Source organism: Acinonyx jubatus, chromosome D1 (genome assembly GCF_027475565.1).
Source record: "Acinonyx jubatus isolate Ajub_Pintada_27869175 chromosome D1, VMU_Ajub_asm_v1.0, whole genome shotgun sequence".
Lineage (NCBI taxonomy): Eukaryota > Metazoa > Chordata > Mammalia > Carnivora > Felidae > Acinonyx > Acinonyx jubatus.
In genome coordinates, this window is record NC_069390.1 from 87,851,770 (window position 1) to 88,128,003 (window position 276,234).

At 47.0% G+C, this 276,234-nt stretch overlaps 3 protein-coding genes and 5 long non-coding RNA genes across 21 annotated transcripts; 6 read left to right on the plus strand and 2 right to left on the minus strand.

The window, feature by feature from the left end:
* The first annotated feature begins 795 nt into the window (after positions 1 to 795).
* KCNJ1 (potassium inwardly rectifying channel subfamily J member 1) lies at positions 796 to 30,720 on the plus strand. Of its 5 annotated transcripts, XM_015082590.2 has the most exons (5): positions 797 to 1,004; positions 3,371 to 3,426; positions 11,489 to 11,530; positions 12,602 to 12,753; positions 28,324 to 30,720. In XM_015082590.2, exon 5 carries the CDS (start codon positions 28,345 to 28,347, stop codon positions 29,461 to 29,463), a length of 1,119 nt encoding a protein of 372 aa, XP_014938076.1. In that variant the 5' UTR covers positions 797 to 1,004; positions 3,371 to 3,426; positions 11,489 to 11,530; positions 12,602 to 12,753; positions 28,324 to 28,344; the 3' UTR covers positions 29,464 to 30,720. The 5 variants fall into 5 exon arrangements, with proteins under 5 accessions (XP_053059862.1, XP_014938076.1, XP_014938077.1 ...); XM_053203887.1 differs by lacking the exons at positions 3,371 to 3,426; positions 11,489 to 11,530 and adding an exon at positions 19,530 to 19,682 and having other exon boundaries at positions 796 to 1,004; XM_015082591.2 differs by lacking the exon at positions 11,489 to 11,530.
* A 10,302-nt stretch (positions 30,721 to 41,022) lies between these two features.
* LOC113593249 (uncharacterized) lies at positions 41,023 to 50,082 on the plus strand. The gene is made up of 3 exons (XR_003413344.2): positions 41,023 to 41,227; positions 41,412 to 41,551; positions 43,341 to 50,082. It is a non-coding gene; the product is annotated as an uncharacterized LOC113593249 (long non-coding RNA).
* A 4,763-nt stretch (positions 50,083 to 54,845) lies between these two features.
* FLI1 (Fli-1 proto-oncogene, ETS transcription factor) lies at positions 54,846 to 184,575 on the minus strand. 5 transcript variants are annotated; one of them, XM_027036907.2, is made up of 10 exons: positions 184,306 to 184,575; positions 183,046 to 183,126; positions 110,450 to 110,661; positions 99,448 to 99,602; positions 94,935 to 95,138; positions 85,768 to 85,833; positions 61,802 to 61,867; positions 60,061 to 60,120; positions 58,102 to 58,149; positions 54,846 to 56,841 (listed from the first exon to the last, which is right to left on the minus strand). In XM_027036907.2, exons 2-10 carry the CDS (start codon positions 183,082 to 183,084, stop codon positions 56,312 to 56,314), a joined length of 1,380 nt encoding a protein of 459 aa, XP_026892708.1. In that variant the 5' UTR covers positions 183,085 to 183,126; positions 184,306 to 184,575; the 3' UTR covers positions 54,846 to 56,311. The 5 variants fall into 5 exon arrangements, with proteins under 5 accessions (XP_026892708.1, XP_026892706.1, XP_026892710.1 ...); XM_027036905.2 differs by having other exon boundaries at positions 183,019 to 183,126; XM_027036909.2 differs by lacking the exons at positions 183,046 to 183,126; positions 184,306 to 184,575 and adding an exon at positions 177,004 to 177,169.
* On the plus strand, positions 56,803 to 85,863 carry LOC128311899 (uncharacterized). Of its 2 annotated transcripts, none has more exons than XR_008290566.1 (4): positions 56,803 to 58,482; positions 59,889 to 60,056; positions 71,977 to 72,528; positions 85,668 to 85,863. It is a non-coding gene; the product is annotated as an uncharacterized LOC128311899 (long non-coding RNA). The 2 variants fall into 2 exon arrangements; XR_008290565.1 differs by having other exon boundaries at positions 71,980 to 72,528.
* On the minus strand, positions 99,613 to 110,443 carry LOC128311898 (uncharacterized). Its single transcript, XM_053203888.1, has 2 exons — positions 102,957 to 110,443; positions 99,613 to 102,727 (listed from the first exon to the last, which is right to left on the minus strand). The coding sequence occupies exons 1-2, from the start codon at positions 103,610 to 103,612 to the stop codon at positions 102,133 to 102,135; spliced, it is 1,251 nt and encodes a 416-aa protein (XP_053059863.1). The 5' UTR covers positions 103,613 to 110,443; the 3' UTR covers positions 99,613 to 102,132.
* LOC113593248 (uncharacterized) lies at positions 147,217 to 151,584 on the plus strand. The gene is made up of 3 exons (XR_008290567.1): positions 147,217 to 148,019; positions 149,959 to 150,121; positions 151,207 to 151,584. It is a non-coding gene; the product is annotated as an uncharacterized LOC113593248 (long non-coding RNA).
* LOC113593247 (uncharacterized) lies at positions 173,628 to 178,164 on the plus strand. Of its 5 annotated transcripts, none has more exons than XR_008290561.1 (3): positions 173,628 to 173,838; positions 174,322 to 177,151; positions 177,701 to 178,164. It is a non-coding gene; the product is annotated as an uncharacterized LOC113593247 (long non-coding RNA). The 5 variants fall into 5 exon arrangements; XR_008290562.1 differs by having other exon boundaries at positions 174,331 to 177,151; XR_008290563.1 differs by having other exon boundaries at positions 173,630 to 173,831; positions 174,407 to 177,151.
* Positions 181,715 to 190,423, plus strand: LOC106984370 (uncharacterized). Its single transcript, XR_001431683.3, has 4 exons — positions 181,715 to 182,488; positions 183,985 to 184,041; positions 186,736 to 186,910; positions 189,380 to 190,423. It is a non-coding gene; the product is annotated as an uncharacterized LOC106984370 (long non-coding RNA).
* The last annotated feature ends 85,811 nt before the right edge of the window (positions 190,424 to 276,234 follow it).

The following is a 276,234-nucleotide window of genomic DNA, read 5'->3' on the forward strand; positions in this document are numbered from 1 at the left end:
GTGTGACCTGCCCATATCCTTGCCTCCACCCCCCCAACTCCTCCATGAAAACAATGACCGCTTATTAAGGAGACTGTTTTCTGATGCTCCAGGGAGTGACCCACAGTGAAATGAGTGACGGTCCATGGAGGACACACATGACAAGGAGGAACACTAAGAGAGCATCGCAAGGGGGGCAAGACAAGATCTTGTCTCCTTTAGGATGGTCTAGAGGGAGGTGGGGCCTACGGGGTGGGGGTGGGAAGGAGATAAGAAGGGTGATGCTTGGGGCATGTTGACTTCCATGAGTGTCGATGCCAAGTGCATTACATACATTATCTCACTCCCCACCATGGACTTCAGAGGATAAGAATCTAGAAATTTGCTCTCAGGTAACGTAGTTGGTAAAGCAGGGGGTTGCTCCCACCTAGCCAGTTCTGTAAAGTCCCTGCTACAAAGCTCTACATTGTGTTGGGACCAGGGAGACAGATGAATGGTCAAGGGAAGGTCAGGGCAGCTTGACCTTCTGTGGTCACTGAGTGAGCCATTGAGCAGGAAAGCTTTGGAGGGGCTCCCTGGGGACCCCCAACACCCACACCTTGGGGGCACCTACCCTATGTGCACATGTGCGCAACCTCATGAATTTGACTTGGAAATCTGTCAGCATCAGAGAATTGACCTTGTGGTTCCAAGTCATGGCTCCATAAACAAATCTTTCTTAATTAGCCCTGGCAGCTCAACACCTCTGGTGTGTCTAGCCCATTTCACTGCCACGCCTACTCTTGTTGGATCCAGTTCTAAAGTAAACTATGTTCTTTGAGAGCTCTTGCATACACATGAGTTGGCAGCCGGTCTGAGCTGACCCATAGACTCGTAAAAACCAACAGGGCCTCAGCACCCTCGCCTGGAATACCCAAACTCTTGGACCAAAGGTGCAAATCTTGCCCACATCAAGGATCTGGCTGCTTTCTTGGGGACCAAGAGATTGGGTTTTTGTTTCTACGCTTACTCTGGCAATCCATGAGGTAAGGGGGAGAAATGCCACACCACCTCTGTAGAAAAGAAAAGTTAATTCTGGTGGAAATTTAACCCTCTTTTCCGTACCTCAAGTCTAGACAGACCACCTACCACTCCGGGGGATTAGAAGTGTGGTTTTAACTTGCTCACTTGATGCTCTCTATCTCCTGTCACGTATGGATTACAAACTGTGAGCTTCATCCTGCTGCCTCTTGGCCATTTCTCAGCCCAGAGCTGGAGCACAGCAAGAACCTCTGGTCCCACCATGCCTGGGTCCATGGTCTTCCCCTCCTGGTAGTAGAGATATGTTCAGGGATTTGGTCCCTGATGGCATCCTTTCCATTGCTGCAAGAACTTGCGTAATAGTAGGACCTCTCTTAGTGCTTCTCCATCATGAAGATGGAGGATAAAGGTGCTAATGAGGTCTATTATGGAAAAGGTGCAATGCTTACCTGGGTCAGATGTGTTGGTAAGACATTTTGCTTCCCTTGTCCCAAATGCCTTTCCTTCCTTTGATGAAATGTTGCCAGATTAAGAGTGAATGCATTCGGATTTCTCAACATTTATTCAAATCCCTACATTTCTGCTGTGACAAGTGCTTTGTAGCAGTGAATGGCAAATGTTTCCCTATGCTCTGCTTTGTAGAAACCCCAGAGTGACCAGGCACGGAGCCCCCTTCTCCAAACATCTCTGTCATATAGATTATGCATAGTTGCTCAGAAGAAGTTTGTCTTTTGCAACAGACAAGACTTTGGGGAAAAGTTTTTCTTTTTCTTTAGTTGGGCATACAAAATAGAGCAAAACATGGTGATTGTGATCAGGGGGCCATTTTAGACAAAAATGTATCCAGGTCTGCCAGTGGGTGCCCTTTAGTCATGAGCTTGGTTTGCCGTGTCTCACTCTATGCTGTTTTGTGACAATGTATTCTCACTCAGTCAGCTTCAGTTTCTTCAAAGCAGGGTGAGGTAGGGGCATCTGAGAAGGTGTGAGCAATTGGAAAAACATTATGTAGATATATACACACACACACACACACACACACACATATAATGTATACACACATATATATGTATATATACACACACACACATATATATCATATATACATATTTGATACTTAAAGGCATAAAGATTGATTTTCTTCTGTGTAAGGAAGCACTCCAAGTCAGTTTAGGGGCAGGGCTAAATTTGCAAGAAGCGCGGTAAGTGGATTACTTGTGAATGGTTCTTGGAACTTGGGTGACTTTCAGTTTTCTCTGGTTTTTTAAAAATTCAATATTTAAAATACTGTAATTGCCAAGAATGCTTTGCTCTACAGAGCCGAAATTCAGAATTTCTCATGCATGTCACTTTCCTGTTGTCGGCAATTCATTTTTCTATGCTAGGTTACAAATCTACCCTCGACCTGTTCACAGCTCAGTGATTTTCCAAAGATTTCGGCTTCGACTCTCATGCTTTACCTTTTACCTGCCCCGTGACTCCTGTGGATTTAGTGTTTCCTAATTCCTTCTCATCAAGTTTTCACTGGGATCACTTCTATATCTCAGCAGCTTGACCTTGAGTGTGACCCAAACTTCACCTCTCTCACTTCTACCATTTAAGATGCTAATGATGACTATTGCTTTTCTTCTCTTCAATAGTGTGCTCATTAATATTATTATTATACATATAGGTTTCCTTCCCTCATTTGCCTTTCAACAAGCTTATAATGAGCGCTCATGATGTTGTGGGAATTGTGCTTGGTCCTGGGAAGTTACTGAATAGCTCTGGTTCTCACGGCACCTACAGTTTAGGGGGTACATACACGGAAACAGGTGATTACCCTCTAGCAGGATACATACGATGATGAATAAGTCCTGCTACACGCAGTGTAGTCATGATTTAATTGTTGCATACACAGGAAGGACATCCTACTGTGCCTGAAAAAGACTTCATGGAAACATGATCCTCAACTCCTTGGGTAGACGGGATGGGGCCTGCTGGGGGCAGGGGGAAAAGCATTCCAGAACAAGGAAATAGCACTTACAAAAATATGAAGGCATGAGAGATGACGGCATATACAAGGAATATGAAGCTGGTGTGGCTGGGGATGGGTGGTAGGGGAGGGGTGAGGAAAGATGTCAAGTGTCAAGTCACTATGGAATGAATTTATTGGCACAGAAATCAAAGTTTGCCCAATAATCAATTGAAGGTAGTTGAGTATAGTAATTAGTTTTAAAGATATCTATTTAATACCTTCTTTTTTCTCCACACTAGCTGGGTGTTTTCAGAGGGGGAAGTGATGGTCAGCTTGATAAGAGGCTTGAGGCAAAGAAAGCCCAAAGTGGCCATCTACCTTCATCTCAAGGCCAATAAAATCACTCTGATTTTACAGGTTGAGAAAAGAACGTACTGGACTGTGGAATGTGATGACTTAGTCTAAGTCAAAATGTAAGATGAAAGGACATAGACCTTCCCAGTCTGCTCTGTCTTTTGGAATCTATAAGATTCATGAATGCTATTAGCTCTGCTCTAGATAGCAAAAAAGTGGCTGGCTTGATTATGTAGTTCATAATCTTAATGAACAAACAGGGAGTATATGGAAACTGGAAAAACAAAACAGAATAAAACCAAACCAACAAAACACCTTCAAAAAAGAATGAAAGAAAAAAAGAAAGAAAGAAGGAGAGCAAGAGAGAGAGAGAGAGAGAGAGAGAGAGAAAGAAAGAAAGAAAGAAAGAAAGAAAGAAAAAGGATGAAGGAAAAATTAGTGTGAAGACATATAAGAGGTAGACCCCTAGACAAGTCAATGATAAACGGAAAACAACCTTAAGGTCAAAGGGCTCATAGGAGTCAGTTCTTGGTTCCAGATGGAATGATCCTAAGCCCTCCTTGCTGAATTTACTATGAAGGATGTTCAGAGCAAGTGTCACTGTCTTTGCTGTTGCCTTGTCAGAATCTGTGAGCAAATAGAGAACATTGCCCTCACACGTGAAACTCCCTGGTTCTGTTTGAAAATAACAGAAAAAAAAAAAAACAAGAATAATACAGAGTCTGGGCAACTTCAAGACTACTAAGAATCCAAGTTGTTTCTCCTGGAAACTCTTATTAAGGGCTCTAGCTGTTAATAGAAAATTCAACCTAGTAACATCACAGTAAAACACCAGAACATTGGAACTAACTTTAAACAATAATTCTAAAGGTTCATCAAATCCATTTCACCCATTATGCAAAACAAGAAACTACAGTCTAGAGTAGTGCAGTGACTTTCTCAAAATCCCCAAAAAATACCAGTCTGAATGCATCCAGTGTCGCTTTCGGTCAGTAACTTCCTCACTCAAAGAAGCCTTTTGTTATTTTCCCAAATTGGTTCCCCAGGATGCAACAGTCTGCCTCAGTGTGCACATATCTGTCCCACATTACATTACATTCTGTAGTTATCAAGCCTTGTAAATTCTGCATTCTAGTTAGATGCATGTAAATTCTGCATTCTAAGGTTCTTCTTGAATACTCTGTGAAACGCAAGCCAGAAATTTCCATTTATTTACAATTTCCCAATCTCCACCACCCTCCCTCACTTCCAATTGCACAAACACCAATGTTTCTTTGCCTGAGTTCAAGAACTGTATTTAGCAGGATGGATCAATGTGGCACCATATCCCCAGGGAGCAGATTTAGATATGCAGCTCGACCCCATTGGCAGCAACAGGTTAATGTTGTCTTTGCATTTAGAACAACCAAAGCTCTCTCAGGTGACTACCCCTAGGGGAAGACTCATGGTTCACTGCCTTTGATTAAATTCTTGGGAGCTTTCTGGCTCTATCCAGATCTGCCATTTGTCCTTGAGGAGCGCGACAGTGTCTGGAAATTATGAATAACTGTTGCTACCTTCTCACAGGAAAAGACTCCCTGAAATCTGGCCCCTTGGCGATCAAGTCCGATGATGTTATGTTCAGAGAGATAAGAGTAATCCCAGTCTTGTGCTGGACGGCTCATTCGACCATTTCAGGGATCAAGGTATTCTGCTGGTTAGGGAGGTAGGCCACTGATGAATTATGCATACAGTATGGAGAGCTTGACTTGGATTCAGAGATAAGTCACAGGAATGGCCAGAAGGTCACCTTAGAAAGAAGCTTTCTGTATTGGGCTTTTCTAAAGTGTGAAGACCCAGTCCCTACCGTGCAGAACTTTCGGTCTCACTGGAAGGACAGGTGTGAGTGACAGGCAGAAATGAGGCACATTCTAACTGGTGGGGCTCTCGTACGGAGTCTGTTTCTAGGGTGGCCTGAGAGAGGTGGAGTGGTTGAGGAGACAAGGCTCGTCTCCTCTCCCAGCCACTCCATCCCCCCAGATGGGGGGAAGAAGAGGAGACCTGAGAGGCCCTAATAAGAATGCATACCTGGACTACGTCCAAGAATCCCTTCAGGGTCTGGGGATCTTCATGTTCCCTTGCATTGTCTTGAGGCATTGTGTGTGAGACTCAAGGCTTCCTTCTTCAGCCAACGCAAATGCTCGCCTCTGTTAAGACTCGGACAAGAGGAAGTCCACCGAAGAAAGAGGCTGGCTGAGAAATAGAGAAACATGTGCACAGGGCTTGGCTTTTATTCACCTTTTCATACATGTGTGCCTTTGGCTGGGTGTTTCCAGCCTGTGGTGGTATTTGCAGTTTTGGATTTCTACAAAGACGCTTCTTTAAGTGTCTAGTGGCGGTGTAGGGAGGGGTGTGGTGCAGGGGGGGATGTGGGCCCAGTCCTGGCTGGCGCCTGGAACAATGTGAGTGGACAGATCCAGGACTCAGGGCGGGAAGCGGCCCCATTCCTCCCAAGGAGTCTGCCCATCGTGGCCTGGAAGTAAAGATGGGAAATGGGTCATCTTTTGAGAAGTTTGGCCAGGGGTGGTGGGCTAACATTGCTTTCCAGTGTAGGAGGGGGCTGGTTTTCTCATGCCTACTGAAGACAAGATGACGGTGGATTCAAACCTCAGCCTCAGGATTTGAGTAGATATCAAGGACAAGCTTGGGCTGTAGCGGTGTTGAGAGTTGGGGAGAGATCTCAGAGGGAACTACAATCCGTATGTAATCACCTGTGTCTGTTTGGGAAGTGGTTCAGGGGCTGCTCACCAATATGCTCTTGGAAGTCTCTTCTCAACCCCAGGTCCCAGAAAGGAGTGGAACACGAGCTCCTGACTCTTGTCTTATGTCCTTGTACTACAGAAGTGTACTTTCAATGATCCTGCTCTGTCTAGTGGCTTAGAGAAGCAGATATGTGTTTCTAATGACACACAGTTTAGGTGTGTCCCAGGGACAGCCACCTCTGGCTACCTGTCCCATTCAGGCTTTCTTCAGGCTGCCTGGGCCTCCAGGATAAATAGGCCTTGTAGCTTTTTTCCTGCCTGAGGTCCCAAAGACCCCAGAGGTGCCATAAACCCCAGGCAGCCAATAGATCAAGATTTTCTTCACCTCCTCTGTTCCCTGCCTTCTCTTGGCCCTGCTGCTCCAGGCTCTGGTGTCCTCACTCCTGAATGTTGGCAGTTCTGTTCTAAGTGATCCAGCCCCTCTAGTGGTGCCATTCTAACCACCCTGCCCCCACCCAGGCCCCCCATCCCTCCTCAGTTACCAGCGAGTGCTGCCGCAGGAAGCAGACCTCTTCGGTCCCCTCAGCTGGCCACTTCACTGTAACAAAGTCTGGCGGAAGCTGGCCTGCAGTGGATGTGTCTTTGCCTGCTTAGCCACGCAGGCAAGGCGGGGCACAGGAACTCTAACAGCCAGACCACAAAAAGGCTAATTTCCAGATGCAGACACAGTAAAAACAGCACTAGTTGTTGATTAGTGACCAGATGCTGAGCCATTCTAGAGTCCGTGGCTGGGGATGGAGAGGAGGTACAACACCCAACAGAAAGAGGCTGGCTTCACCCTGCGCTGATGACTCTCCTTGCCCTGGAGTCACTAAAAGTAATCCCATTGTTCACAGTGCAGTTTTGCTTTTCAAAGTATTCTAGGCAAGGCCAGCGATGTGGTCCCCATGTCTCAGGGAAATTACTGCACCGGGACACAGGTTGTGAACGACCGGTCACATGAGTTGGTCAGGGGAGAGCTGGGTCACATGGTCTCCACGGATCTCCCTCGGCATCACACCTGGGTTTCAGAGCCTCTCAATTTCTGGAGCAGCTCCAGACTGGTTTCTTCTTTCCACTCTCCTTGCATCATGCTAGCTCCTGGCCCTGTAACGAGAACCTCCACGCTGTGGGTCTCCGGGCCCCTTGATCAAGCTGATGTGAACTACAAGGACCTACCCTTGCAGTGGCAGCGGGCTACTTTTCAATATTCCAATCGATGATACTGCCACTTTTCTTCCGATAGAATCTTCTGGAATCCCTGACATAGTAATAGCAGAAAGACTTCCTGAGTTCTTCAGTGCTTCTCTTCCTGCAGATCACATCCATATTTAAAAATGCATTCATTTCCACACTTACTCACTCCATGCCACTACACCTATGGATTGTCAGGCACTTATCTGAGGCATATAGTTATTGCTTCTATTTTAAATTGTCAACATAGGTAAGATTCTTCATTGGAAAACTACTATAGCATCATATTACCCTTTCAGTCAAAAAGTCCTTCCTTATGTCTAACCGAATGAACTCCCTATTGCTACAATTCCAACTCACTTTTGTATCACCCATCTGGATTTTCCCAAACTCTACATCATTTTATCTGTATGAAGCCCTTGGAGGTAGCTATTACTATTACTATTATTTGACAGATGGGAAAACTGAAGCTTGATCTGTGCCCATCCTAGGGTGGAGGCAGACCTCCTTTCAGAACTCTCCTGACATACTAGAACTCTCTGAGCAATGCCCTGGGAAGGAGTCAGCAAGTGCTGCTGCAGGGAGTGAGGGAGGGTGACTCTGAGCTTACCCTTGGCCCCAGTGAGTACCTTCCCTCTCTCATCTTGGCGTTGCTACCCTCACCATCTTTGGTGGCCCATGCCCTCCCGATTACCAATACCTGTCAAGGTTACCTGCATGTACTGTGACTTTCTTAACCCTCATCATGATCTATATTATTGTGTTTATTTGGTTTCTTTTTTATTTTATTATCTGTTCAGCTCTCTCCACCCCCCTGAATTTCGATCTTTTTAATACTATATCCCAAGTGCTTAGCACAGAGCCTAGTAAGTGATAGACTCTCAATAAATATTTTTTGACAGAGAGATAACAAGGAAGAATAAGAAAAGGAAGAACAGCAAGAAGGACAGAAAGAAGGGAAACAATTAGAGAGCCTGCCTTTTCCCCTCTGCCTTTCTGCCTTTCCTCCCTTACCATGGACATTGGAATTCATCCATTAAATGGGCCAAATCTTATGGGACTTGTGATAGAAGGATCTAGAAGACTTGGGCTCTCATCCCAGCTCTGCCTCCTTGAGACCTCCCTATGCCTCACCTCCTCTCCTGTAAAACAGAATAATTATATCTACCTCACAGGGCCATGGTGAGGATAAAATAAAATAAAATTTTGCATTTCTGCAAAACCAGTTTCTGGCACATGGTAGATAGTCAGCAAAAGTTGTTCCCTTTCCCCTGCAGTAACTTCAACCTTTTGACCTCAATCCTGCAAAGTAAAATCAAACCCTGCAGCATGCCTCCAACCACATAGGAGAGGCTATCTTCCCAGCTGGTATGAGGATCTTATAGAGAATACACCGCCAGCCTTCTGTCTGTGCCAAAAAAGTCACATTGGAACGGATGCATTTTAATGAGCTGCTTCTGGTAATTAAACCCAAGGGACATATATACCAGCTGAAACTACAGTAGGCTGAATTCTAACTTTCTAGCTCTGTGAACTTGGATTAATAACTCGGCTTCTCTGATCTTTGGTTTTCCCCTCTACACACTTGGAATAATAATGATGGTGGAACTATTGAGTGTGAGCATGGAGAGGGTCTGGAATGTAGTAAGGCCATAACGAAACTTTGTTTGTTTGTTTGTTTGTTTGTTTATTGTTTTTAGATAGAGAATGAGAGAGAGAGAGTGCACAAGCTGTAGAAGAGAGAGAGAGAGAGAGAGAGAGAGAGAGAGAAAGAGAATCTCAAGTAGGCTCTACGCCCAGCGTAGAGCCCACCATAGGACTCCATCTCACAACCCTGAGATCATGACCTGAGCCGAAATCAAGAGTCGGCTGCTTAACTGACTTAGCCACCCAGGCACCCCTAGTAAGGTCTATAAATGTTAGTTTATGTTGATCCACGGGTTAGAAGAAAAGCTACCCTCAAGACTAAACTAGATGCAAGAAAACTTCAAGGAACATTAATTAATTGCCAGTTACTTTTATACATCTTGTCTCCTTTCATCTCTGAATAACATGAAAAGATACAGCCCCTTCCCATTCTCCTTCATTCATCAGTTCATTCATTCCACAAACACCAGCTGTAACCAGAGAGATAATGGGTCTTTCTAATAGTGAAACACGGTGGTGTGTAGTTGACTTATTTAATGCTATTCTGGATATCTTTCCTTTCAGGGCTCAGCCCTAGATTGCACAATTCCTGAAAGAGAGGGGCTTTTCTCTGGGTGCTTCTGCTTGGCCAGTAGAGTACCCCCTCTCCTTGCTTCCAGCTGCCCTTGCCTGCTAATGGGAACCATCATCCCAGGGCCTCACTGCAGGCTTGCACTCCGATGGCTCTTTCTATTTCAGCCACATTTTCTTCAGCTTCTCTGAGCCTTTGCACATGGTTCAGCTGCTTTTGCACTCTTAAAACCTCCAAACCCACGACCAAGTAAATCGATGCTAAAAACGGGCAGTTTTTTTTATCCCGTAAATGAGTTCTCAAAAACACGTGCATTTCTTATACACATTTCCAAGCACAGTATTGAGTTCATAATACATGAGATGTATGTGCCACTATACATTGTAGAAAACCCAAGCTTAACTTTGAAAGATGAGAGAACAAAAGCCCACAAATGCATGCAATGCTTGTGAACATTCGAGATCTCCCTGCTACCTATCGGCGTGGGCGTTTATGAATTTACCACGTGTCATTTTCATGCCATCGCTGGATGTTTATTTGGTCATTAGTTGGGTGAGAAAATAAAAAATGTGTTCAGATGCAACTTGGAGGAAAATAACTTCTCTTTCCTTCTCTTTCCCTCTCTCTCTTACATGCACAGCCCAGTGGGTGCCTTGGATATAAAGCGGTGAACAGATCAGAGCAAGTCTTCAGACTGTTCTTTCAGCCAGTGGAAGACACAGGCTTTCACTCACTTAAGAAATATTTCTTTTAATTTATTATTTATTTAAAAATTTTTAAAAAAATTGTTTATTTTTGAGAGAGAGAGGGAGACAGAGCATGAGCAGGGGAGGGGCAGAGAGAGAGGGAGACACAGAATCTAAAGGAGGCTCCAGGCTCTGAGCTGTCAGTACAGAGCCTGATGCAGGGCTCAAACTCACGAACCGTGAGATCATGACCTGAGCTGAAGTCAGATGCTTAACCAACTGAGCCACCCAGGTGCCCCTCAAGAAATGGTCCTTGGGTTCCCACTATGGATCTAGGTGCTGGGGATTCAGAGGAGAACGAGGCAGGCTGCTCTCTGGGAATGAATGTTCTAGCAGAGGTGAGATAGGAGGTAAACATGTAGGAAAGAGGGAAACAAACAAGATGCCATCTGTAGTGACAAGATGGGAAGAAGTGAAAGCGGAATGGGGTGGCAGTGATATGAGGGGGTGCTGGGGAGAATGGCAGAGTCCGGGTCATATAGAGCCTTGAGGTCATAAGGACGAGAGGAAGGCAAGAGAGGCTTTAGCAGGGTGGTAACTTGATCTGATTTACACCGTTAACACCTCACTCTGATGGTGGGGAATGTATCATGGGGAAGAGGGAGAGATAGCAGAGAGATCCTATAGCCCCCTCAAGAACTTACGTGGTTTGGACAACAGGGTTGGGGTGAAGAAGACAGACAGGTTCTGAACATGGTTTGTCAAAAGAGCAGACGAGGCTGGCTGATGAATCGTGCTGGTGCAGGGATGACAAAAAGGGAAAGGATCAAGACTGAATCAAGGCTTTGCTTGAAGTAGTGGGTGGTTGTACCATTGACAGAGCTGAGGAAATCCCCGATTAAGAAAAATAAATGTAACGTAGGTTGTATTAGGTGCTGAGAAGGAAAAGAGGAGGGTGCTAGGAAAATTTTTTTGGAGAATTCTCAACCCAAGATGACTGTCCCCAGGTGTGATGTCCTGGTACGTGGTTGGGGGAAGGTGCACTTTTCACCCCCAGCGCAACAGTCATGGGCAATGAACCTCTGCTAAGAGCTTCTAGAGAAAGGATTGTGCCAGGCGCATCACCAAGGCCCATGCTGCAGCTGCTGCTGTATCTGGAAATCTGGCAATGCTAACCTCAGAGGGGATTCAATTGGTTTGGCACAATTACATCTCCATGCTCTAATCCAATTTCATCAATTTATGGCCAGTTTTTTTTCTTCTGTTCCTCAGCCTTTTATCTCCTTTGTTAATTTTCCCCTAGAAGCCAGCCAGACAGACAACGTCTCCTCCTTCTGGGTCTCAGGTATGCAAAAATACGCCGCATCAGTCCTCTTTAAAGCAGCCCAGAGCCCCTGTCACCCTCTCCTAGGGGTTCTGGTGGGAGACCCTTTTAGATGAGCCAGTGGGGACAGAGACGTGGGAGGCAGAAGGATGTTACCCGAGGCCTGGCATCTCCCCCCAGGCAAGACTGCATGGCCTTCCCAGCATTTCCTGTGCAGCTCATACAGACACTTCCAAGCTGGTCCTGGAGCCAGCCACCTGCTCAGATCCAGACTGGGAATTAAAATTATTCCCCAAATGCCAACTCAACCTTTGGCTGCCTCTTCACCAGGAGTCCTCGACCCTCCAAGCAAAGGGACCCAACATTATGAAGTTTTTAATGTACTGGACCCTCTGCTGGGTGTCCTGACACTGATTCCTGCCTCAGCGTTGGGAAACTGGTATTCCTAGTTCCATTTTTAAATGGCGAACACTTGGGATCAGAGAAGCAAATTAATTTATTCTTGCCGACAAATGGAAAGAGTGGAGTCCAGGCCAAGGCCTATACCCCCCTTATGGCCTGCTCCTTCACAACCTTCCAGACGCCTGTTGGACCCCATCTTTGCTTTGCCCACCCCACCCGCTGGACTTTTGCGATGATGTTCTCAGTCTTAGTGCTACCCACGGCTCTGACCTCATACCCTCTGGGTGCCCGGCAGCGAGCATTGCGGTCAGTGCTAAGCCCTGGAGTCAATCTCTTTGTCATTCCTAGCGGTCTTCATCTTGTCTCCTCCGTCTTGACCGGCACAGCATAGGGGAGACTTGGCAACATGGGTCGGGGAAGGACCAAAATAATGGTGGCAATACCCATCACTGAAAATGGGGACAGCTATTGGGAGTCTGGTGGGCATATGGACGGACAAGAACCAGAAAACAGTGGCTTTGGCTGGAGGGTATACCATTCAGCAGAGTCATAAGACCTACACATCAAAAAGAGAAAAAGACACAGAGAGAGAAGGAAAACAAGCAAACATAAACAACTCACGATGAACTCTAAGATCTTTACTGTTCCTCAACTCTTCTTAGTGACTTTTCTTTCTTTTTTGTTTTCCAGGTTTAATGAATTACGTGGGGACACCGGCCATATAAAAACACAAGCAGGCACTCAGTCTCGGACCAGTCAACCACGGAGTTGGAATTCAGGTCTGACCCAGGACCACAGGTTCCAAGGCGAGAGATTCTGGGGCACCTGCACGCACTCTCCAGGTAGACTGGCCTTGTTGCTTTTCACAGGAATCAGTGTTCATAATAGGACAGGGGCTATATTTCAGTCCCCCACCCCCAGTCTCATGTATTTATGATTCTTGGTAAGATCAGCTTTGGTCCTGATATTGTATCATCAAACAGGTCATTATGGTCTATATTAATCCAGGTGAGGATTTTTTTTTATTTTAAGGCAGGCAACTGAAAATAGAAACAGGGTGGACTGATACATTCTTTCTTGCTCTTTTTTTTTAAGTTTATGTATTTATTTTGAGAGAGAGAAAGGGGGAGGGAGGGGCAGAGAGAGAGAGAGAGAGAGAGAGACTGGGAAAGAGAGAATCCCAAGCAGGCTCCATGCTGTCAGCGTGGGGCATGATGCAGGGCTCGAACACACATGAGATCATGACCTGAGCCAAAATCAAGAGTCAGACACTAAAGACACTTACCCAACCCAGGCGCCTCTCTTGGTCTTGACAGTGGTGCTTGTTCAAGAAGGGTACAAGGGAAACCCAGCCCTGCCTTTGAGAAAGGGGTCGACTTCTGGGAACACACAGTGGGTAGTTTTTTGTCATTCCCCTGAGAGGCTGTGAGTCCGGGCTCCACACGGCTCTGCCCTCAGCAGTCACCCACAGAAGCAGCGAAGACACCGCCCCCCCGACCCTGAGCCAGTCATGCTCCATATCCCCTCCTTCTCTCTCTTTGGTGTGTGGGGGAGTAGGGGGAAGGAATGATATGGAGGGACTTGGGGGCAAGGAGGGGCTTTAAATGGTCGCATGGGATTCTGGCTTGTCTGTGAGGTAGTACTGAATTTCCAGAGAGGTCATTGTAAATGAGACTTGAGTTATTAATGCTATTGGCTCCAGAAATCAAAAAAAAAAGAAGAGGGAGGCAAGAGGATGAGCAAGTGATGAGGAGCATGTGAGCATGGGGGGTTGCAGTGAGGCCAGGTGGTGTTAGCACAGAGTGAGGTCAAGGCCACCTCTGGGCATCCCTTCAGATAGCCTGGGAGTCCATGGACCTGCCTGCTTTGGGGAACCGTAGATCTGGCTCCCCATCACACGAATTTAGCCTGAACTCCAGGCCTGGGATACGTGAGGAGCAAGTGGGCAGAGCTGAGATGGCCCTTCACCCCGGATCTGCCAGGTCAGGGTCATACCGTGTGCGGTTCTCAGTCCCGTGGAGCCCAGGTGAGGATGGGCGAGCCGGAGGCACCCACGCTCTGCCTCAACCACTCCACCCATCACCACCTGGCCAGGGTGGGGAAGAAAAATTTCTCCCCCAGATAAGGGGAGAAGAGACATCTCTCCATATTCTAGTAGAGATTCTATATAGGAGCGAGGGGAAGAAGGAAAATCTCCCTGTACGTCCAGGCTCTTGTGGCCAAGAAAATCATTTTGATGGTGGGGCCTCCAAAATCACAGCGATGACCTGCTATAGGAGGGAGGTGCCACCTCCAGCCCAAGCCCCAGAAAAGGCCCTGGGGTAGCGATTCTGGATACAATCCACCCACTTCAAGTATGCCATGGTGGTTGGCTTAGTATGTTCACCAAGCTGTGCAACTCTCACCACGTCAATGTTAGAGCATCGTCATCCCCACAGAAAGAAAGTCCATAGTCAATGTTGGAACATCGTCATCCCCACAGAAAGTTCATACCCATTGGCAGCCATTCCTCTCCACCTGCTACCCTGCAACTCCCAATCCGACTCTCTCTCTCCACAGATTTGCCAACTGTAGACATTTGTACAAAGCACAATGCTTTCAAGGTTCTTCCTTGTTGTAGCATGCATTAGTACTTCCCTCCTTTCTTATGGCCGAACAATATTTCATTGGATGGCTGTGCCCTGTTTCTCTTATGGCTTCATTGGTTGAGTGACACCTGGGTTGTCTCCACTTTCTGGCTACTGTGTGTGACCAATGCTGGTATAAACATTCGTGTGCAAGTTTTCATGGATGCGGTGTATTTTCCCTTTAATCCCCATGACAACAAATGGGCATCATAATCCTGATTTAGTAGGAAAAGCCGCAGCTCAGAGAGGTGAAGCGACAACTTTGGAGACAGAGAAGCTTCTTTCGATTTGGTCTGATCATGACAGGAGGACAAGTAAGAGGAAATAAGGTGGGGCTCCACCTCGCCTTTCCAGGTCATTATACACACCATTGAGTAAAAAGAAATGGCAGGAATGAGAGAAAGTGCGTCAGCAGGTCCGCTGTGGGCTCCACTGGCCTTCTTTTGGGAGCCAGGTCTCGATGAGAGCCTCACGCTTGCCCTGCCCTGGCATGGTTCTAAGGTCTGGGAAACGTCCCCCCTTTCCCAATCGCCTCCTTGTTTCGGTGGCAGACAAGAGGAGCAGTCAAGAGTGGCTCAAAACAACTGCTGGGGTAGCGTGTTAGGCTTGTGAGGACTCAGGTGAGACGTCTGTGCAGCAGTGCCCATTTTGAGGTTCCTGAGGTGAGCTCTGCCCGGTCCTGGGAAGAGCCCCAAAGAGAAGAACTCAGCATGGGCCCAAGGGTGGCTCTATGGCATGGAACCAAAGGGTCACAGAGGCTGCTGGCTCTGCTTGTCTCTGCCCCCAGGGCTTTCCCAGAAAGTACCTGGACCTGGGAGTGTGGGTGACGTGCCGCCCCATTAATGTAGCTCCGATGGCTAATTGGAACCCAAGCCAAAGCTGGTAATCATTGACCCTCAGAGGCTCCCTGGGGCACAGCAGTAGAATCAACAGGAACACTGGCTCTCCGGCTAATCCCCTGCTCTGTGGTTTATCCTAGAGGCTTGCCCTTCTCATCACCTTTCTAGGATGCATGATGTTCTTGTAGCCTGGACCCTGGTGTAGAGAAGCCCAGCATTAAAGGCATTGCAGGTGATGACGCGACTGGGTCTGTCAATCTGCCGGCTGTAACTTGAAAGGAAATTAGTGTTGAGATGCTAGCACTGCGGGTGTGAACAGCTTGATCCCTTTCCATAGCCCAGTGTCGTCCAAGCCCTTTCCAGCCATTTGTAAGATTGATACGGATGGCCCCATTTCTTCGATGAGGAAATCGACACACCGAGAGGTTAGGCAGTACCCAGGGTTCGAGCTAGTAAGTGACCGACACCAGATCCAAACCCCACATACTGACTTCTTAAATCCTTCCTGGGAGTCACTTGATGCAGCTCTGATAGGGAAACAAACATAAGCTAGAATGTGAGACCAGAAGGCATCCCAAGTTCCCTCCAAACTCAAGAACCTGGTGTTCTTTTTTTTTTTTTTAAGTTTTTTTTTTTTTAATGTTTGTTTATTTTTGAGAGAGAGAGACAGAGCACAAGCAGGGGAGCAGCAGGGAGAGAGAGGGAGACAGGATCCGAAGCAGGCTCCAGGCTTCGAGCTGTCAGCACGGAACCCGGCACAGGGCTTGAACTCACAAACCGCAAGATTGTTACCTAAGCCAAAGTCGGACACTTAACGGACTGAACCACCCAGGCGCCCCCAAGAACATGGTGTTCTGTCTCTTGTCTTTTGCATGTCTATCAGAGCTGGGTTATACCAACATGATACCCTTTACCTTGGGGACAGCATCATGAATTCTAGTCCCCAAGTGCCATTACTCAGGTATTAGTTGAATTAGTCCCCTAATTTTAAATTGCCATTTGGAATTCTATACGTTTTCTTAAAAACAAAGTGCACTTTCTTGCTGCAGATGCTCAGGAAAGTATGTTCAGAGCCTACAGACCACACGGAATTTATTCGTTTCTGGGCTGGAAAGACAGTTGATGTAATTAAACCGCAGGGAACTAAAAGGGTCAGATTAATGAGAGAATTCCCACACTAATAACAGTGTGGGATGAAAACATGAAATTTAAGAATTATTTCATTCTGGATGTGTCTAGTTTGCAGAAAAACACACTCCTCCCAACACATCCCTTTACAAGATAAACATGTGAGAGGGTGATTATTTTATTTGTCAAAATCATTCTTCACTTTATAAATTATTCCGTGAAGGATTCCTTTAAATATCTAATATCCTAATGCATATGTGATACGACTCACTGTATATAAGCGATTTCTGTTCTCATACCATCTTCCGAGAACACCATAGAATTGGTTCCAGGATAAGATTACCTGTCAAGACATGGACAGAGACATTTGCCCTGTCATGGAGTTCCTTTGAATCGTAATGAGGCTAAAAAGGCCATGAGACTAGAAACGTCTTTGGATTGTTGTGTGAATTCAGTTTTCTGTCACAGGTTCACTAGAAACTGGATTCAACAGGTAGTGTAGCAGCACTCAAGAGGTCCGGCCTGCGTGCACAGGAGGGGTCTTAGAACCCATCCATCTGCCCATTCCTTTGTGGCGAAGTCCCATCTGTTCCTGGGACAGACGGACCCAGGAGTCTCTAGGGATCTGTCCTCTCTCTCCAGACGATAACCATATTTGCTGTGTTTCACTAGGTGTCTTCCTTACTGTGATTCCACCCCAATCTGGCGTGTGTCCCGATAGAGGCAGGTCGGCATATTCCACGCCGAAACCCGGGCCAGCTCTGTTGGCCACGGCAGGCTTCAGTTATACGTGAAGCTTTGAAAATCGTCTTCTTGCACCTCTTCGCACAGAGGCAGGTGGCATGGACTTCTCTGTGAACAAGCCAGCGAACCACCCAGGCTAGAAGAAACCAGATAAGGGTTTGGTTATGAGGAGCGTGAGGCCACAAAGCCGGATCATCTGCCCTGTCCTGGTGCTGTGGAGACCGAGTCCTGCCATTAGAGAGCGGAGTTAGGCTCTATTACCCTCCCACATCCCCTTCTGGAAAGTAAGCACTTTGAGCCATTCACACCTCACTGTATTGATTAATCTCCTTGGCAAATACTTACTGAGCATTTACTGTAGGCTGGCACTGAGCAAGGAGGCACTGGGGATATAGCAGGAGAGGAGATGGAGGGGGTCACTGCCTCCAAAGCAGCATAAAAGTAAACGCGTAGGTTAAAATGACTGTAAATACTACCCCCAAAAGTCAAGAGTGCAATCAACTATCGCAAGGGGGAGGGAACCTGATTTAAATGGGGAGGGGCTTGGCCAGGGACTCTTCCCTCTTTGAGAGACAGACATTTATGTTTCTTTCTGAAACCAGGTAGTCAGTCTGGGGTTCGGAGGAGGGAGAGCAGAAAGCCAGGTGCTCCCAGCAGGGGAAACGGCACATGAGGCCAGATCGGAAAGGTGAAGTGACTTGCCCCCATTTCTGTAGTTGGTGTGAGGCAGAGCCGGCTGCCCAATGTCTCTTCCTGTGTCTGTATCCCCAGCTGTTGCCTAGGTGTGCCCGTGGCGCTCAGTGAGTGTCGTTGAACTGACCGACTCCGAGGCCAGGGTGCTTGGCCCTCCTGCTCGAGCAGTGAGGACCCAAGGTTCGACTCACCATCACTGGCAGATTCTCCTCTTCCAGCGGGGAGGAAGCTCCCCAGCCTCCCTCACTAGCCATCACTCCCAACGAACCTCTGACCATGAAAGATGAAATGGCCGCACCCTGTGGAGATCCAGAAATATCTCCAGGCGGAAGATGGCATTGCCATAACTTCAGGCCACCGCCTACAATGAGCTCAAGCTAGGACAATCTAGAGATTAGGACAATCTCTAGAAGCTTCCAAAGAAAGCGCGATGCTTGACAACACATCTTCAGCAGCTTCCACGGTTGTGTCCTAATCACTTTGGCATCATGACCTTCCTGAACTCCATCTGGCGTTATGAGGTCCTTCTGGTGACATTGGGGTGCATGGCCTTCTCCCCCAACATGCACTATCAGATCCAATCCAGTTGAGCCTGGACCCTCTCCACGGGGGCCCCCATGGCGTCGCACATACTCTGCCTCCCTCAACTTTTCTGGTGCTTTGGCCCATGCTCTTTCTTGTCCCTGGAAACCTGTCCCCAGTCCGCCAATCCAAACCTTCAGGTTTTGTGTCTTCCAAAAAGGTTTTGTCTCTTGCTGGTTCTTACCTTCTATGTGCTTTCTGCATTAGGCAAGGAAACATGTGGAAAATCACCATGCCCGGTGCAAAGTAAGTAGGTGCCGAATAAATGCGTGCCTTCCCTCTGCCTTGTTCAGTAACTATTTTGAGTATGCCCCTGGGCTTAAAAGCAAGGGCTTCTCAATCAGGCAGAGCTACGTTCTTCTAACCTTTGCTCTTTGGGCTTTTTGCTTTGTGACCTTGAGGAAACTTGCTTAACTTCTCTGAACCTCAGTTGCCCATCTCGTAGGGTTATGATGAGAATCAAATAGTAACATGTACATAAAAGATTTCTCTCTTGTGCCGGCGCCGACATTGTAGGCTTTCTGGGCCCCACAGTTTCACGGCTGCAACGGGGCACCCTCTGCATCATGCTCTAGAGGGCGCTGTTCACACAGAATGCAGGAGAGGCGGTCAACAGGATCCTAAAGCCCTCCATGATGTCTTAATAGCCATTTCCCACTCCCTCTTGGGAGACTTTTCTCAGCCCTAGTCTTTCTCTTCATTCAGTTTGAGCTGTGCAGCTTCGTTTTCACCTTGACTTCCTCTGTTAGCTGTGGCTCAGTCCCCTCATACCCAATGCCTTCTTGGTAAAGAGCTGAAATCTGTGAAGTTTAGAAGAATTCTTAGAAAAACCTCCGGCACAGAAACCAAGTAGATCCACCTGTGTGGCTGTGAGTTTCTCTTATCTTCTAGTGCTTTCTCACTCTGCTGTCGCCACTCCTCGCAGCCCCCAGGGGTGCGTTGCTCTCTCTTCAAAACTGTGAGCCAGGCAGAGATGAAGTGCCTCCTTTTGGTCCTTCTCTGCAGAGCTGAGACATGCTGACATTTCCTAAATACCTGAAGTTGCAATGACAAAGAACAACAAGGAAGCAGTATTGAAAGTACACACAGAATAAGCGTCCAGCTTCCAAAGCATAGGTTTCCGACTCCAAGGCAAATGCACGCTGTCACCAGAGACTGGTAAGACCCGCAGACGTCTTGCTTTTGTCCAGCTTCACTAGTTCCCGGGATGACTGGATTAGTGGGAACATCACACCTCTTGACACTTGCTGCTGGGACCCAATCCAGATGCCATGAAAAAATACAGGTTTTTGCGGTGAGAGTGTCAGGATCTTAGGACGACCAATTGTTGTGGTGAATAAGATAGCTAGATAGAATTTAAAAGCTGCACCTGAAACTTTTAACTCCTTTTAATGACTTTGGGTATTTCAATTTGGTTATTTCCTTGATTCTGCACATCCGGATACAAAAGCAAACAAATGTGTAAAGTGACCATATGGCTTGTAAAATGGCTCTATGACTTCTTAGCTATACCTTTTCTTCTGTGCGCTTTTCTGTCCTTTGGTGGTGTCAGTGCCTTCCAGCCGAAGAGTGCCAGGAACATCCCCGTAGTTGAACAAGCTGGTTTTTTGCAACTAGTGAGAACACAGACCATGAATTGTGGGAAGCCTCATGGAGTGTTAGAAAGTACTTAAATAGGGGGCACCTGCATGGCTCAGTTGATTAAGCGTCTGACTTCGGCTCAGGTCATGATCTCACAGTTTGTGAGTTCAGGCCCCACGTCGAGCTCACTGCTCTCAGTGCAGAGCCTGCTTTGGACCCTCTGTCCCCTTCTCTCTCTGCCCTCCCCCACCTTGCACATGCTCTCTCTCTCTCTCAAAAATAAACATTAAAAAATTAAAAAAAAAAGAAGAAAATACTTAAATAAGATATAGGCTAGTTTAAGCAATTTGGGGAAGATTTAAAGAAGTAACACTTTGCTCTGGGTTAGATGCCAGGAACTCAGAGTAATGTTATGGTTGAATATGTCAGTAAATCTTATCATCTAGAAGCGGGGGGTGGGGGAGAAGACGGGTGTGCGGCCCAAGTTGTTATTGGTGAAGAAGCAGTGATCACTTCTATTAGCCAGGACTAGGGGGATTAGGGTCATTTTTGTGGTTTGGACAATGTTCAGACGTGATTACGGAGTCGCCCTGTGTGATGCTGATGTTTCGAGAAACTGTTTGCATTCACCTGAACACAGAGCCCTCTCTGGGAGAGCCAGGACCTAGCTCCCAGAAGCCAGGGCTGCTCTTCTCCTTTGCAGTGGGCATATGTGCACGTATTCAGTAATACGATCAAGTCCTAGTCAAGGTCTGTGGTGAGAGAAGGACAGCGCCACCCCCGGTACCACTCTTGGGGGTGCCTGGGTAGGCTTGTTAAGAATAATTCTCATTCCTTCTATTCTCTTTCCACCTCTGCAAGGTAAGGCTTCTGCCCTGGTTATGGACAAATCCTTCATTCATTCATTCATTCATTCATTTAATTTTAGAGAGAGAAAGAGAGAGTGCAAACAAGGGAGAGGGGCAGAGAGAGAGAGAGAGAGAGAATCCCAAGCTGGCTCTGCACTCAGCGCAGAGCTTGATGTGGGGCTCGATCCCACATCATGACCCTGCAATCAGGACCTGAGCCCAAATCAAGAGTCAGACACTCAACCAACTGAGCCACCTAGGCACCTCAGACAAATCCTTTATAAAAGCATGTTCGCTATTCCCAGGTTTTCGGTTCCACGTGGGAAGATGGGCTCTGGAGCCAGTACAGTTCACAGGCGTTGATGCATTGGCCGAACCTTTGTCTCTTTCCTGGAAGCCTTTGCCTTCCCCTGGCTGCTGTCTCTAATATAGCCCATTTTAACTCCACACAGCGTAGACTTCGCGTGGCCTGGGTCAGTGACACCTCGTTAAACTGTTACACACATTTACATTTGTAGACTAATAGTAACAGTTCTTACTATTTATTGCCTAACCGCTGCGTTCTGGAAACTTTGGAACTCTATGTATGCAATGACATTTAAAACGCACTGCAACCTTTGAAAGTATATTTTAGCAGCCATTTCAGAAGTGAGGAAACTGAGGCTCAGAAAGACTAAGTGGCTTTCTCAGGTCGCCTGGTCATTAAGTGGCAGAGCTGGGATTCAGTCCATGTCTGTGTTTACCCAAGCTGGAGTTCCTTCCACCTGCCACGCTGCCTTTGGTTATCACCTGTGCCAGGAACATCCTGGACCAGGTTCTCCCATCCTTTCTTGGTCCCCATGACTGGCACACCTCTGCAGTTATTCAGATAATGCTACTGGACCAGCTGGCTCCAGAAATGTCTACAGAACACGGTGTCCTTTATGAGAGCACTGATACCCTCAGATCTTGTGGTCCCCTGGCTCTTGTTCCCACACTCTTTTCATTGGAAGGAACCAGGCACCCAGGAAGGCCTGTGCTGCATTCTCACCCTGGACACAAGCAGACTTACGGCTTCACGGTGGGCAGGGTCTGGGAGGACCTTTACCCCAAAGGAAAGGTGAGGTGTTCCTGAAGAGCACTCCTTAAAAAAAAATTATTGATTTATTTTAATAGAGACAGAGACAGAGAGACAGAGAGATCACAAGCAGGGGAGGGGCAGAGAGAGAGAGGGAGAGAGAAAAAGAGAGAGAGAGACAGAGAATCCCAAGCAGGCTCCACGCTCTCAGCACAGAGCTCGACGGGAGGCTGAATCTCAGGAACCATGAAATCATGACTGGAGCTGAAATCAAAAGTGGGACGCTTAACCGACAGAGCTACCCAGGCGCCCGCTGAAGTGCATTCCTGAGTCCAGCCTGGAATGTTGAGGTTCAGGTATCCTTCTACATGCCATGAGGCCAGGAGGATTGGTTTGTACCGGCGTGCCAAGGTCTATTTGAGAAGAGCCCACGTTGACCCCAAGTGAGCTGCCTGATGGTGCTAACGACAGGCATCAGCAGTAACCCTTCCTGGAATTACGGAACGAAAGGGAAACCACCCTCTGTCTCCAATAGGTTCTGCATAGGAAAGGGGTAGTCCGGGAGCTAGATGATTCAGTCAGGGCCCTGAGTGTTTGCAGACCCAGCTGGGTGGCTATCCTACAATAGCTTGAGATCACTTTCATAGAAAACAGGAAGTTCTCTGTAGTAGCGGTTAAGTGCAACATACCTTAGCAAAGGTGTGTGGAAGAGTGTTTAGGTTTGATGTCCAACCTGTTGGGTCTCCTCTTTGGTGGCTGCTTTAACCCCCTGTCCTCAGCCCTTTCAGAGCAGCAAACATGCCACACTGCGATTATTCAATCAATCTGTGAGCAACTTGAGAGCAGGGACTGTTGTCATTAACTCTTCTGTTTCCTAGCAGAGCACCTGATACATAGCACACGTTCAATAAATGGAGCGTTTGCTTTATTATGTTAACGAAGGAGGCTGCGACTTTGTCCCATAATGCCACTCTGCACCTCTCTCTCATAGGTCCTCAGCAATGTTTGTTGATTCAGTTGACTCTTGGCTTAAACAAAGCAGTAAATTCTCACGGACACTTGAATTTCTCCTCCACTGCCGTTGCAAAGGAACTACAGAAAATCATTTGACTTCCGCTCTCAGGACCCATAACTCATAAGTTCTACCTCTAACATAAAACCTCGCTTCTCAGAAACGTTCCTCGGTGGGATTAAGGCGGTGAGAGGTTTGATGAAAAGGCAGACTAGAGTAAATGTTTTATCATTTCTCTTTAGGAATGATGACCTTTGTGATTCAAGTAGGAGGCAGTGAAAGCAAAGTTTTGCTCTCCCCCCTCTGATATTGTGGCTGCCAAAACGCGTGGGGGCAGGGGTGGGGGGAGAAAAGGAGGTGGTGTGAAAAGTCCCCTAGGAAGCTCCAGGTCCTTACTGGCTTGTTCTCAGGTGGACCCCTCCAAAAGAACGGCTTCTGTATCCATTCTTGGAATGTCACTAAGGAGCGCACACCGTGGGTACCTTGCTTAAGGTGACCGGAGTTTGGGTTGGTGTGGGTACCGCATGCAAATGGATTGGGCACTTTTATGGACAAAAAAGAGATCTGGGAGGAAGAGATGTTTATTTCCAGGAATTTGAAGGGCTCTTAAACAGAAGAGACTTCAGACTTATTTGGTGTTATGGTGAGTTGTCACTGAAGCGGAACTAGACCAGTGGTCTTCGTAAGGGTTAGCCATCCCGGTTTACAATGAAAGTATCTCTCGTGGCGCTCTGCCAGTGAGTGTGTGGACCCTTGCTTGCCTTTCCCGGCACCTCTTTCCATCCCTCCACTCTCTCTTTCTTCTGTTGCTTCTTCCAGGGTCACACACAATTACAGTGCAGTTGGTTAGTACTACGCCCACAGGTACGTCTCCTCTAAAACATCCCAGAGGGGGACCCATATAGCCAACCCACTGGTTTTATGCGTGGGTTGATGAATTTCTTTATCACCGCTCAACAAATACTTATAGTTCCTACCACATGCGAGTCTAACACCATGCTCAGGCCTTGCCCAGGAGAGCACGTCTCTGCCTCTCAGATAAAAAGCTGCCCGGGGCGCCTGGGTGGTTCAGTCAGTTGAGCGTCCAACTTCGGCTCAGGTCACGATCTCGCGGTTCGTGAGTTCAAGCCCCGCATCGGGCTCTGGGCTGATGGCTCAGAGCCTGGAGCCTGCTTCTGACTCTGTGTATCCCTCTCTCTCTGCCCCTCCCCCATTCATGCTCTGTCTCTCTCTGTCTCAAAAATAACATAAAAAAAAAAAAAAAGCTGCCCAGAGCATTCCCACGGTTTCTCATCGTGGCGTCTCCCACCCCCACACTTGACTGGAAGCTTCTTCACAGTGACAAAGACTGCCCATTTGGTAGACGATCGTGTGCGTCTCTAATGTCCAGCACAGAGCCTGGCATAGCAACACAACATTGTTGAATGATGATAGATAAATACATTAATGTATGCAAAAAGGCAACGAGTCTTCTGTCAGTTGAAGGATTTTGCAGAGGCTGACTACCCATCCAATAGAGATCTTTTAGAAAAGATGTTCCTCTTGGGCACATACGCACCACCCCACCCCATATCGTAATTGCTGACTTACTGAGCTCACTTCCCCATTTGACTGTGAGCCCCTCGAGAATGGGAACAGAGTCCTATTTGTTTTTGAAACCCTACACAGTAAACATAGCCCCAACGTTTGGAAAGTGTACAAAAAGCCTATTTTCTGAGAATGGACTCTTTACAGAACAAGCATACCGGAGCCCTGAAGGGAAAAAAAATGGCAATAATATAATTCACCTGCCCTACCAGGCTACTAAGAGTACCTTGGTAAATATTAGCCAATGCACAGCCCTTTGCTTGCTGTTAAGATTTACTGATTTCAACAGAAAGTAACTTAAAAACTGTACATGTTATACAACCCAGACACCAGGGCCGATCTCTAACCACCCAATAGTACAACAAATACATATTGGCTCTGTCTGTGGTTAGATTAAATGCCGTTGTCTAAGCAAAGTAGGCTATGTGCTGAGTATAATGGGTCTGCCATGTGAATGATGGGTTTGGTCAAGGGGTGGATTTGTCCTGTATTCTTACATTCTCTGGGTATAATTCTTCTCACTCTTTGAATAAATAAACCAAAAGCATTGGCTCACTTAGTACATGTAAAAAGTACGTTCAGTAAATGCCAGATTTTATGAAGTAAGTCCGACAATAAAGGCCGCTTTTAAATCTGTTTCTTACCTGACAGGGACTATTGTATAGAGAGATTATCATGGTGTCTTGTTTCTTCCTGGTGTCTCTTACTTTCATCTTACAAATATGTACTGATCTAAGTCTACAGATTCACGCGTATCTTTGCGAACACTTGGAAATCTCAGTATCTCAGTGTGTTTCAGAGAATAGGCTGAGAGATTGACGATAACTAATTCTTTCTGGTGGAAAGCTAATAGGCATGACCTATGAGAAACAGTAAGAGAGCTATATGGAGCGTGGCAAAGGAGAGGAGGAAAATGCTGGAACTCAATCCATGCCTGCTGCCCAGAGACCTTAGCTGGGGGTTTGTCATGTCTTAGCATGACGGTATTCAAGCCATGTGAGGTCTGAAAAAAAAAAATACATACCCAGCTTGGGGCTTAGTCTGAGAACAACCAATTGCTTTGGTTTAAACCACACAACCCCACTATCAAATTAAGCGTTTTCAAGCTAATACAAATTAGCATCAGTCCACTGACCAATGCCTGAAATAAATTAGGCTGAGTCTAAAAGAAATCAGCCTGCATACAGAGGGCAACTCTCAAGGCCACTTCCTTGCTTTCCCCAGGCATGGAGGCTCCGGTTTGGAATATGCTTAGGATGCTGGTAAGTGCAGATGGTCTGGGGGAAAGTTTTATAAGCTGACATTTTTGTTTGAGCTCTTTAAAAAGCCAGGAAGATATTTTATTAGCCATGCAGGCATGGAAACACAAACGGATCCAAGAGATAAATCAGAGGGCACTTGCTCCCTTTACGGAAATGTTCTTTATCAAAATGAAACGAACTTGAGACTGGAAGAGAACAGTCGTGAGGAAGAAAAACTCAGAAGTTGCGTTTTTGGAGCCATCTCTGGAAATGCAATGCGTGATGGAGAGAATGTGGATTCACTTGATAAATGTTGGCTTGGGAATTTAGCCTTTTAGGTGACATCCACTCTGTGAAGAGCTTTTAAAACAGTGCGAGCTTCCATGAACCCAGGAAAGGGAGAAGTCCCCAGTGAATGTAAGCCAGGTTAAACTATGTGTGTGCAGAGAAAGGAGAGAGACTGGGGAGGGGATAGACTCTTCTTCTTCAGTGTGCCTCACCTGGGACCAACCCTAAGAGTCTTTGGGGACTTGAGGTCAATGAGGGTTGGGTGGGACGTCAGGAGGGCCCTCTGAGTGTGTGCACTGCTGTTTGCTCTCCTGGTAGCATTTTCTTTTTTTATATCTTTAGAACTTGTCCTCAAAATTTCAAATCACCACAGCTGTGGTTTTCTCTTCACTACTTCTACCTGGTGTTGGCTTCTTGTGTTTTCACCTGCTTTAAGGCTGTGAGCAAAACACTGTGGGATAGGACTTTTGTTTAAAATTTATCACTAAGTTGGTTTCGCTTCCCAGTTTGTATGAATAAACACATTTTTGAAGGGGGTTTTGAAATCTATTTTAGAAACATATTTGCATTTAATTAAAAATACCACGAAGACATTGCTAACCATGGTGGACACACCTTGGGATGGGGGAGGGCACACCTAGGGGAGAGGGAGTCGTGTTGATGACCATGGGTTTCATCACTGTAGGCTGTTTAGGGGAAAATCCCTTCACTTTTTTTGCTATAAACTGAAAGTCACAATAATGTCATCAACAAGAAACCATTGATCAGAGAGTATTTTGAAGAGCTTAACCCATTCACTGAATTATTCCATTTATGTTGATTGAATAACTAGTAAGTGCCCATAGACTGTGCTGGCATCTGGAAGAGAGGAGTGAATAAAGCATGATTCTAGCTTTATGGAGTATCATTGAAATCAGAGCTCCCTTCAGCTTAGGAGCAGGGAAGGAAGTATGAGATATTGAGGTGACCGTCATACTATTCGTTTTAGGAATCTTGGCATACCGTAGAGAGAGACAGGAAACAGGTTTATAGCTCTACTGAGAAAACTTCTGAGATCATATGATAGGACTTGACCAAACCATATTGAGGAGCCCTGTTCTAAATAGTCTCAAGCATTAAAGGGGGAGAAAAAAAGGAAGTTGACCAATATTTGTCTTAAAATGTTTGAGGCATATCTGGCTTTAGAATATAAAAGGTAATAACTGAGACGCAGCCTGGTAGAGTCTCCTCTGGGCTGGAAGCAGGGAACCTTACATTTTATGCTTTCAGTTGTCACCCTGCCACCGGTTAGTACAAGGCTTTGGATAGGTCCTTAAAATTTTCTGGATCTCAGTTCCTTCATTGGGCAAATGAGAAAATTTAATTGGGTCAGGATTTCTTTTGATAGTGAGTGATAATAACAGTGTATAAGATGCTTTAGGTAGTATATTGATGAGCCTTTTTTATAGTTATTTGTTGTCGTATATTACCAAAAATGTAAATAGTGCTTCCAGCACCTGCTTTCACAGATATTTTTGCTTAGCATAAGGCTAAGGTTATTAAAGGAGAAAGAGTATTGATTTAAAGAATGGTATCAAGGGGCGCCTGGGTGGCGCAGTCGGTTAAGCGTCCGACTTCAGCCAGGTCACATTCTCGCGGTCCGTGAGTTCGAGCCCCGCGTCAGGCTCTGGGCTGATGGCTCGGAGCCTGGAGCCTGTTTCCGGTTCTGTGTCTCCCTCTCTCTCTGCCCCTCCCCCGTTCATGCTCTGTCTCTCTCTGTCCCAAAAATAAATAAACGTTGAAAAAAAAAATTTTTTTTTTAAATAAAAATAAAGAATGATATCAAATAAATCATAGTACAGGACATAATTGGTTATCACAAACATTTTTCAGTTTGTGTACCACTGACTAAGGGCAGGAAACATTTGAATATATGCCCTTTTAAGTTCCTTCCACTTGTATCTCTGTGTAATTATTTTTCTTCTTCATATTTAAGCACTATGGTGTCCTAGTGGAAAGTTTTTACCGAAAATAGTGTTGTGGTATCCAGAATAAACTGTTAGCTTTCCTAACTTGATCAGTAATTGAGATCCTTTTGAATGGTCTTTCATATATAGTTAGCTCTTTATGTGAGTCACCTAGTCCACTACTGCTATAAACATAATTTTGTTTTGCTTTGTTTTGTTTTGTTTTTGATGTGTTTCAGATCAGAGTGCTGACAGAAAGAATGTTCAAACATCTTCGGAAATGGTTCGTCACTCACTTCTTTGGGCATTCTCGACAAAGAGCGAGGCTGGTCTCCAAAGATGGAAGGTGCAACATCGAGTTTGGCAACGTCGAGGCACAGTCGAGGTTCATATTCTTTGTGGACATCTGGACGACTGTGCTTGACCTCAAATGGAGATACAAAATGACCATCTTCATTACAGCCTTCTTGGGGAGTTGGTTCCTCTTTGGTCTTCTGTGGTATGCGGTAGCCTACATTCACAAAGATCTCCCTGAGTTCCATCCTTCTGTCAACCACACCCCCTGTGTGGAGAACATTAATGGCTTGACCTCAGCTTTTCTGTTTTCTCTGGAAACACAAGTGACCATTGGATATGGATTCAGGTGTGTGACAGAACAATGTGGCACTGCCATTTTTCTCCTTATCTTCCAGTCTATACTTGGAGTCATCATCAATTCTTTCATGTGTGGTGCCATTTTAGCCAAGATCTCCAGACCCAAAAAACGTGCCAAGACCATTACATTCAGCAAGAATGCGGTGATCAGTAAGCGGGGTGGGAAGCTCTGTCTCCTAATCCGAGTGGCTAATCTTAGGAAGAGCCTCCTTATTGGGAGTCACATATATGGAAAGCTTCTGAAGACCACCGTCACTCCTGAAGGAGAGACCATTATTCTGGACCAGACCAACATCAATTTTGTAGTTGATGCAGGGAACGAAAATTTATTCTTCATCTCCCCACTGACAATTTACCATGTCATTGATCCAAACAGCCCCTTCTTCCACATGGCAGCAGAAACCCTTCCCCAGCAAGACTTTGAATTAGTGGTGTTTTTAGATGGCACAGTGGAATCAACTAGTGCTACCTGCCAAGTCCGGACGTCCTACGTCCCAGAAGAGGTACTCTGGGGCTACCGCTTTGCTCCCATAGTATCCAAGACAAAGGAAGGGAAATACCGAGTGGATTTCCATAACTTTAGCAAGACAGTGGAAGTGGAGACCCCTCACTGTGCCATGTGCCTTTATAATGAGAAAGATACTAGAGCCAGGATGAAGAGAGGCTATGACAATCCCAACTTCGTCTTATCAGAAGTCAATGAAACAGATGACACCAAAATGTGACAGTGGCTTTTCAACAGGAGTAATGGAAAGTCTTGAAGATAACCGGTGACTAGAAGTATGACGAAGTGATCGAAAATTTGAGGGTATGAAATTAAGACAAGAGCCTTCAACGTCTACCAGCACCATGCCCCTGAACTCCATAGCCATGATCTTGCAAGACACATAGCTCTACAAGCCACCTGCATTAGAACATGCAATATATTTCTAGAAAACTGCAATATGGAAGCCATAGGAATTCACTTGGAATCTTGAATGTGATTATTTGAAATCATGCAATGTTGATAGAAACGGACAAAATCATCGACAGTTTCATGGACAGGACAAAAAAGATCTTAAAATTCTCTTTGAAGAAGTTATGAGCTTTAGATAGGATCAGAATTCTTATTTAGATTCTACTGATAAAAAATAAGCCACTTTTAACATTGGCTTTTGTCAAAGAAAAAAAAACAGTCTCCTGAGGATGGAGAGAATGAACTAATCGAAGATGGCAAGAAAAGACTGATACTCAAAGAACATCTGAGGCTCTGCGCTTCTGCAGCCCTGGTTGTTGGAGCTTTGGTCCTAGTCTGGGTCATGCTGTGTTTACTGAAGATCAAGGGGAGGCTGAGTCCACGGACTCTCTATCTCTATGTATCCAACGTGGGGAGGAGCGCTGAGCTCCATCTACTTTCTGGCCCCGCCAGACACTGCAGCCCAAGTTCGGTCTGGGCCCAAACGATCTCACGTGGTACGTTTAGACAGAGGCTAAATCACCACTCTAGAATCTCAATGAACACCTTCCTGCAAGGAAGAATGCTTGATTTGAAAATGGTGATGTTATTTCTTCCAGTTTGTGTGAGGTGGGGTAAGGGGCTATGAATTGGGGTAAAAGAGTATTTCCTGATCTTCCAAGAAGGCAGTGAAGAGTTTGAAGGAGCAGCGTCAGGGTAGAAGGGACAGTACCGCCAATGCTTCTGAGAAAAAGAAAAAAGTATCTTGTGTTCTTCTGCCTCGAGTTTGTACCGAAATGCTGTTTCTAAAGGAGACGCGTGGGATGGGCTGTGACCCCACAGTGAGGAAAACACGAGGTCTCCCTTCCTCAAAGGGACCAACTGAACATAAAGACGGATCTGTAGAGAAAGATTTTACTGTGAATGTCTCTTTCAGGGCTCCTCTGCATTATTGTGAATATATTCTGGAAGGAATGGTACTCAAAGCTGCTTAGGAATCAAAACGTTCCCGGTGTGTTGATTGATCTATTAAATCTCTGAAACTGTGCGCGTGCTTTCCAAAAGTGTCAGTTACAGTGCATGAACTGTAACAGACCAACAGGTGACAGCCCTCTTGCTGAGGGTGGACTTTCTCCTGGGAGATGTGGGAGGGGTGGGGGAAGATGGCAAACAGGACCATATGTTGTCTCGACGCCAGCTCACCTCCGGGGCGGGGCGGGGGGGGGGGGGGGAGTGACCTTGGCTACAGACGTGCCTCTTCCTGTGCGGCTCCATCAAATCACTCCAATGTGTCTTGGCACATGAAGCGGCGGCTGTGGCAGTTTTCACCAAGGATGGTTCTGTTTTCCGGGGCCCGGGGATGAGTTTGATCAGATTCACACACATGCTTTGGTCCCTCTGACCAAGAGCAGTAAGAAGTCTGATGCGCTAAGAGTTGTGCACTTTGTCAGTGGCCGTAACACCGGAACAACTAGCCTACACGGGAGATTACTCTGTGCCTGGAGGTATGCTGGCACTGCAATTTGATCTATTGACAAAGCTAAAGGAAATGAGGGAGCTAGAATTCTCTGCTGGCCACTGTCGTGAGGTTGTATGACTCCGTAGTCCCTTCATTAACCTGGGGGGGTCAGAACACATTCCTTCCGGTCTGTTCTGCTCCGTTAGCAGCATGCTTGGGGATTGCCGGAAGTGAAATGATCTTATGCAATCTATTCCTTTAGACTGCTGAAGAGCTGAACAACTGGAATCTTTGTGACTGGTGTCTCTTTCTGGGTTATTCGGGGGAATCCATGATTTCAAATATTCCTTTATTAGGATTAAGGCATTCTCCTATCTGGAGTCTCTTTCCACCTTTTCTTTTTTTAATGTTTATTTATTTTTGAGAGACAGAGAGCGGGGGAGGGGCAGAGAGAGAGGGAGGAAGAAGATCCGAAGCAGGCCCTGCACTGACAGCACAGAGCCTGATGTGGGACTCGAACCGATGAACCATGAGATCACGACCTGAGCCAAAGTTGGACGCTTAACTGACTGAGTCACCTAGGCACCCCTGGAGTCTCTTTCTTCATGCAAATCCCCCATGAACCTCTAGCAATCATTAATATACTTATATCCAGGAAAGCCCTGAGGAAATGAGGGCCCACAGGTACCTTTTAATAATCTTAAGGGGTGGCTGGAACCCCAAAACAGCATAAAACCCCTGGATGTTTAAAAAGAGGGGGAGGCCAAGGGCATAGGAGCTCAGTGAGTAAAGAAAACATATGGGAAATAGAAGGTTCCAGAAGGCTAACTTGCCTATGGGTTAATGCCAGTGCTAAAGGCAGGCTTTTTACTCCAGTGAGGTAACATGGTTCCCAGCAGGACCTGACCACATTAGTATTGCTTTTGTTCTAGGTGTGCCATGTTCTATTTACCGAATTATCAATCCATTCTAAAAGCAATTCGTCGCTGTGTATTCCTTTCAAGAAAAACTGCATCCGTGATGCTGTACCATATTCAAAGTTTTCCTGGTACTCACTTCCCTTGAAGTGCCTCATTTAGCTCTGTTGCTATGGGGGTTTTGGGTTGGAGAGTCTCAACTTGGCTTCTTCTTCCAGGGCTTAGGTGGACTCAATATTGCCAATATTCAGAGTTAAGGTTTGGGAGATGGTCTAAAAATGTATTCCACAAGAGAGAAAGTGAAGAAGGAAGAGATGGGCTGTAAGCAGCCAAATCTAAGAAGTGAGAGGATTAGAGTGTCTGTTTCCACAGCTTATGGGTGGGTGACAGGACAGCAAAGAACTTTCCCGGTGCGCTGTGCGGACAGTTGAGGAGGTGCCTTCCCTGGAGATTTTTCACAAAATGGGACATGGGTCCTCAACAGGGTGGTCCAGTGAGTAGCATGGGGGATCTTTCCCCGTCCAGAACACACGTGAAAACCGCTGATGCAAAGGATGCAAATGAGCCCCTGACCCCGCCCCTGGGCCGTTGTTGTCTGCCATTACAGGAAGTGCATGTCAATCAAAGCTTGACAGGGGAGATAGAGCATTTTATTTTGGAGCCAGAAGTTTGAGAACAATGACTGGAATTTCCTCTTTCTGTCCAGCAAGGGCTGTTTGTCACTGGGGAGATAAAAGTCCAGGGGTAGGGAATAAAGGTTATCGGGAACAGCGCAACACAGAGCCGCGTGGGGGGGCGCCGCGGGAGGAGGGGTTATGGAGGAAATCTATTTCAATGCCTGTCATTGAGTTTCCATTAAAAGAACATTCAGTTAGGAATTCAAAAATAATTTAATCTCCCCAGCCAGATGCACCCAGCTGGACTCCTTGGAGCCGAGCCCTGCAGACGGGGAGATTTGTACAGGGGCTGCAGGGACTAGAGTTGCATCTCGAACCAATACATCCTTGACTGCCCTGGCTGTTGTAGAAGACGTAGGTGGCTTTCAGACTACTGAGAAACCCAAGACCTGGGCTATAGCAGAAGAAACTTACCGTAGGGGCTACTTCCTGAGTTCCTTGTATGTTTCAGGTTCTGTTTTAAACATCACATATACATTACCTTATTTAATTTCCCCAATGACAATATGATTCTATTTTTGCATTTATTTTTCACTTGAGGCAGCTCAGGTAAGGAACTCGTCCAGAGTTACTAGCTGGTAAACGGCAGGGCTGGAATTCAAACCCTGAGCTGTCTTGAAAGCCCATGTGTTGAAAATCGTTCAAATCTGCATCCTAACACAGCCCGCCTCTGAGGGGACTCACCAGGGCCATCAGACATTCATGTTGAACCCAAGGAGACTTGACACATATTCCTGGTCCTGTCTTACACTTTGGGAGAAACCCCTCATAGTTTAGCACAGAGTGGAGCCTCTGGCTAGTGCTTAATAAACACCTCTGGACTTACATGTTCTAGGAAGAGGTAGTGTTTAACCAGGGCCTCTGGATAATCTGCTAGGTTAGCATCTGGAAATATCCTGGGTACCCTGAAGATTTGCCTCGCCTTGCCTGTGCAAACTATCTTTAGGCCTCCTGGGTATTGGATAGACTACGAGTTGGGGGAATTTAGGTAGAATCCTGGGGCCTGGGACTCCATTTCAACACAACAGCTGCTCGCGGGGGGCCTACTGTGAGCCAGGCACTGAGGATGCAAGAATGAGGAAGGAAGGGTGGTTTCTGCCACTGCTGTAACTGAGGGGCTCAAAGCAGCCTGGTGGGCGTCAGCTAAATTGGAAAACTGCTGATTGTGGAGAAAGTAATTCCCTCCTCTTATGCAACATACATATAATAGTTTCCATAATGTGATATTGACATGACTGTTAACAATAAGACTACTGACTGCCTTTCTAAAATGATTAAATCAGTTCTTGGGGGCGCCTGGGTTGTGGCTCAATTGGTTAAGCAGCCGACTCTTGATTTCTGCTCATGGTTGTGAGATCGAGCCCCATGTCAGGCTCCCCCCTGGGCATGGAGTCTGCTTGGGATTCTCTCTCTCTCTCTCTCTCTCTCTCTCTCCCTCCCTCCCTCCCTCCCTCCCTCCCCCTCCCTTGCTCGCACTCTCTCTCTCTCTCTTTCTCAAAAACAAAACAAAAAAACCCAAAACAAAAAAAAACACCACAATTCTCTATAATATGTCCTTCTAGGGATGTGGAATCAACAAATGGTTTTAAAGTTACTTGAAGTAGTTCTTTTCTCTGTGGTTACATACCCACTTGAAATAGAGTTAGGTCCAATGGTTTCAGTTTATTTCCAATTATGAGAGCTTGTTTATTGTTTTCCTTTTTGATATAACTGTTTTCTTAGATTAATTATGCAAAACAAAAATTTATGTGGTTTCAAAAAATCATAGGGCAGGGTATAGTAAACTCATTTCTATTCTCGTGTCTTCTCTGTTCCCTTCCTCTTATAGAAAGGTAATGGTTCTTAATAGTTTTATCATGCTATTGTGTCACTTTGAAAAACATGAGCAATACATTGGGGAGATATATTGATACCCCCCCATTCTTACACAAAGGCAGCATTGTAGAAACACTGTCCCCCAGTGTTTTGTCCACTTAACAATATATCCCGCAGATGACCATGTTACGATAATTGCTGATGACACCCCACTTTCCTTCTCTGGCTTTTGCAGAAGTTGCTGGAATCTTGCTTCGGAGGCCCCTGCCCTGCTCCTGTGGGCCTGAGAGATTGTGGATGTGGCTGTTTTGCATTCCTAAAAGACTGCCTCCCTTTGCTGAAAGCCTGCAAGGCTTACCCTGCCTGTGAGCCTGGGCTCCCAGAACCAGGGTTCTTAGCAGGAGATAATCTGCCTGGGACCAGCAGCTCTTTAGGGATCAAAACTCCCTGGAATTTTGGTTGGTTGGAAAGTCAGAACAGGTGCCCTCAAGGAAAACACCCTCATTGCTGTACATGGTCTGGGATGTCTGCTGAGGGAGCGGGGGGATTCAATTCCCAGGGCATTCTGGGTAATCTCTTTTGATTAGGATCCAGGGACTCTTCGGAGGCTGGGGGTCCAGGAAGCCACCATTGTATGCAAAATTTCATGCACAAGTACTAAAATTAAAACAATTAGATGAATCGAATAAATAAAATGCTCGTTTGAAGCACGAAAAAAGTCCTGAGGGAGGTAGAGGTAGGGGTAGGCTTCTTGGGGATGGCACCTGACTGGGCTTAATGCATGGGAGAGGTTTGAAATAGGGAGAGGGGAGGGGCAGAGAGGTGGGCAACCAGGTGGGAGGGTTAGTCCTAGGCTAACAGAAGAACAGGATGTACATTTGCATGGGGCTTCTGGGAGGTGATGGGTGGTTTATGTGGCCACAGCATGGGTGTGCAGAGCGGAGGGAAGTAGCACTCTATGGTCAAGAGTCCGAGGTTTGGTGTCAGCCCTGGCTTTGAATCCTGGCTCCATCAGTCAACCACAGTCTCTGAGGGGCAAAGACATGATTAAATGAGTATTTTAGAAATATAGCTCCAGTGTTGGTGTGTGGGATGGATTGGAGAATAAACTGGAGATGGAAACTAGCTGTCAAGGGAGGGAAGGAAGGTGCCAGCATTCCCACTGTTCAGGAGGATAAACATGCTCAGAGACCATATGACTTGCCCAGATCACCTAGCCACATACATACAGATGGGAAAGCAGGGGCCAGACCCCAGAGCTTCTATTTTCTAGTTAGTTTAGTGTTCTTCCCTGGGCTTCCCACAGCCTTCATGCCCAGGGATTACTGGTCCTGAAAGAAAGCTCACCAGGAAGGTGGCAACCGAGGTCAGGGGATTGCTCACCAGGACCAGAGGGCTGGGAGTCTGTGTCTGGGGAATGGAGAAGGCACCACATACTTGAACCGTTTCCTTGGGGGTACACAGAGGCCACCTGCACATACCTTTGCACCTGGCATCCAAGGAGCCCAGGAAGAAGGTGAAAGGCTTGTCTCCACTGTCACAGAAGTGACTTCATCTAACCCGATGAAGTGAAAAGTAGGCGATTCACTAATTAGTGGGCTCTTGGATCACCAGCAAAATTGGTTTCGGCTGAACCAAGAGCGACATTGGAGACCATAATTATCTCGATGGCTCTCTCGGTGCCCCACATCACAACTTGAATCTGTGACCACCTCCTAAGGATAAACCCTGATGAAAGCATGAAAGAAAAAGAAAAAAAAAACATAGATAATAAAGAAAGAGATTTTGAAGGCAGGAAATACAATATGAAGTTCAGTGGCTTTGAAGGCAGATCTGCCCAAGCTTCGCTCTCCCATTTACTGGCCATCTTATCTAAAACTAGTTCTTAACCTTTCTGAACTACTTTTTTTCCCCAGTTGTAAGTAACAGTAGTCAATACCTATGTTAAAGAGCTACTGGAAGGACAATCGTTATGAAATACTATGTAACGAAATAATAGGTGAAGCGCCTAGCACAGTGGCTACCATAGGCTCCCACGATGGTAGTTTGAGTGATGCTAAGGTGATGGTTCCGTTGATGACGGGCAAAGACAAGGAAAGGCAGAACCTGACCACAGTGGTTCGTCCCACCCTGTGCCTTCACCCTGTGCCTGAGTCTCATCATTTCCTACTCCCTAGATTCCATCCTTTGCTTTTTGTTCCCAGCCTCGAACTTAACCTGAGGCAAGGTAGCTCACCTTCCTCCCATCACTGCTTCTGCTTCCACCTGCAGATGCACAGAACCTTACACACTTAACAGTGAACAGGACCTACGATCCTGTTCCTGATCCTACCCTGTTAGTCTACAGGTGGAGAAACCAAGAGCTCCAGAAGGAAGTGACTTGTCCAATGTGTCTTAATGGCCCTTGGAAAGCATCGGTTGCTTCTGGTATCCCACCGCTTGACTAGGAGAGTAGAAACGGGTGATATTATTGAACTAACTAGAGAGGAAGGCTAAAGGGAGGGGACGCTGAGACAGTGGTCTGTCCTAAGGGAGCCTGCACTTTTCGTTAGTGCAGTGTGCCTCTGGCCAGGAGGTGGCGCCACATACCTCCAGATCACAAAGTGAATGCCGGCCCCAGAGAAAAGTTGGCCTCTGGCTGTTAAGTGGTGCAGAGGCAGCCGTGGCATACCCCAAGGGAGCTCTTTAATAGGCACTATGTTTAGAATATTTAAGAGAAATATTCTGGGTCATCCAGTCATTGCTGGGCTGACAACATGTCCGTGAAAGATTTTGAGAAATGAAATTGCGAAGTCTAGGACTCTAGAGAGGTTAGGGTGGTGGAAGAGAAAGTTATCATTTATTATGAGTCCACTAAAGCTGAGGTCCTTTGACATTTTCTCCACAATGAGCTGAATTAATATCATTATCTCCCATCTTACAGATGAGAAGACAGGGGCTTGCCCGAGGTCTGTATGTGGCTACTGAGGGCAGAGCTGGTATGTAGGTGTGTATTACACATTTATATTAATTTCCCCATATAACCCTCACCACAGCCCGGGAGGCAGGAACAGCCCAGCTATACAAGCGCAGGTCATGCTGTGTGCAAATTCCTGGGCCCTTCCCCAGCTCCTCTCTCCTGGAGGCCTGGGTTCTAATCCTGACTCTTCCCAGTGGCTTTTTTATGACTCTGGCAAGCGACTTAACCTCTGAGTTCTAGCTTTCTCATCTGTAAGATGAGGACAATAAGCAGGAAAAGTTGAGGAGAAGATCAATTGGGAAACTGTAGGAGAACACACGGTCTTCATTATAAAGCAAGATTCTAATTTACAGTTATTTTCACTGCAGATGTCTAATAGCTTAATTCACATAAAGACGTACACAAGGCTAGGTGTCACCAGATTATTTGTAGTGATGAAAAACCTAAGCGTACCACAATAGGGAAGTGGGTTAAAAGCAGTGTGGACCCAGCTAGAGTGTAATACCATGCTACTTTCAACACATATGTGGGCACTCAGCAAGGTCCTGGACATGTGCAGGAGAATAAAATGCACAAGGAGCACCATGGAGCTCATCTTCTAGGGGCAGCTGACGGGAGACACAGTTGTCAAAGGGGAGATAGGGCACAAGGGGTCCTAACCTAGTCTGGGGCACCTATGAGAGCCTGCTTGAGGAACAGACATCAAGGTGAAGCCTGAGGCATCAGGGAGAGCTAGCCCAATGTTGGGGGGCAGAAGGTATGGATCAAGAGAGGGGAGTGCTCCTGGAACACATCCAAAGTGCAGGATGTGAGAGCACAGTGCCTTACAAATCACATTTAAAATACACGTGATGATTGTAGACAATGTTCCCCCAATGCAAAGTGAAAGAAATGTGGACCGAAAATTATACAGACTTCAGTTTTTTAAAATTTAAATCTGGAATATTTTTAAAAACATACAATTTTGTTGCATATGTATATGTGCATATACATATTTATACATATGTGTATATACACATGAAGACTTAGAAGTAACCATAAATTCACTTCATTCATTCATTCATTTATTCATTCATCAAATGTGTTTGGAGGGCTGGTAGTCCTGAGATTGCTAAGTACAGAAGGGATACAAGTATGAAGAAGGTGGTCAAGAGCCCACTGTCACAGGCTTACTTTCCAATGGAGGGAGATGGGGAAAAAACAAATACATGATCCGTAAGACAGGCTACAAAGAACATTAAAAACGGTCCAGATGGAGATGACTGGGTGGGCGGGGGGGGGGGGGGGGGGGGAGGGGGAGGGGGCTACTTTAGGTAAAGTCATGAGGGAAGTCCTCTCTGAGGAGATAACACTGAAAACCGACCCGGGGATGGAGTTGGCTACGCAAAGATACAGGAGAAGAATATGCTAGGCCAGTGGTCCTCATGGACATCATCTGGGGGGGCTCCAAAGAATACTGATGTTTGCCACCCCCACCTCCAGATTCCGATTTAATCCCATAGGGACACAACCTGGGCATTAGGATTCTTCAAGCTTCATGGGGATTTTTACCAGGTTTCCTGGAGACACTGATAAACCGTGAGCCTGAAAACTACCAGTCTAGATAGAAGCATGTGGAGGTGATTCGCAGTCACTATCTCATCATCTGTGGATGGTAACACGATGGTTATGTTTATTGTCATTTTTTTAATAGTCTCTATTTTGCAGATTTTCTTTTATAGCCATGCATTTTTTTTTACCGTAATTTTAAGTAGAAGATAACTCAGAGAGAATACATTATAGGGTCGAGGGGTCTAGATAAGATAAAGGTCCAAGCCCTGCCTAGACCTAGGACATTTGAATTCTAACTGCTGCTGAATGAACAGCGGTGTGATCTTGGGCAAATTATTTTACCTCTCTGAGCCTCAGCTTTTTCTTCTCTCTACAATGAACTCTATAATTCCATGATTCTGTGAATTGGAGCTCTCAGTAAGCAAGAGCCAGCAGAGGCCTGAATAATTAGAAACATGACTCTATGTGTGGGGATGTCTGTAAATAAGGGCCATCTCTAAACTTCCAGAGTTCTAGAGGATCTGATCAGATGCTTCTTTTGTTTTCATTTTTTTTTTAATGTAGTTTTCGTGTGAACTTAATATCTGTGGTTTTCTTATGCCACCCCTGAATGAAACACGAAAAGAGGAACCATAGCCTTCTCTTTGTCCTCTTTGTCCCAGCATGACCAACCACTCTGCTGGCCTCCCTGTCCCCATCCTGCCACAGTGTCTCTGAGGCCCTGCATAGAATCGTTCAGGGCCAGCTGGCGAAAATGCCTTCTATTTGGCCTCTGAAATTTGCCAGGACTCTGCCCACATTTCCCAGAATTGTTCCCTTGCCTCTTTCGCTTTCCCCTGAAAGAACACAAACCCCAGGAGTTGGGCACTCAGGTTTTTTTTCTCCAGCCGGACCACATTCTTAAGGACTCCATTGCAAAGTGAAGAGGAAGGAAAGACAGACTGCAAGTGTTTGTTTCTTTTCTGCTTCCTGATTTCGTTCGGGCTGTGGTCAAAGCCATTAGTGTGAGGGGCTCACCCGTGGGCTCTGCGGTCACGATTTCTGCTTACTAAGAGGACAGGGAGGTATGGTGTGGTGCAGTGGGCAGAGTCCTTGAATCTAGCCTCCTCTCCTGCTTCTGCCCCCAAAGACCTATCACTTCATTGCTGTGTCTCTCAGGAGGGTCCCAGTTACAAGAGCCAGTTAGTTGTGAGTCTCTCTTCCCAGATCCGAGTTCAGACTCTTCCCATCGGTAGCTTGAAATTGGCTACCGTGCAAGCATTTGTACCCTGGAAATCAGCAAAGGCTGCAAATCAGGACCCTACCCCCGTCGAGAGCAAGTTGTCAGGCATTCACCAGCACACCACTGAGGGTATGTGCCAGGCCACGCTGTGTCCACAATCCTCTGAGAGCATTTGTTGTAAGTGCAGGATCCCTGGGCTCCACTGCTGACTCTGGAGATAGAATCTGTAGACGCCTGAGGTGATTCCAAAGACCTGCACACCGGAGCCGGCTTTCTAATGAGTGGTGGAATCAACAAATTACACATCCTTAGAGATTGTTGTTGGTTCTTGAAAAAACTCTGCTTCTGGATGCCACACGACGTATTTTCAGGCTCTGAGCAGTCATCACATCACCCACCACTAAGCTGTCTTTTTCTTGCAAATCTGGGGACAGCTTTGCTCATGACTGAGCCTGCTGACGTATTTCTACCTTGATAAGGTAATTCCTGCTCCCAGGTCTTACCTCAACCTGATCCTATGATGGGAGGTCCCTATAATTAGCTGGCCCTCACTAGTCATGGCTTCGGGTCGCCAGTGTTTCTTTTCAGAAGTGACTTCTCAGGGGAAAGCTGAAGAACACAAGGCATAATGAGGCACCTACCGATGCCTCTCCATGCCCTGAGTTCCCTTCTGGAATGGAAAGTCACGCTAACTCCACAGGGCTGGCCTGTGGCATACTGCTTTATGCCACGTTGGACTTAATGGCAGCTCTTGCTATGATCTGGGGAAGGAAGGAAATTGGTGCCAAAGAGGGACAGAGGAAGGGATGTTGTAAGTGTCTTGAAATTCTACTTGACAACACTTAGTACACTGCCGGCAGAGAGACCACGGCAAAGCAGCCACCAGGAATGTCTTCTGGAAGCAAGAGGACGCTGGGTTAGGGAGGAACCTGTTACCTGCAGGGAGAAGCACCAGGTCTGTAATGCGGGGAGTTCAGAGCTGTGGGATTCCTTTCCGATCCCTCTCCTGCCTCAGTTGGCCAGCCGGGCCCTAGGCTCTCCCACTGTCTGATCTTGACAGGAATGGCTTACTGTATCTATCTCTGATTTCCTTCCCGTCTCTCTACTTTCTGACCCCAGCTTTTCTATCTGCCTTCCAGAATCGCTCTGAGTTAGGCCCTTCCTGCTTCCTAGGCTCCGGTGTCTTTTTCCGCCTCCAGCCCTCCACCCTTGACGTTGGACAACCGCCTCTGGCCGCCGGGTGCGGGTGGAAGGCTCCCCAGAGCCTCTTCAAGACGTGGTAATGGCCCCGCACTCTTGGTCTCCCTAAACTGATGGAGAGGCCAGACCCTCCCCACTTCTCTCCGGGGAATGGCCGCTGGCTCCTGAGAAGCTGGGTTGGGGATCTGGGGAGGCAAGAGAAGATTCCTCAGACCTAGGGAAGGGGGTGGGAACGCACGCCCGCTGGGGAGAGGCTGTCCGCGCTCACCCAGGGCAGGAGGCAGGGACCCAGTCTGCAGATAGAACGAGAGAGAGGGGACCTCACTAGGGATTAAAGTTCAGGCTTCCTCCTGAACTGACCCCCAATCTCACCCCGAATTACTGTCCTCTTCTCCAGAAAGTGACTCTCCCGCCGCCAGGTCACGTGGGCCCCGGCCTGGGGAAGGGAGCCTGGCAGGGCCCCCACCCTCGCCGCTGCCCCCCCCCGGCCCCCCCCCCCGCTCCCGCTCCCACCCCCCGCCCTGGCTCCGCCCCGTTCCCCGCAGCGCGCCCCCCCCCCCCCCCCGGGTCCCCCACCCCCGGCTGCGCCCTCCCCGGGTGCGGGCGGCCGGCGTACTGCGGGGCTGAGCCCGAGCCGGCTCCGGCTGTCTGCGCGCCGCGCTCCAAGGCAGCGGGGTGAATGGACGGCATCCAGCCCGGCCGGCAACTTGAAAATAAAAATAAAACAGAGAGAAAAGAAATAAATAATAAGGAGCGCGCCAGAAAGCCAAAGAAAATACGATCGCCAGGCCCAAGCGGGCTGCGAGCCTGCAGCCGGCCCTCGGCCGCGGGCCTCTGGCACTGGAGGCGGCGGGGCCTTTGTGCTCCCCCGGCCACCCCCTGCGCGTTTCTGTCCTAATTGAAGAAACACAATCCCCGGGCTGCGCAGCGACGCGCCCCGCGGCCGCCGGAGGCCAGAAGGGGCCGCTGGCTGCTGGCACGGCCGCCAGAACGCCCCCGCCCCGCAACAGGGACCGGCTTGTTCTTTGTGCCGGCAAATATTTATTTTGGTTCAAGTGGACGCCTTTCCACAAAGACCACCTGGTTGTAATCAATAACACCTATTTTCAGATAATCTGCCGCTCTCTAGGCAGAGCCCACGGCACTCACCCAAACAGAGACCTTTTCAAAGGACATTTTAAATGGACTGGATTCAGAGGGCTGGAGGAGGGACCCGGGCTGGGGGGGGGGGGGGGGGTTGAAGGGCGGAGGGGAGGGGAGCCCACGGACCTGGGTGGTCAGGCCGGAGCTGGGCCCAGGCGCTGCCAGGTGGCCCTCTCCCCTGGGACCCTGATGGGGGTTGGGGAGAGCTTCCAGGAATGTTTCTCCAAACAAATGAAAACCTTTCTCTGGTGGGCCAAACGTTGCTGTAGACGTAGACTTCTAGAAACTCTGACAGTAGCTTCCTCTTCCATCCCGAAGAGCATCTATTTGTCAGATCAGGACTTGGGCTGGAAGCAGCACCAAGGGCACTCCGGCTGGCCAGCCTCCGAGGAGCACCTTGCTTGTAGAGTTAGCATCAAACTAAGAGCGTCTCACAGGACAACGGTTTGTGCAAGAATGTGTGCTGATCACCTCCCTGGGGCTGGCTGGCATGTGCGAGGTGTGGATGCAGCCTGGAAGGAGGTGGATAAAACGTACATGGAACGTACATTCCACTGGGGAGAGACAGACGGGAAACCCGTAAATAGGTAACATACTCAGAGAGAGAGAGGCGTATTACAGGAACAAAGAGATACGTGAAGACGCTTTGAAAACTGTAGATTGCTTTGTGTTTCAGTTCAGAGGTGGAAACCTCTCTCTGGGCTGCTTTGTCTCCTCTGTGGCAGGTGTCAAGGAGGTGAGTCCATACAGGAGGAAAACCCCAAAAGAGTCGGAAGGTGCTGCTGGCCCCATGACATTTCAGGTGGAAACGCAGGCCTGGGTAAGACCACCTACTAACGTAATTTCAGAGCCTCAGAATCCTTCATCTCGGATGGGGATCAGTAACACCCACCTCGATGGGTTGCTGTAAGGATTAGATGAAAACTGATAGACTGCTTCACTCCATGTTACTTCCTTCCTCCCCAAAATGCCATGTTTTAGTCAAGGTCCAGCGGTGATGCAGTATCCTGGTGTAAAATGCCATTTTTAGACTTTTCATAAGATAATTTCAGATTTCTAGGTGAAGCATGGAAACCAAATAAGTCCTGGAAGCTGAAACTGGGGATTGCTTTCACGGGAGGTGCTGGGCTGGGTCCTTCTGCGCTCAATGTCATCTTGACTCTGGCAGTAGGATTGGCCCAGCCAGTTGGTCTGGGTGCCTGCCGAGCCCACAGCCTGACTCAGGGAAGAGCCAGACTTGCTCTGCAACATGGGACTCTCACTGTTGGGCCCTGACCCAAGGACAGCTAAGCCATGAGCTCCAAGTAAACCTTGAGGTGCTCAGAGTGAGGTGACTAGTTAGCTTAGCAAGTAAATAACTCAGCGGGCCTCCTCTCAAATATTTCAATGGGACTATGGAGAGATCGAGGCATGACATAGTGGACGGCCACAAGGGAAGATGTGAAGCAGGTCTCTTAGTCATGGGAACTTAGGAGCACGTTCTCTTGAACTCCTTAGGCTCTAGCAGCTTTCTTGTTCCAGGGCTCCATGAGGCTATCTGTCCATTTTTGCCAGATGTCCATCTTCCACATCGCCATGGGTGTTTTAGAGTAAATTCCCAGTACTTGAAGAAACCAGAGTGAGTGCCTGTCCCTTACAACTCAAAGGCCCACCTTTTATTAGGCCTGTCTAAATAATGTAAGGCTGTTCTCTAACCATAAGCAGCCAGGGTGGGGAGAGGCGTATAATGGGCACAATATAAAACCGTTCAGAAGAGTTGTCCTTTATCAGTTAGTAAGGGCCTCCCTGCTGTCAGAGGATCTGCTGTAAAATCTCAAGAAATAACTTCTCATATCCCAACACTGTTTTCTCTGTCCTTGGAGACGGTCGGGAAGAGGGGACAAGACTGATTTACTTAGTCCTTTGTGCTGGTGGGCCCTGGCTGGGGCTGAATTTATGTCACTGCTCTTCATCAAGAATGTGGCTTTCTCCCTCTGATGAGATGTCCCTCAGCATTGATTGTTAGCTCGGAGCTTGCTGAGAGATTAAACTTGGGCTCAGACAACCCGGTGGGGGTCGATGGCCCAGGAAAGATTATGATAAGGCAGGGGTGAGGGACAGGAAGGAGGGTGGTGTGCTGGAATTTAGGATAATTGAATTTGCTGTGCAGCCAGCAGTTATGACCTGGGTCATCCGCTGGATCTTGGGTCGTAAATCCACTAAGACCAGGAAATTCCAGGGTTAGGCCAATCTTTCCATTTTTTCTCAGAGACTAAGATGGTTGAGGATTTAGAGAGGAATGGTTTTCACCTTCTAAAGAAGCTGTGACTCTGAGCAAACTAATATTTTTGCATTACGATACTTAAACGTGTATTTCAGAAACCAAGTATCAGTCCCTCCGTTTTTTTGTCAAGTTTCTCCCAGGAAAACCAGCAGGACCTCCTATTTATGGACAATTGTCTATCTGCTCTGATTACCCAAAGTGCTGGAGGTGGAGTGGGCTCCCTCCAGGGGTCTACTGCTTGTGAATTATGAGACCCTGTTTTGACTCCAATTTTCTCTCCATTGCCTTTTGGGCATTTGCTAAGGCAAAGCTGTGGGACCATTTGTAATTAACCCACAACAAACTGAACAGCTGATCTCCTGAAATCTAGATATTTCTTGCAAAGTCAGAGTTGACCTAAGGCACACTGTATGCAAGTAATTTTTATGGTGTCTCCAGAATTTTCTGGAAATGCTACAAATACTCCAGGATATTCCTCTTGGAATGAACCAAATTTCCCATAGGTGAGGTGCTTGAATCCTCTGGGCGAATGCAGGTGTCCTAAGAATGAAGGGCAGCTTAGGGGATGACTGTGTCTTTGGCCACACAGGTTATTGGGGATGGAAATCCTCACTTTCCTCTGCAACCCTCTCTTCACTTCCATCTGACCAAAATCTTCAAGGGTTGGCTTTGAGCACAACCACCAAGTCTAGGATTTGTTGCTGGATTGAAGCCACTTGGAAATTTGGATCAATGGGAGTTTTGTGTGTTGGATTCTGATAAGATGATCACTGAAGTTCATTAAATATTCAGCATGGAAAGAAGACTGAGAGCCATCTTTGACAGGTTTTAGCTACAATCCAAATTCAATTTGCTTTTCAGAATCAGTGGCAAGTTCCTATTTCTTCCCTATAGACTACGTCCCTTGGGAGAGACAGCTTGAATTCTTCACATAACGGTCTCAGGCGGATATCTTATGCGTTTTGGTTTCCAAGTAGTCAAATATTCTATTATGATTTTTTTAAGACAAAACTTTGAGTTATTCAGAAAAAAACTAGGTAAGTGGAGGTTCCTAAAAAAGACAAGGGCCGAGCAAAGGGAAAGGAAGTTGTCAGGAAAAGCTGGGGTATCTGGAAAGTATTGCTAAAGTATGTGTGGTACTTGATTAAATATTTCTGAAAGCCAGAGCCTAGAGGCAGTACAAGAATCATTGGGAAAGAAATACTGCATATTCTGGGGAAACCAATCAGTACCAAACACTGGCTTGGTAAAAAATGCCAGCAAATTATAATAGTGCTCTGGTCTTATACTTTAACTGTATCTCTCACATGTTTATTTTCTCTGTGTGTCTCTGGAGTTAACCATAAAGACGCGGGATAGACACCTTACCCTGCCTCTCAGACCTGCTGGGCAGCCGGGCCCTGGACATGTTCTGCCCAGCAGGTGCAGTTTGACAAACAACAGGCATGTATCAGACCCTTCCATAAAGCCACGCACTTGCTAAGTCCTAGGAATTAAAAAGAAAACATTGGACACAGCTCCTGCCCTTCATGTCCTTATAGTCTAATGGAGGACACAGGCCTTCAAATACAAACAGATCTGGATCTGAGCACCGATTGATAATCAAAAGTAATCAAAAAGTTGATGCCTTTCTTAACCCCAGCTTCCCTCAAAAAACACTTGTGGCATATCCGAGAGTATTGTTTTTCCACACTGGCCAGACATATTCTTCCCCATCTCCTTCCACTCTCTCCCCTGGATACCCAGCTCAAGATTATTTGTTTAATTTGGGAGTGCCTGAGTGGCTCAGTTGGTTAAGTGTCAGACATCCACTCAGGTCATGATCTCACGGTTTGTGGGTTCGAACCCTGTGTTGGGCTCTGTGCTGAGAGCTCAGAGCCTGGATCCTGCTACAGATTCTGGGTTTCCCTCTCTCTCTGCCCCTCCTCTGCTTGTGCTCTGTCTCTGTCTGTCTCTCAAAAATGAATAAATGTTAAAAAAAAATTTTTTTAAGATTGTTTTATTTTATGCCCATCCCCAACCAGCTCCTAGCTCCTTGGTCTCTCTGGTTAACTCCTATATCTTTCTTTCCTTTCTCTTGTTGTACTCTAGATTCTTCATCTCAAAAGGTGTAGGTGTGTGTGTGTGTGTGTGTGTGTGTGAGAGAGAGAGAGAGAGAGAGAGAGAGAGTACAGAGACAAGCAGAAACCACATTAGTGAGATTTGTAGTCCTTTGTCCTCACCCATGGCCCAAACATACATACGTTCAGCAAGATTTGTGCAGTTTTAAATGTATATTTCCAGATCTTCCCTTTATCTGCTTCTCTTCTTTTCACCTTTCCCTTTCCCTTCTTTCCCATTCGTTTCTTTTCTCTCCTGAAGTATTTATTCTTGAAGCCATACAGGGAGCAGAATGAGGTAAGTATCAGAGTGCAGTGTTATCAGGGCCTGCCCTGGGGGACAAGGGCTCTCGTGTGGCGTGTCCCAGAGTGCAGTGCTAGTGTCCAGGTGGAGCAAAGACAGTACCCATGGGGGACAGGGGTGCGGCCTGTCATGAGTCAGGGCTTGAGCAGATGGAGGAGGGTGTCCCTGCAGAGGGGTGGCCTGGCTTGGGGTGTCAGAGCTTGGACAGGATGAGGAGGACATCATATGGAAGCATGGCCTGGTATGGGGTAAGGAGGGAGTCCATGTAGTGAGGTGGCCAGGGTGGGAACTGAGAGCCAGAGCAGGGAAAGGAATGTCACATGGGGGTGGGGGTGCAGCAGAGATAGGAGACAGTTGCATGCAGGAGGACTGATAAGTAAATGCCTAAATTATGCTAAATGGAAGCCATGTTTCTCACTGTCAAATAAGGGAATTACAATATGGGAAGGGAAAAACTAGGGTGAACCCTGTGGTGTTAGATTGGAAATGGACGCATCTGAGTAAATGTCAGGTTTTCAATATAGATGGAGAGATAAAGAAATAACTATGGACATCAATGTCTAATCATATCTGATGGTTAATTTTAAGTGTCAGCTTGACTGGGCCGAGCGTTGCCCAGATAGCTGGCAACACATTATTTCTGGGTGTGTCTGCGAGGGTGTTTCTGGGAGAGATTGGCATTTGAAACTGCAGGCCAAGTAAAGATCTCCCTCACCAATGTGGGTGGGTGTCATTCAATCTGTTAAAGGCCAATCGGTTGGGTAGAGCAAAAAGGGGGAGGAAGGGTAAATTCTCTTTCTCTGCTTGAGCCAAGACATCCACCTTCTTCTGCCCTCAGACACTGGCATGCCTGGTTCTCAGGTTTTTGGAGTCAGACTGGGAGTTTTACCATTGCCCCGACCCCTCACCCCATTCTCTGGCCTTGGGATTCACTTGGATTGAATTACATCACTGGCTTTCCAGGTTCCTCGGCTTGCAGATAGCACGTTGTGGGACACTTGGTCCTGACGATTGCATGAACTAACTCTTATAATAAATCCCTTCTTATATATCTCTCTCTCTATGCATCCTATTGATTCTGTTTCTCTGGAGAATCCTAACACAGCATATGTATACATGTAGATATCTCTGTGCGTGCGCGCGCGCGTGTGTGTGTGTGTATGATGTATGTGTGTGTATGTACATATGCTACCTAACTCTGTCCCCTGGAAAGGCCTGGGAGCAGTGACCCTGCAATAGCAGTGAGCACACCTAGTACTCAGATTTTGGGCTCTAAATATCATTTTCCATTAAAAAGAACCAGTGATCCTTGGAGAAACAACTGATTTGGGGGCTAGGCTAGGGAGCCCCAAATACGTTGTTGGAAAAACAAAGAAGTGCTCAAAGATTGGTGGGAACATATCAAAGAGCACAGATGCCAATTTTAATGGCATCCCACTGGGGCAAGATCATCATTAGACTAAACAATGATAAGAACACATATCTAGTGGATAGAATTAGAAACCATGAGTCTCTAGAGACATAAATAAATGAATACATTGAAATTTGAAGGTGAATGAGATATTTACATGATTTCAAAGTACCTACCCACAAAACACAATACTTGTTGATTACATAGGGGAAAAATACAGTGGACAAGCTTGGAAGACACTACCTTTTTTTTTTTTTAATTTTTTTTTAATGTTTATTTATTTTTGAGACAGAGAGAGACAGAGTGTGAACAGGGGAGGGGCAGAGAGAGAGGGAGACACAGAATCTGAAACAGGCTCCAGGCTCCGAGCTGTCAGCACAGAGCCCGACGCGGGGCTCGAACTCACGTACCGTGAGATCATGACCTGAGCCGAAGTCGGATGCTTAACCGACCAAGCCACCCAGGCGCCCCAGGAAGACACTACCTTAATCAAATCACCAAAACGAACTTGATCAATAAAGGGATAAGTTGAAAGTGTGTGCCATCCATAAAGTGCATGGAGAAGGTAGCATCCCTCTGTGATACTGCTGTTGTAGATGCCTAGCCTAACTCTAATAATGAGGAGATACCAGACAGCTCCAAATGGAAGGCCATTCTGCAAAATAACTGGCCTGTAATATTCAACATGGTCAAAGTTCTAAAAGTCAAGGAAAGGCTCGGGAATGTTGCAGACTAAAGATGTGGGACAATAGGGCCCTGGATGGATCAGTAGGGCCCCAGGGTTATGAGATCAAGTCCCTCATCATGCTCCTTGCTCAGTGGAGAGACTGCCTAAGATTCTCTCCTTCTGCCCCTCTCCCCTGTCTCTACTCTCTTCCCTCTTTCTTAAAAAAAATTAAAGACATGGGACAACTAAATACAACTGGGATTATGAACAGAATTCTTTTGCTGCAAAAAGCAATAGTAGGACAATTAGCAAAGAGTGAATGGTGCCCAAGATATGGACAGAAATCTGTCCGTATTTACTCCCCTCTTGAATACATCTCTTGCGCAGCTTCCAACGGCCAACCTTTCTGAAGGTATAAAATGTGCTTCTAGTTCTTACAGTGACTGTTCCTAAATAAAGGTGCTACTATCTGAAGGAAAAATAAATCTGTCTATGTTAATTTTCTGATTTTCACAATCACACTGGATTACGTAGGAGAACGTTGTTTGTAGGAAATACACTCTGCAGCATTTGCGTGTGATGGAGCCATCAGGCTGGCAACTTATTCTCAAGTGCTTCAAAAAAAATGTTCATTGTAAACTCAACTTTTCTGTAAGTTTGTGACTGTTTCAAGCTTTTAGAATTTTTTAAATTAAAATAGTATATTCATGATATACAAAGGAATTGGAGAGTGTGATTCGACTCTTATTTTCTGATATCTGAGAATGACGACAGACAGCTACTTACCAAGACAATACCTCGCGTTTCCATAGTTCTTTTCAACATACGGAACATTTTTACTTACAGTGTCTTACTTGACTCCCATGACAACGTTGTACGGTTATGACGATAATCTTCATTTTACAGATGGGAAAATCAGGCTCAGATGTAGTATGTCATAATTAGGATAGTGGAAACGACTGGCTTCATACCCAGGTGTCTCTGATGCCATCCCTGTTTTTTTAATCTTTTATTTTTTATTTGAGAAAGAGAGAGAGTACAAGAGGGGCAGAGGGAGAGGGAATGAGAGAGAGAGAGAGAGAGAGAGAGAGAGAGAATCCCAAGCAGGCTACATGCTCAGTGCAGAGCCCAACTGAGGGCTCAATCCCACGACCCTGGGATCATGAGCTGAGCCCAAATCAAGAGCCAGATGCTCAACCGACTGAGCTGCCCGGGCGCCCCTCCCTGTCCTGTATGTATTCTCTTAGCGTATGGTCTGCAAACAATCTGGAGCCAAGCTTACTAGGCATAAAATCCTAGCTCCCAGCCTCTACCTCTTAGCCGATTTAAAAACCCAACCCAGCATTTCTGACAAAGGGCATTTTTAGCATTCTTTCATAACAGTCTCATTCTATTTGCAGCTTCCTGCAGCTGACAGCATGCTCTACAGACTTCAGGTATAGGCAGAGCCAGCGAAGGGCAGACTCCCAAGTCGGGCACGGGGGAGGGCTGGGGATGGGGAAGACACAATGGCTCTCTGGAAAATCCAGTTTACTCCCACTTTTCATTCATTTGGAAAATGCCTTCTTGACCGCAAAACAAAATCTACCCTGCACTCAACTCCTCGAACAAAGTGCTCACCGGTTACTGAGGATTTAATAGAAGTTCTCGGAAGAGCCTAGCACATACTAGCAGATAGCAGTGATTTTAGATATACTTCCTGTACAGTATTTAATAAAGGGTTTTCCACATGTGTCATCTCGTACCTCACAGGAACTCATCACGGAGACATTACTCAGCTCCTCGGTTCAGAGGTGCAGCTGCATCGCCTTGGAAAGGTCAGAATTTGAACCCAGGACCTCTGGCATTACATCCTTGCTCATTTATCTACCTAAATTGCCTCTCTCCTCCCACTAAGAAAACACATGAGGTAACTAACTCAGTTAAAATCCAAAAGGTTAGTTTAGCAATTGTAGGTAAGTGAGTGGTCTCACTGGAAACTTTTTCTGTTTCCCCTTAGAGCTTTTAAGCAAAGTGTAAATTGACTATGTGCTTAGGAATTTACCAGCTCAGACAGACTGAAACAATTAGACAGGAGGCCAAGTGAGAGTGAGAGAGGGAGACAGACCCCAGGCACGTGAGCAGTGAGCCGACATTCCTTTCAAAAGCTTCCCTCCATATCCTTTTGCAATTGGCTGAAGCCCTAAAGGTTTGACTGGCTAAACCACTTCCTCTCAGAAGTGTCCGTCAACCCCCAGGGGAGCCTGGGATTTGTAGTCCTGACGTCAGCTGACCTTTCATAATCCTTCAGCTGGACTCCCGGCTGAAGGAGTACAGTGTCAATTTCAGTAGCTTTCTATATGATGAGGTATCCAGTGTGCTTTTTGCAAGACACAAAGCTCGTCCTGGATAAGAGTTGAAGCCTCTGTTTACTCACCAGAGCCCAGTCCCCTGGTCCCCCTCATTCTAGTTCTTTATTACCTCCCTTCTCTCCCCCATTGACATGAAGCACCATTTCACTGCCTCCTCCCGAGGGCATGCTGGACACAAGCCCAGCATCGCAGCTGATGTAGAGGAACCTCCAGGAGGCAGATCCCCAGCTAGGTGTGGGATCAGGGCTGGATAGCAGAAGAACCATGCCAAAGGGTTGCTGCCCCAAATGGTACCTTCTCGATAGGTTTTAAGGTAATATATTTACATGATGGTTGTTGACTCGATAGGTATTTGAGGAAGTGGACTGTGACACCAAGTCCACAGACCACCTACAGAAAACACTGCATTTTATTTTATTTTTCTTCGCTTTCTATTCCCTCCCCAAACATTGCCTTGGCTTGGCAGCACCTTGGCTTAGGATACACAGATCTTCCTTTCCACCCTGGTGTTCTGGAACCTCCGGATCTCTTTTGGTCTAACCTATACCCTATCTGAGGGCCCACATTTTAGCATTACCCACGGACTAAATAAACACAGTCAACTGCATGCAGATATTACTGGTGAAATTTTAAAAATGGTCATCTTAGGTGTTATTAAATCTTTAGTGGTCATTGACCACTAAAAATGTAGCAAAACAACAGATGTCGAATTTATATCTTCCTTTGTGTGGGAGTCAACAATACGTTTCGACAGTAGAAAAAAAATGACCTCCTGTTCAAAAGAGTGTTGATTGGCATGCCAAACCTTGGGAAAAAATAATTTCCATTAGAACCACTCACGGGCTTACCATGCTTCTGTATGCCTGGCTTGCACTGTTTATTAGACTGAACGAACTTCATGACATAGTTACAGATAGTTGAGTGGGGAAAATACTGAGCGAGCAGCCAGGATGGCCAAGAGACAATATGTCCTTTGCCACTGGTCAGGTCAGCTGGATGCTCTTGAGAAAGCTAGTAAACCCTAAATCTGGGCATTACAGGGGACTGAATGCCAGCCTTCACACCACACAGATGATTGTGAGGAGAAAACGGTACCCTGGTCCCGTCAGGGAGGCACCGACTCCCTAAATGTGGGAGCATTGTGGGGAGCAAATTCAAGAGGCAAGGTTTGGCCAAAGTTCTGAGACTGTAGAGGTGATGGACATAGGCCAGTGCTTGAATAGGGCATATAAAGAAAATCTCTTAAAAAGGTGAACTCCTGATGGTCTACGCATCCCGTTTTCCCCAGAGCAGCAAGAAATACTTGCCTCTATTTTCCCTAAAGATTACTTTGCAAAACTGATGGAAAATTGCTTGGCTGAGGTGGAGATTTGCAAAAGAATCCAGCTAAACTGCTCTTTTTTTTCTTAACTTTTATTATTTATTTTTGAGAGAGAGGAGAAGAGAGAGAGAGAGAGAGGGAGACAGAGCATGAGCGGGGAGGGGCAGAGAGTGAGGGAGACACAGAATCTGAAGCAGGCTCCAGGCTCCATGCTGTCAGCACAGAGTCCGACTCAGGGCTCGAACTCTCAAACCACGAGATCATGACCTGAGCCGAAGTTGGATGCTTAATCGACTGAGCCACCCAGAAGCCCCAAGTTCGAGTATTCTTAAACATACCTGGCCTTTATCATTTCTCTTTCTATGCTTGGATCACTAACACCAAGTTTTTATTTTCTCCTTTCTTAGAAGTCACTAGAAAACCCATACATACATACTCATTCCTCTAACGACTACCTTTCTTATTGAGTGTTGACAGCAAGGATATGCAATACAAAGAAAATAGGAAGAAAACATTAGAATTTCAGTTTTAATTTATTTTTATATTGCTCTTGAAAAAAATTCCTGTTTTGTCTTTGTTTTGTAATATAAATAGTAATAATGTGACGGTGTGTACGATTCATAAATCAATGTTCATATATTGAGAATATTTGCTTAACATTTTTTTTTTGTACTGGTAGAGTGCAATTAAAAAAAATTGGAAAGAAAACTTGGAGACCAACGTTCTGGGACACATCTCCTTTCATTTAGGTAGACACGTTGTCTAGAAGGTACTCAGTGTTAGCCAGGGAAGATTACATAGATACCGATGAGTCTCATTTCCCATACCGTCAAGGATTTTCCAGGCCTCATTTGTTTTCGTTCTAAAATAGAAGAAATGAAAACTAGCTGCCTAACACTGAAGCAATTTGAAGCAAGTTTCTTCCTTGAAAAGAAAAAAGACCCTAACAATATGCTTGGGTCATAAGACCCTGAGGTCATAAGACCGGAGGAAGCTGGGCCATCTTATTTGTTAGACTATCAGGAGGATGGCCACTTGGGTTTGAGGCGCTCAGTAGAGGCAACAGACTGAAGTTAGCTTCGTTCTGGTTCTTGGACACAGATCATCCGTGGCCATGGCTTTCATCTTCTAAATCCCTTTTAGGCTGGAGAAAGATTTAAATGACATTTAAAAAATTTTCCGCAAACGTCATCAATAATGTGAAGGTTAATTTAGCTATCGACTTGACTGGGGCCACTGGGTGCCCAGGTTAAACATTATTTCTGAGTTTCTATGTGCAAGTGTTTCTGGCTGAGATTAAGCTTTCTATCTGTGGACTCAGTGAAGTAGATGGCCTTGCCCAATGCTGGAGGACTTCATCCCATCCGTTGAGGGTGTGAATAGAGCAAAAGGCACAGGAAGGAGGAATTCACTCCTTTGTGTCCTGCCTGCCTGCCTGCCTGAGGTGGGACGTTTTCCCTGCCCGTGGACTGGGATTTATACCATCGCCTTCCCTGATTCTTAGGCCTTCAGACTCAGATTAGAGCACATGGCTGGCTTCCCTGCGTCTCCAGCTTGCACAGCAGGTCATCGGACCTGTTGGCCTTCAGAATTTTGTGAGCCAGGTACTCATAGTAAATCTTCACAAATACCGTATATCGTATCAGCCCTGTGCCTCTGAAGAACCCTAATACAAACAATAAAAAACCACATCGATTTTGTGCTTCCCGCTGCACACGTGAAAAAGTCTTTCGGGTGCAAGAGGTCCACAGAAAAGTTACCCTGGGCAAACCCTTTGACCTAATGAGGGGTAAATAAGAAACCAGTGTCCTTAGTTCTGAGAGAAGGCACAATTTATTTAGTCAAATTATTTTACAACATAGTCTTCATTGACAGTTGTCAGCTTAACACTTAATATAGTCTTAAAAAAGTCAATGATTACTTGCAAAATTATATATATTTTAATATCTAAAAAATATATTGCATATATAAGGCAGGAACATCCCTTGTATCCACAAGGGAAAGTTTGTTTGTTGTTTTCGAAGTTGTGATTATTGCATTATGGCTATTTACAAACATCGCCAAAGCATTAAAGATTTAAATGGATTGCTTTAACCTGCTTGTGCGCACGTGTTAAAGACAGCACAGTGCTTCTCTTCCTAGTAAAGTCAGTGACTTAAACGTCCTGGTTGCTTTTTAGCAATAGTCACATTATGCTTTTTTCAAACCAGCTATAAAAACGTACAAACAGCCCAAATGTACAGATTGACAAAAGATGTACAAATTACATTTAAAAAAATAACAACGACCGATTTGATAGTAAAATTGTATTTGTGACCGAGGTCAACTCGTTTATTTATTCTTTTTACTTTTTTAATTATTTATTTTTAATACTGTGAGATATAGGAAAATAACTCTGCATAATTTATACAGTAAGTTGCCTTCTGATTGGTTGACCCTGGACTGGTGGTCTGACAAACGCACAGCGCTTGCGAATCTGTTTGTGTCTAGAAATCCCTAAGACTTTTCAAAGTTCTGGGACCCACTGTCATTACTTTAAAAAACTATTTAATTCTCTGTCTTTCAGGAATGTCTGCATTTGCATTAACATTTCTTAGATCATATCTTGAGTATTTCTAGAGAGGATGGTCGGCCTAGTGCATGTCGACCACTGGGAGAAATTTTGCAATGCCCATGGCTTCTTAAATACGACACACATGTTCTTTCTTTTAAATTCCAGTTGGGTGAAAACTTCACTGGCCTTCACAACCAATGTTCCAGTTGCCATCCACTGAATTAGGTCCTGCTAAAATACGATTATAAGCTTCCTGCCTCTAGTTTCACTTAGTCTCAAACCAGAGCGTAACTGGTTAAGTCCATGATTCTTTATCATACTGAACCCTACAAGGTCCATGATGAGACCCGTGTATTGATAAGAAACTGCTTTGGTCATAAAAATACAAAGAGAAGGTACAGTTTCTTTCCTAGAACCATGATACAACCATTCCAGTAATCTAAATATTAAACTCAGAAGATGGTAGGAGATTGAGAATCCAAACTGGTGTACTGGCCCAGAAAATGATCCATCTTTGTGTTCAAGGTAGAGGAAGCAAAAGTTACCAACATTTAAAAAAAAAAAAAAAAAGGATTGTCTTTTTAAAGAACAAAGGTTCTATCCAACAAGAAAGAACATCCAGTTTTGTTTTCTCTTCAAGGCCACGTACGTCCTTTGGAGTCCAAAGTATCGCAGGAGGTGTGAGGAATGGGGGCTTCGGGTAGAAGGCCACCGATGATTAAGCTTCTAGTAGTAGCTGCCTAAGTGTGAGGGCACGTGGGTGTTAGGATGGCGGGGGACATTGGGGTTGGGGTAAATGCCACCCGTGGGGGAGGTCCAGTATTGGGACGCTGCTCCAAAGAAGCTGGAGGAAGTGACAGGCATGGAGGACGGGTGGGGAGGGACAAAGTTCACCTTCTGTTGATGGGCGTGGTAGGAAGGCATATAGGAGATATCAGAAGGGTACTTGTACATGGACGACTCGGTCGGATGCGGCTGCAGAGCCTGGGCGATGCCGTGGAAGTCAAATTTGTAGGCATACCTTTTGCCATGCACTTTGGTCATAATGTTTTTATCATAGTAGTATCTGAGGGCCCGGCTCAGCTTGTCATAATTCATGTTGGGCTTGCTTTTCCGCTCCCCCCAGCGCCTGGCCACCTCATCGGGGTCCGTCATTTTGAATTCCCCGTTGGTCCCCTCCCAGGTGATACAGCTGGCGTTGGCACTGTCGGAGAGTAGCTCGAGGAGGAATTGCCACAGCTGGATCTGCCCGCTTCCTGCAGGCAGTGAGGCAGACGGGAGAAAACAGAGGATCTCAGCCTGGGAAAGCCAGAAGCTCAAGTCCCTAAATGCAAGGATCCTCTCGCCCTTCATAAGAAACTCTTAATTTCCTTTTACATGCAGAATCTACTGATTCCGGCAGCCCCTGTTTTCATTGTTGACTTGCTTTTCTGTTTGTCAGTGAGGCTGCCTTCATAAGCAAGATTAGACCTTAAGATAGTGTGCCCCAAGGCACACTGGGAAAACTCCCTGTGGGTAATGAGGTGCTGGCTTCCTTAGAACTAGCTGTATGATTTGGGGCAAGCCACAAAAAAATCTGGGGCAAGATTTTTGAATCTCTTCTTCTCATCTCTGTCTACTGGATGAAGTCCCCCCAAGTATTCCTGTCAGTGTGAAAGGGAGTCGGGGCCAGGAGACCGCTGCCAGAGTCACAGGCAGAAGGTGAGGCCCAGGCATCAGGCTGAAGGGACCTGGAATGTTCCTCAGCAGAGCCCTAGTGCTTGGCTCCCAGGTCCAAGTCTTACAGAGAAGAGCTGGGGCAGAGAGAAAACTAAGGCGAGAGGGAGCTGGGTGGCTCCTGCCTCCTATCCCAAAACAGGAAGGGCCAGGCACTAAAGAATGGGCCTGCAGAAACTGGTGACAGGAGTCCCCCGGGATGGGAAGGTGTGGGCTTTATTACTGTAAAGTTGCCAGTTAGCTCACATACTTGGTGATCTTGGTTTGGAACTCATTTGAGAGCTATTCTTAATAACGAACTCTTAAAATACATTGTCAGAGTCATTTTATCTACAGCTTTTCGGGGACACACCTCTTTCATAAGGCTGGATAACTGCAACACTTTCTGAAGTCAAGAATAATACGCCTTTGGAACATCTATTTACTTGTGACTTCCGGGAGGACCATAACTGAGAACTCACTGGAATTGCTCGTCTTTCTTCCCCACCCTGCCTTCTTTCCTTACAAAAATTTCTACCTGTGCCATTTATTACTAATCTCAACCTCCATGCATATATGCATGCTAATATATTTGTTTTTCCGAACTAGCCTCAGCTAACGGACATAACTAATAACAACCTAATAACAACACCCAACCTCTCACTTGTACCCTCGAGAAGCAGATGTTGACCATTTCAAAGGAAGGAGTGCAAGTAACTTCCTACTCAGGTGTCTGAACATAGGACAGAGGTCTCTGTGTGACCTCACAAAGCTATGGAACTTTCTGGAAAGAAAAACCTTCCAGGCCAAAGTAAACTCACCGGGGTTGGCTAGGCGACTGCTGGTCGGGCCCAGGATCTGATATGGATCTGAGGAAGCAAAAAAGGAAATTAGCTTCACTGTTATTAAAAATATAAAAACAACAGCATTAATAATAAGAATACCCCCGGGGTTTATACTTTTATTTCAGTATCATAGAAAAAACTGATTTCAGAAAACTTTACTACTTTTATATGCAGGCCTCAAAGGTCTGGGGCATAGTTATAGTTTTCATCCCCATAATTACAGAAACATAGGATACCAGCAGTATCTTTTTTTTTTTTTTATTTTCATATTTGGTGTCTAACATTTGTCATTACTGGCAACAGAATCATGAAACCATATGGAAAGAAGCTGGCTAATACTCAGTCCTAATGAATAAGGTAAAGGATGGCTCGTTAAATGGGTTTAAAGAAAGGTCTAATGATTCTTAGTCTTTTAAGAGCTCTCTACACACGTCTGTTTTTGTGATGTAGCATTAAAAACACGCGCCTGGAAATCAGGCAGCCCGGATTCTAGCCCCAGCTATGTTGCCGACTAACTGATTCACTGGACAGTCTCCGGGTATTGGTTTTCTCATGTGCAAAATGAAAGCGTTGTGCTACTTGACTCCTTCGTTCCCTTCTAGTACCAGATTTGACAAGACTGGCCAGAGTTTGTATCTGAGCTATAAAATGATTATTCTTTATATCTCAGTGTATGTAAAACTTACCTGATTATTTAATTCTAAAAAGAACCTTTGTGATTCTGGTTATGTGAGGTTGGTCTTCCTTTTTTTCAAGGGAGAAAATGGTATAGAGCTGGATCATAACTTGGCCAAGCTGTCAAATGTTTGGTACAATTTTGCTATTTTTGCAAATTGTAATTGCAATTTTAAGAAAATCAACATGATCTTTAGGTTTCTGCTTACAATCATGAATTAACTTGAAGAGTCTTCAAAGCTACCTCGTCTACCCTCTTGCATCCACATATATGTGTCGTAGGTACACAGTATGACAACCAAAATATTTTTGGCAGGTAATGTCTAATTTTTTTATTGTTGAGAATTCTTTAAATCCACTGTGTCAAATCCTGTTTGGTTTGTATTTCAGAGTCAGCAGGCTCTTTCTTAACCTTCCTGATGAAATGTAGGTTAATTCTCTATTGCTCTGCCTTTGGTAGAGATAGGAAACAATATTTATCTGTCCCGAAGCAAGTGACTTGTTCAGAACTTACTCTCAGCTGTGTCACACAGAGAAGACACAGAGGTTTGGGAGTGGACACAACAGCTGTCTTCAGATATAGGAAGGCCCTTCCTACAGAACAGGGGGAAGGCTTTCCAGAGAGCAAACTAGAAAGCTTGATGGCAGTTAGAAGGAGGGCGACTTTGGCTCAAATAGTGGAAAGGAGCCTACCGAAACAGTGAACTCGTTACTCATATAAATATTCAAGTAGAGGTGAGGTAATCAAAAGACAAATGTAATAGAAGGATGTTATAGACCTAGTTTCATTCCAAGAGTCTCCCAAGTCCTTGGTTTTAGAAGTTCCCCTGCCTAATTTGTTAAGCTGACCCATTACGGGATGGGGTCATTTCAGAAGACAAGTTGTGTGAAATCTCAAAGGTTTGCACAGCAGCTTGGGAGTCTGAGGCTACAGCTCTAGTTGTCTCATAAACCAGCTGGGTGGTTTTTGGCAAATTACTTGACCTCTCTGGGCCTCAGTTTCTTTATTTTACAACATGAGGCGTTGGATCTTTTAATCTTTACATTTGTTCTATCTCCCATAGTCAATGAGTGTTCACCTGTTCTAGGGCCTGCTACTTGTAATTCACAGAGCGATTACAGGGAGTCAAATACAGACCCTCTCGGAAAGAGAAAACCGAAGACACACACTGTCTATTGTCTCAGCCCTCCTCAGTTGACCACACAGAACCAATGGTTGGATAAGGAGCAAAGGAGAGATTACCGATCACGGACAGGTACCTGGTTGGGGCCTTTGTTCAGTATTCTTACTCATTGCTTGTGCTCCTGCAAGTGGGGGGCCTGCGGCAGGGAAAGAAATACGGTAAGTGGGGTCACTCTGTGTGAGGGAAGAGGAACGTCTTGTTAAATGCCCTCCATAAGGAACACGAATGTGCTTTGTCATTCATTTGTTCATCCTCTCACTCTCTACTCACTCATTCATTTTAGTTTCTAAATATTTATCTGGAATCTACTGGTGCTGGCAGTATTTTTGGGGCTAGAGATTCAGCAATGAACCAGCAGTTCTGGTAGAACTTACCAGAACTTACCATTTTAACGGAGAGACAATGATAAACAACAATAAACATACAGCACAGCATGTCTAATGGTGTTGCCACTGTGAACTGCATTTTTAAAGAGAAAACTTAGAGGTCCTTAATGGGACAGTGACGTATGTGTGAGTGTCACCGGCGGGTCGTGCTTCCATGTTTCGTGAGCTCCCCTCACGGAACCTCTCACATACAGCCTTTCCACTGCCGCCATAGCTTCTCCATCTGAGCTGCTTCTTGCACAGCTTCTGGCTTACTCTGTCTCTTTCCTCACTACTCCCCTTATTCCCACTGGTCCATCATACGATATTTAGCTGGCTCAATCTTCCGAAACCATTTCACTCCACCACTGAGATGCCTTCGTGAGTCTTCACCGACTAAAGGATGAAGGTCTACCGTCATACTACCCTTTGTGCCCCTTCCTTACCTTTCCAGAACACTTCCCTTTGTGCATCCTAAACTCCAGGAACCTGGAGTCCTCACTGACTCCCAGACACATCAACCTTGCCATCTTTCCCTGGCCCCCATCTCTCCAAGGAGGGTCTGTCTTCCCCATCTCTGCAGGTCCAAATCCTGCCCCTCTTTTGAGAGCCAACTCAAGTGGTTCCAGGCCCACAGTCCTTCCGTGATATCACCCAGATGGAAAGAACTGTGTGTGTGTGTTACCCCTCTCCCCAGCCTGACAGATTGGCCTGGGTCTGGTTCATCTTTGTGGACCCGAGAGTGCCAAGTCTTGGGCCGAGAATAAACAAACAATGAATTGTTTGAAAGGACAATTGCATTGAAAGGAATCCTGGCTATTGCTTGGGCATCAGTTGGTCATCCTAACCCCTTCCTGAAAGAAGTCTCTTCACCACTGATTCATATGCTTGACCCTTCGCTTCCTACAGGTAGCAAGGTGGACCCTTTCTGGTTAGGAGTTTATAGTCATTTTTTTATCCCTACTCCCTTAATGGGAGATTTTTTGGGTCAGACTTGAGCACAGATTGATGTGTCAGAGCCCTGCCATCTCCTCCTAAGACTACCCTCCACCTCAGCCACTCATGACACCAGGACAGGGATGTTGGTAGGATTAAGTTCCAACACTCAGAGGAGGAAAGTCACGAAGGGCCATTATGACGTAAGTGACTGGGTCCAAATCCAGGGACCTTGCATTCATATAGAACCCAGTCCTGAGAAGGCTTCACACTTCAAAAATTCTGAAACCAAATGCAATGCAACAAAACAGAAGGGTCTGAATGAAAATCCCATACCGTCTTTCAAGGAGCAGATATCACCAGCAGGCCTTAAATTGGCAGTTCATTTGGATGTCCTCCCCCAAAGCAGGACAACAAATGTTCACCCCATCCTGCTCTATCTCATGGTCCTGTTCTCCACCCCCCTGTTTGCAGAAAAAATGTTTTCCTCCAAATAGTAGCGTGACATTTACTTACTTTTGTTGAGGCCAGAATTCATGTTATTGCCCCATCCTCCTCTCCTGACTGAGTCGTAAGAAGGGTCTGATGAAAAACAACAGGGAGAGGTATGTCAGCATCTCCTGCTTTGCAGAAAGGTGACACGAGGATTCTCTTTTAGCGATCAGGAGAAATTCAATTTAATCAGCAATGCCTTCGTCAGCCTGACTAAGTTCCGGAAGTGTACTCCTCCTCGGGGTATGGGTGGGAAGGAACATGAATACAGACTGAAAGCTGAAGGAACAGGAAAAATCCTGAATGTGAAGTCAGAGGATTGGTTCCAGTTTTGTCCCTGCCGCCACTTGTTGTGGGACCTTGAATGAATCATTAGGCTTCCCCAAGCTTCAACCTTCTCTAACATGGACAGACAGGAACATGTACACGATTTATCTACCTTAAGGAATTGGGGTAATGTTGGGAACTGCAGGTCTGTGTTCCCCCTCCCCCACCGGCCCCCATATTCACATGTGGATATCTCATCTCCTATGTGATGTGGTGACACTAGGAGGTGCAGGTTTGGGGGGTAATTGGGTCATGAGGCTGGAGCACTCAGGAGTGGGGTCAGTGCCCTTATAAGAAGAGGCCGTAGAGCTGGCTTGTTTTCTTCTGGCTACGTGAGGATGAGAGAAGTCAACGGTCTCAAATCCAGAAGAAAACTCTCACCAGAACCCCGCCCTGCTGGCACCTTAATCTCGGACTTGAGCCTCTAGACACATGGTAAATAAATATCTATGATTTATAAGCCGCTCAGTCTACGGGACTTTGTTGCAGTGGCCTGAAGGGAGGCAGGTGATAATCAAACGAGATAACGTATGTGAGGTAGCTTATAAATCTTTGTACACATATAAATTAATACAAGTTTAGAAAGAAAAAACTTGTCTACAGTTGTATGACAAGGTCCTTTAAGCAGCTCTGAAGAGATGGGCCATGGCCAATGCCCTCCACAAGGGCCCATGGTGTTCCTAAAGGCTGATTCCAGCTCCTGACATCAGCACGCTGATGCCAGTGGCGATGGCTCAGGGGTGTCAGCACATTACAGACTCTCCATGCTTTTCCAACAGTAGTGGAGAAGCCTGGGCCCGATGACCACAGAGAAGGGGAGGAGGCCAGAGGTGTGGCTGAAAAGGGGGCAGGACCAAGAAATGAGGACATGGAGAAATGCTTCCCGCCTGGAAGGGCCTAAAGCCTTGCTCCCAGGTTGCCCTGGGGAGCATCCCATTGAGCTGGAACCTTTTGTGGTCCTCACCACTTTCCCCAAAGAGTCCACAGGCCTCCATAACCATGTTCAGACCTTGCATAACTAACTGGCTGGAAGCTTCTTCTCTTCCTTTCTCAATGAGGGGATCCCCATTGCGATATTGAACAGGAACAGCAGAAGACCTTAAGGATTCAGAATTATGACTTTCAAAGTCTTTCCATGAACAACAACAAAAAACCCCGTAAAAGCCACCCGAACAAATGAAGCAAAACCTCATCAAACAACAGCCTGGCAGGGGTGAGACCCAAACCATCCTCCTCCACCCCTTCGGAGCTCTTGAACAAATTAAAATAAGAACCGAGAAGATGGATGGGCTCAGTCGACTGCTTGTTCTCATCGGTCGTGGCTAAGAAGAACCAAAAGACAAGGACCGGTTTCTTGTGGCAAAACCCACGCGTGGATGCACATTCTGCCTGGCTCTGGCAGAGCCAGCCCAGTTTTTAAATTCCCATCTGTAGCAGCTGGTATGAAAAGCAAAACAGAAAGTGAGAAAGATGGGGATGGGGATAAAGGACAGAGAAGGGGACAAAAGAGAGACAAAGCTCAACCTGCTGAAGTCGTCTGTTTTTATTTTTATTTGGCAGCCCCCCCACCCCCGCCACCCCACAATTCCTCCTGACAACGGATTCTTCCTCTTGCCCAAAAACAAAACAAAGCAAAACCAAACCAAAATCCCAACTTGTTTACAAGCCTGGAATGAGGTGGGGGCGCTCATGAGCGTTTTCTGGGACGTCTTGCAGGTGCCCACAGAGCGTGTGCAGTGCCGGGAAGCAGAAGGGAAGGAGAGATTCTTCAAGATTTCTCTTTGGGGGTGGGGGCGGGGGTGGGGGGCAGAGACCAAATGCTGGTCAGGCCTCCAGCAACTTACAGCTGACTCTGGAACAACACTTGGACTGCACAGGTCCACTTATACATGGATTGTTTCTGGTATCATACTATACACGTATTCCCTCTTTCTTGTGGTTTCCTTAATATTTTCTTTTCTCTAGCTTACTTTATTGTAAGAATACAGCATATAATAGACATAACGTACAAACCATGTGTTAAGCGACTGTTTCATGCGAATGGTAAGGCTTCTGGTCAACAGTAGACTATTCGCAGTTAAGCTTTTGAACAGTCGGAAGTTAGACACTGGTTTCGGACAGTGTGGAGCCCTCGTGTTGTTCAAGGGACAGTCGTAACTGGGAGTCTGTCCTGCATTGTATTCCGTGCGTGGCCAGAGCCTGGATGTGAAGTAATATGGAACAAGTTCCCCATCCCTGCATATTGAAATAGGAGGAGACGAGTAAGATTGTGGGGAAATACAGGCCACGTGTCAAAGGAGTGGTGGCGATATTAGGGTCCACTGGCGGTTAAGGAGGGAGAGGTGAGTGTAACTGGGGCCGTCTGACTTGAGTGAGACCTCTCTGGGGAGAAGAGGGAGCCGTCACCATGTTCAAGGCCGTGGTGACAGCAGCCAGCCAAGTGAGATTGTGGGTGTGTGGCACCACCATGAAAAAGGGTGTGGTGGAGAATGGAGCTTGTGGGGAGGTGTGGGATGGATGGGAGCACCTGGGGAAGGAGACGATTCTCATAGGAACAGAACAGAAAGTGGGATTGAAAGTGACAAGTTCACGCAAAAAGAAAAAAAAAAAATCAGTAAGTTCCAGGAACTGGTGTGTGTCATCCACAGTTCTGACTCGACTTATGATTTACTGCGCTGATAAGATCTCTGTCTCAAAGTTTACTTATTGTTTTCTTCGTCAATCATTATTCTACTGAAGGCTTCCACCCTATCTGAAAGCTATGTTATATCCATTCCGAAGACCCGATTATGGCCACAGCTATAATTACCATCGAGTTGTCAACTTTGCCTCCTGTTCTTTTACGGCACCTCCAGGAACACAGCAAGCACACAAAGGTTACAGAATGCATGGGTGAGTTCCCGCTAACCACCCGAGGGTGGGTGATGGCTGGATTCTTCTCTAACTCCAAGTGCCCAATCCCGGTGTGAAGCCAATGCTTTATCAGGAAAGTGTTTGGTAACCCCATCTTTCCTGCAATGCCTCAGGGGCTGTGGAGGGCTGCTGTGGGGTGCAATCCTCCCACTGCCCCACCGCAGGGGGAAAGCCTGGCTGCAAAGACTTTCGAAGACCTAACCAACCCTGGAAAAAGGAAGTGACAGAAACAGAGAGGCTGCCAGCAATCAGCCTGTGCATTTAACACAGCAATAAATAGCAAGAGGCATCAGCCACCAGCTGGTGTCTTTAGCCAATGGTCTCAACTGTCCCAGAGCAGGGTGTGAAATCAGGGCAACACGGACCACGAGGCCCCTCCCTTTTGCTTTTTCATTCCTATCTCCTGGCCTGGAAAGTCCTCCCACTGGCACCTGCGTCCACAAAGGACCCCCTGGGCCCGTTTACTGAGGAGTTTCACAAATGTACTCTTTGGGCACGGGGGTTCGTGGGGACAGCTGCTACATGTAATATTTAAATGAAAACCAGTGTTTTTGGAGTAAGTCCTATTGTAAAGACAAAGCATGATGCTGGAGAAGACCCAGGCCCTGAACCAAGGTCCAGCACTCTGCCTTAGAGTGCTGAAGAACCAGGTGGCCTTGTGGATTAAATAAGATATCCAGGTAAACGCTTAGCACAGTGAGAGCTTGGAGACAGCCTCGGTACATGTTGGCAAGTAATATCATTATCGGCATCATTAGCATACGCCTAAAAAACGTTTAGCCCCAGAGACATGTTCTCTAGCCCTACCCGATACCCATTAACTTCTCCCCTCCCCCACCCCCTTACTCGGTTCTTATTTTTTCCACTTATCGCCTAATTTAATCACTCACTCATATTTGTGGTTTCTGGTCTGCATCTCCTACCCGAACGTCACGCCCACAGGGGTGGCAATCTTTCTTCTGTTCCCTGATGTAACCGAGCACCTAGACCAGCGTCCCGCACAGAGCAAGCGCACAGTAATCCTTTGAATGAATGAATAAATAAGGCCAATATTTTGTCCTTGCCAAAGATACGCGCTTCCTCTTACTGTTTGCTATTTCACTAGCTGAAGAGAATTCAAGGCCCCTACGCTGACTTTCCTTAGGTGGTTCGAGTCTGGGTGACGAAGCGTATAGGCACGTGAGCCCTGTGTGCCCTCGGGGCATAAAGGACAACAGTGCACGTACTACAAGGCATAGGCCGAAACCTTGTCCCCACAGGGAAGTCAAGGAGCGGACACCATACATCTACATGCCTGCATTTTATTTTACGTAGTTTTAAACAATGTTGTTGAAATGAGGGTTTGTGTGTTTTTTTTTGTTTTTGTTTTTTTTTTTTTCCTCCTCAAAGTCACACAAGGGAAAAACCTAGCAGTGTGGTCAGCTCTAGCTCCAGACACACAGACAGAAATATGTCTGTAACCGAAATGGAAAAGCCTGGACCAGGGAGTTAACCCAGAGACTCACATTTCTATACAAACACCAACCCTTCCTGGGCCCGATGCCTGGCTGTGTCAGAGCCCCTGACCCCTGCGGCCAGCCAGCTCTGGGAAAATTCTCTCGTGGGGCGTTCCGGGTCCACATAGCAGCTTGAGTGGGCACCAAGCCCCGCCTCCACCCCACAGCCCCCAAATGTGTGTGCTGTCTGCGTTCTGAGAACTGTCTTCTTTTCTTTTTTTTTTTTTCTTAACATATTTTCTATTATTTATTTTTGAGAGAGAGAGAACCAGTCAGGGAGGGGTAGGGAGAGACAGGGACAGAGGGCCCGAAGTGGGCTCTTTGCTGACAGCAGACAGCCCAACGTGGGGCTTGAACTCACCAGCCATAAGATCCTGCCCTGAGCCAAGGTCAGATGCTTAACCAACTGAGCCAGCCAAGGGCCCCTGAGAACTGTCTTCTGAAAAGACATGCTAAGGTAGCAGCAGAGGGACCAGCGTTCAAAAATGTGAACATTCGGGACCAGCAGACCGGTGGACGATCTTCTAACAGGTGGCAGATAGCCTTATCAGCAGAAAAATCACCCAGACTCTGGCAAACTCACTCTCTGGCTTTATAGAATACTAAGATGGCAAATCTCATTGTGATTCCTTTTCAGAGAAGTCACCCAAAGGGCTCCAGCTGGAGCCCATGGTTTCAGGCAGCCCTAAAATCAATTTCTGCCAAAGCAGAGAGGGACCAGAAGCTTGTTCTGGAGACTCTGGGCGTTACTGGGCATTGTCGATAATTCAGCCTCACGTATATAATGGCCTGAACAGTGTCTCCATTATGTGATACTCAGTGTGGCTGAATCTGACACTAAATGGCCTCTCAGAACTCAGGAGAGCCTCCCGGAATAGAGAAATATGAGCATGGAGATTTTTGGTTTTTTTCTGAAAAGTCCCTGTTGGAAGGGGAAAGCTTTTTCTGGACATGACCTTCTCATAGACATCCCAGTGTTAACTCCGTTTCTGTGTGAAGCTTTTAAACGGGTCCTAGAAATCTGGCCAACTGACTCAGGAAAGAAAGTTTCTTTCTGCTCTGACGCCCACGGTTGGCTGTCTGAAGGCCTAACGGACCAGGGAACACGCAACCCTCCACTTTGTCATGACCTCACCCGGAGGCCCACGATGCAGTGACACCAGCACACAAGAGCCTCTCTCTTTATCCCTCATGACACGAGGCCACACTCTCAGTTACTTGATGGAAAGAGATGAATTTTCCCTGAAACTTCTCTTCGGATTTCTGGTTTTGCCACTGAAGCATCTGGCAGCACCTAGCCCTGTTTATCCGTGGAGAGCCCGGCTTCTGAATGTAGACCTTTCAGCTGAAGAATGGACAAGGCTGTTCACGCTTAGAGCAGAGGCTTCTCTCAGTCAGATCCATACTTCCTTTCTCGAAAGAGCGAGGATGCCAGAGGAGACCCAGAGCCCTGAACTCCCCAGGAAAAAGCCAAGCCCGCTCAGAAGAAGATACATCCCCTAGACGCTCCCAGGGAAGAACCATGTGGGGGGGAAGAACCATGTGGGGTGCCCCCAAAGAAGGGGGCAACCTTCTTTGTTGTTGGGAGAAGTCTGGGCCAGACGATCCTCCAAAGCCCCTTCTCCCTGTGAGGTCCTGGGCTCTTCTGACAGGCCCAGTCTCTGAGAAGCAGGCCCTACTGACCAATGACCCGACTCGGGCTGCTTTCTTCCCGGCTCTCCTTTGTGTTGCCTTTGACGCTGCCCCCTACTGGTGAAAGCCTGCTCTGCTTCCTGAACCTTCCCAACCCCCACCTCAGAACCAGCTTCTCGTCTGCCACTGTCTCCATGATAACGCCTGCCAGCGACCCTGCCAGATGTCTGACCTTCTGGCCTAGCTCTCCCACTTCAAACACAGTGAGCGGGCAACTAGCACCTGAGCAGTGGCTGTTTATGCAGGACACAGGAAGTCCCTGTGAAGGTGTCCTTTTCCTGTGGTAAGCCTTGGGGCTTCTCCAGGGCTTATGACACAATGTTTAGAAGCAGTTGGCCTCCGGGGATGCCTGGGTGGCTCAGCCGGTTAAGCGTCCGACTTCGGCTCAGGTCATGATCTCACGGCTGGTGGGCTTGAGCCCCACGTTGGGCTCTGTGCTGACAGCTCAGAAACTGGAGCCTGCTTTGGATTCTCTCTCTCTCTCTCTCTGCCCGTCCCCCACTCATGCTCTATCTCTCTCTGTCTCTCAAAAATAAATAAATGTAGGGGCGCCTGGGTGGTGCAGTCGGTTAAGCGTGACTTCAGCCAGGTCACGATCTCGCAGTCTGTGAGTTCGAGCCCCGCGTCGGGCTCTGGGCTGATGGCTCGGAGCCTGGAGCCTGTTTCCGATTCTGTGTCTCCCTCTCTCTCTGCCCCTCCCCCGTTCATGCTCTGTCTCTCTCTGTCCCAAAAATAAATTTAAAAAAAAAAAAAAACGTTGAAAAGAAAAAAATAAAAAAATAAAAAAATAAATAAATGTAAAAAAATTTTTTTTTCATTAAAAAAAAAAGAAGCAGCAGTTGGCTCTAGGTTCGGATCCTCACTCTGCCATTGTACTCTGCTGGGTGATTCTGGTCAAAAGGTTACTCTGCTTTTTTGAACCTCAGGTCCTTTTCTCAAAAAGATGAGGAACACATGCTTTATAGGACTGCTCTGAGGAAACAAACATTTGATGAACAGCAACTTAAAAATATACAGCATATACCTGTAACTGAGTCAATCTTCCTTGCACCGCTAAAATGTTTATCTGGAGAGTGGAGGTTAAAAATTTCATCAAGGAAGGCCTTGGAAAGGAAGAGAAACCATAAAGGAGAAGAAATAGTTCCATTCCTGTGATCCTGAATCAGGGATCCCCAAATTGGAATCAAGTGTGGCTCTCTCTCTCTCTCTGTTTTTTAATGTTTATTTATTTTTCAGAGACAGAGACAGAGACAGAGAGAGAGGGAGGAGCAGAGAATCCAAAGTGCGCTCCTGCTGACAGCAGAGAACCCAATGCAAGGCTCAAACTCACCCACTGTGAGATCATGTCCTGAGCTGGAAGTTGGACGCTTAACGGACTGAGCCACCCAGGCGCCCCAAGTGTGGGCTCTCTTTTGAAACAAGAAATGCTTTAGCCTGGACCGTTGTGTGAGAGACACCAGCCTAGAAGATGGCGAGGGGCAGTGGCTATGGGCTGCCTGCTGGTATAGTAGGCTTAGGTGTTAAGAGTCTAGCATCAACCCAACGGCCAGCAACTCTAGGTCCCCGCCTGGCCGGCCTCGATGCTCAGAGCTGTGTCCTCACTTCACTTCAACCCGTTCTATAGGGGCAGCCTCGCCTTCACCTCAGTGGCATCTTATGTTCCAAAGAGCAACAGAAGATCTTGGCTTCCACTGAGACCCTCAGGAGGAGGGAAATATCTAGGGAAGGCTTTCCTCAAACTTGGAACTCACAGAAAAAAAAAACATCCTGGATCAGATTTCCTCTGCTCAAGGATCTTGTCCTGGAATCCAAACAGCCCCTCAGCCTCAGAACCAGCCCCGCTGCGTGGAGCATAATGGAGGTACTGTTTAAGATATTATATGTGCGAAGGGAAAAAAGGACATATGAGAAAAATGCCTGAAAAAAAAATGGATGGTTTTTAAATACGAAAAGTTTGGAAAGGCGAGTGGCGCATTCGCCAGGCGCGGCCTTGCCGTAGTCACGTGACTCTCCCTGCTGAGCCTGGACCCTTCCTTCACTTTGTTTCTCCCATGGGCTCTGTGTCTGAACGACACAGGAGTCTAAATGACGTATTTATTTTGATAAGGCCTCAAAGTGGGATTTTTGGGGCCAGCCTTATGTGGAAAAGCAATCCGCACTGACTAGATTAATTGGGTGTTTGCCCACATTCCCCTCCACATTGGGCCATGTAGACACAACTGAAGTGCAAGGCTTTTGGTCAAACCTGCCTCAGGTTTTAAAAGGCTTCCAAGTAGGAAAAAGAAACGCTAACAGTTCACTTAGGGCTTGAACTTGGGCATCATTTTCTTTTCAAGGCTCTCTGGTGAGAGTCTGATGTTCATTGTTCTTCCTTGTTCTGTCTTCTTGTGAATTCTTCGTATCCCCCTTTGCCTGGCGATAATCATTTGGAAGAGAGGGCCTGTGTCTTCCTTGCCTTTGTTTCCCTCGCCCGCTCCAAGATTCCTCTCCTCCCCAATACTAGCTTATTGGACTTCATCGATATCTCCTATCCCACAACACATTCGTTCATTCAGCCAAATTTTATTGAGAGTCTGCTACTCTGCGAGACACTGCTCTACGTGCTGAGAATAGTGACGGCTCGATGCACATCCCTGCTCTGTGGAGCTTACATTCAAAACCAACAGCAAACTACATCGTATAGGAGAAGGTGGTGAGTGCTGTGGAGAAAAGGAAAACACTGACAGAGAAATAGACAGCCCAGCGGTGGGGAGGGCTTCGCCGAAAATACGTAATTGGAGCAAAACCTTGAGCTGTCTAATGTCGTGAAAATAGAGCTTTCCCCAGCACCATCATGTTCTCAGGAAGAGCGACCAGACGGGCCTATGTTGATCTGAAAGCCCTCCTGGAAAGTCAATGCCCTTTTACTAGTTCTTTGGTCAGTGAGAATTACTCTGTGTCGGAAGACAGCGAAATCAGTGAAAAAAAAAAAAAACACCTGACAGTGTTCTTTTGACATTTGGGTGAGGGCAGTAAAAGGTGAGAGTCTAGTCCAGGAAAGAGTTCACCAATTTCTGCATACGTAGAATCAGGGTAATTGGTAACGCTAGGGTCTCAGCCTCACGTGGACTTAGGATTGCCATTCAGATCCAGAAACTTAAAATTGCAACACTGCGATTTGCCTTTTGACCTGCATCTGAAATGGTTCTCTGGGGCCAGTGTAGGACAAGTGGACAGGTCAGTTCATCGTGAAGGAATACTCCATCTTTGTGGCCCGGCAGGTAAGCATGAAATGCTCTCATCCCTGAGTCCTGTATCCACACAACGAAAACACGGTAGTTAAAGAAGAAGAACCATCGCTTCTTGGTAGGTGGAATGCGATCTCACTTATATAATAGAATCAGAGGCTTCTTTTCAGACTGGAAGAGACCTCAGACATTATCTAAACCAGACATGCAAATTAGCACAGGCCTGGAGGCCCAAAGCCTGAGAGAAAGCATATGTGGCCGTATAAGAATTTTAATAGAAATTGAAAGTATGACTCATAGCATAAAAACTGCCATTCTCTAAACTCCCCTAGGATACTGGGCAGGACTGATAATTATTCTGCCGGCAGGCCAAAGACTTTCTAAGCTCACAGATTTTTCAAAATTATACCAAGAATGATTTTCATCTCTTTGGACAAGTAGTACCTAAATCTTATCAAGCATAAGGTCGTTTGTGGTATTAGTAAGTGCACCTAAAGATTTTCATTAGAAGGAATTCAATAACTTCGCTTTAATCTGTTCCAAGCAGGGAAACAGCTCACTGCAATTAGAAGAACTCTGGGTTGGGGTTCAGAACTCCGTCATTTGCTTCCTATCTCTGCTGGTGACCAGCTGCAAGGGACTTAATCTCTCTGAATCTCAGTTAAACCTATCTGTAAAAGGTAGGTACTGGGGGGGGGGGGTGATTCTTCTAAATTTAAGAGTTTGGAAACCAAAGGGCCCTTTTAAACCCCACTGGGTTCTACTGAGGAGAAATGAGATCATGTATGTGAAAATGCTTTACATACTCCAAAGTGTCCTATAGAATTATAGCCACTATCCTGTTCTGCTATCCTGTTCCAGAGTTTAATTCATTGGAGTTAGGAAGTTAATCTTTCTGTGTCAACCAAAGCTAATTTCTTTTGGTTCTGTCTTTAGTGAAGCATAAGGATTGAGTAAATATTGAATTAGATTGTCAAAGACTAGATTTTTTGTCTCCAGTGAATCCATCAACTGGGTCCATCCATCTGTCAATGATATTTACCAAACATCCTGGAAAAGAGGACGTAGGACCAAACTCACAATTCGACACTACGAGGTAATCTTGTAATTAGGTAATTAGGTTCATAGTTTGTGAGTGTGGTCAGGGTTTGAGAGGAGACTGTAGTCTTGGGGAGTAAGGAAGAAATAACTTTGAAGAAGGTGGGACTTGAAATGGGCTTTGAAAGGTGTGTTGAATTTTAATAGACAAAGTAATAATACCACTTAACTACCACTTCCTCTTTAGAGTATGCCTGACACAAGAATCTGAGCTTTATCAAGGAGGCATGTTTAAACTTTTTATTGACCCTCCCATGTGAGAGCTTACAAATACCCGAGATGAGAGAGGAAAAGCCCACACAAGTCCTGGTTAGTGTTTCTAGCTGTACTCTTTCTTCCTCAAAGACTTGATCTTTTCCCCAAAGGCTCTTTCATGGGAAATAAGTTCTTTATTTTCTTATATAGGAGCTTCTCTAAACCGAGTAAGTTGTTAACATCTATACAAAGAACTTGGGAAAAGCTTTTATATTAAAATAACAAACGATGCTATCAATGTCTTGGCTTTTCATTAGAAGATGCCCCAAACCCCTACACCTCTATCTGGCAGGAAAGAAGCTGCTCTCTCTCTCTTTCTCTCTCTCTCTCTCTCTCTCTGGAGAGAGAGAGAGATGGAATTTGTCTTATAAGCATGAGACTAAACAAGCTTCCTTCAAAGACTTTCCAATAACTACTTCCTCCAAACAATCTCCCTGTATAATTTCTGTATCAGTACATTTTGCAAAACAAATGCATTTGGAATATTTTGTTTCGAGGTGGCCACCAGTAGGTCCTCTGGAGCCCTTCTGGACTTCCTATTTTCTTTCCAAAGTACTTTGGGAACTCACTACTCAAAATAGCCACAGGGGTCACTTCTAGTTTCTATTATTAACCAAGACCACATGGTAATAGAAATGGAGTTACATCAACCAAGGCCAATTTCATTTTGAGTCGTAGCTCTGTTATCTGGAATGGGATGAAATGTCTGAGTCAAAGTGAAACTTGGTAGACATGAGAGGCCCAAAATAGCAAGAGTCAAGAGTCTGGAGATGAATTGGAGATCCAGAACTTGAATGGCCCATTTAGTCAGTGTGAGATCCTACTGAGAAACTGGCATTAACTGGGGTGGGAGCTGCACCCCACTGGGCACTGCCATGGGAGGTCCCTCCCCAGTGGCAGGGGAGGAGTTGTTGTCTGGCCGAGGGATTGGAAGGGTGCTCTTGAGGTCAAGTGGCCTCCAAATACTTTCCCACAGCCTTGCACCTTTCCTCTTTCCCCCTCCTAGGTTTACTTAAAGCCATTTTCTCTTCTTAAAATGCAGCAGAGCTCATCCCTTCATTGTCATCAGTCATTAACGTTACTGGGCAAGTTGGTGCTGATTGGGTTCTTGATTTCTCCAGGGAGCATCTAAGAGCAGCTTCAATAAACATATAGACAAAAGACATGCCCAAGGAGGGCAGGAAGGCCAACGTGGGAGTTTGAAAGCAGTGAGGACCAGGACTAGGGTCCTGAGTGTGCCTTTGGGCACAGGGACAGGAAAAGGCCAAAACTGTGGTGGCAGAAAGGGTGTTGATGCAGAGCAAGGAAGGCACACTTCTTCTCCCTTAAGTATTCAAATAAAGCTCTGGCTCCCCATGGTGGGGTGATGTCAGGGGACAAGATTTTGGAAGCAATGGAAAGCACTTATTCTAAGAACACAAATCTCTCAGCTCTGACTTCATCCCGGGCCCCTTCGCCCGGCACAGGTACACAGGAATTGAGAAGGGTGTGTGGGGTGGGGTGGCTGGAGGGTCCTGGCACATGTCTTCAAAATGCTCACAGGCATTCTGGTATCTTTCTTTCTCTTCCTTGAGAACCATGGGTCAATGAAGCTTATAGCGGCAAGGGATTGCTTACTGGTTGTGATTTGAGGGACGTTTCACAAATAGATTTATTAGACTGATATCTATTTCACCCTCATTCTAAAAATTACGTCTGTGGGGTGCCTACGTGGCTCAGTAGGTTAAGTGTCCAACTCTTGATATTGGCTCAGGTCGTGATCTCGGTTGTGGGATCTAGCCCTGCCATTGGGCTCCACACTGAGTGTGCAGCCTGCTTAAGGCTCCCTCTCCCCCACCTCCTTCCTCTCAAAATAAATAAACAAACATCAAAAAAATTAAGTTTGTTGCCATCCTTATTGATTGGCCTGGTATTCCATAATATATCGTTTCCTAGTCTAGATCTCTTCTCTTTTGCCTTTATTCTTTTAAATGTAATACTGAATACAAAAAAATGTGTAATGTCATGGAAATCGTAAAGCATAGTAATGAAAAGCACATCTGTGAAACCACCTAACTTGCTTCTTGAAATGCAGACACTGAGTCAGGTTCCTGATTTTTTGGACCATAGCAGGAATCCCTTAAGCTAATCATGCCACCTTAGTAGCTAGGTGACATCAGCTGACTGGAAGAAATGGGCCTTTCCATGGGGTGGTGTATGGAATAGGAAGAGGCAACTGTGAGGACTTGGAACTGCCCTGTGGGCAAGAGGCTGCAGTAACAGACCCAGTTCTCATACTAGCTTTGTGATTTGGGGTTAACTTCTCTGTGCCCCAGTTTTCTCATATGTGAAATGGGAATAATAATAGTACCAACTAAATGAGTTTGTTATGAAGTATAAACGTGAAGTGAATAGAATGTTCTTGGCACGTGTAAACACTAAGTGAGTGTTAGCTGTTATCATTATAGGGGAAGGTGATAAAAGGAAAGGAAGGAAAGGAGAGGAAGGTTGAAGTCAGCAGGAGTTACATTTTTCCTGCGATGCTACTTTCCTTGGCTTGGTTCTCCTTTGCCTTTTTTTGCAACGGAACACACAGCCGGAGGACCCAGATGTGAATGGCCTCCAAGGGGAGATTAAGCTGATCAAAACTGGGCCACAAGGGTGAAGGAGAACCATCATCTTGTGACTAGAATCTGCTCTCGGCAAACTCTTCCCTCTCCTCCTGGATGGGACTGATCATAGCTTCCGAAGAATCACCTTGGGGGTCAAGTGAAGGGGAGACTGGAGGCAAGGTAGAAAGGAAAGGCAAGTTCCATACCACCTCTGCATCATATGAAGTCCAAATATCACTCTCAAATTGGGAAACAGCACAAAGAGTTAGTTGTACAGTAAACTCTTGGGAGTTGTTTAAGGCATTTTGTCTATAATTTTCATCCATCGATTCAGTGGCCTTGTCTAAGACAAAGTCCCCATCTCCAAGATGCTTCAAGTCTTGTAAGACAAAAGACTATTATGACAGAATCCATTGAATGCTAAACTGGGGAAACAGTGGCTACAAGCAAAGCCCTTTGGGAACAGATGGATGATCATATTGAGGAGATATCATCTGACTTGCGCCTTAAGGTGTGAGGCACATTTCTTCTCCATCAAATATTCAACTACAACATTGGCTCTCCACGGTGGGGGTGTTTTTGGGGTGGGGGGTAGATTTCAGAATATGGCTTTCTAAGACATAGATTGGGGTGTGTGGGGGGGAGACAGAAGAGAAAGGGTATGTGCCATTGGGCAAAGCTGTCCCATTCCTGAACCCTGAAAACACCTAGACTGTTCTGGGACATGTGCCTGTGGATCCTGCCTCGCTCAACCTGGACAGCCTTCAAATACACACACACACACACACACACACACACACACTCACACGGAAAAGCTGGTTTTGCCTCACAATTCCACCATGTTGTGGTGGCAAAGTCAATTGATCTGAGTAACTGAAGAAGCCAAGACTGAGAGGCTCCCACCTGGCACTTTAGGCGGTCACCATAGTTGTGTGTGTGTCTGCCCCATACAACCCTGGGGGTCTCATCGTGAACATACATGTACCTCTGAATTCTCTTCCTGCAGTGTGATGTATGGTGGTCTATTTCTTTAAAACAGGCAGTCAGTCAATCCAACACAGATACTGAGGGGAATGATCATGGCAAGAGATCTTTCCTTGGATATATTTTTTTAAAAAATCCTCAAAGGAATAAAATGTATACAATTCGAATATTCCTGAGACAGATAAGCTCCTTCAAATAAGGGAACTCCTTCCTTAACTAGAACTAAAGGGGAAAAAAAAGAAATGTCCCAACAAAATTCCTCTATACCTTCCTCTAACACTGCAATGGTACAATACTGAAAGTCGTTTGCCTCATTATTCTGGAACAAATTTACACTTGTCTTAGGAAACAGGCTAAGTGTTTCCAATAATTTAGAGAAAGCATGTCCTAGTCGCTGTGTGGAAGCCACACATGTGTGATAACAGTGCACACAGCACACCCATGGAAAAAAATAACAGTGCTTTTACTTAAGAGAAAGGAAGGATAATGGTTACTTAGAAAGTGTCCCAGACAAGCTGTCAAATTGAATTCAGAGAGCTGGAGTCTGACTCCGGGACAGGGCTGGCTGGCTAAATTCCCTTGGGATTGGGGTTTCCTGCCTGCTACAGTTTGGAGACAACGACTCTTTGTTTCCAGCTCTCTCTCTTTCTCTCTCTCTTTCAATCTCTCTCTGGTGAACACACACACACACACACACACACACACACACACACATGTAGCTCTCCAAAGAGGGTCAGATCGAAAGCAGACAAAACATTAACTCTGGAATTTCAAAGAAAAACAGTTTAAAAAAAAGTAAAATGGAGAGAGCAAGCTACTGTCTATTCTATAATCATAAATTCTGCCTTTGGACCACAGAAACAGCACACGCTCTCTCGCTCTCGCGCGCTCTCTCTCTCTCTCTCTCTCTCTCTCTCACACACACACACACACACACATACACACACACATTCAGCAATCATCCCTGCTTTGCTAAAAATGGATTAGGGGTGTTTCACCATAAAGGAAAAACATATAATGACAAAGTTCTTAACAGGCCCTCCTGTGAGGCCTCAATACCCTTAAATTCTAAGTGCATGTTAACCATCTAACCTGCTCCATAAGAGAGGTTATTTACTCCCTAAAAATAACAGGAGCTTACCTCACAGTGGTACGCATGTTCCAGAACAATCCCCCACGTGCTGCCCTGTCCGAGGCGTGCCCACGCCCAACCCCACACTCACCCTCCCCTCCCGCAGAGACACTACACTCAGGAGGCTGCCCGAAGCCCACTCTCCCCCAAATGCTGTACTCAGAGACGCATCACCCTCATTCACTATGCGACACGCACAGTGCACAGCTTTAGGAATACGTATTCTGAGCTCATCTCTGTGTCTTTTCCCATCAAAACAAAACTTCTCAAGGCATCTTTTAACTTGTAGAAAATTTCAGAGGTGTAGAAACGCAGAGACAGAAGTCGACGGAAGCGTAGAGGGCATTTTATCCTGCTTTAACAAGCATGGACTCAGGGCCAGTGTCCTCCCCAGCCCCCATTATTTTGAAACAGATTCCTGGCTCTGGGTTCCTTTGCTGAGCTTCCTGTCCCACAGGGAGACGCCCAAGGGGACTTGGTCTCTCAGCTTCACGTGAGCCACCCAGAGTCCATGCAGGGCCCCCTACCTCATGCCCATGTCACCCATGAGCCTTGTTGGGAGGCCTTGCTGCTCCCACAGGGCATGCTCATACACCCCCAGAGAAGCTCCCCTGGTCCCTTTCCCCAAATCGAGCCTGAACACATATGGCGCCTCCACACTGCGGCCCCCACACATACATGGCAGGCCCAGACCCACTGATTGGTGTTGGGGTCGACCACCTTCCTCTGGTTTCCACAGCCATTTCCAAGACTACCATACTGTAGACTTCCAGGGGTGTCCCATCTTTAACTGTGACCTCGAAAATTAAATCATCTAAAGGACACCCCAGAGAGGATGTAATGCAGGGGGATTGGCAAAATCCGGTGATACATCACCCATACTCCACCACACACTATTTAATTGCTTACTGGCCTAATCTACAGATCTCTGATTCCAAGCCCCGTGATGGCAGGTGCTGGTTGGCACACCATGTTTCTGGGGCTCCGCCCAGTGTCCCAAACACGGTAGGTTCTTAATAAATGAAGAGGTGACGGAATAAGGTGGAGAAGGACACGAATCACAGAATTTTGGTCCCTTTCTGACCAAGGTACCAAGTGACTTTAAGCTCTGCCACTTGCCTTCACTCCCCGTGTGGTCTCAGCCGGACCCACGTCGCCTCTGGCCTCACATCTCTTTGGGATTTGCATTTAATGATTCTTTCATCTCTCCATGAGTCTCAGAGAACTTCTTGTACGTAGCAAGTGTTTTTCTAATTGATTATATGCAATTTCATTTTACTCCTTACGAGTTCCACGTGCATCTCCCCAAGAAGACCTTACGCACCGCCGGTGTCTCACCCATGGTATTGCCACGCCAGGTGATATGCTAAGGTACCCTTCTCAGCCTTCGGCACAGTGTCAGCAAATGGGAACCCCTCAAAAATATTCTAATTATTTTGCAATAATGCCAACTATTATTACAATTCATGGAGCAAACAGGGAGCACTTATTGGAAAGTCAGATACCACACTAATAAGTGATTTATGAGTACTGTATCAGCCCTCGAGGGGTACTAAAATTGTCCTCATGTTATACATTAGGAAACTGACACAGAAAAAGTAAGTGACTTGTCTAGGATCATACAGTCTGTGTACAGATCTTAAGGTTTTTTTGTTTTTTGTTTTTTTAGCTTATTCATTTATTTTGAGAGAGAGAGAGAGAGAGAGAGCATGAGCTGGGGAGGAGCAGAGACAGAGAGAGAGAAAAAGAGAATCCCAAACAGATTCTAAGCTGTCAGCACGAAGCCTGATGCGGGGCTCGAACTCATGAACTGTGAGATCATGACCCGAGCCAAAGTCAGATGCTCAACTGACTAAGTCATCCAGGGAACCCTGAGGTTTTTTTTAATATAATTTTTTAAATGTTTATTTTTGAGAGAGAGAGAGAGAGAGAGAGAGTGAGACAGAGTGAGAGCAGGGGAGGGGGCAGAGAGAGAGGCAGACACAGAGTCCAAAGCAGGCTCCAGGCTCCGAGCTATCAGCACAGAGCCTGACGCGGGGCTTGAACTCATGGACCACGAGATCATGACCCGAGCTGAAGTCAGACGCTTAACCAGCTGAGTCACCCAGGTGCCCCAAGGCACCCCGAGTTTTAATTAAGATAATACAATGCTGAAGTAAGAGAGGAATACCTACCTTAGGTAAATTCAGAGCATGAATTAAATAATTTAGTTAATTCAAATTATCATTACATGATTGAATTAAATATGTTGAGATGATGATATGAGAAACAGCCTGGAGGGAGGAAAGAAGCCAGAGGCTTACGTTTGAGCCCTGCTCTACCCTAAGACCTGGATGACTTCAAATGAACCCCGTAATCTCTGTGCCTAGTTTTCATTACCTACAGAATGAAATAATAATAATAATAACATAATAATACCAGCCCTGCTGTCTCATGGTGATGGCATGAGGCGCAAATGAGATAATGGATGTGCAAATGCTTGGCAAACAATAAAGGGCTGCAAAAAAGGGGCTGTTGCTATGTGCACAGGCCCCTGCCATCTGGAAATCTCCTTGAGGGAAGCCGGGCTCTTGTTAGCACGATCTTCAGCGCCAGTTAGGCATTTCTCTCCAAAGGATGCGGAAAGGTAGTTTCTCCCCCTCTCTTTCCCATACTTGGAGTGTAAGCAGACAGACTTTTTATCCATCAGCCAAGGCAACTGCTAGCGATGGTTATTCCACAGGCTGACAATCCACCCGCAGTGGAGAAGTGGTTTTGCATTTAGCAGCCGGTTCTGAAAGCCTTCCCAGGCTGGGGCAAGAAGCTCAGTGCTACATGGGCCCTTGGCAGGTTTATGAGTTCCAGGAGTTAATAAACAAGGAGCTCAATATCCTCTGACTTTTGGAGAGGCAGAGGTATTTAAACAGATCCAGCATGAGGAGCTAAGGAAATGAGGGTTTAGCCATGCAAAGCAGCCCTGGACCAGAGGGGTGCGCTGATGACTGCATTTTAATTTTCCAGCTGAGAGCACTGGGGGTCCCTAAGGTTTACCCAGAAAACAAGGTGGAGTTCTGACCTGCACCCCCGAACACACTCCCACCTCCGCATGGAGGGCAGAGAGAACAGGTTTGGAGTTAGTGGTCCCGGCTCCAGGTTGCGGATGTGCTTGGTAAGGCCACTTAACTTCCAGAACCCCAGTGTCCTCCCTATAAAATCAAGGTACCAATACCATATGTATTATTTAGATACATACGGTGAGGGCTTATAAGAGGAATTTCTGAGATGTGAAGTGAGGTGCTAATGTAAACTTGTTAAAATCAGTGATAACGATCACATCATCAATGACAATGATGAAATGAATGAATCCTGATCACGTGGTCCCTTCACTCAACCCACACCTTCATCAGTCAACCTGTAGGTCCCTGGCTTCCTTCATGAGAGGCCAGGAAAGGTCAAGATCAACCCCCCAGTGCATCTCCAGGAAAACCCTAGTCAGGGGAGGCTCTGAGCTGGGTCTCCTTCTCCTCTTTCTGGTTTGTGTCTGCACTGTAGCATAGGCTTCCCAATTTGGGCTGCAGCTTATGAGAGTAAACTGGAGAGCTTTAAAAAATTCCCAATGTGCATGTGTCACTCCTAGATATTCTGAAGTAGAATTGGTCATGTCTGGGGCCTGGGCATCAACATTTTAATTTTTTTTTTTCATTTAAATTTTTCATTTTTTTGATTGTGCCAAAACATCCATCACAGAATTTACCGTTCTATTTTTCAGTGTACATTTTAGGGGCATCAAGTACGTTCGTGTTGTGTAACTTTCACCGTTGGAACTTTTTCAACATTCCAAACTGAAACTCTGTACCCATTCAACGACAGCTCCCCATTCCCCCCTCCTCCTGGTCCCAGGAACCATCATTCTAAGTTCCTTCTCTATGGATTTGCCTACTCAAGGTGCCTCGTAGGAGTGGAGTCGTACAATATTTGTTCTCAGGCACCAGTGTTTTTTAAAAGCTCTCTCAGTGATTCTCTGTGCAGTTCAGACTAGAAGGCAGTGCCAGTCAGGGGTTGGGTATGACTTCATCTTTGGGAAAAGAGAACAGTACAGGGACATGGAAGGAGATGACACTGGGGAAGACTGTGGCCACAGGGGAAAATAATGGGCAAAGTTTCAGATCTCTGCTGCGACAACATATAGGCCAGATACTGTCTGCATGGAAATCGGGCCAGAAGGGAAAAGCTGTATTTGCCAGGGAGACCATCTGAAGCAGGGAAACCTTGACTCCTACAACCGGGGTTGAGTCTTTGCTGTGCTGTTGACCAGCTGTGTGCTCCTTCAGCGAACCACTTAAAGTTGCTGAACCTCACTTTCTCTCTCCGCAAAACGGAGAGAGTCTTAACTACCTCTCAGGATGTTTCCAGGTCAGAAGCGGAGGCAAAGCAAGAGGGTGTCTAAGGTATTACAAAACCTTATATAGACGACGGTTGTGGCTGCTATCGTAAATGGGTAACAATTGCTTCCGTCCTAATTTATTTTTTTAAAGTGCATTAGCCTTGATAAGTAAAGTCAAGCGAGCACAACTGTTTTAACTGGGTCCAATCCGCAACTATAGAATACTTTGGGTAAAGGGGCTTAGAGACTGCTATAAATTAATTTTAAAAATCAAGCCTTATTTCCTGGGCACAAATGACCCTCCGAGGGCGCAATCATTTGCAAGAGACAAGCTGGAAGGGTGATTATGCCATTTTAAAGAAAAAGGCACTCTCATTTGATAAGTGAATGGAAGAAGCACAATAGACATCATCTCTTCAACTTCTTTCCTTTGTGTGTGATGCCAGCACCTGCCCTTTGTGAAGCACAACACACGCACGCACGCACGCACACACACACACACATCTCTGTTGCTCTAGAAGAACTCTGGGCTTGTTTGGGGCTGTGTGTGTGTCTTATTCCAACAACGTGGAGCCAAGGTGGCTCGGTGTTTTCTCTTGAGTTTTCCATTTAATGTTTTCAGTAATCAAGACAGCTATTAGAGAAAAAGCAGGAGAGGAAGAGAGAGAGGGAGAGAGAGAGGGAAAGAGGTGGGGAGGAGAGTGAAAAGGAAGGAGAGAAAAGCCTGGTTAGCTTTGTCTTGCTAATGCACTTTGTTTTGTGGACGATGGGCCTTTCAGACAGATTCAGACCACCTCACAAGGGGGGAGGCAACACAGAAGCAAGACAGCTCAAGTGGAAAGCTTTACTGGGGACAAAAGATGCACCTGCAAAGCACAGACTTAATGGTCTCTAGAGGCCAGGGCCGATGTTGGGAGATAAATGCCCCGGCACCACCTGAATGAGGTCCTGGCAGCGTGCGTTTGCCTGGATACTACAGTTAATTCATTTCAGAAGAGGGGTTGTTGCCCAGCAAGAGCGAGCTACTCCTGCAATAAGCCTGAATAAGCCCAGTGGCACTGCAAATGCTCGGCCGCCCTGTACACAAAGGAGCCAAGGGAAGGAAATGCAGTATGGTAGGTAAAGGAGAGGCTGAAAGCTAAGACCCCTGGAGGAGTAATGAGCTGCAGCTCATCAATGCAGCTCAATTCAGACTTGCTTCTAAACGAAAGTCTTTATTTTAAGCCCATTATCAGATATTCTCTCATTGGCTCGGCCCCAGTCTCACTGGTTGCCAGCAGGGTTTAGCCTGAACAACTGAAGGAACTTTGAAGGATCTCCTTCTTTTCCTTTCCTCCCCTTCCCTTTCTCCCTCTCTCCCTTCAGTCCTTCTTTTTCGCTTACCCCCTTCTTTCCAAGAGCTGGATCCCTATCCTCAAATGAAATTTTAACTCAATAAATAAACCAGATCAAAACAGTGTGGCCCTGATGAAGGCGGAGCCCTCACCTGCAGCTCTAGAACATCCCTTTAGAAGCCCAGAGCTCAAGAGTCAAACCCCTACTGACTTAGTTCAGTCCTTTTATTTGACAGGAAACGTAGATGCGGGGCATGAAGTGATCTCCCCAGACCAAGCCAAGGGTGCCCTGACCTCGAATTTAATATGTTTGTCACTATAATATATTTTCTCTATTATAGACATCTGCAACATGATGTTAACTAGGTCAGCAAGTAAAATGTGGCTTGGACTGCAGAATGAGTCAATATGACTTTAGCTTTCATGGCAAAATCCAAAAAAATGTGATTCGGAAAGGAAAACAGTAGCATGAATAGGATGGACCCAGCATGGGGTAGGAGGCGGGGGAGAGGAAATAAATGAAACCACAAAAGTTTAAAAGCAGATTCACCATGTTGTATATTCCTTTCACTAAATTCTCTGGTTATCATCTGATTATAAATTGTTAACAGGAAACACAAAGTTCTATGTGATCAAAGGTGTGACCGTGGCCAAAACACCCATGCTTTTTGGATCTGCCTCCTCCATAACTCATGAGGATTCTGAATCAATGTTCCTTAAGGCTTTTCTGTTAGAAGAGCTTCATGTTTCTCTGAAATCTTATGCTGAGCTATACTACATGCAACCTACATGGAAAATTTCTGCCTTCATTCATTCAATTTTACACCAGATGTACATTATATATATATATATATAATATTATATATATTTATATGATTTACTGTCATTATATATGTACTATATATATTGTGCATTATTATATATATTATATATATATATAATATATATATGTATGATTTATTGTCAAATTGCTTTCCATACAACACCCAGTGCTCATCCCAACAAACTGAGGGTTGATGGGGGGTGGGGGAGAGGGCAAAGTGAGTGATGGGCATACAGCAGATGTACATGAAAGAAAAAGTGGCAAAGTAGAAAGTCAAGGAAGGGAGTGTGTTCATCAGACTCCTATTCGCTCTTTAAGCCGCCACTCCAAATTCCCTTCCTCCGTGGATTTTTTTTTTTTTTTTTTGCCTTGGGCAGATTTTTTTCACTTACATTTTTTCTCCCTTAAACCAGGTACCACGAATCATTCACTTGTTTAAATGCCTGGGATCTAGCACAGTATCTGGAACAACACATCCTCACAATGTTTCGTAAATAAGATGTGGAGAGTGCTATTGCAATCAAATCCTCACTGGTAAATACCATTTGTTGAGGTTGTTCCTGTCTCTCTCAACTAAACCAAACCCACTAGACCAAATCCCCACATCACCACTTTAAAAATAAATTGGCATTGCTAAAATTTGTTAGGAAAAAAAAGAGACCCTTAAAATGTGGCTTTGCAAGAATCCTTAAAAATCTTCATTTCATGATCTTCAACAGAGAAAAGCCCCCAACTTCCAGCTTTGAAAGGGTGCAGTCCTCGAAGAGCAACAGCTTTTATTTCATGGGGTAACAATGTCAAGTCATATCTTTGATATCATTACAAGATATTTAAAAACCTTGCTGTATTTTTTTAAATGTTTTTATTTTTATTCCTGAGAGAGAGAGAGAGAGTGTGTGTGTGTGAGCAGGGGGGAGGGGCAGAAGAGGAGAGAGAGAGCCTCAAGCTCAAGCAGGCTTCATGCTCAGTGTGGAGCCCAATGCAGGATTCGATCCCATGACCCCAGGATCATGACCTGACCTGAAGTAAGAGTCCAATGCTCAACAACTGAGCGAACCAGGTGCCCCAAAACCTTGCTGCATTTTTGCAGTTAGTGCAAGCGGGATATGCTTTGGCTTCTTGCCTTGTATGCTAGAAAAATCTGAGCGGAACAAAAGATTTGGTACTTGAAAATTAACAAAGGGAAACCTCAATAAAATGGAGTTGGGGGGCCAGAAAGAGAGACCTAGTGGGGGGAGGGGGGCAGTACCACTCACATGTCAATTACAGGAAGAATGGTCAATTACAGACTTCAACAGATGTGTCAATGACCTACCACAACAGATGAATCTCAACAGGAAAGAATCATCAGTTACAGGTTCCAACAGGGAAAGATGTACATTACATCTCCTGTAAGAAATCAGCTACCCTCTGCACCTCAGCCAATGAGAAGCTGTCATCACCCCCGAACTCTTACTTTTCTCCAGTGGACTTACATTCACAACAACTCCTCCCAACTTCCTCCATGTTCTCCATAAAATAACGTTCCTCTCTCCTTTGTTTGTTGGGCTGACCTATCCTTTCGCCATAGCTTGTTTATCCTGAATTGCTATTCTCTGCCCTTCCCACATAAACCAGTTTTTGCTCATAAAATAACCACCGATCTTGTTTTTAAGGTTAAGAGTGCACCGATTTGGAGTTCCCCACGCCAATCTTAACAGCATGGAACCGTGCCGTTCCTGGGACTGAAGAAAATGCATGAGAGAACAGACTCACCTTCTTTGACACTCAGTCGTGAGGATTGGTCTGTGTGGGAGGTCGTGTTATAGGCCAACAGTGAACCTGTAAGGCAAAGCAAAAGCGCGTTATAACAAGGGTTAGGGCTAGGGTTAGGTAGATCAGGAGTAGAAGATGGGAGGAGAAGGGAGTCAGGAGGGGAATAGATCCGGGTAGGTAAGAGAGACAGATGGCTCCTTGAGAGAAAGAGTTCATGGAATCCATCCTGCCTCCTGCGGGGAATGTGTTTGATTCTGGAGCTCCGGCCAGAGCTAGTTAGGACAGAATACCTGTGAGTGGGACACGCACAGCCCTCCCCAGCAGCCATGTTTACAGTTCTGAAGCTCCTGGGTGTCCACACCCCATCATGGCAGGAGCACAAGACTGAGACTCTCCCTGTGCGGCCGTGGGGAAGTCTAGACTTTGATTTCTGCAGCAGCAAAACGAAGGGGTTCAACTACAGGAGGAGTTGGCAAACTTTTTCTATAAAGACCAGATAGTAAATATTTTAGGCTTTGTGGGCTAACTGCAGTCTCTGCTGTACATTCTTCTTTGTTTCTGTTTTGTTTTGTCTTGTTTTGTTTTGTCCATGGGCCAGAGTTGGACCGATCTGGCCTGCAGTTTGCAGTTTTGCCACACCCTGGAGAAGCGGCTATACAGTTCCTGCGTGCTATGGTGTCCGGTGGGTTTACAGACAGGTCATTTTACTGGCGGGTGAGATGCTTGGGTATCAGTCACCGAGAATGGAGGGGAGTGTTGGCGGTTGGGAAGGGGTCAGGATGGCAGGAGGGCCGGTAGTAACCCTCGCCTTCCTTTGCAGATGTCTGAGAGAACACAGCTGATCGTGGGGCACAATCCATTCAATTTCCAGAGTGCTGCTACCCCATCTCCTAAGATGGACCCTTAACGTGTAACTACTCTTACCGGGCACTGCCCTAGGAATTTCACAGGGGTGACAGTTCTTTTCTGTTGCATGTAAAAACTCCCCTTTCCCCTATTTTGGGGCTCGTTCCTTAGTTTCAAAAGAACCCAAGAGTTTCGTTTTGTGAACTGTAGGCCTGTTTGCAATGCTCCTCGAGAGTCTCCTGGGGAAACTCACAAGTGCCCTCAAGACCAGGGCTGGGATGTGCTTTTGCAGACTACAGGAGAAGCCTGCCATAGGTGTGGGAGGCTGGGGAAGTCTTTGCAAATTTTCCCTTCCCTCTGCAGACTGGCGGCTGACTTGGGTGCCAGGGCTTAGGACAGGGGATGGGCTGGCAGACGCTCCTATTTTTAGCCTCCAGTCATGGCGGGGTTTGCAGGAGCACAGCCGCTGCCTCACCCAGCTGTGGGCGTTTGGTTGTGCGCCTCGGAGAAAATGTGTGCCCTTCCAGGCCAGACGACGAGGGAGAGAATTTTACGGGAATCACCCAGCTGCCCAGCACCTATGACTTGTGGCTTGGGCGACCGTTCCTTCTAGCTCTGAAACCATTCCAAGCGAAAAAGAGGGGCGGGGTGGAGGCGGTTCTGAGACCACAATATGCCAAAGCATGGATGTGTGCAGACCGTTTTAGAAAGGAAACAGTCACGTGCATATAATATCCCAAGAACCAGAGGCATTTGGTTAGCCCGTGCTGAAAAACATCAAGGATCAGGTGAGGCTGTGACAGCCTCATTTCAATACAGTTGTTATGCAGACAAGAGTTGAAAGTTAGACCTGCCTCTTAACCCTTAGCTCAGTAGCCTCCCTCAATTTACCCAATCTCTCTAAGCCACAGAGAAAATGGTGTCAGAAATGGGCTGGGGTGCCTGGGTGACTCAGTCGGTTAAGCGTCTGACTCTTGATTTCTGCTCGGGTTATGATCTCACAGTTTGTGGATTCGCACCCCACGTCGGGGTCTGAGCTGATGGTGTGAAGCCTGCTTGGGATTCTCTCTCTCCCTCTCTCTCTCTCTCTCTTTCTCTCTCTCTGCCTGTGTTCTTGCTCTCTCTCTCTTTCCATAAATAAATAAACTTAAAAAAAAAAAAAAAGCTTTAAAGGGCACCTGGGTGGTTCAGTCAGTTAAGTGTCCTACTTTGGCTCAGGTCATGATCTCATGGTTCATGGGTTCAAGTCCCGCGTCAGGCTCCATGCTGACAGCTCAGAGCCTGGAGCCTGCTTCTGATTCTATGTCTCCCTCTCTCTCTGGCCCTCCCCGGCTCAGGCTCTGTCTGTCTCTCTCTCAAATGTAAATAAACATTAACAAAAAGCTTTAAAAACAATAAAATGGGCTAATAATAACATCTACTTAGCACAGTTGTTGCAACAATTGGATAGAATAATACCTGTAAAGTGCTCAAAAAAGACCTTGGTTCATAGTAAGTGTTCAGCAAATGCTAGCTGGTTATCATTACTATTTTTATACCCCTTCTCCCACAGACACCGCAATGACATACAATGATCCCTTTATAAAAGAGCTTGCTGAGCGTTTGTCTTGTCTTCTGGACCTGGAGTTGCGGACGGGTTCTGCTGCAATAAGAAATAATCCTCCATGACTGGAAGGAGGTTAAGAAATAGGACCGAGCGTTCCAAGGGAATAGAAAAAAAAGTCTCAGGAGTAAGACCAAGAATGTCTGCCTTTCTGTCCCCGACATTCTCTCCCTCAGGCTGAAACCTCACGGCTGGAGCAAATAAAGAAAAATGATGGTCTCAGAGGAGCAAACTGCCTGAGTCATTAGTGCAGATTTAGCTGAGAGCACGAAGCTTAGATAAACCACATTTATTAAATTTTCCTCTTGGTGAAAGTTCTTCTTTGGGCACATATGAATTCCACAGGAAACTCCCAGAAAGCCAAGAGAAAGGGTCGTTTGACCTCTGCAAAGCTTGCATGAAATACATATTTCATGGTAACCTAGGAAAAGGATTTTGCCCTGAAGACCGTTCCTGGTTCAAGTTTCACTCCTGGAAGGAGGGGCTGGTTGGGGGGCTTCTGGCCTCCCTCCCAAGGGACTGACATCTTTTCTCTTCTCCGATTTTTACTTGACAAGTTCTTCAGGCTGCAGGGGGTGGCACAGCACACCCTTTTCTTATGGGAATTTGTTCTGATACGAGAAGGTCCTTCCTGGAGCCTCCTCTCTCTCTCTGTTGCTTTGGATTTTCTTTCTCCTGCTTTGAGGCTCCATCTGTGTAGAGCTAAGGTGAGCTCCTAATCTTTCCTGACACCGTCCTGTCGTCCTGTTGGAGTAAACAGGCTGTGATAGGAGGAGGGAAGGCAACTCTCCTGAAAGCAGTATGCAGCGGACACTTTATATCTATTCTCTCCTTTTATCCCTAACATGAGCCAGGCAAAGCCAGTGTCACGTTCTTCTCCTTTTACGGATCAGCACTGGGAGAAGTCAAGTCATTTGCTCAGGGTCACAGAGCCACAAAGCCCAGGAAGCCAGGATTCCCATTCTGGTTTATCTGCAAAACCTGTTCTCAGTCCAGCAGACCCTGCAGCCTTCAGGCTAAATCTAAGAAACAGACAAAACTCACCTATGGCGTCGGGAATCAAGACAGTGGTTACCTTGCTAGGGAGGAGTGGGGGACAGAGAGAGGGCGCAAGGGGGCTTCTGGTCTACTCCTTGACCTGGGGGGTGATTATACAAGTGAGTGGAGGGGTGTCCGGGTGGCTCAGCCGGTTAAGCTTCCGGTTCTTGGTTTCGGCTCAAGTCATGATCTCACGGTCAGGCTCTGCACTGACCCACATCAGGCTCTGCACTGACAGTGTAGAGCCTGCTTGGGATTCTCTCGCTCTCTCCCTCTCTCTGCCTCCACCCCACTGGTGCTATCTCTATTGCTCTCAAAATAAATAAATAAACTTAAACAACAACAACCACCACCAAGCAAGGGGATTCCCTTTGTGCCAGTTTCTTGAGTTGTGCATTTATGATTTTTACTCGACTCTGCACCCTTCAGTTAGAACGTTTATTTATTTGCTTAATGGACGGACACAGGCATATAAGTATATCTGCTAATCCGGGGCCCCGGAAAGCATGAAGTGACTGCTGCCGAGAATGGACTGGCCTTTCCAAAGTGAAAGCATAAGGGAAAAATAATTTCCCCTTTTTGAGTCCATCCGTCACTGGATATCATATTAGGGATCTGCAAAAAGATGGAAATGAGCAGAGTGAAGCTTTGCAGGTGTGAGGTAGAGGCCCAACAATGGGTCTTTCTTTGGTTCTACGTTCCCCCAACGTAACTTGCTCTTCATCGGGGACACCTGGAGCCGGGGAGACAACCGTCCTCCTTCCGGTGCCAAAGGCTTTGTCTCCTGCCTATTGAATGTGGGTTTCCCTTTCTCTGGGCTGCATCAATGGCTCTGGCTGAAGTGTAGGGGTGGGGCGGGAGGAGGGAGCGGAGAAATACGGCTCCATGTTCTCAACAACAGGCCTGGCTGGACGACTGAGTCCAGGGCAATCTGGTCTTTTGTTCTGCCCGAATCCTGTTCTCTTTTACTGGTCAGATCCCGGCCTGGAAGGGATATGCTTCACCAGCTTAATTGCCCGGACCCATCACCTTTGCCCAACCATCTGAGGCTGCCGGTGGGAAGGCCGCGGAACGCAAAATGTGTTTTCCATTAAGTTTAAATTAAAATTCGGACTCAAGATAGATACCTTTTCTGCAGCCTCCCTGCTGCACGATATATCATGCTCTTGCGCCACCGCGATTTCAAAACACGGTCTCTCGGCACTTTCTCACAGGTCAGGCTCCGAAACACATACAGATCTCCCACTTTTTGTAAAATGACAAAGGACTCCTTTCCCTTCTTCGACCTCTGGCCACCCCAAGCCCAGAGCCTTCTGGGCTCCCAGAAAGCCCAAACTCCCCCCAGTGGCCCTGAGTCTGAACTGCCAGCCGAGAGGGCTCTCACTTCCTCTGAGGTCCGTCCCCACCGCGCCTTGTGATGGCCCAATCTCATTTCCCGCAGCCCTTGGCCTGTAAATACGGCCTCTGCCAACGGGGTGTGCCCGACAGAGATACTGGTGGGGCCGCCTGGCGGGTCCAGGCTGTGGGGCGGCACCGGGAAGAAAGAAGGACAGGGTTAGCGTGGTGATAGGTTTGGCTTTAATCTGCCTCATTCCAGGAGGCCACAGGGAAGTTTCGGAAAGCATTTATCTCTTGGTGCAAATGAAAACAGAAAATGCTGTGGGGAAAGTGGCCTGGCCGGCAACATGGAAGCATCAGGGGCACGAGGCTAATTCTAAGGTAGAGAAGGGAGGTTAGCTCCCTGTCTCTCTCTCTCGGGCCATCTCACATCAGAGCATGAAGCTGCGGGCCGATGGCCGACTAAGACTTAGGAGGCCTGGAGCTTAGCTCCCAGGCTGCTCTCCACTGGCGTCTGCCTTTGAACCAATTTCTGAAGCCCTCCAGACCTCGGTTGCTTTGGCTTTAAAATGGGGGTGATAAACAATTGTCCACGTGGTGTCCACAAGGGGGCATCCTGTCCCTGTACAGTGAACGACACCTGGGGAGATGCACACCTGAGCCCCGGTGTCCCCGGGGGACTCCAGAATCGTCCCAAGTACTGTGGGCATCCGTCCCAGCCCCCCGCCCCCACCGGCCCCCTCCCATGTCCAGTGTGGGTGATGTTACAGAGCGCGGGTATAGGGGACGGCCACTCTGTCTGGGACGGCTGAAAAGCTGAAGTACGGAGACCAAGCGCTTCCAAGCAGGCCAGATGAATCCGGGCATGCCAGGCCACCAGACGGGGCATAGAGGCACTCAGGGCACCACTGTTTCTTCTCCACCCCGGGAAAATACATTTTAACATTGAAGTGTGGTGTCTGACATTTAAAGGTATAGCTCCCCTCCCAGACAACCAGAGCAAATGCTCCAGCACCTTTTGTGAAAGTGTGAATTTGGTGCTAGAGCTTCTTACCCCACACGGTTTCCTTGTTTTCTGTGCAAGTCCAGAAAGATCAGATACGTTGGAGGGATCCAACGAATGTGGTGTCTTCTGTGTCCAGGAGCTCAGCTACTTGCGCCCCACCTCTTGCCAGAGTGGGGGATGTTTGAGCCCCGGCCCCCTCCTCAACAACAGGACAGAGGACAAAGCACCAGGAATTAGCACCCCTCTCCCCTGCTTCCACTCAGCTGCCCCAACCTCTGTCCCCAAAATACCGGCCTCCCTGCCTGAGCACAAAACATCCGCTGGAAGTAAGTCTGGAAAAACAATAAAGTGTTTGAAGGCATGTTGGTCGGTGCGGGGAGGGTTCCCTGCAATCCTGCGTGCAGACAGTCACCAGGCACATACCTCCCGCAGGGGTCTTAGCTGGCCAGACACCGCCCAACACAGAGCGTCCCCGAGGCCAGAATCCGAAGGGAGACACCAGTTGAAAAGAAGCATGAATCATATTTTTTTTCCCATGATGGTGCATCATTTTATGCTTAGGTTCCTCAAAAGGCCCTTGGACTATTACCATACTATGCTCTGGCAGGTTTTATTTTCTTTTTTTGAGCCTTCATACAGCATTTTAATTTTCGCTTCTGCAGGCAGACATGGTTTTTCTATTATGGCACCGAGCACTTCATATTTAGCTGTTGCGCTCAGCGTCATATCAAATAGGCACCTTGTTCCATCTCCTCTCCACCCTGGAAATTTCCTCCGCTCATAAACAACTTTCTGGAAACTTCATATTTTTATTGCTTTGGGGGCATATCTACATATGTAGTTATGGGGCCTATCTTCCTCAACGTCTACAAATATTCTTGAAACGAAAGAAGGAAAGAAGCAGCGAGGCATGCTTTTTCTTGCCCTCGTACTTGTGGCCCCCAAAAGACCAACGCTTCGGCCCTCATGCTTCACAACCAGCTCACTCCTTTGCCCCTTAGTGTCTATGCTCCTCTCTCATGATTACCAGGGGCGACCTTAGCCAATGCCTGAGCCATTGGGGTAGGTGTTGGTCTTGCTTCAGGGTCTGTGGCTTGGGTTCTTTGGTGGCAGGAAACCCTAATGGGGACTTTGGTTGTTTATGGACCTGCCAGAAAGCAGGCCTGAAGGGTTTCACATGGCATGAAGGGAGTTCCCCACGTCAAGTCAGAATGCACTTGAACATTTCCCCAACAAAGGCATCTGCCACGGAACCCCAAATTATTGGTCCCTTAAAGTGATCGGACGTACTGTCCATGTTGCTGCTGTCTCTCTCTTCTCCCACAAAGAAAGTACAGGGGCCAATGATTCCTGGCCCTCCACCATATGATGCCCAAAGAAGCAGAAAGGTAGGCTCCAACAGCGTCCTTGCTTTGCTGATCCACACTTCTTGTGCCCAACTTACGTTGCTCACTTCCAACCTCTTCCCTGCCTGGCTAGCATTGCTGCGGGGTTCTGTGCAAAGAAACTTAAAAAAAAAAAAAAAATTCCATAAACATTTAAAGGCTGAGAAATACAGATCATTAGAAAATGCTAATTCTCCAAAGCTCAGGAAAACTGGGTAGAGAATCGCCCCCTTTTTTTGAGCTTGTTGTTTCTTGGGCTGACCTCACGTTGCAGCAAGACTCAGACATGAGGTAACTGCTCTGGTGTTAACATACACTGCATCATCCACACTCTCTTGCTGGTTACCAGACGCCTCGGAGAGGTGACCAGAGTGCCTGGAGGCACCAGTGGAAACTTCCAAAGGCATTTAAAAAATTTTTTAATTTTATAGCCAGTGTGTGTTGCTTCCACCCCATGTAGCATGCTGCTGTAGAATGAGACAGAAGATTACAGAGATGGTGAGCTGAAGCCGCACTGAATGATGGGGAGACAACGAAGAAATAACCAACCAACCCAGAGCCCAGAAGACCAGGAAACGCAGCCCGCAGGCACTGTCCAAAGACCTCAGCTTGGAAGGGGCTTTAAAATCATCAAGTTCCTTCATTCCAAAGCTTAACTCCTACAAGATTCCCGGCAGCTCTGGCTATTTTTTTTTTCTTAATGTTTTTTATTTATTTTTAAGTCAGAGAGAGACAGAGCATGAGCAGGGAAGGGGCAGAGAGAAAGGGAGACACAGAATGGGAAGCAGGCTCCAGGCTCTGAGCCATCAGCACAGACCCCGATGCGGGGCTCGAACTCACAGACCGTGAGATCATGACCTGAGCCAAAGTCGGATGCTCAACCAACTGAGCCACCCAGGCGCCCCCAGGCAGCTCTGGCTATTGACGGCAAACACTGAATCCCAAGGTTGCCTGTCTATCCCTGCTCAGGGCTGACTGTTAAAAAACTCCCTCGTAGAAAGAACCCCCATCAGTCTTCCTGCAGCATCACCTCCCTGATCTCTGTGCCACCTTTTCTGGCCACAGACAAATCCTTCAGTACTTGAGGTCACTGATATACCTACCACCACGCTTGGATTTCCAGTGAAGCGTTAGGGCTGAGGCTATTAGCATGCCTGAAAGAATTGTTCCTATCTCTGTGCATATTTAATAGTAAATGAAATGCACATGGAAATGATGGGATCTTGGTGCCTGAGAACTCTGATATCGGATAAATCTTTTGAACGACTACACAGTTTCTTTCATAAAATCGCCTTTTCCAAAGCTCTTTTTTCCTTCTCGCTGTGCCAGAAGAACATGTCCAAGAGACCCTCACGCACATGGAAGGTCGGCTGCTCCCGTTTGGCTAGGAAGGGTGCATAGTGAGCAGCCCGCAAAGGTGGGGTTCGGGTGGGCCAGAATGACACCAAAGAGAAGAGGAAGCTAATGTGTACGTTTTCAACACCTTAAATCCTAAACCCATGAATCTAGAGTTTACCGGAGGAACTTTGAATCATTGCACACGAAAATACCAGCCAGGGTGTCCATCTATTTATAATTCCAGGGCAAAGTAGTTTCTGGAAAGGGGTTCTCCTGGCAACTACACTCTGGCAGGCCCCACCGGGTCACAGCTCCCTGCTTTTTTCTCCAGTTCTTATTCCGCTTCCCTTGACACTACGGGACTGGGTCAGCCCCCTTTCAGGGTCTGTAGGAGCCCATGAGACCTTGGCAACTTCACAGGCCTTGACGTGTGAGGCTCCGGTAGCATCTACATAAACTGACTGTGGGGGGAACCAGTTTCCTTTTCCTGGATTAGCTCCATGGGAAATCGGTCTTCATTTTGACAGGGCCGTTCAGAGTCTTCTCCCAGCCCTGGGGACTCGGCCACACCCTCCGAGGGGCTCTGCTGCCCAGAAACAGACAGGACACTTACTTTCCCTGAGGTAACTGAGGTGTGACAACAGCACTTCCGTGTTGTAGAGGGAGGTGGCTCGGAGGAAGTCCTCCTTGTTCATTTTACACAGTTCCTTGCCATCCATGTTCTGGAAAAAGGATGTGTCGATCTCCATCAAGCCATACTCCTTTATCGCCCACTCCAGCCACTGCCGCACGTGCTCCTGAGTCCACAGCGTGGGGTCTGCAGAGGAGAGGGCTCATTAGCAAGGGCAGGGCCAGCCAGGACTCCCCTGCCTTCATGAAGGCTGTGTATACCCTCTTTCTCTCCATCCCTCCTTCTCCTTGTCCTCCTCCTTCCCCCGTTCCCCCCTTCTCCCTCCCCCCACTCTCTCCCTCAGTGGGAAAGTGGGTTCCCTCCCAGATGGTCCTCCTAGAACTCCCATCTGGCTCCTCCACATCTGGCACTGCCTGAACCACTTAGCACTCCGGGGAGGTTCTTAGATGTCTCCCTAGGCATCGTGACAGAACATTCCCTTTAAAGTATTTGGAAGGCCTTTAAAACTTTGCTGGAGAAATGGTGGCATCCAAATGAAAGTAAACACAGTTCCACGGACCCAGGGACCAAAGTCCTCTGGAAAGGAAAACCATCTGTATCTTAAGAACATTAACGATTGCACGGGAAGAACACCGATCTCTCCGATGGCTACAGAAGGGAACACATACGTGTACACTTTTACTGCAATTCTATCTGTACAGTTGGAAAACCCAGCGCTGTGAGCCTTTAACATAAATCCAACCTGGGTTTTCTCCTTGTGGAGACAGCTGGGTTGAAATTTCTACCAGATCATCCCCCAAACGTTTTTTATGATATTTAAGTCCCCAGAGATGAGGGAAACGCACTGGGGAGAGAAAACCTTTCAGCCCTTCAGCCTTTGAGTGAACAAAAATAATGTGATGATGGAGGTCCTCTCCACCCAGGGGCCTCACAGCTCCTTTCTGGCTAGGTGTGTGGATGATGGGTGTGGGTATGCTTTGAGGGCTGGCGATGAGTTCCAGCAAATTCCACAGCAGGTAGAGCACTTGTGTCTTATCACAGACTGGAAGCCGTCTCTTTCCTTGGCAACCGATTATCAGCAAATCCAATAGACACCTTAAATATGCCCATCAGAAAAAAATGCCCATCACAGAAGAAAACTGCATGGCTCTTGGCCACATGAGATATCTGCCCATGTGAAACATTTAGGCGGGAAACCACATAATTAAGCAACAAATTTCATGGTGGTAGTTGAAGGAATCATGGCTGGAGGGGAATAGGGTGAACTTGGAGAAACACGGAAGGCTGCCTGGACGAGGAGAGGAGGCTTGGCCTTGTAGGCAAGCTGTCAGCCCCCAGCTTCTACTGGGCCTGCTTCCTTAGCATATTTCCCAGGAAAGGATATCTGTGCACCTTCTCAGCCCTTCACCCTCTCATTCAGAGTCTGTGAAGGTCCTGGGCAAATATGGGAACCAGGTTTGGAAGATTAGGAGTGGCCGTGGGGAAGGGAGTGAAGTTCTGTGGCCTCCCTCTCACCGAACACGAATTCCCCAGCACTTTTACTCAGAGCTTCTGCTGATCACCCTTGTTTGCCGTGGGTTCTCCCTTTCTCCTTGGTTTTTACGTGTGAGTATCTAGGTGGCAGGGGCTGAGTCTGCTCTGCGAAGGGCCCAGCCTCGGCCCACGGGCGGGAGTGGTTGCTGTACTGGCACTGGAGGTACAAGAGATGGCAAAAGAGGAGAGAAGAGACTTTGGAGTTCAGGTCACAGACTGCCGCCCAGCAACCAGTACCCGGTAACTGGCCTGGATCTGGGGGGCCTACCGTGTGCCAGCTGCCTCACACATCTAGAAAATCCAGCAAAATGGCTTTTGTCTTCATTTTACAGATTGCAAGAGGAGTTTGGAAAGGTTAAGTCCCCAGCTCAACCTTGAGCCTTCCCAGGACTTCACTTGGTGGAGGGGGTGGGTCCTCCTGACCCAAAGCCCCTCCTCTTGCCTTCCCACCTGTGAGGTGTTCTGCCAAATAACAGAGCTCCTCCTAATGCTTCATTGTACAAGTCTCTATGCATCTCTCTCCCTCCCTCTCTCTCTGTCTCTCTCAGCAATTTCTTGGTTTGTTGACCTCTTTTACTCTCCAGAAACAACTAGGCATGGGCCACTGGGAAATGGAAATATTTTGTACCATTTCGGAATTCTAAAGGAAAACGGCACAGGTGGGCAATGGATTACGCAGCATTTTTATTTCATCTGATCTCCTTTGCTTCATCCTGACTCCTCACTTCTAGTGTTCGAGGCCTCAAATTCGATTTTACACCATGTATTTAATTTATTTTAATATTTCCTCTCTTGCTTTGGGCTCTATCACAATATTATTTCTCTCCCTTTACAGCACAATGAATTCTAAAGCTTCCACTCTGGATCACGCTAAACTCTTCCAAATGTATTTCCTGGATGATTTAGTCCTAGTTTCTTCCCATCTGAACCTGAAACTGGTGATTAACCAGAGCCCTCGTTTATACTTGTCTCAAAATCTCCACCATAAATTCAATCAGTTGTTTCACAAATGTTTTATTGCCTTGATTTGTGGACTTGCCCAAATGAAACTTTCCCCCAAATGAAACTTTCCCTCATGTCCAGGCGGCTGGCCTGGAGGAAGCCAGAATGTCTGATGATAATGTTGAAAGATCTCACCAGAGGGAAAGTAATGAAGTAAATCCATAGCCAGCGAATTCATTGCAAGAAAGGCTTTGAAAACCCTTTGATAAGAATTCACGCTATTTTCACCATTACTGCTATCATTATTATTACCTTGGTCCACTGAAGGCTGACATTTTGATATTCCTTTTGGAAGTATTTCAACACCAACTCAGAGTGAAAGGGTCAACCAAGCAGCCTGTCTGTTTGCCCCCTCTCTCCTCCCAGAAGTGACTACGAAAATGAGATAGCATCCATATTTGGTTCAGAGACAATCTCTGATGCCCTGACTCTTCGGTGCCCAAGAGTGCCTTCCCACGCTGGCCACTGTTTGGCAAAACAGGGCAGTCTGATGCCAGATGTGCAAAGGCCCGGTGAAGCTTGGCTTTGCTTAGGGGAGAGCAGCGAGGTCCCCACCCTGTCTGCATTATCGTTCCTTCATGGTCTGCTTCCTTTGATGAGAAGGGAGGAACACGGTTTTCTTGGACCTTACAAATGCACCTGAGCTAAACATTCCTGGTGTCTGAGGGAGGGAGAGAGGGAGGGGATCAAACGTTAAATGATATAAGTAGTGTAAGTAGAGAAAGCAGTTAAATGCGCCCGGCATCTGGAAAGTGCTCAGAAAATAGGAGCTACTCTCCCTCCTCCTGTGTGAAGCCGCGTGCTTGTGGAAAAGGGAAACTCAAAAAAATCCTTTATGAATAGTTTTCAGGTCCTGCAGGGCACAGAAACATTCCTATTTTCCCAGCTCCTCCTGCCTCCCTGGGTCCCACACCTCCCACCTTCTGCCACCTTGAGTTTGGCCTGGCGCATAGGGATGCTACGCGGCCATAGTCCTACGAGATGGTGAGACACGGCTTCCCGTGGAAAATAAATACAAAAGGGCGTAGGAAGGAGAGGCTCATTACAAAACCATGCCTTCTAAGCCAACAAGCAAATTCCTTTGCACTACCTCAAAGAGATGTCTAATCCTTTGCCCTCAGACACCACGGCACTTACACTTTTGCGAATGGAAGGGGCTGTGCCTTTTTGGTCATGTTATTTTGGTAAGATTAGTTTTAATCCCTGCCCTGTAATTCACTCTGCTTAAGATTTGGACGTTCTCGCTCCTTCTACCTGGCACCGACTCTACCCACTGCAGTTTTCAAACCCCCTTTCTGACCAGGCTGCTGAGCTAGCTGGTCTAGCTGAGGCAGAGCATCCGGCCAATGGACAGAAGGCTTGAACAATGATTTTATTTTCTGTAACCAAACAGCACCAATACCTAGGAAAAATAGGCTATTTTTACATAATGACATAACTTGCTGCACACGTTAAGGCGCTCCATTTGTTAAATATAGTTATTTCTATTTTGAAACGAAGAGAGCTGGCTGTAATTTTGGAAAGGTGGAAGCTTGCAGATGCCAGGAAGTACTGCCTGATGGACATGACAGACCTCTGTGGCCACTCTTCTCCTTAAAGGCAAGGGCGGGCCCGTCCAGGAGTTCCTGGGACTCCTTCTGGTTTCAGACGGCCTTGCCTCTGCCCTCTTGGCAGTCCTCATCCTGTGGTACCGTGTCCTGAGGTTGAGTCTATGACGTGACCTGTTTGAGGGTGGGCTCCCAGCACCTGCCCTTTAGGGTGCTGGTGACACTTGGGACACTATCTTGAAGGACAGTGGGAAGGAAGGTGAGGAAGGTAGCCCTCCTAAGTCAGCACTTCCATAGCGAATAGGTTATCAGGTAAAGGTTCAGATGCCCAACCGGGACAAGCCCGCCCTCCAACTACTAGCCCAGGAAAGTGAGGGCACGGATGCCAGCATGCAGCCTGGTTCCCAAAGTACCTGCGGGGACGATGACCCTCCTCTCGTTGGTGGTCATGTTGGGAGGAGGGGGGCCGTTCTTCTCGTCCATGTAGCTGTTGTAGTTCATGGCGTTGGACTCGCTTCCACCAACTAGCTTGCTGCATTTGCTAACACTGCAGTCCACTGGAGACTCCCTGAGGCGAGAGGACACAAAGCCCAGAGGAAGTCATCACTCCGGCTGCCATCAGCACAGCGTGGGCAGACAATCATGGCGCCATTTCCCAGCCCCACTTGGTGCAACGCTGCTGCTGCCTTATTTCTATCCTCCACGCCGCCACCAGGGTTTTCAAATCCCAGCCCAATCCTATAATTATGGCACTTAAAAACTTTTGGCAGCTCCCTACTGGCCTCAGACTAGAGTCTGGACTTCTCAGGACCGCATCACAGCCCTCCCAATCTGACGGCAGCTGACATTTTTAGCCTTGTTGCCAGGCAACCTGTGCTCCAACAGCACTTGCCCTGGCCTTGGCCCCCAGGTAGGCCTCCGCCTCCCACCCCCACGCCGGCACTCTGTTTCTGCCATGGTTCTAGCTCTGGTCACGCTGGGTGATTGTTAGCTTAGCGGGTCCTCTTCCCCCGCTGGATTGGGAGTTTCCTGAGAGATTGACAGTACTTCCTCCTTTAAACCTCAACGTCTTACGTAATGCCTTCTGTAGGAGACGAGTGATCAATGTTTGCTGAGTGAAGTATTTCTACTGTACATATATGATTTTGATGCATTTCTTGTACCCGGTTCTATTTTAACTTCCCAATACCCATCCAACGGTTCATATCTCCTCTTTATGGTTAAGGAAACTGAGAGGTGAGGTGACTGGCCCAGGGTCACACAGCTAGTGTGACCTGAGCAGGACTCAGGTCTTTGGTGTTAAGCTTTTCCATCAAAACACCCATATGGGCGTGCCTGGCTGGTTCAGGTGGTAGAGCATGTGACTCTTGATCTCTGGGACCTGAGTCTGAATCCCACGTTGAGCATAGAGCTTACTTTATTTTTTCATTTTTTTAATGCTTATTTTCAGAGAGAGAAAGAGTGTGAGGAAGAGAGGGGCATAGGGAGAGGGAGAGAGAGAATCCCAAGCAGGCTTCATTCTGTCAGGAACAGAGCCTGACGTGGGGCTTAATCCCCTGACCCTGTGATCATGACCTGAGCCAAAATCAAGAGTTGGATGCTCAACCAACTGAGCCACTCAAGCACCCCTATTTTTTCAAATTAATTTATTTATTTTGAGAGACAGAGACAGAGAGAGAGAGAGAGCACAAGTCGGGGTGGGGGGGCAGAGAGAGAAGGAAAGAGAGAATCCCAAGTAGGCTCTGTGCTGTCAGCACAGAGCCCGACATGGGGCTTGATCCCATTAACCATGAGATCATGACCTGAGCTGAAAGAGTTGGTTGCTTAACCGACTAAGCCATGCAGGCATTCCACAGAGCTTACTTTAACACACAGACACACACACACACACACACACACACACACACACACAGGCTGGTGGCTTCATGAAGAAGGAATAGAATCCAAGAACTTTAACCTGATAGAAAGGCTGTGGCCTTTGTGGCCTTTTGCAGCCCTGGATGCCACGCTCACGGAAGAACCAGAAGGAAGTGCAAAAGGCAAAAGACATCCAACTCCGTCTGGATGTACGGAGCCCAGTTAGCACCTGGTGTGTTGCAACATGGGTGCAGGGAGCCTGTTCCCTGGCGCCAGCTCAGCAATGAGCAGCCGTCTGGAGATCTAAGCCGACACTCCACTTGTGGCCACCCGTGCCCGGGAGCGGGCCAGCAGAACGCTCCACATACCCCGCCAGCCCAGCATCGCGGCCCCTCCCAGTGTGCCTGGGGGAAGTGCGGTCCTGCCCTGACCTAGCTTCCCTTCAGCCCCTCCGGCAGCAGCAGGACCAAAGGAGACAACTGGAAAGCCCTGGAGAGGCTGCAGCCGTGGTTGCACAGCGCAGGAAGCATCGGACCTGGGAGACAGCCAGTTCTCTCAAGAGCTCCAAACCAGGCCTTCGGACCAAGGAGTTCAGATAAGGTTCAGATTACAGCTGCCCAACCTTGGGCCGCAGAACGACTCCAGGCTTCCCAGGGGCCTGGCCACTGCCCTCCTCACTCTGCTTTGGGCAGGGACCAACCATCATGAGGACTGAAGGAGCTAGGTCGTGCCAGATAGGGCCTCGCCCATCCCGCGGCCAGTGGCGGCACCTCCAGAGGCTGGGAGAGCAGTCCCTAACACAGAGGAAGGGAGTAACGGCCTGGGGTTGGGGGGCGGGGGGAAGGGAGGGGGCAGGGGTGGGGGCTGGGGGCCCAGGCAGGGCAGGGGGGCCAGAGCACATCCAATAAAAGACAATTAAATGAATTTGTCTCTTAATCTGAAAGGAAAAAAATATTGAAGATCACTTATCATAGCTGGGAGATAAATGCTCCACTGAGATATTAGAAGTCAGACGGTAATTTTTTCCTGATGTCTTACAGAGGGGAACATGGGCTGAAAATGAAAATAAGATGTATAACTTACACATGTTAGAATTTAAGGTTTTACTATTCGCCTACTGTTTTTCCAGGCAGAGAACCAAGAACCAGCCGTCAGAGCCCCAGATTGTTGAAGGTTTAATGTCCCCATGGCAGTCTGCGGAGAGGCAGTAGCACATCAGGGCTTTTCACCAGTTTGGCCCTTTAGCTTCTGCTGTTGAAGGACTTGGCCCGTCCGGAAGCAGTCCCAGAAAGACCCTGGTCCTGTGTCTGAGCGGAGCTCTGGCCAAGCTCGCCGGGTCCCCCACCCTCCTCATGGCTAACCGCAGGAAGGCGCGTGCGCGCACTCACACACACGCGCCCACGAGTACACGCGTGCACACACACACAGACACGTGCACATCCCCAAAACACATGCACACGCACGCCGCCGCGGCCTGGCGGCCTTTCCCAACATACTTGTCCACTGTGAAACAACCCAAGTGCAGTGGGAGTTTGCAGGATTAAGTTGGCCTTCAACCAAGGGAGCGACGTTTTCATTGGCTGGGAACCCCGTGGCAGAGGGTGGGGTGGCCAGAGCATGCGCTTCCTCTGCCGGATGCTTGAGTGCAAGGGCCATGGGCAGGGGTGAGAGAACTTTCGGGGAGGAGAGCAACATCCAACTGGGGGCGGGCATGATGGAAGAGTGGGTGCTCTTCCGTAGGCCGTGCCCCCCATCGGCAATATCAGGGAGACAAGATTCAAAAACTGATTTCCCCTGTCAGCTGGGCCGCTGGTGATTTCTGAGCTAAAAACTGACCTCTTGGGGCGCCTGGGTGGCGCAGTCGGTTAAGTGTCCGACTTCAGCCAGGTCACGATCTCGCAGTCCGTGAGTTCGAGCCCCGCATCAGGCTCTGGGCTGATGGCTCAGAGCCTGGAGCCTGTTTCCGATTCTGTGTCTCCCTCTCTCTCTGCCCCTCCCCCGTTCATGCTCTGTCTCTCTCTGTCCCAAAAATAAATAAAAACGTTGAAAAAAAAAAAAAACCGACCTCTTGCCGTGCAGGGGTGAAAAGTCAGAGCCACAGAAATTGCCAAAGTGGAGCAACCCTTTATGCCATAGCCACCGATGGCAGGGCCGGGCCTTGGCGCCAGGAATAGGGAAAAATAAATGCGAAAAGAGGAAACATTTGGTAAAAGGCACCTGGTGAAAAGAGGAGCCATGAGCCCTAAGATGAGCACCTGCCGGGAAGGTGGGTGCCCAGGTCACAGGATCGGCCGGCTCCCAGAAGAGGACATCAGAAGCACAGCCAGGACCGGGGTTCTCTTGCCGGGGTGACCACTGGGGGCCGAACGGTAGATGGAACCTCCACGTAAGTTCTAGTTCTGCTTCCTCCTCGCTCCTTCCCCGCCCCGCCACTCTGGATGCACCTACTCCCTGGCAATACAAGGCAAGCTGTCTGGCCGCCCACTCGTGGGTGCTTCTCCTCTGGAATGAGGCCCTGTCCTCAGTCCCAGACCCCTCCTCTAGGGGGGCCCTCAGAGAAGCCTGGCATCTCCCTGGTCCACCACACTTGCCCTCCGAGCGCCCAGGGGGAAAAGGAAGGAGAGCCATGCCTTTAACCTCCGGCCTGCCACGCTGCCCTCCATTCTCAAGCTCTTGGGCGCTGAGTCTCCACCAGACAGCACACGCCTTACATGCAGCCATCGGGCTTGACAGCTACTGCCAAGGGTGGGTACTGGCGAAGCCCAGCCTACAGGCTGCTCTCGGTGAGGCAGCTGGCGCCTGTGAAGAGGCCCAGTGAAAACAAGAGGGAGGGGGAGGGGCGCACGGATGGAGGGGAAGAGATTTGGCCACTCATCTTGCCTGCACGGCTGCTAATTTGTATTGAGACCTGCACTTACAGCTGACGTGGGGTTGGGGCCCGCAGGCAGCTGATAGCACTAGGACAGGTGATGAGGGGGCCTGGGGTGGCCACTACAGAGCAGGAGGAGGTGCTGGCTCAAAGAGCGTAACTCAGAGCATCTCCCTCTCAGGATGGCAGAAAGCCATGGCAGGGGAGGCCGCAGCAAAGGTGACATGGACCCTGCAGCCTTGTCCTCTCTTTTCCCCTTGGGACATAAGCTCTTGACTCTTCCCGTTCTATTTTTGTGGGTTCAGTGAACACTGCTTTAAAAATACCGCCAGCAGTTTCCCAAAATGCCTTGCAGGTGTTAAGCAATTTAAAACAAGGTGAGAAATCTTGGGTGTTTGGGTAAAAGAAGATTTCAAAGACTTCTCCTGAAGACGACCCCTTTAGACTATGGCAGATGTCTTCTATGTTTACAAGTGACATAACGGATAAAGGGTTAGTATCCAAAATCTGTAAAGAACTTATCAAACTCAACACCCAAAAAACAAACAATCCAGTGAAGAAATGGGCAAAAGACATGACTAGACAACTTTCCAAAGAAGACATCCACGTGGCTAACAGACACATGAAAAGATGCTCCACATCACCCATCATCAGGGAAACACAAATCAAAACCACAAAGAGATACTACCTCACACCTGTCAGAGTGGCTAAAATGAACAACTCAGGCACCAACAGATGCTGGTAAGGATGCGGAGAACGAGGAACCCTCTGGCACTGCTGGTGGGAATGCAAGCTGGTGCAACCACTCTGGAAACTGCATGGAGGTTCCTCAAAAAATTGAAAATAGAGCTACCCTACGACCCAACAACTGCACTGCTAGCTATTCATCCAAGGGATACAGGTGCGCTATTTCAAAGGGGCACATGCACCCCCATGTTTATAGCAGCACTATTGACAATAGCCAAAGTGTGGAAAGAGCCCAAATGTCCATACACTGATAAATGGACAAAGAAGATGTGGTATCTACCTATCTATCTATCTATCTATCTATCTACAGCGGAATATTACTCGGCGATCAAAAAGAATGAAATCTTGCCATTTGCAACAGTGTGGATGGAGCTAGAGTGTATTATGCTAAGTGAAATAAGTCAGTCAGAGAAAGACAAATATCACATGGCTTTACTCATATGTGGAATTTAAGATACAAAACAGATGAACATATGGGAAGGGAAGCAAAAATAATATAAAAACAGAGAGGGAGACAAACCATAAGAGACTCTTAAATACACGGAACAAACTGAGGGTTGCTGGAAGGGTGGTGGGTGAGGGGAAGGACTGAAAGGGCGAGGGGCATTGAGAAGGACACTTGTTGGGATGAGCACTGGGTGTTATATGTGAGTGAGGAATCACTAAATTCTTTTCCTGAAACCATTATTACACCAGATGTTAACTAACTTGGATTCCAACTTTTTAAAATAAATAAATAATTTTAAAAAATATATCTATATACAGCAAAACAAAACAAAACACAGACATCTTCTCTACCTTCCCATTCAACCCAGAGCAACTCAGAGTGCACTCCGTGGATCCACAAGTCTGTGGCCCAGGCTGGCTGTCCGTGGATCCTCTGTATTCACACAGTTCCTGCGAAGTCTCGAAGGCCACCCAAACCACACAGTTGCGTTAGGACCTATCACGTGTGTCTCCCATGTGATGTTAGTGCTGTGCAACAATTAAGCAAATCTGCGTTGTCTTTAGGATTTCTGTAGGATCCGCGCACAGGCATGTGCCTATGACTTGTTTTTAAAAAGAAATACGCAGTGGGTTAAAAGCATACTTCAAGAAGAGAAAAAAAAAATCATCCATAATATAGCCATCACCCTAACCCCATAGCTAGTTTCATCTCCATACAGGATAGGTGCTCACAGCTTCTCCGGAACCCCGAGGACAGCTTCCCACCCAGGTTATGTGTGACATGCTCCATGCTGCAGGGTTCAGAACTTAAGGAAGCACCTTAGGAAGGTGTTTTGCAGTCACAGAGGCAGAAGTTACAGGGAGTGTGAGGCCGATCTTCCTGTAGGTGGAATGTGAAGCCTCTACGTGTCTCCTAAGAGCATCCAGATCCTGCTGGCCAGTCCCATAGGGGATGTCAGGGTAGACTAACACCGACTCAGATTCTGTGTTCCAGGCACATGAGCCAAGCAGGTCCTTGCATTTCTCCTCCATAAAATACTATTCTCTCCTTCACGGGCTGTTTTCCCCAATCCCTCTGGGTGAAGCAGGATGCGGCTGACAGTTATTTGCAGACCACAGCTTGGGGTCAAGTTGCTGAAGCCTACACAGAACCTATATGGGCCACGCTGTTTCAAGAACAACTCACTCTAGCAGATTCAGCCACAACAGGAAGATGTGGAGAAAGAGAGCCAACCTCCCACAACACGGGCAAGCTAGGCTTTCTCTGAGCCACCCAGACCTCAATGTCTCCACTTGATTCCAAGCCAAATGACTTAATGCTGGGATGAAAAGCAAGAAGGGCATTATAGCTTTAGGCACAGAGAACACCTCCTCCAGAGACACAAATACCTGTGGGTATTCCAATAAGCATGAAGTAACTTGGAAAACCCAAGTTATCAGAGACTATGGAGGGAATCGTGGGATGGTCCAAAGCATTCTAGCTCAGTGCTGTCCAGGTGAAGTACAGTGTGAGCCACATACATAATTTTCCACTTTCCAGTAGTCGCATTTTTAAAATAAAAAAACCAGGTGAAATGAATTTAAAAATATGTGAAAATAGATTAGTATATGAACTCACTACAACCAAAAGATTATCATTTCAACATCATCAGTATAAAAAATAATTAATGAGCTATTTTACTTTATCCACCCCCCCCCCCCCACTAAGTCTGTGAAGTCTGGTGTGCATTTTAGATCTCGAGCACATGTCAGTTTTGGATTAGCCACACTTCAAGGGCTCAGAAGCAGCATGCGGCTAGTGGCTACTGCCTTGGACGCCACAAATCTGGTCCATGAGCCAAGAGACCCCAAATGGGGTCAACACACAGGGTTGAGGACGAGAGATTTAAATCACCTGGCATCTATCTCATCGTGTCATTTCTTCTTTGCATGACCAAATAGTAGAATCTATCCTCAGCAAAGACATTTCTCTGAAAACCCCTGCTCCCTGCTGCCCACCAGGCCAGCTTACATGTGGGCTCCTGGAGAATATTTATGAGGTGCTGGCAATGGCCGTCCCTAGCCTGCGTGGCTCCGAGAGCCCACGGTATCTTCTTTGTTTCCCCAGGGTGAGTGAGACTCCATCCGTCTTTCTGAACCTACTCTATCACCTGCGGACGGTCGGGGTCAGGACGGGCAAATCAAAAGCAGGGGCTGCTTTGTGCGACCAGAGCCACGTAAATACCACGTCTGTTCTTTAGAGGTGTTCACACAGCTCTCCTCCAGCTGGCTTCTGGTGTGACTGCAGCCAGGGATGGCTGGCAAGCGGGTCCTGAAACTCGATTTCTTTGCCCCAGATTAATAGGTCGGAGTACCCTGCAGGGGAGTGAGAGGTCAGCTCGACAGTGTGGCCTCCCCCTGAGCACAGATGCAGGCTCTAGCCGAGGCAAAGTGGGCAGACCTTGGTTTCTGTCCTGGCTTGTACACCATGACCCATATGGCTTTGAAGAAGTATCTTCACCATTGAGTCTCGTCAGCCACGCATTCACTCACTCATTCATTTAACAACTCTTTCTGGAGCACGGATCAGGTGACAGGCATTGCTCAGTAAACAAAACGAGGCCCTGCCTGCATTTTGGTGAGGGATGTGATACGAGCCAGGAAGAGCTAAGAAGAATCAAAGCAAGGCAAAGAGTGACGGGTGCTGTCCTAGAGCAGGCGGTGAGGGAGGTCTGCTGAAAGGTGACATTCAGGCACAGAGACCTGAAACAAGTGGGAGAGAGAGTCCTATGACTTGATGGAGTAGGAATGCTCCAAAAAGAAGGAATACAGGCATGAGACTCTGGGGCAGGAGAGTGCTTGGGGTCCAGAGTCTTGTGTGGCTGGTGCGGAAAGAAGGAGGGAGACAGGAAGGAGAAAATGAGTTTCATAGAAATGGGGGCCAGGTAGAAGACTTTGGGTTTTGTCACAGGCAGTAAAGGATTTTGAGCAAGAGAGTTAAGTATTCTGAAAGGATGGGGTGTCTGGATGGCTCAGTTGGTTAAGTGACCGACATCTGCCCAGGTCATGATCTCATGTTCGTGGGTTCGACAGCAGAGAGCCTGCTTCAGATCCTCTGTCTCCCCCCCCCTCTAAAAAATGAATAAACATTAAAAAAATAAATATTCTGAAAGGGTGAGTCTGAAGAACAGACTTTAGGAAAGCAAGCAGAAGCGAGGACAACAGGGGGCAACTGAGGCAGCCTAGAAGGACAGGTGCTGCCTGTCTGGGTTGGGGCGGGGCAACAGAGGTGAGCAGTGGTTGGGATTCAGGCTACAACAGACCAAAGACTCTCCAAGGGTGGAATCTGGATTTTCAATAAGCATCAGGAAGGTCCTGTGGTTGGGCCAGTTTGGGAGGTATTGCTGAATTGCCTTCCTTGCTGCCAGGCTGAGTGCCGGCAGAAATTGGACCAGGAGCCCAAAGGCACAATGTACAGGGAGGGAGGGAGCAGAGAGGTGGCCCACAGGCCAGGAATCAGAAAAGCCCAGCTCTGGTGCCAGATTTGCCTCCTCTAAGTCCTCAGACAAGGCGTCTACCACTCCCCACCCCCAAAGCCCAATTTGCCTTCAAATGTCAAAATGTAATGGCGACATCTACCTCACAGGATCATGGTGGGAAGCAAACCATAAGATAATATGGAAAAATATTTAACAAACGATACCCTCCGTCCACTATGAGGGGCTCACTATCCTTATTATCTGTGTGGAGAGATGCTCATGTGAGGGACTCCTGGCTCAGAACCTCCGGGCCTTCCTAGAAGGCTGGACTCTGGGAAGGCGGCTGTGATTCCGGTGACTGGTTCTGGTTATTGGGATTGGAATGTGGAAGGGCTGGGGGTTCCCACAGGCGAGTCGGAGACCAGGGATCGTCTGGGGGAGGTCTCCTTCCCAGCTGCACACTCGCCCCCTTCTCTCTCCTTCTGTGGACTTGTTTCCTTACTGACCTCATCCGCTTCTAGTGAAAACTCTCTAGAGATGATGCCCAAACCTACATTCCAGCCCCCAAATATTATCTGAGCTTTAGTTTCCAAGGCCTAGTAGACATTTTTTAGCTGGATGTTCTACTGATTGCTCCCAGGAATCTCAGAGGGAACACTGACATCTCTTCTCAAAGCATTTCCTTTCCTATGTCCCCTGGATAACATCACCACCCTTCCTACAATCATCCAAGCTCCAGTCATTTTTTGTTCTTTCCTCTCATATACCCTCCAACCCCCAGAGATGTTCAATGTTTGTCCATCTGAACCCTGCTAATTATCCCTTTGACGTGTCCTTCATGCATGTACTTCTTTTTATTTCCCTAATCATTAAAGTCGCTCAAATTCAGAACTTGGTAATCTCTTACCTGAGATATTTCACTACCTTCTTATCTTTCTGAGGCTCCCTTCCTCACCGCTGTATACAAAGACCCTCAGTTCTGTAAATGAAACTCTGAAGACGTCAAATGTCAAGTCTACGCTTAAAGTCAGTGTCTGCATACAGAATAAATTCCATATTTTCTTAGCCTGCCATTCAAGGCCCTTCATTAATTTTCATTTTTATCCCCTTGTGCTATAGGCCCATTGACTTGCCCGATAGTTCATGAATGAGACTAATATTTTCTCTCTTTTTTGCTCATGAGGATTGCTATCACTGTGGAGCACTTTCTGAGTCCCCAGCACTGTCTTGGGTCCTTCCTCCGCAGCATCAGACTTAACCATCGGGACAAGCCTATGAAGAAGCAGATCCTCTAGTCCTGTTCTAGGAAGGAGGCAGCTGGTGATCAGACAGCTAGATAGCTTGTCCAAGGGCAGAGGTGGGAATGAAGTCTGGGCTACCTGTCCTCCCGGCATGCCCTTCCTTGACCCTCTGATTCTTCTCTCCTTGGGCTCTCTTCCCTGCATTTCCACAAGAACAGTCTTACTGCCCTGGGCACCACCAAGTTCAAATACACTTTCCAAGTGTGATGTGCCCTCCCTTGCTCAGTGAGACCATAGATGGGCTCACCTCTGTCGTCACTTCTGGACTTTTCCCGTAAGGATGGTTTGGTCACCTTTGCTCTAGTAAGACCCACCCAGAGGGGTCAAGTTTCTTCAACAGGTCAGGGAGGGTAGGTTCTCACTAGGGCTTCCCCAAGAAGGGCTCTACCTGGGCCTGACACACAATAGGTGTTCCACAAGTAGCGACAGAGGGCCGTGAGTCTGACTCTGACCTGGCTGTTGAGGGCGGTACTAAGACTTAGAGAGCCAGGTGGGCTTAGAAGCCAGTAGGGCTTCCTGGCCCTACTCTACTCCCAGCCCTCAGTTTTATAGCCTTCTCTTGTCTCAGCTTTCTAGGGACTGACTCAGGCTCCCTGGCCCAGCACCAGCAGCCACTTCGGTCAGATCCGCTTGACTCAGACACCTGGGGAGCAAGCGTGCCTCAAGCCTCCACCAGCCCCTCACCTGGCAGCTGGCTGCACCTACCCCTGGAGCTGCACAGGCCTGGTGGGCTTACCTGGATCCATTCATGTGGTCATACTCCCGCTTGACATTGACCCTCACCGGCTGATTAATCCATTCCTGCTGCGGCGGGAGGGGGTTGATTTTGTGGGGCTGGCCATAGTCAGGACTCCCTGAGGCGGTCATGTCGGCCTTGGGGAGATGGGCCGCCGCTCCGTAGGCAGAGTCGAAGAGGGACTGGTCGTCGCTCACCACCGACAGAGCCTCCTGGAGGGTCAGAGAAGGAGACCGAAAGCCCAGTGTCAGTTCATCCAGGGTTACTCTTCACTTCCTTTCCCTCTGAGCTGGCAGGGTGGCCCAGGGCTGCCCCAGGCGGTTGCCCAGGTTGCTGATTGACTCACACTCTTGGGGGGCTGTTTATTCCTACGCAAACTCCACAGGTTCTCTGAAGGTTATCCCGGGTGAGGAGGGAGTTTGGGCAGTGGAGTGGGGAAGGAGGAGCCATAGGAGCACTTCCACTGTTGTGTCTGCAGAAAGGAGGGCGGGGAGCCAGAGGCCAAGAGGGGTGGTCACACAGCGTGCACGTGCAACGTTCCAGTGGCACTTGAATGCCGAGCTCTGTCAGCCATAAGCAGAGAGGCCTCTGACCAGCTGTGTGGAGCTGTCAGGCTGGAGGGGGATATGAAAGTGAGCATTTACTTTATAGGTAAGGCCAGTGAGACCCACCCAGAGAGGTTAACTATCCAGCCCAAGGTCACACAGGGGAAGGGTGGGGCCCGGGGCTGTGGCTGCATCTAATTTCAGTTTCCTTATCTGTAAACAGGAATAAGAATAGCTTTTTCAGAGCCGATAGGTGGGTTAAGTGAGAAAAATCTTGGTACATACAGGTGTCTAGCTTGTAAGAAACAACCAGCAGTTTCCGCAGGGGTTCCCCAGGGTGTGCTGGTGTATCTTACACACATCCATGATTCAACTGGGAGGCTGCCTGCCTCTTGGGGACAGCGCTCTGTCATGCTTTCTTGCCTGACTCCTAGAGAGGATAGCTTCCTGTCTTAATCTGATGATTCAGTTTGCCCAGGAACGAGGGCAGAATTTCAGCTCTGTGGATGGGGGCAGTCGAGGAGAGGCCCTCTGCAAGACCCTCAGTCTTCCCGCTCATACCGTCCCATCGCCCGGAGGAAGTCTGGCTTGTGGATGCCTGAATTGCGAAAGAAAGCCTTGCACTTTGCAGAGATCGCCTACCAGCCAAAGCACCACCATAAGATTCTCCCACTATTCCAACTCACATCACATCACGGACCGGGGTGTGAAAATCACTGTATCGCATAATCACACCAAAGTAAGGGGACCGCTTTGCAGAAAAGAAGGACACAATCTAGAGGGCAGGATTAATTTACAATCTGTATAATCTACAATTACACAATCTATAATTAGGAAGAGGAGATGGAATAATACATGACAAATATCTAGAACAGCTTCTGGCAGGGCGCCTGGGAGGCTCAGTTGGTTAAGTGACTTCGGCTCAGGTCATGATCTCACAGTTCATGAGTTCGAGCCCCGCGTCGGGCTCTGGGCTGACAGCTGGGAGCCTGGAGCCTGCTTCAGATTCTGTGTCTCCCTCTCTCTGTCCCTCCCCTGCTCACACTCTGTCTCTGTCTCTCAAAAAATAAATACACATTTAAAAAAGGAGAACAGTGTCTGGCATATAGTGACCCCCAATAAATGTTAGGTCTCATGATTACTGGTGTTCAAGTAAAGATTCTCTCAAACTACTTGTTATGGGGTCAATCATTCCCTTAAATTCACATGTTGGAGCCCTAACTCCAATACCTCAGAACCAGGCTGTATTTGGAGCAAGGACCTCTAAATGGGCCTGATTCCGTTAAAATAAGACGTTTAGGATGGGCTCAATCCAGTCTGACTGGTGTCTTTGGAATAGAATTGTTGGACGCCCAGAGTCCCCCATGTGGAGAGGCAGCAAGCCATCCGCAAGCTAAGGAGAGAGCCCTCAGAACCCGCCAGCACCCTCATCTTGAACTTCCAGCCTCCAGATCTGTGAAAAAACAAATTGCTGTTGCTTTAGCCACCCAATGTGTGGTGTTTTGTTACGGCAGCCCCAATAGGCCACCTTTACGTAAGCCCTCCCTACACCTGTCAAATTACATACAGGCTGCTCCACCAGCTAAAGTCACTGAAGTCGCTGTTTCTCCCGGGGCCATTCTCAACCCCAGCAGGGCAGCCACATTTCAAAGAAAAAAGCTCTTCTGTGGCTGTTTCCTGCTGGGATCAGGGAAGAATTACTGGAACACACACCAGGAAGTCTCCTTCTGCACCAGAAGGCTTTGGATAGTGTAGATACGGCCAGAGATGGCAGTTTCAAAGCTGAGCTACCTACACAATATTGAAAGGCTCCCGTCCCCCAAACAAGTGGGTGTTCCTTGATTCAGACCTAAAATACGCTGGGATCCTTGCTCGTTTTCCACCGAGTGCCCTTGTGTCGGGCTCAGAGAAAAGCTGTGCTGCCTGGAACCACTGTCTTATGGTTATTATATCCATTCTCCATGTCAGTTACTGCCTTTGTATCCCACACCAGTTTTCAGTTGTCATCCAGGCCCACAGTGTTACGGTTCTAAGTTGAAAGGTTGACACTGTAATCTTCCAGATAGTTCAGCATGAGTCCCGGAAATTCCTAGGGTTCTACACTAGGAGCAGAGATGACGTTACCACCACCTAGGACCCATAAATGTGCTTTTGGTGACAAAGGTGGAGAACACTCACCAGTTCTGCTAGAAAAAGAGACTACGTTCAAGGAATCGCGTTAATCGTACCACAGGGTATTGTCTTCTACTGTGGAGAGCAGCTTTATGCTCCGTCATGCACAAATCTTGGAGTTTCCAATTACAGAATTTCTCATCTCCCATCTTCTAGGTTAGGGGAGAAGAAATTGAAGGAAGGAGGCCTAGGAAGCAGGACTGGGGATAGTGATGCTCTGGGGAAGCATGAAAGATCCCTCTCATCATTAGCCCCAAAGATGGTGGGCCAGGAAGCAAGAGAAAGCAGGGTTTCAAGTCCAAGGGGGCCACGCAAGGTGTCAAAACCAAGGTTCGAAGCAAAGATTGCAACAGAAAACAGATAAGACAAGTTGGGGGTTCTGGTGGCAGACCGTGGAGAGACTTCTTAAGGAAATGAGAATGCACACTTACAGGACAAAGTGTAGGTGTAGTAAAGAGCACAAAACCTGTCCGAACTCATTTTGGAAAGTAGCTCACAATCAGTGGAAACTCCAGTCAAGTGGCAACATCACAGGACGAGAGATCCCTGATCCTCTCCAGAACATCTGTCGCTCCTCCTGTCTGACTTGTCTACCTCCAGGCACGTGTGCCTTCCCAACGCCTGTCTTCGTCGGGCTCTTTCCACTATGACTACACACACTCGTATGCTCTGCCCTCATTCAGCCCACTTTGCGCACGGAGCTCCCTTGAAAGTCATAAATACATCCTGCCACAATCCCTGCTCCGATACCTCCCAGAGCTCGCTCCGTGTTGACCATAGCAAATCTACTGTCATCTGCTTGTTTTCCCACAGCTCAGCTTGGCCCCAGATGTCCACCCTTACATTTCATGGCTTCCCTCTCCCGTGACTCCTGCCCAGCGCTAACTGTTTCCACTGCTCCACTCAGCAGGCCCCACTCACATACACTTCAGCGGTCCTTGGGTCGTGAGTACCCTTTCTTTGTCCTTTCCACCTGCGCACATATCCGACGCTTCTCATTTTCTGAGGCAAACAAGATCTTCCTCACCCATGAAACGTTCCCTGATAATGCCCTGTGACTCGTTTGAGCTTATGAAAGCCCAGTGAGAATACCGCGTGGGTAGGCGCATACACCCACACACGTACTCTCTCTCTCTCTCTGTCTCGCTCCCTCTTCCTCTCTCTCCCTCTCTGTTTTCTATTTCCAGTCATTGATAAGCAGAGGGCTTTTTTTATTCTTAGAACAGTATGGAGAAAAGAATTAGTGGTTGGGGGAGGCTGGGAAAAAGGAGTAAATGAAGGAAAACAGCTCCCTGTCTGGCCTGCTGGACTGAATTAAGAAGTCTACTAAGGGCAGGAGACCAGAGATGAGGGCCACTAAGTGGGAATAATAGATTTGGGCAGACTAGACCCCAAACAAGCTGATTTGAGATCCTGGTGGAAAATGAAAGCTGGGGAGGAGAACATTCTCACCATCTCTGAAAGGAACTAGCACCCTTTTGGCCATTCAAGGCTGGAGCTTTAGGAGCATCCCAAGACGACACCCCTTCTGACTGTATGATGGGGAACCTTCTCTGAGGCGCTCTAGTGGCAGTGGGCGCAGGGAGGGGGAACAGGCATAGAGGAAAAGGCAAAAACGGAACATGGCACTGGGCAACTGACTTGTGGCCAACAGACTTGTGTTAGGGACTCATGTCATGGTAAATGATATGGGTGTAGTGACGAAGGTGCCACTATTACCACGTGAGGAGCTATGGAGCTGGCAGATACAGCTCTTCACATGAGCTTCTCTTGCTATCTTACGCATGTCTTATACAGCTGTTTACTTTTACTTCAACCCCTAAAACTTTGAAAAGTTTATACATAAAACTCCTACTTGTACTTAAAACTCTTCACAGGAAGGACTTGTTGGTATTCATGAGCTTTTCACTGATGAATTGTTGATGAGAATTTCATTTGGGGATGATAGACTGAATTTAGAAAGAACTTCAGCACGAAAATTCACAAACTATTCTCAGTGACGAAGTTCCTTCAGTTTTTAACGACCTCACTGTTTCTGTTCACTTTGGACAGGACACGGAAGACAAGTTATTCTTCTAAAGACTGTTGCGTCCAGGTTGCTTTAGAGCATGCGACATAAAAATTGACTTCCACGTGAAGAAGACAGAAAGCATGGGATCCCTAACCCCTTGTGGTACTCAGTTCTACGGTTAATCCTTGGCTTAGTAATTAGATTCTGAAAAGCATCTTTCCTTTGCTAGAAAGACTAGGCCTGTAAATCAGGGTGCTCTGGGCCCTCAGTCACTGAGTCCTAGACCCAGAGGGAAGCACACAGTCCCTTGACTCCTAACACGTTAGTACCCTACTTGATCCATTTGCTGGAAAGCCCAGACAAGGGCAACTTGGAAAGGCAGCTTGAGTTCAGAGCTAAGTGGATCGCCATATTTGCCCATAGAAATGCTGACCAAGCTGTGTTAACCTTCCTTCCCATGATCCCCTGCTGGCCCAGGGAGCCAGCAGAGGTATATGGCCAATGGGGCACTCATCTTGATACGGGACTCTCCTTACCCAGTTTGGGTGAGATGCCATTAGCACAACACTTATAATATTTCCTGCATTCTCATTATTGAAGATAGATCACAGCAGTCAATTATCATAACACATATTAAGCGCAAAACACTGTTTATACGAGTAATCTGATTTAATCCTCTTAGCAATACTTAGCAATACTATGAGGGATGTGCTATTATTACCTCTATTTTTTCAGATGAGAAAATGGCTAATTCAGAGAAGTGAAATAACTTGCTCAGGTCACACAGCAAGTGAGTATGATCTGGGATTCGAATTCAGGTTTGCTGCCTGGGCACCTCCCAGGGAGACTATAAGCACTTTGAGGGTACCTCTTGAGTTTATTGAGCACAATCTTTAAAGTTGGAGAGATATGACCTCAAATCTGAGCTTGAACAGCTGCTCACTTGCGCACCACCTACCGTAGTTTATTTATACTCTATGAACTTCATTTCTGTATCCGTAGAATGGGGGATAATAACAGTACCTCACCTGCTTGATTCTGAATGAAGGTAACATGAGATAATGTAAGTGAATTTCCCAAATAGAGTGTCTAAAGTTCTTAGGACATAATAAGTACTCAAATCTAAAAGAAGCCCAATGCTGAGAGATGGCATTGGGACCCTAGTGCTGGAATTGTGATGGCCGGGGGGGGGGGGGGGGGGAGCAGATAAAGCCAGAGATCTACCTCCTTCTCCCCTGTGTGGGTTACGTAGAAGTAATGGAAGTTGCCTAAGACTCAAAATTAGCAGGTTCAGAGATAATAGTTAGATTTTGAAATGCAAATTCCATGGGTTTCTGAACACACAGCCTACTTGGCTAATGTGTTTCCACTCTTCTTTTTCAGACTTCTAGGTGACACAGACAAGATTCTGTTAAATAGCCATTAGGGGTGCCTGGGTGGCTCAGTTGGTTAAGTGGCTGCCTTCAGCTCAGGTCATGATCTCACAGTTCGTGGGTTTGAGCCCCATATTGGGCTCTGTGCTGACAGCTTAGAGCCTGAAGCCTGCTTCAGATTCTGGGTCTCCCTCTCTCTCTCTCTCTGCCCCTCCCTCGCTCATGCTCTGTGTCTCTATCTCAAAAAAAAAAAAAAAAAATTAAAACAATTAAAACAAAATAGCCCTACAAGTGAGGAGAAGAGCCATTTACTGCTGAGATAATCAAAATAGTAGGTGGCTACTCGTATTGCCATTCACACGTCGTATATGCAATAAACATCAGAAAAATGCCATGAGTAGGTCTGTGAGCTCACTAAAAACAACAGCAAAAATAACCTTTACTTTGGAATTTGTCATATATATCTTCTTTCTTTCTTTCTTTCTTTCTTTCTTTCTTTCTTTCTTTCTTTCTTTCTTTCTTTCTTTCTTAAATACTAGCAGATGTATCTTCCCAAAATTTATTTTCCTTAGATTAAGGCAAATGTTATTTCCCATGTGCCTGTCAGTTGGGTGATAGGGGACTGTGGTCAGAGCGTTGCCACATGATGGCCTGGCTGATATCAATGATGAGCAAACAATTGCATCTCTGAAAAAGCTTTGCTGAAGCAGAGTTGGAAAAGCCCTTAGTGTATCCAAAAAAAAAAAAAAAAAGGTTTAAGACGGGTCCAGAGAATCTCCCCATTTCTTTTTTTTTTTTTTTTTAGGTTTATTTATTTTGAGAGAGAGCTTGAGCAGGGGAAGGGCTGAGAGACAGGGAGAGAGAGGATCCCAAGCAGGCTCTGTGCGGTCAGTGCAGAGCCTGACTCAGGGCTCAAATCCCCCAGCCATGAGAGCATGACCTGAACTGAAACCAAGAGTTGGGCACTTACCCGACTGAGCCACCCAGGTGCCTCAGATCTCCATTTTACTCAGGAATACATGAAAGAAATTTCTGCCGTGGTCCCTCCCGTCCACAGGAAGAATGCACCCATCATCCATAGTTATGAGTCAAATGGAGTCAGAGGAGGAAAGTCCCTGATGCCACCGTGGAGGGAGACCCTTTCCCTTGCTCACCCTTACAGTTAGGCTGAGTTTTTATGCTAGCCCGGGGAATGACCCAAGACATGGGGTCCCAAGAAGCACGAATTTTACATTGTTTCCTCTCCCCTTATTTTCCCTCTCTCCTGTCCTGAACCCCTAAAGGACAGGTTTCTGTGGCTGATGAGCTTTGCTCTAGGAGGGTGAAAGGATGTCAAAAGCAGTCACGCCAAGGTCCCTGCTGCTGCCCTCCTCGGCGGGTCCACTTGACTCGCAGACCAGGCCTCCGGAAAGCTGATCTCTAGGTCACTGCAGGGAGCACACAAGCTTCGGCTTTTTGTTACATTCTTTGCATAAAGACACGAAGTCCCCCGCTCTTGCCAGCCAGGGAGCATACACAATTCAGACGAGAGCAGAATCCTCTGTCTTCTCGGCTCTCGGAAATCATCAGGCTCTGCTGCAGTGAGAGCATCCAGCTCCGGGCGGGGACCTCATCACAGCCACACTGAAATACCACGAGGAGGGGGTAGCGGCTATCAGTTCGTTTTCAAGCCTTTTGCTTCACTCTTTTCTCTACCTACTGGCCCGGTACCCACTTCTTTTTCATTATGTCGGTCCCACAGATGGACAAAGAGAAAAGAAGGCAAATTTTAAGACAAGTTGGATAAGGAGGAAGGGGGCACCAAATATTAAGCAGAAGCCCCTCTCACAGGGTGTAGAGTGGGAGCTGCCTGTGTTCATATCTGCCAGGTTGGCTTTTCCCAAAAGGGCCATAACGATATTTCCAGTCTTTACCACTCCCTATCAGAATTCAGGCTCTACTTCCCTCCCCCCCCCCCCCCCCTTGATCCCAGATGGGACTTCATGACTGCTTCAACAAACGGAAGGTGGCAGAAGTGACCTTGCTGGACTTCCAAGGCTAGGTGATAAAAGGCATTACGACTTCCACCTGCTTCTTGTTCTCTCTTGGGTCTCTAGTCCTTGGAAACCAGCCACCATGCTGCAAGGAAGCCCAGACCAGCCCAAGCCGAGAAACTACAATCATGGAGAGGCCCACAGCGAAAGGAAACAAGGCCATCAGCCACCAGCCACCAGCCGGCAGCAACCTCCAGACTTGGGAGGGATGAGCCTTCAGATGAAGGTTTGCTCGTGAGCATAATAGTTGTTTTATGCCACTAAGTTTTGGTATAGTTTCTTAGGTAGCCATAGTAACTGGAACATTTTCTATCGTGTTCATCACCAACAAGGGAACCCATATCCAGAGGAGGCAGAAGGTGATTGTCTAAGTATCGTTTTCACCACGGTTACTGACACTGGCTTCAGGAATCAGAACCAGGACTAAACAAACGGGGTAACTGAGGCACAGAGCATAACCTCTCTAGGTTCACACAGTGAGGGAGGGTCAATCTCATCCTGAGGGCGTAACTCCTCTGATAACCACCTATCAGAATTACCCTTAACTAGCAACGAGAAAACAACAAAGAAACAAAAGGCAAACAAGGGTGACTTTTTTAAAGTAGAAAGAGGGGCGCCTGGGTGGCTCAGCTGGGTTAAGCATCCGACTTTGGCCTAGGTCATGATCTCACAGTTCTCTTGAGTTCGAGCCCCGCATCGGGCTCTGTGCTGGCAGCTCAGAGCCCGGAGACTGCTTTGGATCCTGTGTCTCCCTCTCTCTCTGCCCCTCCTCTGCCCAGGCTCTGTCTCTGTCTCTCTCAAAAATAAATAAACATGAAAAAAAAATTTAAATACATAAATTAGAAAGAATAAATAGAACATGCACTATTTCATATTGTGACGCTTACAAGGAACTCCTACAATCATTACCTCATTTAGCCTTTTAAGATGTTTGTTAAGATCGCGATACTATTGAAAAGGAAATTGAGGCTTAAAGAGGTTCATACTTGCTTCACGTCCCTCAACTAGTGAATTGCCCAGCCGGTGGCCTGACTGCAGAACTTACACTCTTCCCCTAAACTAGTTCCAGCCCGTGAACTATAATCCTAGGCCGTGCCAGAGAGCCAAACCTGCCATGGAAACCCAGAGTGCTTCGCTGATTTCTAAAGTATTTTATTGAACTCTGTCCCCCCTGCTCCCCTTCACTCAATCCACCCACCCACCCCCAACTTAAATCTTCACTCGCTGGGGAGGGGGCTCTGTAGCGGGCGACCCAGGGAGAGGCAGCCAGCCAAGTTCCTAGAAAATGGAATTAGAATCCTTTGCAGATGAAAGTACTTTATTTAATGGAGTTTAATAAATTAAGGGAATGAGCCTAAATGGGTTCAGAGAAGAGGGTCTCTGTGTTCTGTAAAGGTATGCCATGTAACAGAATCCAGAGCTGTGGCCTTGTGTTAATCACGATCCCCATTAGATGCTTCTCCAGGTCTCCCATGGGTATCTACCTTTGCCTGTTGACTTTGAGTTTTTACAGTCACTGTTTTGACCATAACCACATTTAAAGGGCATCTCTAAACATCAAAGTTAAATTCTCCTCCCACAGAGAATGATTTTACTGCTGAAAAGAAAAAAGTGCTGAATATGGAAACTAACAGGAAGGGGATAGAAGGTTAGTCTGAACCCCAAGACAGGAACGTTTTATAGAATGCTTTACTTTCTGTTTCTTTACAATGGGTCTGACCTCTCTTCAACCTGCTTTTTCTCGATGACAAAGGTGACAGCAAAAGGGTCAGCGAAGATCTGTTATGTAGAGTTCATTACATCTGACCATCCAGGAGTCAAGCTCCTCTCCCATAACAGGGACTGACCTGACCCCTGAAGTGGATCCCATGGTGCCGCAGGGGCAGAACCGAATGGGGATGGGAAGCTGAGGCTCACTAAGGTTAGGAAGCTTAAATGTTCACTTCTGTGAAATGGAGCCTATGTTCTCCTGCCAGTTCAGAAGGGTTGACGGGGTAAATAAAGCCCTCGCTGGCGCAACCGGGGATGATGGACAGAGCTGTCAACCCCAGATGCCATGGGGAGAGGCGGGTAGGGAAGGCGGAAGTCCTGGCAGGTGACCCAGCTGGACCAGTCTACCAGGTAGACTCCTGGTAGACCAGTAGTTCCCTACGTACTTTTTTTTTTTTTTTTTTTTTTTTTTTTTTTATTGCTGCACATCACTTACATTGGGACAGTATTCTGTCTGACTTCACAGGGGAGGCTGTTCCAGTCATCAAAAATACTGGAATATTTCCATACCAGTGGCTCCACTCCCTTCTCTGTCTGGGGACCACTAAAGGGTCAATGACTCCAAGACAAAGGATTGGTGCCCTAGTGCCCGTGACATACAGGTGGTTATGTATCTGGATGTTTCCCCGGATCTGGAGGGTGGTTTTCTGACTACAGAGGTGTTGGCGAGTGAGGACCATTGAAGATCCAGATGGGGCAGGGAGCATGTCTGCTTCAGGAGGGGTCAAAAGGCAAAGGGTGGAGGAAACAAACCACTTTGGCTCTGTCCTCACCCCGTAGGGTGTTGTTTTACAAATGTGTTCTCATAAAAGGCACCGGTTACAGGTTGGGTCAAAGCAGAGCGTTACTGGCTGTGTGAATTTGGGCAAACTACCCAAGCTCTTCGTTCCTGGAAAATTTTAACTGTCTTCTATCAAATGTTTAAGGCTCTCTGACGATGGCGAACGGCCTCACTGCCCTGACCACAGAGAGCTGAGGGCTTGGAAGAAGCGTCCTCTGTGGGGAGAGGCTGCAACGTTTCCTCACAAAGTCTGCGTTTCATTCAGTGCAGGGGCTAATAGAATAGCCTCGGAGCCAGGATAAAGTTCCTGACCTTTCTTACTGCTTGAGAGTGGGAGCACTAAGAATTGTCCTTGGAATCTTGTCCTTATGGGTCTGGCTTGGTAGCTGGACCAAGAGGATCTCAATCTGGTCTGTGGGGACCAGACGAGACGCTGAGTGACAAAGGGAAGGGGGCAGTGAGGCGATTCAGATCTGAAAGGATGGGCTCCCCCAAGGGGCAGACAGCTGTCCACCAGGGGGTGGAAATGACACTTTCCACAACGTTCTTAAGTGCCAGGGAGAGGAGGAAGTAGATGGCAGGTGCCCTTGGGTGCTTCTTTGACTTCTGGGGTCATGGGAACTTTCCCATCCTTTTTCTCAAAGACCAGCTCTGCTGCTGGAGGTGCCCTGAGGAGAGGAACCCCAATTAGTCTTATTGTTTGTTTCCATTCCCAGTCGCTTACTCCATTCTGAACACCCCGTCGGTGTGCAATAACCTTTTTTAGTGGATAAAATCCCTGGAACTGGTAGGAGACAAAGAGACTCCCGGCCCCTGCCAGCACCTTGACCAGCACTTAGACTTCCCATTCTATCTCTTGGCCATGAGCAGTTTCGATTAAGCCCTGGACCCCAGGCTTGTCCAGTTTTTGGTTTTTAAACAGCCACACCCAGTGTCGATGTCTTGTTCAAATTTAAACACAAAGCCACTGACCGATCCTTCTCAACAACCACTTGAGGGCCCTATTCCTAGAAGCTATGATCTTATCTGACAATTGCCTCGTGCGACAGTTTCCATGGCAACTGGTGCCCTCATAATCACAGGAAAACCACAAGGAAACATGCACCCGGGGGTGGGGGTAGGGGTGGGGGTGGGGGTGGGGGTGGGGCTTTGCTCTCTTCCTTCCAGCTTATACCCGAGGAGCGCCCTGGAACGGGGTGGGGGGGGGGGGCAACGAACGCAAAACCAGCCTCAAGAACCGGAGGGTCCAGTCCTGTGCACACCAGTTGGGAAATGTCTGCCAGCCTCAGCTGGCACTTGCCAGGGAGAATGCCATTTCACTGCGATGGACCAGCTAGGTGTCGCGCAGGGGACTCCATTTTATTTCATTTCCTCACGAGACACTGGGAACAGAGGAGCCCCTGAATCCATCTCGTAGCTCTTAATGGCTGTCTCCTTTCCCTGATTCACGCTTGAGGAGTCACGCTTGGCGACCTCATGCCCATCGAGTCCTGAGTGTGCAATACCTCCAACTCTCACATCTGGATGAACCATGCTATCCAAGGTGCTTAGTCCTCTTGTGGCCCCACGGCATACGGTTACCATATTGTTGCAGGGACATGTGGCAAAAGCCCTGAGGATGGAGATGATGGAAGGAGGTGGTGCCTAAGGAGGTCCTTTCCTGGGCTTCCTAGCTTGTGTGCTTTATTTTATCCTGCTCCCTCTGGGCACCCTCTGCTCACGTTTCTGTCTTCTTCACTATTCCTGCATCCTGCCCCCATTTCTTCTCTCCCTCTCTTGCTCCTTCTGTTGCATTTTAATGTTCTGTTAACATATTTTTAATGTTTATTTAGTTTTGGGAAAGAGAGAGCGCAAGCAGGGGAGGGGTAGATAGAAAGGGAGACACAGAATCTGAAGCAGGCTCCAGGCTCTGAGCTGTCAGCACAGAGCCCGACGCGGGGCTCGAACCCTCGAACCGTGAGATCACAACCTGAGCCAAACTCGGACACTCTACCGACCGAGCCACCCAGGCACCCCTCCCTTTTTTTTAATGTTTGTCTATTTTTGAGAGAGAGAGACGCACACACACAGAGTGTGAGCAGGGCAGGAGCAGAGAGAGAGGGAGAAACAGAATCCCATGCAAGCTCCAGGCTCTGAGCTGTCAGCACACAGCCCGACGCGGGGCTCGAACCCTCGAACCGTGAGATCATGACCTGAGTTGAAGTTGGACGCTTAACCGACTGAGCCACCCAGATGCCCCTTAATGTTCTATTTTTAATAGATTCTCCTCTTGTTATATAAGACCCAGCACTCTGAACCTTTAGACACCTATTCAATATACATTTCTTGACTGCTTTTTTGGTGTCTGCAAATACCTATGTGAAAACCAGCTGGCTTTTTCCGTCACTCGAACCAGCTATCCCTGCACGGCACTGCCTTTCCTCGTCAACCCTGCCTCCTCAGGTCTCATTTACCCACCACACTTTTATGGAGGACCCACTGGGGGTCAGGCATTCGGCTAGGCACAGGGGATACAAAGATAAATGAGACCCCAAACTCTCACACTTGCCCTTAAGGAGCTCAAATCTGGGCAGAAGACTGATCCACACAACGATACTTATGTAGGGGTGGGACGAGAGGGCAGTGAGTGAGGAGCTCAGGGAAGGCTTCCTGGAGGAGGTAGAGCCTGAGATGGGTGAAGGGGACCTTCCAGGACGCCTCAAGTGCCACCACCTCCAAGAAGTTTCCCTGCCTCCCGCAGCCCCCCACTGTCCCCTCCACCACTGAGTCATCACTTTATTCTAGACGGCTTTGTCACATTGCTTTTGTTTTCATTTCGCTTGTGCCACAGAGGGTAGTTTTTCATAGGTTCACATTCTGTCTCTCTAACCAGACTGTAAATCCTTCAAGGACGGGTTTTCTTTGTGGCTTTCCATAGGCCTTATTAACCCTTAACTAAGTGCCTCGATTCCCTCATCCCAACGATGGGCACAATGACAGGACCCACTTCAAGTGGAGTGGGTTAGCATATGTAAAGGGCTCCCCACTGGGTCTCTGCTCTGAGAAGGGAGTGGAGCCAGACTGACCGGATCTGGACTCAACACTCACCACTTGTTAGTTCTGTGACCTTAGGCAAATTCTTTAATCTCTCCGTGCCACAGTTTCCTTTTCGGTAAACTAGGGATGATAATAATTGTATTCTAAACTCACGCCTGTCACATAGTAAGCACCCTCTGAGCTTAATCTTCTGAGTATGATTCACAGATTCTAATGTAAGAAAAGCACATCATTTCCCTGGGCCTGTTTCTCGCGACATTAGACCGACTGAACTAGATGATCCACAAGACCCTCTCCAGTGCGGTGTAGGATGGATCCTCCAGCCCCATTTGCCTGGGACCGTCCCAGTCTATGCCGATTGTTCCAGAAAATGTTACATAATACCTCCCTTCACTCTCAAAATTATTCCTGTTCGGATGATGCATCGGATGGCCAGCCTAGCTATGAGCAAGCTAAGAGATCTCAGTGTATCGTAGCTTCATGGGACCACTGCCTTCCCTTCCAGGGAGGAGGTAAGGGGAACCGAGGACAGCCTGGTCTATGCACAAAAAGCCAAGCATCCGCTCCTCTTGGAGCTCAGGCTGCATCCCCGGGACACAGCTGGTCTTTCGGCTGGCAGCCGCCCTCAAGGCAGTCGCCCACTGGGTTGGCCTTCATCCTTGCTTGACTTGAGTGCCAAACCTAGGCAGTCTGGCACTGGGCCTCCTGTCTCTCGGCATCCATCTATAGGAAAAGCAGATATTTTGTGAACAAGTCCCGCCATGGCCTTCCAATGAAAACATCTCAGTGGGATTACATGCAGATATTTTCTTTGTCAATCTCAGTAAAGCTATTTGCACAGAAAGCCCAGCTGAAGCCCACTGACAGTTCCTGGGGACTTGGGACTGATTTAGTTACTCTATAAAGGGTACTTAGTGTTCTACTCTTGGACGCTTCTGAAGGTATCGGCCTTGCCCAGTAGGAGCCTGTCTGTCTCTCTCAAGGGCATGTGTCATGGTGGCAGTCAGGCTTAATCCTTGATGTCTCAGAAACTTAAAGGAAATGGGAAACTAGCCCGCCAGGTGGGGATGCCCTGAGGAGATGTCCAAAAACCTCATCAGCTCCTTTTTCCTTCTCGGTTCCCTTAACTCCAGGCTCCATTGTCAAAGGCTGTCAAGTTCTTATACTGCCGCTTCCGCTTAGTTTTCTGCGTGGTTGAGATCTCCCACGTTCATTACAGGCTCGGTGATTTCCATAAGAAGGCCAAAATCAATGATGTCAACCTTCCCAATCCTGCCCTTTTCGGGAAACTGGGAGCAACATGTCCCTGGGGGAACCTCATAGGCACCTTGCTCCTTCTAATCCTGACCCAAAGAACAAGACTGAATGACTTTTCAAACGTGTTAAGGATTCTGGAAAAGAACGAGAACGTGCTCTATAACCTCAGTCTTGCGATAAAATCAGAATTAAGAAACAAAATCTGACAGGGCGCCTGGGTGGCTCAGTTGGTTAAGCGCTAAGGTCATGATCTCATGGTTCGTGAGTTTGAGCCCCATGTCAGGTTTGCTGTCAGTGCAGAGCCCGCTTCAGACCCTCCGTCTCCCACTCTCTTTGCCCCTCCCCTGCTCATTCTCTTTCTCTCTCTCTCCCAAAATAAATAAATAAACTTAAAAAAAAAATGTGGGGTGCCTGGGTGGCTCAGACGGTTGAGCGTCCGACTTTAGCTCAGGTCATGATCTTGTTTGTGAGCTCGAGCCCCACATTGGGCTCTGTGCCGATAGCTCAGAGCCTGGAGCCTGCTTTGGATTTTGCGTCTCCCTCTCTCTCGGCCCGTCCCCTGCTCGTGCTCTGTGTGTGTCTCTCAAAGATAAATAAACATTAAAAAAAATTTTTTAAGAAGCAAAATGTTTATGTAAGCTTGTTATTTTTTTGTCTTTATTTTTTTAGAGAGGCAGAGAGCAAGCAGGGGAGAAGGGCAAAGAGAGGGAGAGAGAGATTCGTAAGCAGGCTCACGCCCAGAACAGTGCCCGATGTGGGGCTCAGTCTCACGAGAGTGAGATCATGACCTGAGCCAAAATCAAGAGTTGGGTGCTCAACTTACTGAGCTACCCAGGTGCCCTAATATATTATTCTTCTACATAGAAAGACATGGAACTTGTAAATTTATCTTTTAGACCAACACTGTCCAATACAAATTTCTGTGATAGGAAATATTTTAAAATCTGCACTGTGCAACAGAGAAGTCACCAGGCCTGTGTGGGTATGGAGCATTTGGAACGTGGCTAGTGCAACGGAGGAACTGAATTTTAAAATCTTAGTGAATTGTAGTTCATGTCAATTGAAATAGCTACGTGTTACTAGTGGTGACTACTGTGGCCAGCATAGGTTGTAGATACCTGTGCTTGGTGGCCAGACTAGGCGCTACTCAAAACATGCAAAAGTCACGTTGGCTATTTCCTTAACGCGTCCGTCCTCTCTCTTTAGGGGAGCGTGAACATATTTGCCGCAAAAAAAAAGCATTCATTCGTGGATGCATTCGTTCATTTAACAAGTATTTATTGGCCATGTGCTATGTACCAGGCTCTGTAATAAAATTCAGGACCATGTCAATGGAAAAATGGCATCACAGAATGTTAATAGCATTATTGCTACTAGAGAATTAGGACATTTGTAGAAACTTCCCCCTACCCCTGATCTGACCCTAGCTCTTCAGGGAAGCAAATATCAGACAAGCACGCAGATGCCTTTGTAAATGAGAGGGTCGCCCCTGGACGGTAAGTAGCAAGGAGCAGCTCCAAATCTGCTGTGTAATCACAGCCTGTGCCTCAGGGCGGGGCTGGAGATGGGGGAGGGGGAGGGTGTAGTGAGAGAGGGAGAAGGGGAGAGAAGATCCTGAACTTAATAAGGCAGGAATTAGGGTCTGCTGTGAGGATTCAAGTAAATAAGAACGAGGCTCATAAAAGAATTTTGGAAAGTGTAAGGTACCCGCCCTGTCACTTTACCACAGCTCATGTAACAATGGACCGTATCTTCTGCCACGTGTAGCATCCCAGAAAGCAATAAAGCAGCTGAGCCACTGCCTCCCGAGAAGGTGGCAGGACGCGAAGTACTGAGAGATGGCCCAACCAACTGTCAAGGCAGGGGGATTTCAGAGAAGGAGGCAAGCAGTGAACTGAGCAGGAATGTGGCCGAGGGGCAGGGCGTTAACACTTCATCGACTATCAACAAATGTACTGCAGGGACTTTCCTGGTCATAAATAGCCAGCTAGGACCTCAACATTTCATCTCATCCTCTGAAGAGCAGATAGCAGAGAGAAGGGGGCATAGACTCGCCGCCACCACCCTCAAAGGCTGTTCCCAAGAGATTTGGAAGGGCACCGTTCTCCATTTAGTAAAATGGAGTTGTGGCTCTCTCTGCAGCGTCCTCTAACGAGATACCTAGATCTCCAGTGATCTGGAAAAAGCAGCGGTAAGGTGCCCCTGTATCCTGACTGGCTGGAAGGCAAACTCTGCTTCTCCTCGGAGACCCAGAGCCCACGTCTGAGTGGGCCGGTGATTTTACGTTCAACCGGAGCTTGCAGACTGTGCGCTCCTGGCCTTGTAACACATCCCTGGTGTTTCTCGAAGGTCCAGCCCTTGGGAGAGCAGCACTTGACTAGCACAGCTTGGGGACTCTGGTGTGCCAATGCTGCCTGGTAGCCCTTCCCTTTTTCCCTTTAGGTTAACAACAACATTTGCATGAAAACAGGATCTCTGCTGCTGCACATTCTCTCCCTCCTCTCTCCCTCCCTTCCTTTCTGGTCACCCTGTCTCCGTCTCTCCCAGGCTGTGGTTCAAACATCGTCTAAGCCATGACCCACCAGCGCAGCCCCATCTGACCATTATGATGCTCCACGTGACCATGACCTCACCCCTCTGAAGGGAGGATTGTATAATACTAATTCACTCCACGTCTCTACTGTCCACATTTGATGGTTGAGAAAGACTTGCTCTAAAACATTGACTCTTGTAACCCAAAGGGCTTCCCACACTGTAGTTTTAGAGGGGGTTTCCCCTTCCCTCCCAGCAGATCAGTCCTCATAATTATTTTAATATAGGCTTATGGGAAAAAAAATTGTGTTCTCTAGGCACACAGAAAATTATGGGGCAAGGAGGAGAGGAGGGGATCCAGGCAAGGAGAGACCAGAGCGACCATATTTACCAGGTATTGTTCTTTGACAACCCAACATTGTTCTAAGATCTCTCTGACTTGTTTCCAACACTCTCAATGGAATAATTCTACAAGCACCAAATGTAAACTCCAAAGGGAAAAGTGAAGAGATGGAAAACTGTCGTCGTTAAATACCCTTATTTGTTGTGATAACAGATGTATTCTTTCAGTAAATCGTTCAGATCCTATGTGGGTCCCTCGAGAGCTTTATAGAGAACACCCGTCAGTTTAGAGACAGCCCGATCACTCTCGCTTTGTGTGCATGTGTTCACCCATTCCCAAATATTTATTTCAATACACAGCTTCTCTTCCAACTCCCACCTTGGGTCTGAGGATTTCTTGGGGGATTACTCTCTGCACTCATGGAGCACAGCCATGCATAGACGTCGATAGCAAGGAGGCATCTATTTCCTTCTACTATCAGGGCAAGTGAATCAAGGCCCATGTGTCCCTCACACGCGGGGACAAGAGGCCCAGCTGGAGGGTCTGGCCAGACCCGATGCAGCTCAGACGTGGCCCTTTGCTCCTGCAGCAAGAGGAAAATCCTGTCAAAATGGCTTAACGATCTTCTAATATTTCCATGCAATTAAGGCCACATCTGTCTCCCAGGCCCCCACACTCCTTTGCTAGTGCACAGACATGAACCAAACAGTCTGTCTTGTCGATCTGGAAGGTAACAAAGAGCTCCATTCATAACTGTAGGCACTTTCGCCATGTTTTTTTTTCAAAGTAAAATAGAGTTTTCACTTTGAGAATAACCTGTGTGGCAAGCAAGCGAAGGATTTTTCCCCCCTAATAAATCAAATTCAACAGCCTAATAAAATGCTGGCTCCCCCATTCCCCCCACCCCCTCCCCCCTCCCACTGTCCCACTCCCTGCCAACAATCCCTCTGAATACAGACTAATGGGCGCACCCGAAGATGGTAAGGGGTGGTGAGCTGGGAGCAGGAAGGGAATTCAAACACCTTTTGAAGGTGTGATGGGTTTGTCTGGCAGATGAAGTCCTGAGATGGGTGGGGCAGGTAGATACATAGCCTTCCTTCCCCTCCCCCACCTCACCTACTTGCTCAGCCTTTCTGGGCTGGTTTCAAAACACTCCTTTTCTTCTGCTGCTCCCTTTACCCCACTACCCATCCCCAGGCATTGGGTAAACCCTCTGCTTCCTTCTTTTGCATGTGAGGAACAAGACAACCACGTTCCTAGGGATGGAGCAAGTTGGACCACACCTGCTGCTGAGCCCTGCAGGAGCTTGCTTCTCCTCAGAACAAGGCTGAGAGATCTCCCCAGTCTTTGAAGCCTCCAGAGAGTGAGTTTGCAGGAGATAAGTGCTGATAAACATCGAGTTTGGTGCTTATCTGCAGCAAACACAATCTTTTGAGGTTCTCTCTGCACTCACAGGCCATAGAGACTCTAATCAGAAAACAGAAGGGAAAATGCAAAACCAAGCAGTATTTGCTGCTGCTTTTTCTTCTTCTTTTTTGTTTTGTTTTGTTTCGACCTACCCACTGGAAAGCCCAACACAGATACTATAATAGAGGGGACTCCAGAGTACAAATGCAGCCCTGGGTCTTTGCTTTGTTCCATTTTTCTGTTGTTCAGACATCAGTGGAGGGGATATTTTCAGACCTGGACATAAGAGGATGAGCCAAAGATTTATAACAATGGCAACTGCCTGTAGTATTTTCTTTTCTAAAATGCTTTCATGTGCATTATGTTATCGGGCCCTCCTGACAACACTCTAATGGTTGACAAGTAAAGAAACTGAGCCTGAGCTAGGTGATATGACTTGTCCCATGTCACAGAGCTTGAAGTGGGGGTTCCAGGAGTCCAAATCAGATTTTTTTCCTATTCATTGTAGCCCACACAGAGGCTCAGCAGATAGAAGAACACTCAGAAATGGAAATGGTCTTGAATCTGGGCATCTCACCTAGAAGCATTTGGAAAGCTTGGGTGGCAGGGGATGAGCTCTGAGCTTTAAAACACTTGACTCATGCAAGAAAGGCAGAGACGCGGCTGTCTCATATTTCAGTGCATTGTTTATATCTGATTTCTTAGTATGGGATATTCGCAAGAAACACATGTAAAAGAAATAGTGTAGAGTAGAAAACGCACCGGAACAGAAACATGGGATCCAGAGCTCTGCTCTCTCCACTACTGACCAGCCATGGGCTCTTGAGCAAGGATTACTTCTCCGATTTTCCATTTCCCCTTCCATAAAATGAAGGAGTGGGAGAGATGGTATGTAAGGCAGAAGGGCAAAGGAAGCATGGAGAGTGTTTGCTCCCCATGAGCACATTCTCTAAAAATTGCACAACCACAATGACAATATTATGGTAAAACATTGATGTTCCTTGTTAAGACTAAGATGGAAAGCTCAAGGGTAGAACCTGGCTACACTTATCTCTCCCAGCTCCAATGTCCTATGGTGCTGATGGGAGAGAGTCTGTAGCTCAGGGAACTACTGTTGGCTATTCATGTCCCTACAGATCGCAAGCTATTTCCACACAAGTTTTTATCAAGCAATTCTTCTCCTATTGTCAAGGCCTCCACATTATGTACATCATATTGATGATTTGCAGTTGGATAGAAAGTAAACCCTCCACAAAAGCCTTGCCAGTAACATCACAGCAAAAGTAATTGGAACTTAGCCTAAAAGATAGTTTCCTGAGGGAAAAGGTGATGCATCATCTGCATGATCTATCCCAGGAACCTCAATAAACCCTCAATGGCCACATTTAGGATGCGAGTAAGACTGAGGGGAGGGGTGTACGGTGAGGTAAGGAGGTTCTTACTTCATTGCTATTTGAGCTTTTTAAAGGAATATATTATATGTATTATCTCTTTCATTAAAAATTAATTTTAGGGGCGCCTGGGTGGCTCAGTCCATTGAGCATCCAACTTCGGCTCAGGTCATGATCTCATGGTTTGTGAATTTGAGCCCCGCGTCGGGCTCTGTGCTGACAGCTCAGAGCCTGGAGCCTGCTTCAGATTCTGTGTCCCCCTCTCTCTCTGCCCCACCCCTGCTTGTGCTCTGTCTCTCTCTGTCTTTCAAAAATGAATAAACAAAAAAATTTTTTTAAATTAATTTTAAACGATGGGTTAAAAAAAATAACATCTTGTTCATGGCGGAGTTCATAGTTCAGAGACCAGGGCCTGGCCAAAATTCCTACCAAGGGTTCATTCAAGCTGTAGAACTCTCTGACGTTGGCGAGGCACCATGTTGCAGATGGCCAGTGCTCAGGTGTGGTGGAGGCCATCTAGAGAGACGTGAAACAAGCCTCACTGGTATCTATTGGATGAGTCTCACTCAGAAATGCCTTGCTTTGTGCTGTGTATTCTGTTTTTTGGGCTTTGTTTTTGTTTTTGTGTTTCAGCTCCCAGTTAGCATGGTCCTGAAGATAACGCTCCAAGGTAGGTCAAAGAGTTTATAGCCTCATTTTACAGGTGAGGGGAGAGAGCTGTGCTGGTCCCCAGGTCTCATTCTTTCTGTCTGTTCTATATCAGGTGGCCTTTCTCCTGCTCCCATGGAGGGTCCACACCATCATCACTACGTAGTGATGTAGTGATTGGATTCAACAAATTCAGTTTGAAAGGGTCTTGTCCATTTAAGAGTTAAATCTACTGGAGAAATATGACTCTTGAGCTCAGAAAGATTACCCATACTCTTTTATATAAACGTATAGACCCTTCCGAAAATGTCTGCTTGAGCATGGGGAGGAAGCCTCAGCGTTATCGTCCGGTTAGTACCATCCTTTGGAATGCAAACTGGGGTCTGGCCTTGTTTGGGGTGCTGAGTCAGGCTCTACTCCCCAATGGCAAGACATAGTCTTTTTCATGGTCTCCCACACACACCTGCACACGCACAAATACCCACAAATTAGAATGCGTTTTGAAAACTACTAAATATTGCCCTATAAATATTTAACTCATGCAAATAGTGTTATAGCAGAAAGTATGCATATAGACAACATGGTAGCTATCTGTCTTTTCTAGAGTCAGAAAAATAGCCATTCTTTCTAGTCTTCTTTCGATCGTACATACAGTATTCGATGAGCACTCGCTTTGGAAAGCCAGTGAACAACACGGTTTAGAGGTGTACCATTAGCCATAAGCTCTGTGTTTGGATGTTTCAGCTACACTGGAGATTTTTATCTGTACCTGGCATGTCTTGGGTGTGTCCGAAATGGGTGTATCTCACCAAACCTCTCCAGGTTCCCACATTCTCAAGGTTGCTCAAGTGACAAAAGGATTCAGGATATCAAGCCAACAATGAGAATTTCAAGCATGACAAGAGTGCCATAGGCACCCATCTTGAGGATTTCAGAAGCCAGAGTGCTAATGCCACCATCAAAAGCTGTAGCTTATCAACTCATGTTACGCCCTTTGTGGGAAGTTTCCTGAGTCTGAGATTCCTGACTGTAAGAATTCTTATCAGGTCTTCTTTTTCTAACAGTTGCTAACTGACAGCCTTGCACGTATTACATGAATGTGTGCAGCTCATCATAATGGAAAGAAAGAACAATGTACTTACCCCGGGAGGGAGTGGGGGTTGGGGACCTGAGGAGTGGTTGCATGTTAAGCTCTAGCAGCTTGCATTTCCTGTTTAGTGGGGTTGGGCAAAGGGTTTAAATAGTAAGGTCTCACTGCTAAACCAAATAGACAGCCTCCTTGGTCATGCCCAAGGAACTGAGATTTGGCCCCTGGATACCAGATGGGGGTGGAAGTATTAGGGAACTTCAGGATCAACTGCTCCCCATTTCCAGTTGCTTGCTTTTTTTTTTTTTTTTAATGTTTATTTATTTATTTTGGAGGGAATGGGAGGGGCAGAGAGAGAGGGAGACAGAGGATCCCAAGCAGGCTCCTCGCTTTGGGGATCCAACCCAGGGACCATGAGATCATGACCTGAGTCGAAATCAAGAGTCAGATGCTTAACTGACTGAGTCACCCAGGGGCCCCCTGGCTTATTTCCATTGTCCTTTGTCCTATTCCTTCCAAGGTCCTCCCTGTAAAGTCAGGTTAAACAATTTCTCAGGCCAGCACATGAGACCCTTAAAGGAAAAAAATTTAAACATCTTCTTCTTAATACTACTTTCTGTTTGCAGGAATCATAAATTTCTAAGGGGACCTGGCATGTAAGGGTGGGGAAGGCTGAGAAAGGCCGATGAAATTCATAAGCAGTTCACTATTTATTCTCCCAATACAGCCAAATTCAGACTCCTGGTTCATTCAACTACCTAGTAAATCACAATCACATGGGTGTTACAGTGTGACCTTTTATTTGCCTATCTTGTCTACAGACCTAATAATACTACTGATTGTCATTATGATAATTTTTGACTATCAAACTGATCTGTGAAGGAATTATACCAACTACACATCCACAAAATTCTCCTAAATTAGAGGTCAGCTCTCTGAAAATGAAAACCAAATGCTATCTTAGGAAGTACTTTATTTTCTGGGATTTCTCCAAATCTCAGAAATAAATTCATCTTAAATCCTTCAATACAAATGATAGCCATTATTAATTACCTTTAAGTTATTATGGAGGAATTTAAGCATAGAGCAAGGGGCCAGAACAAAGACTTGGGCTAGTTTAATTCCTGTACTCAGCTCATTCTCTGTCTCTGTCTGTTTGTCTGTCTGTCTCTCTCTCTCTCTTTTTTTTTTTTTTTGAATGTTTATTTTATTTTGAGAGAGCAAGGGAGGGGCAGAGACAGAGGAATAGAGAATCCCAAGCAGGCTCCATGCTGTCAGCACAGAGCCTGATCTCAGGAACCATGAGATCATGACCTGAGCTGAAATCAAGAGTTGGCTGCTTAACGGACTGAGCCACTGAGGAGCCCCTGTCTCTGTCTTTTTAATGGAAATGGCAGAAGATGCATCTTCTACACTTATTTCCCTCCATACTGTGATTCTAGCAATAATAATAACTGGGATTTTTAGACTATTTTATAGTTCAAGACATTTATCTTAATAGGAGCCTTCCCACACCTATGATCTTATTTAATACCATAATTCATGGGGAAGTAGGTAGTATTATTTCCCTTCCCCATTTTGTGGATGAAGAAAGGAAGGTTCTGCAAGGGTAAGACCTCATTCCTGGTCACAAAGCTGCTAAGTACAAGAACATGAGCCCAGCACCCCAGATGCCAGAAACCCAGGCTTTCCATGGGGCTACGTTTTCTCTAATGCATTCGTTGCCCCAAAACACACCGGCAGTGAGTACGTTTAATTGTTTATAGTGACACCATTTTTCTTTGCTTTGTGATCCTGCCGCCTTCGTGAGACTGTAGGTGAGCATTAAGGTGAGATTTTTATCTGTTAGTCACCATTTTAATGCGCAGTGGGCTCATCAGAGGCCCAGGGACACTTGCTGATTGATGGCACGCACTGGACACGAGGCTGCTGGCTTTGACATTTTAAAACTGCACACTTCCTTCAGTGACACAGCAGGCCCAAGCAACAGGCCTCACTGCCATTTCGGCAAAACTAGGAAGTGAAACTGTCCACCGAGAGCAAATGACCACCAGCCAGAGCATTAGTGCAAACCCAGCAAAACGCACCAAGAGGCAGACCTCGTGGGTGAGAAGGACAAACGCCTTTCATGTGCAGCTATCTTTGGAGAGATGTCACTCGTTCCTTCCTCTCATCCTCGTTTCAGTGACAATCATCCCCAACTTTTGAACAGTTCAATCGTGCACCTTTATATGGGTTCTTACACAACACTCACCCCTAGACCTGCCGTTTGTGAAAATCCCGGTCTCTGCACATGCACAAGTATGGCCCTGTCTCTAAATTTTCGGGCCAAAGAATGTTCTGAGAAGGACAAGGCAGGGTTGTTTTAATGTGAAGGAGAACGCTAGTTTTGCTCACATTCTCCTCTTTCTACAGCCTCCTTCTCACGTCCTGTGTCTCCTCGAACCTGGTCAGATCTCCGGCAGATGGTATTAGAATTTTTTTTGGTGTGTGACTGCAAAGGTGTTTTCTGTCTGCAGCGTGGAGCCTGGAGCTCTGGGAGGCTGCTGAGGCTTAGGCAATAGTAATCTGAACCCTTGCATCTCAACAGCAAGCTCCGGTCACGGTCATATGCTCAGGCTCCCCCCTCCCCCTCCCACACGGCCACCCTCCCATTATGCTGATCACAACCCAGATAGGCGGAGCTTGTGGGAGCCAACGCCTCTGAAAAGCACCGTTCCCCCCAGGCTTTTTCATTCTCCTGGGCCCAGGACAAGAGGGAGAGAAAATAAGACACAAACTTCTTTGCATATGAATGCATTAAGATGTGTCTTTCTGGGTACCTTTGTTCCATCTGAAAGGACAGGAGGCGGCCAAAGAGAAGCGGCTAATTAGACAAAGACAGATGGGCACATCAGAAAACATTCTGCTGGATCCTGTGTTTGCACAGCGTCAGGAATTCTCAGCCTTCTACCACACATGACGTTCCTGCCCACCAAGTCCAAAAGGACAAATGTGGTCTTTGTAGCTTGACGTGAGACACTCCACAGATTGTAGACTAAGGTCGGATTTGTGGTCTGTTAACTCACTTTGCTTCTAATTATTTTCGCTGTTGTTGTTGTATATACATGCGTGTATATATATGTATACATATACACGTATATATGTATGTATATGTATACATATATATATGTATGTATATGTATACATATATATATGTATGTATATGTATACATATATATACATACATATGTACGTGTATATAGACACATACGTATCTATATACACGTATGTGTGTATATACGTGTATATAGATACGTATATGTGTATATATATTATATATAATAATATATTATTATATTATTATATATAATAATATATATATATAAACAATAACTTAGCTCTGTTCAGAAAGCTTGTCCTGGAAATGAATAGAGCTGCTGACGTGTTCCTCAGGGTACTAGCCTGGTTAGTTTCTCTGGAAGCCTGGCTCCTGAACTTGGTGTATTTTATTTTAAAATTTTTAAAAATAAAATTTTTAAAAATAAAAGCTTCCTGAGACCATTCTAGACCTAGTGAATTAGGATCTCAGGAGCCAAGCCCAGGAGCCAGTACTCTTTACAGTCCCCAAGTGAGTCTTAGGCAGACACAAATCTCCGAACCCATGTTAGGTGCTCGGTGAACAAACTGTTCCAGTATCGCATTTGTTTGGAAAGTGCTGCAGAAGACACTGCACCTCTCCTTTCCTTACAGGTTCATGAGGTATATTAGCACATGCAACATTCTGATCAATCCTGAGGCAAAGAGGCTTTTGTATGTTTCTAGAACCCAGAGTTTGCCACGCTATTTAAAAAAAAATTATTTTTATTTTTATTTTTAGAGAGAGAGAGAGGAGAGAGTGCGCAAGCAGGGAGGGGGCAGAGAGAGAGGGACAGAGAGAAGCTTAAGGAGGCTCCATGCTCAGCACAGAGCCCCATGTGGGGCTCCCAGGACCCTGGGATCATGACCTGAGCCAAAATCAAGAGTCAGATGCTCAACCAACTGAGCCACCCAGGCGCCCTACCACACTATTTTGAACACAGGATCCTGTTGCGTAGAACAAACCCCTTTGAACATCCCTCAGCCACGTTTTGGAAACAATGAAATGCCCTAATGGTATCTTCACCACAGGTCACTGGAGGACCCTACCTCCCTATAGGTCTCACTTTCTTTTCCTTTCCTGCCATAAACCACTCAAACTATCTCAAGAGGGAGGCACGCTCAAGACAGACAGCAATTATTTATTTATTTATTTATTTATTTATTTATTTATTTATTTTTGGAACTAGCTGCTTCTTAGAATCATAACCTGCTTTGGGTAGGTGTTGGAAGCAAGGTTGCATAGTCCTTCCTCCCATCTTTATTACTTATGTGGAAATATTATCTCTTCGGGGGGGGGGGCTTTCCTTGAGAGGTCCCATCTCAACGATATCCAGCCTTAAGTTCTTTTTCAGGACACTCTACCTTTTTCCTCTTCCTTCATACCACACTTCTACTCACATATTCATTTGTGCAGAAGTGTGATTGACGTCTTTCCCGCCACTAGACTAAAAGTCTACGCGGGCAGGGTGTCTGGTCTCCTTCATTTATTTACCTGCACAGCTAGGACTTAGCACAACGCCTGGCAGACAGTAAGCACTCAATCAAAACTAGCTGCCTGAGTGAATTACAGACTTTTTAATCCAGTGACTGGCACAGGACATGTGGGTCCAAGTGATGTAGACTCACAGTGGTTCTGTCTACACATCAGGGTTTCCTGAAAAGCTTCTGAACAGTGCAAGGTTGTGCCCCACAGTCTCCTAAAGGAGTAGGAGGGTGTGACAGAATAACATGCTGACCGCTGGCTGGGTGGGTGGAGAAAGGGGGTGGGGGGCGCTGCAAGCTTTATTCTGGTCTCTTATGACTTACTCTAGGTTTTAGGACAAGTCTCTGCATGTTTTGGTGCCTTAATTCACTGTTTTGTAAAGCAGGCGTCCCGTTTGCCACTCCAAAATTACACTGTGAGATGTCTGCTTGAGCGTTTTGAAATCCTAAAATGAGAGGTGATTCTGCAGTTCAAATCATGGTTACTATTTCCAGCGCTGTGGGTTTCTAGCACGTGGCTGCGACCCTGGGGTCCTGCCAAGTGATTTTTAACACAACTTCACTCAGAAAGTGTTTTACTGATGCTGTCCCTTTAACAGCAAGAGGGCCGCTCCTTTGCTAACTAACCACCCTTTTGTACTTGACCTCTTCTGTTGTGGTGCAAAAGTTCCACAAGCAGACCGTCCTGGTGGGACATGCCTGCTGGCTCTTTGGTGTTTTTCTCACTGACATCTATCTGCAGCTTGGCAACCTGAACCCAGAGAAGACAAGAGCACACCTCAGAGACCCACAAGGTCAAGTGTCAGGGGCTTCTTCCCCTTGGGCAGTCCCCCAGCAGTGCTGGGCTAATCCAGCCCAGGTTGTCAGCAGCACAGGAAGCAGAGGGCATGGCTAATGTACATGTCACCGTGTGGCTTATGGTCACAGCCTCACCCTACCTTCGAGCCTGCACAAGCTTCAAGAGCAGCAGGAAACGGCCAAGGGTATATATATAGCCACACTGTGTTTATCCCAGGGTGCTGTTTTGCACAGATTATTATGAACTTCTTCACTGGGACAGGACATGGCATCTGCCTTTTCCGTAGGGCCTCCTGAGGTACTTGTAAAAGTAATCAATCCACCTGAGAAGGAAGAGGGACATTACGCCTTTTTGGTTTCTTCATTTTCAAGGTGAACAGACCAGCACGTTTTCTTTTCCAAAGGATTTCCGGATCCATTCAGCCAAGGCTCAGAAAGGATGGGAAACAGCCATGGAAAAATGCAGGATTTTCGTGAGCTTCTAAATACCACCCGTCTGGGAAAATCATTCATTCCATAGATTGAGTTTCCCCTGAAACTCATTAATTAGACTTTGCTCCCTACCCCCTCTCCTAGACCCCTTAAGTTCTCCTGGCAAATAAGTAAGTCCATCCCTTGATAGTGTAGCCCTCACACAGCCCTTGCTCTAGCTCCCTGGAATCCTACTAGGGCAGAGCCAACAGAAAAGCTGTGGGTACCCAGGCTTGCGGGGCCCCGGCACCACAGAACACTTTTGTTCTTAAACAGGAGCAGTCGGAAGGAAAGGAAAGAGGGCCCTCGTTCTAGCTCCTCCCTCAGAGCAGAGTTATTCTTCATGGCTTTGGATGTGACTTCCTTGGAATTCATCGAACTCTAGACTAAAACGCATATTCTCGGGCTGGGCTGTGGCTTTCAGCTGCTCTGATTGGCCCTGTGCCACCTGCTGAATAAACACGGGGATGAGCATTAGGAACAGTGAGCTGTTGAAATACTGGTCCCACAAAGGGTGGGGGGGTAAATGCTTTGGTCGAAGGTGCACGCTTGGGTGACTCTGAGCAAATCAGGAAACTGCTCTGAGGTTCAGGTTTTCATCTGTAAAATGGGGATAAGGAGGTTGTGAAGATTCAGTGAGAGAATCCGAGTAAAGCTTTCAGCACAGCACCCACATAACTGACTCTATATAATACGGGCAGTCCTAGCTGAGGTAGTAAGAATATGAAACCAAGGTGGGACTTTAGATCAGGCAGACTCCTGGGGAGTATAGACCCTGATTTCAGGATTTTCCACTCTTTGTACTAACTCAGTTGACTGCCTCATTCAACATGATTAATATACTCTCTATCTGGGACTTGAACTGCTCAGAGGGCAGCTGGCTCACTATCGTTCCTCAGAGCAACCTCTAACACAGTGCCGCTTCACAAATGTGGTCTTGGTTCTTCCTATGCTGAAAAGACGTGAAACTTACACGATGCATTGTGAAAAAAATAGGCATCCCCTTAGCGCAAATATTCTGGAGGACAGTTTAAACGTTTTCCCAACCTCACAGACCCGCCAGCCAATGCCTGGGACGTGTGCTTCCAGGCTAGCTCAGAAGGACCCAGCCCAAGAAGCAGAGGCGAATGCTTCTGGTTTCTGTCCTTCCAAAAAAGGGGGTAGGTATTTGAGTCTGTTTTTGTGTGCTTTCTACTTGGTGCATGGAAGCCAAAGGCAGTGAAAAAAGTGACCCATGTTGTGCTGAGCCCAGTACTCGTTCAGGAGTCCTTAGTGGATGCGGAGTGCCCGGGGAAACCCTCATATAGCTCCAGCCCGATCCTTTTCTTTCCCACCTCTTTAACCGTACTGAGTCTCAAACCATTGTTGAGACTCATTATTGAAAGTTGAGCACACAGTGGCAGGGGCCAAAGCCTGCGGCTGTGTGCGCCCGAGATTAAGACTTTTATCTGATCTTCGACAATTTGCAGAGGAAATCCTGTTCCAAGACTCAGAGCCCTGAGTGAAAGGTTGCCAGCAAGTCCTTCCCTCCCACCTGTGAGATAAATCAGGACACCTGAAATGTGAACACGGGCTCAGTGTTTATAAATGTAATAATCTCACTTCCTGTGACTCCATTAATCCCCCCTCCTGCCTTTTTTCTTTTAAACACGGCATAACAAAGTCTCTTGGCAGAGGCTGGCTGGGTGTCCTTAGAGTCCTCATGTATACAGGGTCACAAAGCAGAGGTGGCTAGCAGGGGACAGATGCTCCCCGCTGATGAGACCAAACAGCCCGATGTGAGGAAAACAGGATTCCCTTCTCTTTAGGAAGAGCTGGTGTAAACTGGGGAGCGAAACAAGATACTCCCTATAACTGAAGGAGGGAATCCCCAAGACAGAATTTGCTTGCGGTGCGGGGGGGGGGGGGGGGGGGTGTCTGTCCTGATTCTGTTCCTTTTCCCACCACTCCTCCTATTAGTTCCTTTACTGCCAAGCAGGAGCGGATCTGCTGATCGGCTGGCCCCCAGGTCCCCCCTAAACTGTGCTAGGTGACTGGGGGGGGGGGCAGTACACAAGAAAGGAAAGTCATGGAACTTGCCCGAAGGACCTCATGCTCACAGGGACCGCAGGAATTACGAATGTGATGATGTGAGAAAACAATGTAAGAGCATCAGGCTACAGGAGAACCACCCAGAAGCAGGCAAGAAAGGGAAGTCTGGTTCTAGGTACGACACAGCTGAGGGGTCTGACCCCAGTACCCTCACCTGGGCAGCAAGGGGGCTCACAGACAATTCCTGAGATCTTTCTGGATCCGGCATTCCCTGATTCTGTGACAGCCCCTGCCAGAAAATTCATTAAGGATGAAGCCAGACCCTGCGGCCACCTCAGGAAACTGGAAGCTCACTGCCTCGTTCGTTTCCTTGTGTTCACAGGGGCAGACCATGGCCACCGCACTTGCGGGGAAGAGCGAGTCTGCAGCACCACTGGCTCACAGGCACTTGAGGCTGTCCCCTTCGGATTCCTCTCCCTGATGGGCTACTCTGCCCAAGGCCCAGTGGACAGAGCCCCTTTTTTGTTTTGTTCTGTTTCAGCCTGTGAGGAAAACGAACTTGCTAGTCAGTATGGAACTGTCCTGAGGGGAAGTGGGGGCTGGGAGGGAACCTTTACTTCTGCCCAACACGGGACAGAGAAGAGAGAGGGGATGCCTCTCCTCCTCCCTCAAGCGCTGCACCCTTCTACCTAACAAACAAGCAGGTGTGGAGGTTGGGAGCCCAGCCTGCTCTGACGTGGCCACGGCCAGCCCTTGCGATGCGGGCCGCCGGGTAGAGGTTGGCGAGAGCTCACCTCACACATCTGTCCCCAGCGGCACATCCAGTGACCTCACAGAGGGATCTAGAAGTCCACCACGGCGGGAGGATTTCCATCATGGAAACAGGTGCACAGACCTGGCGAGCTGGTTTTTAAACACCTATTAGCACATGTGGTGGGATGTGCCTGCTTCTCAAGCAGACGACCTCGCTCCCATAGACCTCTTGTGGGCACTGACTCAAGTCTTGAGTGCCTTCGTCGCACTGAAAGGCCAAACCGGGGCCTGGCCACTGCGGTTGGCACCCAGGCCTCCTGATTCCCTACAGATTCTTTCCCCTGGAGAAAGGGAAAGCAGTTTTCTGTGGCAGCTTTTCTAATCCATCAGCTACCAATTCTACACCAACAGTCACTACTGCTTGAGGAGCTCCTAGTTTCCCGGCACAAAACTGGGCACTTTGTGTAAGTTTTCGCATCCCATTTCACCCCCAGCGTGGCCTTATGAAGTAATTTCCTCCATCTCATAGTTCAGGAAGGTGAAGCTTGGGAGGTTACCCAGCTTACTGGTGGCAGAGCTAAGATTTGAACTCAGAGCTGCCTGACTCCAAACCGTGCTCCTTCCAAAGTCTTTCCGTTACACAACATGCCAACTGGAAGTGAACAGTGGTATTCCTCCTCCTTGAAAATATATCCAAATGATATCACTTCTAGGTAGGGCCTCAAGTATGGCACAGCTCCCAGGGCCACCATGCAATCAATATTACCCTTCCCAAAGACAAACCACCCTCCCCCACAGGACACACTTCCTCTTCCCCCTCCTCTACCCCAGCCGTTGTCCCTCCCCTCCTTCAACCTCTACTCAGAACTTACTTCCTCCTTGAAGCTTTCTCTTATTAACCCCACCCAGTTTTGATCACTTCACCAACTTTGCTTCTCCTCCAATGCTTAGACTCAAATTTATAGGACATTCCTTTTGCCTTATTTTTACAGCTGGGGGCCATTGGGTCTTCTTCATCGAGCTGTACCTCGCCCCTCTCTTTTGTGCTCATCCCATGGTGCCTGGCAGTGAGTGCTGTCCCCAGGGGCCTCTTGGGGTGGACCTCCTTTGTCTGTGTCTGTGGGCCTAGGAGTGGCCTGTTCTCCCCATCCATGCAGCAGGGTGCAAGGACATTCTCTCGATGATCTGGCCAAATGACTCAAGTGCCCTGTTTGCTCTGGCCGAAGATGGTATTAGTGTGGAGCTACGGCAAGAAGTCAGGAGAAAGAGGCCCGGCCAGATTCATGTCAACTCTGGGAATTCTTCTTTCCAGACCTCACGCTCAATGAAACTTCTGAGGACTTTCTTTGTCTTGGGCCAGACGAGGACTTGATGCTCTCTCTAAGAGGGTCTTAGGATTTCTCCTCATGTCCTTTCTACTCCCCACTCCCTTAGATGGACTTATTTGTTGAAATTAGCAATAGAGCAGGAGTTTGGGGCTGGGTTTGAGGAGGTATCTCTCTGTTTGATCAGTGGGGTCTGAAGGGTGTGAATACATAGGTGAGTACGAGTGGGTGTTTGCTGGGGAGAACGGGGCTGAGACAGGAGCTGGGACACAGTCACACATGTGACTATGTGCTTCAAAAGTCCTTGAGTGGACCTAGAGTAGAGGCTGGATCTTGGGTCTTCTGCGGGAAGATACCAGAAGTAACAGCTGGTCTGATTTGCATTTGGGAAGCCAGACTGTTTCACACAGCTCAGCTGATGCAGGGAGCCATTCCTCTGAGGGTTTTCCTGGCCAGCTAGGACTCCTCCCTCTTCCCAAACTCCTCTCCTGCCTTGTCCCCTACTCCCCCCTGCCCTGAACGCGTATAATTCCTCCCCCCTATAAAGACCCTGCTGCTGTTTCACACTCCATGCTTCTGTCCTCCTGACACGTTAACAGGCCTCCCTCCCGCATGGCCTGCCGCTTTTAGACTGGCACACACAGTTTTCACAAGAAGGGTTTTTGTGGTTTGGGTTTTTTTTTTTCCTTCATAAGTTTGCAGCTGCTAGTTTTGAAACCACCAGCCCTGGGGCAACTCAGTCAAACAGAGAGCAAGAGAGAAAGAAAAGGAGAGAAAATAAAAGGAGGGGATGAAAGATGTCTGTAAATCGTGTATTACATGCAAAAGGTCTGTGTGGTGGCCACATCCTTGCTTTGACTTCTCTGCCAGGCTTCTGTGAGTGAAGGGCTCTGGGACACCTTTGGGTGGGTTTGATGCAGGGTGCTCCTTCCCCAGAGAGGGCCCGGGGCCTGTGCTCACAGGTGAGATGTGAGGGGCTGACATTTTTGGCCGTGATCTGAAAGGGGACCTGGCCAGTTTCCGAGGCACTGCTCAAAGACGTGCACAGGTGTGGACATACAACCTGGGCTTGCTGGGGACAGGGGAGAGGTGGGTGGGAGGAGATGGGGGAGACCCTGATGAAATTCCTGAGTATTCTGTAAGGATCAAGTTCAGGCTCACCTAGGGTGTTACTTTACATTTGAAAAATAAGTATAGTTGGCCCTGAAACAACGTGGGGGCTCGGGGGCGTGGAACCCTGTACGGTTGAAAACCCACCTCCAGCTTTTGGCTCCCCCAAAACTTAACTACCAACAGCTACTCTTTTTTTTTTTTTAAATTTTTTCATGTTTATTTATTTTTGAGAGAGAGAGACAGAGTGTGAGCAGGAGAGGGGCAGAGAGAGACGGAGACACAGAATCCGAAGCAGGCTCCGGGCTCTGAGCTGTCAGCACAGAGCCCAATGCGGGGCTCGAACTCACGAACTGCGAGATCATGACCTGAGCCGGAGTCGGACGCTCCACGGACTGAGCCACCCAGGCGCCCCGCAACAGCTACTCTTGGCCGGAAGCCTTGCCAATAACATGAACAGGCAATTAGCACCATGTTTTGTACATTATATGCATTCTATACTGTATTCTTACAATAAAGTAAGCTAGAGCAAAGAAAACATTATTAAGCAAATCATAAGGAAGAGAGAATATGTTTATACTGCCCTGCTGTAAACAATCCGAGTATAAGTGGGCCCGCAAGGTTCAAGCCTGTGTCGTTCAAGCGTCAACTGTATTTAGCTGAACAGAGACTTGAGGCAACACGAAGAGCCAGAAATAAACGAATCCAGAAAACACTTCACATTCGGGTCTCCCCTTGCCACTCCCACATTCACTGTATTTGTGGCAGCTAATTATAGTTTTTATCTAAACCAACAGAAAACCTAGAGTCACAGCCCAGAGTCATACCCCTGGCCAGAGCATGGAGGCCTGTCAAGACGGTGAGCTGGCAAGCTTATTCTGGGGGGCTTTTGCGTGTTTTTCATATGCTGGCATCCCGACTTAAACCCCATAACTCTCTGTGGACCCTGATGAAAACACTCCTCCTGGGGGTTGGAGGGAGAATCATGGTCCTATTACGAAGTTGATGAGAAAGGGCTGGTCCTCCAAATCAGGCCTGCTTCGACCTGAATGGGCAGAGACAAGCCGGGCTGTTGTGAATCTCTGCTTCCACAACCCTTGGTTTGTGCCTCTCCTACAACAACGAACCTATTCTAAATTCATATCAGAATTATTTGTGGTCATGTTTCTCCTCACCCTCTCTCTCCACTTGCCCCTCACCAAATTTATGGGGGGGGGGGAGGGGAAGACTCTTGAGGGCTTGGGATATGTTCTCTTTGGAATTGAATGGAATATTGGTTGCCATACTGTCTTATGAAAATGTGTACTGATTTTCCTGTCACCTGCAACATAAAATCTGATTCTCTACAGCCTGGCATTAAAGTGTTTTAAGAGTCACTTCGAGTCAATTCTGACTAGTTTCCAGCTTCCCTCAACTTTTGTGGCACTCTTACTAACATGGCACGTTCTTTCCCAAGCTCATGTTCCGGTTCGTGCTGCTTCCCTCTCCCTGGAATACCCTGTCAGGTACATTCCGAGTCATTGTAGAAATCAGCTCCATTGTTACCTGCACCCTGGGGAGCCATCCCCAACCCTCTTAGCTCTTTCCAGCAGTTAGTCGTTCCTTCAGTTGGTCTCCTGTGACACTTTGTACATGTTGCAAAAGCACTTCCTGGTCTTTAGCCTCTGAGTGTCCGTATATGCCTGTTTCCCCCAGGGGACGCTGAGTTTTAACAAAGGCAGGGACCATGTCTCACGCATCACGGCATTCTCAATGCTGCACACTGCCCAGAAGTAGTAGGTGCTCAGTACATGTGTGATCATTAAATTAACGAAAGACGGAATGGATTCCATTCCATTCATCCATCCCTTGGAATCCCCAGTGGACTCTTCCTCTACCTGTCCTCCTTCTTTCCTTCTCTGCCACACGTAGCCACCTCCTGACGCTCAGGCCATATATGGCGCTAGGAATTCAACTCTTTTATTTCCATTTCTGAAATGTCTAGATCCTTGTGCACAAGCTTCGTAAAATTATGCATAGCCACTGCTGCTCGTCATGCTCCTGGGCCTCCAACATTTGGAAAGATACTGATTCAGGAGGCCCTTTATTACCCAAAGATATAGACACCCATGAAGACGAGCCTTCCTGGATCACAACATACCTCATCCATGAAGCCTTCCCACACCAGTCCAAACCCACAACGATTTTCCTTTCCTTCTGACTTTTTTTTTTTGGCTTACCTCCCTTATGCTGCCTGATTCCCTCACTTTCTCCTCAGTTCCCTTTAATTACTCCACTGTTGTTCTGGACTCGTATGCAGTTGTCATGGATATTCTTTTCTCCCCATTCTCTGGAGACTCCCCCACGGTTCCCATCACTCGATACATGATCAGAATACAAAATGAATGACTGTGGTAGATGTCCCTAGGTGGACTTTCTGCATACTGTATCACTCTCCAGACAGGGTATCCCCAAGAGAACTTGACCTCCTCTGATTAGCTGCTGGATGCAGCGATATTAATTAGCCACATCTCAATGAGCATAATTTCTGTTATGGAATAAATCCCCAATAATTTGCACATTTTTGAACCACAGTGTTGCACTTTACGGTGGAAGCCATACCACTCAGTTTCTCAGTTCAAGTATTGATAAAAATTGCAGAACTCTTCCCAGTAGAGAGAGCTGTGTCCCCTGGAGCCTGAGCAGCCATATCCTTGCAGAGCTCGCTTATACCCCAGGGCCACAGACGAGAAAGTGAATGCTTACCGTGAAGGCCAACTGTAGCCAAGTAGGCCAGGAGGGGTTTTTGATGTCTACAATCACCCAGTTGGTGTCTCCAGCCCGTTTTGCCCCTTGTCTGAACGTCCTCCTCCTGTACTCCAGTGGGGCCTTCCCCTCTCTGGGTTGGGCCTTTCTACAAGGCATCCCTTGATAAATTCTCTTCTGCCTTCTCTTCCTCCCCTCCCCCACACCCTGTCAAAACTTGTTCGGTTTGCTACCTTCACAGGACCTTGCTCAGCTAAGCTCATATAGTAAATGCAACCACTCAAGTCATGTCAACCAGTAACTTTTGCGTTTTGACGTGAGCTTCCCGGAGGCTCAAAGAAACGAGCTACTGGTGACCATTTCAGGCAGATGGGATACTGGTAATGGGAGTCCAAGGCTAGCCATGGACACAGGAAATCTTCCTCCCACCCTCTCCCTGCTCCAGGATGACCAGGAAGTCTCTGACTCCAAAGCTAGTCAGTGGGGTTTTAGACTAGAAGGGTAGGATAGGAGGTCCCCCACAATAAATCCCTGGCCTGGGTCACCTGGCTTCAGGGTTTGAAAAGTCATTCAATCCCTTCATTCTTAAAGTTGACCTTCTAGGGAGTCTGGAGCTGGCAAGTTTCAGATTCATTTGCGTCAACATGTTGTTTGGTTAATGCAGCTGAGCATCTAAGCCCATTTTCTTAGAAACAGGAAATCCCAGTGTGCCAAGAGTAAACAGATCCCAGCCCCCAAAGGTTCGAGTTCATTTAGGAACTCCCTGACCACAAGGGTCTGTGGAGCTGTATGCTTGAGTCAGGCTCACTCTCCTGCCCATAATGGATCTTGCACAAAGAAATCGGTCTCTCTTCAGCTCAGCACCTAGAAGAGCTGTGAGCTGAGCCAGGCTCAAGAGAGGCCGGGGGTAGGTTAAGGACAGGATCCTAACGTCAGACAACATGGAAAAGTATCGAGGGTCTTTTGTAACTCAGGGGGTGTTTCCCCTGAGACCCCCACCACAGACTCTTTGATTCCAGTGGCTTGCTTATAATTCTTTGTATCTTCCACAGCAGCAGGGAATCTTGTCTGTTTTATTCTCCATCCCACCACTACCACCACACGGTGTCCGGAACGGGAGGCACTAAGTGCATAGCTAAGGGGATGAACGAACGATTAGCTAAGCGGCACCATGAGAGTCAAGGCCTTCGTGAAGAAGCTTGCCCGGGCAGGCTTCGCAAGGCATCATGCAGGGGTCAGCCGCCATGGTCCTGAGGGGCTCAGAGAGAATTCTCGTGGGCAAACTTGTCAGCACTCAACCGGGAAGGACTGATTCTACCAAAGCGGCCGGGAGGTTCCAGCTTCGCAAGGTGAGTTGAGCAAGCTCAGATAAGTGGAGGCTGGAGGAGAAGAAAATCAGTTGGCTGGCTGGAGGGGGAAGGGCAGGGGGCTGGCCAGGGGGGCTCCCTCCCACGGCAGAGATCCCGCTCCCTGGCCAGACAAAGAGCCCTCAGACGGCTACCACCCCAACCTCTGCCACACACGGAGAAGGCGAAAGGGCCCGGCCTCTTGCTGACAGCCAGCCCTGCTGACCCCGTTTGCTGTGAGGGGGCAGACGAGTGGCAGACGGCCGCCTCAGAGGCTGGAGTTGCTGAGCAGTGACTGAGGAGCCTGACAACAGAAAAGAGGCAGCTCTTATTCTATTCTTAGTAGTTGCTTTCCACGTATGTGTAAGTCAAACATCCTATGCAAAAAGAGGCCTCGGGGCAGCAGGAAATTCGGAGTTGTGGGTGTCTTTGTGCTATCACATCAGGTCCTGGGTTTGCCCGTAATCCGGTCTCCGCGGGGCTTCCGTGGGGCGAGGCCAGGGAGGTGAGCTGAGGCGGGCCCCGCCTCCCCGGCCTCTGGCTTTATGACTCAAGGGGGACTCGGTGACTTTTCTTAACATCCCTTTTTCAGCATTTCATGTGGGTTTCTTTCTAAAGGCTAGAAAGAATACTTTATTGAAATCAAAAAGAAGTCTAGCCCTGTTAAACAATGCCATCCCAGGTCCAGAAACTGGGGAGAAGCAAAACAACATATACTGAAAGCCCAGCACTTAACCCTCATTTAATGCTTCACTGTGCATCCGTTAGAAGTGGTGATGGTGGCTCAGTTGGTTAAGCGCCAGCTTAATCATGACCCAGGTCATGATCTCGAGGTTCGTGAGTTCGAGACCCTCGTGGGGCTCTCTGCTGGCAGCTCACAGCCTGGAGCCTGCTTCCGATTCTGTGTCTCCCTCTCTCTCTACCCCTCTCCAGCTCACGCTCTGTCTCTGTCTCTGTCTCTCTCTCTCCCTCTCTCAAAAATAAATGAACATTAAAAAAAAAATTTTTTTTAAGTAATACTGTAGAATAGTATTTAATGATACAGGGAACATCTACAATTTAGTAAGAAGAGACTAAAAGGAGATTGCAAAACAATAGTGCACATATGCAGGAAACAGGTTTACAAGGATGCAGTGAGAGCTTCTCAGGGCCATGGCCATTCTGGCTCCTGCAATGGCCCGCTTTCCCTTTTAAAAGCCTACTATACTTATCTACTCAATAAACTCTTTCTCCCCATTCTGATCTTGGGTCTCCAATTCTTTGGTGCATCTGGGGCAAGAACTGAGCCACCTGGTAACAATATGATTCTGGTTATATAAAAAGAAGGCATATATGTCTAGATATTTGCACTAAAGAAACTATAAGGAAACACACCGACACATTAACTGGTTATTTTCCGCACAGTGGGACTCCGGGTGCTTTTGTAGTTTTCTTTCATGATGTTTCCACATTTTCCAAAGTTTATCCAAAGCTGATGTATTACTTTGGAAATCACTATTTAAAAAAAAAAAAATTCTTCAAAAAGACATAATGCATTTGGGGCGCCTAGGTAGCTCCGTCGGTGAAACGTCCGACTTCGGCTCAGGTCATGATCTCACAGTTCTTGTGAGTTCGAGCCCCGCGTTGGGCTCTATGCCGACAGCTCGGAGCCTGGAGCCTGTTTCGGATTCTGTGTCTCCCTCTCTCTACCCCTCCCCCACTCGTGCTCTGTCTCTCAAAAATAAATAAACATTTAAAACATTAAAAAACAGACACGATGCATTTGATGAGCAAAAGAAAAACTTAAGCTACAACACAGAAAAGGAAAAGAAGGAGCAGCCTGTGTAGCATCTGAGGCAGGTGTGCTGAGGGAGCCATTTCTCTTGGCGCTGGGTGGATTGTGATGGACCTTACCATCCTGTCCCTGACTCTCTGTCTCCCCTCCTTTCTCATCCCTACGCAGCTCTCTTCCTTCTGACCGATGACCGCGCAGGGCTCCAACAGCCCCTTGCTGCCCTGTGGCACCTGTCTGCCGGGCATGACTTTCGGCTTGTTTGAGGAGAGCAAGAAAAGCCAGGGCGGCGCAAGCAGATGTGATGAACGCAGCTCCGCTTCCCAAGGCCAATGTGAGTCTCACTTGTGGCTGGAGAGCACCTGAGATCTCTCCAGGTCCAGGGAACTCATGCTTTGTGCACCCAGAGCCCTCGCTGCCTTGGTGCAAAGCCCCACTGGAGAGTTAATTAGCAAGATGTCAGCAACTCCCAAATGCCACACCTGTCAGACACTGGCTCCCTCGGGTCCCCAGGAGAACGTGTTCAAGCTGTAAGTAAGTAATACATACAGACGCATATGCTTTGTATATATGTACACAAAGATGCACGTATACACGCACGCGTACATATATGCACGTATCAGACACACACATATGAGAAAAGAGGGGACAGATCGAACGTGTGCGCACACACCCCATTTTGTCCTCACGGCATTATGAAATGGTACATTTTCTTCATCTAACTGATGAGGAAACTGAGAGTCTAAGAGGTTAAGTCACAGGGCCAGAAGTGGCAGAGCTAAGAATCTGAACCCAGTCCTGCATGTCTCCAGAGCTCTTAACCGAGAGCCCCGCTTTCCCTCTAGTGTTGCCGTCCCGGCAGGCTGCTGTGGTTGTGGTACGTCCTAACGCCCCATAATTACTGGGTTCGACCCGGCCTCCAGAACAACTGTGACAAAATTTGTGGAAATGTTCACAACAGCTCTCGACTTCCAGGTTCTGAGATCAGAAACGGAAGTTTCAAAATACCGAAAGTTCGTTTATGTTGAACACACTGCTTAGGCTAAAAGCAGGAAGTCCGAGAAAGCCTGATCTCATGAGATTTTCAGCCCAATTTGGATCCACATCTGCACTTCTGGATTTTCCACTGAGTCCAACCACCCTCAGCTGCTCTGAGCTTCTGCCATTTCACCGACCCTCCACCTCCCGCACAGGGCATCGATAAGTAATAAAATCTGCTGCAATTCACGAAGACGTATCCGGTGATTGGCCGGTTGCAAGGTGATGAGCTGGGATAGTCAGGAGCGAGGAACAAATGAAGTCTGAAAAGCATGCATGTTGCTTTTTGTAAAGTTACAAAAAAAGAAAAAAAAAAGCGAAACACCCAAAAGCTCGAAACAATAAGTCATCCAAATAATGGCCTCTGTTCTTCTCTTGCAGGTGCAGGAAACAAGTGGAAAGGAATCTGGCCACCTACTCCTTCCCTGCAGACCTGGCCTCCCCATTGGTCAGATTCCAGCGAGGCTGGAAGAAGAAGGGCAGGTGGTGGTGTTCAGAAATGTGCTTTGCATCACCAGCTTTGGGGGAGCCTCAGAAGGTTGGGGAGAATCGCCTCTGTACCCCGAATCTCATGGGGAGTGAGTCCCGTGTGTCGTGGATGCAAAATCTGTGACTAGGAGAAGTGAAGTGATTTGCTCAGCATCACACATCTGGTGGACAGCAGGAGCTGGCATTAGAACTCCAGTCTATGACATCCGGGTCCCCTTTTTCCGGTTAGGATGGCTGTCCTGCCTGCCTTTCAGCACTCAAATGAGTTAATAGATGTCCTAAAGTTTGTGTGTGCGTTTTTAAAAATTTTTTAAAGTTTTTGTTTATTTATTTTGAGAGAGAGAGAGAGAGAGCGCGAGAGCACAAGCAGGGGAGGGACAGAAAGAGAGGGAGGGAGAGAGAGAGAGGATCCCAAGCCGTCTGCGCGCCGTTCGCCTGGAACCCGATGCGGGGCGCGAAGCCACAAGCTGTGAGATCGTGACTTGAGTCAAAATCAAGAGTCAGACGCTTAACGATTGAGCCACTCAGGCACCCCTAGATGTCTTAGAGTGAATGTTTTCTGGGGATGCCATTATGGATGAGGCTTCCCTGTTCAGAGGCTCCCAGGAACAACCCGTCCCCACCATCCCTGGCGCCACCTTAGATACCCCTGTGGGAACATCTGAGGGCTTTGGGATAACAAGAATCCCCCGCGCTTTGTGATGCAGACTCCTCTACCCATGGACTGGCGCACATTCCCTTAAAGCACGACTTTAACTCAGCCACACCCGACTGAAACAGTCCAGGAGAGGTGACGGACTGCATCTTAGGGCCACCTCCTCCCCAGCACAGGCACACAGGGGTCACTGCCTTGCCTTGTAAACCTGCACAAACGGGGTGCAGAGCAGATGCGGCACGACGCCTTCAGCAGCCGTGTGGCCTTGAGTAAATGACCTAACATCTCTGGGCCTCAGTTCCCTCATCACAAGGTGGGAGTTGCGATATATATACCTCACAGGTTGGTGGGGGAACTAAAAGGAACACACGTGGATGCAGGCTCCTCCCTCCCTTCCCTGCAGTCCAACACCATCCTTTTGGGATAAACCCCAAGCCTGCATGTCTTGGAAGCAGCACCTCTGGGTCCCAGAAGAACCGCCAGAAGCTGGAAGAAGGCTTCAGATTGGCAGCATATAGGCTTTCAGAGGAGTTTCTTACACTTAGCAATCATCACACACACACCGCCTGACAGCAAGCCCTTCGTGAGCCTGCTTTTCTCTTAGTGAATTTCCTGGGCATTTCCTCTCTTCTGACACGGGCCCTGCGCTGTCTCCTCTGCCCCATCACAGGTGCACAGGCTTCGCTGGGCACCCTGGTTCCGGGTGCGCTTGGAGCAGGGGTGAAGAGGGTAATCTCCCCCTCCGCTTGAAGTTACAGCGGGAGGAAACAGGGCCTTTCATGTGGCAGGGTCGGGCATTCTCCCTGGAGCGGGTACGTTCCCCGGAAGCCAAGCCGGTGGGCAGAGGCCCAGGCCGCTGCTGCTTCCTCCCCACCTTGGAAAATTACACAGAGTGCCACTTTGCCCACTGGCTGCCGGGCAGATGCCCCGCTGCTGGCTGAAACTATTCTACCTCCTTAGGATGAAAAACAATAATGTGCCATGCCCACAGTGACCAGCGTGCCCTTTCCTCTTCCTCCTCCCGGCCCTGGAAAAAGTACAGGATCTGTAAACAAGTCATTAGATTCGAGATCCTGCCCAATTTAGACTCTTTGTCTCAGTGTTCTCCAGAGTAAACTCGTGGTCACACCCACCCAAACCAAGCAAAGCCCAGAAGGAATGCAGGGCCCTGTGGCCAGGCTAACCACAGCTGACCCCACGATGCCCAGGGCTCGGTGCACTCCCGGGGCTGGGAGGGGCCCGCAGCAAGCCCTGCGAGCTCAGGTTCCAGCGGGGAGAAGAGCAGTGCCCTCGGACCGGCCCACAGCTAAGATCCTGGTCTCTGGGTTCAATTCCCCAAAGCAGTTTTAATTTTGCAAATGTCTCCCCAAACTATCAAAAATCCCAAATCCACCACCTCCTTTGAAGTCTGGCAAGAAAACCCCCAAGATCAGCTTCTCTTTTATTCCTGTACTTCCCGTACAGGCAGCCTTCTAGAAAACAGAGGTTGGAGAAAATGAAAGTCAATGCCAAATACTAACCAGACAGAAGACTTTTCCCCACGCCCCCCACCCCCCACCCCCAGCTCTGGCATTATGGGCTGGGGAGCTGGGCCCCTCTCCTGCTGCTGAAGATCTGTTTATTTTGCACTCCATAAAGGGAAACCAGGCCCTTTTCTGACATTTTGGCTCGGAGGGGGTGGGGAGAAAAAGAGGTCCAGAATTTAAACTCAAAACCAGATCAGCTTCTCTAAATCTCCTGGTGCTTTTTCTGTGATGCTTCAATGGGCCACATTGTACGAATCAGGCTTTTAACTCTCCCAGCCCGTGATGCCGACATCTCTAACCCCTGCGAAATGCCATAAACTGCAATGACCCCTTCTTGACTTCCCACCACGCCAGTGCGCCCCAGATGAAATTAGGGACAGACGGCGCTCACAGGCAGCCTGTATTGCCAGCCTCACTGGCCTGCCTCTGCTGCCCGCCAGCAGGGAAATCTGCTGTGCCTGAAACCAGGTTCTCCTGAGCTGGACGGTGGCTTCCTTTAAACAATGAAACAGGGAATTTCCTTTGTCCTGGAAATGTTCCGCTTGTCATCCACGTTATCCTTATCAGCAGACCACAATGCAGCGAGGAGAGGCCCCAGTGTGCTCAGGACCCGGGGGGTATCATTGCAAAATGTTTTCTTCGCTTTTTCCTCTGCCTTGAATTCAAAGCATGACCTCTACCAGCGGAATTCAATCAGGTCAGCTCCCAGATTCCCCAGTGGGGAAATAAAAGTAGCACAGGCAAAGTCTATTGTTTCCATCCCAAGAAGGTAGAGATGTCGTTTTCTCTCTTTAGCATCCCAGTAGATGAGGTGGGATGGGGGCGAGGGGAGGTAATAAGAAGGCGCTTAAAAATTGTTTAAGATCTCGGTAATAAAACATAGCCTAGATCCCGCACTGCCCCTGCACTGCCATAAGGTTTTCCCCAAACGTGCCTGGCATCTGTGCTTCAGTCCTTTGCCGCCGCGCTGGCCAGTTGAAATGCAATTCATTTTCTATTTGGACAAGTTTGAAACTAGATTCCCGACCCCCGGCCCCCACCACCCCCCCCCCCCTTTAAACAACAGGAGAGCAATACAGTTAGGAAAAGGGGTGGAGGCATGTGGAAACACCAGAAGGCCAAAGGAATTGCAAAAATAAACTTCTGCTAATGTTAACACTCTTGTATTCCAGGGAAGGCATAATTAATTGTATATGCTTAGTCACTTAGCAACCCCGAACTCTTATTCTGAAAAGCTGAAAATATTTCACATATGTAGTGAGTAAAGTCTTTGGGATCAGACAGACCCTTCTAGCTGCATAGCTTTTGGCAAGTCGCTTGAGTTTTCTATGCCTCCACCCCTTCTCATGGGTAAAGTGTGGCTAATAATAGATGTATTCCATGGGCTGCGGTGGGAATGAAGTGCTAAAATGCATTTAAATTGCTCAGGACAGTGCCTGGCTCATCAGTAACTACTCAATAAATGTTATTATTATTATCATCATCATCATTACAGATGCCTCCTGCAAGGTTGTTTTAAAGTAAAAGGCCCAGTAATTCCAGAAAAGATCTTGAAAGCCAATCCCAGCTCTGAGCCTCTCTAAAGTCTCCGATCACAGAGCTTTCTCCGAAAAGGAAACACCAGGTAAGGAAAGCCCACCTCCTCAAGGAGGTGTTTACTTGTTGCTGTTGTTTTATTTAACCTTGCGAAATGCTTTCAAGGCCGTCTTTATTACAACATGGCTTTGAGGTAAATTTATCACTGGCAGGATCTCCCCCTTCGGCAGTGAGAAAACGAAGGCCTGGGGAGACCTGGCCCTTGCTTAAGGACCCACAGCCCTTCATAGCAAAGCCAGTGAGCATGGCTTCCAGGGCTCTGTCTGCCAAAGAGCGGCCTCGCCTTGCAGGTGAGGAGTCACGCCAAGCTGAGACCAAGTTGATTCCGCCAACTGGAATTCTCCAAGGTGGAAGTCAACCTCCCAGAATCCTCTTACCCTTGAAATTTCTGGATGCATGGTATATTATAAGCATATCAACCACTACCTGTATATTCTATGCTCTCAGTTAAACACTGGTGTGGTAACGTCTGCAAAGGTCATTGTCCTCTTACCATTTTCTTTATTACACTCTACTTGCCTTGACTGCAGAAGAGAGAAGCTAAGAAAACGGCTCATGGACGCACAGATAAGGCCTGGAGGGACCTTGGATAGAGTGACGGAGCTTGTGATGCTGAACTTAGCCGTGCCACGGCGAGGCTGGGGAGGAAAGCAGCCATTTCATTCATCCGCTAATTCTGCCAAGACAGATTGAGGGCTTACTTCTCTTTTAGGCTTACTCCTCCTTATCATTCAAGGGTCACCCTCAATGTCACTTCCTTAGGGAAACCTTTGACCTCTGAGACTAGGCCAGGTCCCCAGGTTATGCTCCCCTGAAGCACCCTGCACTTCTGTTTTCACAGAGCTCTTTGCTCTGAAAGCAAATGGCTCAGTATTTGTTTTCCCTCCATCACTGTAAGGTGACGGGGCAGGAGCCTCGCCTGTCTTTATTTACTACCGTATTGCAGCGCCTAACATAGAGAAGGTGCTCGCTAAGTACATGAACCTGTGCCAGGTGCTGAGGTCTCCAGGAAAAACTGGCCGAAAGTCTGCCCTCAAGGAGTTTATGCAAACATTAAAAACCCATGCTTAACGCAGTATGACAGGAGTAACTACAAATTGCGACAGCCACACAATTGTATTCTACACACACTTCCTCACTTCGTTCCAGACAAAATCTAAAAAGAACAAACGTGGAAGTTTTCAACCCAAAGGGACATTTTTCTGAAAATGCATGAGGCACAGAAATATGGAGCTAGTTATGGAGCCTATATGTAATCGGGATGAGACTATGAGAGACTCTAACTGGCCGTTCACTGGGGCCTGTGGATTGATCTGTATTTTAATTCATCCTTTCTGGAGGGCAGGCAAGTGTAGAAGCAGACCACAGTGGTTCGTCACTCCTAAAACCATCCCGTAGCACTAGGCTTCAGGGAACTTTGCCTTGTTTTCTCTGCAGCATCGATCCATCCTTGTTTTAAGCAATTCGACTCAAAAATGCATGCCACAGATTCAGTGATGGGCATAGGACTGACCTTCACAGTGATGTCAAACTGAACACTTTCTTTTTTTTTTTAAGTTTATTTATTTATCTTTGAGAGAGAAAGCGTGAGCGAGGGAGGAGCAGAAAGGAGGGAGAGAGAGAATCCCAAGCAGCCGCCACACTCTCAGCGCAGAGCCTGATGTAGGGCTCCAACTCGCGAGCCATGAGATCACCACCTGAGCTAAAATCAAGAGTCGGACGCTGAACCCACTGAGCCACACAGGTGCCCCAACCTGAAGATTTTCTAAGTAAAAGCCACCACAGGTCCACTCGTTGTGTGTCTCTTGGAGAAAAACTAGGGTGTTTATTCCTCTTGCTAATTTCTGAAGCCACATCAGGTATAGCATGTTCTATGTTCCTATTATCCATGGGTGAGGGCCACAAAGGAAAGAGAGAACTTGCCTCCTGTCTCGGAGACGTCAAGTTTTTGATCTTGGTAACTGATAGTACCACAGAACAGTACAAACCAAGGGAAAACTCATTGGAGGGAAATTGGGGTTCAAAGAAGCCACTCTAGCTAGTTCTTTTTAAAAATAAGTTGGCTTGTTAATATTTATACTTAAGGAGAAATCTTCCTACAACAAATTATAGGGATCTGGGAACTAGAAAAGCCAACCATCTATTAATAGGATGGAGCCCTACATAATAGAAAATCATATATTCACAGCAGCACAAAGTATCAGAACTGAAAACGACCTTAAAAATAATTTAGCACAATGCCGGCATTTTATAAACTCAAATCACCATGTAGTACAGGATTCTCTTTTTTTCTGAGGTCATTTTTCAATGAAAAGGTATATAGAAAAAGCCCATACCTTTTTTGGCCAGTCCAATATACATTTACTCACAATTTGTGAATATCCCCATGATCAATTCCAAGTGCCTCCACTTTATTGAAAGGAAAAGAAAGCATTATATTCTTACAGGTCAGCATAGAATTGGTGAAGAAGCCGGGAGACTACAGAGTAAACTTACTTCCAGCTCCAGGCCAACGGTGGTAGTACCTGGATAACGCTGGACATTTACTTTTCGTTTGGTTTAATGTCAGTCCTAAGAGGAAGCGGAAGTGTTAGTCTCCATTTGGACAACACACAGCTGACTCAATAAGAAATAATCCAGGTACATGTATCCTCTGACTGAATTCAGATTTTAAGATGCTTTTGATGTGAATGATGCAGACTTGTACTATCTGATAGGGAGTCACTAGCCATATATGGCTATCTAAATTTAGATGAACGAAAGTCAAGTGACATGAAATGAAAAATTTAGTCCCTCTTTCGCCAGCCACGTTGCGAGTGCTCAGTGGCCACTTGAATTTGCGAGGCTAGTGGCTACCATATCGGGCAGTGCAGAACACAGCATTCCCACCTTTACAGGAAACCCTACTGGATGATTCTAAGACGTGTCTCTTCATCTGCCACTCTCCTTTGCCTTTGAGATAAGGCTAAGGAAGTTGAGAACTACTCATGACGTTTCCCAAATCCCTCACCCTAAAAATTATGCAAGAGCCATATCTGTCATAAAGCTTCCTATGCATCAATACTCTCAAAAGAGAGATATCTGAACCTTCCACAGCCCAAGAAAAAGTTGCTCTCTTCTACCCAAATCAAATCGAAAACCAGACATTCAGAGTTACTTGGAAAAGATGAGATTTTAGCTCGTTCCAAATGTGTAAATGTTTAGGCAAGACATAGGACGTAGTTAAGATGGCGGGAGGATGAGTTTGCCCAGAACCTTCATATGATCCAACCTCACAGAGATAGACACCACTGTTAAATGAAGTGAGTTTCCTGCAAGGTGGCATTTATTTCCATTGTGTGAGATGTTCTTCATAACTTGAAATACATATTCGGGATGCTGCACCATCTCTTTACCTTCACTGTGTGGTTTTTGTCTAAAAAACAGACTCATCCTTCAACAGAGCATCAAGATCTTGGTGGTCACTTGTCTTCCGGGGCAAAGAAATAGGACTGATTTTAGCTAAACTGCAGTTTCGGAAGAACTCTAGATCACTCTCTGAACAACTCAATGTCCAGCCCCATGGACTGTGAAATCCCAATTCTGTTGGCTAGGAATACAACTCTAGTACATTATTCAACATGTTTGGAAAAAAGAGTTACGGAGAAGCGAGAAGCGCTGAATCCTCAATCCTAAATGTCTGGATGAGCACTTTAAAATGAACTGTCAATTTCATGTTCCTTTCTTTATGTCAGTATTTAGCGGCTTCAGTGTGGGTAAAATATTGGCAAATGTTCTCCCTCTCACTTCTGGTCACATAATAGTATTTGGTTGCATGGCATAGCCTGGAAGACAGAGATACAACCTCTCCTGCAGCAGTGATGACACATGATGAGAAGAAAGACTAAGCTTGCTTTGTCTAGTCTCACGTGGGAAAACAGCCATGATTATTCCCGACTTCGACACTGACAGAGGACCATCTTTGAGACAAATTACTTCTTTCATTCTGCTGTTCCTTCACTCCCATTTAAATCAGTTAAACCTATGATGCTTCAGACAGACCAACACAACCCAAACAAATTCACAGCCGTTGCTCAGGGGAGTTCAGATCTCCAGTTCCTCCTAGACTGGAAAACGCTGCTTTCTGGAATGGGATGGTAAAGCAGAGCTTAGAGAAGGACTGAAATGTTAGCTCCGCTCTGAATGAACCAAGTTCAGACCTGGCCCTATATTGCCTTCACTCATGACCGCAGGGACACTGAGACAAGAACAGAGGTGGTGGCACAGGTGAATCAGTCAGGAGAGCCAGTGGGGCATCTGGCCAGCTGGGGTGGGGGGGATTTTAAAACTGTTCCCAAGGGAAGGTTGTAAAAGCTATGTGTGTCATATTCCAGGAGGACTCTTCAAAAGCAGAGACAAACCTAAACAAAAAACAAAACTGAGCATTGGTTGGACAAGAGAATTTTATTTCTCTGGTATTTTCAGTTTGACACACTCTCTTTATCAGCAGCACAAGCCTGGAATTCCTGAGGCTGCACTCATATCCTGAATTCAGTTTTTACGTAAAACCTCCATTGATTGGGGATGGGAGTTTCACGAGTATAACAATGGCCGGATACGAGGGAGGGAAAGGAGGAGTATGTGATGTTTGGTCTGTACTGATGCATTCATAGGGGCGAGTGTCTTTATGGGCAATGAGATATGAATAAGTAGCCGATTGACAAAATTAACCAAATGCAAGTAAGTCTTTGGAATCATTAAAACCAGAAAAAGCAACCAAACCCCTGGCTTCAATTGAAGAAACATTTTTATTATCTGTTATGTACAAACACTGACTCGGATGGGAAGAAAAACTAAAGTAATAATAATTAGCATTTACCTAGCACTTTACAGGTACAAAGTGCTTTTCCTTCTGTACTTCTTTGAGTCTTACAATCGGTCAGTAAAGCAGCTGGAAAACTTATATACCTTATAATTATTATCATTACTCTTCCTATTTTACAGATAGGAAAGGAGAAGATTAAAGAAGTTACTATGTGGCCCAAGATCACACAACTAATAAGTTGGTTTAAATCGAGATTTTGATACTTCAAAATGGCTTACTTACTTACATGGCTCCCATGAAACCATCTGCCACTCTCATAATGATTTTCAAACCCCTCCAGCATCTCACTGCCAGCCTTCACAAGATTTTTGGGCCCCCCTTCTTAGGCAAGAAGGACCACACAGCACACAGCATTCCCACATTACATTGTGTGAGCACAAAGTGACATTTCATAACTCAGGCCGACTGAATATTGCTAACCAGCTCCAAAGAATAATGACAGAAGGGTGATTCCTTAGTAAAAAGTTCAAACAAGGCTCAACAGCAAAAATGTTGCATGATTTACAATTGACAGTAAGAAGAACCATGTAATGAGCCACTCAATAGTCAAACTGTAGCAATTCATTAAAGCCTTGCTCCAAAAAATTCAAAGCAACTCATCACTCCACATTTCTTGCCAAATCCGTGGGAGAAGAGGGTTCCTGCTAGTAGTTTTAATCCTTTTGGGTGGATGGAGAAGCTGAGGTTTAGAAAGGGAGAGTAACTGGCCCAATGTCGTCCAGTCAGCCTAAGGCCAAACCAGGAGCAGAACTGAAATTACCCAACCCCTTAGCATTTTAGAGGGACTGATACGTAGATAGGATAAGGGGCCTCTTCTCGGGGAGCACAGATCTGCTTCGGAAGAGTCTTCCGCTAATGTGCAGAGGTGTACCCGGATAGGCTCATCATTAAACCTTTTTAATGTCTATGAGGCAGGGTGGAGGATGAGGTTTGCTCTAATTGCAGACCACTAACTCCCTCTGATCCCAAGGGAGTTGAAAGCAACATTCGCATCTGGAAAATGCCAATCCACCTGTTCCTCCTCCCATGAAACTGACCATTCAACCGACAGCGTGTTGGTGGCGTCGACTGGCTACATTAAGGACTCCTATGTTTCATGTGACACTCCCTTGAGCCTTCTAGAAGACCTGAGGTTAGAGCCACCCCTCCCTTGCAGTAGTGGGCATACCTAGTTGCCCAGCTTCAGTGATAGCCCTTATTTTTCCATAGGAGTTCACCTGCACCTAGGCATCTGTCTCTCTCTTTACCCTAGTAAATGTGCACGTTTTCTGCACAATACTTAAACGTTCTCTCCTGTTTCCAATTATTTTTAACAATTAAGCATGCAAATGTCTGAGGAACATTTATTAAAATTCTGTGGGCTTTTAGGAAGGAAAAAAAGATGAACCAGCATGAAACTGAATCATCAAAGAGCTCTTACAAAACCAGCATTTTGAGCCTTTAATTGGAAGTGAATCAGAAACAGGCGTGTGAAATTTCCCATGAAATACACACAGGGTTTTAAAAATCAATAGCGGAGGGGCGGGGGCGGGGGAAAGGTGCTCTGGGCAGAGAAAGTGATGGGAAGAAATGGTTAATTACGATAAACTCCAACCCAGCCCCACTACCTGGTCATGGCTTGTCTATAAGCCTTTCTGGGGCCAAATTTGGGGAAGGATGTGAGGATGACCCTGGTACTCCTTTACCACACTACAGACCCAGTAAGTATACAGAGATCCGCCAATCTCCAGAAAGAAGGGCTTAGAGGCCCTTGCGTCCAGAGCAGCAAATCCACAGGCCTGCGTACCTTCACTAAGTCACCCTGGGAAAATTCTCCATATGCCAGTTTCCTGAAATGACATTTCCAAAAAAGTAGTCTGCTCGTACTCCCTCCCCTTTCTAGAACAGTGCAGAAAGTACAGGCGCCCCTCAAGTTCTTGCCCCTAGAGAAGTCCTATGCTGCACCAAAGACCCTATTCGAACGGGATTACTTGTGCCCTTTGGCCCAATATACTCTTATTGAGGAGAATTCCAAGGCCCTTAGAAGAATCTCTACAGACAGGATTATCAGGGCTGGAGGAGCTACAGGAGTTAACTCATGGATCTATGTTCTAGGATTCCTGATTGGTCACAAACCTGGTACAGGGCTAGGGGCAGAGTACGTGCCAGGAACAGAAAGGTCTGAGGCTCATACATGTACACGTGCAGTCCCTGCCTTTCCATCTGGAGTTGCCAAAGCAGGGTATGTGGGGCTTAGTACCCCAGTAATCCCTGACCCCACTCTCACACATTCTCCTCACGCCATATTGTTTCTGAGTTATTTTCCTCTTTGAAATACCCTTTCAATCTATTTTCATCTAGAGATGATGCATTGAGGATTGCGTTGGGAGAAATCCGTATGAATTAACAATGATGAATTAGCCCTCTCATCTTAGAAATAAGTTGCTTGCCTGGGGAGCCACATTTCAGTTTCAGTTTGTTTTCCATTTCAAATCAGTGATCTTTGGGGCGCCTGGGTGGCTCAGTCGGTTAAGCATCCGACTTTGGCTCAGGTCATGATCTCATGGTCCGTGGGTTTGAGCCCCGCATCGGGCTCTGTGCTGTCAGCTCAGAGCTTGGAGCCTGCTTCGGATTCTGTGTCTCCCTGTCTCTCTGCCCTCCCCCACCATTCTCTCTCTCTCTCTCTCTCTCTCTCTCTCTCTCTCATAAACATTAAAAAAATTAAAAACAAACCCAAATCAGTGATCTTTGTAGACAAAAAAATGACTTTAGTAACATTTGGTGCCTGCATGATTGCTTAGATGCCTAGCTGGTTTCTGTGCAAAGTGCCACTTTCAATTCCCTGGGAGTATTGTAGAGTTGTAAGGAAATAAGATAGATGAACAAAGAAAGCATGAATTCATTAGGTCTTGATTACTTTGCTCCCAGAAACACCTTTATGGCAAAGGTGTTGTTTGGGCACATGAATACCCGAGTCCTACTTCGAGTCCCTTTTGCCTGGTTCTCACCTTTAGACACATCACATCTTGAAGCCTCAGTTATCTTTCCCGTGCAATGGCCTCTTAAGTTCTAAGAGTTTCGGGGAGTATAGTGTAAGTTGACAACTTGTGATATTTGCACTAGGCCATACGACAGAGAAAACAGCTAGCTCCCTTGGTAGTTCCCTATTACTCTGGATTGTGCCTCAGGGTCTTTCAGAAATAATGTGCACAGCAGGTGGCAAGGCCGAGTGGTAAGGAGTGACATGACATACTCCGGGCAAGCAAGGAAAGCAACAGCTTCATCCCGATTTCTGGAATTTCTTCTTCCACTGACGTCAATGACCCTTTGGAGATACTTCAAAGCTTCTTTGCTTAGATACATGTTTTCTAGAGTTAGAGTTTCAAACATAGCCAGAATGAAATCACTAATAAGAGGGTTTCTTTGCTGTTATGCCGAATTAGGTTAACAAAAGAGTAAACCTTAAACACAGAGGTGTTCCATGTGACTCTTGAAGCTGTGTACACGAGTACGGGGTTGGGGGGTGCTCGTGTAGTGTTAGTGAGGAGAACGGGTTCAGTTTCCCTCCTGGAATGGAATCCAACTACAACTAGGAGGACTTCAAGTGGCTCACGGACCCCTGATAATTGCACATGAGGTCCATCACACTGCCGTACAGAATGCTGCGAAAAACTTGCAAAGACAGGTCCTCGGCCTGACGCACTGAGAATGAAAATTCTAAAAGAATAGGTTCTTCGGTGTGAAATTATGTTTGGTCCCAAGTATCCTTGGAGCTATGGTTTTCTTTGTTCTGCTAGAGGAAAAAGGAAATACATCAGGAAGCTGGGCCAGTCCACAGGAAGTCTCACTTGGGCTGATAAAAGGAACTGATGTGAGGTGGCTGTGGATGAAGTTATAAGTCAATCAGCCTTGAAATAACAAGAAATGCTATTCAGGAGAAACTGGAGCTGAAGTTAGCCTTTCTCGATGGTTTCCTTTTAACCTTGCAAAACATTCCCTCTTTGTGTTTTGTAGAAACCCCAGATCTGTGTGTGTGTGTGTGTGTGTGTGTGTGTTTCCAAGTGCATGTAGTTTGTGTGTGTATATCAGTGAAAGAGAATGAGAAGAGAGCAAGAGTTAGAACAGGAGAGAAAAGGAGAGGAGAAAAGGTAAGGAAGGAAAAGGAGAAGCACTGTAAGTCAAAGAATACGCTATTTTCTACCGAGCTACAAAACTTGGTCTTTTTTATCATCTCGTGGGCTCGTTAAAGCAAAACAGAACCTGGAGGTTTCACGGTCGCTGGCCTGCTGTCCAGTACACCTGCTAGAAAGACTGGGCAGGGACTCTTACCTGGGAAAAATACAGGGCTTAGGCTTCTGGAATAAAGGGTGGTAGAGAATTGAGATATGCCATGAATTTGACAAGTGCGGACTAAGGGTGGGGTCACTTAGACTGAAGGGCATTGCCAAAAAGCAACAAAACTTACATGGTCTTCAATAGGTGGGTTCCATCTGGAGCCTGACCCTCATGGATGTATGTGTCAATCTGGCAACGTATCACAGTGGCTGAGCTCTATGAGCTCGGTAAGCAAACAGGATTAGGTTCAAATCATTGCTTTTCCACTGTCTACCGTTATGACTTTGGGTGAGTTCCTCCACCTCTCCGAAACGGAAACAATACATACATCATCGGGTTGGTATAAGGATCAAAAGTGAGCATCTCTATAGAGGTTAAAACAGACATTGGCACACAGTAAGAGCTAGAGAAATAGCTCATATGTTTTTTTCTTATGACTCTGATTTCTCCCCCTTCCTCTTCATTGCTATCCCCTCTCAGATGGAAGGTGAGTGAGCCCCTTGCTCTTAAGTAAGAAGTAGGGAAAGACAGGCCTTGGCTAGGGCCATTGGGGGTTCATGTAAAATAGTGGGTGATACAGTTTCAAACTGAATTGGGGCCTCTCGGGGTTGACTGTGTTTTTGCCCATAGCATAGCACCACTTCCTGTTTCAAGAAGAAGAAAAAAAGCCTTCCAGAAAACTCATTAAGAGGCTCAAAATTCTTCTTGGACATCAAATAAGTCCTCAAAAATATCGTTTTCTTAAGGGTTAAGTGTAAATGAATCAAAACCAGACGAATTCAATTTCCCTTCAATTAAACAGGATTTTTTAAAAGTCCAGGGGAAAGGCGCTTGGGGCCAAATGTGTTTTGGGTTTTAAATGAGACCAAATTTTGGGAAAGAGTGTAAGACCCCATAGCGGAGTTAGGCCCTATTCTTAGTTTGCATTAGTGCAAAGGGATTAGCACAGCTCCAGTGTCACTTGGTAATAAAAACAACCAGCTCACAGAAATTCACAAAGCACCTCCGAGAGCCCCCAGCCTTCAACTGGCCTCAAAGATCACTCTAGAATTCAGTCCCGAGATGGCAGAGAAGAGCCACATGGGCTCCAATAGAACTTCTATGAGAGGCTCACTCATCCACGCCCCCAAATAAGCAATGTTTTTGAAGCCTGTCAGGGATCAGAGTTTTATGAGCGTGGGAGCTCAAAGGAAAATTCGAAATTATACCCTCATTGGATACTCGAGAAAACATTTAACATGAGAAATTGTGCATGAATTTGGAAGGACTGAAGTGACTTGCCTAAGATCCTATCACTCATTTGTGGCAGAGCCGGGGCCAGAATTCAGGTCTCTGGATCCCAGGCTGGACGATTTTAACTCTGTATTCACTAGAGTGGGACCTAAAAGTCTCTGAGATCAGCACATTTGGGTTAGAATGCTGGTGTCTGGCCCATTTTTTGACAAGTCTGTTTCTAAAGTCCCTCTTTATTTTTTACATCCTTTTACAAAATTTTTTAAAAAGTAATATATACTAGTGATTAAAAAAAATCACAGACTACCTAAGTTTATAGTGTGAAAAATAAGTCTATTTCTCCCTGCCAAGAGGCAACCACTGTTAATTGCCTCTTGCATATTCTTCCAGAAATTGTCTATGCATAACCATGCTTACGGGTGCCTTTTCTATTTATTTGTGTATTTATGTATATATTTATACAAAAATGGGACCACACGTTTTGTAACTTGCTTTTTTCCATGTGAAGGTATACCTTGGGGGAACCTTCTAAATCAGTGTGTCTGGACAATTGATTTTATTCCATGTAACACTTGCACGGTGTTTTCTTATATACATCCTCCATAGTGTTTTTAACAAGTTCCTTGTTGATGGATACTCAGATTCTTTCCAACTTTTGCTATTACAATGGTACAGAAAACTTCACGTACATATATCTTTCCTATCTGAGTAGACATGTCCATAAGCCAAATTTTTAGAAACTGGAATTGTTATCAAACTTCTGTAATATTTAACATCTCGATCGATGCTTCCAATCCATGTGCCAACCAGAATGTACCAAGCTAGATTCCCCCCATGAGATGAGGAGTGACATTTCCCCCTTACCCTTTCTTTTATTTTTTTCTTTGAGAGAGAGAGAAAGAGAGAGAGGGAGGGAGAGAATCTTAAGCACGCTTCACACCCAGTGCATGGCCCAAGTAGGGCTTCATCCCTCAACCCTGGGATCAAGAGTCAGATGCTTAACCCACTGAGCCACCCAGGTGCCCTTCCCCTTACTCTTTCTAACACGAGGCATTATTAAAAAAAAAAAAAAAAAAAAAAAAAAAAACAACTTTTTTTTAACGTTTATTCATTTTTGACACAGGGAGAGACATGAGCTGGGGAGGGGCAGAAAGAGAGGGAGACACAGAATCTGAAGCAGGCTCCAGGCTCTGAGCTGTCAGCACAGAGCCTGACGCGGGGCTCGGACTCACGGACCACGAGATCATGACCTGAGCCGAAGTTGGGCGCCCAACCGACTGAGCCACCCACGCGCCCCAACATGAGGCATTATTAAGCTGTTTTAATCTTTGTTACACTGCACTCATAGGTGATAAATATTGGAATTTCATGATTTTCATTTGGATATGTTTATGCACATGCTTGAAATTCTTTTCATATGCCTATTGGCCATTTCTATTTCTTGTTCTAGCATTGTCTATCATAGCAATTTTGCCTACTTTACTGCCAACTTGTCTATCTTCTTCTTATTACCTTGTAAAAAATCTTGTATACTAGGACATTTGCCTTTTTTTATATATGAGGAATATTCTTCAGTTTCTCATTTATCTTTGCCCTTGATTTATGGTATTTTTCTCTGTGTTAAAGAACTACAGCTGAGAAAGGGAGAAGAAGTCGTCGTCTCCCTGGCCGAGGCCCTGGGTTTTCCAAAAAGGTCCGTACAACAGACTAGTATCACCAAGAGCAAAGAGACAATGGAAATTATAAGCTGGATGTTACCACTGGGAAAATGTGCCTAAATTTCTTTATAGTAAAAAGCCACAAATAAGATTCCCCCAATGAATATTGCTGATCTTGGAATCTCTAATAGTCAGAGCTTAGAATCTGGAAGCAGACAAAGCTCTATCCTCTAGAAGTCTGGAAGGAATACTGTAAGCAGTGTGTTCTTGTTCTTTTACATGGAGCTCTGTTGAGCACTGTGCCCGGCTATATTATTCACTTTTGGGTTGAATGAATAAATGAAGGACTATGAATTAAGTGATAAATGCCGAAACGTGAAATGACTCTTCAGGCATAAGAACTGAGATCTAAATATATGCGTTTATATAGATTGTAACAGCATTAACATAAAGACAACTCACAAGCTGAGTAATTTTATAATAATAACTATTTGCATTTCTGCCACATGAACAACAGTGCAAACTCATTCATTCTCAGATCTCTTCACACCTAAAATCAATGAATACCCATATAGGCAGACCCAACAACTCTGCTACTGGAATGTTAGATTCCAGTAGACATGTGAAACCCACACGTGTCTAGAAATGCAAGGTTAGAGCTCCCATGGCACCTGTAATTCTGGCCTCTTGCATGTGTGCACTGAGATGTGACACATGGTCTTTCATTACCTTGGACACATAGCACTGTCTGAGTAAATGGGCTCTGCTGTTGGGAAAACATTTCAGTTTTCCAGTCTCCATTCTCTAGGAGGTAACTTGAAAACTTTACACACTCTGGGGTTTTGATCATGAACTGCATGGCAGGTACATTGTTCCCCAAAGGTGGGAACTATCTTAAATATGTCGGCATTTTTGGTTCATTTTTGTAGGCATAAACAAATCGAAGGTGTTGTAAAGTGGAACTGAATGACGTGAAAATGCATCTGAACATTTAATCTCTGATCCTGCTTGGAATGATGGCGCTAACCGAGTTTCTGGTTTGCTTGGGTGAAATTTCAGTATTCCTAAATGAGGTGGATAGGCATAACCAAATTCTGAAAGTATGTCAGACCTGTCTGAATTTCCACCGAAATTTGATTTGAGTCTCAGGGAAACAACCTTTCCTTTTGTCTCTTCACAATTACTATCTGCTGACTCATTCTCAAAAGGAACTACAGCTGTACCCCAGGATAGATGGCCCAGTCGAAAAGACGGCTTGTGGTGAAATCTCTAGAACACTGAGAAAGAAGACACACTGACATGAGTGAAGAGGAAAATCACATTTTTATGGGATCTGGTGAAATAGTTTCTTTTCCCTTCCCTGACGCCATGTTTAATCAACAGCTATCTTAAAAGACGGCTGATAGCATGGTTTGAGTCTATCGCTGGCTTTCTAACCCTGTTAGTCACTTTTTGCGGCCTCTGACAAGTGATGGAGCCACCTCTTTCTCCATTTCCCAAGGAGTAGGATGAGGACAGGAAGGGTTCCATTCCTAAGAGATTTGTACTTGGTCATCCCTCTCTTCAAAATTTTGTGACTCCTCCTTTCTACACCTGAATTCTTTGTTGCGACACTGAAGGTCCTCCGTAATCCAATTCCATCCAATCTTTTCACTTCTACCTTTGCCTTCATTTGCACCCGGCCCACCCACCCACCCCATCACCAAAGTATTCTGACTTCTAAGAAAGCTCCTGAACCATTTCTTCTTGTGCAAGTCCTACTGATCCTTCAAAGGTCCAGGATCCACCTATGCCAAGAGGCAAGGTGTATATAGGAAAAGCAGGTATTCCGGAATCAGAAACCCTGGGCTTGAAACCCAACTCTGTCATCTATTAGCCGTCACCTTAAATAACTTACCTAACTTCCCTGAACTTTAATTTCTCCCATACAAAATGGAGACATGGTGGTATTATCTCCCAAAGGGCTATCAGAAGGATTAAAGGCAAGTGTTTATGCAAAAAGTGTTTGTGCTTTGTAAATAGAAGGGACCGTACACATGACTATTGGTGTTGGGTCTTTCTGTGCCTGTCCAGTGGAAATGGCTCTTTCCTTCCTTGAGGCTACCATAACACTTACTGCATTTCTCTGTGTACACTCACATCTCATCCTCCTGCTCAGTCTCCAGCCCAGCAGCCTTTTTGCCACTAGCATTATATCTTGACAACACTTAGTTACCCTGCATTATAGTCATGCAAAAGGCCTTGCTGATTTGCATGCTTACTGACTTGCATTAATATGACTGGCATCAGTTTGTGACGCCAGCAAGGCAAAGGTTACAGAGTCTCATAAAACCAGCCAGCTTCACACAGAAAAGATTATTCCATAGATTGTCTAATTCTGTCAAACTTCCAAGATATTGGCTCCAAGGGTGACAATATGGGGATAGAAAAATCCCACCCATTGCCTCTGGGAAACATCTCCAAGTACACAGGCTACTGATGTTGGGTCTATGAGGTCAGTGAAAGAATCAGAGTGACGTCACTTAGTAATGCCCCCCCCCCAACCGATGAACTGATACATGAATGGAGTGAGCACTATAGATATAAATCATTAAAGCAACAGAAAATGAAGCAGAGTATAGCAAGGAAAAGACACCTGCAAAGATCTGAGGTTACTAGAAAAACTGTTATTCTGGTTGATGATTTTATGAGATTGTGTGTGTGTGCGCGCGCGCGTGTGTGTGTTTGTGTGCGTGTGTGTGTGTGTGTGTGTGTGTGTGTGTACACAGTAGCCAATGTCCTTTGGCCTTCTCAATTTGTCACAAAACAACAAGCCAAAGATAGAAAGACTGTTTTAACTACAGGCTAAAAAAAGAAAGTCATGTTATTCAAAACAAAACAAAAACAGGATTCTAGACCTACATAATGTAGTTAATTGTCTAAAATGAATGAAAATAGTAGATTTTCAATTGGTCTGTACTCTGAAAACCTGTCTACCAAGCTATAGATAGAAAAAGACTTCTTTCAGAGAAGACGAGGATGGCCTGAGTATTGACTTACAATTTGAGGGTATGTTTTTGAAGTTTGAGGTAGGATAAAGGCCTCAGTCCATTAGAAATCCTGCCTGGCGATTCATCATCATAAAAATTTTCCCAACATTTTTGCCCCCCCCCAGGCAACTCAGTACTAGCATTAGATGACTGTTATACATTTCTAGAACATAGACTTGGTTTAAATTAACTGCTTTTTAAAAACCAATGCCAAGTTAACTGGTTGACCCCAAACAGAAGCAGACATCGAAATCTGGAATCTTATTTAATGTGGTTGTTTTTCAAGACCTACCTACTACACAGTCTGAAAGATGAGCCAGTAAGGCATATTGTAATGCATCTGAATATATTTTACTTAAATAGTCAAATATTCAATTATTCAAAGAATTGAAATAGGAATTCAGCCCACCTGCCTCCAGTCTATAGAGGGGCCCGTTAAGCAAAATGCTATACTTTTTGTTGTCTCCTGGTAATGGAGACCTTGTTTGTCTATAGGAAAAGAAGGATTTCTTTTGAAAAACAGCAGTTTAAAAATCCTATCTGAAAATTTGGGACTTTTTTAAAAAATACGGACATAATTCAAGATGGTAGTGATACATTATTCATTAAATAACAGAAATGTCTTTAAGTTCGAAGTGCTAGATACTTCATGATTTTTTTTTATTTAAAAAAATTTTTTTTTAATGTTTATTTATTTTTGAGACAGAGAGAGACAGAGCATGAACGGGGGAGGGTCAGAGAGAGGGAGACACAGAATCTGAAACAGGCTCCAGGCTCTGAGCTGTCAGCACAGAGCCCGACGCGGGGCTCGAACTCACGGACCGTGAGATCGTGACCTGAGCCGAAGTCGGCCACTCAACTGACTGAGCCACCCAGGCGCCCCATGATTTTTCTTTTAAAGACTTCTCTCTCTGTGTTTCTCTGTCTACTTCTCTCACATACCCACTGCCTTCGGGATTCTATAATTCATGATAATGTAATGAAAGCAAATGAAATCTTCGTGGTGCCGTGGAAAGAACACTAGCTGGAGGGTTAGGCTCCCTGAATTCTCATCTTGACTCTACCAGGAGTTAGCTGTGTGATCTTAGATAATTCATTAAATAACTCTGGGCCTCAGTTTCCCCACCCATAGAATGCGCACATGGAGCTCAGTAATCTGTAAAGTTCTAAAGTTGCAAACCTGTAAACTTCAATTTGAATGGCAGCAGAAGCGGAAGGAAGATTTTCGTAGGAATTATTCACAAGCAAAACAGGGGTCACCATTTGGTAATTACCTGAGGCAAACAATTCGATGTGGTCATGGGGACTGACAAAGTCTATCTGGCCTGGAGTCCTCATGAATCCAGGCGATAGGAAGGTTAAAAGATGGGGGCGGTGGGGGGGAGAGGGAGGCAGTTCACTCTTCAAAGTAAAGGCAAGATCCCTTTCTGAGGGCAGAAGTAAAGTCTTTGTTCCCAAGTGTGCCTCACTCTGCTGGTTCCTCTTCGGCTACCATCCTGAAGTTTCCCGACTGGATAAGCACTGTCCTGTCAGTGATGACCCATCCTCCTGGCCCCATCTGCCACATTGGTCTCTGTGCTGTTTTTCAGAGCCCAGCGCTGACCTCAACCTATCTTTCCCATTTTGCTCTCCCAGCATTAGGGGTTGTATGGTGCTGCATTTTCCTGAGGTAAAGGATGAAAACTGAAAGTTTCTCTGCTCGATTGTGGCTTTATCGAAGCATCCTCTCCGACCATCCTGGCTGATAAGACCACATCACTTTCTATCCCCTAACCTGCTTCATTGTTCTTCAGAAGGGGTATCACTCCTGGACATAGAATTATTTATTTATGCGTCTGCCACGTCTGTAGAGTATTCATGCCAGCAGGGTTTTGATACCTGTTTTATCCTCAACACAGAAAGCAGAGCCTTGGGAGCATAAAAGATGCGTGATAATATTATAGTAATATTAATATTATGTTGAACTAATAAAATATGTCTTATAGTAAATCCAGACCTCTGATCTAATGCTCTGACCAATCGATCCCCACAAGCCCTATCCCCAAGGAGAAATTCAACTCATGTGCATTCAGCTAAGGTACTAAGCTTTGTTTAATCCTTACTCTGATTTCTGGCAAGGGAGCACCTTGTCCCCATTTTGTAGATGAGGAAACTGACATTCAAGGAACCGAGATGCTTCGCTGTAGGGCCCACAGCAACCGAGTAACAATTGAGAATGGACTCAAGTTTTTTGACTTGGAGTCTGCTGTGCATTTCTCTGTCTCATTCACCATGTCTGCATCCTCGCAGGTCGTTTCCCCATCTTTAATTGGGACCATGGGCATTGAATCAAGCTTTCCTGGATGGAAGAATGAGATTCAATTGAAGACTGCAAAAAACCAAGAGGCGGGTTTTGAAACCAGGTCATCTCTTGAGCAGCAACCCGTATCACGTGATTTTCAACACTGATACTATCACTGTGGGGAGCAGGGGTGGGGTAGGTGTTGTTTAATATCGCCGCTTAACTTGTGTGTAGCAGAAGAAGAGCGGAATGGCTCCTGAAAATTTTAGTATTCCTAACGTGATGCTCAGAGCCTTCCCAGGAGACATTCTTGGAGAGGAGAAGGGAACATGACACAGAAGGACTTGTAACAAGGGCAGCGAGATTAAGAATTTGAAAACACTGAGTTGTGCAAATTATGCACAGAATAAAAACCCTCTGCAAAGAAATCCAGACTCCCCTGGCATCCTGGAGCAAATACCTCCTTAGTGCTGAGATAGACATGCCTTATAGTTGAGGAAGAAATATGCAGATGCATAAAAATCACATTCCGGAATTACTCGAAGATGATTTGTCAAGGTCACTCAAAGTGGGAACCCACATTCTAGGTTTCTGTCTACAGACCTCAATCTGTATAAAACTAGATTTCATGAACATGCAGGTACATGTCCTTATGGGAGCATATAATGTGATATATTAGGAAGAGAGGATTCAAAAGTTACTACTGTAGAGCTAGTTTAGTCCCACTGTTTCATTTGTACAAAGATTTTGAAGTTCACATGGGTCTAATGGACCGTGCACTCTCACACGGAGACCAGAAATCCACGGGCCTCCCCTTGTCCACTGTCCCCTGCTAAGACAGTGCTGGAATCATCTCCGGAACAGGGTCTGGGGTACATCAAGGTCCAAAGGTCACACAGGAACAGGAAACTGGCTTTCACACACTTTCAATACCAAAGTATACACCAGCAAGTCAATTCTGCAGACTTTGGGCGACCAAAGATAACTCTGAAAGTCACTGCTCTGTGGGTGCGTCTGCATAGCCGGGTCACCTGGACAGGAGACAAAGGTGCTCCTGAGGAGGGTTTGGAGGGGCTCCCAGGCTCCCACCACCCACATGAAAAAGAAGACCTTCATTTCCATCCTTGGCATGAAGCACCAGGGTCCTTAAGCCTGTTCTCACTGCCTGCCACGCCAGTCCCTGTGTGTATATCTAAACAGGTTAGCACATCTCGGGTACACAGACCACAGCTTCCTCCATTTGCTCAGGGCCTTAGAGGTCCGAGTATCATGGAGATATTGCTTCACTTCTCCTTAGGGTGTCCACATCGAGACCCTGGAGCCATCTTACCAACCTTCCGGATCAGAGGGAGTGCTTCTGGGTAAGGGGTAAGTGTCCTGACGAGGGGGGCGGGTTTGTAGAGCGGAGCATCCTTTTACCAAACCTGGGACACACAGACACTTGCAAGCACACGCCCGCAGGCAGAGGAGCAGGCGCAAATGACCAGCGGCCACCTCCACCCTCGCTATAGGGACACTCCTCACCCCCACGCACTTTAAATTGGAAGAATCCAGACTCACAGAGGCTCCCCTTAACCCAGTACAACCAGTTATCGCCTCTCCAGATTTTCAAGTTCCTTCTGTTGGTGCCTTTTACCTAAGTCAGCATGTTTCAAACTTTCAGAAAAGAAAAGGGAAAAAAAAAACCTTAGAAAATAAAAACCACTACTCCACCCAAATGATAAAAATCTCTTCAATTCTCCAAGCACAACATCTTAGTCTCCTCTTAACTCAGCACTGAGCGAGAAGTTGATTCCTTTGGGTTCTGGGGAATGGCGGGCTCTGCCAGTCCCCACCTCACCAGCCTAATAGTTTTTCCAGACTGACTCCTGCTTGGTGTTGCGGGACAGCCTGGAAGCCGACTCCTGGTCCCATTCATTGCTCTCGGTCCTCTAAGGTCAGTCACTTGAGGGGGTGTCCCTCCTCCCTGCTCCCGGCCCCACTTCCCGCTTCCAGAAGGAGCAGGCAATCAACACTCCTGAAGTCTGACTCGAAACCCAGACCCTCGGCCACCCCTCTGGGCTGCATTTTGCAACTCAGACCCAGGCGCGAGGTGTGTGGGGTGACGCGAGGGAGTGGGGGTGGTGGATTTGGCAGGGCGGTCGCCGGGGCCGTGGGCTCAGCGCCGGCCACCGAAGGAGAAGGGGCTGTGCAGGGCGCGGGACCCTCTTTGGGAAACCGTGGAGCGCGCCTTGCCCCCGGAGTCGGCGCACGCCGGGGCGCGGAGAGCCGGGGCCGGGGGCTGGGGCTGGGGGGGCGGCGCGGAGCGGGGCCGCAGAGAGACCCCCCTGCCGGCTGAGCGCCGAGGCCCGCCCGTCAGTCCCGGGGAGCCGGCAGCTCCCGAGCGCCGAGAGCCGGCAACGCAAATACCAAGAGGAAGGGAAACCAGCCCGCGCTGACATGTAAACAGGGGATTCCATCTGGAGGAGCCCGCTCAGACAGACCCCCAGACACACTCACTTGCACCCCGATCCGCCTGCAACCCATCCACTTGCCCGCCCCAGGGCCCTCCAGGCGGGGACCCGAGCTGGTGGCGGCTGCATCTCCCGCCCCCGTCGCCTTCGGCCTCGGGTAAGAAGAAGCCGGCCGCCGTGCCAGTGCCCGGCGCCGGGGCCAAGGCGCCCAGCTTGCCCGGGGGTGGGGGGAGTGATGGACCCGGGGGTCCCCGGCCCCTGCCTTGGATCTGCTCCCGGCGTCCCCAGGTTTCACGCGGACCTCCGCCCGCAGCCCGGCCCGCAGCACGTACGAGCGGGCCGGACGCGGCTTCGGGACAAGGGGTGCGGGGAGGGGGGGGAGATCGCTGTCGGTCGTGAACCCGGAGGGTCGCGCCCGCGAGTGAGACTCGCCACCGGAGCGCGGGAGGAGACGGCGCGAAGCCGGGGCACGGAAGGAAGGGAGAGTGGCCACGTCTTCCGGGACCCCGGCGCCCAGCGCCAAGCCTGCCCGCTGCCTCGCCGCCCCGGCCGGCCCCGCCGCTCCCGCGCCCACTGCCCAGTCGCTTACCTTAATAGTCCCGTCCATTTGGCCAAGTCTGCAGCCGAGCCCCCCAATATTCCACACATTGACCCGGTTACAGCCTGACCTCGCAGCCCCTTCGGATTAGCCCGGCGCGGCCTCCCTGGCGCCCTGGGCCCTCCCTGCGTGCCCCCCACGAGCGCCCTGCCCTCGCTCCCCTGTGCACGTTTGTTGTTGTAGCGGAGCGAAAAAGAGACAGTTAACCGGATGAAACTTTTTTTTCAGCTAATTTTGGGAAGTGACTTCACTTTGCGAATCGGGGAGGAAGTCCTATCTCTCTCTCTCTCTCTCTCTCTCTCTCTCTCTCTCTCTGTCTCGCGCTCTCCTCTCTCTTCTCTCCCCTCTGCTCTCTCCCTCGTCTTCCCTCCCCCCACACCCCCTCTTCCTCCCCTCTGCTGGTCCTGCTTTTCGCATCACACACACTATATAAATATACCCGGAGATGCCCAGATACATTCGTGCGCAGCGCACACAGGATACTTGCTCCTGGGAGATAAGAGAGAGCTGGGAACAATGCCGGGGTCCACGCCCGGCGCCCGCGTCCTGATTCCCGCAGTCTGCACCCCCACCCCCAACACCTTCCCCCAAAGTCCAAAACCAAACGCCTTTGGCCTCCTTCCTTTTCCCGGGGCCGTTGGCCGAAGGTGGCCCTCTTGACTCATTCCCTTTCCGTTTCTTCCCACAGATAGGTTCATTAATGCTTTTTCCAGCCGGAGTAAACTTATGGGGGGGGGGGGGTTCAGTTTACTCGGGCTGGGGATAACCTGGAGCCTACTGCCCGGGAAGATCCGGACTCAGACCGAAGGAAACCGACCATTAAAAAAATGCATCCAATGGGAATTTTTCCACTCGGGCCCTCGGCTGCCGAGTCGCGGCAGACTCAGGGAGCTATTTCACCGGCCGACGCGGACTCGGGGCAGTTTCGGAAGGACCCCACCATCGGGGGCGAGGACTAGGCTCCCAGTGCATTGTTAGCAGAAGGGCGCCCTCCGGGCGGCGCGCCTCGGCCCTTTGCTCCTGGAGAGCTCCCGGCGCCCGCCCAGGGCCGGGACCGGCAGCACCATAGGCCACCTCTCCGCGCCTTCTAGGGTCCAACCCCTCGCACTTCACCTGGACCAGATGTCCCAAGTCCCAGCGTTCGGCCAGAGCCGCCTATGCAATGCTACTCCAAGCCCCAAGAAACCTACGCTGCCGCGGGACGTTCCCTCCACACTGGTCAACAGGTCTGCAGAGCGCAGCACTCAAGATCGCGGCACCGTCATCCCCACCCAGCCGTGAGGCCAGCCGACTTTTGGCCCGCCTTGTCGGCCCCCGCCACCCAGAGACCTCCCCCGTCTTTCTGCAGGGCCGCCGCCGATCCCTCCAGTTGGGGCAGCCTCAGGAGTCCGGGGCGCAGCGAGGAGACATTCCCCCCACCCCACTCCTCCCCCAGGCGCTCTCGGCCTGACTCCCTTCTCCCCAACCTCCCAAACAGGTTACCTTGTCCACGCTCTCCAGACCACGCTTTGGACTTTTTCACTTTTATTTAAGAGTCCACCCGGGGAAGGAGGAAAAAAAAATCCAGAGGAGATCCGAGTCAATTGGAAAGAAAAAAAAATTCAAAAGGGTGTCCACAGCGGCGAAAAAGGTGACTTATTAATTCTTTATTTCTTCTGGAGCAATTGAGCCAGAAAGCTAGCTCGCCTCCCTCCCTCCCTCCCCCCACCCCCTCTCGAAATTAGTCTCATCAATTCAGCTCCAATTTTGGGTTCGAATACAGACGCGGGTCTGAACGTGACCAGACCTGGAGTGGCGGGTGCAGCCTGCCAGCAATTGAGACTCGGTGTGCGTATGGGGGAGTGGGGTGGGGGTGGGGTGGGGGTGGGATGGGGGCCGGGCCGACCCCCCCACCTCCCGTCTGCCTCTCAATCCAGGGGTCTGCTCCGGGGCTCCCCTGGGACCGCCACATCTGGTTACCGCTAGCGGGGTCAGTCCCCCCCCCCCCCTTTGCCTGGGGCCACCAGTTCTGGAGTTCAATTAAAAGAAATCAGGCTTAACCCTTTCCTCCCCTAGGCCGGCCGCCTGCCCTCTCACTCTTCCCTTCAGCTTTTCCACATGCTTTCCAGAGAGGAAAGAGGTTAAAGGGAAAGGAAGAATGAATTACATCCTTTCAAACCCCAAATTGTTTCCTTTTCAGCCCAGACTCTGCCGACCTTCAAACGACAACAGGGCTTTCAGGAGGGTGCGGGGAGACCACTTCCCACCCGAACCTGGCCAGAAACCCGGCACCCCCAGCCACATCGGCCTCTTTCGGGCAGAAGGGATTCCAACTCCACCACCTGGAGGCCCCCTTCCGGGTCCTGGGCAAACACTGAGGTTGCTAATGGCCACCCCACTGGAGCCGCTACTCCCCCTTCCTGACGTACTCCTCCAAGTGCTTGAGAAGGCTCCTCTATGGCAAAAATGTAGTGTAGGTCTCTCTTCCCAACTTCTATTGTGCCTGGCAAAGATCCCGTTACCTTCACTGCACTGATCAGTACAGTCACCCTAGTAAGCCTAGCACCCCCAATTCCTTGCAGCAGCAGCTGTGTCTCCCATTGGGAGTTGCTCAATATGCAACTAGATTAAACTGAGGACTTGCCCTCCTGTTTTCACCATGGAGCTCAATAGCACTTTCTGTTTCTCCCTGAAAACCAAAGCTATGGCAATTTCGTAATTTTGAAGATGGGGGGGGGGAGAGAGAGAGCGGAGGCTGGCGTTGGCATAACGGTCACCCCTTTGTGACTTACTGACTGGCACCCCTGCCATGCCTTTTGCTCTTTCTGAGCCCCCCCAGGAGGAGCTCCTGTCCATTCACAAGGTCCTCCACCCAGAAAGGAGAATCCCCCTCCCCCCCAACTGGGAACAACAGCTCTCTGAGGCATTCCAGACTCCCTCCACCCCACACTGACATGCTGGTGGGCAAGTGTGCCCCACTTATGTAACTCTGGGTTTGCCGCTCAGCTCCTGCTGCTGCTTCTATTTTCAATCCCGGAGGGGGGAAAAGCCCTAACCAAACACAACAGTAAACAAGTCTGCCCTGTTTCATGTGGTTACCACCAGACATCTGGAAAGATGGTTTGATCCTGGCAGCTCACATTGTTTTCACGAGCAGCCAAAGAGAATATTTCGAATGTTTGCATTGAGACAAATTGATAGAGAGCCTGTGGTGAAGCCGGCTACAAATGAAATCTGTCTTTGAGTTGGGGAGGGGAAACCCCTCCCCTTCGCCCCTCTCTCCCTCCCCTTCTGTCCTCTCTCCCGCCCCTTCTCTCTCCCCTTCCTCCCTTCCTCTCTCTCTCCCCCTTCTCCTGGCATAGCCAGGGACTGGTTACCCCAGCCCACACACTTGCACACACCCTCTTTCCTGGCTCACCAGAGACTGTCCTGCCGGCCTTTCCCAGACTGGGCAGGGCTGGTGACCCGCGGCTGGTGCCTGCTACCAGCCGTGCCCATTCCACCAGCCCAGACCCACGTTCAAGTCAGGGAGCCCTCACACACAGCCAAGGAAGCGGGCCAGCATTTAAAACAAAAGCTACCAGGTCTGGGGGGGGGGGGGCAACAAAACAACTCACCACACATGTCTAAGCCTAGGGTCACAGACAGAAAGCACGAACACGGAGGCGAGTATTTAGGAAATATTTGGGTTTTGAGCTTTTTCACTGGAACTTCGGGGCTATGACTTGCCTCGCACCATCCGCACTTGACAGTATTTTCAAACATGCGGAAGTCCTGCTTCCCGCGGGAGGGGAGCGGCTGGGCGAAACGTGTCTTGGCTCTCTCAATGTCAGCCCTTTTGACCGGGTCAAGCCTTTCCAGACGCGACTTCCTGGGCTTCTTTGGTCCCAAGCCCAGGTTGGGGGTGGGAGGACGCGACAGTCGGAGCCGGGTCCCCAGGGTGCCTCCGGACCCGGGTCACTTGAAACCCCGAAAGATGCCAGGCCTGGCACAGCCTGTCGGGCGGATCCTTTCCCCTGCGTTCTCCCTCCTCCCCCGCCCCTCGGGTCCAGCGCGGCCTCGGCGGGTATTCGAGCTGGCAAAGGGCGGGGGGGGGGGGGGGGGGGGGGGGGGGGGGGAGGGAGGGAGAGGCGGGGGCGTGGGGGAGGGACGGGCGAGCGAGCGCCAAAACTCCAGACTGCACAACTGCAGCTTCAAGTGTCTGGCCCCTCGCTCGAGGCCATAATTAATTTGAGATTTATTTTTATTGGAGAACTCGAGTCTCGTCTGACCTTAGCCAAACAAGGCAGCTCGAGCCGCCCCTGGATGCGCTTGAATGCCGGGGAATATTTCTGCAGGAAGGCTCTGCAGGCGCGCCTGCTTTGAATTTGTTTCTCAGACTTCATCTACTCACAGATTGAAGGAAGATTTAGAGCCTCTGCTCGCCCTGCCCGCTCCCTATGCTCGTTCTTGCCTTAGCGCCAAGCGGGTTCAAAACGCTACGTGGGAGGCCGCGGCGGCGGGAGGGCGGGGGGGGGGGGGGGGGCGGCGGCTGGCCCGGCTGGGGGAGGGTCTCTGCGCCCAGAGCCCGAGGCGCTCGGGGCCGGGTCCCCAGACCACGCGGCGTCGACGAGGAAATCCCAAGGGAGTCCGAGGCCGACCAGAGAGCGCAGGCTGACAAGAGGTGGAGACCAGCCAGGTGCCGGGACTCTCACCCAGCGGCGGCGCCTAGACTGGGGCTTGGGGTAGGGGCGGGGGGTGGGGGGGGAGAGGGGAAGGGAGAATTTCATCCCCTCCAATCTCCGGTCCTTCCTGCCTCCCGGCCGCCCCACACGGCATTTATTCTAAGTACAGACCTGTGTCCTTGCAGCCCCTCTGCAGGACCTGTTGGCCAGATGCTGCCCCTGGGCCGTGTGGTGGTGAACATTCTGGGGCTCTAAGCCTCCTTTGGTCTGGTGCGTGGTGTGCATGCTGGTGTCTCCTCCAGCATGCAGCAGGGGCTGAACCAGCAGGGTAGGTGGTGAGGGAGTGAGTGTAAGGAGTAGGGCAGATTCGCTAAGGGGGGAAGTGGAGGACCCTGACCGTCTCCTGGGGCGGGCAAGGGACCTTCCGAGTTGTGCCCCTCGCACCGGGATAGACTGTGATTTGCATAGCACGGGACCAGGATTCCTCTTGGGTCTCCTGCGTGCTCCACCCCGTAGCTGCAAGTTGGGACGTCCAGGTTGAAAGCCTCGCTGGGGGGCCAGGCTCCTAGGTTTGAATTCTGGCTCCGCACTTACCAGCTCTGAGCAAGCTCCTTAACCTCTTTGTGCCTCAGTGCCTTCATCTGTACAGTGGTGTTATAATAGGACCTACCCCTGGCGGTCAGCACAGTTCTGTCCTTAGCTCCACCCCTTACAAGCTGCGTTCCGTTAACCTCTCAATACCTCGGTTTCTCATCTGCAAAATGGATTACCTCCTCTGGTTGGTATTAATATTAAAGGAGTTAGTATAAATGCAATGCTTAGGACAGGACCTGGCAAATGTAAGGGGTACCTTAATGGTACCACCATTATTCACTTACTGCATGTTATGGCCTTAAAGAGTCACTCGTGTTCCTTCGCTCCCTGCCCCTTGCTCTTTCCAGCCTCATCCCCACTCTAAGGGTTGTCCTGCGCATAACCCCCTAGGCACTCTGGGGGGGTTCTCAGAGCCCAGATCGCTGCCGGGTGGACGGGGTGCCCTTGACTGCTGCGCCCGGCTCGGCTTCAGGCCCTGGGCCTGGGCGCCTGGGCTCTCAGTGTTTGTCAACAACCTCGGAGCCGGGTGCCTGACGCGCAATGGCAGGGGCTTGGCAGCCTGGGACTGTTTGTGCCCCTCTGGCAAATGGTCGATGTAGGGAGCCGGCGGAACAGACCCAAGATTGTCCCTGCCACGCAGACCTTTCGCCGCCGTCAATGCACCCCTTTGTGCAACAATACAAACTTTGTGGCTGCTGAAAAATCCATTTTTCCCCCTTGAAAAGAGCTCCTGCGGCGAGCGGCTCCTTTGGCTGCCCACAGCTCCTGGACTGCATCCTCTCTCCCTGCTCCCCACTCCAGACCGCTCCGCTCTCCTGAGCCGGTTTGCTTTCTCTCTGACTCCGGGCCCGGGTCAGTCTCCTGGGCTCCCACTTGCCCCTCTAGGCTTTGTCATCCCTGAGGTTTTGGATCCCTGGGTGTGTGCAGACCGGGGTGGAGGGGTGGCTGGGGGCGGGGGTGTGGGGGGAGGGCACTTGCTGTCTTTGGGGCCGGGCTGGAAGTGAGAACTCCCTAAGCTTCTGGAACTGGGCGTGGCGGGGGTGGGAGGGGTCACAGCCTGCCTAACCTCTCCGGAAAACTGGACTTAACGAACCCCCGCGCGCTTTAAAGCCTCCCGGTGTACGCCCTGCCACTTCCTGGGGGCCATCGGTCCAGCCATCTATTCATTGATTGTCGATACATGGAGTCACTTATTTTTCATTCATTCATCACAGATTAAACACCTCTTCTCCGCCAAGGCTCCGGGACCCGGCCTCCTTCAAGTGACTATAAAACTCCTTTAGACCTTGGGAAGGGGTGGGAGTCGGGACACGAGTACCTCGTGTCAACAAATTTCCCTTTAGAGAAATGGGAGGAGGGCTGGACGCTGAAGTGGCGCTCCCCCAGGGTCGCACCCCATCGAGGTGGCCACGGGCCGGCAGACTGACCCACACTGCGGTGGCATTCCCGGATGCCGGAGGGAGCTCAGCGTGGGCACGCAGGTGGGGGTGGGGACCTCAGGGGCGGAGTTTCAGGGAGAAGGGGGCGGGGCCGGGACCCCAGGGGTAGGTTTTCAGAACCGCGGTGGGCCCTTCCTCCTCCGACTTGGGACTCCGACTCGGGCTGGCCCCGGCTCAGGGCTGCTACCCGGAAGGAAGGAGGTCGCGCCTGGGTCCCAACCCCGGGCACCCTCAGCCCCGCCCCGCTGGCGCATTTTCATTTAAACGTGCAACCCAGATGTCCTGGCCTCGGTTTGTTTACATTCTTGGGAACTGTTGTGAGTGGGAAAAAAAGTTTTATATTCTGTCAAATGTAGCAGTCTGCTCTTTGGAGGGCGGGTGGGGCCAAGAGAGGTGGGCTTCAGGACAGACAGGGTGTCGAGCCGGTGGGAGAAGCGCGCCGCGTTCACACAGCCGCGTACACACGCCCAGAGGCTCATGTGCACGCTCCCCAGTACGCGCAGACCCTTACTTTGAAACCTGTTGTGCGCCAGCGGCGCGGGCGCAGGACCCACTGGGACCCGACGCTGGCTCGCAGGTCCGCCGACTGGCGTCTCGGCTTTCCCTGCCCAACCTCATCGCGCTCACCCACTTCCAGTCTCCCGATCAGTGCCTACCGAGAGCGTTCCTCCCCAGCCAAGGATTCCTGAGGGTCTGTGCCACCCTAGGGTGGTCGGGAGCGCCCCAGGCTCCAGATCCACCCGCTGAACCCTCCACCCCTTTTCCCGGGGAAAGCGGGGAGCGACCACAGGCCCGGTGGCAGAGGGGCTGGGGGTCATTACCTGTTTAAAGACGCTGTCATGTCTTACCTTGACGTAAGACGACGTGTCGGGGACTGTCTGAAACATCCTCTGTTGGTGAGGAAGGGTCAGGAAGGCCCAAGAACCAACCTGGGTGGGAGAAACCTCAGTCACCCGAGAGTACAACATGGGTGAGACGGTGGCGGGTGAGGGGGGAGGTGGTTGGGGAAGGAGGCTGGATGGCTCTGATCGCCCAGGCCAGAAAGGGAGGATCCCCGTAGTCAGGTACTGGGAGCCAGTTCTGCGTCCCTGCCTCCCGACTTCAGGCTAAGGGATGGCGAAGGTTGAGAGCCGGCTCAAGACGACCTGTGGCTTTTCCTTGCAGTCCTGTAACCCTCCTCTATCCACAGATGAGACCACCCATCCCCACTCTGACCCCGGGCCTGGGTAGTTCCACACCTAGGGACACAGGGGCCCCTCTGAGCCGGAAGAGAGAACCCTGCCCTGGTAGGAGTAGGTCTCCCCACCAATGCAGCCCAAAGCCCCAGGGAGCAGATATTTACAGAACTGCCAAGCTTGGGCCCTCAGGGCACAGATCTTCAGCCTGCCTCCCCAACCACCTCAGGACTCCACCAGTGGCCAGCTGCCCCCCCTCTTCCCTGCTAGTGGACCGCTTGGGGAGGACGACTGGCTGAAGGTCCTAGAGATCTAGGGAGGCCCTTTCCCCAGCCCCGGCTCCTTAAAAGAGTTTTGAGGGCAGAGACCAAGATAGTGAATGATGCAGCCGCATTTCTAGTGGCGGGGGAGATGGTGTGTGAAGTCTGAATATTTGGGCTAGCGGGTGCAAAAACCACCCTAGATGCCAGGTGCCTCTGGGTGAGTCTCTCCCTGCCTTGCCAAGTCTGGCCCTCTTGCCTTCCTTCTCTTAAACCATCTTTAACGTGGCAGCCTGAAGCTTCTCCGGCAGCCAATGTGTTTCTGATAAAGCACTTTTCTCCCCACTAACAGATTCCAGCTTTTGGCTCCTGAAGCCACAACACACACGCACACGAGTTCAGGGACCAGGTATGTTCCTTTGGGCCCTTAAATACCTCTTCCCTGCCTCTGTCCTCTCCCCGGGAGTGTCCCCGATTTTCTTTGCAACTTGGAGTGAAATTTGCAAGGAAAGTGGGGGGGGGGTGGGAAGGAGAGAAAAGAAAGCCCCCCCCTCCAGAGAATGAGAGAAAGAAAGAGTCCCAGAAAGCCTCCCATTTCCCTACTGCAGCTGGAGCAGGGAGAGGCGCCACCACCCTAAGTCCCCTCAGAGATCCCCCCTACATGAACACTCACCTTAGACACCCTCGTCTGTTTGGCCAGCGGCAGCCGAACTCCTGAAACTCCAGGATGTCTGAGCTCTGAGTGCTAATTCTCTGCTACCAGAGCCCCCGAGATCCTTGGTGGTGCCGAATTAAACCTGCAGGCTGCCCGGAGTCAAGCTGCACCTTTCTTTGCAGTGTATCCAGACCGCCAGCCTGGGTCCCAGCAGGAGCTGGGGGGCCCTCAGGAACCGCTGAGCTCCTCTGTCTGTGCGCCCTGCCGCTTTCCTCTCTGCTGCCTCTCTCTGGCTCTCTTCGTCCCACTCCCCCTTCCTCTCTCTTTTCCCGTCTTTTAATTTGATTTCCGTTTTCTTATCAATATTTCAACTGCTGTCTGATGAGTTGTTCTAATAGACAGCCACCCGTGTGCCCCTAGCTGCTTTTCCAGAAACCTCCGGGTGTTGCTAGGAAATGTCAAGGAACACTAGAAACCACACACATATCGCAAACGTAAAGCCAAGAGGAGACGTGGGGACCCAGGCCTCCTTTCATTTGATTATTTACTTTTTAAATGATCGCTATGCAAATAATTATTCCTAGGACTTACATAGTACGAATGAGGTCCTCTTTGATTTTTCAAGCCCTGAAGTTTGGCTTACTTAAAGGTTACCTTTCCCTTTATGTGGACCTCCCCTGAATACATCTTTTTCTGATCCACATTTTCCAGGCAGCATCTATAAGAGCAAGGTGATTTGCAAATGTCAGGGAAACAACCCTATTATGTACTTTTAATTTCAAAACCACAACATTTAACAACACCCTCGCTAAGGAGGAATTTCTGGGTCCTCAAATTTGTGGTGTGTTTTTCTTTTCTTTCCTTTTTTTTTTTTTTTTTTAATTTTGGAATGTTGCTCATTGCTTCTCTCTAAGACGTGGCCTTGAATGGGTCTCCGATTGCCGAGTCTGTGCTCACATTCACTCTTTTAGTTGCCCAATCCAGGGCCATTCTCCGCAAAACAGCCCGGCCTCGGCCTCGAGAGGAGTTGCCAGTGTTGCTCCCTCCCTGGCGAGTGGTTTTCACACCCTGGAGCTGCTTCTGAGGCTCCAGTAACCAGGAGCTTCAGCACCAGCTCCCCACCCCCCCAGAACACTTGGCAAAGACCAGAGCAGATGAACTTGGGAGGGAGAAGGGGGGGGGCGGTGACAGGTAAAGGTAGAGAGTGTGTCAGTTTGTAAGAGCAAAACCACAGCTTTGTGTACCTCCCAGAATTAGCCTCAGTTGCTCAAGCTTTGTTCTTTCTCGGGTGCCTAGACCCCTGACTGTTTTGGTTCTGGACACTGAGAGAATTAATTCAGTACCTGTTCCCTTTTCTCTGCCTCCCCACTCCCTACCCCTCAACTGGCTCTGGAAATTTCTGACCAAGAGCAATTGCTAGGATTCCATTTCTGGAGAAAGCACACTTATCACCCAGATCTCCCCACGTGGGGGGCATGAAGACTGGCGGCAGGGTTATTCATTATTTCCTTCTCAACAATATCCCGATTTTTCTCTCTGTCCCTCCCCCAAAGCTCCACATATTGAAACATTTTGCTGCTTACTAGGAGCAGCCAGGAGAGCTATGAGGTGAAAGGCCAGCCTGGGACCGTGACTGGGGCTGCCTGAGCTGGGGGCTGATGGCCAGGCTGCCCCCTCTCAGCACATTCCTGACCATTGCTTAGGAAAACAAGACAGGCTTGCGGAGGGGAGGGGACTTAAGTACAAGAACCAGTGCCCCCAGAATTTTGTTCCTGGGATTCTTGGAGAGATCTTCTTGCCTCCCAAAGGGAGCAAACACTATTCCAAGCAACCACAAATAAAACAGAAGGTGCTCCTGCATCCTGTACCGATGTCGTGCATTTTAAACAGAGGTTCTTTTCAGGGAAGTTGGAAATTTGAAAATGAGGGCTTCAGCTATATTAGAGGAGGTGAGCACTAAACAAATTGTCTAATTAATACCTCACCATCCAGGTTAAGTTTTTCCAGCCTTGGTCTTTTGTCATTTTCTTTTCACCTCCCTAGTCTCCCTTCTTTTCTTGGAGGGGACTTGTAAGAGATCACTGGAGTACTTTCTCCAGATTTCACAGTTGTTATCACAGATTTTAAATTCTTCCTTCTTTATGTGTCACAGGTGCTATCACGTCCTTATTTGTAGACCTATCTATCTGAGGTTTGCCTCTCTTCACTCGATTGTAAGCTTCCTGAAGGCAAGCATTGAGTTTGTTTTGTTCATTGCAGGATACCAGTGTCCACACTGAAATCGACAGGCAGAGAAGTGGGGCAATTACTTAACCACATGTCTTCTTTCTGAACAATAAGGAGAGAGGGGAAAAGGAAACATACAAAACAAAACCATCCTGTTGTTATTAAGGGCAAACTGACAGGGACAGTTCCCCTGAGTATACTAATTCATTTTCTGCCTTGCAGGGTTGCATGAAATCAGTGCTCATGTGTTGGCTTCCTTTTTACATACATGGTTTAACCAGGAATCCTGAGATCATCCCTCTGCCCAGGTACCATGGGTATGGTCAGCTGACGGGGGTGTCCTCCCCTAGTTTGGTACCCAACTCTTCAGGTTGTGTGTGTGCACACACACACTCAGGTATGTGTCCTATTTCTTCCTCTTCCTATAATTTTAAGAGCCAGAATGGGCATTCACTCCAAGGATCATGCATATAATGAAATCTTGGTGGTCCTGGGAAAAACAGATGAGCTGATCTGGATTCCCTTCCAACTGGGGTTTCAGAGCTGGACATAGACCTGGAAGCCTGCCGGGTTTGTGTACGTGAGGGGGTAGGGCGGGTTAAGGATGCCGAATGGGAGAAGTGCCTACAGCCCCAACCACCCGTCTGGGCATAGGGAGGTGGGGTACGATTAGAACCCTGGCTATCTCATCCTCTGGGAAGATACAGCCAACTCCCTTTGTCACCTGGAGCCTTCAATTTGCCAGAAGAAAATTGCTGAAATTGGTAACAGCTGCCATAAGGAGGAGCCTACGAGAGGAGAGAATGACGGGAAAGGGGCAGGAAGACTCATTAAAGCCAGCTTATCCCTCTAACTGCTTCCAAAGGGAAAGGGTTGTGGGGGGGGGGGTGGTTTGCTCCATAGTTATTGCTGCCTCACCAGCTCATACCAGGCTGCTTCCTTGGGTCATAGATTTGTAATCCAGAGCCTGGTCATTAGCAAGTGACCCTGGTACAGAGTTTAGGAGGGTGGGAGATTGGAATCCAAGAAACGCTCCCAGCAGGGGAAGTGGGGGGCACTTTATCTGGGTGGTGCCACCATGGGTTCTATGCCAATTAGTACTCAGCTTCCTTATTTGGCTAATGAGAGAGCTACCATTAGATCATCATGAGATGCCTTCCGATTAGAGTATGCTATAATTCTGTGAGAGTGTTTAACCTGGGAAAGGATGTGAATCAAAGGCAAATTAATGGTCTAGGGTTAGACAGAAACTTTGGGTTCCAGTTTTAGCTCTGCTCCTGATGAGTAGTGTTATGAACTGAATTGTGTCCCCCCTGAAATGTATACTCAAAAGCCCTTACCACCAGTAATTCAGACTGTGAATGCATTTAGAGATAGAGCCTCTAAAGAGGTAAATAAGGTAAAATGGATGGACCCTAACCCAATAGGACTGGGGTCCTTATAAAGAGATTGGTACGCAGAAATGTGGAACACAGAAGAAACATGTGTGGGCACAGTGAGAAGGCCACCAACGGCAAACCGAGGAGAGAAACTTCAGGAGAAAACACACCTGCTGGCACCTTGATCTTGGACTTCCAATCTCCAGAACAGTGAGGAAATAGATTTCTGTTGTTTAAGGCACTAATACTTTGGTATTTTATTATGGCAGCCCTAGCGAACTAGGTATTTTGCCATGATTTGGTTTCTCCAAGCAAGTAAAAGAATTGACAGGGTTGACACACTTTACTCAACTCTTCTGGAACCCATTGTGATGATAAATATCTATTTATTGCATATCCACAATGTTTCTGGCCATGTGTAGCCTTGTGTGTAAAGCAATATTCTGGTCTTTGTGGTTCTTTCCACCTCCCCTCCCCACCCCCCAAAATGGCTTAAACCTCATTGAGTTTCAATGTCCTCTATATTTTCTATTCCTTTCGCTCTTAATGACGGGAAGGAAGGAAGTTGCTTCCTGCTCCTCTAGCAAGCAATTTCAGATTTTAAAGGGTAGCCAACGAGATGTCACGCTCCTTATCTCTCATTATTTGTGTCCTCTTATAGCCCTTGCCAGGCTGCAAACCTAGACTGAGCTCCTGCAAATTACAAGGAGAAAGAAGTGGGAAATCTGCTCAGGGAGATAAGTCCAGGAAATGGAGGCAGTGAGTAGAACAGGGTCCCCTAAGAAGAGCTGGCCGACGGGGGCACTTTGGATTTTGAGATGTTTGTGAGCTGGTCAGGCCTTTGATTCCTATCATATACCAACACACACGCACACACACACGCTGCCATTCACACGTACTCTCAGTGTAAAAGGGGATCTTGGAATGGGGGAACATGGGGTGCAAAATAAAGAGCATTCAGAGCAAGGACGGAGAACCAATGGATTGAGAGATCAGTGACCCAAATGGGTGCAAGAAGAAGGACTTCTCCCAGGCTGACAGATTCATCCCTCACCTCTAGCTGCAGATTAGGACTTCCCAGGACTGCAGATGAAGAGATGAGGTCACTGGAGAATGGATGAGACCAAGCATTAAAGCAAAGAGGAGCCCTAAGACCAAAGACTTTTATATACATTATATTCTTTCCCTCTGGTCCCTTAGCAAGTTTCTCTCCTCCTTAAGTTATCTCTTCATGAATGTCAATTAGTTAATTTGATTTTATTAGCTAACCCTGAGCCCTGCTCTAGCTTAAATTTTTATAATTCTAAAGAGCCTATTCCTAGTCTCATCTATGGTTATACATATTTTGTAGGTTATTGGGAGACATTCTTTCTCCTGTTCCTGTTGAAAAAACTGTGGTATTCATCCTTCATAATAACTCTAGTAAGGTTTCCGTGTGGCTTCAGTGTCTTCTGATTGAATGGAGTAATTCATTCATTCATTTGCAGGGGAAGGGTCATGAGAAGGACCTGAGTGATATCACTGAGAAGGCAAAGGTTTGCAAGGACTGTATTATCTTTGCTCTGTCGACTTGGACTTAACCCTATAAAAAGAGGAAAGAGAACAGAATTAATGAAAGCATCAAGTTCGGGGTCATGTGTAGAAGGAGTCACCACCACAGTTTAAGGAGAATGAATCGGTGACTTTAAAGGCTTCCAGGCATAATTGGATGGAGTGGGACAGTCAGTGTGTCCGCTGTAACTCTGAAGTGGACGATGATTGTCTTAGCTGAAAACGAAACGAACCCTTTGGGACGCTGTTGAGAAAAATGCCAAAGAAGAAAAAGTGTGCCCACTCTGGCCACCGAAGACACTAGAGCAATGTCGTCTGAAATACAGATGCCATTTTCATTCTTCCCTTCTTGCCTTCAGAACCCCAATTTACAGAAGAAAAAAGAAAAAAAAACCTTAGACAAAAGTCGAGCAGGGCCAATACTAGTTACTTTTGGCACAAAGGTCTTGCGGTATGTTTTTTAATGGAGGGGGTGGGAGTGGGGTGAGGTGTGGGAGGTATTTGAGTGAGGAGAGAGATCAATAATATCTCTGATACTAACGTCTAAGGATAATCGTTTGAGAATTGAGATGCTTTTGACCAAATACTTCCAACCTCTAGACGGAAAAGACGCTGTGTAAATACTTGTCTGATCAAATACTGGTCTGATGTGTCATTATTGTTTTTTTCAGTGACCCTCAACTTTGATAGATGGGGACAGTGGGGTCCTGGAGAGAGCATGGTCACTTAGTGTTACTTCGATGCACGTCACAGCCGAACACAAAACAATGTCCCCCACTTAACACAATAAACACTGGGGACTCACTGCCTTGTGAGTTCCTCTGAGGGAACCTGCTTTCCCTAGATAAGAGATCAAAAGTAGAGGGTATATTTTCATTTTCTGGGTGTCTGTCTTTAAATCCGGCTTAGTGAAGCAAGGTGTCTCCTCGATTTTTGGTCGAGGGCAAGGGGACACAGGTTTTTTCCAAATCTTATTTTCTCTTTTTTTTTTTTAATTTTTTTTTCAACGTTTATTTATTTTTGGGACAGAGAGAGACAGAGAATGAATGGGGGAGGGACAGAGAGAGAGGGAGACACAGAATCGGAACCGGGCTCCAGGCTCTGAGCCATCAGCCCAGAGCCTGACGCGGGGCTCGAACTCACGGACCGCGAGATCGTGACCTGGCTGAAGTCGGATGCTTAACCGACTGCGCCACCCAGGCGCCCCTTATTTTCTCTTTTTAAAAGGTCAGATTTGTGAGTGACACAGGGGTGAACTGAGCAACTGTGAAATTCTCATTGCTTCAGAATGACTGGGTATTGTGGAAATGGAAAGAATAGGAAATTATATTTCACACTCTATGAAGCCTTCTTGGTGCTTCTTCTGGTGATGGTTTTGGACTAGAATGGGAGGGGCAGGATAAAGCGGATCTTGAAGAAATAGGTAAGTGTGGAATGCCCCACTCCAATCTTCCCTACTGCCTTCTCCACGTTCTGACTCAAAGGTGGGTTGGCCTGTGTGGCTACCAGAGCACATGCGACTTCAAATTGAGCTAGTTCTGCGTGTCCTTTATTAACTCAGCCAGCCACTCAGCTAGCTAGCTGTTTTGTCCTTTTGAGATCCCTATATCCTTTTCATTCTGCTCAACGCTTTATATAAGCGCAGTGGCAGTAAAAAATTAGAGCCAGGGAAGAGGGTTCCCGCTGAAAATTTTATGGATCAGCTGAGACAAGAGTCAAATGGCTACCAGGACTTCAGCTACTAGCTTGGGAAACCAGTTATTCCAATTTTTTTTTAACTGAACCCTTAGATGATTCTCTTCAAGTTCACTCACAGTAGAACTTTAGCAAGTTTTCTGAAATGGTTTCCCTGTAAGGGCTGACAAGGGGGGATGGTCAAATTTTCCAGCTGGGGAGGCTTTTCGATTTGGAACCAAACTGAATTTTGGCTTGCGTCTCTAGAAAAGAAACTGGTCATGGCTGTGGGGCCCAGAACCCCGAGAGATGATAAGCATTTGCAATCTTGAGCGCTTATCTCCTCCTGTATCTGGCCTTCTTGCATTTATAAAGTAAATCGGGAAATCTCACTACAACAGGCTTTCCTGTGAGGAGGCTGGCATTTCCTGCCTGCCCCACTGGGGACAGGAATGGAGGGAACACACTGCTGATGTTCAGGTTTTCCCATTTCAGCCCTGCAGCTGCTGCGGGGGTTGGGGTGGGGGGTGGGGGGTGGGGAGAAGAGGGCACCCACCCAGAGATCAGCAATGGTGTGAATTCGAGCTAAGGAGGTCATTGTTTTCCTGATACACTTTTCATACAGCCTTCTTACACATAAAATAAGAAAAGAAACACCCATTGTTACTTATTTGAACACACACACATGCCCAGGTACATATTCTGCATATGTGTGTTGCATGGATACCCAGCTGTCTTGCTTTGATGAAATTGATATATATTGTCATATACTTCTGACAAACTGCCATTAAATTGGTTATCTTAAAATATAACCATTTGCATTTTGTTGCACCAGGGAAATATTCATGTAAATTCCATGGTTTGACATCTTAAGGGGCACCTGGGTAGCTCAGTCCGTTAAATGCTCGACCTCAGCTCGGGTCATGATCTGGCAGTCCGTGAGTTCAAGCCCCGTGTTGGGCTCTGTGCTGACAGCTCAGAGCCTGGAGCCTGCTTCAGATTCTGTGTCTCCCTCTCTCTCTACCCTTCCCCTACTCATGCTTTGTCTCTCTCTCTCTCTCTGTCTCTCATAAATGAATACATGTTAGAAAAAATTTTTTAAGTTTCTAAACAAATAATGCTTTTGTAAAGAGAAGTACCTCTCCTCATTTCTTGCACTTATCTTTAGGGTAAATTTTATTCCATTTCTGATATATGTGCTGTTGAAAAGATCACTTGTATTAATAAAAAATTTCACCTATTGCTTCTATCAAAGATGTGAATGTATGTAGAAAATCTGATCTTGTTCTATTATAGTATTTATATCACAAACTTTACATAGCACTTACAGTCATGTGTGATTGGACAAACCCTAGAGAAATTCACACTCAATTTCTGAGATGAAGAAACAGAATCTGAAATAGAAATTACTTCTTTTTTCATGGCAACATTTAAATATGTTATTTCATTAAGCAACATGATTATTGTTAGCACCATCTTTTACATGGTGAAATTGAATCATACATGAGAAACCTGAATCTCTTAGAATCATTAATATATTACTTAAGTAATGTGTTTTAGACATTATCTATAATTATGTAAGTAATTTGTCAAACTTTGCAGGGGGAGTCACAGGGCCTGGCTAGAACTCAAGTCTTTTCACTTCTTTTTTTTTTTAAGTTTATTTTTTATTTATTTTGAGAGAGAAAGAGAGAGAGAGAGAGAGAGAGAATACCAAGCAGGCTCCATGTTGTCAGCACAGAGCTGGGTGTGGGGCTCGAGCTCATGAACTGGGACATCATGACCTGAGCTGAAATCAAGAGTCTGATGCTTTAACCAACTGAGCCACTCAATTGCCCCAACTGAGGTCTTTTCACTTGTACTCTTCTATTGCCTTGTTGAATTTCTATGAACATGGTACATGAAATTGACAAACTTTCCATCTCCTTTAAGTGGTGGTGGGGTTGCTCACCATCAATGACAATTCACTGATTTCAGAACTCCCTTCTCTCTTCTTCCATGGTTAGAACACCTAGTGTTGCTTTCTGTTTCCTTTCCCTTTATCCCAGGAGGAAGGGTTGCAAAGATAAGAAAGATAGCTCATATATACTCTTCAGCTACTTTTTCTCATGTTCCCGTATTACATAACCATGGTGCCATTCATTATCAAAGCTTAGCATTTGTTCAATACTATTAAATAAACTTGAAACTATTCAGATTTCATCAGTTTTCCTGCAGTGTTCTCATTCAGTTCGTGGGTCCAGTCCAGGACCCCATGTTGTACTTTATTGTCAAGTGTCCTTAACCTCCTTATATCTGTAGTAGTTCTTTGGTCTTTCCTTCTGTTGCATGACTTTGACACTTTTGAAGAGCTTTGGTGAGGTATTATGTAGAATGCCTCTAATCTGGGTTTGTCTGAAGTCTTACTATGATTAGATAGAGTCATGTTTCTAAGGAAGAATGAGCCTTTTATAGCACATCATCCTGGAGGGTCCATGAAATTCATGTCTTATTACTGGTGATGTTGACCTTGAACACTTGGTCAAAGTGGTATTGGCCAGGGTACTCCACTACAAAGTTACATATTTTTTCCCTTCACAATTAACAAGAATTAGGAGGGAGATACTTTGTCATTAACAAGTATTTGGTGGGGGGGGGGGAGGCGAGGGAATACTTGGAGTACCATGCAAATATCCTGTTTTTCCTTACCCTTTTGCTCACTAATTTTAGCATCCATTGGTGGATTTCATCTTAAGCAATAATTACTGTGGTGTTCTAATGATGACTTCACTCATTCCTTCTACATTTATTAATTGGAATTCTTTTTAAAAAAAGAATTGTCCCTTCTCCTTTCTCTCTCCATTTCTTTTCATTTCCTTCCTCCATCCCTCCCTTCCTTCCTTCCTTCCTTCCTTCCTTCCTTCCTTCCTTCCTTCCTCCTTTCATCAGTATGAACTTATGGATATTTGTTTTATTATTTGGATTGCCATCTATCACTACAATTTATTTTGTTGCTCCAATTTCAGATTGCTTCACTTGGGCCATTGGGAGCTCTTTCTGAATTTTTTCCTTTAGCATCTCCTTATTTTCTGGCACCACGCAGTGCTTCAGGATTATCTTATATTTTCCCTGTTCCAGGCCTGCAATCATTTGCTTCTCCAAAGATCCCTGGTTCCTTGGATTGAGAATGGTATTTAGAAACCAAGATTAGAGGTTTAGTTGTGCTACTTGCTACTAGGGGTTACAGCCTTAGTCCCTCTCAGCAGACAGAACAAGGAAATATGTCCTAAATATACACACATATCTAGATTCCTTTCTGTATCTCTCTAGTCTGTTAGCGCTGCCATAATGGAATGCCACAGAAGGAGTGGCTTCAATACAGAAATTTATTTCTCACAGTTCTGGAGGCTGGAAGTGCAGGATTAAGGTGTTGACTGAGTTGGTTTCTTCTGAGGCTTCTCTCCTTGACTTGCAGCTGTCCAAGTCTTTCTCTATCTTCCTATAAGGACATCAGTCATCTTGGATTAGGGCCCCATCCTTAAGATTCATTTAACTTCAGTTATGTCCTCAAAGGCCTTTCTCCGAATATAGTCACATTGTGGGTTAGGACTTCAGTCTATGAATTATTTGGTCCATAGCAATCTGTATATATATTTTAAAACGAGCTAATGCTGATACCGCCAGCTCAGTGCTGTACGGCTCATTTTGGAATTTCCTCTTTGCTTATGTGTAATTTCTGTCTGCAGCAGTGAGGAATCTGGTGCTTACTATCTACAATATATTTATTTATTTGTTCAACCGTAGCATACCTATGAAGCCCTTCCAGAATGGCTAATCCATGCCCTTGGGAGAAACAGATTCACCCAACTAAAGTGTAGTAGTTTGGTTCTTTTTATATATGGTCCTTTTTATGTTTAGCTTTACAGTGTTTGGTCAACACACTGTTTCCCAAAGTTACTAGGTCCCCTTTCTTACTCAACCTTTTGGTGTGGTTATGTCAACCACTTACAATGTAGTTGGGTTCAACTGTCATGGAATGAATTCCATCTGGGGTTCTCCTAAAATTGGGGTTGAGTTTTTCAATTTCCATACAGTAAAACTCACGGTTCTGTATCGCATCAGTGCAGAACTATACTACTGTTCCACCACCCCCCAAATTCTTTTGTGCAGCCCTTTCTCCCACCCCCAATCCCTGACAAGCACTGGGATTTGCTTTTCATCCCCAGAGTTTTGCCTGCTTCATAATATGAACTCATACAATATGTAAACTTTGGGTCTAGCTTCTTTCACTTGCAAAGTATATTTAAGATTTATGTATGTTGGTGTATGAATTAGTAATGCGTACCTCTTCACTGCTGAGTTGTATTCCATTGTTGCGTAGTACTCGCTGAATAGATGTACCACATTTTAGTGATCCATTCACCCACTGAAAGACATCTATGCCATTTCCAGTTGGGGTGGATATAAATAAAGCTATAAGTACTTGTATACAGGTTTTTGGTTGTATGTAAGTTTTCAATTTGCTTGGGCAAATATGTAGGAGTGGGATTTCTGCCTTTATGCTAAATGAACATCTAACTTTATAAGAAACTGGCAAACTATCTTTCCAAGTGGTTGTGCCATTTTATATTCCTATCAGTAGGTTTGAGAGCTCCGTTTGCTTTTAATACTTCTGAGCATTTGGTTGTAATTTGCACTTCCCTAATGACTAACCATTCTGAGTATCTTTTCATGTGTGTGCTTGCATCTAAACATCTTCCTTGGTGAAGTGTGTTTTCATGTCTTTTGTCCAAGATTTTATTGCTAGTTCTTGTTGAGTTTTGAGAGTTCTTCATATACTCTGGAAACACAGCTTTTATCACATTTATGTTTGCAAATATTCTCATTCATTCTGTGGCTTGTCTTGTGATTCTCTTAACAATGTCTTTCTCGGGGCACCTGGGTGGCTCAGTCGGTCAAGCGTCCAACTTCAGCTCAGGTCATGATCTCACGGTTCGTGGGTTCGAGCCCCACGTTGGGCTCTGTGCTGACAGCTCAGAGGCTGGAGCCTGCTTTGGATTCTGCGTCTCCATTTCTCTCTGACCCTCCCCTGTTCACGCTCTGTGTCTCTCTGTCTCAAAAGTAATAAACGTTAAAAAAAAAAACAAAAAACAATGTCTTTCTCTGAGCAAGTTTTAAATTTTGATAAAGTCTAGTTTATATTTTTTCTTCTATGTATCTTGTTTCGGTTGTCATATCTAAAACCTCTTTGCCATACCTAAAGTCATGCATGTATTTTCCTGTGTTTTCTGCTAGAAGTTGGATAGCTTTAAGTTTTGTGTTGCAGCCTATTATGTATTTTGAATTAATTTTTATATAAGTTGTAAGATATTTCTAGTGGCTCACTATTTAATTACTTAATATTTTCCATATAGACATCTGAATGCTCAGTACTATTTGTTGAAAGGACTATCTTTTCTTGATTGAATTGCCTTGGTACCTGTTCCGAAAATCAAGTGACTGTATTTGTGTGGGTGTATTCGTGAGTATTCCATTCCGTTCCATTGATCTATGTCTAACCTTTTGCCAATACCACATTGCTTTGATTATGGTAGCTTTGTAGTGAGTCTTGCAATCATAGTGTGTATGGATGTCATGAATCCTGTGACTTTATTCTTTTGCAGGATTGTTTTGGCTATTCTAGTACCTTTGTATTTCCATATAAATTTTAGAATCATCTTGATAGCTCAACAGGACTGCTGGGGTTGTGTTTGGGATTGTGATGAACCTATAGTAAAACCAAGGGAACTGACATTTAACAATATGAAGAAACATAAAATGTGAGTGCATCTTCTAAAGAATTTATATATGTAACACTGGTGTTTATTGTTGCATCTGAACTTATTGTACGAACTTTTGCTCAACTTCGTCACTAGTGCCTAAAATGAGCCACAAGTATCAATATTTAACCTCACATAAATGGGTCAGTGCAGGGACATGAAATGTAAACATACATTTACCCTTGATTATTAAGGTATAAAGGGTAATGATACTTCAGAATGAGGTGTGAATCATCATGCAATGCTTTACATACACAATGACTTATTTGTGCCTATATTTTGATTATATTTACAATTAAAAAGAATTGTTTCCTTTTTTATCTATAGGAGAACTCCTGAAAAAATATGTAGAAATTTGAGTATATATTAAGGGCTCGGAAAATTGATTGACTAACAGGGCTATCAAGACTAAATTCACAACTACGTGTTCTATTAAATGTCCACCACGAGTAGTACTATGAAGGAATGTAGTATGGTGGGTAAGATCCAGCTTTGGGTCAAATAGACCTATGTTTGTGTAATGGCTCCTCATTAACAAAGGGTTCTAATGGGTCAAAAAGTTTCAAATAAAGAATAAATTATTTCATGTATTAAAGTACTTAGCCCAATGTCTGGAACTTGATGCTCGATAAATATTAGGTATATGAATAAACAGCTTTTTATCCTAGATGTTTCAAATATTTGTTATTGTCATTGATGAAATTTGGTTATACCAAACTCTAAAGAATTCAGTAGCTACAGTTGCTAAAGTGCATCTATTCTGAAATGTAGTCACATCCCCAGAAAAACTCTTAATTAGAAAAGAAAATCACGGAATTATTTCCATTGAAATCAGTCTACATATAAGGGAGGTATTCAAAAATTGTTTTTCAGAAAACCCAAAAGTGTAAGTGACTGAATGCCGACTGATTTTTGAACAGAGCTAGGAAGCTTGATAATTGAATTGCATTCAATTGACTAATTATTAAAGTCAGAAAGCTCTCTTTATTTATTGTCACACACACACACACACACACACACACACACACACACATTGTGGTAGGTTGAAAAGCGAGATGTGTTTGGCTTTAGGAATTCATCCAGCTGAATTTATAAACAATTCTGTTTAGTTACTTATAAAAAAATCCTTTACTCCTTCACTGTTTTTGCATGATTGTAGGAAAAGTTGCCTCTATTGCACCCCAAACTATGATTGTTTAGGTGGATGAGTGTCACCCTACAGCTTCCAGACACAAGTAATGCTGGATCAGAAGCAGCACTGGCCTTTGAGTGGAAGGTGTGGGTTAAAGGTGTCTCCGTCACCACCTCCAGAGGACTGTGTCCTACTTTTAGATCCATAATCTGGCAGATTTGTGGAAACTGAGGACAAAAGGAAAGCGGTTTTCAGTGAATTTTCCTACTTGGTTAAGGAGCAAGGATAGGAACACACCATCTGATTCTCAGCCCAGAGTATTGTGCACGACTTGACCCTACGGAGTCAGTTTTTTTCAGGAAGTTCAGGACAACTCCTCAAAAGTGACTAGGCAACACCAACTCGTGGGGACCCAGACACAGGTTCACAGGGAGTTCATGAAAGGCAGTGGACCACCTGAGCCCTAGAGGATTTGTTCAGGTGCACCCTGGCTGGGGGCTCTGGGACCTGGAAGAGCTTGAAACACCCTGGGCTCTCCATGGTGGGTAAGTTTGAGGCTCTCTTCTCGGATTCCATTTCCTGCCTCTAACGGCCACAGCTTGATCGTTGAGACTTAGCCACCCGTGACTGTTGAGGGAAATAGAGGGAAAATTGAGCTGCTGCTTGCGTCTCCTCTTCTGGCACCAGGGGCAGGGCCCGAGATAACTGAACCCCAGCCAGAGCTCGCCCTTCACTGTCACCCTGTGTGTGAAAACCATTCCGTGAGGATCTGGGACAGAGATTCTGAGAACCTTGCAGGAGAGATCCTTCTATGCTCATTTTTATTTTTATTTTTTCTTTGAGCTTAGAGATGCGGAACGCTGTCTGTAATGGAGAAAGACGAAAGTAATGCATCATAAAAGGGCACTCTTTTTTTTTAATGTTTATTTTTGAGAGAGAGAGACAGAGACAGAGCGTGAGGGAGGGAGGAGGGGCAGAGAGAGAGGGAAGCACAGAATCCGAAGCGGACTCCAGGCTCCAAGCTGTCTGCACAGAGCCCAGTGCGGGGTTCGAACGCACAAACTGTGAGATCATGACCTGAGCCAAAGTCAGATGCCTAACCGACTGAGCCACCCAGGTGCCCCAAGCGTTCTCCTTAATTCTAGAGAGGGGGCCGGGGAGTGGATATTGAGAAATGGAAATCGGGAGTGATGGAATTTGGAATCTTTGCCCGGAGAGGGGTCAAGGGGTTGTTCTGTGTAGACATTCGTCTCTGCTCTCCATTCACTGGCAACTTCTGCCGGTCAGTCTCCCCTGTGCTGGACCTCTGTTTTCCTAGTCTTTTAAGTGGGGATACTATCCACTCAAGGGGATAAAAATGGTGGCCGAGGTCCTAAAATACCCGTCCCAGGCCCATGTGCAAAGAACCATGCCTTAAAACCTGATTCTAAAAATTCACTGATAGCTAAAAATATCCTGTTGACACAGGCCTGTCGGCACCCTCTGATTTTTCATTTTACGTGCACAAATTTATGTTTTTCCATTTTCGTTGGCCGGGGTTCTGTTATTTGAAGGTAAGGTGTGGGAAGTCCTTCAGAGGTTCAATGGGAGACGGGGAATCGGATATAGTTTTTCTCTCTGGAAGAAACTTTCATCGAGATTAAAAAAAAAAAAATGTTTAGGCTCCGCTTTGCTACTGTAACCTCTCGTCTTCTGCCAAATGGCAATACAACAAAGAAAGCCTCCTTTTCAAGTCTCTGGTTAATAAAACAACACAACGCAAGACAAATAAACAGAAACAGAAGGCTGGAGCTCGCATAACTCAGGGAGCACATGTGTGGAGCGAAGAGGAGCGCTTTGCTCCGAAGACCGGGGGATGTCTCCGCTGGACCGCCACGCCTCCGTCCCGGCCGCGGGTCCCAGGACCCCAGAAAGAAAGAGCTGGCCTGGAAGCACCTCCCGAGCGAGCGGCTCTTCTTGTTCTGTGGCTCTTTTGCAGTCCTGCCCTGTGCCCCCCAAGTCAGGGTTTTCTGCTCATGGAGATTTGAGTTGGGGGCTGGGGTTCTGGACGTCGCCGCTACAGACATGCTGCTTGGAACGGGTCTCCATTTGGTGCTGGAAAGTGTGGGAGTGACTGGTCGCGAGTCGTTTGGGGGTGTTTCGGGAGAAATTAACAGGCAGCTGACTTATTTTCACTATCAGATCAGCTTTCTCAGACTTCTGTTCTTTTCGTTTAGTGCTATGGTGTCTTAGGACTCACCGGGGAGCGCGGAGGGCTTGGGACCTCGTGATGGGGTGGCGGGGTGGCTGGATGTCGGAGAAAGGCCGGTGTCCCTTCCCACCCCAGGGTGGGTTCCGAGTGGGGAGCTGGGCATTGCTCGGGAAGAACTGGCATTGGAGCATTGGCATTGGAGCTGGGCATGGCTAAGGAACCCTCTGGTTCCATACTCTTCTTTTCTTCTTCGACCTGTAAAAATGCTCTCTCACCTCTGGCTTCCCCTGGCTTCCCTCCCTGCGTCTTCTGCCCGGACACACAGAGCAGTGACTTACACCTCAGGATTGAACATAAGCCCCAAGCCCATGAGGAAAGCATTTCCTAGTGGTCGTGTTTCCTAGGCATGTGGGGGAGGGTTTCCAGTTCTTCATCTCTGTTCTCAGGGGACGTCTTCAGGCCAGTGTGAGCCAGTATCTGTGAATCAGCTGCCGCTCAGATCTGGAAACAAAGAGCAAACCCAACACTTGAAGAACTGCTCAGGATTTATGATGTTTCAGAGGAGAAACCGTTCATAAAAAAGCTGACGAGCCAACTTCTCTGCAACGTGTTAAATAACAAACTAAGGGTGTAGCGCTGCTTTTCGTTACTCGGAGCAAATGAAATGACAGGAAAGACCGTGGAGCCGTTGGTGGGATGTCTGGGACTTTGGAATGAAACCACACGGGGATTTTCATCTTTCTGAGGATTTCATGCGGTTCGCTTCTCTTCATTTAGACCTGCTGCCTCTCCTGTTTTGGATAGAAGTGTCTCTTCAGGAGGTTTTCTGGAATGTAAGAATCCCCCAGTTCTCTCAAGTGCTCCTTAAATCTTGCTTCTTTGTTGAGGGCTTTATTAGACTCATCTAGAACTCTTTTTGGATGATCACCACAGAGAAAGTAGAAGCGGGACAATTTCCTCACTAGGAAATTGTAAGTCGTAAACACCATAGTGGGTTTGATGACTGCCTACCTGTCTTCCCTTCCTTCCCGAGCTGATGTTGGCACAATGCATACCCCTTCACGCACTGCCCAAGTTTCTCAGGGATGCCTCGGCCACCCTCACCTCCAGGGAGGGGCTCAGATTCATCTACATACATCAGGGCGATGCTCTCCTGAACGCACTTAGGTCAACAGTGACCACGGGACCTTGTGTGGCCTGAGGCAAAGATTGCAGAGGCTTCTGGCAATGCTCTTTCTCGCTTTTAAGAGGAACAGTAAATAGCCACTTTTTCTCCCTCTGCCTCAGTTTCTTCCGATGGCCGTGTTACTGCCACAAGGGAAGCTGCCCTGAGGACAGAGTTGATACCCAGAGGAAGGCAGCTCGAGAACATCTCAGGGAAATGCAGCCAGAGTCCTGATTGCGTGTTCTTGGAATCTGCCTAAACTCTGGATGTCCAGTTATATGAGCAAATAAAAGCCATCTGGGTCAGCTGAAATCATCCTGTCCTAGGGTTTCAACTCTTGGCATGGTATAGAGCTATCTGTTGGAAGAGAACTCAGGTAGGAATCCAAGGATCTAGCTGAGGGTCTCGGGCTACCACGTACTAGTGATGTGTCCCGGAGCAAGTCTGGTCGACCTTCGGCACTTGATTTCTTTGTTAAAGGGGTGTAAGGATCACTGCATCTATATGTCATAGGGCTAAGAATCAGATAAGTCAGCTTCCAAGTGTGTATAATGCTGTTATTAGCATCATTTGCTGGTTCAGTTCATTATTCTATTATGATGAAAATAGTAGTGGCTAACTCTATTAAGAGATTATTAAAGGGGCGCCTGGGTGGCTCAGTCAGTTGAACAATCAACTTCAGCTCAGGTCATGATCTCATGGTTTGTGAGTTTGAGCCTCGCATCGGGCTCTGTGCTGACAGCTCAGAGCCAGCTTCTGATCCTCTGTCTCCCTCTCTCTCTGCCCCTCCCCCACCCATGCGCACGCACACACTCTCTCTGTCTCAAAAATAAATAAACATTAAACAAAATAGAGATTCTTAAATGTCAGGCCCTGTGCTAATTGCTTTAATGACTTAGCTAATTTAATCTATATTGCAATCTTATAAAATATGTTATTATTTCCCCATTTTGCAGATGAATAAAAGGAATTAGAGAAATTAATGTTTCTTCCCAATATTATACACCTATTAAATGGGGGAGCTTATATATATATAATTATTCAAGCAATATCCGTGACATAGCAATTGCCACCAGCCCCAAATCCTATATAAGACTTGTTCCCATTTTCAGTGTTTTTCCACGCATACTCTCATTATCTAGCTTCCTTTTATTTCTCCCTAAGTCCTTCAGCTTATAAAAATCTCCCTTTCATAATTAGCCACTGAATGTACTTATCACACTCAGCAAAGAAATGGAGTTGGTTTACACCAGACTTCTAAAGGTTTGTGTGTGTGTGTGTGTGTGTGTGTGTGTGTGTGTGTGTGTTGTAAGAATAGTGTTCTGGGAGCCACCTGGGTGGCTCAGTCGGTTACATGTCTGACTTCAGCTCAGGTCATGATCTTGCAGTTTGTGAGTTCAAGCCCCTCGTCAGGCTCTGTGCTGACAGCTCAGAGCCTGGACCCTGCTTCAGATTCTGTGTCTCCCTCCTTCTCTGCCTCTACTCCACTCTCTCTTTCAAAAATAAATAAATATTAAAAAAAAGAATAGTGCGTTGGGATATCTATAATAGTAATGAGTGCTTTAAATATTTTGAGACTATTAAAATCAATGCACTTATTGGGATAACGTCTGAGATAGTGGCTTGCCAGTCACAGATTGTAGCTAGAAGTGGGTATTGCTGATGTCTGGCACTGAAATATTGAAGGTAGGTACAGATTCTATCTTCAATACCTTACTGTCTAAACCAATAGTTTTCCAATGGGGACATTGTACCCCTCCCCTCCACCCCCCCCCCCAAGGGGCAATCCGGAGATGTTTTGATTGTCACAACTAGGAAGCAGTGGTGTGCTATTGGCCTCTAGTGGGTATAGTCCTAAGTATCCTCCAGTGCACAGGACAGTCCCCACAACAAAGAAGTATCCAGTTCTAAATGAGAATCTTGCCGAGGTTGAGAGATCTGGGTCCAGACTACCCAAGGACCAGTGCTGATGTTTCCTCTCTATACCGTTCTTGCTCGGCTAGGAGTCAGGCAACCCAGCCTGTTCTAAAGGTTCTGGAATGTTCACAAATTGACACCTACACTGAGGCGCAGTGAAGCCTTGGAGTTTGGCTGGGACGTCCTTCTACTGGAGGAGCCAGTAGAAGCCGGTAGAAGCAAGAAGGTTTCTTGCAAGAAACTGGTGACAGAAGACTCTCCCCTGCAAGAGTTGAGATGAACTGATAAACGTCTCGAACAGTGTGCGAGGGTCTTCAGGCACTTCATTTCTACTGGGACCTAGTGTGGTGAACTGATTGCACTGCCTGACTGTCTCTATGCACTCTTTCCATTCTCTTCTACCTATCCCCTGAGGTTTACTTCTATTGTCTCAGCCCCTGCCACGTTCTAATTTTGACCTCAGCACATTCGCTCCTCTACTGCCAACCCAGGTTACCATGATCATGTCTCCCTGGGCTGGAGGGGGTGATCATTTTCCTCTCCTTCTACTTTTCTCTCGCGTCTCTGCTCTGGCAGACACATCGCCTGTTACACTCACGACCTTCTTTTTGATTCACAGGCGCTTAGAACTTGGAAAAGAGTAGAATATTACAATTGCTTTTCTTTCAGCCCCCTTGCTGTAGAAGTCAGACTTTTGCTTATGGCCATGTGGATGCCTCTAACAACGAGGAGACAGTTGGGGCACACAACAAAGAAAGAAAAAAAATCAAAACGATGAACATGTCAAGATCTTACTTCACTACATCAGAGATTTCATAAGTTTCCCCCACCCCCCTTCCCCTACACTTTGGAGTTTAGGAAGGAGGTGGTGTTGGTAGAGGATAGTTTTATGGGTTTAGCCAGATGTTAGGGACATCTGGTGACTAGATGTTTGTTTTCGAAACATTTCTGAATGTTACACTCAGAGGCTGCGAATCGGGAATAGAATAGGGTCTTCTCTGGCCACTCTAAAAGGCAGCACTTGCTTTGAGAGTAGCGATTAGGGACAAAAGTAGGAGAGGTGGGCTTGGCCTGGCAGAAGGTAGCTTATTCCTCTCTGTGCCTCCATGTCTGTGTTTGGAGACAGGACTCTACGGTTCCCTGATATAATAACCATGACTCTAGTTATAATTTATGGAGCACTTACTATATGACAGGCACTGTACTAGATGCTTTGCTTATGTTTTCTTATTTGCATTCAGTTTTCATATGCTAGAATCTGTGAGGCACTATAGGGGTGGCTCTTAACTCTTTCGAATCTACAATTTTTTAATCTCTATTTTGGGGGTGGATATCATTCTTTAGACTTAAACATACAGTTCTCACATTTAGAGATTGTAGTGTTCCCAAACCCAGTATAATATTTGTTTGGTTGGTTGTTTTCCACATGGTTTTCGTGTTGTCTCAATTTGTCCACATCTGTTGTAGTCCGGTCTTGCCGGGTTAATGGTATTATTACTTGTGATGGTGAAAGTCTTCAGGTGAAAGGAACTTTCCCATCCCAAGTCAAAACAGGGGACCTTTGTTTCATAAGCTCCAGGCTCCAACTAGGTAAATCAATTGATATTTTGAAAAAGGACCAGGTTTTCTGGAGGAAATATCTCTTGGACTCAAGTCTTTGTATTTGGTGTGTAAATTCATACTTTAAAGAGAAAATGCTTCCATAAGAGTATACTGGCTGTGCGTATTGGATGGAAGAAGATTGTGAACAGGATTCTACCTCTTCCCAAACCCTATGACCAACCCTATGGGGCAACTGTCCCAAGGAACTGTAGGTGGCTCCTAATGGAACATTCTCTAGCATTAGACAGACATTGTTAGTGGCAGTAGGGAGAAGGTTCTGAGGTAAATAGGAAGCAAACAAAATGGGATGACAAATGTGGAGAGAAACAAAAATCTAGAGTCTTTCTCTTTTTGTTAATGTTTACTTCTGAGAGAGAGAGAGACAGACAGAGGGTGAGCGGGGGAGGGACAGAGAGAGAGGGAGACGCAGAATCCAAAGCAGGCTCCAGGTTCTGAGCTGTCAGCCCAGAGCCCGACGCGGGGCTCGAACTCACGGACCCCGCGATTGTGACCTGAGCTGAAGTCAGATGCTCAACCGACGGAGCCACCCGGGCGCCCCCAAAATCTAGAGTCTTTCAGAGAAAAGAATAGGGAGTCGAACATTAGCAGAAGGAAACATTTCAAAGCCCAGGAGGTAGGAAAAAATCTTGACTTGGGGGCCAGAGACCAGTGGCTTAGCTAGGGTCTAGGAAAATCTCGGAGATGCAGATCCAGAATAAAACACGTGTCAGTGGTTCCGTTTGGGCTGGCCTTCTAGATACCACTCGCCTATCCCAACTGCTCTAGCGGGGCAGTCCTAGCACAAGATTCAGTGCAGAATCTGATACGATCAGTGATAAAAGGCTAGGGAATTGGTGGTACCAAGGAGGAAGCCTGTGTCCTGAGGGCTCTCCTGACCTCTGTGCTCCAAGAGGATATCTCCGTTATTTGAAGACTAGAGACTTATCACAGCTTAGAGGATTTGCAAGGGATTTGACCGCTGGATTGGTGTGGGCAGGCTTACTATGCTCAGATGGGCACCGCTGGACCATGATGTCTTGTTTTCATAAACTGGGGGGAAGGATTTGATTTGTCAGGAGAGTGGGATGGAGAGGAATAAGACATACGGTGGAAGACTGGAAGTTTCTCTGTTCAATGACGTGAGTGTATCTCTTAAGATTAGGAAACAGATCTTAAGAAAAAAAACAAAACTAGCATAAGTAGTTTTGAAAAAGTATCTAAAGCAACTCTGAAGACCAAAAAGGCCACGAGTAATTCACATCTTGCTTCTCCTGCTTTTCTAAGACCCTTGCTTTCAGTGTTGGACAGCCAGAAATATCAAAAATTGACTGTAAACCAGGGCCCTCTTCTTTCATCATCCTATAAAGGGGAAAGCTGTTTTCAAATTTGGAAATCTTAAAAATAAAGAGAATAGTTTGTGAATGGATCCTCGCAATAAACAAAGAGAACAGAATGATTCCCTTTTATGAGATCAAATTTCACATACAGTTTAAATATTCTTACCACTTGGAACCAACCAAATACTTTCAGCTCTATAAAGTTTCCATTATTTCATTTAACCAGAGAAATCTGCCAGCTAATATTTTACTAAGCCTGAAAATATTTTAACTGGCCCTCTCCGTATCTATCAAGTTCAAAGGGATGGTATAATTTTTGTATCAATTCTCCATAAAGTTTAGTCCCAGAAATGTGGACTATAGTTTCAACATTTATTAAAATTTTTTGTCTATTGGCTGACTTATTTTAGGCCCATGGGCATGTGCTTTTATTGCATGGTAGGCTTAAAAATTCATACGCTCGGGTCTAGATGACTCTAGCATTTTGCTGTTCATGAAGATCATTTAAGATGAAAGGCATTAAAATAAGGTAGACTTTAGATATCTAAGCATCTGTTTAATTCAGCCCTTCTCCTCTATTACTTATTTCTGGTGCTGGGCATCAAAGAAAAAAATAAAAAGTCGGCACTGTTCTCTTAAAAATACGTCAAGGCCCCCAACTCTTTAACAACACAGGAAATGTCAAATATTATATGGATATAAATAACTCAGTAAAACAGGGTTACAGGAACATCTGGCTTTGCACAGTTCCACGCACTCGGCTGGCGCAAAGATATTTCAGTAATACTATCCGGTCGTTGGGTTGTGTGACACCGTGGGGGCACAGAAGGGAATTTGAGTGTCGAGTGAAAAATGTGCTTGTAAAAGGGTCTGAGTTGTTATCTGTCTAATCCGTCCTAATCTGTTCAGTCATTTGCTCTGGGGGCTCTTAAGAGGGAATACTGACCCCCTCTGGAAGCCGGTCTCTTAGACAGATACCCCCAGAGCCCCTGGGTTAGGGATGGAGGGCAGAAGGTTAACGATCCTCGGGACACAGGCTGCCCTGAAGATAACTGGAGAGATCATTTTTAAAAGGGACATCTTAATTTTCGGAGGAACATGCAGCTCTATTTCAGTTCTAACCTTGTGGAAACAATCTGAAGGGGAAAATAGTGACAACATCTCCTTTGTTCCTGCCAGCTTTGCCTTGTGCCCTGTTCAGCTCCACTGTTCAGTTTCCCTCCTCTCTTTACTGCATCACGTTCTCCACCAAAGGCTCTCCTTTTATTTTTAAGATTTGACTTCGTTGGATGTTGGGCAGACTACCATTTGGGGAAGGCAGTTTGTGCAATCCAGACTATTTGGTGTTCGTTTCACTTATACGCACTTAGAAAAGAAAGCAAAACCCCCATCGGGCTCTGGGCTGATGGCTCAGAGCCTGGAGCCTGGTTCCGATTCTGTGTCTCCCTCTCTCTCTGCCCCTCCCCCATTCATGCTCCCTCTCTGTCCCAAAAATAAATAAACGTTGAAAAAAAAATTAAAAAAAAAAAAAAAAGGGGGGCACCTGGGTGGCGCAGTCGGTTGGGCGTCCGACTTCAGCCAGGTCACGATCTCGCGGTCCGTGAGTTCGAGCCCCGCATCGGGCTCTGGGCTGATGGCTCAGAGCCTGGAGTCTGGTTCCGATTCTGTGTCTCCCTCTCTCTCTGCCCCTCCCCCATTCATGCTCTCTCTCTGTCCCAAAAATAAATAAACGTTGAAAAAAAAAAGAATTAAAAAAAAAAAGAAAAAGAAAAGAAAGCAAAACCCCCAGACAGATCCACACACACCAACAGTTTCACACAAAGGCACGTAAGGGTTATGGTTTTCCTCGACGTCTAGATTGCAGGGTTCAGCATCATCAAGAGTAGGAAAGAACAACGTTATCCACATCAGAGGGAGGCAAGGCCAGGTATAAATTATAGGTCCACGTCTTAGATCCCTTTAGGCTCATTCCCAAGTACATTTTGCATGTATTTATTCTGCACATATTGACTAATGACCACGTGCCAAGCACTGTGGTAGGTACAAACTCAAGGCCCTTCCTTGTCTTCAAGGAGCTTAGAGTCTACGTGGAAATAAACAGTAACAGTAGACTAGATCGGACCACAGTGCAATACGTTCTAAAATACAGTGAACCAGCAAAAGAAAATAAATTGCAGGTAAAGACAGCTTGCTTAAACATCTCCTATGAAACTTGTGAATATCTAGTTACATTGATGTCTTTCTATCCTTTCGAGAACTTTCTGGAAATCACTGATCCTTCACTAAAATCAAGTCTAGTGGTGGAGGCACAGGCAGCTAAATGGCAATGCTGTCCAGCACGAGAACAGGAAGTGGAGAGGAAGCTGCTTTCTCTCTGAAACACGTGGGGCAATCGTACGGAGTTGAAAGAAATCGCTTTTTGTGGAGTATGGTGGGTAAGGGTGCATGCTAACCTGGTTCTTGCAGTAGTTTCCAGAGACCCCCAAAGTGCTACCCTTAAGGCATAGCTTCTTGTGTTCTTTCTCAAATGGCCTTCTTCCATTCATTCACGAACCGGTGAATTCAACCACCGCCTATTTATAGAGCACCTTCTAGGAACGAAGATGTGCAGGAGGACACAATTCCTAGCTTTCAAGGAGCCCTATCACATAGAGGAAATCCATGTAAATACACAGCTACAGCACAGTGTGTAACCGTTAAGGATCTGTGCCAGACTGCAGAGGGAGATAAAGATCAGGTTAGAGCGCAAGACCCCAAGTGGATGGGTTGGAAATCACCTGATGGGCCAGAGTAATTCTCTCACTGAGTATTCAGATGACGGATGGCAATTTCATTCAAAACCATCCTGATTGGGCCACGTAATTTATTTACATTAGTTGGATAATTTCTCAGTTCCCTTTTGCTATGGTCTTTGTCGACTTGACTTGTAAAGGAATGACCAGTGAGTCAGGGGAATTACAGACTCTGCCTAGGCCACTTGTCCAGTTCTCCAGAACCTTGAGAAGGTGCTGGGGTGTATTCGCTGGGGGAGGGGGTGGGGTGGGGAGGGGGGAGGTCCCAGCCCCCACACATCCAGCCCAGCCCTAGATGAACGCTGTTGAGTATCACTTACCAACCTGCTCTTCTGCCACTTTCTTAACACCCACTTTCTCCTTCCTCTTCCCATTCTGTTCCAGGGATCTGATGGAACAAACTGCCCTCAGACACCACTGAGATCGTGACACAGGCCAGTGCACTTCAGGAAATTCAAACTGACAGGAGCCCCTGCCTTCTGCTGTTGCAAAAGTGGCTTGCTGTAGCAAGACGCCAGCTCAGAGCCACGGGCTGGCTGCAACTAAAAGTTCTTGACCCTCCCTCCGGAGAAGGGAGTGCCTGGGGGGCTGAAAGCTTTGGCGGGGTTGAGATAAACACTCAGGTTAAGGCATTTTTCATCTGTTTAACCAGATCTCATTATATTGTCAAACAAGACTGCAGCGCTCACAAGAAACAGCTATGGTATTCTTGTTGAGAGGTGGGACGAGAAGGAAGAATTTATTTTTTCCACTAAGGCTAATTCCTCCGATGCTGGGAGGCCAGGCAAAGTTTTTACTGGGATGGAAATGAAGGCTGAAGAGGTGAGCTCTTGGAGTCATTGAAGGGAAGCCTGATGGCACTTCATATGGCCCTGCCTTGCCAGGTGGGGAAGAAAGAGAACGTTAGTAATAATCTTGTCTACATCCTAGGCAGAGAACTTCCCCCTTTTCAGGGCACCCACATAAGTCATCCCTAATTGCATATTCCCTTGCTATGTCAACTCTCCTTCGTTGACTCCAGGAAAATGCCACCTTGCCTTTTTTTCCCCCTTTTTTAAAATAACTTCTCTTACCTTTTCCAGGTTGAGTTAAATGTAACCATTGCTTGGTCCTGATGATGCTCAAGTTAACTACATGACCATGCTACCCAGCCATGAGTCCAGATTGTACAGACCTAGTGATGATCCATGTGAAAATACTTACAGTTAGTCCTAAAACGTGGTCTCACTGAAACAGACCATCTGCATTTTAGAAAATCCAAAGCAAATGTCTGGTAAGCGAATTCTTTCATTAGCTGCTAATTTCAATCATAATCCTATTTTATATATATATATATTTTTTTCCTATTATATATTTGAAGAGCACATTCATTCTTACAGCTCATTTGTGTTCTAATCATACAACTGTACAACACAGCTTTAACATTCTTAAAGCTGTTAGTTCTTTATTTAGTTACTAGTTACCCGTTGGTGAGGATGATCTCCCTGTACTCCTCTCCCACTTTTGCAGCAGCGATTTTAAACCTTTTCTGCTCTCCCTGTGCTTCTAGTCTCTCCACGTCCCCTCCTACTCTAATCTTGGGTCTTGCTTTACTGAGAAAATGGAAGCCGTCAGCTGGCATTGCCTTTAGCTGCCTGCTGCTGAACCTGCATCCTCTATCTGCCTCCATGTTACCCTTCTTCCTTCCTACGAGGGGTCTCTTAGGATCTATTCGGTAACTATTTTACAGAGCAGGAAACATACAGAATGACCTGGAGAACTGTCCACTATCTTACAGGAAGTAAAAGATGGTGGCAGAATTTGAACTCAGGTCCCCTGACTTTTGGTCCTTGTGCCCTTCCCCCCTCCTTCCATTTTTAAATAGACTTTATTTATTTATTTATTTATTTATTTATTTATTTATTTTAGTTTATTCATTACTTATTTTGAGAGAGTGAGTGGAGGAGGGGCAGAGAGAGAGAGAGGGAGAGAGAGAATCCTAAGCAGGCTCCATACTGTCAGCACAGAGCCCAATGTGGGGCTCGAACTCATGAACCATGAGATCATGACCTGAGCTGAAGTTGGGCACCTAACCGACTGAGCCACCCTGGTGCCCCCCCTTTTTTAAAGCGCAGTTTTAGGTTCACACTACAATTGAGAGGAAAGTACAAAAATTCCCATATACCCCATGCTCCCACAATTAATGACATTACTTACCAGATTGATACTTTTTTTTTTCTACCAAAGATGAACCTTTGTTAACACATCATAATTACTCAGTCTATAATTTACCTGAGGATACATTCTTCATATTGTATATTCATTGGGTTGGGACAAATGTATAATGTATCACTATAACATTATATAGAGTATTTTCATTGCCCTAAAGATCCTCTGTGTTCTGTCTAATTCATCTCCCCACCTCTGCTTTCTGACAACCACTGAACTTTCATGGTCTCCATAGTTTTGTCTTTTTAAGACTGTCTTATATTTGAGAGACGACTGTGTGGCTCAGTCGGTTGAACGTCCGACTTTGGCTCAGGTCATGATCTCGCAGTTTGTGAGTTCGAGCCCCACGTCGGGCTCTGTGCTGACAGCTCGGAGCCTGGAGCCTGCTTCGGATTCTGTGTCTCCCTCTCTCTCTGCCTCACCCCTGCTCATGCTCTGTCTCTCTCTGTCAAAAATAAGTAAACATTAAAAAAATTGTTTTTTTAAAGAATATCATATAGTTGCAGTCATGGTATGTAGACTTCTCAGATTGGATTCTTTCACTTAGAAATATGCATTTAAGTTTTCTCCATGTCTTTTTTGTGGCTTATAGTCATTTCTTTGGAGAGTGGAATGGTAATCCATCGTCTGTCTGTAGCGCAATTCATCCATTCACCTACTGAGGGGTATCTTCATTGCTTCCCAAAACATCCTCTTGGTTGCTACTCTAAACATCTGGGCAGGTTGTTTTCAACTCCTTTGGGTAAACACCAAAGAGCACAATCGCTGGACTGCATGGTAAGTGTATATTTGGTTTTGTAAGAAACTGCCCAGCTGTCTTCCAAAGTGGCTGTACCATTTTGCATTCCCTTTAGCAATGAATGAGAGTTCCTGTTTCCTCACATCCTTGTCAGCATTTGGTTTTGTCGGTGTTTTGGATTTGGGCCATTCTAATAGGTCTGCTGTGGTATCATTTTTTTTTTAATTTGCATTTCCCTGATGACTTAAGAAGTAGAGCATCTCTTCCCATGTTTATTTGTCATCTGTACGTCTTCCTTGCTGAGTTGTCTGTTAAGATGACCCACTTTTAAAAGTTTTCTCATTTTGAGTTTTAAGAATCACTTGTGTGTGTGTGTATATATATGTAGATACATAGTTAGATAGATAGATAACAGTCCTTTATCAGACGTGTCTTTTGCAAATGTTTTCTTCCAATATGAGGCTTGTCTTCACATTCTCTTGATTCTGTCTTTCACATAACAGAAGATTTTAATTTTAGTGAAGCCCAGCTTATCAATGCTTTCCTTCATGCATTGTGCCCTTGTGTTGTACCTAAAAAGTCATCACCATACCCAAGATCATCTAGGTTTTTTCCTGTGTTATCCTCTAGAAGTTCATAGTTTTGCATCTAAGTCTATGATCCATTGTGAGCTAAGTTTGGCGAGGGGTGCAAAGTCTGTGTCTAGACCCCCTGTTTTTGCATGTGGATGTCCCTTGTTCTGGCACCACTATTGAAAAGGCTGTTTCTGTTCCATTGTATTCCCTTTGTGACTTTGCCAAAGTTGAGTTCGCTATACTTACGTGGGTCTATTTCTGGGCTCTCTATTCTGTCCCACTGATAATTTATCTGTTCTTTTCCCACTACCACACTGTTTCAATTACCACAGCTTTATAGTAAGTCTTGAAATTGGGTAGTGTCAGTCCTCCAACTTTGTCCTTCTCCTTCCATATTGTGTTGGCCATTCTGGGTCTTTTGGCTCTCCATAGAAACCTTAGAATCAGGTTGTTGATATCCATAAAATAACCTGCTGAGCTTTTGATTGAGATCACGTTGAATCCATAGACCAAGTTGGGAAGGGTTGACACCTTGACAATATTGAGTCTTCCTATCCATGGATCTGTCTCCATTTATTTTGTTCTTTGGCTTTATTCATCAGGGCTTGGAGTTTTCCTCATAAGTATATATGTCAGATTTATACCTAAGTGTTTTCATGTGTTGGGTGCTAGTGTAAATGATATTGTGTTTCTAATTTAAGTCCTACTTGTTTGTTGTTGGTATATAGGAAAGCAATTGACTTTTGTATATTGACCTTGTCTTCCACAATCTTGCTATAATCTCTTAATAGTTCCAGGAGTTTTTCCTTCATTTTTTTGGGTGTTCCTCATAGATAATCATATCATCTGGGAAGAAAAATAATTGTATATCTTGTTTCCCAATCTGCATACCTTTTCCTTTCTTATTGTATTGGTATTGTAACCAGTATGATGTTGCAAAGAAGTGGTGAGAAGGAACATCCTTGTCTTGTACTAATGTCCTTTTCACCGTATTGTAGTGCCTTTTAATCTCTCTCTCTCTCTCTCTCTCTATATATATATATATATATATAAAATCTTTATATATATATATATATATAACATTTATATATATAAATTGAAAGTTTATTTATTTATTTTGAGAGAGAGAGAGAGAGAGAGAGAGAGAAGCAGAGAGGGAGAGAGAATCCCAAGCTCTGACAGCATGGAGTCTGACTTGAGGCTGGATCCCACAATCTCGAATGCTTAACTGACTGAGCCATGAAGGTGCCCCATAATCTTTTAAATTGGGGGGGGGGTGGCTCCTGGATGTCTCAGTCAGTTAAAGATCCGGCTTTGGCTCAGGTCATGATCTCATAGTTCATGGATCCGAGCCCCGCAATGAGCTCTGTGTTGACAGCTCAGAGCCTAGAGCATGCTTCGGACTCTGTGTCTCCCTCTCTCTCTGCCCCGCCCCTACCCACTCCCTGTCTCTCTCTTTCTCAAAAATGAATAAATACTAAAGTTTTTTAAAATAAATAGATTAGGTAAGCAAGCATTTTATTTTAAAATGTTTATAGCAGATGTGTCTGTCAAGCATCCATTCTGCCCTTGCTCATTTCCAATGGCCCTGAATTTGTGTTTGGTGATCTATATGGTTCTAAGGAATTTGACCGCAGTTCCAGCTCTAGCTTTTGAGACATGGACCAGCAGCATCCCCTAAGCCACAGTAACTGGTTTGTAAATAGGCCTGTGTCCTATCTGGTCTAATCTGAGTGGCACACAGATGGTTTTATTTGCCTTCTGTATGGTATAGTATAAAGATGGAAAGCCTGGAGCCGCTGCAACCATTTTGCCATTATGAGGGAGGTCAATTTGGGGGTGAAACTAAACACTAAACAGAAATAGACCAAACACAAAATATTTGCAGGAAATGAACCAGGGCCCTGTTTAACCATAACCAAACATTCTGTTACATTATCCATAAAATCCTGTCATTTCTAAGCCACTCTGAGTTTAGTTTTCTGTCACCTGTCACAGAAAGCATAATTGACTGATACATTTTTCTCTGATTAATATATTTTTCTTATAAACAACTCAGAAAATTCTGAAAAATATAAAGAAGAAAATAAAAATCATCAATAATTCTACTACCCAGAAAAATTATTGCTAACATTTTGGGGATGCCTTTGCAGTTTTTATTGAGGAGAAATTAAACATAAATATTAGATACTAAAACTTTATCTCTTGATTTTATTTCCTGAACATTGTATTATATGAAAATTTACATTGCCCTATGTAATCATCACAAAAATTTTTTTTTTAATGGCAGTGTGTTTCAACCACTTATGTATATAGATATTTTTTTCAAAGCTGCTGAAATGAAACTTAGTGTTTGGGCTTATGTTTGTGTATTCTTTTGTAATATCTTGCAATTTCACTTTCTATCACTTGTGTTATATAAGATAGATATATCTTCATTAAATGATCATTTACTGAGCACTTACTACAAGCTGGTGGTAGGTTGTGGGGCTAATGCATAAAAACCAACCCCAGTCCCTGCCCTCAGGGGCCTCATAGTCTGGTGAGGAAGGCAGACATTTAAGTTTGACTATGTGTCAAACCACAGAGATAAATTCATTATTACACAATGAAGCTTCTGTTAAAGGGGAGGGAATCTTCGATGTCAGAATGGTGTGAAGTGAAGTGTTCCATGCAGAAATCGTGTTTGAGTGGATTAGGCAAAGAGAGCTGGATTGAGGGAGGGGGATGGGTAAGGGAGACTCTTCTCTGCAGAAGAACAAGAATGGGTAAAGGCCACAGATCAGGAGGTAGCTATGCACATTTGAGGAAATGGAAGGTCACCATGGTTGCAATCCTGGGAGGACAGAGCGGAGGGGAGAGGCTGAGAAGAGATGGTGGGGGTGAGGTTGAAGGGGGGAGGAGAAGTTGATAGGAGGGCAAGGACCAGACCAGGAAGAACCTTCTCTTTTCTCTTCATTTTTTTCCCCCTTTTATCCTGACTGAGATAAATGGGAGCCATCAAAGGGTTTTGGCAAGGAGCTGATAGCATTGATCTTTGGCCTGCAAAGCTTATTATGACAGGGTAGGTGGGAGGATACCAGGTGACAAGTTCCACCATCTAGAGAGATATGGCCATTGGTTTGGGCAGGCGGTGGGAGAGGTGGAGGAGAAACTATGAGTAGGAGACGCTGATCCCTATGGAGGGGGCCTGGTGACAGGTGGATGTGGTGAGTGGAGGACACACTTTGCTTGTGGGTTCATGGGAATAGATGGAGGGGTGCATTGAGAGAGAGGGTCATGAGTATAGACAGTATCCTCCAGGAGAGACTGAGGCGAAGCAGCTCATGTGGCATGGGCTGGGCAGCCTATAGCTCACAGGAGAGGTCTAGGCTGGAGAGACACATTGTAAATCATCAAAGACAAGATGGAAATTGCAGTCTTGGGTGTGGAAGAGAGTGTCCTTCACGAAGGAGGATGCAAGTGAGATTCCCATTCACAAAATGGTCCAGGGTCCGTCTTCAGGAACACCACGGTTTTTTTTCTTTTCTCTGAAGTATAGTTGATATACACTATCAGATTAGTTTATATTAGTTTCAGGAGTACAATGTAGTGATTCACCATTTCTACACACCACAAAGTTACAGCCAAGATAAGTGTAGTTACTATCTGTCACCATCTGAAGTTATTACAATGTCATCGACTATGCTACTATATTACTTTTCATCCCAGTGACTTACTGATTTTCTAACTGGGAGTTTATAACTCTTATTCTCCTTCTATTTTATCCACCCCCATCCCTCCCCCTCCAGCAAACACGTTTGTTCTCTGTATTTATGAGTCTGTTTCTGTTTTGGTTTTTGTTTGGTTGGTTGATTGGTTGGTTGTTTTTGTTTTTAGATGCTACATGGGGCCCCTGGGTGGCTCAGTCGGCTAAGCGTCCGACTTCAGCTCAGGTCATGATCTCACTGCTCGTGACTTTGAGCCCCGCGTCGGGCTCTGTGCTGACAGCTCAGAACCTGGAACTTGCTTCCAATTCTGTGTCCCCCTCTCTCTCTGCCCCTCTCCCACTCATGCTCTATCTCTTTCTCTCAAAAATAAATAAATGTTAAAAAAAGATCTGTTTTTAGATTACACATTTAAGTAAACTCATATGGTATTTGTTTTTCTCTGCCTGACTTAGTTTACTTAGCATAAGTAAACATCCATATTGTCACAAAAGGCAAGATCTCATGCTTTTTTATGGCTGAATAATATTCCTGTGTGTGTGTGTGTGTGTGTGTGTGTGTGTGCACGCACGTGTGTGTACTTTGTCCACTCATCTATCAACAGACATTTGGGTTGCTCAAGGGCAGATGACTGGGTGGGAAGGATAAATCCCCAAGAAGCAGCAGAGAAGTCCAAGAATAAAGTGAAGAGTGCAGCATCTTGTCGTCTATAGTAAGACAGTGCGTCGAAAAACACAGAGTCATAACAAACATCTAGGTCTGCAGAGAGGTCTGCACGGATGAGCACTGATACATGCTCTTGGATTTTGCAGCATTTGGGCTTTTAGTGACTCTAGCAAGTCCTATTTTGGGGATATGATGGGGGCAGAAGCCCAGTTGTGATATGAGGAGAGGTTGGGAGAAAAAAGAATGGAAACAGATCTTATGAAAAACTTCTAGGAATTTTGCTGGGAAGGGGAGCAGAGAGTTAGGGCTAATGTGGTTCTCAACTTGTCTGTCCACAAGAATTATGTGAAGTGCTTTAGAAAAATCCCAGTGCCAAGGCGACCCACTAGACCTAGAGTCACTAGGAGTTGGACCCAAGCACCGGGGCAGTTTATAAAACTCCCAGATGACTCCAATGCACAACCCAAACTGACAATTACCAGGTTAGAAGGAGATATGAGGTTGAAATTATATACAAATACATTTTAAGGACTGCAGAGGCTTGAATGTGCTTAATTGTTGATAGGAGGGGTCTAGGTGGGAGGGAAGAGTAGGCACAGTTGTTTGTGTAATCCTGAGCTGCAGGAGAAAGAAACCCATAGAAGCAGTGGAATGCATTATGCTTTTAACTGCACCATGGGTTACCTTGACGTTTAGAAACATATTTTAATCTGCATTTCTATAATTATCCAAAGTCCAGAGTAAAGTTGCTTTTTAAAGCATTTCCTTTTTAAAAAATTTTTTTCTAATGTTTTATTTATTCTTGAGAGACAGAGAGAGAGAGAGAGAGAGAGCATGAGTGGAGAAGGAGCAGAGCAAGAGAGGGACACAGAATCCAAAGCAGGCTCCAGGCTCTGAGCTGTCAGCACAGAGCCTGACATGGGGCTCGAACCCACAAGCTGCAAGATCATGACCTGAGCCGAAGTCAGACGTTCAGCTGACTGAGTCACCCAGGCGCCCTTAAAGCATTTCCTATAGAAAAGAATGCAGCTAAGCATTTTCCACATACCTTTTTTCCTTTTCCTGTGTTTTTCATCCAGGTGATGTTTGCAAAATATTTTTTACACACTGTATTTTCCTTTTAAAATTCACTTCTGACATTTGCATTTAATTTTGTCACCGTGGCTTAAGTCAACTGTTTAGATTTAACTCTGGATGTAATTTATTTAAATGCTTCCTACTGCTATGATGTCCCTATGACATCCCCACTCCTGGTCTGAAATTCCTCCCTCATTTGGTACGTGTGTTCAAAAAGGTATAGAACATGATGTTTTCTGAACTCTTGAGTAACTGAAAATATTTTCTTCTTACCTTCACAAGTAAAAAACAACCATAAGCATAGAATTCTTGTATTTCAATATTCTCCATAAATACTCGGCCAATATCATTTTCTGTTCCACGATAGCTAACTTGGTTTCCTACCTGTATACTTGCAAGGTGTGTTCCTGATATCTTATGTTTACAGCAAATTTCCAGAAGGTGGCTCTTTGTTGTTGGTCTAGCTTGGGACATGGTGAACACTTACGGTTTTGAGGACATTTTTTTCCTCAAAAAAGTGTTCTTTAGTTCTGATTCTGATTATTACTCTGGTTTGAGCAGTTTTGGTTTATTCCTTGGGAACACTGTCAGCCTTAGACACAATCTCCGTTCTTTGTCCTTCATGTCTCTTATTTTTTCTGTTTTCATTTGACCGTTTTCCTTTGCATTCGGGAAGAAGTTTTCAAGTTTATTCTCCAGTGACCAACTGTGTCCCTCTGCCATTTGCATTCTCTTTTTTGCTGCCTTCACTGTACTGGGATTCTATTTTGCATTAGCTTGTAATCTTCCATAATTGTACTCCTCTCCTCTTTACCTTTCTGCATTCTTTTAAAAATCGCAGCCCATCTCACCTTAGGCGTTCTGTCACTATGTCAACAAGACCGTATCTTCTGGCATTCTTTCGCAGCTGTCATTTTAGAGGTCTGCTATTTTCCAGAGTCTTTAAGATGATGCAATGTGTCTCTTGTTCTGTGACTTGTTTTTCCCAGTAAAACCCCTGGCTAACCAACATGTTTGCAAATATTCCGTATGCAGATTGCCTGTGTATGCCTTCTGTACCCTTAGGCATGTGGTCAATTCCCTGTTTCTTTCAACCGGTCTGTGTGTCAGGCTGATATAGACTCAGGCTGTGGCTGAATTCCCAGTGTCTGCTCGTTCTCCACCCCAGTGGCTTAACTGGCACGAGAGAGCATCTTCTCCTGCCTGCAGTTTGACCTTCTCTGTCACACTGAGCATAGGGCTGCAGGAACCCCCGTAAGCTCCAGCATCCGTGGCAATGGGAACTCACCCTGCTTCTGTCACTCTACGTTCGTTCCCTCGCTGTCCTTTTCTTCTCATGCTCAGGCCTTGCAGGAGGCAATGGTTCTGCTGCAGAACTGTGTCTGCAGTCCCTGCTTCTAGTCCCTGCACCCAGGTTCTGGCCAGTTTTATCCCCGGATTTGCAGCCTCTGGTGGTGGAAGCAAGTCTTGATCTGGGGAAGGGGTGCACTTGCGGACAGAAGTGCCTGAACCACAGAGGGGCAGCTGACTGGCTTCCCTACTGATGCTGATCTTGTAGCCCTGAAGCAAAGCAGAGAGATGAGCAGATGAGCCTTGCTTCCCACCCCACCGGCCGCTTTCCTCCGTCAAGTTCTACAGGATCTGTAGCCCATGGGTCTTCTCAGATTCTACCAATGTCTGAAATGTTGGCATCGTGAGTTTTTCTCCTTTTCTATCTTAGAACATTAAATGGGAGGCCAGCGGACTTTTCAATGAAGCACTTAAATTGAGGCCAGATGCCATTTTGTGCTTTTCTTTTAAAATTTGAGGGGTGGCACCACAGAAATAAATCTCAACCGAGTAAGATGAAAGCTTTGGGCAAAGGTGAAGAAATGGTGGGAGCCAGCCCGGTCATGTGCAGCAGGTGGCTTGTGGACGGGTGCCCCTCCGCACGGATCAGCTTTTCTTTTGCTGCCCTCTGAAGGACTTAACCATTCCAGACTCTCTCGCACCTCTCAGACTGTGTAGATCTCTCCTCTCTTGGGGATTCTGAGATCTCGTACATCTCCTTAAATGGTTCCATCCCTTGTAATAGGGTGTTTAAAGTGTGCTTAGACATGAGTGCTGCTGAAGCTAACTGCACGGGAAGAAATTAGAGGGGAGGATGCTGGCAGACCGAGACCCTTGGGGGTGCCTCCACAAGACAGATGGGTGCCCACCAGACACTGCATAGACTCAGCTGGTCCCCTGATAGAAACACCTATGGATCAACAGAAGGGAGCTGCCCGGAGGGCTCTCTGGAGTAGTTGCCAGAAGCACATAGTGTATTTGGAAGTCAGAGTCCATTCCATTCATTTAGTAGGAGCCGACATTTACTGAGAACCTATCATGATTCAGGTACTGAAATAGGTATTGGGGATACACTAGCGAACATGACGTATGCTCTACCCTTAAGCAGCTTGCCGTTTGTTGGGGGTGGGGGGGAGAGAGACAAGTGGCCAGGAAACCCTATGTGTTAAGACCTGAAATCGAGGTAACCCTATGGTACTATGAGAGAGCAAAGGAGGGAACAATTTAATCTCAGCAGATCAAGGACGAATTCCTAAAGGAAGCAATGCACAAACTCTAGAAAGAAAAAGGACATAAAGAAAAGAGTCCATATTTTAAAAAGCCCTAGTATAGAAGGATACATTCCTGGGTTTAAAAAGACCTAAGTCTGCAAGATCAAAGCAGACACCAAGATCCACTCACGTTCATGTTTATGAAAGGTACACATGTGGTGAGCAGCGAACAGCACACGTTCCGGAACCAGACCATTTGTGGTTGAAGTCTGGCTCCATCACGTAGGAGCTGTTTGAATTTAGGCCATCTGCTTAATCGCTGGGCCTCAGCTTTCTCATCTGTAAAATGGAAATAACAGGAATACTTACCTCAAAATGTGGTTGTGGGCATTAAACGAGTTAACACACGAAAGTTGTTGAGATCAGTGCCCAGCATTGAACATTAGGTGCTGGTAGGCACATTCTTATCAACTTATGGAGCCTCGGGGGCGCCTGGATGGCTAAGTTTGGTGAAGCGTCCGACTTCGGCTCAGGTCATGATCTTGCGGTCCGTGGGTTCGAGCCCTGCGTCGGGCTGTGTGCTGACAGCTCAGAGCCTGGAGCCTGCTTCGGATTCTGTGTCTCTGTCTCTCTGCCCCTACCCTGCTCGCTCTCTCTCTCTCTCAAAAATAAATAAACGTTAAAAAAAGGTTTTTTTAATTACAGGGCCTCAGAGTAAAAGGGAAAATCTTTTGGACTTCCAGATGAAAAGAACACGATATGTTAAGAGTAACATCTGACTTCTTATCTGCACCCATGGACCTTAGGAGATGGTCAAAACCCCAATAACTAGCAAATCTACACCGAAACAAAAGGGATTGATAGTGGCCATGTACAATAAATGCTGAATAATGATTCTGAAAATAACAGTATGGATCATACAGACTGTAAAGGACATTCTAGTCATGTCCTAGAGCTAAATATCTTTAAGAAAATGAGCTGGTAAAATGGGGAAGGAAAAACCTCGTAAAGATCACTTTTGGGGGAAAGAGGACTAAGGAGAAGTAAAATGTTTGCAATATCTCATATTGAGACTTGGAGAGAGGGAGGGAGAAAGACAGTCCTGGCAATAGAAAGAGTTGGTATTTTGACAGATGCAAAAACAAAGAATCATGCACCATGGGGCGCCTGGGTGGCTCAGTTGGTTAAACGTCCATCTTCAGCTCCGGTCATGATCTCACTATTTGTGAGTTCAAGCCCCACGTCAGGCTCTGTGCTGACAGCTCAGAGCCTGGAGCCTGCTTCAGATTCTGTGTCTCCTTCTCCCTCTCTCTCTCTCTCTCTCAAAATTAAATAAATGTTAATTTTTTTTTTTAAAAAAAGAAGAATTATGTACCAGATTAAGGGCACTTGGAGAAGAAAGATAACCATTGATTTTCCCCTTTTAACATTCACTTTAATTTAGGGTTTTGATAAGCTACATTCACAATGTTTGCACTTTGAGTACAATTGCCTTTTGAGTTAGTACTGTCAATAGGACATAAATTATTTGAAAATTCTGATTATAAGAGTATAATTAATGATTGGAGCAAAACGTAGACACGAGCGATACAGTTTATGGAGGAAGTATGGAACAATTTATTATTTACACTTGCCTTTATTTTCATCTCGCTCAAACATTGTTGTTCCGTTATATCAATCAGGCCTTCAAAATAATTACTAAATTCAGACATCTTTGATATTTTTCTAACTTTCAGTATTGCAAAGACCATAGCTTTGCACATTAAAAAAACAAACAAACAAACAAAAAAAACCTGTGGTCATTGCAAAGGTTTATTTACCAGGCCAGGAGGATAGAATATATATATTTACCAGTATGTTAGCTTGAGTTAAACTTTTAAATATTTAAACATGTATTATGTTTGGCTTCCATTTGTACACTTGACCTGGACCCTGCAAATGTTCAGGGATGGACCCATTGCTCAGAGCGTAGCTACCACTGTGCCTTTAGTATCCTGTCAGAGAGAACCTGCTTCAGTGAGCATTATATAATTGAAAAGCTATTAGTAATTCCCGTACGAAGGGATTATAACGTATACTTACATTCCTGAAGACAGAGTTCAGCACTAGGTTGGAAAGAAGAGAAACCTTTAAACAGTGGAGGGGGGCGGGAATCTGAATTAATGAGGGATCTCCGTGGCACTTTCCGGCCACGGAGCCTTTGTGCTAGTTAGTACATTGCACAACGTGCTCTTTCCAGTGTTCAAGGGGCTCGCTGATGAATGTTCTGGAGTAGCCCTGACCCTGCTTAACATGAGAAGTTCCTGTGAAGTTCCTTAAGGACACCATGGTCTGCTCATCTTTCTACTTCCAGATCTGGAATAGTTGAGACCAAGTAAGTGTTTGTTCAATTGGAAGTTTCCAGGCGTTCTGGAAGCCAGACTGCCTTGGGTCCAGAGCCTCCTTGTGGCATAAAGTTCCTGGTGGCCCCTGGGTAGAAACTCCATTTCTTTGGGTCTCAGTTCTGTCGTCTGGAGAATACTAGCACATACCTCAGAGGGTGATAGTAAAGATGAAATGAATGTATACATTCAAAGGACACAGATCAGCGGGAACTAGAGAAACATTCGCTGTTATTATTAAGCAGGGTTAATAAATGGTTCAACACACATCAGTCGAATATCTGTCTTCCACCAGGGTGACGGAGGGCACACACAGGTCTGTCATGGGCCAGGCATTGTGCTTGGTTGTGAATATCAGCCTAAACGGGACCCAGTCTCTGCCTTTTTGGGGGTTCATATAGTAAGAGATTCAGATAATCTTTTATAATGTGGTCCTGGAAACTCCACGTGGGAGGTCTCTGGCAGGTGGAAATTATTTCCTAAAAAAGTGGGGTTGAAACTGATAGAAACTCTTTACGCTTCTTGGGGAACGTGAGGAATCAAGATCCATTCAGGTTGTAATGGCATTTGATTTTGTTTGAAATGTGAGGTATTTAAGGAAAAGCAGTTGCAGGTTTGGGGATGAGCACTCATGACCGGGGGCAGTGGTTGCACAGACCACAGCCTTGCGGTCCCCATCCGTGGTCTCTGTTTTAAGGCTCACTTGGGTGTCCTGTGTGTCTTAGCTTTTGCATCCAAACGAGCACCATCTCTGGGGTTCCAGAGTGTTGCTTTATCTTTTGAAACATTTCTTCCTCTTCTAGACACTTCTTCACAAGCTTCCTGTTGCCATCAGAACCGACACATCCTGCAGAGGCTTCCGGCTCATGGATCGAGCGTGTGCAACAGGGGAGTCAAGTTGCATTAGTGCTTCCCAGAGGAGTTCTTTCTTCCTCCCTTTTTCTTCCCTTGCTGGTTTCCTTCTTGTCCCTTATCTCTGCACCCTTCCCCACTTGCCCCAAATCCTCAGACTTCCTCTGTAGATGCCAAGTGATGATTTCAGAGACTGTGAGTCCAAGGGCCCCTATTTGGGCAGGACCCTTATGGGTCTCCTTCAGCTCTGGATAAAGCAGGTATTCTGACCCAGTCATACAGGCAGGATAAATCGGTAGGTAATTAAAGAGCTCCCAAATCTCCCTTCTGTCCTATGAATACTTCCCATGGGGGACTGGGATCTCCATTTCATAACCCTCACTCCCTGAGATCAGGGCAATGAAGACTGCTGGAGTTCCAAATGCTAAATGAGAGGAGATAAACATTACTCACTGATACCACAGTATGCGTTAGCCTCTCGGCTACCCCTGCCTCCCAGGGGTTGTACAGGTAGGAGATCCCAAACATGTGACTTTTACAGGAGCTAAGGAACCTGGAGAGTAGGGAATATTACCTGAAGGACAGAAGTGTATGCCACGGTAGAGAGTCTCTGTTGACATGGGCTTAGAGCATCTGAAAATGGAGGCAAACCGGTTTCCTCTCTCCCTGCTTCCTTCCTTCTTCTCTCCCTGCTTCCTCCCTCCCTCCCTTCCTTCCCTCCTTCCTTCCTTCCTTCTCTCCTTCCTTCTTTCCTTCCTTCCTTTCCTCACTCTCCCCTCTTTCTATTTCTCTTTCCCTCTCTCCCTTTTTCTTTCTTTCTTTCTTTCTTTCTTTCTTTCTTTCTTTCTTTCTTCCTTCTTTCTTTCTCCTCCCAATCTCTTGATCCTTCCATTCATTCATCTATCCCTTTAACAAGAATTCTGAGGGCTTCTCACAGCCAGGCTATGTTACTTCCACATTCTGGGGATTCCGGGATGAATATTGCCCACGAGGAGCTCAGTGTAGAAGGAAGGCCAGAGCAAGCAATAATCAAACTGTAACACTAAGAAGCACTATTAGAGCTGGGGACACCTCACGCCCTTTCTGCTGAGGTCAGAGACATTTTCACAGAACGTGTGAGCAGGAACCGGAAGGTGAATATAGATTTTCCAGGGGGGCTTGGTTAGGGAGGGACTCTGGCCAAAGCTGGTATGAGAGCCCGAACTTGTCCAGGAGGGGGCAGCTCCCTATGTGCGGGGGAGGGGGGGTAGCATGAGAGACTGGTGGAGGGCGAGGCGTGAGAACGGAGTGTGCTGGGACCGTGAGGAGCCCAGTCACTGTCTGGGATGGTGGAGCTATTGAGGGCTTAAGGCAGAAAGCACGGGATGGAGCTCCCAGTAAACATCTGTATGCTGGGACAGTCTGATCAACGGCACTCATGGTTTTCTTATAAAATACGTGTTTTAAAGTTTAAGGATGAGGAAATGGAAAGGAGGATGTTAAACCAAGAATGTTGAGGTGAAGAAGCACTCCGAGGGTGCTGTGAATTTCCCTCCAAGCTGGGTATTTCGAGAGGACGGAAAGCCTGCTGAAGACCTGTCATTCCCCCCTGCGAACATGGCAATCAAACAAAGTGAGCTGTGACAAATGGGGAACACGTAGTCAACACGATAATTAAGACCCCAATCCAGTAACTCAGGTTTCATTTTTCTTGGGTTTTCCTGCTTGGCTTTGACAATGTCTGAATGAAGTCTAATTCGCCAGAGCCTGCTTTGCCATCGGCCACCGGTACCAATCTTAGTTTCCTTGAGATCCATCCTTTTGTAGGAGAGGGGAGAAAAGGAAGTCTAAATATTCTGCCAGTGGCCAGAGCTGGGGAAGGGACGCTGCAGAGGGCACAGAAATTCATCTGTGGGCGGCTGTCCTTATCTGTTCCATTTTCCTTAAGGCACCATAGAGGTTTCATCAGAGATCCCGGAGGGTCTTCCGTGGGGCCACTGGAAGCGTGTGGAAATGTGGCCCAAGGATGTCATTCTCCAGAATTAGCCTGCCAGCAGGCTCGGCCTCCCGTCGGTCCTCTGCAAGGCCTCCTGAAAGCTGGAGGTAATGGGAAAATAATCCGGTGGGGAAGGGAGGGGAAGAAGCACACGTATGACTTTTGGCACGTCCAGAGTGAGATTCCCAAGCTGCCTGTGGCGGTCTCAGATGGGCAGGAAAGCCAAGGTTCTCTCGGGTTCTCCGGTTGTTCCTGCTACGATCTGTTGTTTGTTTACTTTTGCATTTCAGTGGCTTCTGACTCATGGCAGCAGGTGGGGAGAAAGGGAAGGGAAGGGACAGCAGCTTCGGTGGGGCCTCGGAGTCTCTCCCGAGTGACAGCTTTCTCACGTGGTTGCACGGAGGGCTCGCGCGTTGCAGGCACAGCGAGCGGCCACCAGGGGGCGGGCTGTCAGGGCCACAGGCGAGCTGCCGCTCTCTGTGGTCGGCGTCCCGCACAGGATGGCTGCGGGGCTGCCCCAGGTTTGCCTCGCTAAACCGAAACTTTGAGAAACCAAGGGCTCTGGACGTATTACAATGTCTGGCTTTTGAGAGGTGCTCTGTAAATTCTAGAGCCCAAGCTGACGGTGGCGCAGGCTTTTAGAGCCCCCTCATTTACAGACGGTGAAAACGGCATGACTGTATCATGCATGTTCAGAAGTCACCTCCTGGCAGAAGCAGGACATGTTTGTACCACGCTGATTCGGTTTACTTGTTTACTTATGTTTCGAGTTTGTTCTGTTGTCTTTGTGCCTGTTTCTAAAATAGAGCCAGCCGGTGGTAGTTTGCGGGTTCAAGACTGGGCAGCACGCATATTCCTTTTGCACCGTGGGGGCACGGCCGGGCTGAGGCCGGTCGTTTTTGAGGGCAGTGGGCAGCGGTGACCTGAACTTGCACATGACGACCGAGAGTTAAGTGTTCCTTGTGCTTTGTGCCCTGGGCACCTGGCCTGCTTAGCCCCCGGCCCTGGTCCCTCAGCACGGCTCCCAACGAGGAGATAGCTGGTCAGGAACAGATTGTAGAAGGTAGAGCGTGCGCAAAATGGGAGGGCATGACCTGTGAGACTGACAGAGGCAGCCTGAAACGCTGTTTTGCTTCCCAAGGTCAGGTTTAATTCTGTCTTGGATCTCAGGTCAGCTTTGGCTCCAAACAAATTTGGACCAAAGCTCAGGTATTTGAGATCAGCTACACCCGGTCACACTGCTTCCTCTTATGGCACTGGGTCACCCCAAGGGCACCCCTTCCTGCCCCGCGCCCCGTTGCCCATTTTCTCTCTCTTGTCCCATCAGTTCCCTGCTCCCCAAGCTCCCCTGTCCCTCCACTCTCCTCCCCGCCCCTTGCCGTTGTAGCCACTGGAGCCCTCCATCTGGCTTCCCATCATCCTTTACCATTTTTTAGCTACATTTTGTTTTTAAGTATAATTTTACGACTCAATCTCGTGGTCTCCTCACTCAGCTAAAAGTCAGAGATTCTCATCAGCTCTTTTACTTGGTTTTAATCACCTCCTTCTTCCATGATCCCCACTCCGGGTTCAAACCTCACATCTTCTCCCTCATCGTCTCAAGCTACCTGTAAATATTTCACTCCCCGGTGCTCACAGCGGCCCTTACTCCCATTTCACAGGGGAATGAAAGGGAAGCCTCTCAGGAGTGACCATTCCTCTATGGCCACTGGCTACTTCTCTATACCTTTCTGCACCTGTACTTCCTTCCTTCCCCTGGGCTCCGAGCAGCGGGGTGAAGTCGTTCAGCTCTGCCCTCGCCCCTTGTCCACCTGTCTGCTTCTGAGTCTCCCAGGTCAGACTTCCTCTTCCGGTGTCTTGACCTCTTCCCGCTGCTTACTCTCCTCCCAAGCTTAGAAACCTTCGAAATTCCTTCCCATCCTTGAACTCCCCCTCTCTCGACCACACTCTCGCGCCCAACTCCCACCAAATTTCTCTTTCTCCTTCCGTGCACCCTTCCCCAGAGCAATTTTCACTGGCTATCTCCATTCCCTCACCTGACATTCACTCCCTGACCCCATCCAAAATGTGTCTGGCCCCAACTGATGCCAGCCTAGCCAAGAGCAGCGACGGGAAAATTATTTCCTAAGCTGTGAGCTGGGGTTCAGCAAGGGCATCCATTAGGAAATGGTGAAGTTCAAATTTGGACTTGGGTTTCATTTGTTAAATATCTATGCTTTTCCCACAAGTCGACGCTGACAGGGAGGGGCTGGCAGCAGGTGCCTTAGATCCCTTGCAGGGTTTCATCTAAAAGGCAGGCTTGGGGGTGGGTGGCTGGTGGCTGTGAGCGCCATAGAAGTTAGGGAAAGTGGTGTTCTTGTTATTGGAACTCGTGCTCACCCCTCTCTTCAGTACTCACTCCCCACCGCCCTCACTAAAGCACGCACTCACCCTAGAGACCCACACACGTCACGTTCACTATTTATCTCGCGTGCTTAGCAGAACACATCGTGTGCACCCCCAAATTCTTTGCTGAGTGAGTGGAAGATGAGGTGGAAAAAGAGGGCAATGCCAACAGTATTTCCCGGGTCTGCAAGTGGGGAGAAAGTGCCCTCCTGACTGTCAGCCCTTTGGAAGAAGACCATTCTTGGGCACTGTGTCGGGGACTCCTGGGGCCGGTGACTGGGCAAGAGAGAGAGGCAGTGACCTGTGCCCAGGCCTGGGGTGCAGCCCAGCTCTGCTAGCCCCCGACCCTGATCTGGAAAATGGGACGATCACGGTGTCCACCTCAGGGGGTTGCTGGAGAGTGTAGGGTGTAAGCCACATGCCTTAATGTGGCTGCTGTTGCTGCTGTTTGGGTGACAATGGTGACGGTGGGGATGAAGGTGATGACGAAGATGTAATTCTGCTGTCAACACAGTGCACTCAGTAAACAACGATTGAGCACCGACTGCATACGATGAAGTGTCCCGGCAGGGAGCACAGGGATAAACAAGGCAGCCCCTTGCCCTTGAGAGGGAGGAGCCCGGACTTCTTTAAACCTGGGGGTCACCCTAAAGCTCCCAGACTCTGTGGCTTTAGGAGGATGGCCCTTCTTAATGGGCAGACACTCCTGGGCTTGCAAGAGCCTTTGAGGAGAGACCCCTCCAGGATCTCAGGGGTCTCTCAGGGAGCCCCATTTCCTGCTCTTTTCCAGAAAGAGAACTGTCAGCAGCTTTTGACTCTGTCTTCCCGGGGCAGCCAGGGTTATGAGAAAGCCACGGGGTGGGGCCCCGGGGAAGGATCACATTACCTGACTTGGAGCCCCTGCTTGGTAACGGGAGCTTGAGAGGCCATCACTTTCCACTGCCGACCTTGGGGGGAGGGCAGACGGTTGAGGGGCTCTCAGACGAAGCCCCAGGCTTTGGGATAGTCCCTGCCCTTAGGTTCAATCCAGAAGCTCCAGGGGCTTGAGGGTGTGGTGCTGCTTTCTAGATCAACAGAGCAGTCCTTTCATTTACTCCCTGTTGCCAAATGGACTTTTGACTTCTTCTCTGTACCCAGGACCCCCAGGCGGCAGGAGGTGAAGCCCAGAGCCCAGGGCAGCCCCAGCTGTCTGCCTTGAAGAGCCACCGACAACCAGCCTCTGCTTGAGCAGGCATTCAGGCTTCTGATTTCCGATCAGTTATTCTGTTTGGGTCTTGCAGGAATCCTTGTTTTTACGGGCATTTAAAAAAATTACAGAGATGCTAAAGGTCTGGGCCATCTGGGACACGAGTCATTTCTTTCCTGACCTCTTCCATCACAAGGGGCACCCAGTGGCTAAGTTGATGTGATTTATCTTTCTTAAAACACTCAGGTACTCTAAAGGTGAATTTGGGAATGCCTCTCTTTTTTCTATTTGTTTTTTTTTTTTTTTTCATCTCTTTACCTCTGCTTCATTGCAAACTTCCTCTAAGTTGGATTCTAGTTGCCTCAAAAGTTTCATGGAGGCTTTTTTGTTGCAGTGGTTATGTGCTTGAAGTTAGGAATTGGCATACGGGCCTCCACTGCCAGCCCTACTGGTGATAAATGCGTCATACTGTCCTCAGGAAAGAGGTGATAAAGGACATTTAAACAGAAAAACTGAGGCTAACTCAGGGAAGATATCTTTGGCTCCCTGGGAGGCCACTGTCCCGTCGCTTTGTCCCAGTGTCGTTCCAAACTCAGGCCAGGTGCGCATCCTGGAGGAATCCCAGGTTTCCCTTCTAAATCTGTAGCATCCACTAAAATCCGAAAAAGCCATGCATTGCTTCTAGGACAAACTGCAAACCCTCAGTGGGGCACACAGGATCCTTCCCCACCCCCTCAGCCTGCCTTTCCAGCTTTGGCTTTATCCCATTGCCTGCTTCCCCCGGCATGCCCCAGCCCCGGAAAACCCCCAGGACCCACCGGGGTCTCTGAGAAAGTTCTGTGTGTTCCTCTGAAAGGGGCATCACTGCCCTGCTATGCCCTCTGATAGGGACCCTCCGGCCTCATTAGAGTCATACATGCCAGGTCCCTCCTTCAGCAGTGGGCTCTGAGTGTCTCCTGGAAAGGGACAGCATTGTGCCCATCTCTGTCCCCCCAGCTCTCAGCACAGTGCCTGGCTCCCAACACGGGAGCCAGGAAGAGCTGCCTGGATGGCACGGGGGGCCCAGCGTGTGACAGTGAGGGGGCGTGTGGTGCTCTGACTCCCCAGGTGGGTTTGGACATCTGTTTGCCTGCGGCTCCTGGAAGGTCTCGGTGGCTCGAGCCTTGCACCAGTAGCTTTTGAGCAGAAGGGGTCTCTCTAATCGCGGAACACAGGTTCCCGAGGCCGCAGCCAAAGGAAGCTGCCCAGAGGGGCATCTTCTAGTGAGGGGCAGAAGCCAGACTTCCTTGAAACTCTGGCTTGTGCTTGTTAGTTGCTACTTTGGGAGGAAGTCAACACCTCTCCTTTCTCCAAAGAACCACCCCTAAATTTGGCCTCCTTCTGGAAGGCAGCTTTCAAGACCTCCTCCCATAGAAGACAGCTTCTCTCTTCTTCCCTCTTACCCCCTAAATTCACCCATCCTTTTCCTTAGAAATGCAGACAAGGAGTTTCTTTTCATAATAATGTGTGTGTGTGTGTGTGTGTAACAACATATAATTGGGAAGTCCTCCCTGAACTGAATTTTGCTATTGTCACAAGTTAATAACAATAGGGAGACTAAGAATTTAAAGTAAGAGTTAACTGAATGATTTGATGTATACGTAATTTATTTTCTGATGTGGTGTGCCCGTTGCCCCAATACTAGGTACTGGTTTCTCTACCCGTTAATTTGACGCCTCATTTTCCTACTCGCCCACAATGAGATATGGCCTCGCATCTGTCAGGATGCTGTTCTAAAAACAACAGAAGGCAGCAAGCGCTGGTGAGGATGTGGAGAAACTGGAACCCTTGCGCATTGTCAGTAGGAATGAAAACTGGTGCAAACTGTGGAAAGCAATGTGGAGGCGCCTCAAAAAATTAGAAATAGAGGGGCTCCTGGGTGGCCCGGTCAGCTAAGCGTCTGACTTCAGCTCCGGTCATGATCTCACAGTTTGTGAGTCTGAGCCCCACATCGGGCTCTGTGCTGACAGCTCGGAGCCCGGAGCCTGCTTCGGATTCTGTGTCTCCTTCTCTCTCTCTCTGCCCCTCCCCTTCTCATGCTCTGTCTCTTTCTCAAAAATCAAAAGAAGTTACAAAAATAAAAATAGAGCTACCCTATGATCCCTCAATCCCGCTTCTGGGCATGTATCCGCAAGACTTGGTATCAGGATCTTGAAGAGATACCTGCACTCCTGGGTTCACTTCAGCGCAGTTCACAGTAGCCAAGATCTGGAAACAACCTAAATGTCCACTGACGGATGAGGGGACAAAGACGTGGCTTATACGTAGAGACGACGGAATATTACTCAGCCTCTAAAAAGAAGCCAATTCTACCACACGTGACCACACGGGTGAATCTGGAGGATGTTACGCGAAGTGAAACAAGGCAGTCACACAGAAGTTGATAAAAGTTGGTAAAAGCATCCTCTTCGTTATCTCTCTCTCCCTCTCTTTGTAAGGTCATTTATTTATTTTGAGAGAGAGACAGAGCACATGAGCAGGGGAGGGGTAGAGAGCGAGGCAGAGAGAGAATCCTAAGCAGGCTCCACGCTGTCAGCACAGAGACCGAGGTGAGGCTCGAATCCGTGCACCTCGAGATCATAAGCCGAGCTGAAGTCAAGAGCCAGGCGCTTAACGGACTGAGCCACCCAGGTGCCCCCTTTTTCATTATCTCTTTTAATCAATTCCCTGCATGTATGGTTATTTTTATTGGGAGGCCTACAGTCCATGCTATTCTACATTTCTCTCAATAGCTAACAGAAATGGCCGAATTGTCTTTGAGCCAGAATGGCGCTCACTGACACGACTGGTGTTCTTAAAGATCACCAACCACTTCTAGTCATGGATGAGGAAATGTCCCGACGGGTGAAGTGACCGGTTTATCTGGTAGATTCTACCAGACTCTTAGGTTAACATAAAATATGCACTCAAAAATGCCTGGAAAACATTTCCACAGACCTATTCTCCATGTGAGGAAATCGAGGCACAGAGAAGCCACAATGTTTTGCCTACGGTCATGCATATGCAAGTGGTTGACCAAGGACGGGAACCTGACTATGGCTACTGTTTCTTGAGCATTTATTTTATGCTGGGCTCAGAGTCAAACACTTGCCATTTTCTTCTCAGTGCTCCGGGGGGCCCAGCCCGGAGAGTGTGGGAGGCGGCGCAGGGTGTGATGAGCCTAGGCCCCACGTTACACCATGAAGTTTCAAATCTGGTTCCGCCGATCACCAGCAGTGAAGGTTGGTAACTCCCTCTGGGTCTCGGTTTTCTCATCTGTATAACATGGACATCAGCACCTAAGTCATGGGGTTTTTTTTTTTCACCTTATCCTCTTTTACTGCACCCCTCCCCGATGGCCTGCAGGGGGCGCCATTGAGCTGTGTTCGCCACGTTCCAGGCCGCAGAAACCGCACAATTTGAAATCACATACCGTGAAAAGAAAAAGAAAAGACTCAAACGCTGAGATCCAAACTGCGAAGACTTTGGTCTTTATGAGAAAACAGCTCTTGAAAAACACAATTTCTCCCCTGCAGGAATGAGAGGATTTCTCAGAAGTCAAGTCTCTTGTAATGTGTGTCATGTCTTTTCTTTCCTCCATGTACTTAAAAAAAAAAAAAAAAACAACTATATAGCTACGTCAAAACACACACACACACACACAGAGGCACACACTCACACACATACGCGCACACACGTGCACCCGCACACCACACACACACACACTCACACAACTCTGGAGACAGTATCAATGTCAGACTCCGCAGCCTTAACCTTGTCAGGAAAGGTGTTTTCTAGCCCGACCGTCCATCCACAGAATAAAACAAATGTTTGCCTCTGGTTAATGCTAACAGGAATCTAACACGTCCGAAGAGAATGGAAACCCTGGAAAATAATTGGGACCAATTTTTCCTTTGCTTATTTGCCAAATGTGAGGTTCCAAGCTGGGTGGTTTCTCTGAAAGCTTCCAACAGGAAGGCCTGAGTGCTCGCTGTTTGGAACATGGGCTGTGCCCACCTGGGGCATTGCTACATCCACTTCCCTGATCCCTGGCCTGACCCCGGTGCCAGCCTCTGCTGCTGGCCTCCTTGTGGTCACGGCCTGGGCTCTTGGACAATTGTCAAAGGCCCCGTGATTACCCTTTTCTCCCATAAACAGTGTGCACTCGTGTGATTTCTGTTTCTCTCAAGCATAAGCCAAGTGTGGAAGAGAGCTCAATGAAAACCCTCCCAATCCCATCGCTTCTGGAGGCCATCTTCTGACCATCTCTAAATGGAGGCACCTTCAAGGGCATTAGCCCATTTCATTACCAACAATCTCTTGTGATGGTCTATGTTTTACAGGGGGGTACAGAGGAGGAACATAGCTTCAACATCACACAGCTACTAATGGGGCTTTGTGGAGGTTCTGGCTCTTTTGATTGAGTCCTGGATCTTTCAATAACCACATCCTCACTTCTGCTGAGTTGTGGCCAGGCTGAAGATCAAGTCCATTCAGCTTCATCGGCTGTCTCCCCTCCCCGTCTGCAGGACTTCCCTGGGGAGTGTGATAAGATCACCTTTTGCTCTGTCTCCCCCTGCCCCTCACTCTCCGAAGGTCGTCTTTATCAAAAACGTCTTCACTTCTGGCCTGACCATCAGGGCCAATCTGGTGGCATCTGAGATATACTCAGATCCCCCCGGGTGTCCCCCATTCTGGTCCTGGCCTTCCTGGCTGCATGGGCACCATCATCTCCTGGTCTGAATCTTCTGCTGTGTAAAATGCAAACACCTCCATAAGGGATGGCTAATTTAGTCCCCAGTGTCTTACTGTGATCTAGTTTACAGCTCCTTTTTTTGGCTGAAAAAGAACTAGGAGTGGGAGCAGAAACAGGACGGTCAGCAAAAAAAGAAGGGAGGAGGTGCTGCCTTTCAGGGCCACCCCTGAAAAGACACCACCCTCTGTAAACAGAAGTGGGTTGAGATAGAGGATGTCACTGCTTGTTTCAAAACACTGGTCCCACCTGATGGGCATTGAGGAGGGCACCTGTTGGGATGAGCACTGGGTGTTGTATGGAAACCAATTTGACAATAAATTATATTTAATATAAAAAAAAACCCACCGGTCCCACCCTCCACACCTACCCAAGTAGGCGGATCTTCCCAGCCTAAGGCAGCAACCAGAGATGAATATTAATTGTACGCCCCCCACACACTTTGATGGCATCTGCAAGATCTAATAGCGTGTGCTGTTTTCTGCCCCGCAGTGTGGGTGATCACCGACTCACCCCAGTAGTGCTGCCAGGACCAGCCTCCGCTCCACAAACACGCCGTTCTGGTCTCAGAAGGGCCAGTCACAGAAATGTTTCCTTAAACAGGACTTTAAAGAAAACATATATATACACACACACACACACACACACACACACATATATATATATATATACACACACATATATATATATGTTTTCTTTAAAGTCCTGTATATATACATATATATGTACATATATGTACATATATATGTACATATATATGTATGTTTATATATATATACATAACCCTTTAATTTCATCTATTTTTTTTTAATAAACGGAGCTGTAGTTAATAGTTTACAGGCTTTGACTTGGGTTTGTCCTCTTCCCTGGGTTGATGAAATGTTCCTGCTCTGCACCTTTAAGAGATCACACACCTCGCTGGGAACCTGTCATTCCTTTGAACACTCAGCTGAAGGGTCGCTCCTCAAATGCAATCATTAGGACTTGAATCCTGGAGAATCTTTAAGCAGCAAATACCCATCCGCTAGTAACCCCAGGTCGGAAAGCGCACCCCTCTGAGGGCCACGGGGCTGTGATCATGTGCGACACATCTGAGCAATGTCCGGGGTCACTGGGCAACCCCAAACACACACAGCCCGGCCAGAAGTGGCCTGGTGCATTTTGCTCCCCAGGGGGGAGGCAGCTGGGTTGTAACTTACTGCACACAGGTCACTCCCCGTGACTCAGTGTCCAGCGGTGCTCTTTCCTCACCACTGTCCCCATTTCTTCCCTGAGTGTTCAGCCAGGGTGGTCCCGATAAGAGCTCCGTCACCAACAGAGAGTTCTTTAACTTAACAGCCTGCGTGCAGTGGGGGCTCCTGAGCACACTGGGGGTGAGGGGGCACAGGAGGGAGTGAATCAGCCCCAGAATGTTCTGGGGGTCAGCCTCCCCTTCATTCTTCTTCTCTTTCTCTCCCCTGCCTTTCCTTTCCACTGTTTCCCAGGCGGGTGACTTTCCTTGTTAATCCCCTTCCTCCATAGGTGATAAAGCCCCCCACCCCCACTTCCAGCATTTTCAATCAGGATGAAGGAGTACAGACACACTCCTTCTGGTAGTCATTCTTTGCAGGGCACCAGCAAAGACTGTCACTCAATTAGCAAGAAGAGTGGAAATTGCTTTTGATTTCTGGGAGGGGCCTGGTGCTGAGCCTCCGCTGAGTCCCAGGGTATCTCCAGATCCCAGTCGGTCTCACTGTGGCACCAGGAGCACCGGTTGGGTGGGGGAGGCAGACTGCGGACGTGGGGGCGGGGGCGGCGGGGGGGGGGGGTGGTTGGCAAACCCACGTGCTTCATTCCTGGATTTTTTCTGTCGCATCTGCTGGATTAGAGCCTTGGCAACCAACCCTACCCGCTTAACAACAATTCACGGCATCTAATTGCCCTTTCCTTTTCATTTTATTTAGTAACTGGGTTCAGCCCAGGAAACTCTGGCTTCCAATCCTTGAGTGTTTTGACTCAGGGACCGTAAACCGTCTGATTTCTTGGACAAACACAATCTTGAGGAATTTTTCTCTTCGCACAATGGCCAGGCTAGGTGAATGTCATGCCATGCTTCTCCATTCAGGCCTTGGAAGGTTTTTTTTTGTTGTTGTTGTTTTTGTTGTTGTTGTTTTCCCCCTTCCTACAGACGTCAATCTACTTAAAATAAATATTCCCTTTGGTTTTGGGGGCCCTTTCCTTTGGATTACTCACCTTTATCTCTGGGATTACAAAGCAGCTGGGAAGCAGAGATAGGGTTTATAGTGACTTTCACACAGAGCAGAAAAATAGGCCGTGCCAAGCAACCCAGCTCACGTTTTAGATTTTGGTGACCCTGGAATTCACCTTTGGCTTTGAAGATTATACTCCTTTGCCCTATGGGGCCATCTACCTGTTGCTTTCCTATTTGGGGTGGCTGCTCTCTTCCTGGTTCGGCTTCCCCCACCCTGCACCCCCACCCCCAGCCGCCATATGCAACCACCGGAGTCATCTTTCTGAAGCAAATCTGGTCACGTCTCCCCCATTCCCCTTGTGGAAACCCCAGAGGACTCAGATAAAATCCCACCCACCACTCAGTCAGGCAAACTGAGTTCCATGGTGCAGGCTGGTAGGAGGTGAGGGCTGTTACCCTAGTGCTTTGGCACGTGTGATTCCTTCTGCCTCAAATGCCTTTTCCCTTCTTTGTTGGATTCTTCTGTGTCCATAGAGACCCATTTCCAGTTTTGCTATGTGAAGCTGTCCTACGTAGAAGGTCTCCCCTGCCCTTTGTCCATCCAAATAGCTGCCACCTGACTCTTGTCATTATCACTTCCAAACAAATATACCACTAGCCACTTAGTTCTTCCTTTTCTTTTCATCCTTCTTGCCTTCCTTTTCCTCTTCATCTCTTTCTCCTCTTTTTTAATTTTTTTTTAAAATGTTTATTTTGGGGAGAGACAGGGCGCCTGGGGAGGGGCAGAGAGAGAGGGGGACAGATGATCTGAAGCGGGCTCAATGCTGACCACAGTGAGCCCGACATGGGGCTCGAACTCACAAACCATAAGATCATGACCTGAGCTGAAGTCGGACGCTCTACCGACTCAGTCACCCAGGCACCCTCTCTTCTTTTATTTTTTAAATAGCTAATAATATTATTTTTGAAATCTCTACTTGTATGATAGCTGGCATTCCACCAAAAACAAAAGGTTCCCATGCTAATTTTTGTCTTATCAAATATTCACACTGCGTGGATTCTGACCAGGCACCTTATGTTTGCCGTCTCACTTAGATAGCACACTACCCTGGCAGTTCAACGTGATCTGCTCATTTTCACACAAGATAGATTGAGGCTCAGGGAGTTTAAATTGCTTTTTCAAGGTCACACTGCCAGCAAATGGTATTATTCATACTCAGGCCTCTCTGACCCGGAAGCTGGCCCTTTCTGTACTGCCCCTTAGCAACTGCACAGTGACTGGGTATGTGCACGCGGGACCAGAGGGCCGGGGCCCCGAGTTTAGTTCTCCCGGATGCTTCCTGTGAGCTCCTGGCTTTTCTGCACCCCCTCGTCCGCGTGTGAGGTGGAAACAGATATGCTGAATACAATCCTCCGGAAAGTTGCTAAGGGCAACAGGTTCATAATAAATCGTCCGCACTTAGCAGGCATTCCAAAAAGGTAAATGAGGACTTTGACACACTTCTCCACTCTTATTTCCTATCCCTTCCTGAATTTACTGTGTTTTCCTGGCCGGAGAAATTTTTCCCTGGGAAGAGTCAGCTGCCATGATTCTGGGCTGCTGGAGAAAACCAGGGGTGTTGTATCTTTAAACTGAGGTCAGAGGTGGGTCTGGTTGATTTCGGCATAAAAATGCTTAGAGACTCTGAATGACCAGGTAATGTTGAGTGTAGGGCAAAAATGGGAGGCTGCAGGGGAGTGGGGAGGCGGGGGGCATGGGGCGTGCTGTGGGCTGGAGCAGGAAGAGACCCAGGCAGGGGGCTGCTGAGTGAATACCCAAGGTGCAGGCTCTGATGATGTGTGCATTCTTGGTGCTCCTCGGCACAGCCCATAGATTCCTTCCAGTAATCACTCGTTTAAACACCATTTATCAAACGCTTTACTATGTTTCAAGGGTGAGATGGACGGAAGACAAGCGAACAAACAAACAACGTGTCCGGTGGGGATAGTTGCTGTTACTCAGGGTGGAGGCAGGTGTGACGGGGCCCGTGTGCTGACTCGGATGGAGCGGACAGAGAAAGTCTCACTGGGCAGGGCGCTTGCCTGATCCACGGAGAGATCCAGGCCCACCCACCCAGGGCTGTCCATGGTCGTGGTGACTTCACACCATTGCTGCCATAGGGCACGCACTCTCCCAGCTAGGTTCTACTTACGGGCGGCTTTGGAGGGGCAACTTGAAACCGGGTCCTGCTGGGAAAATCCAGAGTGGGCTGCTGCCCTACGGAGCCGGTAGTGTGCACTTCGGTCCCACGGCACCTGCTCAACAGCCTGTGCACCGTGAGGCTTTTTCCGGGGAGTAAGCAAGGAATACACAGCAAGAAAGCCAGCCCCCAGCAGCGGCGGCTGACTGACACTGGTCTCTCGCTCTCAGTTTCTCTCCGTGCCGCTTGCTTTGTTCCGCACTGAGCAAAGGCGGCCGACGCTGGCCGGCCTGTGAGCTCGCTGAGTGCCCGCGCCCACCCTGTTCAGGCCCCCAGAGCCCAACCTCCTGGAGCTGGCATCGTCCCCTCTACTAAGCACAGAGCCCGCCTGGTTTTGAAAACTTCTTGCCCACAGAGTAATTCTATCTTGCCATATCTGCCCCAGTTATGCTGAAGTCAGGAGAGGGCTGTTTTGTCAAAGCTGCCTGGTGCCCAGAACATGTCTCTGAGCTTCCTACCCACCTCTTTTCTTCAAAAACAGGAAATCACCTCAGGCCAGTGTAAAGCTGCCCCCACACCCAGGGGTTTGGATTTCATTCGTGCTCAGAAAGTCGGTTTAAGACTTGGCAAGTTGTGCCTCTCCAGGGCCCAGCCATTTTCCCCTCCGTCCTCCTGCTGTCTTCTAGATTTCTCTCACTGCCCTCAGCTTCACCTGGGGATTCAGACCCTTGTTTCTTCCCTGGAGGAAGGACAGTGGTGCGTGCGCGTGCGCGTGCGCGTGCACAAGTGGGAGGGAGAGAGGCAGAGAGAGAGACACACACGGAATCCGAAGCAGGCTCCAGGCTCTGAGCTGTCAGCACAGGGTCCCATGCGGGGCTCGAACTCACGAACTGTGAGATCGTGACCTTCGCGGAAGTTAGATGCTTAACCGACAGTCACCCAGGCGCCCCCTTGCTCCCCTTTCTATATCTGAATTCCTTTCTGTGAAAATAAGAGGCCCATAGTCCTGAGAGATGGGGTGAGTAATGAATGAATGTGTTCCCTTGCTCTGTCACCAGTGACATATCCCTGCCACTGCTTTATTTGATTATCAGCAACAGAAAAATGTAATAACACTGAAAAGAATCCAACGACGAAGTGGGTTGTTGGAGGGGGGCTGGGTAGAGAGGAATTTCAGCCAAGACCCAACAAATCCAAGAACAGGATGTTGTGGGAGGGATTCGTGCTGGGTCATCTTCAATGGATGCCACCAGCGTCTTGCTTCCTGTGCCTCAGGCTCCTCTGCAAAGTGTCCTGGCGAGCAGACTCTCTTCTCCCAGCTCTTTGCTGCCACCTCGTCTGCCCCAAGACCGTCTCTGGGACTCCAGGTGTGTGCCTTCTTGGAAACACAGGTGGCAAGGTCTCTGGACCCCTCCAGGCTCGGAAATGCTTGGTGGCCGGGAGGAGAATGACCCGGTGCGTCCCAGGTCTCTTTGTGAGAGAAGCTGAGAAAGTTTACAGCTTTGTCTCGGGACATTTGCTAAGCCATGTTTTAAGAGAAATCACGTCCGATGCAACAGGAGCCCACCGCCGAGCAGTGAGATGCATAGGTTCTCAGGCTCTGCGACCCTATGGGAAATTTCCCTATAGGGCCCCACAGCCTGGGAAAATGGCCTGGAGGTTTTATCGAGTGACTAATATCCTACAGGGATCGTTTGGGTCCCAGGACTTGTATCGGGGTCAGCAGCCCAGCCCCCCTTTGAGCAACACCCCTGGGACCATTCATGTCCATCTGGAAGAAGCTCATCTCTGAGTCCGATTGAGGACTTGGTTCTTTCCCACCTCTCACCCGGCCACGTGATTGACACCTCCTCTCACATTTTCTGTTGGGAAATCCCAAAGCATCTAAAAGGCAAGCAGTGATACTCAAGCTGTGGCCAAAGGTATATATGTGTGTTGGGTTGCGGGGACGGGAGGGCTGCAAGAAAAGGAGAGAGAGAGAATGAAAGAAACACACACACACACACACACACACACACACACACACACAGAAGAATGTAGAAGGGAAATGGCCAGGAAGAAGCAGTGTCTCCAAGGCCTAATACTGTGCCATTATAATTAATAGTTCTGTCATATTTGACACGATATGACAACATTAGAGATGTCTGGATTATAGAGCTGGGTGAAACAGTGTCAGAGGAACAAAAATTTCTTTCTCCCTCATTTGGGGGACGTCGTCCAGCAGGGGATGTCGTATGTTCAGACGTGTAATGTGTCCCTGACCCGGGCCTCGTTCCTCATTATATAGCCAAACATGGCCTCTGTTCGGTCATGTTATCCAGGGGGAGAAGGATCCCCAAATCCTTAATCACCGTGAGCTGCTGAAACCCCACTTAATTTCACACCACCAGCCCGAGTCCCTGGCAAGTGGTTACATTTACAAGATTTCATCGTTCTTCTTTTGTGGAAATGACAGCTAAAGCTTGGAGCTGGAAGAGGTCCAAGGAGACAGAGTTGGGGATATGGAGATTCCTGAGATTTGGATAACACTTAAATGATTTGAAATCCTGACTTGTTGGCTGTATGGCTCTATTAAAGCCCTCTGAGATTCAGCCTCTCCCTGCGGGCGATGTCAGAGTGCCTCCGAGGATCTCATATGGTTATTGTTCAACAGAGAGCCGCCCTTTTTGTCATCTGGTGAAATTGTCTAGTTTTGTCAGGTGAGACTAGGACCCGGACTGGCACTTGGCACAGGGGAGGGATTCTGTAAATACTTGCTGAGTAGAATCGACAGGCTACACGGGGCCTTAAAACCCAAGTCTGTGGATTCAGATTCAGGGCTCTTTAGAATCGATTTCACCCCATTCCTTTTTTTGAATGGGCTTCTTCTCTGCTTTCAACCACACAGACAGCAGAGGCTTCCGCATGGTCCTTCTTAACGGAATGGGTTCTGCTGAGGACGTGATGTGGACGCGGTGAGTCTAGCTCAAGCTGCTTCTCTGGGACCAGAGACTAAGAGGCTGAGCTGGGAGTTCAGTCCAGAAGAGGAACTGGCAGGTTATGCTCTCTCCACGACAGGCCTGGCTGGAAGCTGATAAGTGATCTTCAGAGATGTCGAGGGAGCTCTGTTTCTGCTTCCTTGCAAAACCATGACTCAGGAATATTGCTCACATCCTCAGGATGGCACGGGGCTAAAAATAAGCCATGATGGAAAAGACCCCAATGAGAAGCAGTGGGGAGGGTGGTGGTGAGAACTTGAGAGAGCCGAGGGCAGGGAGACAGGAGATAGGAGAAAGGTGCCAGTGGAATGGGAGGATGGAGAGCAAGGGGGGGGGGGGGAAGAGCAGAAAGAGGGGAGGGGAATGTCTGTTGGACGAGAGACAAGCCTTGGTGCAGGACGGAGGAGACAGAGGAAGGAGGGTCCCAGAGAGATGTGTCATTGCATACATGGGCTGCAAACATGAACTTAACATTTGGCGTGGCAAAACAATCTGGAGGCTGAGCTCAAGGTCACCAGCTGCTCTCCTTGTCCCTGAGAGCGTCCCCAGGCTCTCTCTTTCTGAGAAATGTCATAAACGTCTTCAGTTATCAGTTCTATGCTGGGACCCCAAATCTTCATCTCTGACTCTAATCTCTCACCCGAGGTGGGTCAGTATCTTCAACTGCCCATGGCACTGGGTTTCCAACGTAATTCTGAGGAGCCCTGACAATCTGAGGGGCGGGAGGTGGGGCGTGGAGGGGCCAGAGCCCCCAGAATGCCTACTTTATTTATTTATTTTTTTTAATTTTTTTTTCAACATTTATTTATTTTATTTGGGACAGAGAGAGACAGAGCATGAACGGGGGAGGGGCAGAGAGAGAGGGAGACACAGAATCGGAAACAGGCTCCAGGCTCTGAGCCATCAGCCCAGAGCCTGACGCGGGGCTCGAACTCATGGACCGCGAGATCTTGACCTGGCTGAAGTCGGACGCTTAACCGACTGCGCCACCCAGGCGCCCCAGAATGCCTACTTAAAAAATTTTATTTATTTGTTTTTTGAGAGAGTGAGCGAGAAAGAGAGAGAGAGAGAGCAAGGCAGGGAGGGGCAGAGAGGGAGAGGGAGAAAGAAATCCCAAGCAGGCTGCACGCTGTCAGTGCAGAGCCAGAACTCAGAACCGTGGGGCTTGAACTCAGAACCATGAGATCGTGACCCGAGCTGACACCGAGAGGCAGACACGTAACCAACGGAGCCAGCCAGGCGTTGCCCAGCATGCACGCCTCGTTTGAAACTAGCCCATCTCATCTCCCTTTCAATCTACTGTATGTATTAGGTTCCTCCTAAGGTTTGGCGGGCTGCTTAAAATAAATTTGGCAACCACTGACTTTTAGGTTGAAACCACCTTTGCTACAATTTAAAATGTCCCCGATGAAACGCGCCCATCCCCCCACCATCTGTTCTGTGTCTTCCCCTTCTCTCCTCACCTTTGCCTACGACAACCATCATCCCAGGTAGTCAGACTCCAGATCTTGGGGTACGCTGAGGAGCGTAATTCCCACCGCCACGCAAGATCCTGTCTGCTGCCTTGGAAATGCCTCTGAGATCTGGCACTTTCTCGTCCCGTCTGCTGTGGAACCCTTGGTCCCAGCACCCAAGGGCCCAGATCGCTGTGGCACCGAACCCGCTATTCTCCCCTCCCCTTCTGTGCTGCCCACCCCTTTCTGACAAAACTTCTCTTTCCACCTTCGTTCGTTTGCTGCTCGCTCTTCAGAACCCCTCAGTGCTCCCAGGGCCTCTCATGAAAAAATCCTCCACCCGGAATTCAGCAGGATCTCTTGGCCTGGAGCTTGGCCAGTTGGAGTCATCGCTCAGACTCTCCTCTCTGATGCGAGGTGCCCACCTCCTTCATCTCTGCTCTCCCCCCCTCCCACCCCTGGAACCCTCCCCACTCTTTGTCGACTCTCCCAGTGTTGCCTCCCTTTTGACTTTCCTCAAGGCAACCTTCTCCACCTTCTTCTCTAAGACTCCCAAATCGACTTGGAGGTAGAAACCAGGGTACAGGACCCAAGGAGTCTACCTCCCAAACACACGGCAGAAGTTGTCCGTCTTTTCATTTTGCGTCGAGCCCAGGGTCAGCCTAGAGAGGACATCACTGCCCTACCGCGTTTTCTTCCGTTCCTTGCAACAGAAAACTAGTCTCTGGCTGAAATTCTCCAGGCCCCCATGGGAGGAGTATCCACAGCAGAGCTCTGTATCCAGCCCCAGCCGGACCCTCCTGCCCTCACCCCACCTCCCCCAGCCCTGGCCCAGATGGGAGGCCGGCAAGCAAACGCAAAGGACAAGGCTCTGCCGATCCCGCCTGTCTCAGCGCTGCACCAATTTAAAACAATTTTTTTAATGTTTATTTGTTTTTGAAAGAGAAAGACAGAGTGCAAGCAGGGGACGGGCAGAGACAGAGGGAGACGCAGAATCCAAAGCAGGCTCCAGGCCCTGAGCTGTCAGCACAGAACCCGACGCGGGGCTCCAACTCACGAACCGCACGCGAGATTGTGACCTGAGCCCAAGTCGGATACTTAACCGACCGAGCCACCAGGCACCCCTGGGCCAGTTTGTCCTCTGTCTTCTGGCTCCACAGGAGGCTTCTCACAGTCAGTGTGGGGAGAGGCAGGGACAGATGTGGAGACAGAGCTGACAATCAGTGCGGGGAGAGCAGTAGCCCCCTCAGCAGGACAAGGCTCTGGGAAAGGCAGCTGGAGCCCAGGGGGAACAGAGTGGGTGCCATTCACCCATCCAACCCAGTGTTCACTGACTACCCCCTGGCCTTCCGGGCCTCACAGAGCTCATGTCTCCCTGAGGCCTCAGACCCCCAGTGAGGTCAACAAACCAGATGGATCTCAGGACCAGGAAGGAGCCAACAGGGCCCTGGGGTGGTAGTGACTGCTGCTTTGGACCTGAAGGTCAAGAACAGGAATAACGTTAGGTGATGCGAGTTGCCTTGATTTTCCTCCTCCTCCATCCCACTGATTATTCTGTCCATGACTTTTCTTTCTTTATTCAGCTTGGGTTTACTCTCATTTGTTCACACCCCCGTTTTCTGCTTTCCATGTTCTCTCCCTTCTGCTCCTTGTCAATCTTTGGTTTCTATTTACCAAGAGGTTTGATAGCCTGGAAGCTTTCCTTTTCTTTTGCACTTATCTTTTCCCAGTGAAAACTCTGGAATCCCAGGTTCTGGGTCATCCCTCCAAATCACCAGATCTCACAGACTCGGAGGGGGTGGAAAAGACCTTGAAAGTAAGTGTGCCCAGTCCTTTGGTCTTCTGGCTCTCTCTAGATCTGTCTCTGTCTCTTTGTCTGTGTCTCTCTTTTTTCACCATTGCCCCATTCTTTTCTCCACTTCTTTCCTCACTTGTTGGTGTTTTTATACCACCGGTCCCACAGGATGGACAGTGGTCACAAGGTAGGAAGGAAATCCTCTCTCACTCTCTGAGGCTAGCTCATCTTTCCCCCCAGGAACGAGGGAAGATCTTGTTTTAATTACCGTCTTTGATATGGGCCAACTTGATTGGCCACAGTTGCATGCCTGTCATCTCATCCATCCCTGCTTTTGTCCTATGCCTCTTTGTTCTGTCAAACTCAGGGGCGAAGGAACTAGGCAATTTACTTTTCCTCTTCTGGAGAATAGGGAATGCAGGGATGGGGGGACCCAGAAACGTCTGGACTGTGCTTTTTGGTACGTGGTACCTAGCTTTCACTAAATCCCCCCCCTCCCGTTTCTTTCTTTTTGTAAAATACTTTCGGCAGGGAAACATTGCAAGTCAACTATGGGTGCTCGTTCTTCCCTGATTATCAAGGAAGCTAGGCTCCGTGGCCAGCTAAGTCAGCAAGCGCTGGGATACTCTGGAAATTGCACGGGGTGGATTTGAGCCACAGTGTGGCCATTTATCAGCTGTGGGACCTTGGGGAAGTTACTTCATCTTTCTGAGTTTCATGTTCTCATTTGTCAAATGGAGACAGAATAATAATTACTTCCTAGACTGTGTGTGTGAGGACTGAATCTATTAAAGGATCTAAAGTAACCTGGCATTGTGCCGAACGCATCCTCTTTAATTATTAAACACAGGCTGAACACCTCATTTGTGCAGAGCCCGGACCGTGCATTCAGGGGCCACAGAGAAGAAGCAGCCAGGACTGGGGGGGATCTGGTTACAGACCTGGTCCCCTCCCCTGCCTGGGGGGCCTGGGTCTGAGCTGGAGATTGGAAGGCCGGCAGCCAGGCCCTTCTCCCCAGGAGCTGGGGCGCACATGAAAGCCTGTCATACCTCAGGAACCGGCCGCTGTGCCGAGCATCTGGATGTTCTTAGATCTCTGTCTGGATTCCTTCTGCTTGTCTTGTAGAATCACTTATCAGCAGCAAGCAGACCAGGGCTTTGGCTTTCCTCTCTGTGGCCCAGCCCCGCTGTCTTCCTATCCATAAACACGGTGGAGCAGGGGACAGGAAGGTGGCCCCAGGGCCCGCAGAGGAGGCTGCCCTGTGCGCTGTCCCTCCTGGCCACCCACCCCCCTCCTGCCCCCACCACCACAGATGCTACAGCAAGGTCTCCTCTCCTGTCCGGTGGCCCTTAGTTCCCCACACTTGCAGCTGAGAGGGGCTTAGGGATCGGGTGGAAATTTCAGAATTGTGAGGAACGTGCGAATGTTGAGAGCTGTAGGTAAGTCTCCATTCACCACACCGTTCCCTCCAAAATAGTCCCCTGTCGGTTGACTGTCTGCACCTAGAAGGACCTATTTCTCACACTAGGGTACTTAGGAAGCCGTGGGGAAGGCTGGTTGCAGCTTGGGGAATAGACCGTGCCACTGTGGTGTCCCCCTGGGACTTAGAGCATGCCTCGGCCTTTGTTGCTGTGTCCCCCCCAGGGGACACATTCCAGGCCGGGATTCCAGGCTGGGGGCAGGAAGGGAAACCATCTGGGGCAGGGGATGAGGCTATTGGACTGTGAGGTAAGATTGTTAATTGTCTGTCCTCGGTTTACTTTCTCTCAAGCAGCAGGAGACACAGTCACCCCCGTCTCCTGGCGATGCTTTCCTTGCTGGCCTTCAGGAGGGCCCTCTTTCTGGTTCTGCTCATACTTTGCGGTCTCCACGTGGCCCCTTCTGTGGGTTCCTCGCCCTCTTGCCGCCTCAGCATTGGAGGGCCCTTGGCTCTCGGTTCCACGTTCTTCTTTCCTCCCTGGCGAACTTGGCCAGTCTCATGGCTTTAGGAGGCGGTGGTCTAGGAGGGCCACTCTGTGTCTGTGTCTCCAGCCCAAACTCCCTCCTGGACTCCAGACGCACACGGGACACCCACAAAGTAGACGCCTTGAATTCACGTGGCCACAACCAGACGCCTGGTCTCCTGGTCATGCCCGCCTCAGTCTTCCTTCTCTCTGCCGCATCGCTTCCCGGCTTCCAGTTTTTGAGGCCGTGCTCCTTGGAGCTGTGCTTGACGCCTCTGTTTCTTGCAACCCCATCCAGCCCGTCAACAAATCCTGTTGGCTCCACTTTTAAACTATATCCAGCATCCAGCTGCTTCCTGTCCCTGTATTGCCACCGGCCCAGTCTAAGCCACGTCATGTCTCGCTGGAGCTCTGCAAATGGCTTCCTCTCCTGTGTTCTCCACCCTGTCCGTGCTGTCCTATTGGAAGCTTGCCTCTGTGAACAGACCGTGGTTCTCTTCTTCCCTCACCTTCCTTAAGTCTTGCCAGCCGTCACTTCCGCAATATGTCCCGCTCTGAGCACTCTGTATGAAAGAACAGTAGCCCCTTCTGCTACGCCCCCTTCCCAGCACCCCCATCCCTCTTGCCCTGCTTTGTTTTGCACCACAGGACTCACATTATTACTTCTTATGCCCTCCATTTCCTGTCTTTCTTCCCTCCCTAGGTTGTAAGCCCCGCTAGGGTGGGAACCTTTGCCTCTGTGTCCCAAGGACCTGGTGACACATCACAGGTCTTCCGTCACGGGCAGAGCGTTGCTGTGTTTTTGAAGGTCGGTTTCTTCACACTCTGGCTGTGTCCCGAAGGTCCTTAGGGATCATCCCAGACAGGATAGGGGCCCCCACCCCTTCCCTGGTGCTCTGTCAGGACCCTCTTCCAGAGCTTGTTGTCACAATTTGTGAATGCATATGTACTCGGGTCCTCGCTTGTTCGTTAGCTGTCTCTCCCTTGACCGTCACCACCTCATCGTGTGTTTGCTTTATTTTCTATGGTGTCCCTAGTACGTGGCAAATAGGCCTACAGGGAGTGCATGCTTGGTGATTACAATATTTATTTATTTACTCATTTATTTATTTATGATGAAGGATTTGAGGCTCAGGGAGGTTGAGTGATCAGCCCACAGACACGGGGCTAGGAGGGGGAGCCCACCTTGAACCTAGACCTTGTCTGGCTGAGCGTGCGCCTGTGTGTGTGCAGGAGCGTGCCGGGATCTGTGTTCTCTCTCCACTCTTGCACTGTGCCGCCAGCCCCCCGCTCCCTGCACGGAAGGCTGTCCACAGCTGCCATCTCTGGTTACCTAGTCCCCGTTACCTGCTGCCATAAGAGACGCCTCTGCTCTTTAGGCTGCTTTATTCTCAAGAAACCTCATCTGACACCCCGCTGCCCAGCACTGTGAGGTCCCACGAATCCCTCCTGCCCTCTGAGCCCAACCAAATCCATGGCTTCCCAGCGAACAAAAGGCCCAAGGTCCTGTCTCTGCGCACACAGAGTACACGGCCTTGGGAGATTTTGAACATTGTGTGGCAGCCACGTGAGCTACGTCCAAGGGCAGGATCACGCCTGTCCAGATGCTGCCCCCCAGCAGGAGCCGGCCGCACTGGCCTGGCCCTGTAACGCCAGCCCACCGTGGGCACAGCTGAGGGGGCCCAACCGTCCCACCCATTGTTTCTCCTCTCCCCCCAGGGCAGGTGGCGCACTCACATCTGCATCCCACGAGGAACATGCTGGTCTTTTCTACAGGAAGGGAAAGGGCAAAGAGGAAGCAAAACAAGGGACTCTTTAAAAACGGGGCGGGGGGGGGACAAACTAGGGGCCGTGCTTCCAAGCCAGCTGGAAAGGGCCTTGAACTCACTGATGGGGTCGGACAGGAGCAGCTGAGCACCTCGCCCCGTGCCCACAGTCAGACCCCGTTCTAACTTTGTAGCCTCTAAGAGCCCACGCTTTTCCAGAGAGGCTCAGGCCCACCCGACAGGAGTTCAGTGCTGGCTCCAAGCACGCCTCATGAGCCTGGCCGCCTGTGGTGGGGCAGCATAGGCCTCCCCGGGGGTGCCCAGTGGGGCAGGACTGGGATAGACACCTGGATTTAGAAGTCGTGGCGAGTGCAGGGATCGGTTGGCCCTTGTGCAAACTTGGTAATGCCTGACCTGATGCACGGAATCTGAGGGCTTATCTTTCGCCTCCTTGGGCAGGAAGGTTGAGAATAAAATGGCAAATGAAATGGAATCATTTTTTTTTTTTAAGTATCTATGAAGCTTTTTTCCCCCACAGTTATAGCATTGGACACGACCATTGTGACCCCATTGGCGTTTTCGCTACTTTCCCCTTCCCAGTTGTGTATGGCTGTGTTTCACTAGCAGGAGTCACACTTGGTTCATCAACAACATTACAGAGGGCCGGGTCCAGGTCTGGGCTTCTGTGTGCGGCAGCTGGGAAACAGCGAGGTTAGGTTGGGAACTCAGGAGCTGTGAGTAGAGCCTGAGTTATTCATTATTGCTTCCCAGCTTGGCGCGCGCACACACACACACACACACACACACTCCACATACACATATGCAAACATACACACACTTAATTTGCAACAGGCAATCCCTAAAGCTGCCCATTCAATGCTGTCGCTATTCTATCAAAGAAATATAAATCTGTAAATAAACTTTGCATTCTGCTTCAAAAAGTGACAGGTGTGCAGAAATGGTTTTATAAACAAGCTGAAATGTTGACTCGCTTTGCATTGTTTGCTCGGATGTTATAGGTATCTCCTGGATTGTGGGCTTTCAGGCAGATTTGGAGAGAGTTTTACAACTGTGTTAGGATGGTTTCTTCACCTTAAATGACTTTTGGCTTCATTGTTTTGGAGAAAATCTGAATCTACATCTTTTTTACTAAACTATTCTTAGAGCACTGCTAATACCACCTGACATCTAGACAAGAGAGGGGAAGGAAAAGAGGGAGGGAGGAAGGGAAACAAGGAAGGAGGGAGGAAGGAGATATAAAGGAAGGAAGGAAGAAGGAAGGAAGGAAGGAAGGAAGGAAGGAAGGAAGAAGGAGATAGGAAGGAAAGAAAGAAGGAAGGAAGGAGGGAGGGAGGAAGGAAAGAAGAAGGAAGGGGGAAGGAAGGAAGGAAGGGAAGAAGGAAGGAAAGAAGGAAGGAAGAGAGGAAGGAAGAAGGGAGGAGGGAAGGAAAGAAGGAAAGGAGGAAGGAAGGAAAGAAGGAAGAGAGAGAGGAAAGGAAGGGAGAAAAGGAAGGAAAGAAGGAAGGGAGGAAGGAAGGAAGGGAGGGAGGAAGGAAGGAAGGGAGGGAGGAAGGAAAGAAGGAAGGAAGAAGGAAGGAAGGAGGGAAGAGAGGAAAGGAAGGGAGAAAAGCAAGGGAGAAATGGAAGGAAGGAAAGAAGGGAGGGAGGGAGGAAGGAAGGAAGGAAGAAGGAAGGAGGGAAGGAAGGAAGGAAGGAAGGAAGGAAGGAAGGAAGGAGGGAGGGAGGGAGGAAGGAAGGAAGGAAGGAAGGAAGGAAGGAAGGAAGGAGAAAGAAAATGAGCCCACCTCTCTCCTGGCATGACCATCCTGTGGCTATTTCAGGGCAAGCCTATAAACCAAGAGAAGGACACACGAGTTCCCGCTCCTGGTTCTGACCTCACAATCAAGACATGGCATCCACCTAACTGTGCCCACAGATGAAACGGGCTAGCCTCCATTGCCCTCTGATCCAATCACAAATCGAGGAAGCCAGTCTCCAGCAACACCTGCCAGGGGCGTCCTGTGTAAATGGAGAGACAGCAAACCTCACGGCGTCAGAGAGAGCCGAATGTGGCAGGAGGGTGGAGCCCTTCGTCAGCCTTGGACTATTGGCTCCCCGCACCCCTACCTGCTCACACCTGTGCTGACGGGTGGGTCCCGGGGCCCATCTCCGTTCTGAGCTGGTCCTGACGATGGCCCAGAGTAGGCCAAGAGTGTGGCCTCGTCACCCGTTTTAAGACAGCATTGTCTTCAAAGACGGTATGGTCTCCTGCACCATGGAGGGCCTTGGACACACACTGCAGATGAATCCTGGGTGCTCTATAAACGTAGTGTCACGTGTCCCTCACCTGTCGTACCTGCTGCTGTTTGGCGCCGAAAGGGCGCCTTGTTTTCTCCCCCCTAATCCTCGAGTCGGCTGCGCAGACTGAAGGCACGTCCCCCTGGGGGACTGGATCCAGCCTTATGTGCGCCCAGCCGCTGACCAGGTCTCGTGCATGACGTCTCAGCTCCCAGCACTGCTGGTGACGCTGGCTCTTCCCAGATCGGCCCCCCGGCCAACCCTTTGCACTGAGCTGACCTCTCTGCTGCTGGCTGTTTCCCAGACTGCATCACACCCGGCTTCCCCCGCCTCCTCCCATCTGCCTTAGCTGCAAGGCCGGACAGTTTGTCTCCCAACGCTCGTTCACATGAGGGCGGCCTGCCGCTCACAGGGGTCAGAGGGGTCGGAGAGGTGAAATGCCTCGCCGAGGACCCTCAGCTAGCGGGAAGCAGAGTCTGGACAGCACCCGCTAGGCCTTGAGACTCGTGTCTGTGAATTCTCCCCTTGGAGCAGCAAACACAACCGGATCACGCAGTGCTTCGGCCGAGGCTGGACTGGGGAGCACGTTGCGAGAGGCAGCTCTAATTAGGAGTTCAATTTCATTAGATAATGAGCCGCATTCTCTCTGGTCCCAAGCTCTCCCCGGGAACAAGGTCAGCATCGTTGGCTCTTCCAGACGCTTTCTGGGTGGTGCAAACGCCCACACTCCAAGCCACATGAACGAGTGGGAGCCCCGCGGATACTCAGACAGAACACAGAAGCGGGTCAGCCAACGCAGTACAAACACACGGCCAGAGAGCAGGAACCCCACGCTCCCCTCCATGCGCGGCTGTGGCCAACAACCCACGGCCCCAGCCCGCTGCTGCAGGTGCTGATTTGCATGGGGTGGGCCTGGCCTCTCCCACGAGGTTTTGCCTCTCCAAGTTTCTTTTCTGCTCTTGGGAGATGAGCAGCCTCTTTAAAAAGGAAGAAAAACGAGACAGTAGTAACTCTCTTCTTGGACCCGGGCCTTAAGGTGTTTCAAAGCCTCCCGTGGCTATTTCTGGTCCCATTGTCGTCGGGGTCTGAGAGGAAGGTCTGATGGCATTTCTTTGCTTTAAAGGCAGAAACAGAACATTGTTTCTCCCGGCTTTGATTTAATGGCCAAAAACAGTTATAGGAAACTGTTCAGCAGATGTTTTATGAAACTCAGAAAAGATTGGGTCTTTTAGAAGGGCTATTTTTAGACGAATGCTTCCTACCATTGGAGGTTTGGTGCTCACAAAAGGGACAGAAAACAGGAGAGGGAAAGAGAGAGAGAGAGAGTGAGAGGCAGACTTGGAGGAAGCTTTGAACATTTTGATGATCGCATTTTATTCTTCCTTCCATTTTCAGCATAGACTAAATGTACCTGGGAATCTGCAGACGACAGGATGTAGAGGTGATTCTAGGGAGGAACGGTGCACTTTAGAGTTTCCTTTCTAAAATGAAAGTTTGCTGGGTGCAAGGGAAATCTACATTTTCCATGATTCTCCACCTCCTACTAAATGTTGCAGCCACACGGAAATGCTTTTTTTTCTCTTGCCCACTTCACTTTCTTGCCTCCCTTTGCCTTGGCCCCTCTCACCGCATCCCTGCTTTCCTTCCCTTCTGCCTCTTTTCCCTGTGGCGCTCTCACTGTTCACACTCAGGTCGCCACAACCTCCCCCACGAAGCCTTCCCTGACCGCTTTAGAGTGAATTGGTGATTCCTCCTTCGTAATTAGCTGGCCATATGTCAAACACTGTATTTGCTGCTTTGCCTTACGATCCATTTCTGCATCGGGCTCCTTCCTTAGGTTGTAAGCGTGATGAGGTCGGGGATTCTGCCTTCATTACCCTTTCACGCTCCCCACTAGCACTGTTTAGTGCAATCATAGCCACAGAATAAATGTGTATTAAGTGAAAAGACTGATGCAAAATAAATGGGTTAGCCAGGTTAGGGAATTTTGTCTTTGCCCACAAGAGCAGAAATCCATCTGACTTTGTCTTTGCTAATCCAAATCAAGCCCAAATCTGTTACTGCTGTAAGATAATAAAATAATTATTATTTGGGATCATGCCTTAAAAGCTGATGTGAGAGTATCCGGCCTCAGATATTTTATTCCAAAACTTTCGTTTCCTCCAGTCTACAGGGGAGAACAGTTTTCGCGGGGGCAGAGGGTTAAGGAGGCATCGGGTGCAGGGGCCCAGGTAAAATCCCTGGGAAGGAAGAGGGCACAGAAGGAGGGGAGTGGGGAAAACTCAAAGCAAGTCTTTCCTCCTTCACCACTTTTTCTGGGGCCATTTCCACCTGGAACAAGGGGACAAGGGTGGCTACCCCCGGATGAAGATGGACAGATGACCTTCCATGTTCTCTCTCGTCCTAAGGCCGCTGGCCAGTGTCTAAAAGTGAGAGGAGTAGCACAAAAGTCAGTCACCTCTGTCTTTCTGGATATCCCTGCAACTCAGCCCGGGAAGAAAGAAGTTCCCATTTCATTCGTCCCCTCACTCTTCATGGTCCCCTAGGTTTCTCAAGAACCTAATTGAGCCATTTTCAGAAAGCACTGTTGAAATTGTTTTTAATGTTTGTTTACTTTTAAAAGAAAGAGAGTATGAGCAGGGGAGGGGCAGAGAGAGAGAGGGAGACACAGAATCCGAAGCAGGCTCCAGGCTCTAAACTGTCTGCACGGAGCCCGACGCGGGGCTTGAACTCATGAGCCGTGAGATCATGACCTGAGCCGGAGTCAGACGCTTATCCAACTGAGTCACCCAGGCACCCCCAGAAAACACTTTTAACTGGCAGAGGTTTAGGCAAGCTCTGGTATCTGGAAAATAAATCATCATGGGGTGGGTGAGGGCCAGTGGCCGCCTTACTGTGCTCTGGGAAAGCACTTTAGAGTTTCCTGGAGCTGAACCCGGGCAGTGCTCCCTCATATATTCCATGGCCCTTAGTGAATGCTTCCATATCCTTGCATTTTCTTAGAGTTATCTTTCTTTTTGAAGACTACTATGTTGCAGTTACCGTGCTAAGCGCACTAGAAGACGCTCTCACGTAGTATAAAGCACACAATATAAAGATGCTTCCTTCTTATTCAGGAACACTGTCTTTTTATGTCCGCAGTAACCCAAAGAACTGAGTTCTCGTCTTACCCTTTGTTTCCAGGTGAGGACACCATAGTGGTCTGATAGGTTACGTGAACCTCTCAGAGTCAGCCGACCGGTGAGCGAAATGCTGGAATTCAAACTCAGGCTTGGCCAACACCAGACGCCAAGCTCCAAAAGTCTTCACCATTGATTTCAATTTCCCTTTGGACTGAGTTCCACGTGAAACTCTCTCTTAGCGGAGCCTTTTTCCTTTCCAAACTTTACACACTCGTTCAAACAATCTCTGTGTTTGTAACTATTTCCAAAGTTCTCTCCATTTTTCTAGGACGACTCCTGGCATTTCTTGGCCTGATTAATACATTCTGTAAGCAAAGACAGACATTTCCTGCTAAGAGAAAGCGGTCTCAACATGGAAGAAATGGCTACAGATATGAAATGTCAATGCTTTTCTAGAAACGGGAACAACAGATTATTAGAGAGAGCTAGCAAAGTAGTTTCCAGTGGAGATGGCTTTTTCCCAGGGCATTGGCAACCTAATTTATTTGCCCCCTACTTATCTGCTATGATTGAGCCACTGGTACAGAGCTCAGCAAATATTTTCTGAGCACTTCTGTACCAGTCAGTCGGACTCAGTTATGCTGTGGAGACAAAACGCCAAACCTCAGGGGCCTGCAGCAACACTTCTTACTCATCAACATCGCTTACATGAACATCACAGGTTGGTGGGGGCTGTGGCGGCAGGGGGTCTATGTTCAACAACATCTGAGTCACTCTGGGCCCCGGGATGATAAGCAGCTGTCACCTGACACGTGCCAGAGAGAAAAACAGAATGGTTGAAACTGTGCATGGGCTCTCCAAGCTTCTGCCAGAAACGCTCTGATTTCATCAGTAAAAGTAAGTCCTAAGGCTACTCCCAATTTCAAGGGCACAGGGAAGTGAAATTTCACCACGTGCCCAGATTGGGGAAGGGCTGAAATACTCGGTGAACAGATTTGATGGGTTTACTGTTGGGTCAGGTATCATTGGACAAACAGAGCAAACAGGGCTCCTGATTCCTGCCCTCAAGGAGCTGTTTGTCTGGTTGGGGGGCCAGGGCTTGCCCTACATTGGTTGGTTGACGAACATGATGAGTTGGCGTAGAATAACGTATCCCGTTGAACCACGAAGGAAGGGATAGTAGGATTTCAAATACAGTGTTTCAAGCTGTGAGGAGGCAAATGAGGAGAATCTGATCTGCAAAAAAAAAAAAAAAAAAAAAAAAAAAAAATGCCCTAGATAGTATGGTGTTCAAATAGAAAGAGTAATTACACAAATTTTGGAGATGAAAGGATCCTCAGAGATCATCAGATTTCGTTTCCCTAACTTCCCCTCCTCTGCTACTTTAGAAGCCTCCACTGAAAATTTGGATCATCTGGTTACTTGTTCCCTGAGCAACCATAAGCTCTGAGAACAGACCCTGCTTTATCTGTTATTTTCGGTTCTTATCAAATATCGGGAACACAGAAGGGCTTATTATTACATGTTGTTTGGACGAGTTAATCCCGCGAAGCCCATTTTGTAACAGGTTTCTTAGAAGAAAGAAGAGTTTGGAGACCACCCACGGAGAGTTACCAGCATGGTCAACTGGGCTCAAAGCACTCTCCTCAGCGAAGGTTCCCAGTACTTCTGCTCTTTCTCCACAGACCAGCCCACTCTGGCTCAGCACGTGTCCTTGTTTCTTGGACACCTTCTCACCTCTACCTTTCTGCCTGGCCACTCCATGAAGAAAACACCGGAGTCTTCTACAATAACAATTTTTTAGAACTAATATACTTCCCCTGGTTAGGTCAGGGTCAGCATGGCTAAGAATCTTAAAAACACAGAATTTTTAATGCTGAGACTCTATACAAATCATCTATCCTACCATTGTTTTTTTCCTTTGCAGAAATGGAGTCTTGAACAGCTTGGGAGACCCTCCCGAGGGGTCCTAGAATTCACCGAGACATGTGAGCTAGAATCCAGGCCTTTGAACTAAGATTTCACCACTCTTTATATTCTGTAATTATGAACACATTTCTGTTTAGACTTGTTGATAAACTTTGTACTGATACCTAACACCTTATATTTTTCCCTTCATATCAAACAATGTTGAAAGTAATACAGAAACAACTAAAGGAAATCAAAATAATGTGGTTTACGTACAAGGAGAAGAGCAATCCCTTGCCCAACATAAACATGAGATCTCATAGAAAACCTCTGCTTACCAAGAAAACTTCACCTACATGAACGTCATCGTTGCTGCCTGGGGTGGACCTGGAAATCCCAGAAAAAGCAGATCGCCTCTTCAGGATGGCGTCAACAGGCAGACCCTGATTCTCATTAGAGGTTGTCATAGTTGGGGTGGGGGCGGTGGGGGGGTGCGGGGAGGGAAGCAGATGAGATTGGAAATCAGATTTGACACGATTTGATGTCTGAGCTTCATTTGTGTCTGTAAAATAGGTTCAGAATCTTGCGTGGCCTAATGTTGTCCTGTATATCAGATAAGACAACAAGAGTGAAGGTGCTCAATGAGCTGTATGTGAATAGTAGCTGTTGCTAGACCCTGATTCATGGAAGGTAGGAGATTATTTCCTCTCCTAAGCTTGAGGCAGGAATGGAAAGAAAGTGGAGTTATCCCAGGTTATTGACCAGGACTGTGCTTCCTAGTTCACCCATCATGTGGAGATGGACTAGGAACGAGGCTAAGAAGAGAAGGGGGAAGAGTAGAGCAATGGGAGACATGGTGAGGGCCAGCTGAGGACCGAGGAAGGTGGAAAAGGAAAACAACCAGCTCTCCGAAGTGGAGGAAGAGGTAACATCATCTCATGAATAACAGCAATGGGACTGTCCTCGCTTCTCTTCTCCGAAAGCAAGCGTTCTCCAAAGATAAACCAAGGGCAGAAAGGTGGCCTAACGCTGTGGTCACTAATATGGGCTTCAGCAGTCAGACTGACTTGAATTTGAATTCAGACTCACTTGTATGTGACCTTAGGCGAATTATTTAACTTCTCCTGGCCTCATTTTTTCCTTCCAGCAAAATGAGAATAATAATACCACCTCCCTTAAGGGTTGTTAGCTGAGATAATGCGTGTGAAGTGTTTAGTTCAGTGCCGGACAAGTGGTAAGTATGTAGTTAGTGCTTACTGTTGTTAGCAATGTGGTAATTGGTAGGGGAGATGATTCTTGAATCTGAGCTGAGATCTTATTCACTCGGCTCCTTCCATACAAAGGAAACCAGAATCCTTGTGCACTTTCTCCTTCCCCTTTTCTCTGATAAACCTGGGCTCCTTTTCGATCACTTTTAATTAACTAAAAATTTTTGGAGCATTTCTTAAGGGTTGGCCACAATCAAAGGCAAATGAGACAACTCATTTGCCCATAGGGAGCTCAGTAAATTAGGACGAGTTTAAGAACTTCACAAACCGATATAGTGTTCTTTATTTCTGATGGGACTATGAAACGTGACAATAGGAATATGCAATACTCCCCAGGTCCTATTAGACTTATAACTGCACACTCCAGCTCCCTGATAGTGGATGCGATGCCAACACAGCCTTGTATGGAAGTACAAGTTTTCTTCCAGAAAGCTTCCACTATGTTGTTATAACTGGTATCATAATTAACTAAGATGAGACTTTATTTCCTGTTTTCTGAGGCTGTGTTTGCTGTAACCTAGGATAAATAAACCCTGAAGCAGTCATTAGACCAGGAAGCATTTTTAGGGCCTATATCCTGCCCTGGCAGGGAGACGGGATCAGATGAGCTAACGGGTCTTTCCATGGTTAACTGTTACGACAGCTGCCATGCTAATAATGGCGGGAGCATCAAAACAGCAAGCTGTCTAGTGAGAGAAAGGTTGAATTTTAATTTCCATCAGCACAGGAAACTGAGATATCAAGGCAGCCATGTTTGTTCCGTTTATGTAGAAATTAAAATTAGAACGGGAGATAGTCGAACCCACCTGTTCTATCTAGGATGTATAACAGACTCATGATCAGAGAGGAGAAGTAACAACAGCAAAAAATAAAACATAATAACACTATAAAAATAAACCTCTTGGAAGGTTTTTATTTTATATCTGGAGGGAAATCATGTGGTCCAACACCTCCATTTTTTAAATTATTTTTGTTGCCGTTAATGTTTATTCACTTTTTGAGAGACAGAGACAGAGTATGAGCAGGGCAGGGGGCAGAGAGAGAGGGAGACACAGAATTGGAAACAGGCTCCAGGCTCTGAGCTGTCAGCACAGAGCCCAACGCGGGGCTCGAACTCACGAGTTGTGAGATCATGACCTGAGCTGAAGTCGGACGCTTAACCGACTGAGCCACCCAGGCGCCCCAGCAATTGGTTCAGCGTCCGACTCTTGATTAAAGCTCAGGTCATGATCCCAGAGTTGTGGGATTGAGCCTGGTGCTGTGCTCTGCTCTGAGCATGGAGTCTGCTTAAGATTCTCCCTCTTTTCTCCTTCTGCCCCTTTCCTCTGCTCTCTCTCTCTCTAAAATTAAAAAAAAAAATCTGAGTGGCAATGAAGTGTCACTGAGTGTCTGTAAAAGAAGAAATAAGAAGGTGTTGGGAGATCATATGAGGTCTAGTCCTCCAGCTCTGGGTCGGGAAGACCGGTCTCAAGCCTCTCCAGTTCTAGGGAAGATCCCCCTGAACCTTAACGTCCCGCCAAATGACTAGAATTTCTCTATTGTCAAGCATTTATCTGCTGGGCAGATAATGACATCTACTGGTAATATGCTCCAAGGAAAAGACCATTAAACAAGAAGGCCACTGAATAGAGTAGTTCTATCTGTGCAAAATGGCTATGATCTGAATCAAATCTGAGCGTCAAGCCCAATAATTCTGAAATGGAGAAAATCAACTTGCCCCACACATTTATCTGAAGGGCAAATGAATCAAAAGTGCAAGCATTTGGACCTTACGAAGGAATCTACACATGTATGAGATGATTTACCTTTCTCACTTTTGACTCCATGGTCTTGTATACAAACTCTTTTTGCTTGCCTGGCCTGTAGCATTTTCTGGCTGCCTTCTCAAGCTACATTTTGGCTGCAGGGTGACCGGGAAGGGCAGTTTTGGCATTCAGAAAAAGCATCTAGCCCATGGATGTGGGTGGCATATAACAGAGCCAGGAGAATTATTACTCTTACTGGCTCCTTCTCTCTGTTCTTAGGTCCCTCCATGGGACCATTTTCTCATCTCCCTTCCAGATTTGGGGGGAGCACAGAGGCACTGCATAGAGTTTGGCCCTTTCATAAGCCAGACCACAGGGGATCCAGCTGTGTGGCCACCACTTCCTACTCTTTCTGGCCCGGTGGGAGGAGAATGGGCGTTGGGCACATTTTAAAGCCATTTTTATGATATTGATGCTGCAAGTCAATGAGAAGTCTGAACTCAGCTTTCCAGGCAGGGTTTGCCAAAGAACAAAGATCTGATTCATGCTAACTCATTGACTGCCTTATTTGTAATTTCCCCCCTTAATATTATAAATGCAGGCAACCAGGAATGCAGGCTTCCCAGATGAGAATTTGCACAAATCATTTTTGTTTTCTATTTTCTGTCTATTTCCTGTCCCACCCCCACCCCAGCCCAATGTACCCCTTGGAAACACCACCACTCTGGAAAGTAACTGGAAAGCCCTTTGTTTCGAAGAGAGGAAAGCCATGCGTGTGAGCGGGGGCGAGAGGAATTTTCAGGGCACCTTCCAGTGTCTTCTCAGAGTCCGACACAGTAGAATGGATGGTAATCCAGAGACTGTTGGAAAATGTAAAAACTCCAGGTCTTTGAGAAACTCCAGGAGGATGAGGCTGGCTACAGGTCTCTGTGAAGAAAGTTCTCCATTCACCGCCCCCCACCCCCACCCCCACCCCCGAGTGTTTTTGAGGTGTGCTGTGAGCTGTGTGGGTGGCTGGGGGCAGGGTGTTCAGTAAGTCAGCTCTTCATGCAGAAATCTGATTATGCCATTGCCATCATTGAAGCTGTTGACTTAGAAATCATACCAAGCAATTTTAACAACATTTGGCACATTCATTTGCATGCCGAAAATTCACAAAGACCGCCCTGCTGTCTTCCACAATTTCTGGTTCACACAGTCCGAAAACAGCCACCGGCAGTGTTTCCTAGAGTTTAGGATTTGAACTTCTCATCTCCTTGGGACACTGATTAAAGGAGTAAGACATGGGCAAGGAACCCATCAAAGGAGGAGAAGGTGGAGACAGAAATTTATCAAGAGATGTGTCTAAGATTCCTGGGGGTTTTTTTAGACCAGATTTTGTAGTCTTTCCAAAGGTCCTCAAAGTATTTGTAGACCAAATCAGAGAAATAAGAGCATATTATTCATTTTTAGGATTTTCTTGCTCAGATTTACCTGATGCTGACATATCACATGTCACGAGGGAAATGATTACAGGCCAGTATCTCCCAACCCAAACGGTCTCTTCCTTTAAAAAGCCGAGAGATTGTATACATATAATTTATTTGTGTGATAATGAAAAGCCAAACAGAACAGATGTTATGAAATGAGCAGAAAAAGTTGAAATTCCCATTTTGCAGTGAGTCACGCTCCCAAAAGGTAACCACTTAAACTATTTCTATTTGTCTTTTGGTAGCGAATTCCATAATTAATGCAATGGACTTCTGTGATTTCTTGACTTCATCACTTTAGGCCATGCCCATTAAGCATCGATACCAAACATAAGATAATGTACCTCACAATACACCCAACCCCATCAGCTTCCTAACCTTTAAGTGATTTTTCGATTTTTAAGGTTTTTTTTTCTTATCATTATACCTTTGAATAATACACTTCAAATTTTCATACCTTGATTCATTACCTTTAGGCAATATCTCTGATCTCATGTCATGTGAAATGAGGAAATTAGCACTCCTATGTTTCTCTCTACCTTTCTACATACTCTCTCCCTCCTCATATTATCAAAGTTATATTTGCATTCAATTTTGTAGCCATAAGTAAGTCATTCATGCTTTGTCGGTAAATTGATTCTAAAAATTGAAATCCCATTTGTATTAAGATTATATATTCATATGAAAGATGGTTCAACCATAGGGGCAGCCGGGTGGCTAAGTAGGTAAGGCAGCTGACTCTTGATTTCAGCTCAGGTCACAATCTCACTCATAGTTCCGGAGTCTGAGAGTTTGAGCCCCGCATGGGACTCCCATGCTGACAGTGCAGAGCCTGCTTGGGATTCTCTCTCTCTGCCCCTCTCCCACTCATGCTCGCCAGCTTGCTCTCTCTCTGTCTCAAAATAAAATAAGCTTCAAAAAAAAGAGAGATGGTTCACCACAGAACCCAATTGTGTAATTAGACTTTATATAATGAGATACAATTTTATGTCGCTACACATGTGTGACAATGAAAAACATGCCAAATTTTAAGAGCAAATGAATTCTTTTTCTTATATTTCATAAATTGGTTAAAATCAGATCACATTCTCTTTTTCATCATATGGCTTTCTTAAATAACTTTTTGTTTCTCCTGGTGTTTCTGATTGCTTTTTTTTCCTTATCAATCAAAGCAGTTTATGTTTTCAGCTTTCATCCAACTTGTTATTAATTATATGTTACAAGGGGATCTATCTTCTTTTAAAGACATTTTCCTGTTCTATGATTGCTTTTAAAACCTACTGTAAACCTGTCTCCTGGGTGAGGTCCATTGTTTCCTAGATCTTATTTTCACCCTTTTCTTTGTTTCTACTTCTATTTTCCTAAAGTGAATGTAATTTTTCATTTCAGAAAGACTTTGTGGAAGGTAACTTTTCACATTCTTTGTATGCTTGAAACTGTTTTTATTGTTATAATACTTGCTTGAGAGTTTAGGTAAAGACTTTAGTTTCAAAATAATTTTTCTTCAAAATCTTTAAGAGATGACTTTATTATCCTTTAGAATCCAGTGCTGCTAATTTGCAGACTCTTGCCAATCTTACTTTCATTCTTTTGTAAATGACTGGGTAGCTTCTTTCTAAAAGCTTTTTGAATCTAATCTTATCCTTGAATGAAACTTCAATTGTAAGCTTGGTGACTTTCAGGTGCCTGGCGGGACCAGTTGGTTGAGCATGCGACTCTTGATCTTGGGGTCGAGTTTAAGCCCCGTGTCGGGTGTAGAGATTACTTAAAAATAAAAATGGGGGCGCCTGCGTGGCTCAGTCAGTTAAGTGTCTGACTTGGGCGCAGGTCATTATCTCACAATTCATGAGTTCTAGCCCCACGCGGGGCTCTGTGCTGATAGCTCAGAATCTGGGGCCTGCTTTGAATTCTGTGTCTCCCTCCCTCTCTCTCTGTGCCTCCCCTATTCGTGTTCTGTCTCCCTGTCTCAAAAAATGAACATCAAAAAAATTTTTTAAGTAAATCAATAAATAAATACAAATTAAGAGATGCCTGGGTGGCTCAGTCGATTAAGCTTCTGATTCTTGATTTGGGCTCAGGTCATGATCTCATGGTTTGTGAGATCGAGCTCTACATTGGGCTCAGTGCTGACAGCAGAGTTTGCTTCGGATTCTCTCTTGTTTCTCTCTGCCCCTCCCTGTATGTGCACGTGCACTCTCTCTCTCTCTCTCTCAAAATGAAGAAGTAAATAAGCTAATCAATCAATCCATTAATTAATTAAAAATTAAAATTAAAATGTTGGTGGCTTTCTTTAAAGCCACAATCTCTCATAAATTTTCTCCTCATGTTTCTACCTTTTATTTTCTCTTTCGAGAAGCCTCATGAGGTGAGTGTTGCACATCCTACACTGATCTTTTATGTCTGTAAACGTATATTATTCAATATTTTGCATCTCTTTACATTTTGCTCTTTGTTCTAAGAGAACTTTTAAGCTTTTATCCCAGGTATGTTGTTAAATTTCTATGGGGAACTCATATGTTTAACTTCAACAATTAATTTGTTCATCATTCACTTGTTTAGCTAAAGCTTATTGAGCCCTTGTTATGTGCCAAGCATTCTCTTTTGGGACAGCGCAGTGAACAAAAGTTACAAAGTATCTTTCCTTTTGATGATTGTTTGTTTTGGTGAACAAATCAATGACCAAGTAGATATAGAATAATTAAGTGTAGATATAGAGTAATTAAGAGCCTCGGTGGCTCAGTCAGTTGAGCTTCCGACTTTGGCTCAGGTCATGATCTCGTGGTCCCTGAGTTCCAGCCCCACCTCGGGCTCTGTGCTGACAGCTCAGAGCCTGGAACCTGCTTCCGATTCTGTGTCTCCCTCTCTCTCTGACCCTCCCCCATTCATGCTCTGTCTCTCTCTGTCTCAAAGATAAATAAACCTTAAAAAAAAATTAAAAAAAGAATAAGTAAGTGCTAGGAAGAAAAAGAAAGCAGAGTAAAGTGGAGAGGGGACACCGAGGATGGGGGTGGTTGGTGTTATTTTATACAGGACAGTCAGGCAAGACTTCACTGATAGGTTAATATTGCCATGTGACACATATGAAGTGACAGGGGGAGCTATGTGGAACTATGGTAGGAAGAGGAAGGGCGACAGTCCTGAGGTAGGGTCTTTCTTGCTCTTTGACCTTTGTCCATAGTAGATCAAAAAAGTATTTTGGGAGATTCCTAACGATATCCAAAATTTTAAGATACTCATATTTTGTTGCATTGGATGCTGCCATGGGATCCATTGGCAACTAACCTTCTGGGCTCCAAAATAAATGAACACTTATGTATATTTTCCATCAAATAAACTTATACTGAGAGGCTCCTAAGGACCAAGTACCACGTGAGAGGCTGGAGATACAAAGATGAATCGTTCCACAGTCCTTACCCTGAACGTAAGCAAATAAGTAATGTGTAAGGCAGCAAACACTTTGGATGTATGTACAAAGTAATCGAAAATGTGACTTGGGAATGTGAATACCTGATCCCACAGTGCTGTTGCTGGTGAGAAGGTAAAGTCAGCCAGGGAAGATTCAGAGAGGAGATGGTAATTGAGTAGGTTTTTTGTTATGGGGCATTCCAAATGGTAGTGACCACATGAACACCCAACAACAAATAGAAAGTTCCCATCAGGAGTTTTTATTCAATGAAATCTAGTTTCTGGAGGTCTGAGAGTAGCACAGGCATATTAACTTAATTTTTCCCGAGAGAGAGAGAGAGAGTCTAAGAAAGAAAGGGGTTATAAGGCAGTAGGACCATCAGAGGACCCTTAGTGAACAGTCACCAACACCCGGATTTCCTCTGATTTTTAAAATACAGGTTTTTCCAAGTATGTGTGGCCTTGGACTGGAGGAGGCATGAGACAGGGACCTGGAACTAAACTAAACACCAGGAGTTTGTAGTCTAAAACTGGTGGGTTAGCTTTGGTCCAATTACTTATCCATAGTTACATCTACTCCAGTTTTAATCAATTAATTACCTACAAATGTTTGAATATAGTTTTTCCGTTGTGCCAAAGCTCATCTTACAACTTCTATTAACTAGGCCTAGCTTGACGATTTTGAAATAAAGCACTTCATCTTTTCCATTACAGCCCTGTACCTATTTAAAAAAGCAGTAGAGGGGCACCTGGGTGGCTCAGTCGGTTAAGCCTCCGACTTGGGCTCAGGTCATGATCTCACAGTTCACGAGTTTGAGCCCCGCCTCGGGTTCTGTGCTGACAGCTCGGAGCCTGGAGCCTGCTTCGGATTCTGTGTCTCCCTCCCTCTCTGTCCCGCCCCCACTCACCCTCGGTCTCTCTCTCTCAAAAATAAATAAACATTAAAAAAATAAAAATAAATGAAAATAGCAGTAGAGATCATCATAATAGTGTATTCACAGATACTTTGAACTGGATGGAACCTTAGCTGTCTGGTGCAGTGTGAGAAACTTCCCTGCAGCATCCCTGCTGGTTGGTTCTACAGCTCTATTTCAACTTATCCCCTGCTTTTCCAGGCGCTCGTTTCTTTTTTGAATGGCTCCAAATGTTCAAAAGCTCTCTAAAGGTTCAAAAGCACTTCATCATTTTGATCTGAAATATGCTTCCCTTAATGTTTATCTACTGATTCCAGTTCTATGACACTTGTCTATTATGAGGCAATTTCAGTTCTAACAATGAAATATTATAACTGACTGCTGCAATGAGACAAGGCAGGATTCATCTGCGCTATCATAAACAAAATCTCCAACCCCTTTCATATGCAAAGCATTTGACTTTCAAAGCGTTTTCTGCCTCTATTATCTCATTTTATTTTTCAACATCTCAATGGGAAAAGGCCAGCTAGGAGGATAGGCAGGGGTAGGGAGTGGTGCCTAGTTCAATGAATATTATTGCTGGGTTTAGTCACACTGGCAAGGACAGGAGAGAAATAATCAAGAAGGAAATGTCTCCAGAGTTGCTCAATGGTCTGATGCCATCATTCTTTGGAATCCAGCCTCCTGATATGTGGCAATAGCAGCGCCTCCTGAGATAACGAAATGTGCCAGGACTATTCCTCACTTCCCTCCTATTTCACACCAGAATCACAAGTCTCTGGGGTCAACAGAATTCATGATAAAAGCAAAACATCAGAGGCTTCTTCACATCTTCTCTATGGATCTGCTACAGAAAACTCTCCGATGAGATGCTGGCTCTTCTTGAGATACCCGAATTGACAGACTCCAGAAATAGGCAGAGATAAAATTCAAATCTGTACTCTTGACCTTTGTTCGTCGGAGGCCAGTAACGTGAACAGTTTGGTGAGACCTGAAGGGGCTGGGATGGGGGAGGAAGACAGTTCTTCCTTTCAGGCAATCGGCATGAAAAATACCTCGAGGACTCAGTTGTGCAGGCTTGCATGCAGAAGTTTCAGGAAACGTGACAAATCCTTCTCTGAACTACTGTATCAGACCTCAGGAATTCCTTTAGATTCCCCATCCCGGGCAGATTGCTTTCCCCATCCATTTTCATAAGTTAGGGTGGAAAAACATTGTCTCTTCCTACCTTCTCTTTGATGTGGAACACGAAATCCTTACTGGCCCTTCTAAAAGCAGAAGAGATTACAATTTCTGCTCCCGGTCCAAAGAAAATGACTGCGCCTTTTATATTTCCTTATGGTCTCTCTCTGGCTGGAGACCACGAGAAGGCAGAGACCTACTTGAAGCTCTCAGACTTCTCTTTCTACACCAGGGAAAGGAGGCTGGTGCAAGAGCAGGTACTGGACAAGTACCTTTCGGATGCCTGGGGCTTCAAACGGACTTTGCACTTCATACCAGGAGAGTGGTGCCAAGTTTACAGAAGCATGGAAGAAGAATCCAGGCGCCCATCTTCTGCTGAGCAGATCAAAGGCATCACATTTCATTGTTTCGGGAGAAAGGAAATGGAAAAATAAAAGGAAAACCAAAGGATGAAGGAAAAGGGGAAATCCCTCTCATATGGAGGAGACATAGCAGGCAAAGCGGAACAGTTAAGAAATTGTGCGTTACGTGATTCAGGTACCAGAAGTCCACCTCCTGGACTTTCTAGAAGTTAACTATGTAAGTTTTTACTTCATCAATGAGGAAACCAGTGCCCCCAAACATGCAGCCGGTTAGTAGAAACTAGGCGTTGACTCCAGGTCTCAGGATTCTTTCATTACTGGCAGAGTTTAAAATGAAGGCTCAGTCTTATGCTAAATGTCTAGACTTTGCAGGAACACATATGAGCACATCAGGAAGCACTACAAATTCTGTAGAAGGCAATGATTTAATGGCATTCGAAAGAGGTTAAGATTAATAACTAAGAAAAAATAGGTGAAAATATCGTGTGTAACATGACCTATTTTATTTTGTATAAATTAAAAATACTTGCCCACATAGAAAACCTAGAAAGAAATTGTCCTTACGAAATGTTATCCTTGGCTATCTCCGGGGGGAGAATTATAAAGGAATTCAGTCTTCTGTTTTTATTTTTTCCATACTTCCCGAATTCTAAACAGTAGAGACGTATTAGTTTTGGATTTCAAAAGATAATGGCTTGGAAAAAGAGATAGAAGGCAGAACCGTTCTTGGATTTAAGATTAAAGTCCTTGAATTTCTATCTTCTGATTTAAGAGGAAGAACAGAATTTCAATATACATTCTTCACTCTAGGCTTCCTTGAATTTAGGTCACCTTTGGAGCTGACCTCTACATTCTAGACAAGTTCCAGCCCTCCCTCTCTGACCCATCAGAGGATTTTTGCCTTACTCTAAGCAAGGAACAATAATGCTCTTTTCACTTTTACTCTTTTGGGGGCTTTTCAGCCTTCTTTAGAGGTATCTATTACCCAAACACCCACAATTTCTAAAAACCCATGTTCAAAGTGCCACCAGGAGAAGATAGAAAGTGCTGGACTGTATCATGTTGTGCTTTGGCCAAGGATGGGCTATGATGCAAGAGGCAACCCTAATTAGGAGTTCAATTTATTGAATAATGAGCCAGATTCTCTCTGGTCACAAGCTTCTCTCTGAGAGCTAGGTCAGCATCTTTGGCTATTTCAGATGTTTTCTGGTTGGTGCAAAGTTTGAGTTCAAGCTTATGTGACTTCTTCAGCTGCCTCTTTAAAGAAAGGAAGGAAGAAAGGAAGGAAGAAGGGAAGGAAGGAAGGAAGGAAGGAAGGAAGGAAGGAAGGAAGGAAGAAGGAAGGAAGGAAGGGAGGGAGGAAGGGAGGGAGGAAGGAAAGGAAGGGAGAAAAGGAAAGAAGGAAGGAAGGAAGGAAGGAAGGAAGGAAGGAAGGAAGGAAGGGAAGGGAGAAAGGGAAGGAAGGAAGGAAGGAAGGAAGGACAGAAGGAAGGAAGAAATCAGTGTTGTAGGTAACAGATCTGTATGCTTCTTGGGAGTTAAAGACTGGATTGTACAACCACAGTGTTTCTTTCCAGGCTCTCTGCTCGTCCCATTTTGAACCAGTCCTGGGATCCCATTTCTATACATTTATACACTATGAAGAGTTTTCTGTGGCCTATAGCCATTGATAAGAATGAGTAACATATTTCAAGGTTTGTTTGTTTGTTCGTGTTTTCAGACCTAAAACTCTTGGAAAACAAACTAGGAGGGAAATAAAACTCAAAAGTCTAGATTCAGTCCGGCAATCACTGGTCAATTGCTTCTGTTTTTCTTACCCTTAAGGAAAAATAAGATGAGGGATTGTACTGAGGCAACTAATCAAATAGTAAAGGAAAAACACTCCAGATGTGAACTGAATTACCCAGATAACAGACAAAAAGAAATCTGGTGTGAAGTCGTGACTCACTCTGCCTGTTTACACAGCCTGAATTTTCTGGTTAATTGTCAGTTCTTCACTTCGTGCTATGCAAAAGATAAATTATGCTCCTGACAGGTTTATTTTTATGTTGATTGGGGAAAAGTTCATGCTGAAACAGTTGTGTGATGCGTTTTCTAGGGGCAGGTTTGGGTGCCAGAATTTGGGAAAACGTGTGACAATATAAGGAGCAGTGGAAGGAGAATTAAAGATCAAAGAACCAAAGTTAAGCAATTAGAAGTAAATTAGACAGTGGATAGCCAACATTCAAATATCCATCCATGCGACCTTCAATATCAAATATTTCTACAGCCTTTACTTTAGGTCTTAGGTATAATGATAAGAGTTGTGGGAACAACGGTAAACAAGACTGATCTTCCTGTGCTTGTACAATGAAGAAAGGAGACGGACATCACACAAACAATTGCAATATCATCGCTGCTCCAAAAGACAGAGTGTTATGCTACTCAAACATGTAACGATCTAGTGAGAGAAGGCAGATGCGGGCGGTCAGAGAAAGTCTCCTGGAAGAGGTAGAATTCAGGTTGAAACCAGGTGTATGTGAATGGTTGAGACATAGGGATCACCTTAGCATGTCTCCCTAGTCCCTGAGTTCAGGAATCATCTTGGTGATGGAGAGGAAGAAAGGGAAGTATTGAGGATAAAGATGTCAACAGCAAACCTGGCGTTGATTGAAAAAGCTCAAAAACAAACCAATCTACCTCTAATCATTCATCAGCACCAGACCAAAATAAAAGAGGACATTAATAACTGATGAATGTGGCTTTCTATAAATCTCTTAACACATTTATGGCCGCAGCTGACTGCGGTTACTGGACTCTGGACTCCTGGGCCTAAGCATGTTTTGGTGGTACGTTGGGTTGCTCTTTCCTCTCCCTGGTTCACGGGGGCCTAAACTACCTACTGAGTCCCCAGGCATCTGATGTAAAAATGGAAGAATCGCTCCGTCAACAGTTCAATTAATCTGAATTTTGCTCCTATAGTACTAGTTACCCTAGCTTCGAAACTAGACCCGTGGACTCACCCAAGGTGCTCAATATGCAGCTGACAATAGTTTTTTGCAAAATCGTTAACCACTTAGATTTGAAGAGGTGTCACAAATGTATTTACTGATTTTCTTAACCAAGAGATTGATCTCTCCGATTGCGTTTACTTATCTGAGAGGTGATGAGGTTGCAGAATCCCCAGAGTTTCCTCCCAGCTCACAAACTCATGGCTTATGGGATTGTTGTCATGATGGTCCTGTTCTGGGAAGCATATCTTGTCTGAGCAGATGCTGCTGATTTGGCCCAGGCATGGGGCACAGATGGGAAGATGGCCAAGGCACAGAGAGAGGTCGCAATTGGAGCAGAGGGAGCTACTTCCTCGGCACCTTGAGAAAGTAGAGCTCAGACGGCCTCCCAGAAGCCCCAGCAACTTCCCATAAAGGAGTATAAATCTAGTATAAATCAGAAAATATATTAATGGTCTCGATGTCCCTCCATTGAAAGCGGTTTGTCTTCGGGGCACCTGGGTGGCTCAGTCGGTTGAGCATCCCTCTTCGGCTCAGGTCATGATCTCGCGGTCTGTGAGTTCGAGCCCCGCATCGGGCTCTCTGCTGATGGCTCAGGGCCTGGAGCCTGCTTCGGATTCTGTGTCTCCTCCTCTCTCTGCCCCTCCCCACCTGTGCTATGTCTCTCTCTCTCTCATAAATAAATAAACATTAAAAACAAATTGAAAACAAAAAAACAGTTTGTCTTCTAAATTGGGACTAGAAAACCTGCTTGGGGGAAATTCAAAGGGTCAGCCCTGTTGTCATCTTGGGAGGAGGGCCTGACCCCAAGACTGGGCCCAATCTGTAATCAGTAGACTGTTTCAACAGGGAAAATTCACACAGGCAATATCACTTGGTGGGAGCCACCCCCAAGCCACACCTGTGGCTGTCCATCTCTAAACTCAGCAGGTCGCCCTCTATCAGCAAGCATGTCCCAATTACATCATTGAATGTTGTATCGGCCTTTTCTGTCCTGATCAGCAGACCAGCACTGCAGCCAGGAGGGAGGAGTCGCCCCTGCATTCTCAAGATTCATGGAGCGTGGTGGTCAGAAAATGGGAAGCCTTGGGTCTAGCCCTGCCCTGCCATTGGTAACGATGGTTCATATTCATCAAGTGCAAACTCAATGAATGAAATACTCAGCCCTCAATGCCTCTTTGAGTCTCACAGTAATCCCTGAGTTGTGTGTATCTTTATCTTCATTTGACATACAAGGAAACTAAAGGTAAGGAAACTTACAATACCCAAGGTAACACAGCAAGAAGCGGGACTGGGGTTCGAGCTGGGGCAGTTTAACCTTGAGTCTATAACACTGTGCTAGAACACTGTGCTGTACGGTAATCTTGATCACACACTTGAAAATAAAATTTTGCTGGGGCGCCGGGGTGGCTCAGTGGGTTAAGCGTCTGACTCTTCATTTCAGCTCAGGTCATGATATCACGGATCATGAATTCGAGCCCTGAAAATGCAGAGCCTGCTTGGGATTCTCTCTCTCTCCCTCTCTCTCTCTCTCTCTCTGTCTCTGCCCCTCCTGCACACTCTCTCATAGTAAACAAATAAACTTAAAAAAAAAGGAAGAAAGAAAGAAAAGAAAATTCTCCCGCACAAAATGGAGTAAACAAAATGGAGCAAAGCAGAAAGCACATATAACAAGAATAAAACAAACACACAAAAATGCCCCATACCACCAGAGAGGTGCTTTCAGATTTCAAGTGGTGCCATGCTGTCCGTGTTATATTTTGACCTGTCACGCCATAGCCTGTTAGACTCACGTGGCCCATATTCATGTGCCCTGTGACAGAATTAGGCTTGCTTGCTGAAGTCAGTGAGGTAGTTTAGCTGGAGAGACATGGAAAGACGACACCAGTAAATGTACCGCAAATCGCAGAACAGTGCGTATAACGTAATCCCACGAGAAAGGTGTAGGAACAGGTCGGGGGGCTGCATATCAAACCTTTTTGGTGTGACATTGGGTAAAAGGGAGCAGGGGTAGTGCTTCCAGTTTTTATCCATACTCTGCGGTATTGTTTGAATATACTACCACCACATATTAATTTAGTAATAAAAAATAGAGGTTTAAAACCGTGTAGGCGTAGATTGACAGAAAAAGTGAAGAGATTTCAGGGGAGGAGGGGACAGGGAACTCAGGGACAGAAGTACAGAAAAAAAGGAACAGGGTCAAAAAGGAGGTGGTTAGAGACGGGTTTCAGTGGGCCATCATCCACCTCACAACTGTGGGCTTTGCTCTGTTGGAGCTTTTTGAACTTTACGGAATTCCGAGGATGGTCAGTGAACTCAAGAGAGTCCTGGTGGACCAGCTCAATCAACGCTTCTTTGCAGGGTGCCCTTCCGGGGCACTCTCCCCGGGCCATTTCACATTGTAGACAGGGAGGAAGCAACAGAAAGCTGGTTCCGGCAACCGTGGGGTCCTGGGAGCACCATGCCAAGAACTCTAGCTTCTCCAGAGGCTCGCTGGCACAGAGGAGGATGAGCATCTGGGTGCCAGATGTGCACGCACACATACGTGTGCCACTGCTGATTCATCTGCGGCCCGAGACACAGGCTCTCAGCTTTTGATCATGGAAAGGAGATAGATGCATCACAAAGTACAGGGTAAGAAGTTCCAGAGCTCGAGGGCGAATAGACAAAGGTTCTCTGTTCCTTGCTTCCCTTTCATCTCGTCTTTTGGGGCCTCTTCGATATTTGGTGACCACGGGATCTGGGTTTTACCTCCACTCGGTCTTGATAATTGGTTTAGATGCTGCTTTCCCGCCTACGCCGAGTCTTCCGAAGCATCAGCAGTTGTTGTTTGTTTTTAAGTGAGATGGAAGGAAAAAGCAGATAGCACTTGCCGTGCGATAAAGGACGATTGTGCTTGGTTTGTCATTAAATTCAATGCCACTGTGGAGGTCCAACGAGTCTTGTGTGCGAAGGGTGGTTTAGAATATGGATTGCCCTAAAGGGGATTCCTGCGTTACTGGAGGTTGGTTGGGAGGAAGGGAGGTTGGTGGTGGAAGGGTTGAGCACCCTTGCAAGGCTAGGATTCTGGGAATGTGTCTTCTCCATTTTTCCTCTTAGGAAATACTAACTTTCAATGTAGTTTGTTAGGCTGGAAGAAGGAGAAATATTTCTCCACAGTAAGAGCAGCAATAGCTTGGTGGTAATTATTCTAGAAATTCATTCAGGCTCTGTTCCAATTGTGTCTAAACTATACTGAAACTACCATTCTTCAGGTGGGTCTATGGAGATCTTCAGAAAAGCAAACGAGTCTTTCACATGGGAACCCAGAGGTATACCTGTCTTCTGGATAACCAGGTTTTAATTTTTTTTTTTCTTGAGGATCTTGAAATATGTAGTATCTTACCTGAGGTCCTTCTCCATCGAATTTGATATCATAGAGCATGGAGAAGAACAACCAGCTTTGCCTTTTTCAGTTAACTGTTTATATCCAATCAACCAATTATATAGTAATCTCAACAACTTTGTGAAACTGTGATGGTATATCATCCCCTCTTTGACAGATGACTCAACTGAAGGGCTCTGTGTAGTAGAAGGAGGTCCCACGCAGCTCTCTGTGAGTGCATACCTGCTTCTTTTGGGGGATCCTTTCGCCCCTTACCATCCATGTGGGTCAGAAAGCATTCCTTCTGTGGATGGTCTACTTTCCGCTGGTGCTATACATTTTTTCCTTCAGGACAGTGTATTTTTTTTTAAAGTTTGGTAAAATATACCTAACATAAAATTTACCATTTTAACCGCTGTGATTTGTAGAGATTTTATTTTTCAGTAATCTCTACGTAGACTTAGTGCGGGGCTCAAACTTACAACCCCAAGATCCAGAGTCGCATGCTCTAGCGACTGAACCGGCCAAGCGCTCCTCCATTTTAACCACGTTAAATGTCCAGTTCTGTGGCATTAAGTAATTATCACCACCATGCACGTAGAGAACTCTTCATCATCCTATACTGCAACCCTGTCCCCGTTAAACACTAACTCTCTGTTTGCCACTTCCCTCTGACCCTGGTCACCTCATTCTACTTTTCGTCTCTATGAATTTGATTATTTTAGGTACCTCATTTGAGTAGAATCATACAATATTTGTCTTTTTGGGTCTGGCTTATTTTGTTTAGCCTACTAACCTGAAGGTTCATTCATGTGGTAGTATGTGTTAGAATTTAATTTTTCTAAGACGGAATAATATTCCATTGTTTGTATGTGCCACATTTTGTTTATCCATTCAAAATCTCTTGATGGGCATTTCAGTTGTTTCTACACTTTGGCTGTTGTGAATAATGCTACGATGACCATTGGTGTACAAGTATCTGTTTGAGTCCCTGCTTTTGATTCTTTGGGGCATATACCTAGGAGTGGAATTCTGAATCCTATGATGATTTTATGTTTAATTTTATGAGGAACCACCATATTGTTTTCCATAGTGGCTACACCAGTTTTACGTTCTCACCAGGATTGAGGAAGGGCTCCAATTTCTCCGCATCCTCACCATCACTTGTTATTTTCTGGCACTGGTCTTTTTTGGGGGGTGGGTGGATAATAGCCATCTTCATAGGTGTGAAATGGTATCTCATTGTGATTTTGATTTACATTTCCCTGATGATGAGTGATGTTGACCATGTCATCTCTTCATGTGCTTACAGGTCACTTGTATATCTTTGACCGAAATGTCTACTCAAGTCCTTTACCCATTTTTAACGGGACTATCCATTTTGTAATGGAGTTATTTGTTTTGCTTGGAGTTCTTACATATTCTGAATATGAATTCCTTATTATGGATTTGCAAATAATTTCTTCCATTTTGTAGGTTGCCTTTTCACCTTCTTAATAGTGTCCTTTGATGCATAAAAGTTTTTAATTTTGGTGAATTCTGGCTTACCTATTTTTCTTTTGTTGCCTGAGCTTTTGGTGTCCCATCCACAAAATCGTTGCCGAATTCAATGTCATGAAGTTTCCCCTATGATTTCTTTTAAGAATTTTATAGTTTAGCTCTTATGTTTAGGTCTTTGGTCCACTTTGAGTTAGTTTTTGTATATGGTGTAAGGTAAGGATCCAGCTTTATTCATTTATTTATTGCATGTCGATACTGATCTAATGCTATATTTTTGAAGATATTATTTTAAACAAAGCTTCCTGCTTTCTTGGGCATTCTCCAAGCAATTTAAACCAGTGGTGGCTTATTTTGCATCATTCAGATTTCTAGCTTATGCTCTTATGCTCTTTGTCACCATGACAAGTAGTGGTAGAGATTAGAGCTAAGGTCCCAAAAGGTTGCTCTCTGTATGAACTCTTATGGACACAATGTCAAACTCCAGAGCCTCTTTTTTTTTTTTCTAATTTTTTTAACATTTATTTTTGAGATACAGGGACAGAGCATGAGCAGCAAAGGGGCAGAGAGAGAAGGAGACACAGAATCCGAAGCGGGCTCCAGGCTCCGAGCCATCAGCACAGAGCCCGACGTGGGCCTTGAACCCATGAACCATGAGATCATGACCTGAGCCGAAGTTGGACGCTCAACCGACTGAGTCACCCAGATGCCCCAAACTCCAGAGTTCTTAACCATCACCTTGTACACCCTTGGAGGACAAGAATCCAAGTCTTCTCTGCATTTTTTTCCCACGTCTCTTGCAACATAGTGAATACAACCATAGCTGCAATTGGCTAAATCGACAATGAGATTTTTAAATAGCATGTATTGTTCTGTATTACAACTATTGATTTATGTCTGTCTGCCCACCGCAGCGTGACCTTGTTATTTCTCTCGAGTCTAGCACAGTGCCTGGCACAGACCTTTACTAAACAAAACTGCATCCGTAGCACTATCTCTTTCGTTTTTCTAAGCCATGTTAAGGTGCAAGGGCCAAAGATGAGCAGTAAAATCTTGTTCTAATTACAATGCCATCTTAACTGCATTGCTAGCCTTATACAGCAAAGGAAAATGAGGATGTTGCTCTGAGTGACATTCCATAGATGTTCATAGACTTTCCAAGTTGAGCATTTGCGTCTTCAGTAGAAAGGGAAAGGAACGAACCATGACAAATCTTATCTCCCATCTATTCCTCAAAGAAAATGGAATCCTTTAGGATAAAAGTGTTGAGTTAAACCGACTCAGTCAGCTAAGTTTCCAACTCTTGATTTCGGCTTGGTTCATGATCTCAAGGTTGTGAGATCAAGCCCTGAGAAGGGCTCCTTGCTGGGTGTGGATCCTGTTTAGGATTCCTTCTCTCCCTTTCCCTCTGCCCCTCCCCTGCTCATACTCACTCTCTCTCTTTTTCTATCCCTCAAAAAAAGTATTTAAAAAAAAGCAGCCAAATACTGCCTTAAAAAAAATTCTCTAACAAAATAACCCTATTCATAGAAACGATATTACATGAATGTAACATTCTTACCATGGTTCTGAATATGTAAATATAAGATGCTGTATATTTTCACCTAAAACAAATGCATGATTTTCACATTGCTCACATTTTCTCTAAGTGAGAAATATATGAACATTTCTGTCCTTTAATTGCTGCACGAGAACTACAAATCGGGGCCACTAAAACTAATCTATTTTTAATTTTTTTTTCAAGTTTATTTATTTATTTTGAGAGAGAGAGAGCGAGAACACAAGTCGGAGAGGAACAGAGAGAGAGGGAGAGAGAGAGAGAATCCCAAGCAAGCTCTGTACTGTCAGTGCAGAGCCCAATGCGGGGCTCAAACTCACAAACGGGGAGATCATGACCTGAGTCAAAAATCAAGAGTCGGTGGCTTAACTGAGGGAGCCACTCAGGTGCCCCCAAACCAATCTATTTTAGAAATCACCCAAGACCAGGCTTATATGAAAAGGGTATTTTAACTTTACTTTTAAGAACTCCCGATGCTCTACTTGGTCAGCTCCCTTCCATATAATTATTTTCTTCTTCTTAGGAAATATCACATTTCACATCAGGTTAACAGAGCTAACTAAAAAGCCAAAGCAGGTAACTGGTAGATATCCTACTTTCTGACTGTCTTTCCGGGCCTGATTCTACAGCAAGCCCGGCCTCTCCAGACCCCTTGCCTGGGTTAAATGGGGCTCCATTGAGAAAGTCAAGAAATGTGAAGCCATGAATATTCACATATTCAGTAGAAAGTAA

What these genes read in the sequence shown, in the direction of transcription:
- KCNJ1 (XM_053203886.1), top strand. Translation starts at nt 25,836, where the DNA reads ATGGAGGCTCCGGTTTGGAATATGCTTAGGATGCTG. An exon ending in GGAATATGCTTAGGATGCTG is followed by an intron (nt 25,872 to 28,323) that starts GTAAGTGCAGAT and finishes GATGTGTTTCAG; the next exon opens with ATCAGAGTGCTGACAGAAAG.
- LOC128311898 (XM_053203888.1), bottom strand. Translation starts at nt 103,612, where the DNA reads ATGGCTGCATGTAAGGCGTGTGCTGTCTGGTGGAGACTCAGCGCCCAA. An exon ending in TCACCCCTGCACGGCAAGAG is followed by an intron (nt 102,728 to 102,956) that starts GTCGGTTTTTTT and finishes GCGCCCCAAGAG; the next exon opens with GTCAGTTTTTAGCTCAGAAA.
- FLI1 (XM_027036905.2), bottom strand. Translation starts at nt 183,084, where the DNA reads ATGTTTCAGACAGTCCCCGACACGTCGTCTTACGTCAAGGTAAGACAT. An exon ending in GACCACATGAATGGATCCAG is followed by an intron (nt 99,603 to 110,449) that starts GTAAGCCCACCA and finishes CTCTCGCCTCAG; the next exon opens with GGAGTCTCCAGTGGACTGCA. An exon ending in CAGTCGCCTAGCCAACCCCG is followed by an intron (nt 56,842 to 58,101) that starts GTGAGTTTACTT and finishes CACTGCCTGCAG; the next exon opens with GAAGCGGGCAGATCCAGCTG.